The sequence below is a fragment of the Artemia sp. Qi Xiang Cuo genome, chromosome 18 (genome assembly GCF_049724085.1).
Source record: "Artemia sp. Qi Xiang Cuo chromosome 18, ASM4972408v1, whole genome shotgun sequence".
In the NCBI taxonomy this organism is placed as follows: Eukaryota; Metazoa; Arthropoda; class Branchiopoda; order Anostraca; family Artemiidae; genus Artemia; species Artemia sp. Qi Xiang Cuo.
Window position 1 is genome coordinate 5,269,454 of NC_142811.1, and position 281,147 is coordinate 5,550,600.

The following is a 281,147-nucleotide window of genomic DNA, read 5'->3' on the forward strand; positions in this document are numbered from 1 at the left end:
CCCTTCATCATTCCTAAGACATTTTTCAGTCATTTATTGTTAAAAATTATGCATCAATCCGCTGATACAAGTTTTCCCAACCTAACCCTACGTGATACACCATGTCAATTCACACCACAGTGAAATTACTTGACTCCCCCCTCTGACATCACATCATCACCTCCAATACTTTTTTCAGACATTTCTTGTTAAAAAAATTATGCTTCAATCCGGTGATTCAAGTTTTTTGCAAGCCAAGCTTATCATGATGCTCCACAAAACACTCCACACCATAACAGCTTTACGCGCCTGCCCTGTCAATTCACGTAAAATCACCCACTCGTCCCCCCTCTTGGGCATTTTCAGCTTTTCCTTGCGAAAATAAGCTCATAAATGTAAATTAAACAGTACTTTTTATTTTTGAACTTTTTTGAAATTTTATTTTTTTTCGCGCGAATCGTTCGAAGCATTTTTTTTCTTTCTTTTAACTTAATGACGGCGCGCACTTTATGTAAGGTCAGGTCAGCACACACTTTTAAGTAATGATGGAACGCGTCACTGTTGCATAATACCTTTTTTGGCATTTTTTTTTTCGCCCGAAACGTTCAAAGCATTTCTTTGTTTTATTCTTTAGATCTTTGACCTCGCTAGGACTCGTAGGGTCAATTTTCTTCCAGTGGGAAAATACTCCAAGCAACACGACTAACAGACCATTCCCAGTATTCTGTACTAGTCATTATATTCTAGAAATAACACATTCCCGTGACGTCATAAGACATGCCTCTGTCTATTCAATGACACAACTGGCGGGATTGCAAGCTCATGTCGATCTTCTCCTAGCCAGATGTAAAATCGTAATATATGTAAAAAGAAACGTTTATTATAGAAAGTTAAGGGTCCTCGTTTCATTGAGCGAAGACTAGGAATATTTCACACAATCATGGCAAAAAATCCCACCCCCCTAGCAACCATTTCCAGGGGGTGGAGTTGATATCAGATTTAAATTCGAGTCATATTAAGAGCTTTTAGTAAAACTGCATCGTTTCATTGACTGGGATGTTAGATTTCAGTCCCCCTCTCCAGATAAAATTCTTTTAAATTTTAGTTCATTGTCAGAGTTCAACGAGTGAAGAGCTAAACAAGTTTTCAATTGAATCGGATATAATATAGCTGAAGCTTGCTGAAATTTGTTGAACTTGTGTAAGGAACTAAGCACATATTACAAGCGTGAGTACTTTGGGGTGGAAGATTGGAACATTTAGTTGTTGAAGTTTGTTACCTGTAGTGCCCCCCCCCTTTGTAACTGCAGATTGTATAATGGCAAAATACAAAGAGTTCGATCTTGTCCTAGCTTCATTTCAGGGATACCCCTTATGGCCATCAGTAGTTATTAAATCCACCAAAGACCAGAAAAATCAAGCTAGATACCTAGTCTTTTGCTACGGTACCCACTCTGAGCATAATATAGCGGAAGCTCATATCCGCAACTGGACTGAGCACTTTAAGGAAGCTTGTACAAGGACAGATAAAGATGTAAATAAGGCTTTTGAAGAGCAGCGCCTATTCCCTGATATTTTCGAGACTAAGAGTAAAACCTACTTGTCTCTACCTAAAACTAAAGCAAAATCCGGCCTAGCGCCATCAACTCAGGCTTCTGCAGCAGCATCAACTTTAAAGGAAATAATGAATGAAACTCAAGAAGAACTAATGGACACCAAGTCCAACCTAATTAATGAAATTTCTCGTGTTATATCAGACACAATGAGAGATTACCGTGCTTCGGAAATTATCAGTGAAGATATTTTGAACGAAGTTTATAATTCTATTTCACTTGAATATAATGTTAAATTTGGAAAAAATTGAATCAACCCTTCAAAAACTTTATAATGCTGTGAACTTGCTTGAAAATAAAATTTCTAAAATAGAGGACAGGGTTGACCAACTTGAGCAGGATACCTTACTTGACACCCTAATTTTCTACGGTTTGAAACCAAACCCCAATGTGTAATTGATGGATAATCTTAATGACGTTATAACAAAAATAATGGGCTTGCAAGATTTCAAAAAAATGGACCTCTTAAAGCCTAATCGATTCCGTATGCCTGCTACTCAAACTGAGAATGTGAAAATTGCCCCCATCCTGGTGAAATTTTCAAAATTGGATATTGCTCGAAAAGTGTTTGCAGCAAAAAGTAAGTTGGTTAAGTCAGGTGTATTTGTGTCTGAAAACCTAACTAAAAAGCGTCGCGATCTATTAAACGCGGCTCGCAGCACCTTTGGTCCAAGAAGTGTTTGGTCGGATCATGGACAAGTTCTAGCCAAAGTTCCGGGTGAAACTCGTATACGTAAAATAAACTATTTGCGTGAATGCATTAGTATGTGATTTGTTGGTGTTTTTCTTAATTTGTAAATGCCTTCCACAGTTCATTGATTTTCATTTATTTACTTTATTTATTTTTTCATTTTTGTTTCTCTTTCCGTGCTAATGGTTCATTCCGATAATACCTGCTGTCCAATTAGTTATTTGTTTGTTTGTAATCCTTTGACAGGTTTTTCTTTTGCAATTGATTTAAGTAAAAATTTCTTTTTGGTTCATCAGGTGACTTTAATAGACTCCAAGTAAAACCTGTTTTTGTGAATTTTTTAAGCCATGAGAGTCGGCTTTGCGAGCTTGAAAATAATCCTTTCGATGTAATTAGTTTCGTAAATAATTATGTGGGTCAGGCTAATCAAAGTCCGATTAATATAAACCCTATTAGTTATAGTAAATATGTTTCGGATTTGGGGGGAGAGGAGGTTACCAAAGGAAATTATTCTCTGATAGCATTTAAGCTCAATATTCAGGGTCTCTCCTCGTCAATAGATAATTTAAGACAAATTGTTTCGGATGGATAGCCTGATGTTGTGGGTTTATGTGAGACGTTTTTGGATTCTGGCAATGAAATGCTATCGGATATCCATGGCTACAAAATAGAACGTATAAACCGCTTCAAGATGGCTAAGGGAGGTCTTGCCATGTATCCACCGGAAGTAAAATGATTAATTCTTTTAGTGACCAGGGTGATGTCAACTCTTTGGTGGAACGTTTGTTGAGTTACAAAATAATCCCTTAGATATAGAAAGTATAATTAATAATTCAGTTGGAAGTAGAAATAGGAATTATAATGATCCTAAATCGGTTATTGAAAGTAAATATGTTTCGCAATTAAGTGGTTCTGCCTCTTCTAAACAAGATGGTATTTTCTCTGTGCTTCACCTAAACATTCAGGGACTTTGTTCCTCTTTTGAAGAGCTGAAACGGATCGTCAGTGGTGGAACTCCGGATGTTATTGGATTGTGTGAAACTTTCCTGGATTCAAAAAAGGATATGCTTTTAGATATCCAAAGATTTAGGATGGAGAGGATGAACCGGAAACAGATGGCGAAATGTGGCCTTGCCCTGTATATTGCCGATCATCTTGTATATAATTTCCGAAGTGATTTTGAGTAGAAATGAGGAAGGAATCTTTGAATCCCTTTTTACTGAGATTAAGTCAGGTTGTAAGAATTTAGTTGTCGGTTTGGTTTACAGATCCCCTAGTGGATCTATTCCTTCGTTTATGAAAATTCTAGAAGAGGTTTTGGACTTAGTCCAAAAGCATCCTTGCGAATTAATCCTTATGGGAGATTTCAACCTTAACCTGCTGAATCAAAATTCTGCTTCGGCTGCAGATTTTTTGTCAATGATGCTTTCTGCGGGAACTCTACCTTCAGTTTGTATACCACCCCGGGTTACTGAGATGCATGCATCACTTATTGATAATATTTTTTCGTCACTAGATGTCTTAGATAATTTGGTGATGATTAGTGATATTTCTGATCATTTCCCTGCTATTTCACGATATAGGACTGATAATCGATTGCACCGTAAAGTTTCGCCATCTAATCTCCCATTTTTTCGTTTTGGTGTCAGTGAGATCAGTCTACTTAAATCTCGTTTGACTGATCAGCCATGGAATAGTTTGGATTCTGAATCGGATTTTAACCGCTCTTTTGATTTCTTTTATGATTCAGTAAAAGAGGGTATCCTAGAAGTTTGCCACCAGAATCCAAAGCCTCATACCTCGAAAAAGATAGTACTGCTGAATCCGTGGATGACTCCAGGTCTCCATAAAAGCTGGAAAAGGAAAAATTGTCTGTGGAAACTATACAAGGCTTCGTCATCTACTTCTTATCATTAGCGGTTCAATGCCTATAGGAGTATATTTAATTCTCTGTGTCGGAAGGCCAAGTCTCAGTATTATCACAGGAAATTTTCTGAGTGTGGAAAGGATGTTGGGAAGACATGGAAAATTATTAATTCTTTACTTAGACCTACTCCCCCTCCGCCTTCAGTTCCAACAAAGCTGATAGTTGACGTTAAAATTGTCCAAGGTGATTAAATTGTTCAGCTAGAGCTTACGTCTTATTTTGCTAATATAGGAAAAACGACTGCTTCATCTGTGAGCTCTACAACTCCTCGTTGCGATTTCAGAGCCTATCTTGGACCCCCATGTTTAAAGTCAATGGTCTTGAACCCTGTTTCTGAGTTTGAGGTAGCTCGGATCGTAAATGCACTTAAAGGTTCATCGTCTTCAGGGCCGGACGGAATTCCTACAAGGGTTATCCGTGCCGTTCTTCCTGCTATTCTGTCACCATTGACTAAGCTTGTTAATCTGTCTTTCGTGAATGGAATTTTCCCTGAATCACTCAAGCGAGCTAAGGTAATAGTGCTGTATAAAGGTGGGTCCTAGAGTGATCCTGCTAATTACAGGCCTATTTCTCTTCTATATGTTTTCAGCAAAATTTTTGAGATGGCTTTGCTATCCTGGCTTCTTAGTTTTCTGGATCTCAAAAATTTTTTCCATGATTTTCAGTTTGGATTCCAAGCGAATCACTCTACAGAGCATGCTTGCGCATCTCTCTTGAATTTTAGTCCTTCGGCAATAGATTTTGGTCTTATCCCGGCAGTTTTATTTTTGGATGTTCGTAAAGCTTTTGATTCTTTGACTCATCATATTCTTCTTTGGAAATTATCGCATATTGGTATAAGATCAAATGTTTTCTCTTGGTTTGAATCATATCTTTCTGGTAGACTTATTTCAATTGATCCGCTTTTCCGGAGCCCTTCTGAAGTAGAATATGGTGTCCCGCAGGGATCTGTTCTTGGCCCCGTTTTATTTCTGATTTATGTCAATGATCTGATTTCAGTAGTCAAGAACACCAGTCCTCTAGTATGCTGCAATCTGTGTCATCCCGATGTTCCTTCGTGTCCCAATGCTACTTCTAATGAAGATTGCCTCGTTGCTTTTGCTGACGACAGCACTTTTGGGACTCTAGGGAGGACGGAATGTGACGTCAGGTCTAATCTGGTGGCAATATTTGAGAGAGCAGTTTCATGGTTTGAGGCGAATTACTTGGCCTTGAATGTTACCAAGTCACATTTTCTTATTTTTTCTCGAATTGGTGTAGCTTTCCCTCAACTGACACAGCTTCAGGTGTCAAAAGGCTCCTTGTTTAGACCAAAGAATCGGTTGGTCCGGTTTCTTGGTATCCTGCTTGATGAGAACCTTTAGTTTAGATACCATATAGCCATGATTAGGGTTAAGGTCTCACGGAGTTTGGGTGTCATTCGAAAACTCAAACATACCTTTCCTGGATCTATTCTGAAGCTTCTTTTTTTTCTGCCTTGTCCAGTCATATGTCTCTTATTGCCCCATAGTATGGATGTCTACTTTCCTTCTACACTGCGGTCGCTTTCTGTAATGTATTATAAAAAAACGCGTCTTGTTATGGACACCAACCGTTCTTCACCAAGACCGCGTCTAAATCTACAGTCTATATACATTCTTTATTGTGCTTCTTTTGTTTTTCATCAGCTTCATGGCAATCTTCCACAATCTCTTCAAAAAACTCCTCAGTTTATTTCTGATTCTGCTCCATGTAACCTTCGTTCGTCACATAATATCTGCATTCCTCCTACTCCCACTGTGCGGTCAGATTTCAATCCCCTCATCGCTTGTCATCAGGTTTGGAACTCCCTGCCTTCTTCAGTCCAGAAATGCCACTCGTTTGGCACTTTCAAGAGGATTCTTAAGGACCATTTAATTAAGATTCAAACTGAATAATAATTTTTTTTTTTTTTTTTTTTTTTTTTTTTTGAGTTGATGTCCCCTGATGTCCCCTGAATGTTTAGTTCTGTTTTATGGTGGTTTTCTCTGCGCTATGACTCCCAGGCCTCAGGTATGACTATCAATATTTATTGGTGAAACTTGTATAGTTCACTAAGGAGTAGCATTCATAAAGACGGGTTAAATTTTATTGCTTTCGCACCATTTTATTAGAGTTAAAAAATTATAAGCCTTATGACTGAATTAACTTATAAACGTCAATTTTGCTACCTAGCCTCAGAAATAAGCAGAGCTGATTGAATTGGGATTTATTTAGTTTTAAATATAAGTTTAAAAGGGCTGTATATGGTTTATGTTATGATATTTTAATATCTTGGATATGAGTTATGAATAATATCGTAACAGCTATTATGATGTTGGTTCTACCTGACAATATACATAATTCTGTTTCGACGATAGAAATTCGCTTATAGTAATAATTTTTTTTTTTTTTTTTTTTTTTTTTTTTTTTTTTTTTTTTTGAGTTTATTTAATATAATTAATTAATTTAGTGTATTTATTCTAATTTTTTCTATAGTTTCCATTTTATATATTTTTTATTTTATTCTCCTTCATTTGTGAGTAAGTGATCATTTTAAATTTTTTTTTTTTTTTTTTTTTTTTTTTTTTATCTCTGTGTATTTAATTAATATGTCTTCCCTATTTGTACAGGCCAATGAGCCTTTGAGGGATTAATAACATTTAATATTGTATGTGGATTTAATGAAGAATAAAACTTATCTTATCTTATCTTATCTTATCTTATCTTTAACACCTCCCACCTTATCTTTAAGCTCTAGAGTGTGCTAGTCCAAAGCAATATATGCCACCCTGGCAAATTATGGGTGGCATACGGTTCCCTCTGGCACTCTCATTATTCCAAAGACATTTACAGATATTTTCATAATAAAGATATGCTTTTAAATCCATTGATTTATGATTTAGCAATCCATCATCAACATTATGCACCCATGGTAATTCTAGCCACACTAACATACTACTACCACTCTGCGTCACCCTCTGACACCCCTTTATCATTCCTAAGACATTTTTCAGACATTTCTTGTTAAAAATTATGCTTCAATCCGATGCTTCTTGTTTTTCGCAAGCCAAGCCATTCATGATGCTCCACAAAACACTCCACACCACCATGGCATTACAGCCCTACCTCTCTGGCATCCACGTACAATCACCCACTCATCCCCCCTCTAGGACATATTCAAATTTTTCCTGCGAAATTAAGCTCATGCATCTAAATTAAACAGTGTTTTATGTATTTGAACAGCGGGAACTCAACATTTCATTGCTAGAACGTGCTACTCAAAGCAATTCACTCCACAATGCCAGCACTGTTGCTGCTCTGTGAGACCCTCTGACACCCCCTTCATCATTCCTAAGACATTTTTCAATCATTTATTGTTAAAAATTATGCATCAATCCGGTGATTCAAGTTTTCCCAACCTAACCCTACGTGATACACCATGTCAATTCACACCACAGTGACATTACTTGACTCCCCCCTCTGACATCACATCATTATCTCCAATACTTTTTTCAGACACTTCTTGTTAAAAAAATTATGCTTCAATCCGATGATTCAAGTTCTTTGCAAGCCTAGCCTTTCATGATGCTCCACAAAACACTCCACACCATCACAGCTTTACGCGCCTGCCCTGGCAATTCACGTGAAATCACCCACTCGTCCCCCCTCTTGGACATTTTCAGCTTTTACTTGCGAAAATAAGCTCATAAATGTAAATTAAACAGTACTTTTTATTTTTGAACGGCGGGAACTCGACATTTCATTGCTAGAAAGTGTTGCTCAAAGCAATTCACGCAACAATGCCAACACTATTACTGCTCTGTGACACCCTCTGACATCCCCTTTCATCATTCCTTAGACATTTTTCAGACATTTCTTGTTAAAAGTTATGCATTAATCCACTTATTCAAGTTTTCCCAACCCATCCCTACGTGATACACCATGTCAATTCACACACAGTGACATTTATTGACTCCTCCTGACATCGAATCATCACCTCCACTTTTTTCAGACATTTCTTGTTAAAAAATTTTGATTCAATCCGATAATTTAACTTTTTTGCAAGCCAAGCCTATCATGATGCTCCAAAAAACGCTCAACACCATCACAGCTTTACGCACCTGCCCTGGCAATTCACGCCACATTGGCAAACTATGGATGGCATACGACACCCTATGGCTCCCCTCAGTATTCCTAAGACATTTTTCAGGGTTCTTTTCCTGTTCAAAATATACATTCAATCCATTGATTCGAGTTTTTCACGAGCCTGGAGTTAAATATAATAACAAGTAATAGTATAATATAAAACAAGTAATACAACAGAAAAAATATACCACAATATAATATACAACAAAAAAATATACAAGAAGTAATAATATAATGAATAAATAAATCTTAAAGCGATTAATGCTTTGATTTAGTATGAAAATCTAGCTTAAAATGAAAAAAAATATTTTGCTATTAAAGCATAAATGAAACTTAAAACTAACAGAAATTAAATAAACAATCAATGCAAACAAACATACAATAGATATTAATGTAAATGAATAAATAAATCTTAAAACGAGTGAAACTTTAAATGAATATACAAATCAAGCTTGAAACGAACAAAAATCACTATAAACAAGAGTTTGGGTATCCCCTCCTTCTCTCACTGTAAAAGTCTAAAACCTACATCACTGTAAAAGTCAGTGGTGCTTTACTGAAAACTATATGTGTCTTGAACAATCTTGGAAAGTATAAACAACATTAAATTGAGTATTTGACGTATAATGATATTAATTGTTGAAAGATCCATCAGTTAAAGAATTTATTTCACTGTAACTTTATTTTTATTTTCAATGCTGTAAGAATTGGAAAAGAAAATATTTGTAATATAATTGGTTTTCAGTTAAGCGCCAATGACGCAAAAGGCCATACGGCTCCAATGTTTTACTATCATTTATTATTATTTTTTTCCAAAAGTTACTTCATATGGAAGGGGTCGTCATATAACCTTCAAAGGAGGCTCATTCGATTCGAAATCGAGAGTTCTAGTGTCCTTTTTAAGGGACAGGCAACTGACACGCCTTCCACGTCCACCTTTTCCCCAAACACATCCAATCAAAATTTTAAGATAGCGATTTTGTTCAACGTTGTTGAAAATTCTGGAAATAAGGTCTTTGAGGATAACAACCCCACCCCTACAGCCCTGACTACTGGAGCTACTTACTAGTAGCTCCTTTTGGACAGTTGCCAATAGCTCTTTTGTATCCATAAGTTCGACTGTAGCATCACTTCATGACTGGACAACGGAATCTAAGTCATTCTTCAATTGGTTGCACTCTGTTTCTTTTGAATCCAGTTTGTCCTAAAACAATAAGAATGAATACATAGAAAGTGTGATAATAAAATAATCTTTATCGTACAATCGGTTATGTCGGTAAGTGCCATCCAGCCAATTACCGTGAACTGCTAGAGTGGGAAAAGCATCAGAACTAAAGAAAAAACGGAATCTGCAGTTTGATAATCGCCAGAAATGAATGAATGAATGTATTTTATAACCCATCAAAACACAAGGCATGGCGACGGAGTATAACAAAAAACAATAAAAAAAAACATATAAGAAAATAGGAGCAAACATGTACAAACTAATTGCATGAATAAACCCGGCATTTCAAAAAAGTAAGCCACTCCAAGGGTGGCAAACCTCTTTTGACGATAACTTTACATACAACTTATCAAGCTGCAGAATCGGATCGATGACTCCGTAATACTGTTTCAATGTGATGTTATAGGACCATATCGGAAGTCAGGAGAAACTTTGCATAACGGAAAAATAGCTTTCTAGTCTGCTTCTTAAGATTTTCACTTTTTTTCTTTTTTGTGTCTCTATTCTTTCGTGTAGTCTTCTGAGTCGTGTTTTCTCTAGCTCTCTTCTTTTATTTCTGTAGAAATCCTTGTAATTAAATTGAAGAAAAATTTTTGTGTTTAACTTGCTGAGTATGTCAAGTGTGACACCACCTAGAGAGATACGATTGATAAGAAATCCTGTTACTAGTAGCTCCTTTTGGACAGTTGCCAATTGCTCTTTTGTATCCATAAGCTTTCTAGTCTGCTTCTTAAAATTTTCACTTTTTTTCTTTTTTTGTGGCTCTATTCTTTCGTCTAGTCTTCTGAGTCGTGTTTTTTCTAGCTCTCTTCTTTTATTTCTGTAGAAATCCTTGTAAGTAATTTGACGAAAAATTTTTCTTCAGAATCGCCACAAAAAAAGAAAAAAAGGGAACTATCTACCCCAATGCAAGTGCATGTTGGTGGATATGGAGTTGCTCAGAGTCCTTCAGAAATTTTTAAAGCAAATGAATCACATCAGTTCTTGTCTCTACTCACTTCACCTCCGACTAACATTGTCGAGTAAGTAGTTTTGGAACTTGGAAATATGCTGGCACTTGGACATGAAACTTTGGAGAAGACTAGTTTTGAAATTCTTTTAAAATTGATTAACACGACCACTCCTATATCACTTTTGAGGAAAGTTGCTTGGGCCTTGTCGAATCTGTGCACAAAAAAAATTCTCATCCGCCCATCGATCTAATAAAGCTGTATTTACCTGGTCTAAAACAACTCCTTGCATTCAACAATAAAGACATTTTATTTAATACATATTGGGCTCTTTCGAACATCTCAGGTGTGAATAACAACCAAATTCAGCTGGTTGTAGATGGTGGACTTATTCCTCACCTTTTGGAGCTACTGGAGGTTGACGAGACTGACATTGTTGAACCTGCACTCCACTTGGCAACATTGTCACTGGAACAGACATTCAGACAGATGCTGTAGTGTCTCAAGGAGCGTTAGATGTCTTGTCCCGTTTATTAAAGCCGCTTGAGCCGATACGTATAAACGTGTTGAGTGACGATTACTATTCTTGGCCTGAAAATTCAAGCTCTAGTCAAATCGGGATGCATTGATCGCCTTATGAAAGTATTTTGCCAAGGAAATGTCGATTTACAGAGAGAAGTATTTTGGTGTATTTTCGACTATATCGTAGGGGGGACCCTTGCCCAAGTTTCCATGTTCATTTAAGAAGAAAGCCTAAAAGCAATGTCGAAACTGTTTTTCAAAGGCAGCGCGCTAGCGCTGCCTAAGTAAAGAACGATGTGGGCACAATGTGTTGTTTTTTTTTCTCCATACCCGGGCACTTCGTATCGAAGGAGTCGTCGCAGAAACTTCGAAAAGGGCTCATTCAACTGGAACTTGGAGTGGCTAGTGCCCCTTTCAATGATCGAAAGTGACTGGAGGGCAACTAACCCCCCCCCCCACCCCCTTCATTCCCCCAAATACGTCCAAACAAAATTTTGAGATAGCCATTTTGTTAAAAGTAGTTGATTTCCAGAAAGAAAGTATCTTTTTTAGGAGGACACATTCCCATAACTCATGGGGCAAGGGGTTTAAGTTATACTCTGAGGGCATATAAGGTTTTTATAGAAGGCGTTGACGTAGAAACTTCAAAAAAGGCTCATTCGATTGTAAATTCAAATTGCTAGTGCCCTTTTTATAGTCGAAAGTGATTGGAGGGCAACTAGCCCCCCCCACGCCCATCATTCCCCCAAATACATCCAATCAAAATTTTGAGATAGCCGTTTTGTTCAGCGTAGTTTATGTGCAAATCGAAAATATATTTTAGTGGAGGACACTCCCCCACAACCCTCGGGGCAAGGGTTTTAAGTTATGCCCTGGGGGCATATAAGTTTTTTATAGAAGGCGTTGTCGTAGAAACTTCAAAAAAGGCTCATTCGATTGGAAATTCAAAGGGCTAGTGCACTTTTTAATAGTCGAAAATGATTGGAGGGCAACTAGCCCCCCCACGCCCATCATTCCCCAAAACACATCCAATCAAAATTTTGATAGACCCATTTTGTTCTGCATAGTTGATTTACTGATATACAATGTGCTTTTGAGAAGGACACTCCCACAGAACCCTTGCGGCATGGATTTTAAATTATTCCATGGGGCAATTTAAGTTTTTTTTTATAGAAGGCGATGTCATAAAAAATTAAAAAAATGGTCATTTGATTGGATATTCATAGAACTAGTGCCTTTTTTAATAGTCGAAAGTGATTGGAGGGCAACTAGTCCCCCCCGCGCCATCATTTCCCCAAACACATCCAATCAAAATTTTGAAATAGCCATTTTGTTCAGCGTAGTTGATTTCCAGATAGAAAATATGTTTTTGAGGAGGACAATCCCCCACAACCCTCGGGGCAAGGGTTTTAAGTTATGACCTGGGGGTATATAAGGTTTTTAAAGAAGGTGTTGTCGTAGAAACTTCAATAAAAGTTCATTCGACTGGAAATTCAAAGGGCTAGTGCCCTTTTTGATAGTCGAAAGTGATTGGAGGGCAACTAGCCCCTCCCCCACCCATTATTCCCCCAAAAACATCCAATAAAATTTTGAGATAGCCATTTTGTTCAGGGTAGTTGATTTCCAGATAGAAAACATATTTTTAAGGAGGACACTCACCCACAACCCTCAAGGCAAGGATTATAAGTTATGCCGTGGGGGCATATAAGGTTTTTATTGAAATCTTTATCGTAGAAATTTGAAAATGCGCTCATTTGATTTGAAATTCAAAGGACTAGTGCCCTTTTTGATAGTGGAAAGTGATTGGAGGGCAACTAACCCCCCTCATACGTCCATTCCGTCCCCAAACTCATCAAATCAAAAATTTGATACTTTTATTATATTAAAATGAGTTAAAATTTTTGAAATAGATATCTTTGTGGAGCGCAACCCCTCCCCCACAGTCTTTTAGACAAGATTGGTCATTTTCACCCTGGGGGTATATGAGCTTCTTACTTACAGTGTATCCACAAAACATACCAAAGGGATCATTCAATTGGACATTGCAAGGTCTAGTGCCTTTTTTAATAGTTGAAAGTGATTGGATAGTGACTAACGCCCCGCTCACGCCCACCATTTTCCCAAACACATCCAATCAAAATTTTGAAATATCCATTTTGTTCAACGTAGTTGAAAGTTCTGGAAATTAGGTCTTTTAGGATGATAACCCCCACAGAGCCCTCATTGCAAGGGTTGTAAGTTATGCCCTGGGGGCATTTATGGTTTATATAGAAAGTTGTTGTATATGATTTATAGAATAGATTTTAGTCTTCCTCAAATCCAATTTTTATATGTTTAAAAACTAAATGTTGACTTAAGATTAACTCAAAATGCACTGTGATAATGCTAATTCCCAATAAGGCATCTCAGCAGTATCCCAAGAACGACTGAGGGTATTATGTTCAAACATTCGGGGCTACTTCTGCTCTTAAAATTTAACCAAATCCAAATAGCGTAAGTGTATCCAAGCTATCAAAGGAATTAAACAGATTTTTTTGCGAATGGTATCAAGTCTTTCATTACAGGTCAACTAGAGAAGTTATGAAACTAAATTAAACAGTGCTATTTGTGTCCAGATTTTTAAAAGGGTGTATGCTGTTAAAAATTGCTAAAAATTTTTCTCCGGCATACAAGTAGTAGGCCAAACTATAAAGTCTTAAAAAACGAAAAGATTTAAAGTATTATTTTCTTTTTCCCTGAAAAGACTATGTCAATATAAAACGAACAGAAATTAATTAAAAAAACTTTCCCGTGAAACTACCACAAATCAGCATTGATAAATAAATGAAACCCAAAACGAACAGAAATTACAATAATTAACCGAGCCAAACTCAAAACGAGCAGAAATTAACATAAGTTGGGCGCAAAACCCCTATGCCTTCCCAAGGCCAGAACAAAATTTGCACTTTACTGAAAAAATACAAATGAATGTGCATTGTCAGTTTAATATACATATACTGATATTTAGTAATCAAAATTTTAATATTATTTGATTTATTAAAGTTATAAAAGTAAAAACATAACTTTCCTTTTTACTTGACTGTTTTTCTGTTTTTTTCACATATGCTATTTCGACTTAAAATGTACTCAAAGAACCAAAGAACTTCTTAGTGATAAAAAATTTCAGTTCTGTAATATACAATAAAATACGAAATATAATGTAATATAACATAATCAAACTATAACTGAAAATATAACTTTATATAAGCATATTTTTCCACCTTTTATAAAATAAAGGCACTCACTGGATAAAACCCTTTAGAGAACTTGTAGAAGCAAATTATCTTTTTCTGAAAGAAAGAGATATTAGGTGTCGTATTCCTGATAGTGATGACGATTCTCCGTATTAACAGTGGTCAAACCCAACTGTGAAACGGGGATGTTTCAAAAGGCTGAGGAATATATGCTAGGTATTTCCCAGAAAATCGTAGAAGGATATTTTCAGGTACTTGTATGACAGACTGTATGCAAACGATAACATTATGATTATTATGAATTTTATATTATAAATTTTATGATTATGAATTTTATGATTTTTATAAATTGTATGAAATTTTATGAATTTTATTTTATATTATGAATTTTATGATTGTTATGATTATTATGAAACGATAATTATGAATTAATGTTATGAATAATATTATCCAACTCCATGCAATTTCGTTTGCCTTAAATGAAGTGTGAACTTACTGTGAACTAATCACTTTTTTATATGGGAAGCAATGATATATCTCCTTTTTTTCTGCTGTTTTTTTCTCTTCGGTACTATTAGGTCCCTGGAACATCATATAGAACTGTTTCAGGGCTAAGAAGTATAAAAGCTCAAAAGTATCGTAACTAAGACATTAGAGAAATTGCAAATATCGCAATATTTCACTAAACGTTTGTTCAAAAGACTTGAAATTAAATTGCAGCGGTGAAGCAATGGCGTTAGTTGGGGGGATGGGATCCAGAAAAGGAGGAAATATACCCCTAGATATTTGCCGTACCCTCCCCTCCTGTACGTTGTCAAAAGTGAAAAATAGACTTTTGACAAATGCTCTTTTCAGTATTTTCATTAGAAAAATTGAAAAAATGGTGAATTTGGCAAACCCTTGCCAAGATCTTGAAAAATACATTTTGCTTCTTTGAGTTATTGTGAATTGACACCACTATTTTTTCTTCAGAATTATGAAGTTTTTATTTTCTTACGTTAGTTTTTATGTTGCAACGCTGAAATATTAAAATAAATTGTTCTTCATTCTTCACTTTGACATGATCACGCGGTTTCTTATGGGGACAATATTCCGCAATAATACTCGCAGCTTTGTCCTCCACCTCGGAGAAGGATGTTTATACTTCGAGTTTCAGAAGTTCATCTAGACATTTGAAATGTTGAAACCATTAGTTGATCAAGGCCAGCCACCTAATGTCGGTAACATTACGGCGCATTGGGAGTTTTGGCATTTTGGCACATTGGGAGTCGATGATATTTTCTCGTATCATTCTGTCAATTTTCAAAATAATTTGAATAACACCCCCCCCCCCGTACATTTGAAAAATACAATTTATGCCCTTTTCATTTTTTTCGTTAGATAAATTGAAAAATGGCAAATTTGGCAAATCCCCGCCAAGATCTTGAAAAATACATTTTGCCCCCTTTGAATTATTGTAAATTGACACCATTATTTTTTTCAAAATTATGAAATTTTATTTTCTTATGTTAGTTTTTATGTTGCAAAGCTGAAGTATTCAGCTTTCATTCTTCACGTTGACACGATCACGCGGCTTCTTATGGGGAAAGTATTCCGCAATAACACTCGCAGCTTTGTCCTTCGAGTTTCAGAAGTTCATTTAGACATTTGAAATCTTGAAACCATTGTTCGATCCAGGCCAGGAACCTAATGTCGGTAACTTTATGGCGCATTGGGAGTTTTGGCATTTTGGCGCATTGGGAGTCGATGATATTTTCTCCTATCATTCTGCCAATTTTCAAAATAATTTGAAAAATACCCCCCCCCCCACTGTACATTTGAAAAATACACTTTTGACAAATGCCGTTTTCTGTATTTTCATTAGATAAATCGAAAAAAATGGCGAATTTGGCAAACCCCTGCCAAGATCTTGAAAAATTCATTCTTCACTTTGACATTGCAACGTATTAAAATACGTTGCAACGTATTAAAATAAACTATTCTTCATTCTTCACTTTGACACGATCACGCGGTTTCTTATGGGGAAAGTATTCCGCAATAATACTCACAGCTTTGTCCTTCACCTCGGAGAAGGAAGTTTGTCTTTCGAGTTTCAGAAGTTCATCTAGACATTTGAACTTTTGAAACCATCGGTTGATCAAGGCCAGCCACCTAATGTCGGTAACATAATAGCGCATTCGGAGTTTTGGCGCATTGGGAGTCGATGATATTTTCTCGCATCATTCTGCCAATTTTCAAAATAATTTGAAAATACCCCCCCCCCGTACGTTTGAAAAATACACTTTTGACAAATGCCCATTTCAGTATTTTCATTAGATAAATTGAAAAAATGGCGAATTTGGCAAATCCCCGCCAAGATCTTGAAAAATACATTTTGCCCCCTTGGAATTATTGTGAATCGAGACGGCTATTTTTTTTCTTCAAAATTATGAAGTTTTTATTTTTTTATGTTAGTTTTTATTCTGCATCGCTGAAATATTCAAATAAATTATTCTTCATCTAGACATTTATTTGACATTCATCTAGTTCATCTAGACGTTTGAAATCTTGAAACCATTGGTCGATCAAGGCCAGCCACCTAATGTCGGTAACATTACGACACATTAGGAATTTTGGCATTTTGGTGCATTGGGGGGTCGAAGATATTTTCTCGTATCATTCTGCCAATTTTCAAAATAATTTGAAAAACACACTTTTGACAAATGCCCTTTTCCGTATTTTCATTAGATAAACTGAAAAAATGCCGAATTTGGCAAAGCCCCGCCAAAATCTTGAAAAACACATTTTGCCCTGTTTGAATTATCGTGAATTGACACCACTATTTTTTTCCAAATTATGAAGCTTTTATTTTGGTATTTTAGTTGCAACGTATTAAAATAAATTATTCTTCATTCTTCACTTTGACACGATCACGCGGCTTCTTATGGGGAAAGTATTCCGCAACAATACTCGCAGCTTTGTCCTTCACCTCGGAGAAGGAAGTTTGTCCTGCGAGTTTCAAAAGTTCATCTAGACATTTGACATCTTGAAACCATTAGTCGATCAAGGCCAGCCACCTAATGTCGGTAACATTACGGCGCATTGGGAGTTTTGGCATTTTGGCGCATTGGGGGTCGATGATATTTTCTAGTAGCATTCTGCCAATTTTCAAAATAATTTGAAAAATGCACTTTTGACAAATGTTCTTTTCTGTATTTTCATTTGATAAATTGAAAAAATGGTGAATTTGGCAAAGCCCCGCCAAAATCTTGAAAAACACATTTTGCCCTGTTTGAATTATCGTGAATTGACACCACTATTTTTTTCCAAATTATGAAGATTTTATTTTGGTATTTTAGTTTTTATGTTGCAACGTATTAAAATAATTTATTATTCGTTCTTCACTTTGACACGATCACGCGGATTCTTATGGGGAAAGTATTCCGCAATAATACTCGAAGCTTTGTCCTTCACCTCGGAGAAGGAAGTTTGTCCTTCGAGTTTCAGAAGTTCATCTAGACATTTGAAATATTGAAACCATCGGTCGATCAAGGCCAGCCACCTAATGTCGGTAACAGTATGGTGCATTGGGAGTTTTGGCATTTTGGCGCATTGGGGGTCGATGATATTTTCTAGTAGCATTCTGCCAATTTTCAAAATAATTTGAAAAATGCACTTTTGACAAATGTTCTTTTCTGTATTTTCATTTGATAAATTGAAAAAATGGTGAATTTGGCAAAGCCCCGCCAAAATCTTGAAAAACACATTTTGCCCTGTTTGAATTATCGTGAATTGACACCACTATTTTTTTCCAAATTATGAAGCCTTTATTTTGGTATTTTAGTTGCAACGTATTAAAATAAATTATTCTTCATTCTTCACTTTGACACGATCACGCGGCTTCTTATGGGGAAAGTATTCCGCAATAATACTCGAAGCTTTGTCCTTCACCTCGGAGAAGGAAGTTTGTCCTTCGAGTTTCAGAAGTTCATCTAGACATTTGAAATATTGAAACCATCGGTCGATCAAGGCCAGCCACCTAATGTCGGTAACAGTATGGTGCATTGGGAGTTTTGGCATTTTGGCGCATTGGGGGTCGATGATATTTTCTAGTAGCATTCTGCCAATTTTCAAAATAATTTGAAAAATGCACTTTTGACAAATGTTCTTTTCTGTATTTTCATTTGATAAATTGAAAAAATGGTGAATTTGGCAAAGCCCCGCCAAAATCTTGAAAAACACATTTTGCCCTGTTTGAATTATCGTGAATTGACACCACTATTTTTTTCCAAATTATGAAGATTTTATTTTGGTATTTTAGTTTTTATGTTGCAACGTATTAAAATAATTTATTATTCGTTCTTCACTTTGACACGATCACGCGGATTCTTATGGGGAAAGTATTCCGCAATAATACTCGAAGCTTTGTCCTTCACCTCGGAGAAGGAAGTTTGTCCTTCGAGTTTCAGAAGTTCATCTAGACATTTGAAATATTGAAACCATCGGTCGATCAAGGCCAGCCACCTAATGTCGGTAACAGTATGGTGCATTGGGAGTTTTGGCATTTTGGCGCATTGGGGGTCGATGATATTTTCTAGTAGCATTCTGCCAATTTTCAAAATAATTTGAAAAACACACTTTTGACAAATGCCCTTTTCCGTATTTTCATTAGATAAACTGAAAAAATGCCGAATTTGGCAAAGCCCCGCCAAAATCTTGAAAAACACATTTTGCCCTGTTTGAATTATCGTGAATTGACACCACTATTTTTTTCCAAATTATGAAGCTTTTATTTTGGTATTTTAGTTGCAACGTATTAAAATAAATTATTCTTCATTCTTCACTTTGACACGATCACGCGGCTTCTTATGGGGAAAGTATTCCGCAACAATACTCGCAGCTTTGTCCTTCACCTCGGAAAAGGAAGTTTGTCCTGCGAGTTTCAAAAGTTCATCTAGACATTTGACATCTTGAAACCATTAGTCGATCAAGGCCAGCCACCTAATGTCGGTAACATTACGGCGCATTGGGAGTTTTGGCATTTTGGCGCATTGGGGGTCGATGATATTTTCTAGTAGCATTCTGCCAATTTTCAAAATAATTTGAAAAATGCACTTTTGACAAATGTTCTTTTCTGTATTTTCATTTGATAAATTGAAAAAATGGTGAATTTGGCAAAGCCCCGCCAAAATCTTGAAAAACACATTTTGCCCTGTTTGAATTATCGTGAATTGACACCACTATTTTTTTTCCAAATTATGAAGATTTTATTTTGGTATTTTAGTTTTTATGTTGCAACGTATTAAAATAATTTATTATTCGTTCTTCACTTTGACACGATCACGCGGATTCTTATGGGGAAAGTATTCCGCAATAATACTCGAAGCTTTGTCCTTCACCTCGGAGAAGGAAGTTTGTCCTTCGAGTTTCAGAAGTTCATCTAGACATTTGAAATATTGAAACCATCGGTCGATCAAGGCCAGCCACCTAATGTCGGTAACAGTATGGTGCATTGGGAGTTTTGGCATTTTGGCGCATTGGGAGTCGATGATAATTTCTCGTATCATTCTGCCAATTTTCAAAATAATTTGAAAAATACCCCCCCCCCCCGTACATTAAAAAATACACTTTTGAGAAATGCCCTCTTCAGTATTTTCATTAGATAAATTGAAAAAATGGCAAATTTTGCTCCTGCCAAGATATTGAAAAATACATTTTGCCCCCTTTGAATTATTGTGAATTGACACCACTATTTTGTTCAAAAATTATGAAGTTTTTATTTAATTATTTTAGTTTTTATGTTTTTATGTGAATTGACACCACTATTTAGTTAAAAATTACGAAGTTTTTATTTTGTCATGTTATAGATATCTGGTATTTTTTGTGAAATTTATTATACACTGTCTATTAAAAAGGATTTTATCCCTATTTTGAACTTTTATTTTTGTCATGTTAGTTTTTATGTTGCAACGCTGAAGTATTAAAATAAATCATTGTTCACTTTGATACGATCACGTAGCTTCTTAATGGTAAAGTATTCCGCGATAATACTCGCAGCTTTGTCCTTCACCTCGGAGAAGGAAGTTTGTCCTTCGAGTTTCACAAGTTCATCTAGACATTTGAAATCTTTGAACAAATCTTTAGACATTTGAACATGGACACTTGGCCAAGGGCCCTCCCCAACGATATAGTCGAAGATACACCAAAATGCTTCTCTCTGCAAATCCGCAAATCGTTTTGAAATTGATTAACACGATCGCTCCTGTATCACTTTTCAGGAAAGTTGCTTGGGCCCTGTCGAATCTATGCAGAAGCAAAAATCCTCACCCGCCCAACGATTTAATAAAGGTGTGTTTACCTGGTCTAAAACAACTTGTTGTATTCAAAGACAAAGACAATTTAGTTAATACATGCTGGGCTCTTTTGAACATCTCAGGTGTGAATAACTACCAAATTCAGGTGGTTGTAGATGGTGGACTTATTCCCCGCCTTTTGGAGCTACTGGAGGTCGACGAGACTGACAGTCTCTGTTCTCTCAAAAGTCTTTCAAAAGTAATGAGGATTTCCGGTTCAAACTATAAAATAAGTCATTTACACAAATTAGAAATAGTACTGGTCCTAGAATAGATCCTCCAGGGACATGACGGTCAGCTATTGATGTACAGCGGAAAAGCAGATAAACCGAAGTTATTCTACCAGACGCGTAAGATTTAAACCAAAGAAACACACTACCTCTGTGGGTTAACGAATGAAACGTTGCCAAGCAGCAGGAATAAAAAAAGAGTCTAAAACAGAAAAAAGATAGTTCAACAGAATTAATAAGCATTCTGAGTTGAGTGATTTGTTCAAAAATCAAATTGGAAATCATAAGAAAACAGTCTTCCGCGAAATCAAACGACATACCCAGGTGAACTCCCTTTGAAGCTACTGAAAGAGTACTCACCTTTTCTAGCCAAACCCATGCCATCAATCATAAATCAGTGTTCTCAGAACAACCGTTCCCAAAATTGTGGAAAGCTGCCTATGTGCAGGTCATTCTGAAAGTAGAGGCACCCCAGTACTGCGACCTGCTGAGACCTATATCCATAACTCCCAACTTGGCTAAAGTGGCCGATGGTTTTATCCACCGTGCCCTATTAAAGCAGATTGCACCCTCTATAGACATTTACCAATATCGCTGTACACGAGGCAGTAGCACGGCAATATACCTAGTGCGGATGTACCATTTGATAGTTGGGTGGCTGGACAGCCCAAACAGTGTTATCGATTTACTTTTGGCAGACTAAAGGAAATCATTCGACCTTATAGAATACCTCATTGCACTGACAAATCTAAAAGAGATGGGAGCTGGAAAAAAACTTGCTGCTATTAGTGAGAGATTTTCTGCGAGGGCGACGGCACTAGGTATATCCGTTATTTGCCGATGATATCCGCTCTGAGTAGACTGAACTTACTTCTGGCTGTCTCCAAGGAATGAAACTAGCTGCCCTTTTATTCCTTGCAGTCATCAATAAAATCTCTGCAGAATTTGAGGAGCGTTTCGAGTTCGTTAACGACTTGTTTTCACTTCTCAAATACATAGTAGAAAGAGCAGTAGCAAAACAACAATTCGAACCAACACTTTTTTCGGACTTTGTTAACCAGTGTAAACCTAAAAGCCTGCAGAAAACGAGCAGAAATCTAAAGTTCTACGCTTCAACCCGCTCAAACGAGATATTACAATATCAGATGTTCCCTTTCCAACTGTTTCGTCCACGACAATACTAGGCGTGACTTTTACAAGTGATTGCTCGTTTAAACTGCACGTAGACAATATCGTGCGCAAAGGACACTACTCAATCCAAAGTCTAACGAGTATGCGTAGGCTGGGTTTCTCCGATTGTCAGCTCTTACTGGCTTACAGGACACACATCAGGCCAATCCTTGGATATTCTTGTCCTGTAAGGGGTCCTCAAGCAAACAACACTGCCTTTATGTCAGAAGAACTAGAAGATGTTCAAATACGTGCTACTAAAATAATTCTTGGACTCAGGTATGAGAGTTATGAGCATTCGCTTGTGATTGTAAGCTTGCCCACATTGTTCGCCCAAAGACACGATTTGATGAGTTTAGTATCTGAACTGAAAGGAACTAACTTATGAACCTAATGGGATTATCTTTGTGCTGTACTGTGTTAGATTGCGCAATTAACTTGTGGATTTAATTGTGAGGGATTGTTCACTTCACACAAAGTGAGTTAATATTTATCATTGTGAATAATTTAGTTCCATAACTGAAAATTTACTTTTGGTCAAGTAACCTTGAATTAAGACTGATTAACAGTTCGTGAATCTGTAATGTCTCGTCAGAATAAATATCGGGAAAAAAGCAGCCCCCACGGCTACCACCCGAGAAGGATACTCCCAATGAAACCCTTGGCCTGTCGCCCTTCCAACATACTTCTAAAAATCTTTCTAGAACCCCCCCCCCCCCAACTACGCGGTCGAAAACAGTTAGCCACCTGTCAGGAATTCAGGCATTAGCCACAACTAACTCTAATGAAAGAGGTGAGACGCCTGGCAAAAAGAGGAAAAAGGATGAAACTATCACTTCGCCAGTGATAGTGCAACCCCTCCCTTCAAGTGTCAAAGAAACTAGTAGTACAGATTACCCCAATTATTATACTGTCTCAATCAAGAAAATCAATGGCCAACCATTTTCAAAAGATCGAATAATGCAAATTAGAAAAACTGTTTTTCTGATCGCCAAGGTAAATTTTGAACTTGTGTTCAAGCAGGACGAGTCTATTGATATTTACTTTACGTCTTCTCAGGTGGCAGAACATGTCCTGTCAAAATCCAAAGAAATAATTCTTGATGGCTCGAAAATTTTAGCCACAAAAAGAGTGTGGAAAAGTTACACAAGTATGTGCTTTATGGTGTTGATACCAGTGTAAAAGTGGAGGAAATACAAACTGAACTAATAGATTCTTCAGGCCTTCTCATAAATCCTTCAACTGCAATAAGGCTAAGTTTAAACAAAGAAGGAGTCCTTCGCCCAAGCCGTTCAATCCTCATTTCCTGCAAAGTTGAGCTAAAAAGAGAAATATTCTTGTACGGTATGTCCCTTTTTTAAAAGATTTATAAGCCTAAACCCCTAAAATGCTCTACTTGTCTGGCCCACGGCCACAGCAAAAAACACTGCAAACAGTCCCATCCGTCTTGCGTCAAGTGTGGGAAAACAGGCCACGCAGTTAGTGAATGCCCTGAGTCAGACCCTTTCTGCAGAAATTGTAACCGTAAGGGACACACAGCCCTCCAAAAACAATCTTGCCCAGCTCACCAAAAGCGAGTCGTAATCCTTAGAACATCGGTTAAAATGAACCTACCCTACTCAGTTGTAGCTGCAAGAATCCCTCGGCAACCCACACTTCATCGGCCCAGTAGACGCCAAGCAATAGTAGTTGTAGAAGATGCAAATACAGTATCATTTCCTAAAGAGGCAAACAATGTTCATACTCAAGGTATTAGTCAGTCCCCCCATCCCTTACCAAAGTTTACTTCATCATCCTGCCCCCCAAGAGATTCATCCGAAAGTTGCCAAGAATGGCAAAGACTCGCAACTTATGTCGCAGTCAGTCACTTAATTGAGGTTAGTAATGAACCTGAGGAAACCAAAAATATTCTCAAGAAGAAAGCTATCACCAAACTCCTAGGTGATGACATCTTGCAAACAGCTATAGCTCAACTGTCTTCCATCAAAAAGGACACAGATTCCACATCGAAGCTAGTTAAGCCTGTTGACTCAAATGCAAATCAAATCGGTGCCATCGCCCTAGTCAAAGGCAAGAAATCTAAGAAAAAAACAGCAAACTTTCCATCCCAGTCCAAAATTACCACAAATGATAATTCGTCGGCTGAAGAAGAATTTCAATATTCAAATCAAGCAAATGATGAAAATTTGACCACAATGGATATTTAAATGTATACTATGCAAGATTTTACGTTTTTCACGAAATTATCACTGTGCAATAATGTTGTTTTTAACTATTACGATGACCAAAATAATTGACCCTGATAGCCCCCTAAGCCATATTAACTGTGAATATCTCGACACTTTTGATTTTGTAAAAAATGTAAAACCTAAGCTAATGGAAGAGACAAAACTTAATATAATCTGCTTTAACATAAAAATTGTACGAGAGTAATGGGGTAACTCCTCAAATTTAGTTTTAATTAAATGCTACGGCACGTTTAACTAAATCTAAATTGTTTAGTTACTGTTTCTAGCCATTTCTGGTAATCGGGGATATTTCCTTAAAAGATACTACGATATTCGTGTTGATAGACAATTGACGAATTCCTCTTTTGGCAGTTCTCTTTACATCCGGTCAAGTCTAAAATTCCCCAGGCTATTACACTGTGAATCCTTATTCTCGCAACCTATAAATAATAGATGCATTTATTCAATAATTGTTGATATAAGTGTTGACGACAATTCTTTTATTTTTTCATTGTTCTATAAACCACCCTCATTTCCGACACCTTTCTTTTGTAATCTTTTTTATGACTTTTCTAGTTTTATTAATTAACCACAAAAGAAGGCACTAGTTTTTGGGGACTTCAATTGTAATTTACTAAATGTTAGCAATAATAATGATTGTGATACCTTCTTTGAAATATTTACCTCAAGTGGTCTTCTTCCAACAATCCTTTTTCCTAACAGAGTTGATCCTATGAGATCTACCGCTACTGTAATTGATAACATTTTTGTATCCACTTCCCTGGGAAATCACCTGTCCTCCAAAATAATATTCTCTGACCTGTCAAACCACTTTCCAATCTATCTCTCCCTACCCTTCCAACCAATTACTAAACACCCTGGAACTAATACCTCTACGTCTAATAGAATATATAATATTGTGAATATGAACCGGTTCACGGATCGTTTAAAATCCTTTGACAGGTCCAAGGTTTTGGATTGTCAGGATGTTAATTCAGCCATAAATGGTTTTACACAGGAACTGAGTGATCTTATCAGTTCAACCTTTCCAGTCTGTAAATCAAATCGAAAAACTACCTATATACACCCCTGGACGTCCAATAGCCTGATAATCTCTTCATACTGTAAAAATGACCTATATAAGTTAGCTTGCAAAACCAGTAGCGTTATTGACCTAACTAATTATAAAAAATACAAAAACTTATACCAAACTCATCCGTGAAGCAAAATAAATTATTATTATTCAAAAATCACTCACTGTAAAGGGAACTTGCAAAAAATTTGGTCAACAATAAATGAAATTCTTTAAAAAAAAAGGAATTCAAGATCTATACCTATTATTTTCCTTGCTGTTCAAGGTAAGCCTCCTTGTACTGTAAACCTCTACGTAAGGGTTTTTGACAATGGTGATGACAATGTTTTGAGCTGTTTCAGGCTCTTTCGAAATTTTCAAAAGTTTCTTTGCATAGTTACAAATTATTGCTGTGCTGTATCTAAATAAATAACCAGCTGTAAGTTTACCAAGCTAAGTAAAAGACCTATGATGCATAGAATCTTTTAGGTCCTAAAAATAAAGAAAAAGGTAGAAATAGTAGCTTGGCAATGCCTTTAAAGGTTATATTTTTGGTCATAGATTTACTTTTGCAAGTTATATTTGCATAACTCTTTTACTTCTCAAGATAGTAAGAATCCTGATATAACTTAGATAGGCCTAGTCAGTGAGTTACACATATTTATAAGTAGTAGGTTAAATATGTCACTGTGTTATATATTTCTGTATATAACGTATATGCCTAGTCAGGGAGTTACACATATTTATAAGCAGTAGGCTAAATATGTCACTCAGTTATATATTTCTGTATATAACTTATATAGGCCTAGTCAGTGAGTTACACATATTTTAAGTAGTAGGCTAAATATGTCACTCAGTTATATATTTCTGTATATAACTTAAATAGGCCTAGTCAGTGAGTTACACATATTTATAAGTAGTAGGTTAAATATGTCACTGAGTTATATATTTCTGTATATAACTTATATGCCTAGTCAGTGAGTTACACATATTTATAATCAGTAGGATAAATATGTCAATCAGTAATATATTTCTGTATATAACTTATATAGGCCTAGTCAGTGAGTTATACATATTTTAAGTAGTAGGCTAAATTTGTCACTCAGTTATATATCTCTGTATAAAACTTAGATAGGCCTAGTCAGTGAGTTACACATATTCATAAGTAGAAGGTTAAATATGTCACTGATTTATATATTTCTGTATATAACTTATATGCCTAGTCATTGAGTTACACATATTTATAATCCGTAGGCTAAATATGTCGCTCAGTTATATATTTCTGTATATAACTTATATAGGCCTATTCAGTGAGTTACACATATTTATAAGTAGTAGGATAAATATGTCACTCAGTTATATATTTCTGTATATAACTTAGATAGGCCTAGTCATTGATTTAAACATATTTATAAGAGGTATTATAAATTTGTCACTTAGTTATGTATTTTTGCATATGACCTATGTAGGCCTATTTAGTTAGATATTTATAGTTATAGGAGTCTGCTAAATATTTACCATATGTATTAAATTCTGTTTATAAATTATATGACTAGTCAGTGAGTTACACATATTTATAAGAAGTAGGCTAAATATGTCACTCAGTTATATATTTCTGTATATAACATATATAGGCCTAGTCTGTGAGTTACACATATTTATAAGTAGTAGGTTTAATGTGTCAATGAGTTGTATATTCCTGTATAACTAATATAGGCCTAGTCAGTGAGTTATGTATATTTATAAGTAGTAGGTTAAATATGTCACTGAGTTATTGCCTTTGCAAAACAAAAGTGATCCGTTTATCTGGCCTCCCCCAGGCCATTCAGCATGTCCCCAGGCGGCGATAAGGGAACACTCTACATATATGTAGGGTACCTCCATAGGAGGCATGGACCACGGGGGGACCTTGTCCCTGGGGGTCCATAATAGAATCTGGGGCACCCTTGCCCGGGGTCATAAATACAGGCGGAGGAGGAAGAAGGCCCCTCAAATGTACACTCAAAAGGGCCCACGTGTTTATCCACAAGTTCCATGAGTTGCAAACCTTCTCCCAGCAATGGGTTAAATTGCATGGTGATGCAGAACACCATCACGGGAGGATCCACTATTGAAGGACATCTGTGGCATGGCGTAAGACCTAGACCTATGGACAGCGGCCTCCGCCAAGGGTTGCCTTGACCTTTTTGGGGCACATGCAAGACTGATGACCTTGCGGTCAACTCTATTCCCACTTGAGGAGTGGCGCACCTCGAGGAAATTTTAGCCTAGTAAACGACACAGCATTCGTACGGGATTCTGACTAATGGACAATTCTTCTGGGATTGGTATGTTTTGATGGGCGTCTTTGGGCTGAAAAACCTCTTCCTAGCTAATTTATCTATTACGGGTTGCCTCCCCGTAGTAGCATAATATTTGTAGGCATGAATATATAATGAGTCGGAGGTAATAGGCTTGAGATTGTCTGTGCAGGATTTCGACTCTTGTTGATAGAAGAGCATCGCCAAGCGCTGAAAACCATGTTGTGACCAAAATGGGCCCAGGATTGCACAAAGCCTCCATTCATGGAGGTCCCAGGGACTTCTTGCTGTCCGGTTCTAAGCCGGCTTAAGCACTTCGGTGTAGACTTGAGAAGATATGTGATCCCCGTCCTGCACTGGTATCCGGGATCCTTGCTTTTCCTGAGGTGAAAAAAATTTCAATGATTTAAAGAACATGAAAATGGGAACTTGGAATGTTACGACATTAAAAAATGACTATCGTATCGACATTTTGACTGACGAATTCAGACGATTCGAACTAGATCTATTAGGAGTTTCAGAAACTCATATCCCAGGGGTAGGAAGCATGAAATTAGGTGATATAGAATTTGTTTACTCAGGCAGGAAGGATGGGTTACATAGACAGGGAGTAGGGCTCATGATGAATAAGGAAGCTGCTAAGTCTTGTTTAGGCTAGGAAGGTATTAATAATAGAATACCAATTGCTCATTTTATGACTAGTAAGTTCAAGGTATCAGTTATAGTAGTATACGCCCCTGTAGAACCGACTGATGGAGATACTAGTGACTCAGATGAATTCTACTTACAGTTACAGGAGCAAATAGACAAGGTCCCAGTTAGAAATATGATGTTATTACTGGGAGATTTTAACGCACAGGTTGGTAGAAATAAATATAGATGGTATCCCAGCTTAGGTAAATTTGGTGTAGAAAAAATAAACAGTAATGGATATAGACTTTTGCAATTTTGTACGTACAACAATCTAGTTATAACCAATACTGTGTTTGGTCATAAAATGGCTCATAAGTTATTATTGTTTTTCGCGTGATGGCAAGACAGCAAATCTTATTGATTATGTTACAGTAAACCGAAGACTGGCAGGATCAATACAAGATACTAGGGTATATAGGAGTGCTGTTATTGATGTTAAAAGTAAAGATCACCATCTAGTAGTGTCAAGGGTTAATTTAAAGCTGAAATATCGGAAGGGTAATTACCTTCCGACAAGTTATGATGTTAGTAGACTCCAGGATGAGAATTTGAGAGAAACTTTCCAGGAACAGTTGAATACTAAACTTGAGAGTTTAAAATTTGATAATGTGGAAGATGGTTGGAATAATTTTAGAAAAATAATTTGTGAAGTTGCTGAAGGTGTATTAGGGAAAAAAGGTAGAACTGCTGCTAAGAATATTAGTGAAAAAGCTTTAAGTTTAATAGAAAGGAGAAAGGACTTGTACAAGAATTATCTGAGTGATAGATCACATGAAAACAAAAGAAATGTAAAGAAAGTGGAGAAAGCATTGAAATATGAACTAAGGAGGTGTGAAGTGGAGGCCATGGATAAAATTGCCGAGGATTTAGAAGATGCAGCTAGACGGCATAATAGTAAAATATTGTACTGGCACGTTAACAAATTGAGAGGTAATAGTCAATCCGGACTTGTCCCAGTTAAAGATAGGAATGGGGTGGCAATTAGCGATAAGACAAAAGCTAAAGCAAGATGGGCCGAACATTTTGAGAATTTGCTTAACCGAGATAGAGTTGCAGGAAAAAATATAGAGGAAAATGAAAAAGTTTGTGATACCTTGGATGTGAAGGAAGATTTGTTTTGTGAGGAGGAATTAGAAACAGTACTAAAAGGATTAAAGAATAATAAGGCTCCAGGTGCTGATAGGGTAGTAAATGAGTTTCTTAAATATGGTGGCTCTGAGGTTAGAAATAAGTTATTGGAGATTATGAATATGATTTTGAAAAAGGGGAAGTACCTAATGATTTTAGGAAAACCTTAATTAAGCCACTGTATAAGAAAGGTGATAAAAGTGAGTGTGGTAATTATCGAGGCATTAGTCTGGTCTCTGTAGGTAGCAAATTGCTTAGTAATATGATACTTTTTAGACTGAGAGATGCCGTAGACAAAGTTTTAAGAGAAGAGCAGTGCGGTTTTAGAAAAGGTAGAGGATGTGTTGACCAAATTTTCACTCTTAGGTTAATAATTGAGAAGTGCCTAAGTTTTCAAACACCTTTGGTCCTCAGTTTTATAGATTATGAGCAAGCGTTCGATTCTGTTGATAGAGGAGCTTTAGTAAAGGTTTTATCCTTGTATGGTATACCAGACAAATACATTAAAGTGATTAGTGCTATATACGAGAATAACATTGCTGCGGTTAAGGTAGGAAATGAGGTTAGCAGCTGGTTTTGTATTAAATCAGGAGTTAAGCAGGATTGTGTTCTATCCCCCTTTATATGGATTATTTTGATGGACTTTGTTTTAAGGAGCACAGGAAAGGCAATGGGAGACCACGGAATCAAATGGGGAGGAAAAAGTCTCCTGGACTTGGATTATGCTGATGATTTAAGCATCCTAGATGAAAGTGTGAGCAAAATGAATGAAGTTTTAGAGGCTTTGCGAGTTCAGGGTGCTAGTATTGGTTTGAAAATTAATGTTAGGAAGACCAAGTCACTAAGGCTAGGAATAAGTGAAGATGAAAAGGTCACGTTGGGTAATGAAAAGATTGATCAGGTGGGCAGTTTCACTTACCTTGGTAGTATTATTAGTAAAGATGGTGGGAGCAGTGAAGATGTTAAAAATAGAATAGCCAAGGCTCAGGGTGTTTTTTCACGGTTATAAAAAGTCTGGAAGAATAGGAAGATAAATCTGCAAACCAAGATTAGAATCTTAGAAGCTACAGTGATGACAGTGGTCAAATATGGCTCTGAAGCATGGACGCTCCGAAAAGCGGATGAAGATTTGCTAGATGTTTTCCAGAGAAATTGCTGAAAGATTGTTCTGGGTACCCGGCTGACTGACCGTATTTCAAACAATAGGCTATACGAAAAATGTGGTTCAATACCGCTTTCTAGGTCTATAATGAAAGAAAGGTTGAGGTGGTTAGGGCATGTTGTTCGGATGAAGGATGACAGATTGCCGAAGATTGTTCTTTTCGGCCAACCATCTAGGGCTAAACGGAAAGCAGGTCGTCCCCGTCTGGGGTGGGAGGACGTCAGAAAGAAAGATTTAAAGGAAATGGGAACTTCGTGGGCGGGTGTAAAAAGGGAGGCTTTGAATAGATTGGGGTGGAGGAGAAGCGTGCGTAGCTGTGTTGGCCTCAGGCGGCTTGGTGCTGCGATGAGTTGTTAGTAGTAGTAGTAGTAGTATACCTATTAACCTTAAGGACATCAGTGGCAGATTTATTGACCAAATTTCAGTACCGGATGCTTTTAATAATTATTTCACCAATATTCCAAATGCTAACTCCTGTTCCCCCTCCGAGTCAATACACCCTAGCAAGAATCCCAGATCCATATTTTTCTCTCCAACTGATAGTAATGAGGTGCTTCAAGTTATTGAATCTCTTTCTAATTGTAGTACACCTGACTTCCTTGGGATAAGTAATAAGCTTCTTAGAACTGCATCTTCCTATGTTTCTGAACCCATTGTGGATATAGAAAACCTGTCTATGATCAATGGAGTCTTCCCAGAAATATTTAAATCAGCAATTGTTATCCCGATTCATAAAAAAGGCGATCCATCTGAGATAAGTAATTATCGTCCAATCTCACTTCTCCCAGTTGTATCCAAAGTGCTCGAGAGAATTATCTTCCGACGTCTTTCTTCCTTTTTATTTGAGATTAATCCTTCAGATTCGTTGATTTATTCTCATCAATATGGCTCCCGTTCCAAATTTTCAACTGCTCATGCACTAATCGACGCCACACAGTTTATCCGTTCCAAACTTGACCTTAAAAATACTGTAATTGGCTTGTTTCTGGATTTTTGTAAGGCCTTTGACATGGTTGATCACAGTGTTCTATTAAGTAAACTCAACAGCACAGGGATTAGCGGAGTTCCCTTCTCATGGTTCGGCTCTTATCTCTCTTGTAGAGTATAGAGTGTGAGTCTGGGCGGCATGACCTCGCATCCCCTACCTGTCCGGAGGGCCGTCCCGCAGGGCTCTGTTCTTGGTCCAATACTTTTTCTCCTTTAAATTAATGATTTGGTTACAGGCCTGGGTCCATCAGTGCACCCAGTGCTTTTTGCTGACGATAGTAACTTTTTCATCACCGGCCCTAATTTACCATCCGTCGTCACCTCTGCTCAAATCCTTCTTAATAGAGTACAGGAATGGTCTCTCGTTAACTGCATGACCATTAACAGCAAGAAAAGTCAGGTTGTGTTATTTCGAACCCCTTATAAAAAAAATTAAGCTCAGCAAGCACTTAAAATATTCCACCAATCTCCTCCCGCAGGTCGAAGTTGCCAAGTTTCTTGGTGTCCACAAAGACTCCTCCCTATCATTTGCAACACATGTTTCCTACATCAGAGCCATAATCTTGCGACAGGTAAGTATGATCAATCGTGTGAATAATTTTCTTCCCCTGATATCCTTGTCACCCTTTATTACTTTTTTATTTACCCATATATCTCGCACTGCGGATCTGTCTGGGGCAACACTTATCCTTCAGTTACCAATAAATTAAAATATGTCCAATACCGTGCCATCAAAGCGGTTTTTGGCTGCCCCGACTATATCCCACCCAGGACTTATACTCCGATTTCGGTATTATCCCTTTTGGAACAAATCATAAAAAAAAAATCTATCGATCCGTTGCATACTCCGCTTACCATAAAAACCTTCCTCCCCAATTATTATCTTATTTTAATTTCAATAATTCTGAAGGCCTTTGTCTCCGTTCCTCCAACCGTTCCTTTGTTGTCCCCAAGTGTGTCTCTAGTTCCGCCCAGCGATCCATCATTTATAAATCTATACTTCAATGGAATATAATACCCTCCAGTATCGAGCTATCCACAAGTTTTCGCACGCTGTATAATAATATTACTAAACTTTGATATTATAAATCTATAAATTTTTAATCAATTTGCTTTAATTTACCCGTGTTTTCTCTTTCTTTTTTCTTTTTTCTTCTTTTTCTCTCTCTTCTTCATTTTCAATTTTTTGTTGTTATGGTCCTCAACAAGTTTGCTTCCAGGATCCTGATTATTATTGGTGTTATGTTTCATCTTTTTTTATTTCAATAAATTGAATTGAATTGATAACGAGATTCGGGAAATAGCTCATGTCAAACGAGAAACATCGCTCAATTCTTCCTCCAACCGCACCAACCCCCAAACTCACCAGGCATCAGAACAGACTACAATCCGTCAAATGCCGAACGAACAGATTTGTAAATTCCTTCGTACCATATATTGTTAGTGTATTAAATGAGTGATATTTTTTTTCTTAAATGACTGTAAAAATAGCATAATTTAGCGTTAAGTGTTGTTTGCTACGAAAGCTATACGAAAAATACCAAAAGTCACAAATCAGAAATGTGAGGCTGAAACTGCAATCTGAACATCATGAAGCGAGAAAGAGTATCTGACCTACATTATATAGAAAACATCCATCAATGCTATCAAACCTTTCACTTAAAGACTAGTCATGTGGAGAGGTGCATCCCACCCTAATGACACTATTCTGGATCTTCTGGAGTGGCGCCAACAGTTCTTTTGGAGCACCAGCATATAGTAGGCATCCATATAAAGCTGTTAGTCTGATGCAGAACTTGTACAATGGGATAATCAAGCTGGATGGAAGAAGGATTTTGAGGTGAAGAGTAACTCTCAGGTTTCTTGCATAGGAGGTTCTCACCCTATTAAGGTGGTTATACCAAGAGAGATTGGTGGAGAAATGAATCCCAAGTAGACAATGCCTGTCAACTCTCTTTATTATTTCTTTTTTGAAAATGCCCCCTCCACCCAGGCCTACAACCTCCACTGCCAACGATACTTTTTGGTGCAAGTGTACATACTTCTAATACTTTTTGTACAATGGTACCATTCTTAATGGTAGCCTACTCTAAATGGTACAGAAGTAGTGTCGAGGTAAAAAATCAATGACTTTTTCTTATGAAGTCCTACTTCAGTTGTTCCTTTTGAAACACAGAAGCACCATCACTACAGAAGAGAAAAGCACAAACGGAGTATAATTGATTGAAAAAAAGTCTTAAATTAAAAAAGTAAAGTAACATCAGACCAGCATAACACAAATGTTAGGTAGTTTTGGAAACCTGTGTCTAATTCTACAGTAAATAATAGGCTTAGTTTTTTTCTAATTAAGCACAAGTTTATTGTCATCAATCCATTTCGAAATACTACTTTTTGCATGGGAAATATTTATTTGAAGGTCATTTAAATATTTACCGAACACAGAAGCAGCTGTATCATTAGCAAACTGTGTATCTAGAGAAGGTGAAGCTATAGCCTAACTCAGATCGTTAATATAAAGAAGAAAGACAAGAGGGCCCAAAATTGAACCCTGAGGGACACCAAGTGATGACGAGAGTGGAAGGAAAGAAGAAGCAGAATTATTAATTGAAGTAACTTGTGTTCTCCCAGGAAGATATGATTTTACTAAAGCCAATAGTTTCCCACGAACCCCCGATTTCTTATGCTTAGAAAATAAAATCAAATGAGAAATTGAGTTAAATGCTTTTTGAATGTACAGGAACAGGTTTGCAGTAATTTATCTTTTGTCAAGACAATCACTCACAAACTGGTTAATAAAGATGAAAGAAACAATTAAAATATGACCGTCTTGATACAAAAAATAGTATATAGCATGAATTTTCACTATGATATCTTATTCCTACTGTAGTTTGAATTCAAGGGTTTCTTAGCCTGTTTATTAGAAAGTTAATATTACAATATGGAAGTCAAAATAGGTTATATACATATTTCACAAATAGTGTTTGATATTTACTAGACTTTGAAATGAAGCGTGTTTGAAGTCACTAATCACAAATGTGCGGCTAAAACTGCAGTATGAGCATCTTATTTTGTGTTGAAAAATGAGTACGTTGCTAACTAGGCTACAAGCCAAATATTAGAATATGGAAGTCCAAAGTCAGATTACATTAAGGGAGCATTTTCCCAATTGTATATGAATTTTATTAGATTTATTTTTTAGTGTTTTTGAAGTCAGTAGTTACAAATCTGAAGTTAAATTAATTGTTGTATGTGTATCCTGGAACAAAACCATTATGTAGTCTGTGTGATCCAGAAAGGGCTCTTGTGAGCTGTTTTCCTGATTGAATGATTTGTGAGCTTAACATTACAAACTTAAGCCTCATTTTCGAATCATGGTTGTCCCAGTGAGGGCAACCTATTAAAGTACAAACCATGGTCCATAGTAACCAAAAAAAAAAAATGAGAGTTTTGAAAAACATTCTGAAATCCCTTAACAATGGTGTCAGTATAAAGTGTAAAGTACACCATTGGAATTGCCATTGCCGAAACCCACAAACAGGAAATTCACAGCCCCCTTTCTTGAACAACAAGGAAAATTAGTTTTTTGTAGGGGTAGTACTGATGTTTTCTCTTTGTTCCTTGCTGTTTTTTTTTTGGTTTAGGAATAAAAATCTAAGCAATATAGAACATATTCCCAGAAACGTAAATATGGACATGTTCCCAGAAACGTAATTTTCACTGAAAGAATGGTTGCAAAGACTCCATCTATTGCAACTACCGCTATTGTCTACGTCAGGGTTGCTCCTACTATTACTACTAATCAGTACAGCATTATTTTTTGTTCTAATTATATACTAATTATATTAAATAAAAATATATTATTTTAATTATATTATACCTATTACTTATATTTATTTTAACTATATTGTATAATTATATATATTAATTGCAATGTATTATTATAAATATAATTCATAGTTATATTTATTGCATTATTTATTATATTATGTTGTATTGAAAATCATTACATTTATTATATCTTATTTAATTATATTTACTTATGTATTATAATTCTAATTATATGTTCTATATCTAATTATCTAAATTAAAAAAAAACTAATATTTTCAGATCAATCTACTCATGATTCTGAAATTTTGAGCACTTCAACAGTAGGCAGAGCAGAAGAGATCCACCGACCCAGGGAAGTTGATGACTCCGTTGAAGAACGGTTTTACAAAGTCAAATCCCTTGCTATTAAATTGATGAAAAAATCACCAGAACAGGCGGTTAAACTGGCGACGCTGCAGTCGGATATGGAGATGCTATTAGCTGAACTGACAAAATAAAAAGGAAAACTTAAAAGTGTGGCAAAAGAGCTGGGTCAAAACTACAAGACTTTGCAAGAATTGCTGGACATGTTGCAGGTGAATGATGTTTAATAAAACAAAAATGCGCTTCGTTTGAAAAAACGTTACGTGCCATAAAATATGAAAAAAAAACAAATAATTTTCTATAGCATCAGAATTTCCATTAAAGAACTTGAGATTTTTTTTTGTTTAACTAGGCTACATGTTTCAGAATGCGCCTCGACATATTATACTTATGAAGAAATATTTCAAAGTGGGAAAGGAGATCCCTAAGGTTGGTTTAAAGGAACCCTCTACTAGAAAAAAAATGATACCTTGTATTTTTGCTGCTTGTGTTATTAAGTTTAAAGTGGAAATTCAGCCCATTGTAGCTCGTGACATTAATTTTTTGGAAATAATCCTTGCCTTATCTTCAATTCACGTGAAATCTTTTGTCCGCCAGGACAGGGGTTTGAGTTCTGGTGTCGCCGGGTATTTGGTTTAGAACGGGGGTCAGCGGTGTGACTCTGTAACCCAGTGTCGACGTAGCTCCAAATGGGTACCTGGAGACATCTTGGGGAAAAATACGGAAAGCGTCGGATGATTTGCCCCCCAACCATGCTTTATATTCCTGGCTGAAGGCAGCGTATCAGGAGATCGGTACCTACGCTACGCAGACATGCGAAAAAGTTTTAATTTTTTTTCTAATATCTGGCCAGGTTTCGTATCCTTTGGACATTTTATTGCAGCCCAGTTTCCTCTGTAATTTGCAGAAGGTCATGGGTTTGAGTCCTACTACTAAACTTTTCATGTGAAAATTAGACTGTTTTCAAAAGTGAAGTGATGCAACCTGTGTAGCCTATCCGTGATTGAAAATTTTAAGCTGTTTGACTTTAGCTAGGTCGCCCAGCCAAATCGCCCTTGGGCTGCTTGATTTCTCGTCACTCGATGCAAAAAAGTATACATCTACGGGTGTTCGCCCTACTTGTGTTTCAGATTATATTGGAAAATTTGTTTATTTGGCTAGTCAAACTTTGTTGAAAATAAATGAGAGACGATCAGTCCAATGCTAAGAAATATAAAAACCCCAAACTCCTAAAAATAGAGTCAGATCAAAACAAAAGTATATCATTAGAACTACCTTGTCTGAAACCCTACTAAATAAATAATGAATGTCATCATAGTTTTATATTAGAGCTATGACGTGAATAGAAAAACACGAAAATAAATTGTTGTTTCTGAAGACGTCATGAAATAATATCATTGCGCCATGACGTCAATAAAATCATTACGCCGTGACGTCATAATTACTACTTAAGAACGACAAAGATGTAAATTCTCTCATTCTTGATTAGATAATGGTTAGATCGAAGCAAGCTATACGCAAGTTGAAAAAACAGTACTACACAAACAACAGAGATAATAACTTGAAAAGAAAAAAGCGAAGGTATTCAACCGACCAGGCGTATCGAGAAGTAATAATTGAGAGAGCAAAACGAAACAGCAAGATGTGTTATCTCAATGATGAAGATTATAGACATGCAAAAATTGAGACAGCCAAACAAAAGTTCAAGGAGAGTTATCACAATGATGAAGATTACCGCATCAAATATAAGAAAAACCAAAAGCAAAGGTATTTCAACCGTCCAGGTGTATCGAGAAGTAAAAATTGAGACAGCCAAACAAAAGATCAAGGAGCGTTACTGGGGTGACAAAATCTATAATGAAAAACTTAAATTCTCTGCGAGGTTGTACCGAAGAACGCGTAAGGACAAAGGGAAAAATTACATTCAGAAATACAAGAAGATGGCAAAAATACAAGCTGATCTTTGTAAATTGATTACATTAAAGAACGAAGTTTCGTCCATAGTAATTGAAGTATTATAAGAAATCATTATATAGATGATTCATTATAGATGAATCATTATAGATGATTCTTTAATGATTAATATTAGACATAAATTAAAATCTTGTTTAGGGTAAAAGAGCAGTATTTAGATTTTAAACCTTAATTACTTTCTGAAAATTTAGGGCCCAACCGATGACCTATCTGCACAATCTGCAGTCGATTGCTCTACCTCTGAGCTACTAACCCTTGTTACTAAGAGAGAATTAAAGATGTTTACATGAATATTTTACATTAAAAGACGATCATGGGAATAGCTACTTGATTGTTCGAGGTTCGTCTCTTACTATTTCCAAGAAGAAAAAGCTGGCTTTTTCCTGTTTGTAATCAGTTTATTATCCGGGTTGCAGCGGTAGCTAGTACCTTACAGAAAGGTTATAATAAAGAACGACCTCTTGCCTATACTAATTTATATTAAAGTTATTGTATTTGGCTAGGAGGTAGCTAAACTGAGTACCTTTTTAAATTTTCAATTTAAGAGATATTGCTTTAAATTTAATATATTAAAAATTCTCTCTGACGGGAATCGAACCCCGGTCTTCCGCGTGACAGGCAGGGATACTTACCACTATACTTTCAGAGACGTCTGATATATAAGTTACATATAAGTCTCGATATCATTCCGCAGTTGCCAATCCATATCTTGGAAGCTTTTCATTAAACTGACTACATTTCTTTTGGATATTACTATGAAGTTTTGCCAGAGCAATTCTAGCCGACTTTTAAACAGCATCCGCTCTTTCAAAGATAATTTTAATCTGTAATTTTGAATACTTTTCGTGATCCTGGTTAAACATACGTAAAATGTTTCTTAATTTATGAAGATCATCCTGTTCTTTTGCTATCTTCTTGTATTTCTGAATGTAATTTTTCCCTTTGTCCTTATGCGTTCTTCGGTACAACCTCGCAGAGAATTTAATTTTTTCATTATAGCTTTTGTCACCCCAGTATCTACCCATTATTCTGGTAGCAACTTTTTTCTTATATCCGGGTTGCAGCGGTAGCTAGCAACCTAGTAAGAGACGATCACGTCCAATGTTAAGAAATAAAAAAACCCATAGTTCCAAAAAAGGAGTCAGATCAAATTCAAAAGTACAGCATTAGAACCGCTTTGTCCGAAACCCCTGTACAGTAAACTTTCTGTCCCTTGACTAAAACAGCAAGGGAAATATATTGGCTTGAAAATCAAGGAAAGTGGCAGCTACTAAAACATTCTACCTAAACGGCATATTTTTTTTTCTTTTTTTTCTTTTCCACAGATAGCTTGGCACTGGAACATCGTAGAGAGTTGTTCAATGGCTCATTTTAAAGGAAATTAATTGGGTTAAAAATTTTTAGTAACTAAAATAAATTATTTCTAAAAGAGAATAAATTTGTTCACCAAAAACTGCATTTTTGATGTCTTTTCACACTGCAGTCTTTCAAACATAATCGTATACCAGCGGTAAGACTTGAACCCACGCCTCCGGAGAGACTGGTGGCTAACACCAGTGCCTTGGACCACTCGGCCAGGCTGCCTCTCATAAATAAATATATATGTGAATTTGGGTTGCAGCAGTAGCTAGCAACCTAGTAAGAGACGATCAGTCCAATGCTAAGAAATATAAAAACCCAAAACTCCTAAAAATAGAGTCAGATCAAAACAAAAGTACATCATTAGAACTACCTTGTCTGAAACCCTACTAGATAAATAATGAATGTCATCATAGTTTTATGTTAGAGCTATGTTATAATAAAGAACGACCTCTTGCTTATACTAAATGTTATACGCCACTTAATTTTAGTATAGGTTAGTTTACATTAAAAGACGATCACTGAAATAACAAACCATTCCTTACATTGGACTTAGTTAGCTACTCGATTGTTTGAGTTTAGTCTCTTATCCGGGTTGCAGCGGTAGCTAGCAACCTAGTAAGAGACGATCACGTCCAATGTTAAGAAATATAAAAACCCATAGTTCTTAAAAAAAGAGTCAGATCAAAACAAAAAGTACACCATTAGAACCGCCTTGTCCAAAACCCCTGTATAGTAAAATTTTTGTCCCTTGGCTTGAACAGCAAGGGCTTGAAAATCAAGAAAAGTGGCAGCTACTACAACATTCTGCCTAAACGGGATATTTTTTTCTTTTTTTTTCTTTTTTTGTATCCAGAGATAGCTTGGCACTGGAACATCGTAGAGGGTTGTTCAATAGCTCATTTTAAAGAAAATTAATTGGGTTAAAAATCTATAGTAACTAAAATAAATTATTTCTAAAAGAGAATAAATTTTTTCACCAAAAACTGCATTTTGATGTCTTTTCACACTGCAGTCTTTCAAACATAATCGTATACCAGCGGTAAGATTTGAACCCACGCCTCCGAAGAGACTGGTGGCTAACACCAGTGCCTTGGATCCGGGTTGCAGCGGTAGCTAGCAACCTAGTAAGAGACGATCAAGTCCAACGTTAAGAAATATAAAAACCCATAGTTCTTAAAAAAGGAGTCAGATCAAAACAAAAAGTACACCATTAAAACCACCTTGTTCGAAACCCCGTTATAGGAAACTTTCTGTCCCTTGGCTTGAACAGCAAGGGAAATATATTTGCTTGAAAATCAAGAAAATTGACTTTAACCACGTTAGTCTCCCCAAACGGGATATTTTTTTTCTTTTTTTGTATCCAGAGATAGCTTGGCACTGGAACATCGTAGAGGGTTGTTCAATAGCTCATTTTAAAGGAAATTAATTGGGTTAAAAATCTATAGTAACTAAAATAAATTATTTCTAAAAGAGAATAAATTTTTCCAATAAAAACTGTATTTTTGATGCAGTGACGTCATAATTACTATATAAGAAACGTCAAAACTGTAAATGGTCTCATTCATGAATACATAATGGCTAGATCAAAGCAAGCTACACGCAAGTTAAAAAATCAGTACTAAAAAATCAAGAAAAGTGGCAGCTACTACAACATTCTGCCTAAACTGGATATTTTTTTCTCTTTTCTTTGTTTCCAGTATAATAAAGATCAAACTCTTCCCTATACTAACTTGCATACGCATTATAATAAAGAACGACCTCTTGCCTATAATAAATTAAATACGCCACTTAATTATAGTATAATTCAACAGATAGCTGGGCACTGGAACATCGTAAAGAGTTGTTAAATGGCTCATTTTAAAGGAAATTAATGGGGTTAAAAACCTTTTGTAATTAAAACATTATTTTTATTACATTAAGAAATTTTAATTATATTCCTTAAGAAATCATCATAAGTAAGAATTTCCCATACAGAATTTGAACTCAAGCCAACTGTTACAATAAAGAACGACACCTAGCCTATATTAACTGAAACATAAATAGGATTATGTAATTTCTCTCAGTATCATGGCTGTAGAGATGGCTGAAAACTAGTCTGGGTTGCAGCGGTAGTTAGCAACCTACTAAGATACATTGAACCTAGTTAGCTACTGGATGTGTTAAGATTCGTCTCTTACTATTTCAATAAAGAAAAAGCCGTAGGCTTTTTCCTGTTTGTAATATGGTTTATTTTGTTACAATAAGGAACGAACTCTAACCCATAGTAACTTAAGTATTAAATCAAACAGTTTGTGGTCATAATAATGAGTGTAATGGCTAATTTTAAAGGAGACTGCTGCATATAAAAACCTTTTATAATTAATTACATTAAAAGACCCTCATTGGAATAATAAACAATTACGTACATTTGAATTAGTTAGCTATTTGATTGTTTGATGTTCGTCTCCTACTATTTCAAAGATTTGTTCAAAGATTTCAAAGATGTTCGTCTCCTACTATTTCCTACTATTTCTCCTACTACTACTGTTTGTAATCAGTTCATTATCCAGGTTGCAGCGGTAGCTATAAACTTACATAAAGGACCCATATAGTTCATCATAAATGGTATTTTTACATTAAAGGATGAGCTATAGCACATAGTAACTGGAATCTGGGTTGCAACAGTAGTTATCCGGGTTGCAGCGGTAGTTAGCAGCCTAGTAGGAGACGATCATGACCAATGTTAAGAAATATAGAAACCCAAAGTTCCTAAAAAAGGAGTCAGATCAAATTCAATAGTACACCATTAGAACCACCTTGTCCGAAACCCCTGTATAGTAAACTTTCTGTCCCTTGGCTTGAACAGCAAGGGAAATATATTGGCTTGAAAATCAAGAAAAGTGGCAGATACTACAACATTCTGCCTAAACGGGATATTTTTTTTTACTTTTTTCTTTTGTATCCAGAGACAGTTACAGTAAAGAACGATCTCTCTCCCATAGTAACTGATATGTCATATCCGGGTTGCAGCGGTAGTTTACATTAAGGAACGATCTGTAGCCTATAATAGCTGAAGTATTAAAAGGAATCATAGGCAGCGGCAATAGCGCTACCTAAGTAAAGAAACGATATTGGCACAATGTATTATTTATTTTCTTGTTTTCGCCAGGGCATTTCGTATCGAATTACAGTAAAGTATGATCTCTCGCTCATAGTAAGTGATATATGGTGGTTCCTGGGGTAGCTACAAGCTATCTAGATTGTAGCAGTATCCAGGTTGCAACGGCAGCTGTAACCCCGAGTCTCTTGGAAAAAAAACTTAACAAAAAAGAAAATATGTCGGCTTGTTATTAAACAAAAACCTAACAAAAAATAAAACTAATTTTAAAAATTTCAGGTATTTTTCCAATTTTTACATAAGGGATCTATAAAGTTATCAAAAATGGTTTCAGTCAAGAAGATCTCGTGGTAGTAGTCATTAATAAAAGATTTGTTTCGATTAAATATCCGGATTGCAGCGGTAGCTAGCAACCTAGTAAGAGACGATCACGTCCAATGTTAAGAAACATAAAAACCCATAGTTCCTAAAAAGGAAAAAGATCAAAACAAAAAGTACACCATTAGAACCGCCTTGTCCGAAACCCCTGCATAGGAAACTTTCTGTCCATTGGCTTTAACAGCAAGGGAAATATATTGGCTTTAAAATCAAGAAAAGTGACAGCTATTACAACATTCTCCCTAAACGGAATATTTTTTGTTTCTTTTTTCTTTCTTGTTTTCCGCAGATAGCTTGGCACTGGAACTTCGTAGAAAGTTGTTCAATGGCTCACTTTAAAGGAAATTAATTGGGTTAAAAATATTGTGTAACTAAAATAAATTATTTCTAAGAGAAAATACATTTTTCAATTAATAACGAATATAAAATGAACATAACAAAATTGAATGTAAAAAAAATGTACAAAAGTAAATCACATTAAAGAACGAACTGTTTATTTTAAAAGACGATCATTACAAGAACACATTTTCCAGCCTGCAGCGGTAGCTAGGAACCTAGTAAGAGACGATTGCCTCCAATGTTAAGAAATATAATAACCCATAACTCCTAAAAATAAAGTCAAATGAAAACAAAAAGTACACCTTTAGAACCGCCTTGTCCGAAACACCTATATAGAGTTAAAATTTTAATTCTAATTAATTTGTAATTAAAATTTTAGTTTTTTAAAAATAATCAATTCGTCCACTAAAAACTGCATTTTTATGGCCAATCTTGATGAATGACGTCATAGTCGTAGGTAGTAACCATACGGCTTTTCTGTTTTGACAGAAGGTTATATTTATACACGGTTATCTATCGACAAGACAATGTAAGACATATATAATGATTCGGTATAGTTCATTATAAATGAGGACTATGTAAGTTTCAACGGATATGGTGGCAACCCTGGGTGAAACAAATAAGGAAAATATATTTTGTCATTTCACTAGTTTTGAATAAGATTTTGGTATTTTTTTGGGATAATTTTGAAACCAGTTTTATAATTGTGATTTTCCAAGTAAGTGAATAGTTTTTTTAAAGTTAAGAAGAGCCATATTTTAAGAATCCGGTGTGTCTATTGGATGCGCACGCGCTGATTGCGTGATTTTTGGCCGCGCAGCGTTGCCATTCTTGTTTGTGAGTTTGGTTTTCGGGCGCGAAAAAAGGTAAAATCGGCGTGTGTATATTCTTCTGAATAAGTGAAGTCCTGTGGACTGCTTAGATCGCTTGGGACCAAGCAGAAGAGGGGAGAGAACCTGCCGGAAGCGCCGTATTGGTACCTGCCGGTTAATTAGCCTTAAATTGCAGGGACCAGGTGAGCAGGTCTCGACGCTTCCCTTGCTCCCGGTGATCGACGTACGCTCCGAGCATTCATTCCTTGTACATCTGACAAAGATACTGTCAGTAAATGGCTGGTGACCCTTGTCCCAGATGCAAAAAGAACGTAACACGAGCTCAGGGCGGACTCCAATGCCGTACCTGCACGAAATGGTTTCACTTTCCCTGTGTATCAGGCACGTGCAGCAAAGAAGCAGAAAAATCGTCTGGAAAGTGGCAATGTAATCGATGCAAGGAAGCTGCCAACACACCCAAAACAGCAGCAGTGGGAACACCGAACAGCCAAAAACAACAAAACCTAGGGAATCCAAAAGCCAGAGGAGAAAACTGCAACGCCCCGTCTTCGGACCAAACCCCGCCTCCAGTCAACGACGAACCCCTGATTATCAGGGACAGTAGGCCCACGCAAGTTCGAGGAACTCTCAATGCACCCCTTCCTACGGCCTCTGCCCCAAATGCTACTCCTAACGGAACTGAGTCACACAGCGAAACTTGCAACTATTGTCATACCCAGGCCGAAGCCAGTACATCCTTTTGCTGTTTTTTCTGCAATGAGTGGGAGCATGCCTCCTGCCGCGGGATCCACTCCGATATTGTTCTGGCGATAAAACTCCATGACCCACAGTTAAGCCTCTTCGGATACGAGTGTTCGTCCTGCTCCAAGCGAAAGGTAGCTCAACTGCAACTGCAAGTCAGACTCCTAACGGATTGCAGAATACCTGAACAGCGAAATCAAAATCCATTCCCAGGCGATCAAGCACTGTACTCCCGTGTAGCACAACATTGAACCACAGACTCTAGACAAAATACACCCAGCCCAGCGCCTTCCGCAAACACTACCGTTGAAACCCTCCTACGAGCAGAAAAAGAAAAACAACTGCGAGAAGCAAAGCGATTCAATATAGTTATATCAGGGGTCCCAGAGTCTGAAACTCCAGACGCACAGATAGCTCTTGGCGTTTGCCGAACCAACGATTTGGGAGCTACCCTGGAAAGGGGGTTTATAGTTGAGACTAGGCGCCTTGGAAGACCAAGCGACAACGGCAGACCAAGAAAACTACTCGTCAAGCTCAGAGAAGACACTTCAACCTTTGTGAAACGAAATAACATCCTGAAAAACGCTCGGAACCTGAGAACCTCTGATGACGCCTTCACCCGCCGCGAAATCTACATAGGCCCTGATCTCACCCCACTACAGCTCCAGTCTCAAGCCGAGAAAAGAAGGCTCAAGAGAGCCGAAAGCTCTGCCCATAACCGGAATGAGGAAGCCTCCTCAGGTCAAGGGCAACAATAGCAACAAAAGACCAGAATACCAACTCGACCTCCTAAAACTCAGCAAAGCAACCCTTTTGACCTCCCAAGAGTCATGCTTGTTAACGCCCAGTCACTCTGCCACAAAATCACAGAACTTAGCGTTCGACTGAAATGTGAGAGGGTTGAGGTATGCTGTGTCACAGAAACTTGGTCCGCTACCCCATCGACTGCTAGTATTCCAGGCTATGACCTTTACACAAAAAATCGCAAGGATAAAGATGGCAACGTTATAACACATGGCGGTGGAGTGGGGGTTTACATAAATGCAGATATCGAACACGAAGTTTTGACATTCGCTGAACACACAGATACTTATGAGCTGCTCTGGGTGAAAATCAAACCCAAAGTACTGCCAAGAGCGTTTTCGTCAATAACTTTCGGAGTCCTCTATTTTCCACCGCGAGCCGCTTACCGCAAAACCCTAATCAACCACCTCCAAAAGTCTATCGACGATATTCGATGCATGTATCCTAATAGCGGTATAGTATTGCTTGGCGACTTTAATGATCTGGACAGGCGCTGGATCAGTCAATCTCTTGATCTGAAGCAGGTAGTAAAAATTCTTACTACGGAAAAATCAACTATCGACCTCATCTTCACAGATGTGGGAGAATTCTACCACGATCTCGAATCGAGCCCCAGCCTCGGAAGGAGCGCACATTTCTCTGTACTATGGAAGCCCAAAGGAACCAAGCCAACGGCTACCAAGGAAACATTCGTCTGCCGACCTCTGACTACACCAGGAAAAGAAGAATTCTCTAAATGGTGCGTAAATAAAAACTGGTCCCAACTGTACAGATTATCTGACGTTAACCAGATGGTTGGACTCTTAAATTCCGAGATAACCAGCGCTTACCACTCATGCTTCCCAGAGAAACGTGTCAAACGCTCTTCTACGGACAAACCATGGGTCACACAAGAGATCAAGAAACTCATCAGGAAGCGTAATAAACTGCACGCCTCAGGCAACAGAGAGCGCTGGAAAAAAATGAGGAACACCGTGGTGTACGAATGTAGGAAAGCTGAGAAAGCATATGGGGAAAAGCTCTCTAAAACAGTAAACTCCGACTCCCGCTCATTCCACAAGACAATTAGAGATTTAATAAGCCCCCTGCGCCCGACGACCTTTCACATACAAAAAGATAAAGGTGAACAGGTCACTGCAAATGATCTCAATGAGTGGTTTGCCAAAATCTGCAGATCCAACCCTCCAGCCGAAACGAGTGCATTCAGCGCCAAGACATCTGAGATTCCAGTCGTTCTGCCTATTGAAGTGTGCAGGGTCCTAGAGAAGATTCCTGCGCGGAAAGCCACTCACCCAGCGGATCCACCGCCAATTTTGTTCAAAGAAAACGCTCCTTACCTATCAGAGCCTATAGCTGCCATCATCAACCAGTCACTGATAACAGGGACGTTTCCTGAGCCGCTTAAGGAGGCAGTCGTAATCCCTGTTCCCAAAGTCACAAACCCCAAAGAACTTGGAGACCTCCGACCGATCTCACTCACTCCGCTACTCTCGAAAGTATTCGAAACTTTCATAAACAGATGGCTTCTGGAGGAACTCAGCGAAGTAATTGACTCCCGGCAGTATGGCTTCCAAAGAGGGTGCAGTACAAGTCACTACCTTATCCAGATCGTCGAGACTATCCTAAGTCACCTAGAAGTTGACGGGGCATTTGTCGACCTCCTTCAAGGGGACGTCAGGAAAGCGTTCGATACGTCTAGCCACGAGGAGATTCTACAGTCCATGACCAATTTTCACGAATTCCTGAGAAAGATAGTAGAAAGCTTCCTTTCAAAACGGAAGCAAAAAACAAGGTACAAAGGCGAACTGTCAAACTCTACAGACCTTACATGTGGAATTCCTCAAGGAACAAAAATAGGTCCGACCCTTTTCCTGTTGCTTTGCAACACGATAGCTAAATGGCACAGAGACAGAGCGAAGTTCGCAGACGACCTAACAATGATGCTGCTACAAAGACTGTGTGAAATCCTTAACCTAGAAGAAATGGTCGTGAAGCTCGAACGGGACTACCTAGAAAGAAAACTCAGCATCAACAGGACCAAGTCGGCAATAATGAGAATTTCCTTCTTAAAGCACAGCGTACCGGCCTTGCCTGACGTCGGCATACCGGCAGTTCACAAAATGAAGATCCTGGGTGTTATCTTCAATGATAAACTGACTTGGGAGGACCACTTAAATCACTTGCTGTCCCAGGCTATGCCTCTGCTTAGGTCACTGACAAAGCTACGTCGCTTTCAACTCAGCAAAAATGCCCTGGTCACCTACTATAGGAGCCGCATGCGACCAATCCTAGAATATGCCTGCCCTGTCTGGCATCCTGGTCTCACAAAAGAGCAGAGCAATAAGCTCGAAACAATTCAAAAGAGAGCCTTGCGCATCATTCTAGGAGACAGCCAATTGCCCTATGAGGAATGTCTGGCGAAGCTAGAACTCACAACACTTGAACAAAGAAGACACGAGCTCCTCATGAGCTTTGGCCAGTCCATCTTGACTTCCCCCAAACACCGCGACCTTCTCCCACCTGATATCAGACAAGATAACCGACCAAAGACCCGCCACACAAACCAACTACAACCAAGCAATCCAAGTGCCACGAAACGCTACAAAAATTCATTCCGACAATACTTCACTGAAAATTACAACAAATAGTTTTCATAATTTTTTTGTAAATGCGACTATTTATCCGTTTTGTGATATTTCGTATTAAATTATCTATCTATCTATATAGCTGAAACCTAGCAAAGAAAAAACTGCAGCACATAGACAATAAAAAATAAGACAATACAAGCATATTTTGAAATGTTGCTGTTTTGAAATGGCTGTTGTCCCTTGTCAAAAATATAAGAATATTTTTGCAGTTACCAATTTTTTGGTCTTTAATCAATTTAATGTGCTTCTCCATACCTGAAAGTATTTAATTTTTCCTAATAAGTGTGACAACGTCAATGCAATACTGATGTATATAAAAATGATATCATTCACATAAATATTTTTTCCCGAAATTAAGGCTCTTGACAAATTCTCTCAAACGTGTGATCTATCTAAATCGTTTTTTAGGCCAAAATATACCAGGATGAAAATATTCCCGAAAACAATTATTTCTACTAAGCTTCAAGTTTTTGGTTTTCTTATTTAAGGTTTTGAAATTGTTGTAATCCCTTGTCAAAATATATACAAATATTTGTTCAATTACCAGGTTTTTGCTCTTTACGCAATTTAATGTCTTTTCATACTGTGTCTTTTCAAAGATATTTGATTATTAAGCAAGTCCAATTTCTAGCAGCGGTTTCTGATAAGCTTCAAACTTTTGGTTTTATTTTTCAAGTTTTTGAATTGTTGTAAACCGTTGTTAAAATATATACAAATATTTTTACAATTACCAGATATTTGCTCTTTCGACAATTTAATGTCTTTTCATACTGCAGTCTTTTCAAAGATATTTGATTATTACAGTTTTTCCAAAATTAAGGTTTTTAACAAATTTACCCAAACTTCTGACTTATCTAGATAGTTTTGTACGCGAGAATATCGCAAGATTCCAATTTTCCTAAAAAAATATTCAGCTGTTTTCGAAGAACAACAATTAGTACCACAGAAAACAAGGTGATTGTTATCCCGATAAGTTTAGCCATGATTTTGTCAGCCATTGGATTTCTTTAATAGGAAAGGATTATTGCATCAGACATTTAAGATGCATATCCCGGGATGTATTTTTATTTTTTTTTTATTTTTGAAGATGCTTATCCCGGGATTCCATTGTTACTGTAGAGCGATTTGAACTTCAATCTTCCTTGGCAGGAGGAGAGCTCAATAGCCAATGCGCTACAGCAACTGATAGTGTAAAATTAATTATAGGTTTGATGATGTCTCTGCACATTCCTCACGAATGGTAGTAAACAACGATCCCCTAATCCGGGTTGCAGCGGTAGCTAACAACCTAGGAAGAGACGATCACGTCCAATGTTAAGAAATATAAAACCCAGAACTCCTAAAAAAAAGTCAGCTCAAAACGCGAAAGTATACCATTAGAACTGCCTTGTCCAAATTACATTGAAAGACAGCACCTAGTAAGAGAAGATAAGGCCCTATAGTAAAAACTAAAGAGCCCTTAACTCCAAAAACTAGAATCCTAAAAATAATAGTCCGGGTTGCAGCGGTAGCTAGCAACCTAGTAAGAGACGATCACTTCCAATGTTAAGAAATATAAAAACCCATAAATCCTAAAAGACACTCAGAACAAAACAAAAAGTACACCATTAGAACCACCTTGTCCGAAACCCCTGTATAGAAAACTTTCTGTCCCTTGGCTTGAACAGCAAGGGAAATATATTGGCTTGAAAATCAGGAGGAGTTATGGGTAGTTATATTCTTAACATTGGACGTGTTCGTCTCTTACTAGGCTGCTAGCTACCACTGCAACCCGGATTATTATATTATTATTATTATTATTATTTCTGGTTTAAATTAAAAAATGTCTCTTACTAGGTTGTTAGATACCGCTTTAACCAGGATTCCTTTTAATACTTCAGTTACTATGGGCGACAGATCGTTTTTTAATGTAAACTACCGCTGCAACCCAGATAATTTTGATGTATCTATTGATGTTAAAATTCAGTTTTTTAGAGTTTCTGTTACTATCGAAACGAGTCGCTCTTACTATAAAATTAGTTAACGTGAACTGTTTGACTACCGCTGCAACTCAATAAAACCATGATACTGATCATACTTCCAAATTTCTCCTTAATGTAATATTGACTAATACAATTTATGATGAGCTATATCGGTTCTTTATGTACAAATCTCTTATTAGGCTGCTAGCTTCCGCTGCAACTCGGATCTTTACTGTATCAAACATTTCGTGGTAACGAACGATATATTACCCAACAGAGTTCGTTCTTAACAGTAAAACTAATATAATCAACATTTTTACTATAGAGTTCATTACCATGAACTGTTTGATTGCTTCAAAATTCAAATATCTTTGAAAACACTGCAGTATGAAAATACATAAAAAATGTAGTTTTTTTAAAAAAAAATTGATTCTACTTCAAAACTATTTTATTTTTAATTACAAAAGTGACTAGATGTAGCAATTTCCTTTAAAATGAACCATTATACAGCTCTCTATAATTGTCCAGTGCCCAGCTAGCTGAGGAGGAAGAAAAGGCGAAAAGAAAAAAAAATGCCTTTTGTTGAGAATATCGTGGTTAAAGTCACTTTTCTTGATTTTCAAGCCAATATATTTTCCTTGTTATTCAAGCCAAAGGACAGTAAGGTTGCTTTATAGTAGTTTTGGACAAGAAGGTTCTAATAGTGTACTTTTTTTACTTTTTTTTTTCATGATTTATGGGTTACATTAGTTTTTACTATGGGGCGTGATCGTCTCTCACTAGGTTGCTACCTACCGCTGCAACCCTGATAACAACCAGGAACATATTAAAAACTTGAAAATGCCTACGGCTTTTTCTTCTTTTAAATAGTAAGAGACGAACCTCAAATGATCAAGTAGCTAACTAAGTCCAATGTATGCAATAATTTTTTATTCGAATTATCGTTTTTTAATTTAATTTTAACCCTATTAATTTCCTTTAAAATGAGCCATTGAACAACTCTCTACGATATTCGGTGAGTGTTTGATGTTCGATGTACGATGCTCCGTGAATATACGGAGGCGTACTTCTTAGAAAATTCGTATATTAATTTTGGAAGGAGCAATTGCAGTTTATGTAGCAGCAATAAAAATATATATATATACAAGCATACCCATCAACAGCAAAGGAAAAGCAATGTTTTTCAATTATGGAGAAAACAAACCTGTTAGGGTTATTAGTATATGTCTTTGTAAGACTAATGATTTAGGACAAATTCCTCGAACACCTCCCCAAGAAAAAAGTATTTCTAACTGTGTTTTAAACAATTCTTTTAGTTCTACTGAATATTTGGCAAAAAATGCTCTGTGTTGTAGAACAAACTGTCCTGAAAAGTACAAGTCAACTATTTAAAAATGCTCTGAAACTAGATCTGACAAGAAAATTATGATGGCTTAAGTCACCTATAACAATCTGAGTAAACATTCAAAAACAAAAATTGGGCAGCAGGTTACTTTTCGTGTCTTGACCTGTTTCATTAATAGGGTATATAAGGCAGTATCAAAAATCTAAGATTATACAACATATTAATCTACAAAAAGTCGAGAGTTAGTACAAGGAACTAGGTCATTATTTAGAATCCGGGTTGCAACCTATTAAGCAACCTATTAAGAGACGATCACGTCCAATGTTAAGAAATATAAAAACCCATAGTTCCTAACAGAGGAGTCAGATAAAAACAAAAAGTACACCATTAGAACCGCCTTGTCCGAAACCTCTATAAAGGAAACTTACCGCCCTTTGGCTTGAATAACAAAGAAAATATATTGGCTTGAAAATCAAGCAAATTGACTTTTACCACGTTATTCTCCACAAACGGGATCTTTTTCTCTTTTTTTTTGTATCCAAAGATAGCTTGGCACAGGAACATCGTAGAGGGTTGTTCAATAGCTCATTTTAAAGCAAATTAATTGGGTTAAAAACCTTTTGTAACTAAAATAAATTATTTCTATAAGAGAATAAATTTTTCCACCAAAAACTGCATTTTCGATGTCTTTTCACACTGCAGTCTGTCAAACATAATCGTATACCAGCGGTAAGATTTGAACCCACGCCTCTGAAGAGACTGGTGGCTAACACCAGTGCCTTGGACCACTCGGTCAGGTTGCCTCTCATAAATAAATATATATATATGAATCTGGGTTGCGGCAGTAGCTAGCAATCTAGTAAGAGACGATCAGTCCAATGCTAAGAAATATAACAAAACTCCTAAAAATAGAGTCAAATCAAAACAAAAGTACATCATTAGAATTACCTTGTCTGAAACCCTACTAGATAAATATTGAATGTCGTCATAGTTTTATATTAGAGCTATGACGTGAATAGAAAAACACGAAAATATATTGTTGTTTCTGAAGACGTCATGAAATAATATCATTGCGCTATGACGTCAATAAAATCATTACGCCGTGACGTAAGTACTACACAAACACAGTACTACGTACGCCAGTACTACACAAACAACAGAGATAGTAACTTGAAAAGAAAAAAGCAAAGGTATTCAACCGACCAGGCGTATCGAGAAGTAATAATTGAGAGAGCAAAACAAAACAGCAGGATGTGTTATCTCAATGATGAAGATTATAGACATGCAAAAATTGAGACAGCCAAACAAAAGTTCAAGGATAGTTATCACAATGATGAAGAGTACCGCATCAAATATAAGAAAAACCAAAAGCAATGGTATTCAACCGTCCAGGTGTATCGAGAAGTAAAAATTGAGACAGCCAAACAAAAGATCAAGGAGCGTTACTGGGGTGACAAAATCTATAATGAAAAAATTAAATTCTCTGCGAGGTTGTACCGAAGAACGCATAAGGACAAAGGGAAAAATTACATTCAGAAATACAAGAAGATGGCAAAAATGCAGGCTGATCTTTGTAAATTGAGAAACATTTTACGCATGTTTTATCGGGATCACGAAAAGTATTCAAAATTACAGATTAAAATTCTCTTTGAAAGAGCGGATGCTGTTGAAAAGTCGGCTAGAAATTCTTTGGCAAAGCTTCATAGTAATATCCAAAAGAAATGTTGTCAGTTTAACGAAAAGCATCCAAGGTATGGATTGGCAACTGCGGAACAGTTTATAGATGCAATGGAAAATGTTCGACAACAATGTGAATACACGGAGGCGTACTTCTTTGAAAATTCGTATATTAATTTTGGAAGGAGCAATTGCAGTTTATGTAGCAGCAATAAAAATATATATACAAGCATACCTATCAACAGCGAAGGAAAAGCAATGTTTTTCAATTATGGCGAAAACGAGCCTGTTAGGGTTATTAGTAAATGTGTTTGTAAGACTAATGATTTAGAACAAATTCCTGGGACACCGACTCAAGAAAAAAAAATTTCTAACTGTGTTTTAAACAGTTCTTTTAGTTCTTCTGAATATTTGGCAAAAAATTCTCTGTGTAGTAGAAAAAACTGTCCTGAAAAGTACGAGACAACTATTGAAAAATGCTCTGAATCTAGATCTGACAAGGAAATTATGATTGCTGAAGTCACCTATAACAATCTGAGTAAACATTCAAAACCAAAAATTGGGCAGCAGGTTACTTGGCAATGTCACCCTGATATCTGCAAGCTCTATCCGACGGATATTGAATTATATCAACTTCTTTTTGATATCCTTGAAAATAATATAGCATTAAAATTTTCAACTGACAAAGTTGTTAATTTCTACCTTGGCGGCTTGGATTATTGTGAAATCAATTACAGGGACACAAGAAAGCATGGGCATTCGTTATACTATAGCCCAAATGAGGGATGTCAGAGCTATTTGCGTTCTCTAAGGGCACTAGCTCCACATTTTCCTGTCTTGAACTGTTTCATTAATAGCGTATATAAGGCAGTATCAAAATGTAAGATTATACAACATATTAATCTACTAAAAGTCGAGGGCTCGTACAAGGAACTAAGTCATTATATAGAAGAAGTGTCAAGTAGACTCTGTCGTAATAAAAGTCAAGACTTCATTTACGGTGATAGCAATATTAGAGTTTCTGTGGATGAAAATACAATAATAAAATTTTTTGGTGAGAGCCTTGATAAGGTAGCTAACATCAGGGGTGTATACCCCACATTGCGTTGTGACAGTTGTGAGCAGATAAAGACAAAATACCAATTGAAGAGTCTAAGATCCCTTTCAAATAAGAAAGGTTTTGATGTAATGATGGCCACGATTTTAGAACACCTACAACAGGACATACCCAAAGATGACAAGATGGAAAAAGCCGTAGGCTTTTTCCTGTTTGTATTTATCCGGGTTGCAGCGGTAGCTAGCATCCGGGTTGCAGCGGTAGCTAGCAACCTAGTAAGAGACGATCACCTCCAATGTCAAGAAATATAAAACCCCCCAACTCCTAAAAACAGAGTCAGATCAAAACAAAAAGTACACCATTAGAACCGCCTTGTCCGAATCCTCTATAAAGGAAACTTACCGCCCTTTGGCTTGAATAACAAAGAAAATATATTGGCTTGAAAATCAAGAAAATTGACTTTTACCACGTTATTCTCCACAAACGGGATATTTTTTTCTTTCCGCTTTTTCTTTCTGCTCAGCTAGCTGGGCACTGGAAAATCATAGAGAGCTGTATAATAGCTCATTTTAAAGGAAATTGCAACATCTAGTCACTTTTGTATTTAAAAATAAAATACTTTTTAAAGTAGAATCAATTTTGTCAAAAAAATTGCATTTTTGATGTATTTTCATACTGCAGTCTTTTCAAAGATATTTGAATTTTGAAGCAATAAAACAGTCCATGTAATGAACTCTATAGTAATAATAGCTACTTGTCTCAATAGTAACCGAAACTCCTGGAACCAAAATTTTCTTTTTTGGCTTAATCGCTAAAATTATTATGTAAACTGCAAAAATATTTATGATGCCTAATCAGTAATAGTAATTTTTTAATTTAAACAACAAAAATACATGAAAATTCTAAAATTAGTTTTGCTTTTTGTCTCCTGGAAGAAATTTTTTTTTCATCTCAGTTCAAATTTATTATTGTATCCTGGAACCAAACTTTTTTTGGTTTGTAACTCGTAAAATACATTCCATATTATTGTCTCATAATTGCAATTATTTTAGTTTTCAGTCCAGAATCACTAAACTTATTATGTAAACTGCAAAAATATTTATGGTGTCTAACCAATAATACTAATTTTGTAATTCAAACAAGATAAATACCTGAAAATTTTAAAATTAGTTTTGTTTTATGCTAGGTTTTAGATACTCGACACGGGATTTTGTGTGCTTAATAATTTTAAACCTTGAAAAAATATGGTCTCACGCGAGTGGAAAAAAAGAAAGAATAACCAAAAACAATATCAAAATAGAACAATCCAAATTTCTACTAATATCCGGGTTGCAGCGGTAGCTAGCAACCTAGTAAGAGACGATCACCTCCAATGTCAAGAAATATAAAACCCCCCAACTCCTAAAAACAGAGTCAGATCAAAACAAAAAGTACACCATTAGAACCGCCTTGTCCGAATCCTCTATAAAGGAAACTTACCGCCCTTTGGCTTGAATAACAAAGAAAATATATTGGCTTGAAAATCAAGAAAATTGACTTTTACCACGTTATTCTCCACAAACGGGATATTTTTTTCTTTCCGCTTTTTTTTTCTGCTCAGCTAGCTGGGCACTGGAAAATCATAGAGAGCTGTATAATAGCTCATTTTAAAGGAAATTGCAACATCTAGTCACTTTTGTATTTAAAAATAAAATACTTTTTAAAGTAGAATCAATTTTGTCAAAAAAATTGCATTTTTGATGTATTTTCATACTGCAGTCTTTTCAAAGATATTTGAATTTTGAAGCAATAAAACAGTCCATGTAATGAACTCTATAGTAATAATAGCTACTTGTCTCAATAGTTATAATAAAGAACGACCTCTTGCCTATACTAAATTTTATACGCCACTTAATTATAGTATAGTTACAATAAAGAACGAAATCTAATTACATTTTGCAATCATGAAATATAAATTACTACTTAAGAACGACACAGATGTAAATTCTCTCATTCTTGATTAGAATAATGGTTAGATCGAAGCAAGCTATACGCAATTTGAAAAAACAGTACTACACAAACAACAGAGATAGTATCTTGAAAAGAGAAAAGCAAAGGTATTCAACCGACCAGGCGCATCGAGAAGTAAAAATTGAGAGAGCAAAACAAAGGTATTCAACCGACCAGGCGTATCGAGAAGTAATAATTGAGAGAGCAAAACAAAGGTATTCAACCGACCAGGCGCATCGAGAAGTAAAAATTGAGAGAGCAAAACAAAGGTATTCAACCGACCAGGCGTATCGAGAAGTAATAATTGAGAGAGCAAAACAAAGGTATTCAACCGACCAGGCGTATCGAGAAGTAATAATTGAGAGAGCAAAACAAAACAGCAAGATGTGTTATCACAATGATGAAGTACAGTAAAGAACGATCGCTCATGCATAGTAACTGATATATGGTGGTTCCTCCGGGTTGCAGCGGTAGCTAGCAACCTAGTAAGAGACGATCACCTCCAATGTCAAGAAATATAAAACCCCCCAACTCCTAAAAACAGAGTCAGATCAAAACAAAAAGTACACCATTAGAACCGCCTTGTCCGAATCCTCTATAAAGGAAACTTACCGCCCTTTGGCTTGAATAACAAAGAAAATATATTGGCTTGAAAATCAAGAAAATTGACTTTTACCACGTTATTCTCCACAAACGGGATATTTTTTTCTTTCCGCTTTTTCTTTCTGCTCAGCTAGCTGGGCACTGGAATTATAATAAAGATCGAACTCTTCCCTATACTAACTTGCATACGCAACTTCACTATAGTTAATATAGTTAAGATTACAGTATTTATATTATACATCATTATAAATTATAAAAGGTTCAAATATTCGAAGATTATAGAGTTAAAAATTTTCCCACACCGGGAATCGAACCCGAGCCTGTTTTATAGTAAAGAACGAACTCTTGCCCTTAGTTACCTATGTCAAATTAGCTAATTAATTTCACCTGATTTTGTTTTAAAAATAATTCCCACACCGGGATTCGAAACCAAGCCAATTGGTTGAAAGCCAACTATCCTAAACCACTAGTCCATATGAGATATGTGTAAAAAGCTAATTAATTGTTTTATGATATCCGGGTTGTTATAATAAAGAACGACCTCTTGCCTATACTAAATTTTATACGCCACTTAATTATAGTATAGGTTAGTACTTCAACAGATAGCATGGCACTGGAACATCGTAGAGAGTTGTTCAATGGCTCATTTTAAAGGTAATTAATGGGGTTAAAAACCTTTTGTAATTAAAACAAATTATTTTTATTACATTAAGAAATTTTAATTATGTTCCTTAAGAAATCATCATAAATAAAAATTTCCCAAACAGAAATTGAACTCATCCGGGTTGCAGCGGTAGCTAGCAACCTAGTAAGAGACGATCACGTCCAATGTTAAGAAATATAAAAACCCATAGTTCTTAAAAAAAAGAGTCAGATCAAAACAAAAAGTACACCATTAGAACCGCCTTGTCCGAAACCCCTGCATAGTAAAATTTCTGTCCCTTGGCTTGAACAGCAAGGGAAATATATTGGCTTGAAAATCAAGAAAAGTGGCAGCTACTACAACATTCTGCCTAAACGGGATATTTTTTTCTTTTTTTTTCTTTTTTTTTCTTTTTTTGTATCCAGAGATAGCTTGGCACTGGAACATCGTGGAGGGTTGTTCAATAGCTCATTTTAAAGGAAATTAATTGGGTTAAAAATCTATAGTAACTAAAATAAATTATTTCTAAAAGAGAATAAATTTTTCCACCAAAAACTGCATTTTGATGTCTTTTCACCCTGCAGTCTTTCAAACATAATCGTATACCAGCGGTAAGAATTGAACCCACGCCTCTGAAGAGACTGGTGGCTAACACAAGTGCCTTGGACCAATCGGCCAGGCTGCCTCTCATAAATAAATATATATGTGAATTTGGGTTGCAGTATCCGGGTTGCAGCGGTAGCTAGCAACCTAGTAAGAGACGATCACGTCCAATGTTAAGAAATATAAAAACCCATAGTTCTTAAAAAAAGAGTCAGATCAAAACAAAAAGTACACCATTAGAACCGCCTTGTCCGAAACTTCTGCATAGTAAAATTTCTGTCCCTTGGCTTGAACAGCAAGGGAAATATATTGGCTTGAAAATCAAGAAAAGTGGCAGCTACTACAACATTCTGCCTAAACGGGATATTTTTTTCTTTTTTTTTTCTTTTTATTTATAGTTAAAAAACGAACTCAAGTCCAAAGAAACTGAACACTGTGGTTCATTCATATTATCTTCATTATTTTAGCTAGAATGTAAATAAACATGTTTCTTTTTTAAATTTTAAATTGAAAAGATAGTGCTTTTAATTCAACATATTAAAAGTTCTCCCCGACGGGGAATCGAACCCCCTTCTCCCAGGTAACAAGTGGGCATACTTACCATTAGACTATCGAAGACACATAAAATAAAAGTTACATATAAGATATGATAATAATTTTTTAATCCGGGTTACATAAAGGCTCGATCATCGAATTTTCCGGGTTGCAGCGTTAGCTAGCAACCTAGTAAGAGACGATCACGTCCAATGTTAAGAAATATAAGAACCCCTAACTCCTGAGAAAAGAGTCAGATCAAAACAAAAATTACACCATTAGAACCACCTTGTACAAAACCCCTATTAAGGAAACTTATCACTCTTTGGCTTGAATAACAAAGAAAATATATTGGTATAAGTAAAGAGCGACCCGGCTCAATGCTAGCCGAAACTCTAGAAAACGGAATTTTGATTCCAATAGATACATCAAAAGAATCATATTTTAATCCGGGTTGCAGCGGTAGCTAGCAACCTAGTAAGAGACGATCACGTCCAATGTTAAGAAATATAAAAGCCCATAACTCCTAACAAAAAAGTCAGATCAAAACAAAAGTACACCATTAGAATCGCCTTGTCCGAAATTCCTATAAGGGAAACTTACCGCCCTTTGGCTTGAATAACAAAGAAAATATTTTGGCTTGAAAATCAAGAAAATTGACTTTAACCACGTTATTCTCCAAAAAGGGGATATTTTTTTCTTTATTCTTCTTTTCCACAGATAGCTTGGCACTGGAACATCGTAGAGAGTTGTTCAATGGCTCATTTTGAAGGAGATTAATGACGTTAGAAACTTTTTATACTTAAAACAATGTATTTTTGAAATAGATACAGTTTTGTACGAAAAATTGCATATTTCATATTAAAGATTGACCAATGACGTCATAATCGTATACCAGTGGTAGGATTTGAACCCACATCTCCGAAGAGACTGGTGACTAACACCAGCGCCTTGGACCACTCGGCAAAGAATCCGGGTTGCTGCGGTAGCTAGCAACCTAGTAAGAGACGATCACCTCCAATGTTAAGAAATATAAAACCCCCCAACTCCTAAAAAAAGAGTCAGATCAAAACAAAAAGTACACCATTAGAACCGCCTTGTCCGAATCCTCTATAAAGGAAACTTACCGCCCTTTGGCTTGAATAACAAAGAAAATATATTGGCTTGAAAATCAAGAAAATTGACTTTTACCACGTTATTCTCCACAAACGGGATATTTTTTTCTTTCTTTTCCACAGATAGCTTGGCACTGGAACATCGTAGAGAGTTGTTCAATGGCTCATTTTAAAGGAAATCTCTAGATCTAGCGCTATTTGTGCTTAATTTTTTTTTTTAATTAATTTTTTTTACGAAAAACTTAATTTTTTATATACAATATTAAACAATGACGTCATAGTCTTTGGATGTAGTTAGTACATAAAGTCTGGATCATCGAATTAAAGCTGAAACTAAGTAAAGAACAATTAAGCCTCCATATATTCACAGTGATCTATAAAATTTCCCATTACATCTATAAACTGTTCCACAGTTGCCGGTTCATACCTTGGAAGCTTTTCACTAAACATGCAACATTTCTTTTGGATATTACTATGAAGTTTTGCGAAAGCATCTCTAGCTGACTTTTCAACAAAATCCATTCTTTCAGAGATAATTTTAATCTTTAATTTTGAATATTTTTCGTAATCCCGGTAAAAAATTCGTAAAATTTTTCTAAATTTACTAAGATCAGTCAGCATTGTTGCCATGTTTTTGGACTTCTGAATATAATTTTTAATTTTGCCCTTATGCGTTCTTTGCAGCTTGTGTAAACTGAAAAATATCCATGGTATCCGAGCAATAGTTTGAATATTTCAATTCAAGCTAGAAAAATACCTGAAAATGTTAAAATTAGTTTTATTTTTTGTTAGGTTCTAACTACCCGATGTGGAATTTACTATGTATTTTCAGACCAAAAAATTCAATTTTTTAATATATTTCATTTTTCAGTTTAGAATCGCTAAAGTTATTATGTAAACTGCAAAAATATTTATGATATATGAGCAAATATTTTAATCTTTTAATTCAAACTAACAAAATACCTGAAAATTTAAAAATTAGTTTAATTTTTTGTTAGATTATGGGTACATGATACGAGTCTTAAAAAGTTTCAATTAGATGAGAATATTATTTCTTGTTTTGTAATAAGATGCGTTCTAATAGAGTTATACGTAATTTAAAAAAACATTACTATACAAAAAACAGAGACAACATCTTGAAAAGAGAAAAGCAAAGGTATTCAACCGACAAGGCGTATCGAGATGCGAAAACTGAGAGAGCCAAACAAAAGAGTAAGGAACGGTATGATAACGATAAAGATTACCGAAACAAACATAAGAAAAAAGTTGCTACCAGAATAATGGGTAGATACTGGGGTGACAAAAGCTATAATGAAAAAATTAAATTCTCTGCGAGGTTGTACCGAAGAACGCATAAGGACAAAGGGAAAAATTACATTCAGAAATACAAGAAGATGGCAAAAATGAAGGCTGATCTTTGTAAATTGAGAAACATTTTACGCATGTTTTATCGGGATCATGAAAAGTATTCAAAATTACAGATTACAATTCTCTTTGAAAGAGCGGATGCTGTTGAAAAGTCAGCTAGAAATTCTTTGGCAAAGCTTCATAGTAATATCCAAAAGAAATGTTGTCAGTTTAACGAAAAGCTTCCAAGGTATGGATTGGCAACTGCGGAACAGTTTATAGATGCAATGGAAAATGTTCGACAACACAGTGAATATACGGAGGCGTACTTCTTAGAAAATTCGTATATTAATTTTGGAAGGAGCAATTGCAGTTTATGTAGCAGCAATAAAAATATATATACAAGCATACCTATCAACAGCGAAGGAAAAGCAATGTTTTTCAATTATGGCGAAAACGAGCCTGTTAGGGTTATCCGGGTTGCAGCGGTAGCTAGCAACCTAGTAAGAGACGATCACCTCCAATGTCAAGAAATATAAAACCCCCCAACTCCTAAAAAAAGAGTCAGATCAAAACAAAAAGTACACCATTAGAACCGCCTTGTCCGAATCCTCTATAAAGGAAACTTACCTCCCTTTGGCTTGAATAACAAAGAAAATATATTGGCTTGAAAATCCTTTATTATAAAATAAATTACAAACAGGAAAAAGCCTACGGCTTTTTCTTCTTTGGAATAGTAAGAGACGATCCTCAAATAATCAGGCAGCTAATTATGTTTATAATTTGTTCATTAACATAAACTTCATTAATCGGATATTTTAATATATCCTATATGGTCTAGAGGTTGGGATAGCTGTCACCCAGCAGGCTTGAGTTCAATTTCCGTACGGGAAATTTTTACTTATGATGATTTCTTAAGGAACATAATTAAAATTTCTTAATGTAATAAAAATAATTTGTTTTAATTACAAAAGGCTTTTAACCCAATTAATTTCCTTTAAAATGAGCCATTGAACAACTCTCTACGATGTTCCAGTGCCATGCTATCTGTTGAATTACTAACCTATACTATAATTAAGTTATAATTAACTATAGTGAAGTTGCGTATGCAAGTTAGTATAGGGAAGAGTTCGATCTTTATTATAATTACAAACAGGAAAAAGCCTACGGCTTTTTCTTCTTTGAAATAGTAAGAGACTAGCCTCAAAACAATCAAGTAGCTAACAATGACCGTCTTTTAGTGGAAAATTTTAATATATTGGCCTTAAATATAATAACTGTACTAGCCTATGCTATAGTTAAGCGGCCTATAAAATTTAGTATAGGAAAGAGGTCGTTCTTTATTATAATTTGACCTGACTCCTTTTTTAGGAGTTAGGGGTTTTTATATTTCTTAACATTTGACGTAATCGTCTCTTACTAGAATGCTAGCTACCACTGCAACCCGGATCATAGCTCTAATAAAACTATAACGTCATTCATTATTTATCTAGTAGGGTTTCAGACAAGGTGGTTCTAATGTTGTAGTTTTGTTTTGATCTGACTCTATTCTTAGGAGTTCCGGGTTTTATATTTCTTAGCATTGGACCCGCTTAGCAACCTGGATTAAGTGACCTGTAAAGTTTAGTATAGGCAACAGGTCGTTCTTTATTATAACTTTTTTTAGGAGTTGGGGGGTTTTATATTTCTTGACATTGGAGGTGATCGTCTCTTACTAGGTTGCTAGCTACCGCTGCAACCCGGATAAAGGTAGAACTCTTTCTAATTGATTACAAACAGGAAAAAGCCTACGGCTTTTTCTTCTTTGAAATAGTAAGAGACTAGCCTCAAACAATCAAGTAGCTAACTAAATCAAATGTATGTATTGGGTTTTTATTCCTATGACCGTCTTTTAGTGGAAAATTTTAATATATTGTTAAATATAATAACTGTACTAGCCTATACTATAGTTAAGTGGCCTATAAAATTTAGTATAGGCAAGAGGTCGTTCTTTATTATAATTGAACCCGCAAACCTCGAATCATGAGGCACACTTTCATCCATTGTGCTGTAGTAAGGTATTCATTGATTTGATTTTTCCACAAATCTGTGTATATACGGATAAATAGATTTTGATAAACGTATTCCAACGGCTATACTAACTTGACTATGCCAGTTAGTATAGCCAAGAGTTATTTTATCATTATAATGACGTCATATACACTATACCTCTTTTTTCCTTACTGTAAAAACAGGAAAAAGCTTACGGCTTTTTCTTCTCTGGAGTAGTAAGAGACAACTCTGGCAGCTAACTGGTCAAAAAAATCTGGCAGCTAACTAAGTCCAATGTATGCAATGGTTTGTTATTCCAACGATTGTCTTTTAATGTAACTACCATTGCAGTCCGGAATATATACAAGCAGCTTCCATGTTTTAATTACAAAAGGTTTTTAACCCCATTAATTTCCTTCAAAATGAGCCTTTGAACAACTCTCTACAATGTTGCAGTGCCATGCTATCTGTTGAATTACTAACCTATACTATAATTAAGTTGTGTATAAAATTTAGTATAGGTAAGAGGTCGTTCTTTATTATAATTTAATGTAATAATTAAGTGGCGTATAAAATTTAGCATAGGGAAGAAGTCGTTCTTTATTATAATTTTTAACCCCATTAATTTCCTTCAAAATGAGCCATTGAACAACTCTCTCCAGTGCCATGCTATCTGTTGAATTACTAACCTATACTATAGTTAAGTGGCGTATAAAATTTAGCATAGGTAAGAAGTCGTTCTTTATTATATAATTTTTTCATTATAGATTTTGTCACCCCAGTAACGCTCCTTGATCTTTTGTTTTGCTGTCTCAATTTTTACTTCTCGATACACCTGGACGGTTGAATACCTTTGCTTTTGGTTTTTCTTATATTTGATGCGGTAATCTTCATCATTGTGATAACTCTCCTTGATCTTTTGTTTGGCTGTCTCAATTTTTGCATGTCTATAATCTTCATCATTGTGATAACACATCTTGCTGTTTTGTTTTGCTCTCTCAATTATTACTTCTCGATACGCCTGGTCGGTTGAATACCTTTGTTTTGCTCTCTCAATTTTTACTTCTCGATGCACCTGGTCGGTTGAATACCTTTGTTTTTCTCTCTCAATTATTACTTCTCGATACGCCTGGTCGGTTGAATACCTTTGTTTTGCTCTCTCAATTTTTACTTCTCGATGCGCCTGGTCGGTTGAATACCTTTGCTTTTCTCTTTTCAAGATACTATCTCTGTTGTTTGTGTAGTACTGTTTTTTCAATTTGCGTGCAGCTTGCTTGACTGAAACCATTATGTAATTATGAATGTGAAAATTTACAGTTCTGACGCTTCCTATATAGTAATTATGACGTCACAGCGTAATGATTTTATTGTTGACGTCAAGGCGCAATGATATTATTTCATGACGTCATCAGAAACAACAATATAATTTCGTGTTTTTCTATTCACTTCATAGCTCTAATATAAAGCTACGACATTCATTATTTATCTAGTAGGGTTTCAGACAAGGTAGTTCTAATGATGTACTTTTGTTTTGATCTTACTCTATTTTTAGGAGTTTTGTTATATTTCTTAGCATGGGACTGATCGTCTCTTACTAGGTTGCTAGCTACTGCTGCAACCCAAATTCACATATATATTTATTTATTAGAGGCAGCCTGGCCGAGTGGTCCAAGACACTGGTGTTAGCCACCAGTCTCTTCGGAGGAGTGGGTTCAAATCTTACCGCTGGTATACGATTATGTTTGAAAGACTGCAGTGTGAAAAGACATCAAAAATGCAGTTTTTGGTGGAAAAATTTATTCTCTTTTAGAAATAATTTATTTTAGTTACAAAAGGTTTTTAACCCAATTAATTTCCTTTAAAATGAGCTATTGAACAACCCTCTACGATGTTCCAGTGCCAAGCTATCTGTGGAAAAGAAAAAGATAAAAGAAAAAAGAAAAAAATATCCCGTTTGGAGAGAATAACGTGGTTAAAGTCAATTTTCTTGATTTTCATGCCAATATATTTCCCTTGCTGTTCAAGCCAAGGGACAGAAAGTTTCTTATACAGGGGTTTCGGACAAGGCGGTTCTAATGGTGTACTTTTTAATTTGATCTGACTCCTTTGTTAGGAACTATGGGTTTTTATATTTCTTAACATTGGACGTGATCGTCTCTTACTAAGTTGCTAGCTACCGCTGCAACCCGGATTGCTAGCTACCGCTGCAACCCGGATAACACAAGTAACTACCCCTGGAACCACCATATATCAGTTACTATGCATGAGAGATCGTTCTTTACTGTATTAAAATTTTAAAGTATTTTTCTGATTTAAATTACAAAATTAAAATTATTGCTCTGACGCCATAAATATTTTTGCCGTTTTCAGTTAAATAAAAAAAATTATTTAAAATTTTCAGGAATTATTCTAGTTTCAGTTGACAAATAAGATATTTTTGTAATTATTTAATAATTTATTTTTATATTTTAGTTACTATAGGCTAGAGTTTGTTCCTTATTGTAATTAAAATGAGTCATTGAACAACTCTCTACGATGTTCGAATGCCAAGCTATCTGTTGAATTACTAACCTATACTATAATTAAGTGGCGTATAAAATTTAGTATAGGCAAGAGGTCGTTCTTTATTATAATTTTATTGTTGACGTCAAGGCGCAATGATATTATTTCATGACGTCATCAGAAACAACAATATAATTTCGTGTTTTTCTATTCACTTCATAGCTCTAATATAAAGCTACGACATTCATTATTTATCTAGTAGGGTTTCAGACAAGGTAGTTCTAATGATGTACTTTTGTTTTGATCTTACTCTATTTTTAGGAGTTTTGTTATATTTCTTAGCATGGGACTGATCGTCTCTTACTAGGTTGCTAGCTACTGCTGCAACCCAAATTCACATATATATTTATTTATGATAGGCAGCCTGGCCGAGTGGTCCAAGACACTGGTGTTAGCCACCAGTCTCTTCGGAGGAGTGGGTTCAAATCTTACCGCTGGTATACGATTATGTTTGAAAGACTGCAGTGTGAAAAGACATCAAAAATGCAGTTTTTGGTGGAAAAATTTATTCTCTTTTAGAAATAATTTATTTTAGTTACAAAAGGTTTTTAACCCAATTAATTTCCTTTAAAATGAGCTATTGAACAACCCTCTACGATGTTCCAGTGCCAAGCTATCTGTGGAAAAGAAAAAGAAAAAAGAAAAAAGAAAAAATATCCCGTTTGGGGAGAATAACGTGGTTAAAGTCAATTTTCTTGATTTTCATGCCAATATATTTCCCTTGCTGTTCAAGCCAAGGGACAGAAAGTTTCTTATACAGGGGTTTCGGACAAGGCGGTTCTAATGGTGTACTTTTTAATTTGATCTGACTCCTCTGTTAGGAACTATGGGTTTTTATATTTCTTAACATTGGACGTGATCGTCTCTTACTAAGTTGCTAGCTACCGCTGCAACCCGGATATGGACGAGAGATCGTTCTTTACTGTAAAACATTGGACGTGATCGTCTCTTACTAGGTTGCTAGCTACCGCTGCAACCCGGATTAAAAAATTATTATCATATCTTATATGTAACTTTTATTTTATAAGTCTTTGATAGTCTAATGGTAAGCATGCCCACTTGTTACCTGGGAGAAGGGGGTTCGATTCTCCGTCGGGGAGAACTTTTAATATGTTGAATTAAAAGCACTATCTTTTCAATTTAAAATTTAAAAAAGAAACTTGTTTATTTACATTCTAGCTAAAATAATGAAGATAATATGAATGAACCCCAGGGTTCAGTTTCTTTGGACTTGAGTTCATTTCTTAACTATTAATACAAACAGGAAAAAGTCTACGGCTTTTTCTTCTTTTAATTAAATAGTAAGAGACGAAACTCAAACAATCAAGTAGCTAACTAAGCCCAATGTATGGAATGGTTTGTTATTTCAGTGATCGTCTTTTAATGTAAATTATCTCTGAAAGAATGGATTTTGTTGAAAAGTCAGCTAGAGATGCTTTCGCAAAACCTCATAGTAATATCCAAAAGAAATGTTGCAAGTTTAGTGAAAAGCTTCCAAGGTATGAACCGGCAACTGTGGAACAGTTTACAGATGTAATGGGAAATTTTATACATCACTGTGAATATATGGAGGCATAATTGTTCTTTACTTAGTTTCAGCTTTAATTCGATGATCCAGACTTTATGTACTAACTACATCCAAAGACTATGACGTCATTGATTAATATTGTATATAAAAAATTAAGTTTTTCGTAAAAAAAAATTAATTTAAAAAAAAAAATAAAGTACAAATAGCGCTAGATCTAGAGATTTCCTTTAAACTGAGCCATTGAACAACTCTCTACGATGTTCCAGTGCCAAGCTATCTGTGGAAAAGAAAGAAAGAAAAAAATATCCCGTTTGCGGAGCATAACGTGGTTAAAGTCAATTTTCTCGATTTTTAAGCCAATATATTTTCTTTGTTATTCAAGCCAAAGAGCGATAAGTTTCCTTAATAGGGGTTTTGGACAAGGTGGTTCTAATGGTGTACTTTTTGTTTTGATCTGACTCTTTTTTCAGGAGCTATGGATTTTAATATTTCTTAACATTGGACGTGATCGTCTCTTACTAGGTTGCTAGCTACCGCTGCAACCCGGATAAGTGGCCTATAAAATGTAGTATAGGAAAGAGGTCGTTCTTTATTATAATTAATCTGTAATTTCGAATACTTTTCGTGATCCCGATAAAACATGCGTAAAATGTTTCTCAATTTACAAAGATCAGCCTGCATTTTTGCCATCTTCTTGTATTTCTGAATGTAATTTTTCCCTTTGTCCTTATGCGTTCTTCGGTACAACCTCGCAGAGAATTTAATTTTTTCATTATAGCTTTTGTCACCCCAGTATCTACCCATTATTCTGGTAGCAACTTTTTTCTTATGTTTGTTTCGGTAATCTATATCGTTATCATACCGTTCCTTGCTCTTTTGTTTCGCTGTCTCAATTTTCCCTTCTCGATACCCCTGATCCGTAAGATACCTCTGTTTTGCTCTGTCATATTTCATTTTCTTAAATCCTGGATCACAAGACATCTTAGTAGCAATCCTTACGCGTGCTCGAGCTTTATTGCGTTTGGTGGCATTTTTATCTCTTTTAAATAAACTTTTCTTATATTTCAGGATGTTAGCTTTATTTTTTGTGTAGTAAAGTTTTCTATTAGTAGAAATTTGGATTGTTCTATTTTGATATTGTTTTTGGTTATTCTTTCTTTTTTTCCACTCGCGTGAGACCATATTTTTTCAAGATTTAAAATTATTAAGCACACAAAATCCCGTGTCGAGTATCTAAAACCTAGCATAAAACAAAACTAATTTTAAAATTTTCAGGTATTTATCTTGTTTGAATTACAAAATTAGTATTATTGGTTAGACACCATAAATATTTTTGCAGTTTAAATAATAAGTTTAGTGATTCTGGACTGAAAACTAAAATAATTGCAATTATGAGACAATAATATGGAGATATGTACTTTACGGGTTACAGGATACAATAATAAATTTGAACTGAGATGAAAAAAAAATTTCTTCCAGGAGACAAAAAGCAAAACTAATTTTAGAATTTTCATGTATTTTTGTTGTTTAAATTAAAAAATTACTATTACTGATTAGGCATCATAAATATTTTTGCAGTTTACATAATAATTTTAGCGATTAAGCCAAAAAAGAAAATTTTGGTTCCAGGAGTTTCGGTTACTATTGAGACAAGTAGCTATTATTACTATAGAGTTCATTACATGGACTGTTTTATTGCTTCAAAATTCAAATATCTTTGAAAAGACTGCAGTATGAAAATACATCAAAAATGCAATTTTTTTGACAAAATTGATTCTACTTTAAAAAGTATTTTATTTTTAAATACAAAAGTGACTAGATGTTGCAATTTCCTTTAAAATGAGCTATTATACAGCTCTCTATGATTTTCCAGTGCCCAGCTAGCTGAGCAGAAAGAAAAAGCGGAAAGAAAAAAATATCCCGTTTGTGGAGAATAACGTGGTAAAAGTCAATTTTCTTGATTTTCAAGCCAATATATTTTCTTTGTTATTCAAGCCAAAGGGAGGTAAGTTTCCTTTATAGAGGATTCGGACAAGGCGGTTCTAATGGTGTACTTTTTGTTTTGATCTGACTCTTTTTTTAGGAGTGGGGGGGTTTTATATTTCTTAACATTGGAGGTGATCGTCTCTTACTAGGTTGCTAGCTACCGCTGCAACCCGGATCTTTATTATAACTATAGTTAAGTGGCCTATATAATTTAGTATAGGCAAGAGGTCGTTCTTTATTATAACTCTAATCTTAACTATAGTGAAGTTGCGTATGCAAGTTAGTATAGGGAAGAGTTCGATCTTTATTATAAATTGGACATAGAAAGTGTAGTCTACTGAAATTTTCGGCTCCACGAAAACCCTGCCTCTATGACAAGAGGAATTATAATCGGCAGGTGGCAGGATTCTAGATATGGATTCTCATTGGCACTTGTCTTCCAAACGCAAACGTGAATCTCTTCTTTAGGTCTTTATGTTATTATCCAAATGATCGTCTTTTAATGTAAAAACTTGACGAAACTTAAATATCTAAAATCAGCATAAAAATCCAATTCTTTTGATATATCTATTGGTATAAAAATCCCTTTTTTAGAGTTTCGGTTACTATTGAGCCGGGTTGCTCTTACTATACAGTTCGTTACCACGAACTGTTTGATATTTACTAGGTTTCAGTCATCTCTACAGCAATGATACTGATGAAACTTACATAGTACCTACTTATTATTAATAATTACTATGGGCTTGAGTTCGTTCTTTAATATAAAATACAAACAGGAAAAAGCCTACGGCTTTTTCTTTTTTTAAATAGTAAGAGACGAAATTCAAACAATCAAGTAGCTAAATAAGTCCAATGTATGGAATGGTTTTTTATTTCAGTGATCGTCTTTTAATGTAAAAATATAAATACTGTAATCTTAACTATAGTGAAGTTGCCTATGCAAGTTAGTATAGGGAAGAGTTCGATCTTTATTATATTTTTAGGAACTATGGGTTTTTATATTTCTTAACATTGGACGTGATCGTCTCTTACTAGGTTGCTAGCTACCACTGCAACCCGGATGTTTTGGCCTTATTATAATTGGTATGGTGAAATAATAATATGCATATGGTTCTTAAATCATACTTCTTTATGGTCCCATATGGTCTAGTGTCTAGGATAGTTAACTTTCACTTAACAGGCCCGGGTTCGATTCCGGTGTGGGAAAATTTTTAACTCTTATAAATACTGTAATCTTAACTATAGTGAAGTTGCCTATGCAAGTTAGTATAGGGAAGAATTCGATCTTTATTATACTACCGCTGCAACCCGGATAAGATCCTCTTGACTAACACCATTTATGATCAATCCTTATGTCCCACTATACAAGTTTGTATAGGCAAGAGTTCGTTCTTTATTGTAATTCCAGTGCCAAGCTATCTGTGGAAAAGAAAGAAAAGAGAAAAAAAGAAAAAATATCCCGTTTAGGCAGAATGTTGTAGTAGCTGCCACTTTTCTTGATTTTTAAGCCAATATATTTCCCTTGCTGTTCAAACCAAGGGACAGAAAGTTTCCTATACAGGGGTTTCGGACAAGGCGGTTCTAATGGTGTACTTTTGTTTTGATCTGACTCCTCTGTTAGGAACTATGGGTTTTTATATTTCTTAACATTGGACGTGATCGTCTCTTACTAGGTTGCTAGCTACCACTGCAACCCGGAAAGACGAGTCTCAAAAAATCAAGTAGCCAGCTAATTCCATTGTATGCAATTGTTTGTTATTCCAATGATCGTCTTTTATCGTAATAATTGACAAATCAGTTACTATGAGCGAGAGATCGTTCTTTACTGTAATCAGTTACCACTTGGGTTTTCTTTTATGCTATATCATTACAAACAGGAAAAAGCCTACGGCTTTTTCTTCTTTTAAATAGTAAGAGACGAGCCTCAAGTGTACTACCCCTGGAACCACCATTTATTAGTTACTATGGATGAGAGATCGTTCTTTACTGTAGCAACCCAGATAACCTATACTATAATTAAGTGGCGTATAATATTTAGCATAGGTAAGAGGTCGTTCTTTATTATAATAATATTAAGCACACAAAATCCCGTGTCGAGTATCTAAAACCTAGCATAAAACAAAACTAATTTTAAAATTTTCAGGTATTTATCTTCTTTGAATTACAAAATTAGTATTATTGGTTAGACACCATAAATATTTTTGCAGTTTAAATAATAAGTTTAGTGATTCTGGACTGAAAACTAAAATAATTGCAATTATGAGACAATAATATGGAGATATGTACTTTACGGGTTACAGGATACAATAATAAATTTGAACTGAGATGAAAAAAAAATTTCTTCCAGGAGACAAAAAGCAAAACTAATTTTAGAATTTTCATGTATTTTTGTTGTTTAAATTAAAAAATTACTATTACTGATTAGGCATCATAAATATTTTTGCAGTTTACATAATAATTTTAGCGATTAAGCCAAAAAAGAAAATTTTGGTTCCAGGAGTTTCGGTTACTATTGAGACAAGTAGCTATTATTACTATAGAGTTCATTACATGGACTGTTTTATTGCTTCAAAATTCAAATATCTTTGAAAAGACTGCAGTATGAAAATACATCAAAAATGCAATTTTTTTGACAAAATTGATTCTACTTTAAAAAGTATTTTATTTTTAAATACAAAAGTGACTAGATGTTGCAATTTCCTTTAAAATGAGCTATTATACAGCTCTCTATGATTTTCCAGTGCCCAGCTAGCTGAGCAGAAAGAAAAAGCGGAAAGAAAAAAATATCCCGTTTGTGGAGAATAACGTGGTAAAAGTCAATTTTCTTGATTTTCAAGCCAATATATTTTCTTTGTTATTCAAGCCAAAGGGAGGTAAGTTTCCTTTATAGAGGATTCGGACAAGGCGGTTCTAATGGTGTACTTTTTGTTTTGATCTGACTCTTTTTTTAGGAGTTGGGGGGTTTTATATTTCTTGACATTGGAGGTGATCGTCTCTTACTAGGTTGCTAGCTACCGCTGCAACCCGGATGTTTTATTGCTTCAAAATTCAAATATCTTTGAAAAGACTGCAGTATGAAAATACATCAAAAATGCAATTTTTTTGACAAAATTGATTCTACTTTAAAAAGTATTTTATTTTTAAATACAAAAGTGACTAGATGTTGCAATTTCCTTTAAAATGAGCTATTATACAGCTCTCTATGATTTTCCAGTGCCCAGCTAGCTGAGCAGAAAAAAAAGCGGAAAGAAAAAAATATCCCGTTTGTGGAGAATAACGTGGTAAAAGTCAATTTTCTTGATTTTCAAGCCAATATATTTTCTTTGTTATTCAAGCCAAAGGGCGGTAAGTTTCCTTTATAGAGGATTCGGACAAGGCGGTTCTAATGGTGTACTTTTTGTTTTGATCTGACTCTTTTTTTAGGAGTTGGGGGGTTTTATATTTCTTGACATTGGAGGTGATCGTCTCTTACTAGGTTGCTAGCTACCGCTGCAACCCGGATCATTTTCTTAAATCCTGGATCACAAGACATCTTAGTAGCAATCCTTACGCGTGCTCGAGCTTTATTGCGTTCGGTGGCATTTTTATCTCTTTTAAATAAACTTTTCTGATATTTCAGGATGTTAGCTTTATTTTTTGTGTAGTAAAGTTTTCTATTAGTAGAAATTTGGATTGTTCTATTTTGATATTGTTTTTGGTTATTCTTTCTTTTTTTCCACTCGCGTGAGACCATATTTTTTCAAGGTTTAAAATTATTAAGCACACAAAATCCCGTGTCGAGTATCTAAAACCTAGCATAAAACAAAACTAATTTTAAAATTTTCAGGTATTTATCTTGTTTGAATTACAAAATTAGTATTATTGGTTAGACACCATAAATATTTTTGCAGTTTACATAATAAGTTTAGTGATTCTGGACTGAAAACTAAAATAATTGCAATTATGAGACAATAATATGGAATGTACTTTACGAGTTACAAACCAAAAAAAGTTTGGTTCCAGGATACAATAATAAATTTGAACTGAGATGAAAAAAAAATTTCTTCCAGGAGACAAAAAGCAAAACTAATTTTAGAATTTTCATGTATTTTTGTTGTTTAAATTAAAAAATTACTATTACTGATTAGGCATCATAAATATTTTTGCAGTTTACATAATAATTTTAGCGATTAAGCCAAAAAAGAAAATTTTGGTTCCAGGAGTTTCGGTTACTATTGAGACAAGTAGCTATTATTACTATAGAGTTCATTACATGGACTGTTTTATTGCTTCAAAATTCAAATATCTTTGAAAAGACTGCAGTATGAAAATACATCAAAAATGCAATTTTTTTGACAAAATTGATTCTACTTTAAAAAGTATTTTATTTTTAAATACAAAAGTGACTAGATGTTGCAATTTCCTTTAAAATGAGCTATTATACAGCTCTCTATGATTTTCCAGTGCCCAGCTAGCTGAGCAGAAAGAAAAAGCGGAAAGAAAAAAATATCCCGTTTGTGGAGAATAACGTGGTAAAAGTCAATTTTCTTGATTTTCAAGCCAATATATTTTCTTTGTTATTCAAGCCAAAGGGCGGTAAGTTTCCTTTATAGAGGATTCGGACACGGCGGTTCTAATGGTGTACTTTTTGTTTTGATCTGACTCTGTTTTTAGGAGTTGGGGGGTTTTATATTTCTTGACATTGGAGGTGATCGTCTCTTACTAGGTTGCTAGCTACCGCTGCAACCCGGATAATTCCAGTGCCAAGCTATCTGTGGAAAAGAAAAAAAAACGAAAACAGAAAAAAATATCCCGTTTGGGGAGAATAACGTGGTTAAAGTCAATTTTCTTGATTTTCAAGCCAATATATTTCCCTTGCTATTCAAGCCAAGGGACAGAAATTTCCTATACAGGGGTTTCGGACAAGTCGGTTCTAATGGTGTACTTTTTGTTTTGATCTGACTCCTTTGTTAGGAACTATGGGTTTTTATATTTCTTAACATTGGACGTGATCGTCTCTTACTAGGTTGCTAGCTACCGCTGCAACCCGGATATTCACGTCATAGCTGTAATAAAACTATGATGACATTCATTATTTATCTAGTAGGGTTTCAGACAAGGTAGTTCTAATGATGTACTTTTGTTTTGATCTTACTCTATTTTTAGGAGTTTTGGGTTTTTATATTTCTTAGCATAGGACTGATCGTCTCTTACTAGGTTGCTAGCTACTGCTGACACCCAAATTATAAGAGGCAGCCTGGCCGAGTGGTTCAAGGCACTGGTGTTAGCCACCAGTCTAAAACGAAAATAAAATAAAAATTATTTTTTTCAATTTTTACGTCACGTCGCTCATTAAGTCATATACGGTTATTAGTACACAATAGGTTTTAGATATTACGTCTTGTCACTTATTACGTCATATATGGTTATTAGTAGATAATCGGTAAAATATTCGTTCTTTATTATAATACTTGCCCTAATCTGACGATCGTAAGACAAGGCATTACAAATCGAATCATTGCCATTTCAAAATTATTTAAACACTTTATACATTCCGGTGTACAGTCTATATGAAGGTTATTTAATACTGATCGGACATTCTCCTGACTTTTCAACATTTTCCCAGCACAGTAATCACAGACAAAGAATGTATCTATGACATCCTCTTTCCAACCTGTACATTGAATTAGTTGTTCTCTGTCATCTTTGGGTATGTCCTGTTGTAGGTGTTCTAAAATCGTGGCCATCATTACATCAAAACCTTTCTTATTTGAAAGGGATCTTAGACTCTTCAATTGGTATTTTGTCTTTATCTGCTCACAACTGTCACAATGCATTGTGGGGTAAACATCCCTAATGTTAGCTACCTTATCAAGGCTCTCACCAAATAATTTTATTATTGTATTTTCATCCACAGAAACTCTACTATACTGTTATTTACAGTATAGAACGATCTCTCGCCCATAGTAACTGATATACGGTGGTTCCAGGGGTAGCTATAAGCTATCCAGAATCTAGCAGTATCCGGGTTGCAGCAGTAGCTGTCACCCAGAATCTCTTTGCTTAACAACAAAGAAATCATGTAGGCTTGTTATTAAACCAGAACCTAACAAAAAATAAAACTAACAAGTGACAATCTTTTCTCACTTGGCAGTTGTTTTTTTAATTATTCTTCAATTTTTAGTTACTATGGACCTGGGCATGCCGTTTTCTAAGCAGAAGGTACGGCTGCGACCACGGTTTCTATTTCAGTTTGTTAATTCCGCATAGTCTTAGTTTTTAGAAATCTAGTTTCCGAGTGTTTAAAAAAAGAGCAAAAATATTCATGTGATTATATCAGAGTTATGGAAAGAGATTTAACCTGTAATATTTTTTAAGAAATTCGTTAAGGTTAAGTTAAAAGTACGGATCATTTTATTCTAATTGCAGCTCTGGCTTGTTAACTAGATAATTTTACCTATTGAATAATATTTTACTATGTACGAATGCTCTGTTTGTAAGAAAATGTTATAATAAAGAACGAACCCTCGCTTATACAAACTCAAATCTTTAATATATTCCGGGTTGCAATGGTAGTATAATAAAGAACGGCCTTTGGCCTATGCTAAATTTCATGCGCCACTTAACTATAAAAGTATAGGTTAGTAATTCCACAGATATCTTGGCACTGGAACATCGTAGAGAGTTGTTCAATGGCTCATTATAATGGCAATTAACGAGGTTAAAAACCTTTTATAACTAAAAAATTATTTTTAAAACAGAATAAATTTTTACACTAGAAACTGCATTTTTGATTTCTTTTGACGCTGCAGTCTTCCCAAAGGTATTTGATTTGTGAAGCAATGATAAAGTTCGCGGTAAAGTTATTAAAAGACGATCATCAGAAGAATAGAACATTTTATACATTGAACTTAGTTAGCTACCTAATTCTTTGAGATTCATCCCTTACTACTCCAAAGAAGATACGGGTTGTTATCCGGGTTGCAGCGGTAGCTAGCAACCTAGTAAGAGACGATCACGTCCAATGTTAAGAAATATAAAAACCCATAGTTCCTAAAAAAGGAGTCAGATCAAATTCAAAAGTACACCATTAGAACCGCCTTGTCCGAAACCCCTGTATAGTAAACGTTCTGTCCCTTAGCTTGAACAGCAAGGGAAATATATTGGCTTGAAAATCAAGAAAAGTGGCAGCTACTACAACATTCTGCCTAAACGGGATATTTTTTTCTTTTTTTTCTTTTGTATCCAGAGATAGCTTGGCACTGGAACATCGTAGAGGGTTGTTCAATAGCTCATTTTAAAGGAAATTAATTGGGTTAAAATAGTATAATAAAGAACGACTTCTTGCCTATACTAAATTTTAAACGCCACTTAATTATAGTATATCCGGGTTGCAGCGGTAGCTAGCAACCTAGTAAGAGACGAACACGTCCAATGTTAAGAAATATAAAAACCCATAGTTCCTAAAATATACAGTAAAGAACGATCTCTCGCCCATAGTAATATATGATGGATCCAGGGGTAGTCCGGGTTGCAGCGGTAGCTAGCAACCTAGTAAGAGACGATCACATCCAATGTTAAGAAATATAAAAACCCTTAACTCCTCAGAAAAGAGTCAGATCAAAACAAAAATTACACCATTAGAACCACCTTGTCTAAAACTTCCCTATAGTTAACTTTCTGTCCCTTGGCTTGAATAACAAAGAATTACAATAAGGAACGAACTGAAACCCACAGTAACTGAAGTATTAAATCAAACAGTTCTAGGTAATAATAAAGAGCTGTGTAATGGCTCATTTTAAAGGAAATTTCTGTGTGTAGAAACCTTTTTTAATTAACAAAATTAATTATTATTATAAAATAAATTGTTACTATATGGTAGAGAACTAACTCTAGGCCATAGTAACTAATTTAATTTTGAAAAGAAAGAATTACGGCAGAAACCTAATTGGTAGTATAAGTAAGCTACGTTTCACAAAAACCGTCAACCGAGATTTGAACTCAGATCACAGAATTCAAAGTCCTATATCCGGGTTGCAGCGGTAGCTAGCAACCTAGTAAGAGACGATCACCTCCAATGTCAAGAAATATAAAACCCCCCAACTCCTAAAAACAGAGTCAGATCAAAACAAAAAGTACACCATTAGAACCGCCTTGTCCGAATCCTCTATAAAGGAAACTTACCGCCCTTTGGCTTGAATAACAAAGAAAATATATTGGCTTGAAAATCAAGAAAATTGACTTTTACCACGTTATTCTCCACAAACGGGATATTTTTTTCTTTCCGCTTTTTCTTTCTGCTCAGCTAGCTGGGCACTGGAAAATCATAGAGAGCTGTATAATAGCTCATTTTAAAAGAAATTGCAACATCTAGTCACTTTTGTATTTAAAAATAAAATACTTTTTAAAGTAGAATCAATTTTGTCAAAAAAATTGCATTTTTGATGTATTTTCATACTGCAGTCTTTTCAAAGATATTTGAATTTTGAAGCAATAAAACAGTCCATGTAATGAACTCTATAGTAATAATAGCTACTTGTCTCAATAGTAACCGAAACTCCTGGAACCAAAATTTTCTTTTTTGGCTTAATCGCTAAAATTATTATGTAAACTGCAAAAATATTTATGATGCCTAATCAGTAATAGTAATTTTTTAATTTAAACAACAAAAATACATGAAAATTCTAAAATTAGTTTTGCTTTTTGTCTCCTGGAAGAAATTTTTTTTTCATCTCAGTTCAAATTTATTATTGTATCCTGGAGCCAAACTTTTTTGGTTTGTAACTCGTAAAGTACATTCCATATTATTGTCTCATAATTGCAATTATTTTAGTTTTCAGTCCAGAATCACTAAACTTATTATGTAAACTGCAAAAATATTTATGGTGTCTAACCAATAATACTAATTTTGTAATTCAAACAAGATAAATACCTGAAAATTTTAAAATTAGTTTTGTTTTATGCTAGGTTTTAGATACTCGACACGGGATTTTGTGTGCTTAATAATTTTAAACCTTGAAAAAATATGGTCTCACGCGAGTGGAAAAAAGAAAGAATAACCAAAAACAATATCAAAATAGAACAATCCAAATTTCTACTAATAGAAAACTTTACTACACAAAAAATAAAGCTAACATCCTGAAATATCAGAAAAGTTTATTTAAAAGAGATAAAAATGCCACCGAACGCACTAAAGCTCGAGCACGCGTAAGGATTGCTACTAAGATGTCTTGTGATCCAGGATTTAAGAAAATGATCCGGGTTGCAGCGGTAGCTAGCAACCTAGTAAGAGACGATCACCTCCAATGTCAAGAAATATAAAACCCCCCAACTCCTAAAAAAGAGTCAGATCAAAACAAAAAGTACACCATTAGAACCGCCTTGTCCGAATCCTCTATAAAGGAAACTTACCGCCCTTTGGCTTGAATAACAAAGAAAATATATTGGCTTGAAAATCAAGAAAATTGACTTTTACCACGTTATTCTCCACAAACGGGATATTTTTTTCTTTCCGCTTTTTTTTCTGCTCAGTTATAATAAAGATCGAACTCTTCCCTATACTAACTGGTATGGGTCGCTTAACTATAGTGTAGGATTGTAAAGTTATATTTAAAGTCAACAAATTAAAAATTATCTACAACTGGAAATCGAACCCTGATGGCCCTCTTGACAAGCGGTTATGTTTACCATTGTACTATTGGATACTCATGATGAATATGTTACATATAAGACATGATAAAAATGGTTAACTTACTAAGAAAATTAAATAAGGAATCGGTCTGGTTAATTATATTACATTAAAAGACGATCACTGAAATAACAAACCTTTCCATACATTGGACTTAGTTAGCTACTTGATTGTTTGAGTTTCGTCTCTTACTATTTAAAAGAAGAAAAAGCCGTAAGCTTTTTCCTGTTTGTATTTATAGTTAAAAAACGAACTCAAGTCCAAAGAAACTGAACACTGTGGTTCATTTATATTATCTTCATTATTTTAGCTAGAATGTAAATAAACAAGTTTCTTTTTTAAATTTTAGATTGAAAAGATAGTGCTTTTAATTCAACATATTAAAAGTTCTTCCCGACGGGGAATCGAACCCCCTTCTCCCAAATAAAAAGTGGGCATACTTACCATTAGACTATGGATGACTTATAAAATAAAAGTTACATATAAGATATGATAATAATTTTTTTATCCGGGTTACATAAAGGCTCGATCATCGAATTTTTACATTAAAGAATGAACTTTAGTCCATACCCGGGTTGCAGCGGTAGTTAACAACCTAGTAAGAGACGATCACCTCCAATGTCAAGAAATATAAAAACCCATAGTTCCTAAAAAAGGAGTCAGATCAAAACAAAAAGTACACCATTAGATCCGCCTTGTCCGAAACCCCTGCATAGTAAAATTTCTGTCCCTTGGCTTGAACAGCAAGGGAAATATATTGGCTTGAAAATCAAGAAAAGTGGCAGCTACTACAACATTCTGCCTAAACGGGATATTTTTTTCTTTTTTTCTTTTTTTTTTCTTTTGTATCCAGAGATAGCTTGGCACTGGAACATCGTAGAGGGTTGTTCAATAGCTCATTTTAAAGGAAATTAATTGGGTTAAAAATCTATAGTAACTAAAATATATTATTTCTAAAAGAGAATAAATTTTTCCACCAAAAACTGCATTTTGATGTCTTTTCACACTGCAGTCTTTCAAACATAATCGTATACCAGCGGTAAGAATTGAACCCACGCCTCTGAAGAGACTGGTGGCTAACACCAGTGCCTTGGACCACTCGGCCAGGCTGCCTCTCATAAATAAATATATATGTGAATTTGGGTTGCAGCAGTAGCTAGCAACCTAGTAAGAGACGATCAGTCCAATGCTAAGAAATATAAAAACCCAAAACTCCTAAAAATAGAGTCAGATCAAAACAAAAGTACATCATTAGAAATACCTTTTCTGAAACCCTACTAGATAAATAATGAACGTCATCATAGTTTTATATTACAGTTATGACGTGAATAGAGTGACGTCATAATTAGTATATAAGGAAAGTCAAAACTGAAAATTCTCTCATTCTTGATTAGAATAATGGTTAGATCAAAGCAGGCTATACGCAAGTTATAATAAAGAACGACCTCTTACCTATACTAAATTTTATACACAACTTAATTATAGTATAGGTTAGTAATTCAACAGATAGCATGGCACTGCAACATTGTAGAGAGTTGTTCAAAGGCTCATTTTGAAGGAAATTAATGGGGTTAAATTTACAGTAAGGACCGAAGTCTATCTCATAGTAACTAATGCAACGGGAAAAAGAAAAGAGGTCTGTGGTATATATGACGTCATAAAATTCTACATTAAAATACGATCATTGGAATAACATTTCACTATCCGGGTTGCAGCGGTAGCTAGCAACGTAGTAAGAGACGATCACGCCCCATAGTAAACCCGGGTTGCAGCGGTAGCTAGCAACCTAGTAAGAGACGATCACGTTCAATGTTAAGAAATATAAAAATCCATAACTCCCAAAAATCCATAAATCGTTTTTTATAATAAAACACGACCTCTTTCCTATACTAAATTTTATACACAACTTAATTATAGTATAGGTTAGTTATAATAAAGATCGAACTCTTCCCTATACTAAATTGCATAGGCTACTTCATTATAGTTAAGATTACAGTATTTATATTATACATCATTATAAATTATAAAAGGTTCAAATGTTCGAAGATTATAGAGTTAAAAAATTTCCCACACCGTGAATCGAACCTCGGGCCTGTTAAGTGAAAGTTAACTATCCTAGCCACTAGACCATATGAGACCATAAAGAAGTATGATTTAAGAGCCATATTCATATTATTATTTCACCATACCAATTATAATAAGGCCAAAACAAAATTGTCGACTTGCAACCTTACTTTTGACACATTAGTTAAATCTTCATCAGACTTAAAAAATGTTTTGCTAGTTTTACATGAAAGAACGAACCTTAGCCCATAGTAGCAGAAATAAGAATATCTAGGTTGCAGCGGTAGTTACATTAAAAGACAATCACTGAAATAACAAACCATTCCATATATTGGACTAAATTAGCTAGTTTATCTTTTGAGTTTCGTCTCTTACTATTTAAACGAAGAAAAAGCCGTAGGCTTTTTCCTGTTTTTCCGGGTTTTTATAATAAAGAACGACCTCTTACCTATGCTAAATATTATACGCCACTTAATTATAGTAAAGGTTGTCCGGGTTGCTACAGTAAAGAACGATCTCTCATCCATAGTAACTGATAAATGGTGGTTCCAGGAGTAGTACACTTGAGGTTCATCTCTTACTATTTAAAAGAAGAAAAAGCCGTAGGCTTTTTCCGGTTTGTAATGATATAGCATAAAAGAAAACCCAAGTGGTAACTGATTAACAAACAATAACAAGCAATTGCATACAATGGAATTAGCTAGCTACTTGATTTTTTGAGACTCGTCTTTCCGGGTTGCAGCAGTAGCTAGCAACCTAGTAAGAGACGATCACGTCCAATGTTAAGAAATATAAAAACCCATAGTTCCTAACAGAGGAGTCAGATCAAAACAAAAGTACACCATTAGAACCGCCTTGTCCGAAACCCCTGTATAGGAAACTTTCTGTCCCTTGGCTTGAACAGCAAGGGAAATATATTGGCTTGAAAATCAAGAAAAGTGGCAGCTACTACAACTTTCTGCCTAAACGGGATATTTTTTTTCTTTTTTTTTTTATTTTCCACAGATAGCTTTGCACTGGAACATCGTAGAGAGTTGTTCAATAGCTCATTTTAAAGGAAATTAATTGGGTTAAAAATCTATAGTAACTAAAATAAATTATTTCTAAAAGTTATAATAAAGAACGAACATTTTACCGATTATCTACTAATAACCATATATGACGTAATAAGTGACATGACGTAATATCTAAAACCTATTGTGTACTAATAACCATATATGAATTAATTACCGACGTGACGTAAAAATTGAAAAATTTTATTTTATTTTATTTTCGTTTTTAGTTCAGAATCGCTTAAGTTATAAACTGCAAAAAATATTTATGGTGTCTGAACAATAGTTTTAATCTTTTAATTTAGACTAAAATAATACCTTAAAATTTAAAATTTAGTTTAATTTTTTGTTAGGTTCTTGATACTTGATACGTGACATAAACATTCAACTAATGGTTACATAATGGTTTCAATCAAGCAAGCTATACGCAAGTTGAAAAAACAGTACTACACAAACAACAGAGATAGTAACTTGAAAAGAAAAAAGCAAAGGTATTCATCCGGGTTGCAGCGGTAGCTAGCAACCTAGTAAGAGACGATCACGTCCAATGTTAAGAAATATAAAAACCCATATTTCCTAACAGAGGAGTCAGATCAGAACAAAAAGTACACCATTGGAACCGCCTTGTCCGAAACCCCTGTATAGGAAACTTTCTGTCCCTTGGCTTGAACAGCAAGGGAAATATATTGGCTTGAAAATCAAGAAAATTGACTTTAACCACGTTATTCTCCCCAAACGGGATATTTTTTTCTTTTTTTCTTTTTTTTTTATTTTCAACATATAGATTGGCACTGGAAAATCGTAGAGGGTTGTTCAATAGCTCATTTTAAAGGAAATTAATTGGGTTAAAAATCTATAGTAACTAAAATAAATTATTTCTAAAAGAGAATAAATTTGTCCAACAAAAACTGCATTTTTGATGTCTTTTCACACTGCAGTCTTTCAAACATAATCGTATACCAGCGGTAAGATTTGAACCCACGCCTCCGAAGAGCCTGGTGGCTAACACCAGTGTCTTGGACCACTCGGCCAGGCTGCCTCTCATAAATAAATATATATGTGAATTTGGGTTGCAGCAGTAGCTAGCAACCTAGTAAGAGACAATCAGTCCCATGCTAAGAAATATAACAAAACTCCTAAAAATAGAGTAAGATCAAAACGAAAGTACATCATTGAAACTACCTTGTCTGAAACCCTACTAGATAAATAATGAATGTCGTCATAGCTTTATATTAGATTAGAGCTATGACGTGAATAGAAAAACACGAAATTATATTGTTGTTTCTGAAGACGTCATGAAATAATATCATTGCGCTATGACGTCAATAAAATCATTACGCTGTGACGTCATAATTACTACTTAAGAACAACAAATATGTAAATTTTCTCAGTCTTGATTAGAATAATGGTTAGATCGAAGCAAGCTATACGCAATTTGAAAAAACAGTACTACACAAACAACAGAGATAGTATCTTGAAAAGAGAAAAGCAAAAATATTCAACCGACCAGGCGCATCGAGAAGTATACATTAAAGAACGAACTTTAGTCCATAGTTTATATTAAAGGACGATCATTAGAAAAGCACACCCTTGCATATATTGGACTGAGTTAGTTTTTCAGTTTAGAATCGCTAAAGTTATTATGTAAACTGCAAAAATATTTATGATATCTGAGCAATAATTTTAATCTTTTCATTCAAACTAACAAAATAACTGATCCGGGTTGCAGCGGTAGCTAGCAACCTAGTAAGAGACGATCACCTCCAATGTTAAGAAATATAAAACCCCCAAACTCCTAAAAAAAGAGTCAGATCAAAACAAAAAGTACACCATTAGAACCGCCTTGTCCGAATCCTATATAAAGGAAACTTACCGCCCTTTGGCTTGAATAACAAAGAAAATATATTGGCTTGAAAATCAAGAAAATAGACTTTTACCACGTTATTCTCCACAAACGGGATATTTTTTTCTTTCCGCTTTTTTTTCCTCCTCAACTAGCTGGGCACTGGAAAATCATAGAGAGTTGTATAATAGCTCATTTTAAAGGAAATTGCAACATCTAGTCACTTTTGTAATTAAAAATAAAATACTTTTTAAAGTAGAATCCGGGTTGCAGCGGTAGCTAGCAACCTAGTAAGAGACGATCACCTCCAATGTCAAGAAATATAAAACCCCCCAACTCCTAAAAAAAGAGTCAGATCAAAACAAAAAGTACACCATTAGAACCGCCTTGTCCGAATCCTCTATAAAGGAAACTTACCTCCCTTTGGCTTGAATAACAAAGAAAATATATTGGCTTGAAAATCAAGAAAATTGACTTTTACCACGTTATTCTCCACAAACGGGATATTTTTTTCTTTCCGCTTTTTCTTTCTGCTCAGCTAGCTGGGCACTGGAAAATCATAGAGAGCTGTATAATAGCTCATTTTAAAGGAAATTGCAACATCTAGTCACTTTTGTATTTAAAAATAAAATACTTTTTAAAGTAGAATCAATTTTGTCAAAAAAATTGCATTTTTGATGTATTTTCATACTGCAGTCTTTTCAAAGATATTTGAATTTTGAAGCAATAAAACAGTCCATGTAATGAACTCTATAGTAATAATAGCTACTTGTCTCAATAGTAACCGAAACTCCTGGAACCAAAATTTTCTTTTTTGGCTTAATCGCTAAAATTATTATGTAAACTGCAAAAATATTTATGATGCCTAATCAGTAATAGTAATTTTTTAATTTAAACAACAAAAATACATGAAAATTCTAAAATTAGTTTTGCTTTTTGTCTCCTGGAAGAAATTTTTTTTTCATCTCAGTTCAAATTTATTATTGTATCCTGTAACCCGTAAAGTACATATCTCCATATTATTGTCTCATAATTGCAATTATTTTAGTTTTCAGTCCAGAATCACTAAACTTATTATTTAAACTGCAAAAATATTTATGGTGTCTAACCAATAATACTAATTTTGTAATTCAAAGAAGATAAATACCTGAAAATTTTAAAATTAGTTTTGTTTTATGCTAGGTTTTAGATACTCGACACGGGATTTTGTGTGCTTAATATTATTATAATAAAGAACGACCTCTTACCTATGCTAAATATTATACGCCACTTAATTATAGTATAGGTTATCTGGGTTGCTACAGTAAAGAACGATCTCTCATCCATAGTAACTAATAAATGGTGGTTCCAGGGGTAGTACACTTGAGGTTCGTCTCTTACTATTTAAAAGAAGAAAAAGCCGTAGGCTTTTTCCTGTTTGTAATGATATAACATAAAAGAAAACCCAAGTGGTAACTGATTACAGTAAAGAACAATCTTTCGCTCATAGTAACTGATTTGTCAATTATTACGATAAAAGACGATCATTGGAATAACAAACAATTGCATACAATGGAATTAGCTTGCTGCTTGATGTTTTGAGGCTCGTCTTTCCGGGTTGCAGTGGTAGCTAGCAACCTAGTAAGAGACGATCACGTCCAATGTTAAGAAATATAAAAACCCATAGTTCCTAACAGAGGAGTCAGATCAAAACAAAAGTACACCATTAGAACCGCCTTGTCCGAAACCCCTGTATAGGAAACTTTCTGTCCCTTGGTTTGAACAGCAAGGGAAATATATTGGCTTAAAAATCAAGAAAAGTGGCAGCTACTACAACATTCTGCCTAAACGGGATATTTTTTTCTTTTTTTCTCTTTTCTTTCTTTTCCACAGATAGCTTGGCACTGGAATTACAATAAAGAACGAACTCTTGCCTATACAAACTTGTATAGTGGGACATAAGGATTGATCATAAATGGTGTTAGTCAAGAGGATCTTATCCGGGTTGCAGCGGTAGTATAATAAAGATCGAATTCTTCCCTATACTAACTTGCATAGGCAACTTCACTATAGTTAAGATTACAGTATTTATAAGAGTTAAAAATTTTCCCACACCGGGAATCGAACCCGGGCCTGTTAAGTGAAAGTTAACTATCCTAGACACTAGACCATATGGGACCATAAAGCAGTATGATTTAAGAACCATATGCATATTATTATTTCATCATACCAATTATAATAAGGCCAAAACATCCGGGTTGCAGCGGTAGCTAGCAACCTAGTAAGAGACGATCACGTCCAATGTTAAGAAATATAAAAACCCATAGTTCCTAAAAATATAATAAAGATCGAACTCTTCCCTATACTAACTTGCATAGGCAACTTCACTATAGTTAAGATTACAGTATTTATATTTTTACATTAAAAGACGATCACTGAAATAAAAAACCATTCCATACATTGGACTTATTTAGCTACTTGATTGTTTGAATTTCGTCTCTTACTATTTAAAAAAAGAAAAAGCCGTAGGCTTTTTCCTGTTTGTATTTTATATTAAAGAACGAACTCAAGCCCATAGTAATTATTAATAATAAGTAGGGAATATGTAAATTTCATCAGTATCATTGCTGTAGAGATGACTGAAACCTAGTAAATATCAAACAGTTCGTGGTAACGAACTGTATAGTAAGAGCAACCCGGCTCAATAGTAACCGAAACTCTAAAAAAGGGATTTTTATACCAATAGATATATCAAAAGAATTGGATTTTTATGCTGATTTTAGATATTTAAGTTTCGTCAAGTTTTTACATTAAAAGACGATCATTTGGATAATAACATAAAGACCTAAAGAAGAGATTCACGTTTGCGTTTGGAAGACAAGTGCCAATGAGAATCCATATCTAGAATCCTGCCACCTGCCGATTATAATTCCTCTTGTCATAGAGGCAGGGTTTTCGTGGAGCCGAAAATTTCAGTAGACTACACTTTCTATGTCCAATTTATAATAAAGATCGAACTCTTCCCTATACTAACTTGCATACGCAACTTCACTATAGTTAAGATTAGAGTTATAATAAAGAACGACCTCTTGCCTATACTAAATTATATAGGCCACTTAACTATAGTTATAATAAAGATCCGGGTTGCAGCGGTAGCTAGCAACCTAGTAAGAGACGATCACCTCCAATGTCAAGAAATATAAAACCCCCAACTCCTAAAAAAAGAGTCAGATCAAAACAAAAAGTACACCATTAGAACCGCCTTGTCCGAATCCTCTATAAAGGAAACTTACCTCCCTTTGGCTTGAATAACAAAGAAAATATATTGGCTTGAAAATCAAGAAAATTGACTTTTACCACGTTATTCTCCACAAACGGGATATTTTTTTCTTTCCGCTTTTTCTTTCTGCTCAGCTAGCTGGGCACTGGAAAATCATAGAGAGCTGTATAATAGCTCATTTTAAAGGAAATTGCAACATCTAGTCACTTTTGTATTTAAAAATAAAATACTTTTTAAAGTAGAATCAATTTTGTCAAAAAAATTGCATTTTTGTTACAATAAAGATCCAACTCTTGCCTATACTAACTGGTATGGGTTGCTTAACTATAGTTTAGGCTTGTAAAGTTATATTTAAAGTCAACAAATTAAAAATTCCCTACAACGGGGAATCGAACCCCGATCGCCCTCGTGACAAGCGGGTATGTTTACCATTGTACTATTGGAGAATCATGATAAATATGTTACATATAAGATGATAAATATGTTACATATAAGACATGATAAAAAAATGGTTAACTTACTAAGAAAATTAAATAAGGAATCGGTCAGGTTAATTATAAATGGGGATTATGTAAGTTTCATCGATAGCATGGCTGTAGAGATGGTCAAAACCTAGTAAAGAATAAATTATGGCACATACTGGGTTTAGTTTGATGCCTCATTCTCTGAATCCGGGTTTTAGTGGTAGCTAGACACCTAGTAAGAGACTATCACGCATCAGAGTAGAAATTAATTATATTAAAAGACGATCATTAGGATAATTACATTAAAAGACGATTATTGGAATAGCATACCGCTGCATACATTGGACTTAGTTAGCTACTTGATTGCTTGAGGTTCGTCTCTTACTATTTCAAAGAAGAAAAGGCCGTAGGCTTTTTCCTGTTTGTAATGATATAGCATAAAACGAAACCCAAGTTGTAATCCGTGTTGCAGCGGTAGCTAGCAACCTAGTAAGACACGATCACGTCCAATGTTAAGAAAAATAAAAACCCATAACTTCTAAAAAAGTCAGATCAAAACAAAAAGTACACCATTAAAACCGCTTTTTCCAAACCCCTGTATAGTAAACTTTCTGTTATTTGGCTTGAACAGCAATGGAAGTATATTGGCTTTAAAATCATGAAAAGTGGCGGCTAATACAACAGTCTGCCTAAACGGCATATTTTTTTCTTTCTCTTTTTTTTTCTTTTCGACAGATAGTTTTGCACTGGAACACCGTAGAGAGTTGTTCAATGGCTCATTTAAAATGAAATTAATTGGGTTAAAAATCTTTTGTAACTAAAATAAATTATTTCTAAAAGAGAATAAATTTTTCCGCCACAAACTGCATTTTTGATGTCTTTTCACACTGCAGGTTTTCAAACATAATCGTATACCAGCGGTAAGATTTGAACCCACGCCTCCGAAGAGACTGGTGGCTAACACCAGTGCCTTGGACCACTCGGCCAGGCTGCCTCTCATAAATAATTTATAATAAAGAACGACCTCTTGCCTATACTAAATTTTATACGCCACTTAATTATAGTATAGGTTAGTAATTCAACAGATAGCTTCGCACTGGAACATCGTAGAGAGTTGTTCAATGGTTCATTTTAAAGGAAATTAATGGGGTTAAAAACTTTCTGTAATTAAAACAAATTATTTTTATTACAATTACATTAAAGGAAGAGCTATAGCTCATAGTAAATGGAATCTGGGTTGCAATAGTAGCTTGTAACCTATCCGGTTTGTAACCTAGCAACTTAGTAAGAGACGATTAGGCCCCACAGACAAAATGAAATAGCTATATTAAAGAACGATCATTGGAATAAAAAACTATTGCCTAAATTGGACTTATAACATTAAAAGACGATCATTGGAATAGCATAACACTGCATACATTGGACTTAATTAGTTGCTTGATTGCTTGAGGTTCGTCTTTTACTATTTCAAAGAAGAAACAGCCGTAGGCTTTTTCCTGTTTGTAATGATATAGCATAAAACAGAACCCAAGTTGTAACTGACGTTATCCTGGTTGTTATGGTAAAGAATATAATAAGGAACGAACTCTTGTCTGTACTAACTTTTATAGGTAATCCGGGTTGCATCGGTAGCTAGCAACCAAGTAAGAGACGATCACGTCCAATGTTAAGAAATCCGGATTGCAGCGGTAGCTAGCAACCTAGTAAGAGACGATCACGTCCAATGTTAAGAAATATAAAAACCCATAGTTCCTAACAAAGGAGTCAGATCAAATTCAAAAGTACACCATTAGAACCGCCTTGTCCGAAACCCCTGTATAGGAAACTTTCTGTCCCTTGGCTTGAAACAGCAAGGGAAATATATTGGCTTGAATATCAAGAAAAGTGGCAGCTATTACAACATTCTGCCTAAACGGGATGTTTTTTTCTCTTTTCTTCTTTTCCAGAGATAGCTTGGCACTGGAACATCGTAGAGAGTTGTTCAATGGCTCATTTTAAAGGAAATTAATTGGGTTAAAAATCTATAGTAACTAAATTATAATAAAGAACGACCTCTTGCCTATACTAAATTTTATATGACACTTATTTATAGTATAGGTTAGTAATTCAACAGATAGATTGGTACTGGAACATCGTAGAGAATTGTTCAATGGCTCATTTTAAAGGAAATTCATGGGGTTAAAACTTCTTCTAATTAAAATAAATCGTTTTAGTACCTTGAGAAATTTTAATTATGTTTCTTAAGAAATCATCATAAGTTAAAATTTCCTATACAAAATTTGAACTCAAGCCAACTGGGTGAGAGCTATCCCAAACTCTAGACCATATAGGACTTATTAAAATATCCGATAAATGACGTTTATGTTAAAGAACAAATTATAAACCTAGTTAGCTGTCTGATTATTTGAGGATCGTCTCTTACTATTACAAAGAAGAAAAAGCCGTAGGCTTTTTCCTGTTCGTATTATAGTAAAGAACGAACTATAGCCTATTGCAATTGAACTACAAAGCATACCATTAGACTAATATGAAGGATGGGTTTAGTTAATAATTATTGTATAATATTCAGTAGAACTAAAAGAATTGTTTAAAACACAGTTACAAATACTTTTTTATTGAGTCGGTGTTCCAGGAATTTGTTCTAAATCATTAGTCTTACAAACACATATACTAATAACCCTAACAGGCTCGTTTTCGCCATAATTGAAAAACATTGCTTTTCCTTCGCTGCTGATAGGTATGCTTGTATATATATTTTTATTGCTGCTACATAAACTGCAATCGCTCCTTCCGAAATTAATATACGAATTTTCTAAGAAGTACGCCTCTGTATATTCACTGTGTTGTCGAACATTTTCCATTGTATCTATAAACTGTTCCGCAGTTGCCAGTCCATACCTTGGAAGCTTTTCATTAAACTGACAACATTTGTTTTTGATATTACTATGAAGCTTTGCCAAAGCATTTCTAGCCGACTTTTCAACAGCATCCGCTCTTTCAAAGAGAATTTTAATCTGTAATTTTGAATACTTTTCGTGATCCCAATAAAACATGCGTAAAATGTTTCTCAATTTACAAAGATCAGCCTGCATTTTTGCCATCTTCTTGTATTTCTGAATGTAATTTTTCCCTTTGTCCTTATGCATTCTTCGGTACAACCTCGCAGAGAATTTAATTTTTTCATTATAGCTTTTGTCACCCCAGTATATACCCATTATTTTACAATAAAGATCCAACTCTTGCCTATACTAACTGGTATGGGCTGCTTAACTATAGTGTAGGCTTATAAAGTTATATTTAAAGTCAACAAATTAAAAATTCCCTACAACGGGGAATCGAACCCCGATCGCCCTCGTGACAAGCGGGTATGTTTACCATTGTACTATTGGAGACTCATGATAAATATGTTACATATAAGATGATAAATATGTTACAAATAAGATAGCTTGGCACTGGAACATTGTAGAGAGTTGTTCAATGGCTCATTTTAAAAGAAATCCGGGTTGCAGCGGTAGCTAGCAACCTAGTAAGAGACGATAACGTCCAATGTTAAGAAATATAAAAACCCATAGTTCCTAACAAAGGAGTTAGATCAAAACAAAAAGTAGACCATTAGAACCGCCTTGTCCGAAACCCCTGTATAGGAAACTTTCTGTCCCTTGGCATGAACAGCAAGGGAAATATATTGGCTTGAAAATCAAGAAAATTGACTTTAACCACGTTATTCTCCCCAAACGGGATATTTTTTTCCTTTTTTTCTTTTTTTTTCTTTTCCACAGATAGCTTGGCACTGGAACATCGTAGAGGGTTGTTCAATAGCTCATTTTAAAGGAAATTAATTGGGTTAAAAATCTATAGTAACTAAAATAAATTATTTCTAAAAGAGAATAAAATTTTCCACCAAAAACTGCATTTTTGATGTCTTTTCACACTGCAGGTTTTCAAACATAATCGTATACCAGCGGTAAGATTTGAACCCACGCCTCCGAAGAGACTGGTGGCTAACACCAGTGCCTTGGACCACTCGGCCAGGCTGCCTCTCATAAATAATTTATAATAAAGAACGACCTCTTGCATATACTAAATTTTATACGCCACTTAATTATAGTATAGGTTAGTAATTCAACAGATAGCTTCGCACTGGAACATCGTAGAGAGCTGTCCAATGGTTCATTTTAAAGGAAATTAATGGGGTTAAAAACTTTCTGTAATTAAAACAAATTATTTTTATTACAATTACATTAAAGGAAGAGCTATAGCTCATAGTAACTGGAATCTGGGTTGCAATAGTAGCTTGTAACCTATCCGGTTTGTAACCTAGCAACTTAGTAAGAGACGATTAGGCCCCACAGACAAAATGAAATAGTTACATTAAAGAACGATCATTGGAATAAAAAACTATTGCCTAAATTGGACTTATAACATTAAAAGACGATCATTGGAATAGCATAACACTGCATACATTGGACTTAATTAGTTGCTTGATTGCTTGAGGTTCGTCTTTTACTATTTCAAAGAAGAAACAGCCGTAGGCTTTTTCCTGTTTGTAATGATATAGCATAAAACAGAACCCAAGTTGTAACTGACGTTATCCTGGTTGTTATGGTAAAGAATATAATAAGGAACGAACTCTTGTCTGTACTAACTTTTATAGGTAATCCGGGTTGCATCGGTAGCTAGCAACCAAGTAAGAGACGATCACGTCCAATGTTAAGAAATCCGGATTGCAGCGGTAGCTAGCAACCTAGTAAGTGACGATCACGTCCAATGTTAAGAAATATAAAAACCCATAGTTCCTAACAAAGGAGTCAGATCAAATTCAAAAGTACACCATTAGAACCGCCTTGTCCGAAACCCCTGTATAGGAAACTTTCTGTCCCTTGGCTTGAAACAGCAAGGGAAATATATTGGCTTGAATATCAAGAAAAGTGGCAGCTATTATACATTTAAGAACGAACTTTAGTCCATAGTAACTGAAGTACTATAAGGAATTACAGTAAAGAACGAACCTTAGCCCATAGTAGCAGAAATAAGAATATCTAGGTTGCAGCGGTAGCTAGCACCCTATTAATTACATAGTCCGGGTTGTAGAGGTAGCTAGCAACCACGTAAGAAACACCAAATTAAAAGATGATCATTAGAAGAACAAACCATTGCTTATATTGGACTTAGCTGCCTGATTCTTTTAGGTTCGTCTCTTACTATTCCAAAGAAGAAAAAGCCGTAGGCTTTTTCCTGTTTGTAATAATATATTTTTTAGGAGGACACTCCCCCAAAGCCCTCAGGGCAAGGGTTTTAAGTGGGGCATAATTTCCTTGGGGCATATAAGAACGATGTTGGCACAATGTATAATTTTTTTCCTTTAGACAAGGGCACTTTGTATCGAAGTTGTCGTAGACATTTTGAAAAAGGGCTCATTCAATTGGAAATTGGAGTGGCTTGTGCCCTTTTTAATAGTCAAAAGTGATCAGAAGGCCCCTAACACCCCTTCCATGCCCACCATTTACCGAAACACGTCCAATCAAAATTTTAGATAGCCATTTTGTTCAACGTAGTTGAAAGTTCTGGAAATTAGTTCTTTGAGGATGACAACCCCCCCCCCCCCACATTCCTCGAGGCAAGGGTTGTAAGTTATGCCCTTGGGGCATATAAGGCTTTTATAGAAAGCATTGTCGTACAAACTTCAAAAAAGGCTCATTCGATTGGAAATTCAAAGGGCTATTGCCCTTTTTAATAGTCGAAAGTGATTGGAAGGCTTGAAATTTTTATAGTAAAGATCGATGTGGGTATAATGTTGTTGTTGTTGTTGTTGTTGTTTAGACCAGTGCACTTCGTATCGAGGGAGTTATCGCAGGAACTTCGAAAAGGGCTACTTTCGATTGAAAATACAAAAGGCTGATGCCCTTTTTAATAGTAGAAAGTGATTGGAAGGCAAATAATCCCCCTCCCACGCCCATCTTCCATTTGCCTTTATGTTTAAAAACTAAATATTGCCAATAAGTTTTTCAAAGAAAAGTAAAGAACTCCATTAAACCAAAAATGAGAAAAAAAACAAAAGTAACAGAAATTACAATAAATAATTGTAGAGAGGATCAGAAACATTGGACATGAAAGTCACATAGAAATCATTGGGCATTGTCAATATCTTCAGCACTGACCCAAGAATCAAAATCTGAGTTGTATCCTAGCCAACGAACAAGCAACTGTCTCTTGCCCCTACGAGTACGACTCTTTAATATCTTTTCATTTTGATAAATTTCACTAGTGTTTCTAACTTTTTGCAGTTAATATTCATGAAAGCCGCCGAGAATCTCATCATCTTTGGTGTATCGCAGTCGATATGTCGTGGGTTCGGTGTCCAAGATTTTGGACACTTTAAAAAGTTCGGTGCTCCATAAATAATTCCCCTTTTCAAAAATATTGGTGGTTCTATTATTATAATACAGAACGACCTCTTGGCTATACTAAATTTATACTTCATCTTCATCTGCCAATCTGCATGGGAACTAACTCCGGACGAGCATCATTACCTCCATTACCATCATCCCGGTAAAACATTCGTAAAATTTTTCTCAATTTACAAAGATCAGCCCGTGCGTTCTTTGCAGCTTGTGTAAACTGCAAAAATATTCATGGTATCCGAGCAATAGTTTGAATATTTCAGTACAAGCTAGAAAAATACCTTAAAATGTTAAAATTAGTTTTATTTTTGGTTAGGTTCTAACTACCCGATGTGGGATTGACTATGTATTTTCAGACCAAAAAATTCCATTTTTTATATATTTTATTTTTCAGTTTAGAATCGCTAAAGTTATTATGTAAACTGCAACAAAATACATCTAAAAGCAACTAAATGCTTCTTTTCATTCAAACTAACAAAATACCTGAAAATTAAAAATTAGTTTTATTTTTTGTTAGGTTATGGATACTCGATACGAGTTATAAGCAGTGTTAATTAGATGAAAATATTATTTCTTGTTTTGTAATAAGATGCCTTCTAAGCGAGTTATACATAATTTAAAAAAACAGTACTATACAAAAAACAGAAACATTATCTTGAAAAGAGAAAAGCAAAGGTATTCAACTGACAAGGTGTATCGAGATGCGAAAATTGATAGTGACAAACAGCGTTATTATAATGATGTAGTTTATAGACATGCGAAAATTGTGACAGCCAAACAAAAGAGTAAGGAACGGTATGATAATGATGAAGATTACAGAGAAGCAACAATTGAGACAGCCAAACAAAAGAGCAAGGAACGGTATGATAACGATAAAGATTACCGAAACAAACATAAGAAAAAAGTTGCTGACAGAATAATGGGTAGATACTTGGGTGTCAAAAGCTATAATGAAAAAATAAAATTCTCTGCGAGGTTGTACCGAAGAACGCATAAGGACAAAGGGGAAAATTACATTCAGAAATACAAGAAGATGCCAAAAATGCAGGCTGATCTTCGCAACTTGAGAAACATTTTACGCATGTTTAACCAGGATCACAAAAAGCATTCAAAATTACAGATTAAAATTCTCTTTGAAAGAGCGGATGCTGTTGAAAAGTCGGCTAGAAATGCTTTGGCAAAACTTCATAGTAATATCCAAAAGAAATGTTATCAGTTTAATGAAAAGCTTCCGAGGTATGGAATGGCAACTGCGGAACAGTTTATAGATGCAATGGAAAATGTTCGACAACACAGTGAATATACGCAGGCATACTTCTTAGAAAACTCGTATATTAATTTTGGGAGGAGCAATTGCAGTTTATGCAGCAGCAATAAAAATATATATACAAGCATACCTATCAACAGCGAAGGAAAAGCAATGTTTTTCAATTATGGCGAAAACGAGCCTGTTAGGGTTATTAGTATATGTCTTTGTAAGACTAATGATTTAGAACAAATTCCTGGAACACCGCCTCAAGAAAAAAGTATTTCTAACTGCGTTTTAAACAGTTCTTTTAGTTCGACTGAATATTTGGCAAAAAATGCTCTGTGTTGTAGAACAAACTGTCCTGAAAAGTACAAGACAACTATTGAAAAATGCTCTGAAACTAGATCTGACAAGGAAATTATGATGGCTGAAGTCACCTATAACAATCTGAGTAAACATTCAAAACCAAAAATTGGGCAGCAGGTTACTTGGCAATGTCACCCTGATATCTGCAAGCTCTATCCAAAGGATATTGAATTATGTCAAATTCTTTTTGATATCCTTGAAAATAATATAGCATTAAAATTTTCAACTGACAAAGTGGTTAATTTCTACCTTGGCGGCTTGGATTATTGTGAAATCAATTACAGGGACACACGAAAGCATGGGCATTCGTTATACTGTAGCCCAAATGAGGGATGTCAGAGCTATTTGCGTTGTCTAAGGGCACTAGCTCCAAATTTTCCTGTCTTGACCTGTTTCATTAATAGTGTATATAAGGCAGTATCAAAATTTAAGATTATACAACATATTAATCTACTAAAAGTCTAGGGCTCGTACAAGGAACTAAGTCATTATTTTGAAGAAGTGTCAAGTAGACTCTGTCGTAATAGTCAAGACGTCATCTACGGTAATAGCAATCCGGGTTGCAGCGGTAGCTAGCAACCTAGTAAGAGACGATCACCTCCAATGTTAAGAAATATAAAACCCCCCAACTCCTAAAAAAAGAGTCAGATCAAAACAAAAAGTACACCATTAGAACCGCCTTGTCCGAATCCTCTATAAAGGAAACTTACCGCCCTTTGGATTTAATAACAAACAAAATATATTGGCTTGAAAATCAAGAAAATTGACTTTTACCACGTTATTCTCCACAAACGGGATATTTTTTTCTTTCCGCTTGATTTTCCTGCTCAGCTAGCTGGGCACAGGAAAATCATAGAGAGCTGTATAATAGCTCATTTTAAAGGCAATTGCAACATCTAGTGCCTTTTGTAATTAAAAATAAAATACTTTTTAAAGTAGAATCAATTTTGTCAAAAAAATTGCATTTTTGATGTATTTTCATACTGCAGTTTTTTCAAAGATATTTGAATTTTGAAGCAATCAAACAGTTCATGGTAATGAACTCTATAGTAATAATAGCTACTTGTCTCAATAGTAACCGAAACTCCTGGAACCAAAATTTTCTTTTTTGGCTTAATCACTAAAATTATTATGTAAACTGCAAAAATATTTATGATGCCTAATCAGTAATAGTAAGTTCTTAATTTAAACAACAAAAATATATGAAAATTTTATAATTAGTTTTACTTTTTGTCTCCTGGAAGAAAATTTTTTTTAATCTCAGTTCAAAGTTGTTAGTGTATTCTGGAACCAAACTTTTTTTGGTTTGTAACCCGTAAAGTACGTATCTCCATATTATTGTCTTATAATTGCAATTATTTTAGTTTTCAGTCCAGAATCGCTAAACTTATTATGTAAACTGCAAAAATATTTATGGTGTCTAACCAATAATACTAATTTTGTAATTCAAACAAGATAAATACCGGAAAATTTTAAAATTAGTTTTTTTTTATGCTAGGTTTTAGATACTCGACAGGGGTAATTGTGTACTTAATAATCCGGGTTGCAGCGGTAGCTAGCAACCTAGTAAGAGACGATCACCTCCAATGTTAAGAAATATAGAACCCCCCAACTCCTAAAAAAAGATTCAGATCAAAACAAAAAGTACACCATTAGAACCGCCTTGTCCGAATCCTCTATAAAGGAAACTTACCGCCCTTTGGCTTGAATAACAAAGAAAATATATTGGCTTGAAAATCAAGAAAATTGAATTTTACCACGTTATTCTCCACAAACGGGATATTTTTTTCTTTCCGCTTGATTTTCCTGCTCAGCTAGCTGGGCACTGGAAAATCATAGAGAGCTATATAATAGCTCATTTTAAAGGCAATTGCAACATCTAGTGCCTTTTGTAATTAAAAATAAAATACTTTTTAAAGTAGAATCCATTTTGTCAAAAAAATTGCATTTTTGATGTATTTTCATACTGCAGTCTTTTCAAAGATATTTGAATTTTGAAGCAATCAAACAGTTCATGGTAATGAACTCTATAGTAAAAATAGCTACTTGTCTCAATAGTAACCGAAACTCCTGGAACCAAAATTTTCTTTTTTGGCTTAATCGCTAAAATTATTATGTAAACTGCAAAAATATTTATGATGCCTAATCAGTAATAGTAAGTTCTTTATTTAAACAACAAAAATACATGAAAATTTTATAATTAGTTTTACTTTTTGTCCCCTGGAAGAAAAATTTTTTCATCTCAGTTCAAAGTTATTATTGTATCCTGGAACCAAACTTTTTTTGGTTTGTAACCCGTAAAGTACGTATCTCCATATTATTGTCTTATAATTGCAATTATTTTAGTTTTCAGTCCAGAATCGCTAAACTTATTATATAAACTGCAAAAATATTTATGGTGTCTAACCAATAATACTAATTTTGTAATTCAAAAAAGATAAATACCTGAAAATTTAAAAATTAGTTTTTTTTATGCTAGGTTTTAGATACTCGACACGGGGTATTGTGTACTTAATAATTTTAAACCTTGAAAAAATATGGTCTCACTTGAAAGGAAAAAAAGAAAGCATAACCAAAACAATATCAAAATAGAGCAATCCAAATTTCTACTAATAAAAAACTTTAATACACAAAAAATAAAGCTAACATCCTGAAATATAAAAAAAGTTTATTTAAAATAAATAAAAATGCCACCGAACGCAATAAAGCTCGAGAACGCGTAAGGATTGCTACTAAGATGTCTTGTGATCCAGAATTTAAGAAAATGAAATATGACAGAGGAAAACAGAGGTATGTTACAGATCAGGGGTATTGAGAAGGGAAAATTGAGACAGCCAAACAAAAGAGCAAGGAACGGTATGATAACGATATAGATTACCGAAACAAAGATAAGAAAAAAGTTGCTACCAGAATAATGGGTAGATACTGGGGTGACAAAAGCTATAATGAAAAAATTAAATTCTCTGCGAGGTTGTACCGAAGAACGCATAAGGACAAAGGGAAAAATTACATTCAGAAATACAAGAAGATGGCAAAAATGCAGGCTGATCTTTGTAAATTGAGAAACACTTTACGCATGTTTTATCGGGATCACGAAAAGTATTCAAAATTACAGATTAAAATTCTCTTTGAAAGAGCGGATGCTGTTGAAAAGTCGGCTAGAAATGCTTTGGCAAAGCTTCATAGCAATATCCAAAAGAAATGTTGTCAGTTTAACGAAAAGCTTCCAAGGTATGGATTGGCAACTGCGGAACAGTTTATAGATTTTATAATAAAGAACGACCTCTTGCCTATACTAAATTTTATACGCCACTTAATTATAGTATAGGTTAGTAATTCAACAGATAGCATGGCACTGGAACATCGTAGCGAGCTATTCAATGGCTCATTTTAAAGGAAATTAATAGTGTTAAAAACCTTTTCCGGGTTGCAGCGGTAGCTAGCAACCTAATAAGAGACGATCACGTCCAATGTTAAGAAATATAAAAGCCCATAACTCCTAACAAAAAAGTCAGATCAAAACAAAAAGTATACCATTAGAATCGCCTTGTTCGAAAGTCCTATAAGGAAAACCTACCGCGCTTTGGATTGAATAACAAAGAAAATATTTTGGCTTGAAAATCAAGAAACTTGACTTTAACTTCGTTATTCTCCACAAATGGGATATTTTTTTATTTATTTTTCTTTTCCACAGATAGCTTGACACTTAAACATTGTAGAGAGTTGTTCAATGGCTCATTTTAAAGGAAATTAATGGCGTTAAAAATTTTTTGTAATTAAAACAATGTATTTTTAAAATAGATACAGTTTTGTACGAAAAATTGCATATTTCATATTAAAGATTGACCAATGACGTCATAATCGTATACCAGTGGTAGGATTTGAACCCACACCTCCGAAGAGACTGGTGACTAACACCAGCGCCTTGGACCACTCGGCCAAGAATTTATAATAAAGAACGACCTCTTGCCTATACTAAATTTATACTTCACTTAATTATAGTATAGGTTATTACACATTAAACGATTTCATATTAAAGATTGATCAATGACGTCATAGTCGTATACCAGCGGTGGGATTTGAGCCCTCGCCTCCGAATAGACTGGTGGCTAACACCAACACCTTGGACCACTTGGCCACTTTGCCTCTCGTAACTATCTATGTGAATCCGGGCTGCAGTAGTAGCTAGAAACCTAGTAAGAGACGATCACGCCCAATGCTAAGACATATAAAAACCCAGAACTCGTAAAAATAGATCAAAACAAAAGTACCTCATTAGAACCACCTTGGCTGAAACCCTAACAGATAAGCAATGAATGTCGTCATGATTTTATTAGAACTTTGACGTGAATAGAAAATTATATCAAAGGACGATCATTAGAAGAGCAAACCATTACGTATGTTGGACTTAGTTAGCTGCAAGATCTATGAGGTTCGTCTCTTACTCTTAAAGAAGAAAAAGCCTTTGGCTTTTTCCTGTTTGTAATCAGGGTTTACAATAAGGAAAGAACTGTAACCCAAAGTAACTCTCTCTGTGGTTCATCAAAACACCGTTCATAAAACCACTGTCCATCAATTTTAAACATAGCCTTTACAAAGACACCATTTACTTTGGCAGCCTCTACTGCCAAAGTAGAGGCCAAAGTGTCCTTACACTTAGTAGTAGACTACTCCTTGATGTAGACTACTCCTTACAATTTCTAACTTGGGACAAATATCTTTGAAAACCAATATTTCATTTCCATCATGTTTGATTGTACTACTACTTTGCGGAATCCATAAGTGATACTGACAAATATTACAGTAATCCAGTTTTGATATTTTTAGCCAGTTTATCATGCAGCTTCTGTGGACATATTTCATACTGCCTCTGCAATTGCAAGCACTTATCAAATTCTCTTGTGTTTCTGAATCAAAACAAATTCGACACTCGTTTTTAATACATGTCGTATTAACCATTGTAACTTATTATTTATTTCGTCCTTAAAATGTAGTATCAAGTCACTTATAGCATATACGAAAAAAAAAAATTAAAATTTTCAGGTATTTTTCTTCTTTTAATTAAAAATTATAACTTTTGCTAAGAGACTCTAAGAATATTTTTGCATTTTACGTAATAACTCTTAGAATGAACTGAAAACTGAAATAAGATAAAATTTATTTTAAAATTTTCAGGCATTTTAAATATTTTAATTCGGAAAGCAAAATATTTGCTGAGACACTATAAATACTATCTTTTAAACGAGCAATAATTGTATATTTATTTTTTTATATATCTTTCTCGAAAACGGCTCGACATTTTTTTTTACATAAAGGCTCGATCATCGAATTTAAGCTGAAACTAAGTAAAGGACAATTATGCCTCCATATATTCACAGTGATGTATAAGATTTCCCATTACATCTGTAAACTGTTTCTCAGTTGCCGGTTTATACCTTGGAAGCTTTTCACTAAAAATGCAACATTTCTTTTGGATATTACTATGAAGTTTTGCGAAAGCATCTCTAGCTGACTTTTCAACAAAATCTATTCTTTCAGAGATAATTTTAATCTTTAATTTTGAATATTTTTCGTAATCCCGGTAAAAAATTCGTAAAATTTTTCTCAATTTACGAAGATCAGCCTGTGCATTCTTTGCAGCTTGTGTAAACTGCAAAAATATCCATGGTATCCGAGCAATAGTTCAAATATTTCAATTCAAGCTAGAAAAATACCTTAAAATGTTAAAATTAGTTTTATTTTTGGTTAGGTTCTAACTACCCGATGTGGGATTGGCTGTGTAGTTTCAGATCAAAAAATTCCATTTTTTAATATATATTTTATTTTTCAGTTTAGAATCGCTAAAGTTATTATGTAAACTGCAAAAATATTTATGATATCTGAGCAATAATTTTAATCTTTTCATTCAAACTAACAAAATACCTGAAAATTCAAAAATTAGTTTTATTTTTTGTTAGGTTATGGATACTCGATACGAGCCATAAGAAGTGTTAATTAGATGAAAATGTTATTTCTTGTTTTATAATAAGATGCCTTCTAAGCGAGTTATTATACGTAATTTAAAAAAAAACAGTACTATACAAAAAACAGAGACAACATCTTGAAAAGAAAAAAGCTAAGGTATTCAACATTGCTACCAGAAGAATGGGTAGATACTGTGGTGACAAAAGCTAGAATGAAAAAATTAAATTCTCTGCGAGGTTGTACCGAAGAACGCATAAGGACAAAGGGAAAAATTACATTCAGAAATACAAGAAGATGGCAAAAATGCAGGCTGATCTTCGTAAATTGAGAAACATTTTACGCATGTTTTACGGGGATCACGAAAAGTATTCAAAATTACAGATTAAAATTCTCTTTGAAAGAGCGGATGCTGTTGAAAAGTCGGCTAGAAATGCTTTGGCAAAGCTTCATAGTAATATCCAAAAGAAATGTTGTCAGTTTAATGAAAAGCTTCCAAGGTATGGATTGGCAACTGCGGAACAGTTTATAGATGCAATGGAAAATGTTCGACAACACAGTGAATATACGGACGCGTACTTCTTAGAAAATTCGTATATTAATTTTGGAAGGAGCAATTGCAGTTTATGTAGCAGCAATAAAAATATATATACAAGCATACCTATCAATAGCGAAGGAAAAGCAATGTTTTTCAATTATGGCGAAAACGAGCCTGTTAGGGTTATTAGTGTATGTGTTTGTAAGACTAATGATTTAGAACAAATTCTTGGAACACCGACTCAAGAAAAAAGTATTTCTAACTGTGTTTTAAACGGTTCTTTTAGTTCTACTGAATATTTGGTAAAAAATGCTCTGTGTAGTAGAACAAACTGTCCTGGAAAGTACGAGACAACTATTGAAAAATGCTCTGAAACTAGATCTGACAAGGAAATTATGATGGCTGGAGTCACCTATAACGATCTGAGTAAACATTCAGAACCAAAAATTGGGCAGCAGGTTACTTGGCAATGTCACCCTGATATCTGCAAGCTCTATCCGACGGATATTGAATTATGTCAAATTCTTTTTGATATCCTTGAAAATAATATAGCATTAAAATTTTCAACTGACAAAGTGGTTAATTTCTACCTTGGCGAATCCGGGTTGCAGCGGTAGCTAGCAACCTAGTAAGAGACGATAACGTCCAATGTTAAGAAATATAAAAACCCATAGTTCCTAAAAAAGCAGTCAGATCAAAACAAAAAGTACACCAATAGAACCGCCTTGTCCGAAAGCCCTGTATAGTAAACTTTTTGTCCCTTGACTTGAACAGCAAGGGAAATATATTGCCTTGAAAATCAAGAAAAGTGGCAGCTACTACAACATTCTGCCTAAAGGGATATTTTTTTTTTCTTTGTATCCAGAGATAGCTTGGCACTGGAACATCGTAGATAGTTGTTCAATAGCTCATTTTAAAGGAAATCTCTAGATCTAGCGCCTTTTGCACTTAATTTTTTTTTGCACTTAATTTAATTAATTATTTTTTACGAAAAACTTAATTTTTATATACAATATTGATTAATGACGTCATAGTCGCTGGATGTAGTTAGTATTACATAAAGGCTCGATCATCGAATTTAAGCTAAAACTAAGTAAAGGACAATTATGCCTCCATATATTCACAGTGATGTATAAGATTTCCCATTATATCTGTAAACTGTTCCACAGTTGCCGGTCCATACCTTGGAAGCTTTTCTCTAAACATGCAACATTTCTTTTGGATATTACTATGAAGTTTTGCGAAAGCATCTCTAGCTGACTTTTCAACAAAATCTATTCTTTCAGAGATAATTTTAATCTTTAATTTTGAATATTTTTCGTAATCCCGGTAAAACATTCGTAAAATTCTTCTCAATTTACAAAGATCAGCCTGTGCGTTCTTTGCAGCTTGTGTAAACTGCAAAAATATCCATGGTATCCGAGCAATAGTTCAAATATTTCAATTCAAGCTAGAAAAATACCTTAAAATGATAAAATTAGTTTTATTTTTGGTTAGGTTCTAACTACCCGATGTGGGATTGACTATGTAGTTTCAGACCAAAAAATTCCATTTTTTAATATATATTTTATTTTTCAGTTTAGAATCGCTAAAGTTATTATGTAGACTGCAAAAATATTTATGATATCTGAGCAATAATTTTAATCTTTTCATTCAAACTAAAAAAATACCTGAAAATTTAAAAATTAGTTTTACTTTTTGTTAGCTTATGGATACTCGATACGAGTCATAAGAAGTGTTAATTAGATGAAAATATCATTTCTTGTTTTGTAATAAGATGCCTTCTAAGCGAGTTATTATACGTAATTTAAAAAAACAGTGCTATACAAAAAACAGAGACAACATCTTGAAAAGAAAAAAGCTAAGGTATTCAACCGACCACGCGTATCGAGAAGTAATCAAACAAAACAGCAAGATGTGTTATCACAATGATGAAGATTATAGACATGCGAAAATTGAGACAGCCAAACAAAAGATCAAGGAGCGTTATCAAAATGATTAACTTTATAGAGAAGCAACAATTGAGCAGGCTAGACAAAATATCAAGGATCTTTATCACAATAATGAAGATTACCGAAAAATATATAAGAAAAAAGTTGCTACCAGAATAATGGGTAGATACTGGGGTGACAAAAGCTATAATGAAAAAATTAATTCTCTGCGAGGTTGTACCGAAGAACGCATAAGGACAAAGGGAAAAATTACATTCAGAAATACAAGAAGATGGCAAAAATGCAGGCTGATCTTCGTAAACTGAGGAACATTTTACGCATGTTTTACCAGGATCACGAAAAGTATGCAAAATTACAGATTAAAATTCTCTTTGAAAGAGCGGATGCTGTTGAAAAGTCGTTACATAAAGGATCGATACTGTAAATGGGTATTTTGTAAGTATCATCCGTATCATGGTTTTAATGATAGCTGAATTACAATTTAAAGAAATTGACCCCGAGTAGCCTTGAACCAGCAACCTTTCGGTTAACGGCCGATCGTGTTAGCCCCTTAAACCACGACGTCATGGGGTAAAGTTGTAAAATTAACAATATGATACATAGAGGTTTGATACAGCTCATTATAATGGGAGCTAAGAAGTTTAATTGGATATAGCTGAAACATAGTAAAGAACAAACCACGGCAAATAGTAACTAAAAGTTAAGATAGTAATCCGGGTTGCAGCGGTAGCTAGCAACCTAGTAAGAGACGATCACCTCCAATGTCAAGAAATATAAAACCCCCCAACTCCTAAAAACAGAGTCAGATCAAAACAAAAAGTACACCATTAGAACCGCCTTGTCCGAATCCTCTATAAAGGAAACTTACCGCCCTTTGGCTTGAATAACAAAGAAAATATATTGGCTTGAAAATCAAGAAAATTGACTTTTACCACGTTATTCTCCACAAACGGGATATTTTTTTCTTTCCGCTTTTTCTTTCTGCTCAGCTAGCTGGGCACTGGAAAATCATAGAGAGCTGTATAATAGCTCATTTTAAAGGAAATTGCAACATCTAGTCACTTTTGTATTTAAAAATAAAATACTTTTTAAAGTAGAATCAATTTTGTCAAAAAATTGCATTTTTGATGTATTTTCATACTGCAGTCTTTTCAAAGATATTTGAATTTTGAAGCAATAAAACAGTCCATGTAATGAACTCTATAGTAATAATAGCTACTTGTCTCAATAGTAACCGAAACTCCTGGAACCAAAATTTTCTTTTTTGGCTTAATCGCTAAAATTATTATGTAAACTGCAAAAATATTTATGATGCCTAATCAGTAATAGTATATTTTAATTTAAACAACAAAAATACATGAAAATTCTAAAATTAGTTTTACTTTTTGTCTCCTGGAAGAAATTTTTTTTTCATCTCAGTTCAAATTTATTATTGTATCCTGGAACCAAACTTTTTTTGGTTTGTAACTCGTAAAGTACATTCCATATTATTGTCTCATAATTGCAATTATTTTAGTTTTCAGTCCAGAATCACTAAACTTATTATGTAAACTGCAAAAATATTTATGGTGTCTAACCAATAATACTAATTTTGTAATTCAAACAAGATAAATACCTGAAAATTTTAAAATTAGTTTTGTTTTATGCTAGGTTTTAGATACTCGACACGGGATTTTGTGTGCTTAATAATTTTAAACCTTGAAAAAATATGGTCTCACGCGAGTGGAAAAAAAGAAAGAATAACCAAAAACAATATCAAAATAGAACAATCCAAATTTCTACTAATAGAAAACTTTACTACACAAAAAATAAAGCTAACATCCTGAAATATCAGAAAAGTTTATTTAAAAGAGATAAAAATGCCACCGAACGCAATAAAGCTCGAGCACGCGTAAGGATTGCTACTAAGATGTCTTGTGATCCAGGATTTAAGAAAATGATCCGGGTTGCAGCGGTAGCTAGCAACCTAGTAAGAGACGATCACCTCCAATGTCAAGAAATATAAAACCCCCCAACTCCTAAAAAAAGAGTCAGATCAAAACAAAAAGTACACCATTAGAACCGCCTTGTCCGAATCCTCTATAAAGGAAACTTACCGCCCTTTGGCTTGAATAACAAAGAAAATATATTGGCTTGAAAATCAAGAAAATTGACTTTTACCACGTTATTCTCCACAAACGGGATATTTTTTTCTTTCCGCTTTTTTTTTCTGCTCAGTTATAATAAAGATCCAACTCTTGCCTATACTAACTGGTATGGGTCGCTTAACTATAGTGTATGATTGTAAAGTTATATTTAAAGTCAACAAAATAAAAATTATCTACAACTGGAAATCGAACCCTGATGGCCCTCTTGACAAGCGGTTATGTTTACCATTGTACTATTGGATACTCATGATGAATATGTTACATATAAGACATGATAAAAATGGTTAACTTACTAAGAAAATTAAATAAGGAATCGGTCTGGTTAATTATATTACATTAAAAGACGATCGCTGAAATAACAAACCTTTCCATAATTGGACTTAGTTAGCTACTTGATTGTTTGAGTTTCGTCTCTTACTAATTAAAAGAAGAAAAAGCCGTAGGCTTTTTCCTGTTTGTATTTATAGTTAAAAAACGAACTCAAGTCCAAAGAAACTGAACACTGTGGTTCATTTATATTATCTTCATTATTTTAGCTAGAATGTAAATAAATTATAATAAAGAACGACCTCTTGCCTATACTAAATTTTATGTGCCACTTAATTATAGTATAGGTTAGTAATTCTACAGATAGATTGACACTGGAACATCATAGAAAGTTGTTCAATGGCTCACTTAAAAGGAAATTAATGGGGTTAAAAACTTTTTGTAATGAAAACAAATTATTTTTAAAATAGGATCATTTTTTTACGAAAAACTGCATATTTCATGTTAATCCGGGTTGCAGCGGTAGCTAGCAACCTAGTAAGAGACGATCACGTCCAATGTTAAGAAATGTAAAAACCCATAACTCCTAATCCGGGTTGCTGCGGTAGCTAGCAACCTAGTAAGAGACGATCACGTCCAATGTTAAGAAATATAAGAACCCCTAACTCCTAAAAAAAGAGTCAGGTCAAAACAAAAAGTACACCATTAGAACCGCCTTGTCCGAAACTCCTGTATAGGAAACTTTCTGTCCCTTGGCTTGAACAGCAAGGGAAATATATTGGCTTGAAAATCAAGAAAATTGACTTCAACCACGTTATTCTCCACAAACGGGATATTTTTTCTTTCTTTCTTCTTTTCCACAGATAGCTTGGCACTGGAACATCGTAGAGAGTTGTTCAATAGTTCATTTTAAAGGAAATCTCTAGATCTAGTGCTATTTGTACTTAACTTTTTTTTAATTAATTAGTTTTTACGAAAAACTTAATTTTTTATATACAATATTGATCAATGACGTCATAGTCGTTGGATGTAGTTAGTATCCGGGTTGCAGCGGTAGCTAGCAATCCGGGTTGCAGCGGTAGCTAGCAACCTAGTAAGAGACGATCACGTCCAATGTCAAGAAATATAAAACCCCCCAACTCCTAAAAAAAGAGTCAGATCAAAACAAAAAGTACACCATTAGAACCGCCTTGTCCGAATCCTCTATAAAGGAAACTTACCTCCCTTTGGCTTGAATAACAAAGAAAATATATTGGCTTGAAAATCAAGAAAATTGACTTTTACCACGTTATTCTCCACAAACGGGATATTTTTTTCTTTCCGCTTTTTCTTTCTGCTCAGCTAGCTGGGCACTGGAAAATCATAGAGAGCTGTATAATAGCTCATTTTAAAGGAAATTGCAACATCTAGTCACTTTTGTATTTAAAAATAAAATACTTTTTAAAGTAGAATCAATTTTGTCAAAAAAATTGCATTTTTGATGTATTTTCATACTGCAGTCTTTTCAAAGATATTTGAATTTTGAAGCAATAAAACAGTCCATGTAATGAACTCTATAGTAATAATAGCTACTTGTCTCAATAGTAACCGAAACTCCTGGAACCAAAATTTTCTTTTTTGGCTTAATCGCTAAAATTATTATGTAAACTGCAAAAATATTTATGATGCCTAATCAGTAATAGTAATTTTTTAATTTAAACAACAAAAATACATGAAAATTCTAAAATTAGTTTTGCTTTTTGTCTCCTGGAAGAAATTTTTTTTTCATCTCAGTTCAAATTTATTATTGTATCCTGTAACCCGTAAAGTACATATCTCCATATTATTGTCTCATAATTGCAATTATTTTAGTTTTCAGTCCAGAATCACTAAACTTATTATTTAAACTGCAAAAATATTTATGGTGTCTAACCAATAATACTAATTTTGTAATTCAAACAAGATAAATACCTGAAAATTTTAAAATTAGTTTTGTTTTATGCTAGGTTTTAGATACTCGACACGGGATTTTGTGTGCTTAATAATTTTAAATCTTGAAAAAATATGGTCTCACGCGAGTGGAAAAAAAGAAAGAATAACCAAAAACAATATCAAAATAGAACAATCCAAATTTCTACTAATAGAAAACTTTACTACACAAAAAATAAAGCTAACATCCTGAAATATAAGAAAAGTTTATTTAAAAGAGATAAAAATGCCACCAAACGCAATAAAGCTCGAGCACGCGTAAGGATTGCTACTAAGATGTCTTGTGATCCAGGATTTAAGAAAATGAAATATGACAGAGCAAAACAGAGGTATCTTACGGATCAGGGGTATCGAGAAGGGAAAATTGAGACAGCGAAACAAAAGAGCAAGGAACGGTATGATAACGATATAGATTACCGAAACAAACATAAGAAAAAAGTTGCTACCAGAATAATGGGTAGATACTGGGGTGACAAAAGCTATAATGAAAAAATTAAATTCTCTGCGAGGTTGTACCGAAGAACGCATAAGGACAAAGGGAAAAATTACATTCAGAAATACAAGAATATGGCAAAAATGCAGGCTGATCTTTGTAAATTGAGAAACATTTTACGCATGTTTTATCGGGATCACGAAAATTATAATAAAGATCGAACTCTTCCCTATACTAATTTGCATACGCAACTTCACTGTAGTTAAGATTACAGTATTTATATTATACATCATTATAGATTATAAAAGGTTCAAATTGAAGATTATAGAGTTAAAAATTTTCCCACACCTAGAATTGAACCCGAGCCTGTTAAGTGAAAGTTAACTATCCTAGCCACTAGACCATATGGAACCATAAAGAAGTATGATTTAAGATCCATATGCATATTATTATTTCACCATACCAATTATAATAAGGCCAAAACAAAATCGTCGACTTGCTACAGTAAAGAACGATCTCTCAACCATAGTAACTGATAAATTATAATAAAGAATGACCTCTTGCCTATACTAAATCTTATACGCCACTTAATTATAGTATAGGTTAGGAATTTTATAGTAAAGAACGACCTCTTGCCTATACTAAATTTTATACGCCACTTAACGATATACACAAAGGATTGACATGGTATAAAGTAAAGAATGAGTAGAAAACCCCACAAAGAGACTAAAAGATAGTAATAAAATAGTAAAAAACAAACTCAAGCCCAAAAGATCTTCCTTTTAATTAAACCTATTAAAATTTCTAAAGGACGGGGATTCCAACCCCGTTCTTCCACGTGACAGGTGGGTATTCTTACCATTTGACTATTGAAGACTTATGAAATAAAAGTTACATAGTAAAATGTATAGTAAAAAGTGAAATATTCCATAACTCCCAAAACTAGAATTAGATTAAAAAAAAACTAAGTACACTAGTGGAACCGCCTTGTCTCAAATCCCTATACAGGAAACCTACCGTCCATTATCTTGAACAACAAGGGAAGGGTTGCAGCGGTAGCTAGCAACCTAGTAAGAGACGATCACGTCCAATGTTAAGATAAAAACCCATAACTCCTAAAAATCAAATCAAAACAAAAAGTACACCATTAGAACCACCTTGTCCGAAACCCCTGTATAGTAAACTTCCTCTTATGAGGCTTGAACAGCAAAGGATATATATTGGCTTGAAAATCAAGAAAAGTGACAGCTAATACAACATTCTGCCTAAACGGCATAATTTTTTCTTTCTTCATTCTGTTTCTTTTCCACAGATAGCTTGGCACTGGAACATCTTAGAGAGCTGTTCAATGGCTCATTTTAAAAGAAATTAATTGGGTTAAAAATCTTTTGTAACTAAAATTAATTATTTCAAAAAGAGAATAAATTTTTCCACTAAAAACTGCATTTTTGATGTCTTTTCATGCTGCAGTCTTTTCAAAGATATTCGATTTTTGAAGCAATCAAACAGTTCGCGGTAAAGTTATATTAAAAAACGATCATTAGAAGAACAAACCATTGCATACATTGGACTGAGTTTGCTGTCTGATTCTTTGAGATCCCGGTTGCAGCGGTAGCTAGCAAATTAGTAAGAGACAATCACGTAAAATGTTAAGAAATATAAAAACCCATAACTCTTAAAAAAAGTCAGATCAAAACAAAAAGTACACCATTAGAACCGCCTTGTCCGAAACCCCTGTATTGGAAACTTTCTGTCCCTTGGCTTGAACAGCAAGGGATATATATTGACTTGAAATTCAAGAAAAGTGGCAGCTACTACAACATTCTGCCTAAACGGCATATTTTTTTCTTTCTTCTTTCTTTTTCTTTTCCACAGATAGCTTGGCACTGGAACAACGTAGAGAGTTATTCAATAGCTTATTTTAAAGGAAATTAATTGGGTTAAAAATCTTTAGTAACTAAAATAAATTATTTCTAAGAGAGAAGAAATTTTTCCTCAGAAATACAATAAAGATCAAACTCTTCCCCATACTAACTTGCATACGCAACTTCACTATAGTTAAGATTACAGTATTTATATTTTTACATTAAAAGACGATCACTGAAATAACAAACCATTCCATACATTGGACTTAGTTAGCATAAAAATTGCATTTTTGATGTATTTTCATACTGCTTATAATAAAGATCGAACTCTTCCCTATACTAATTATATTTTTACATTAAATCCGGGTTGCAGCGGTAGCTAGCAACCTAGTAAGAGACGATCACGTCCAATGTTAAGAAATATAAAAAACCCTAACTCCTAGAAAAAAAGTCAGATCAAAACAAAAAGTACACCATTAGAACAGCCTTGTCCGAACCCCCTATAAAGGAAACTTACAACCCTTTGGCTTGAATAACAAAGAAAATATATTGGCTTGAAAATCAAGAAAATTGACTTTAACCACGTTATTCTGCACAAACGGGATATTTTTTTCTTTCTTTTGTTTCCAGAGATAGCTTTTCACTGGAACATCGTAGAGAGTTGTTCAATGGCTCATTTTAAAGGAAATCTCTAGATCTAGCACCTTTTGCACTTAATTTTTTTTATTAATTATTTTTCACGAAAAACTTAATTTTGTATATACAATATTGATCAATGACGTCATAGTCGTTGGATGTAGTACATAAAGGCTTGATCATCGAATTTAAGCTGTAACTAAGTAAAGGACAATTATGCCTCCATATATTCACAGTGATGTATAAGATTTCCCATTACATCTGTAAACTGTTCCACAGTTGCCGGTCCATATTACATAAAGGACGAATATAGCTCATCATAAATGGTGTTTTTCAATTATCGGGGTTCCAGCGGTAGCTAGCAACCTAGTCTGGGTTGCATCCGGGTTGCAGCGGTAGCTAGCAACCTAGTAAGAGACGATCACGTCCAATGTTAAGAAATATAAAAACCCATAGTTCTTAAAAAAAGAGTCAGATCAAAACAAAAAGTACACCATTAGAACCGCCTTGTCCGAAACCCCTGCATAGTAAAATTTCTGTCCCTTGGCTTGAACAGCAAGGGAAATATATTGGCTTGAAAATCAAGAAAAGTGGCAGCTACTACAACATTCTGCCTAAACGGGATATTTTTTTCTTTTTTTTTTCTTTTTTTTTCTTTTTTCTTTTCCAGAGATAGCTTGGCACTGGAACATCGTAAAGGGTTGTTCAATAGCGCATTTTAAAGTAAATTAATTGGGTTAAAAATATATAGTAACTAAAATAAATTATTTCTAAAAGAGAATAATTAAAATAAGGAACGAACTGTAATCCTTAGTAACTAAAGTATTAAATCAAACAGTTCTAGGTCATAATAAAGAGCTGTGTAATGGCTCATTTTAAGAAAGTTTCTGTATATAGAAACCTTTTTTAATTAACAAAAATAATTATTACTATAAAATAAATTGTTACGATATGGTAGAGAACTAACTCTAGGCCATAGTAACTAATTTAATTTTAAAAAGAAAGAATTACGGCAGAAACCAAAATGGTAGCATAAGTAAGCTACATTTCATAAGAACCGTCAACCGAGATTTGAACTCAGATCACAGAATTCAAAGTCCTATACATTTAAGAACGAACTTTAGTCCATAAAAACAGAAGTATTATAAGGAATCATCATATAGATGAGAAATTTTCCTTAAGATATCATCATAGGTAAAAATTTCCCATACTGGGATTCCAACTCAGGCAAACTAGGTAAAAGTCAGCTACCCTAACCAGTAGACCATATAAAATGTATTAAGTATCTTATTTACATTAAAGAACGAACTTTAGTCCAAAGTTTATTTATATCAAAGGACGATCATTAGAAAAGCACACCATTGCATATATTGGACTGAGTTAGTTTTTCAGTTTAGAATCGCTAAAGTTTTACAGTAAGGACTCTACATTAAAATACGATCATTGGAATAACATTTCACTATCCGGGTTGCAGCGGTAGCTAGCAACGTAGTAAGAGACGATCACGCCCCATAGTAAACCCGGGTTGCAGCGGTAGCTAGTTATAGTAAGGACCGAAGTCTATCTCATAATAACTGTTTCAACAGGGAAAATAAAGTAGGTATGTGGTATATTTGACGTCATACGAGGTTACATGTGATTTTATCCGGGTTGCAGCGGTAGCTAGCAACCTAGTAAGAGACGATCACGTCCAATGTTAAGAAATATAAAAACCCATAGTCCCTAAAAAAGGAGTCAGATCAAAACAAAAAGTACACCATTAGAACCGCCTTGTCCGAAACCCCTGTATAGGAAACTTTCTGTCCCTTGGCTTGAACAGCAAGGGAAATATATTGGCTTGAAAATCAAGAAAATTGACTTTAACCACGTTAGTCTCCCCAAACGGGATATTTTTTTTTCTTTTTTTGTATCCAGAGATAGCTTGGCACTGGAACATCGTAGAGGTTTGTTCAATAGCTCATTTTAAAGGAAATTAATTGGGTTAAAAATCTATAGTAACTAAAATAAATTATTTCTAAAAGAGAATAAATTTTTCCAATAAAAACTGTATTTTTGATGCAGTGACGTCATAATTACTATATAAGAAACGTCAAAACTGTAAATGGTCTCATTCATGAATACATAACGTCATACGCCGTGACGTCATAATTAGTATATAATAAGGAAAGTCAAAACTTAAAATTCTCTCATTCTTGATTAGAATAATGGTTAGATCAAAGCAGGCTATACGCAAGTTGAAAAAAGAGTACTACACAAACAACAGAGATAGTAACTTGAAAAGAAAAAAGCAAAGGTATTGAACCGACCAGGTGTATCGAGAAGTAATAATTGAGAGAGCAAGACAAAGGTATTCAACCGACCAGGCGTATCGAGAAGTAATAATTGAGAGAGCAAAAGAAAACAGCAAGATGTGTTATCACAATGATGAAGATTATAGACATGCAAAAATTGAGACAGCCAAACAAAAGAACAAGGAACGGTATGGTAATGATGAAGATTACCGAAACAAACATAAGAAAAAAGTTGCTACCAGAATAATGGGTAGATACTGGGGTGACAAAAGCTATAATGAAAAAATTAAATTCTCTGCGAGGTTGTACCGAAGAACGCATAAGGACAAAGGGAAAAATTACATTCAGAAATACAAGAAGATGGCAAAAATGCAGGCTGATCTTCGTAAATTGAGAAACATTTTACGCATGTTTTACCAGGATCACGAAAAGTATTCAAAATTACAGATTAAAATTCTCTTTGAAAGAGCGGATACTGTTGAAAAGTCGGCTAGAAATGCTTTGGCAAAGCTTCAGAGTAATATCCAAAAGAAATGTTGTCAGTTTAATGAAAAGCTTCCAAGGTATGGATTGGCAACTTCGGAACAGTTTATAGATGCAATGGAAAATGTTCGACAACACAGTGAATATACGGAGGCGTACTTCTTTGAAAATTCGTATATTAATTTTGGAAGTAGCAATTGCAGTTTATGTAGCAGCAATAAAAAAATATATACAAGCATACTTATCAACAGCGAAGGAAAAGCAATGTTTTTCAATTATGGCGAAAACGAGCCTGTTAGGGTTATTAGTATATGTGTTTGTAAGACTAATGATTTAGAACAAATTCCTGGAACACCGACTCAAGAAAAAAGCATTTCTAACTGTGTTTTAAACAGTTCTTTTAGTTCTACTGAATATTTGGCAAAAATTACATAAAGGCTCGATCATCGAATTTAAGCTGAAACTAAGTAAAGGACAATTATGCCTCCATATATTCACAGTGAGGTATAAAATTTCCCATTACATCTGTAAACTGTTCCACAGTTGCCGGTCCATACCTTGGAAGCTTTTCACTAAACATGCAACATTTCTTTTGGATATTACTATGAAGTTTTGCGAAAGCATCTCTAGCTGACTTTTCAACAAAATCTATTCTTTCAGAGATAATTTTAATCTTTTATTTTGAATATTTTTCGTAATCCCGGTAAAACATTCGTAAAATTTTTCTCAGTTTACAAAGATCAGCCTGTGCGTTCTTTGCAGCTTGTGTAAACTGCAAAAATATCCATGGTATCCGAGCAATAGTTTGAATATTTCAATACAAGCTGGAAAAATACCTTAAAATGTTAAAATTAGTTTTATTTTTGGTTAGGTTCTTTTGGTTAAGGCAGCAACAGTGATTCGCCACGACCACCTGTCCTGAGCCTTCAACCATAGCTCCTCCAACGAGGACCACGCCAGCTTCGCCTCCTTCATTAGCGACCTACCAAGGGTCATTTTCGGTCTCCCTGATTTGCGGAGACCGGGGGGTGTCCAACACCATGCATCGTACGGCAGCCTTCCTTCCCCCATTCGCACCATATACCCCCAATACATCCATCGCCGCTTTCTAATAAGATCAAGGAGGGGGGTATGATTTGTCATACGATAGATTTCATCATTTCGTATTCTTTCTGTCCAATGTATATTTAGGATAGACCTTAGGCAATTATTGTCGAATGCCTGGAGTCGTTGTTCTAGTTGAGCAGTGATGCTCCAAGTTTCGTAGCCGTAGATAAGGACAGAGACCACATTGCTATTATAAATTTTAAGCTTTAACTTCTGGGAATATTTTTTATTTCTCCAAACATTTCTAAGGTAGCTGAAAGCAGACCCAGCCAATGATATTCGGCACAGTATTTCTCTTTCGGAATTGGCATCTTGCGTAAGAATGCTGCCGAGATACTTGAACTCTCTCACTTCCTCAATTTCCTCGTTGTTAACCAAAAGTCCTTCGACTAAGTCAGGTATGACTGCATTCGACATTGATTTGGTCTTGTTAGCATTTATGGAGAGTCCGACAGCATTTGCCATACGACCGAGTTCATTAATGTTGCGTTGTATATCTTCTGGGTCGTGGGTAATAAGCGCAACATCGTCAGCAAAATCACCATCATTGAGTTCTCTCAGTGGATTTAATTGTATACCGCCACTAAAACTGCATCCACGGAGAACAAAATCTATCACTATGGCAAACAGAAATGGTGATAGAATGCAGCCCTGCCTCACACCTGACTGAACAGAAAACCACTCCGTTAGGCCACCCTCTGTCTGTACTGCGCACATGATATCATGATATAGCGCTTTAATTATATTTACAATTTTGGTCGGAATTCCATAATGCACTAAAATCTTCCATATGGTTCTGCGATGTATCGAGTCGAAGGCTTTGAGAAAATCTATAAATACTATAAGTAGCTGAACTTGCCATTCATTGGATTCATCCAGCAGGACTCTCAGGCTAAATATCAGGTCACAACATGATCTATTCTGGCGGAATCCGTGCTGCTCATCTCTCAGAACTTTCTCCACTTTACTTTGAATCCTGTTAAGAATTATTTGGCACAGGACTTTGCTACCAACAGACTGTAAAGCAATACCTCTCCAATTATCACACTTAGTCTTTTGTCCTTTTTTGAAGAGTTTTACAATTACTGCCTTCGACCACTCACTAGGGACTTTTTCTTCATCCCAAACATGGGAAAGAAGTTCAAATATGGGTTCGGTTGATATACTTCAGTGATTCTGGTGATATGCCATCATTGCCTGCAGCCTTTCCGTTTTTCAAAGTCTTTAGGGCCTCCTTGACTTGAATAAGTATGAGAGGTCCAGAACATATTCCGAGATCGAAAAGTGGTTCTTCAGGGATATTTAAAGTAGTTGTGGGAGGCATCTGATTTAGTACCTCGCTAAAATGCTCTTTCCAGCGTCCGACTATATCATCAGTCTGGGTTAATAAAATGCCATCTTTGCTTTCAACTTGGGTTGACGACGCCTTTGAAATACCCGCTAACTGCTTCGTTACTGCATACACAGTACGGCTATCTCCCCGTCTAGCGGCTGCCTCAGCCTGTTCGGCCATAGTTTCGAGGTGCATCCTCTTATCATCCCTGGTTGCTGCTTTGACTTGCTTATGGAGACGCTTGTACTGCGCTTTCAGGTTTGAAAATATTATTTCTTGTTTTGTAATAAGATGCCTTCTAAGCGTGTTATTATACGTAATTTAAAAAAACAGTACTATACAAAAACAGAGACAACATCTTGGAAAGAAAAAAGCAAAGGTATTCAACTGACAAGGCGTATCGAGAAGTATAATTGAGAGAGCAAAACAAAACAGCAAGATGTGTTATCACAATGATGAAGATTATAGACATGCGAAAATTGAGACAGCCAAACAAAATATATAAGGAACGAAGTTATGTAGTAATAAAATAAACAATATTGGTTCCATGCTCAAGTTATATTAGAAGTTACTACAATATGGTGGAGTTCAACATATACTGTTAGAAACAACGCAAGCACTTCCTAAACTTGTAACACTAGCAGAATTCCTGTACATATGTAATGTCCAGGTATTCATTTTCCGGGTTGCAGTTGTAGCTAGCAACCTGATAAGAGACGATCACGTCCCATAGTAAAAAATAAAATAGCCCATAACTCCTTAGAATAGAGTAAGATAAAAAAAAAAAGTACACTGTTGAACCTCCTTGTCCGAAACTGCTATTTAGGAAACTTAAAGAAAACAATCGGCTTGAAAAACAATAAAAGTGTCTCGAACTGCAATATTCTGCATCGATGGTATCTTTTTTTCGATTTTTTTCTCCTCAGCTATCACGGAACTGGAAAATCATAGAGAGTTGCTTAATGGCTAGTTTAAAAAGAAATTGCTGCATTTAAAAACATTTCATAATTAACAAAAATAATTTCAAATACAAAATTACTTGTTTTACGAAAAACTGCATTTTTCTATAGCTCTGTAATAGCAAATGTTAACATCTGCTTGCCTCCTGGAACCAAACTGTTTTTGGCTCGACTCCTAAAGTGCGTATTTCTATAAGGTTGTGCTTTATTTCTATAGAATTTTTTTTTTTAGTTTTCAGTTATAATAAAAAACGAACTCTTGCCTATACTAACATGTTCAGGCAATTTAACTATAGTATTGGCTTGTGCAGTTATATATAAAGTCAATATATTAAAAGTTCCCTAAGGTGGAATAAAACCCCGGTCAACCGCGTGACAAGTAGCTATGCTTAACATTTTACCATCGGAAACTTATGAAAAATAAGTCATATATAACATATAATAACAATTTCGCTTATACCCTAAATAGATTATATAAGGAATCGGCCTCGTTAATTATAAATGGGGACTATGTAAGTTTCATCGGTATTGTATCTTTAGATTTGGCTGAAACCTAGTAAAGAGCAAACCATGTAACATATTGGGTTTAGTTTGATGCCTTATTCTCTTAAGTTATCCTCTTACAGTTCCAAATAGGAAAAAGCCTTAGGTTTTTCCCTGATTGTAATTTTATATTAAGTCACAGTACAGAAAAGTCACAGTAAATCACAGTCACATTTAATCACAGTATATTAAATCACAGTAAAGTTATAACAAAGTTTGCATGAATCCTGGTTACATCGATAGCTAGCAACCTAGTAAGAAGCGATCACGCCCTATACTAACAAAATTAAATAGCTCACAGCTCCTAAAACTAGAACCAGATAAAAAAAAAACAAAGTACACTCAATATTATAAACCGTCTAATCCGAAACCCATATACAGGAAACATACAGTCCCTTGGCTTGAGAAACAAGGGAAATATTTTGGCTCAAAAATAAAGAAAATTGGCTGATACCACGATACTCTGATATACGGCATCTTTTGTCTTTTTTTTCTTCTTTCCTTTTCTCTTAAGATAGCTTGCCACTGGAACATTTTAGAGAGTTGTTTAATGGCTCATCTTAAAGGAAATTGATTTGGTTTAAAAAAAATTTAAATTAAAAAGAAATAATTTTTACGATAAAATAATTTTTTATGAAAATTTTACAATAAAAGACGATCATAGCTACTTGATTGTTTGAGACTCGTCTCTTACTATTTCAAAGAAGAAAAAGCCGTAGGCTGTTTCCTGTGTGTAATCAGTTAATTATCATAGACAGCGCGCTAGCACTGCCTGAGTAAAGAATCCGGGTTGCAGCGGTAGCTAGCAACCTAGTAAGAGACGATCACGTCCAATGTTAAGAAATATAAAAACCCCTAACTCCTGAGAAAAGAGTCAGATCAAAACAAAAATTACACCATTAGAACCACCTTGTCCAAAACCCTTATTAAGGAAACTTATCACTCTTTGGCTTGAATAACAAAGAAAATATATTGGCTTGAAAATCAAGAAAATTGACTTTAACCAAGTTATTCTCCACAAATTACATAAAGGCTCGATCATCGAATTTAAGCTGAAACTAAGTAAAGGACAATTATGCCTCCATATATTCACAGTGATGTATAAGATTTCCCATTACATCTGTAAACTGTTCCACAGTTTTCGGTCCATACCTTGGAAGCTTTTCACTAAACATGCAACATTTCTTTTGGATATTACTATGAAGTTTTGCGAAAGCGTCTCTAGCTGACTTTTCAAAAAAATCTATTCTTTCAGAGATAATTTTAATCTTTAATTTTGAATATTTTTCGTAATCTTACTTACTTTTTTACTTAAAGCTCTTGCTCGGCAGCGTCGCCAGCGTAGAGGGAACGAGTCGTCAGCCCCGTCAGTCTTCTCCAGAGTGGTCGGTTCAGGGCGAGGGTTGTCACTTCAGCCGGGTTGATGTTTCTGGAGGCGAGACGATCACGGATGACGTCCGCCCATCTGGTGCGTGGTCTTCCCCTAGGACGCCTCCAGCCGTTTGCAGCTGGGTCGAAATCGAAGATGAGCCGGGCGGGTGTTTGGGCAGGCAGACGGAGCAGATGACCATACCAGCGCAGCGAGTGAGACTCAAGCTGCTCGGACAGGGGTGGGAGTTTGAAGGACCTGAGGATTTCCGAATTCGTACCCTGTCGGACCATCGGAAGCGTTCGATTTTTCGGAGGTGTTTCGTCTGGATGGCATCTACCTTCAGCGTCTGTGTCTGAGTCAGCAACCAAGTCTCAGCAGAATAGAGCATAACGCTGGCAACCGAAGCAGAATATATTCCTGCTTTGATGAGACGGCTGATCTGGGGTTTATGGAAGACTGTTTCTAGAAGGCGACCGAAGACAGAGTTTGCTTTTTCCGCTCTTGCTGAAATTTTGGCATCTAGGCTTCCGTTTGAGCAGACAATTGAACCAAGGTAGGTAAACTGCTTGACTACCTCTACATTTTGGCCAAAAATTTCCACAGATGACAGGGGGTTGGACGGCGTTTTCTCAACGGGCATTATCTTGGTCTTCGACCAATTTTTTTTAAGACCGAGTTTCTCAGTGGCAGAGGCCAGTGTTTCCAGAGTAGCTTTGAGGTCACTAATGTTTTCGCATATTAGCGCCACGTCGTCGGCAAAGTCGACGTCTGAAAGAACTCTTCCAGCAAAGCCTATGCCAAACGGCTGCACCTGCTGTGTTTTATTCAGGATGTGGTCTATTACACAGTTAAAGAGCTCAGGTGCAGCAGCACATCCTTGCCGGACACCATTTTTAATTTTGAAATATCCAGAAGGCCGTCCATTTACGATCACTGCACTTTCAGTGTTATTATACAGCTCTTCGAGGAGATAATTGATTTTCGTGGGTACGCCAGCAAACTGGAGGATTAGCCATAGTGACTGCCTATCGGCAGTGTCGAAGGCAGATCAAAAATTGACAAAGGTAATGTACGTCTTCCTGTTATATTTAAGAGTTTTATCTACTAGTTGTCTAATCGTATGGATTTGCTCGGTGGTGGACCTGCCTGGCATGAAGCCAGTTTGCTGGGGGCGACGCTGGGCATGGAGGTATCTTGTTGCCCGTTTGAGAAGTAGCATAGCGAAGAGCTTTCCAGGAACTGAGAGTAAAGTTATGCCACGATAATTGATACATTCTGCTTTGCTCCCCTTCCTCTTGTAGATTGGCACAAGTAGGCCCTTCTTCCAGTCTGAGGGGATTTTTTCAGAGTGCCACACAAGGTTAAACAGCATTTGTAGCCAGAGGATCATGGCTGGACCCCCATTTTTAAGGAATTCCGATGTTAGGCCATATATTCCTGGCGCTTTGTTATTCTTTAGCTTGCGGGTGGCAGCTTTTATCTCCTCCTCTGTAAATTCGGGACCATCAGAAGCAGGTATGGTAGTAGCCGCATCAGCTGCTAGCTCATGGTCCGTCTGGTCTTGTGGATCTGAGTTGAGCAGTTTCTCAAAGTGGTCCTCCCACTGGCGGAGGCATTGTGATTGGTCGTAGATATTCTCACCGCTAGCGCTTCGAAGGTATGGCGTAGTTTGAGTGTGCTGACCTGACAGCTCACGAAGAATCTTGTAGGTGGCTCCACTGTCCTTTTTCTTGGCGGCCTCTTGCAGTTCGGATGCCTTGCTGTCAATAAAAGCCTTGCGGTCTTTATGCAACATGGAATTGCGCTCTTTGTTTAGCAGTCTGTATGTAGCCAAGACGTGCTTCTCGACTGAGCTCTATGATGGCAAGGGAGTGATTACTGATCCAGTCCTTTTTCTTCCGTTGCCTCATTCCAACAACGTCAGTTGCTGCCGCAAGAGTGTTCTCTTTGAAGGACTTCCATGCAACTTCACTATCATCGCATTGGCCAAGGACCTCAAATCTGTTGGATATCTCCACATGGTACCGCTCAGCCAGAGCGGGGTACTGTTGGATGGGACCGGCATCAATTTTTCGAGAAGACTGGCTGTTCTTCATAGCTTTGAGGCGGAGCTTAATTTTGATTGCTTCCAGCCGGTGGTCGGTGTTCCCGAGCTCGGCGCCACGGTAGGTGCGGCAATTCTGGACAGACGACAGCCATCGTCGACGTACGATGATGTAGTCGAGCATCTTCATTGTTGATCCATCATTGCTATACCAGGTGTACTTGGCTATATTTGGTCTCTGGAACCATGTGTTCGCAATCGTTAGATTGTGGGCCAGACAACAATTCAGCAGCCTCTCTCCATTATCGTTTAGGCTATCCACTGTAACAGGTCCAACAGCGAGATCCCACAGGCCTGGTTCGTTTGAAACACTTGCATTCAAGTCTCCTAGGAAGAGGAGGTAGTCATGGGGAGGTACAGAAGATAGTTCAGAACTAAGCAGGTTATAGAAATCGTCTTTGTCTTCTTCATCAGCGTCGTTTGTGGGGGCATAGCACGTAATGACAGTTATTTTGCCGTGCTTCCCATCCAGTCTTGCGGTCAGGAGTCTAGGCGATACTGGTTTGAATGACAGGAGGGCCCTATGTGCAGCACTGTTCAGTACTAGGCCAACGCCTCCTCTTCTTTGGCTACCGCCAGACCACAGCAATGTGCGTCCTTCACCTATGTCCTCTTCTCCATGTCCAGGGAGGTGTGTTTCGGTGACTCCAGCTATTGTAACTCTATATTTTTTTAGTTCTTTTGCTAAAAGAAGCTTCGAACCGGGTTGGTTCAGCGTCAGGACGTTCCAGGTGGCCACATTGGTGCCACCTTGGTCAACGATGTGTAGAGGGGATTTTTCTTGGGCGGTCCGAGGTCGATACGGGGTTTGAGATGATATATCCGAGGCTGAATTTCTGGTTCCATTGGTAGCAATAGAAGTTTCAGGAGGAGGGCTGCCAACCCAACCGTCCCTAGATGCATTTGGTTCTCTGGTGGCTAGCCAGGTATCCAGAGACACTTGGAGGTCGTTCTTCATGCGCCAATCTGCATGGGAACTAACTCCGGACGAGCATCATTACCTCCATTACCATCATCCCGGTAAAACATTCGTAAAATTTTTCTCAATTTACAAAGATCAGCCCGTGCGTTCTTTGCAGCTTGTGTAAACTGCAAAAATATTCATGGTATCCGAGCAATAGTTTGAATATTTCAATACAAGCTAGAAAAATACCTTAAAATGTTAAAATTAGTTTTATTTTTGGTTAGGTTCTAACTACCCGATGTGGGATTGACTATGTATTTTCAGACCAAAAAATTCCATTTTTTATATATTTTATTTTTCAGTTTAGAATCGCTAAAGTTATTATGTAAACTGCAACAAAATACATCTAAAAGCAAATAAATGCTTCTTTTCATTCAAACTAACAAAATACCTGAAAATTAAAAATTAGTTTTATTTTTTGTTAGGTTATGGATACTCGATACGAGTTATAAGAAGTGTTAATTAGATGAAAATATTATTTCTTGTTTTGTAATAAGATGCGTTCTAAGCGAGTTATACGTAATTTAAAAAAACAGTACTATACAAAAAACAGAGACATTATCTTGAAAAGAGAAAAGCAAAGGTATTCAACTGAAAAGGTGTATCGAGATGCGAAAATTGATAGTGACAAACAGCGTTATTATAATGATGTAGTTTATAGAAATGCGAAAATTGAGACAGCCAAACAAAAGAGTAAGGACCGGTATGATAATGATGAAGATACAGAGAAGCAACAATTGAGACAGCCAAACAAAAGAGCAAGGAACGGTATGATAACGATAAAGATTACCGAAACAAACATAAGAAAAAAGTTGCTACCATAATAATGGGTAGATACTTGGGTGTCAAAAGCTATAATGAAAAAATAAAATTCTCTGCGAGGTTGTACCGAAGAACGCATAAGGACAAAGAGAAAAATTACATTCAGAAATACAAGAAGATGGCAAAAATGCAGGCTGATCTTCGCAACTTGAGAAATATTTTACGCATTTTTAACCAGGATCACAAAAAGCATTCAAAATTACAGATTAAAATTCTCTTTGAAAGAGCGGATGCTGTTGAAAAGTCGGCTAGAAATGCTTTGGCAAAACTTCATAGTAATATCCAAAAGAAATGTTATCAGTTTAATGAAAAGCTTCCGAGGTATGGAATGGCAACTGCGGAACAGTTTATAGATGCAATGGAAAATGTTCGACAACACAGTGAATATACGGAGGCGTACTTCTTAGAAAACTCGTATATTAATTTTGGAAGGAGCAATTGCAGTTTATGCAGCAGCAATAAAAATATATATACAAGCATACCTATCAACAGCGAAGGAAAAGCAATGTTTTTCAATTATGGCGAAAACGAGCCTGTTAGGGTTATTAGTATATGTCTTTGTAAGACTAATGATTTAGAACAAATTTCTGGAACACCGCCTCAAGAAAAAAGTATTTCTAACTGTGTTTTAAACAGTTCTTTTAGTTCGACTGAATATTTGGCAAGAAATGCTCTGTGTTGTAGAACAAACTGTCCTGAAAAGTACAAGACAACTATTGAAAAATGCTCTGAAACTAGATCTGACAAGGAAATTATGATGGCTGAAGTCACCTATAACAATCTGAGTAAACATTCAATACCAAAAATTGCAATCCGGGTTGCAGCGGTAGCTAGCAACCTAGTAAGAGACGATCACCTCCAATGTTAAGAAATATAAAACCCCCCAACTACTAAAAAAAGAGTCAGATAAAAACAAAAAGTACACCATTAGAACCGCCTTGTCCGAATCCTATATAAAGGAAACTTACCGCCCTTTGGCTTGAATAACAAAGAAAATATATTGGCTTGAAAATCAAGAAAATTGACTTTTACCACGTTATTCTCCACAAACGGGATATTTTTTTCTTTCCGCTTGATTTTCCTGCTCAGCTAGCTGGGCACAGGAAAATCATAGAGAGCTGTATAATAGCTCATTTTAAAGGCAATTGCAACATCTAGTGCCTTTTGTAATTAAAAATAAAATACTTTTTAAAGTAGAATCAATTTTGTCAAAAAAATTGCATTTTTGATGTATTTTCGTACTGCAGTTTTTTCAAAGATATTTGAATTTTGAAGCAATCAAACAGTTCATGGTAATGAACTCTATAGTCATAATAGCTACTTGTCTCAATAGTAACCGAAACTCCTGGAACCAAAATTTTCTTTTTTGGCTTAATCGCTAAAATTATTATGTAAACTGCAAAAATATTTATGATGCCTAATCAGTAATAGTAAGTTCTTTATTTAAACAACAAAAATACATGAAAATTTTATAATTAGTTTTACTTTTTGTCCCCTGGAAGAAAAATTTTTTCATCTCAGTTCAAAGTTATTATTGTATCCTGGAACCAAACTTTTTTTGGTTTGTAACCCGTAAAGTACGTATCTCCATATTATTGTCTTATAATTGCAATTATTTTAGTTTTCAGTCCAGAATCGCTAAACTTATTATATAACTGCAAAAATATTTATGGTGTCTAACCAATAATACTAATTTTTTAATTCAAACCAGATAAATACCAGAAAATTTAAAAATTAGTTTTTTTTATGCTAGGTTTTAGATACTCGACACGGGGTATTGTGTACTTAATAATTTTAAACCTTGAAAAAATATGGTCTCACTTGAAAGTAAAAAAAGAAAGCATAACCAAAAAAATATCAAAATAGAGCAATCCAAATTTCTACTAATAAAAAACTTTACTACAAAAAAAATAAAGCTAATATCCTTAAATATAAGAAAAGTTTATTTAAAAGAGATAAAAATGCCACCGAACGCAATAAAGCTCGGGAACGCTTAAGGATTGCTACTAAAATGTCTTGTGATCCAGAATTTAAGAAAAAGAAATATGACAGAGCAAAACAGAGGTATGTTACGGATCAGGGGTATCGAGAAGAGAAAATTGAGACAGCCAAACAAAAGAGCAAGGAACGGTATGATAACGATATAGATTACCTAAACAAACATAAGAAAAAAGTTGCTACCAGAATAATGGGTAGATACTGGGGTGACAAAAGCTATAATGAAAAAATTAAATTCTCTGCGAGGTTGTACCGAAGAACGCATAAGGACAAAGGGAAAAATTACATTCAGAAATACAAGAAGATGGCAAAAATGCAGGCTGATCTTTGTAAATTGAGAAACATTTTACGCATGTTTTATCGGGATCACGAAAAGTATTCAAAATTACAGATTAAAATTCTCTTTGAAAGAGCGGATGCTGTTGAAAAGTCGGCTAGAAATGCTTTGGCAAAGCTTCATAGCAATATCCAAAAGAAATGTTGTCAGTTTAACGAAAAGCTTCCAAGGTATGGATTGGCAACTGCGGAACAGTTTATAGATTTTATAATAAAGAACGACCTCTTGCCTATACTAAATTTTATACGCCACTTAATTATAGTATAGGTTAGTAATTCAACAGATAGCATGGCACTGGAACATCGTAGCGAGCTATTCAATAGCTCATTTTAAAGGAAATTAATGGGGTTAAAAACCTTTTCCGGGTTGCAGCGGTAGCTAGCAACCTAGTAAGAGACGATCACGTCCAATGTTAAGAAATATAAAAGCCCATAACTCCTAACAAAAAAGTCAGATCAAAACAAAAAGTATACCATTAGAATCGCCTTGTCCGAAATTCCTATAAGGGAAACTTACCGCCCTTTGGCTTGAATAACAAAGAAAATATATTGGCTTGAAAATCAAGAAAATTGACTTTAACCTCGTTATTCTCCACAAAGGAGATATTTTTTTCTTTCTTCTTCTTTTCCACAGATAGCTTGGCACTGGAACATCGTAGAGAGTTGTTCAATGGCTCATTTTAAAGGAAATTAATGGCGTTAAAAACTTTTTTTACTTAAAACAATGTATTTTTAAAATAGATACAGTTTTGTACGAAAAATTGCATATTTCATATTAAAGATTGACCAATGACGTCATAATCGTATACCAGTGGTAGGATTTGAACCCACACCTCCGAAGAGACTGGTGACTAACACCAGCGCCTTGGACCACTCGGCAAAGAATTTATAATAAAGAACGACCTCTTGCCTATACTAAATTTATACTTCACTTAATTATAGTATAGGTTATTACACATTAAACGATTTCATATTAAAGATTGATCAATGACGTCATAGTTGTATACCAGCGGTGGGATTTGAGCCCTCGCCTCCGAATAGACTGGTGGCTAACACCAACACCTTGGACCACTTGGCCACTTTGCCTCTCGTAACTATCTATGTGAATCCGGGCTGCAGCAGTAGCTAGAAACCTAGTAAGAGACGATCACGCCCAATGCTAAGACATATAAAAACCCAGAACTCGTAAAAATAGATCAAAACAAAAGTACCTCATTAGAACCACCTTGGCTGAAACCCTAACAGATAAGCAATGAATGTCGTCATGATTTTATTAGAACTTTGACGTGAATAGAAAATTATATCAAAGGACGATCATTAGAAGAGCAAACCATTACTTATGTTGGACTTAGTTAGCTGCCAGATCTATGAGGTTCGTCTCTTACTCTTAAAGAAGAAAAAGCCTTTGGCTTTTTCCTGTTTGTAATCAGGGTTTACAATAAGGAAAGAACTGTAACCCAAAGTAACTCTCTCTGTGGTTCATCAAAACACCGTTCATAAAACCACTGTCCATCAATTTTAAACATAGCCTTTACAAAGACACCATTTACTTTGACAGCCTCTACTGCCAAAGTAGAGGCCAAAGTGTCCTTACACTTAGTAGTAGACTACTCCTTGATGTAGACTACTCCTTACAATTTCTAACTTGGGACAAATATCTTTGAAAACCAATATTTCATTTCCATCATGTTTGATTGTACTACTACTTTGCGGAATCCATAAGTGATACTGACAAATATTACAGTAATCCATTTTTGATATTTTTAGCGAGTTGATCAGGCAGCTTCTGTGGACATATTTCATGCTGCCTCTGCAATTGCAAGCACTTATCAAATTCTCTTGTGTTTCTGAATCAAAACAAATTCGACACTCGTTTTTAATACATGTCGTATTAACCATTGTAACTTATTAATTATTTCGTCCTTAAAATGTAGTATCAAGTCACTTATAGCATATACGAAAAAAAAAATTAAGATTTTCAGGTATTTTTCTTCCTTTAATTAAAAATTATAACTTTTGCTAAGACACTATAAGAATATTTTTGCATTTTACATAATAACTCTTAGAATGAACTGAAAACTGAAATAAGATAAAATTTATTTTAAAATTTTCAGGCATGTTAAATATTTTAATTCGGAAAGCAAAATATTTGCTGAGACACTATAAATACTATCTTTTAAACGAGCAATAATTGTATATTTATTTTTTTATATATCTTTCTCGAAAACGGCTCGACATTTTTTTTTACATAAAGGCTCGATCATCGAATTTAAGCTGAAACTAAGTAAAGGACAATTATGCCTCCATATATTCACAGTGATGTATAAGATTTCCCATTACATCTGTAAACTGTTCCACAGTTGCCGGTTCATACCTTGGAAGCTTTTCACTAAACATGCAACATTTCTTTCGGATATTACTATGAAGTTTTGCGAAAGCATCTCTAGCTGACTTTTCAACAAAATGTATTCTTTCAGAGATAATTTTAATCTTTAATTTTGAATATTTTTCGTAATCCCGGTAAAAAATTCGTAAAATTTTTCTCAACTTACGAAGATCAGCCTGTGCATTCTTTGCAGCTTGTGTAAACTGCAAAAATATCCATGGTATCCGAGCAATAGTTCGAATATTTCAATTCAAGCTAGAAAAATACCTTAAAATGTTAAAATTAGTTTTATTTTTGGTTAGGTTCTAACTACCCGATGTGGGATTGGCTGTGTAGTTTCAGATAAAAAAATTCCATTTTTTAATATATATTTTATTTTTCAGTTTAGAATCGCTAAAGTTATTATGTAAACTGCAAAAATATTTATGATATCTGAGCAATAATTTTAATCTTTTCATTCAAACTAACAAAATATCTGAAAATTCAAAAATTAGTTTTACTTTTTGTTAGGTTATGGATACTCGATACGAGCCATAAGAAGTGTTAATTGGATGAAAATGTTATTTCTTGTTTTATAATAAGATGCCTTCTAAGCGAGTTATTATACGTAATTTAAAAAAAAACAGTACTATACAAAAAACAGAGACAACATCTTGAAAAGAAAAAAGCTAAGGTATTCAACATTGCTACCAGAAGAATGGGTAGATACTGTGGTTACAAAAGCTAGAATGAAAAAATTAAATTCTCTGCGAGGTTGTACCGAAGAACGCATAGATAGATAGATAGATAGATAGATATTTATTGCAACAAAAGCCTTTTCGGGCCATGGCAAAATAACAAAACAAAAATAAATACAAAAAAAACACACATTAAATTACTCACAATTCATCAAAAAAGTTTCTCTATGTGCCATACCCACTCTTGCAAATTTACCCAACCTTCTAAAATCATCAAAATTTCTACTTTTTAGAATTTTTTCAAGCCAATCCACCCCTCCAAAATCTGTTGAAAACACATCCCTCCTCAAATTTCTTAACTCCTGGCATGTACCCATAAAATGAGTAAGATCTTCCTCCTCTCCACACATAGGACACTGGTAAGGACCATTTTTAATCCTATAATTCCCAATATAATTCCTCCTTTCTCCAATACCCAAAAAATTACCACAAATCGAAATTACCCGTTTTGAATCCTCACTACTCATCCCTGCTTTAAAGTAAACTTCCTCCCCCCAAACCTCCTTTGCCAGCCCATACAGCCCCAGAGACGCCGAGGATGATTTCTGATTCTGCCACCTTTGAATTTCCAGCTCTATTAGTCTATTCTTTACTTTTTTAGCAACTAGCCCCACTTCCACACCTAGCCCCTTGCCCTCATTCCAACACTAACTAAAACCTCATGTATCAATAGTCTCTTTAACCCGGTTTGGCCAAGAACTTTTCCTGCCATCTACTAGCATCTCATCATATGCATTCTTTACTAGCCTCCTACTAGGCAGATTTATAATCCTTTCCCAATAATTTACTATCCGCACTAACCTTCCCACCCTTAATGATAACAAACCTAAATCACCTTTTAATACTACATGATTAAACTTATCACTAACCCCCATTAACCGCTTAAAATACATCAACTGTAACCGGTCTACCTTATCCGCCTTCTCCATACCCCACACCTCTGCTGCAAAAGACATTACGGAAGCTAGCTTAGTCTGGAATATCCCTTACTGAAGCCTAAGGTCTGTCAGGCCTACTTTCAAAACACTACTCTTTAAAACTAGCAATATAGCCCTAAGACCTTTACTAGCTACATAATCAATTTGCCCTTTCCACCTACCATTTGAAGTAAACTTGCATCCTAAATAAACAAAATCTTCAACTAGTTTAAGCACTTCTTCTCCTACACAAAACCTTTCCTCTATATTTCCATGTTGTCGGAATACCATAACTACTGACTTTGTGACATTTAGGACCAAACGCTTCTCATTTAGGTATAAGGACACCATTCCTAGCAGTTTTTGAGGGTCAGGCCCATCTTTAGCCACCAATACTGTATCATCCGCAAATAACAGAGCGAACACCTGCATTGCAGACAGATTTAGAGTTTGGGCTCCCTGCCCTACCATATAATTTTCTATATCACTAAGAAACAGGGGAAACAACCTAGGTGAAATTGTATAACCTTGTCTAACCCCTAACCTACTGACAGTTGCCCTAGAGTAAAACTTTCCTGCCTTAAATACCATTCTAACAACCAAATACATTTTAACAACCAATCCTACAAAACGTCTAGGCAGCCCTAACTTTATAAGTCCTTCTACTAACAAATCTCGTGAAACTTCATCGAACGCACCCCGCAGGTCCAAAAAATCTGCGTATAGCCTACCATCCCTTTTCCTCATATACTTCCTAATAAGCCCATACAAAATAAATATCTGATCTACCCCACTATAATCCTCTCGAAACCCTGCCTGAATTTCTATTAAGTTCTACTAGGTTCTACTAGGTACTCTACTATTAGGTTCTTTTAGTTCTACTGAATATTTGGCAAAAAATGCTCTGTGTAGTAGAACAAACTGTCCTGGAAAGTACGAGACAACTATTGAAAAATGCTCTCAAACTAGATCTGACAAGGAAATTATGATGGCTGGAGTCACCTATAACGATCTGAGTAAACATTCAGAACCAAAAATTGGGCAGCAGGTTACTTGGCAATGTCACCCTGATATCTGCAAGCTCTATCCGACGGATATTGAATTATGTCAAATTCTTTTTGATATCCTTGAAAATAATATAGCATTAAAATTTTCAACTGACAAAGTGGTTAATTTCTACCTTGGCGAATCCGGGTTGCAGCGGTAGCTAGCAACCTAGTAAGAGACGATAACGTCCAATGTTAAGAAATATAAAAACCCATAGTTCCTAAAAAAGCAGTCAGATCAAAACAAAAAGTATACCAATAGAACCGCCTTGTCCGAAAGCCCTGTATAGTAAACTTTTTGTCCCTTGACTTGAACAGCAAGGGAAATATATTGCCTTGAAAATCAAGAAAAGTGGCAGCTACTACAACATTCTGCCTAAAGGGATATTTTTTTTCTTTGTATCCAGAGATAGCTTGGCACTGGAACATCGTAGATAGTTGTTCAATAGCTCATTTTAAAGGAAATCTCTAGATCTAGCGCCTTTTGCACTTAATTTTTTTTGCACTTAATTTAATTAATTATTTTTTACGAAAAACTTAATTTTTTATATACAATATTGATCAATGACGTCATAGTCGCTGGATGTAGTTAGTATTACATAAAGGCTCGATCATCGAATTTAAGCTAAAACTAAGTAAAGGACAATTATGCCTCCATATATTCACAGTGATGTATAAGATTTCCCATTACATCTGTAAACTGTTTCACAGTTGCCGGTCCATACCTTGGAAGCTTTTCACTAAACATGCAACATTTGTTTTGGATATTACTATGAAGTTTTGCGAAAGCATCTCTAGCTGACTTTTCAACAAAATCTATTCTTTCAGAGATAATTTTAATCTTTAATTTTGAATATTTTTCGTAATCCCGGTAAAACATTCGTAAAATTTTTCTCAATTTACAAAGATCAGCCTGTGCGTTCTTTGCAGCTTGTGTAAACTGCAAAAATATCCATGGTATCCGAGCAATAGTTCAAATATTTAAATTCCAGCTAGAAAAATACCTTAAAATGTTAAAATTAGTTTTATTTTTGGTTAGGTTCTAACTACCCGATGTGGGATTGACTATAGTTTCAGACCAAAAAATTCAATTCTTTAATATATATTTTATTTTTCAGTTTAGAATCTCTAAAGTTATTATGTAGACTGCAAAAATATTTATGATATCTGAGCAATAATTTTAATCTTTTCATTCAAACTAAAAAAATACCTGAAAATTTAAAAATTAGTTTTACTTTTTGTTAGCTTATGGATACTCGATACGAGTCATAAGAAGTGTTAATTAGATTAAAATATCATTTCTTGTTTTGTAATAAGATGCCTTCTAAGCGAGTTATTATACGTAAGTTAAAAAAACAGTACTATACAAAAAACAGAGACAACATCTTGAAAAGAAAAAAGCTAAGGTATTCAACCGACCACGCGTATCGAGAAGTAATCAAACAAAACAGCAAGATGTGTTATCACAATGATGAAGATTATAGACATGCGAAAATTGAGACAGCCAAACAAAAGATCAAGGAGCGTTATCAAAATGATTAACTTTATAGAGAAGCAACAATTGAGCAGGCTAGACAAAAGATCAAGGATCTTTATTACAATAATGAAGATTACCGAAAAATATATAAGAAAAAAGTTGCTACCAGAATAGTGGGTAGATACTGGGGTGACAAAAGCTATAATGAAAAAATTAAATTCTCTGCGAGGTTGTACCGAAGAACGCATAAGGACAAAGGGAAAAATTACATTCAGAAATACAAGAAGATGGCAAAAATGCAGGCTGATCTTCGTAAACTGAGGAACATTTTACGCATGTTTTACCAGGATCACGAAAAGTATGCAAAATTACAGATTAAAATTCTCTTTGAAAGAGCGGATGCTGTTGAAAAGTCGTTACATAAAGGATCGATACTGTAAATGGGTTTTTTGTAAGTATCATCCGTATCATGGTTTTAATGATAGCTGAATTACAATTTAAAGAAATTGACCCCGAGTAGCCTTGAACCAGCAACCTTTCGGTTAACGGCCGATCGTGTTAGCCCCTTAAACCACGACGTCATGGGGTAAAGTTGTAAAATTAACAATATGATACATAGAGGTTTGATACAGCTCATTATAATGGGAACTAAGAAGTTTAATTGGATATAGCTGAAACATAGTAAAGAACGAACCACGGCAAATAGTAACTAAAAGTTAAGATAGTAAAAGCTTCCTCTCTTGCTATTCCATCTAAGAAAAAACCATAAGCTTTTCCCTGTTTTTTCTTGATCCGGCTTGCAGCGGTAGCTAGCAACCTAGTAAGAGACGATCACGTCCAATGTTAAGAAATATAAAAACCTATAGCTCCTAAAAAGGAGTCAGATCAAAAGAAAAAGTACACCATTAGAACCGCCTTGTCCGAAACCTCTATATAGGAAACTTTCTGTCCCTTGGCTTGAACAGCAAGGGAAATATATTGGCTTGAAAATGGGATATTTTTTTCTTTTTTTCTCTTCCAAAGATAGTATCCGGGTTGCAGCGGTAGCTAGCAACCTAGTAAGAGACGATCACGTCCAATGTTAAGAAATATAAAAACCCATAGCTCCTAAGCAGGAGTCAGATCAAAACAAAAAGTACACCATTAGAACCGCCTTGTCCGAAACCCCTGTATAGGAAACTTTCTGTCCCTTGGCTTGAACAGCAAGGGAAATATATTGGCTTGAAAATCGAGAAAATTGACTTTAACCACGTTATTATCCCCAAACGAGATATTTTTTTTTTTTTTTTTTTATTTTTTTTATACAGAAATAGCTTGGCACTGGAACATCGTTGAGGGTTGTTAAATAGCTAATTTTAAAGGAAATTAATTGGGTTAAAAATATATAGTAACTAAAATAAATTATTTCTAAAAGAGAATAAATTTTTCCAATAAAAACTGTATTTTTAATGCAGTGACGTCATAATTACTATATAAGAAACGTCAAAACTGTAAATGGTCTCATTCATGAATACATAATGGTTAGATCAAAGCAAGCTACACACAAGTTAAAAAATCAGTACTAAAAAATCAAGAAAAGTGGCAGCTACTACAACATTCTGCCTAAACGGGGTATTTTTTTCTCTTTTCTTTGTTTCCAGTATACTAAACGGGATTTTTCCACCAAAAACTGCATTTTGATGTCTTTTCACACTGCAGTCTTTCAAACATAATCGTATACCAGCGGTAAGAATTGAACCCACGCCTCTGAAGAGACTGGTGGCTAACACCAGTGCCTTGGACCACTCAGCCAGGCTGCCTCTCATAAATAAATATATATGTGAATTTGGGTTGCAGCAGTAGCTAGCAACCTAGTAATAGACGATCAGTCCAATGCTAAGAAATATAAAAACCCAAAACTCCTAAAAATAGAGTCAGATCAAAACAAAAGTACATCATTAGAAATACCTTGTCTGAAACCCTACTAGATAATTATAATAAAGATCGAACTCTTCCCTATACTAACTTGCATACGCAACTTCACTATAGTTAAGATTACAGTATCTATATTATACATTATTATAAATTATAAAAGGTTCGAATGATCGAAGATTATAGAGTTAAAAATTTTCCCCCACCGGGAATCGAACCCAGTCCTCCTAAGTGAAAGTTAACTATCCTAGTTAACTATACTAGACCAAATGGGACCATAAAGAAGTATGATTTAAGAACCATATGCATATTATTATTTCACCATACCAATTATAATATTATATTTAAGGTCAATATATTAAAATTTTCCACTAAAAGACGGTCATTGGAATAAAAACCCAATATATACATTTGATTTAGTTAGCTACTTGATTGTTTGAGGCTAGTCTCTTACTATTTCAAAGAAGAAAAAGCCGTAGGTTTTTTCCTGTTTGTAATCAATTAGAAAGAGTTATACCTTTAAAATGAGTTACGTAGTTACATTAAATTATAATAATCCGGGTTGCAGCGGTAGCTATTATAATAAAGAACGACCTTTTGCCTGTACTAAATTTTATACGCCGCTTAATTATAGTATAGGTTAGTAATTCCACAGATAGACTGGCACTGGAACATCGTAGAGAGTTGTTTAATGACTCATTTTAAAGGAAATTAATGGGGTTAAAAACCTTTTGTAATTTATCCGGGTTGCAGCGGTAGCTAGCAACCTAGTAAGAGACAATCACCTCCAATGTTAAGAAATATAAAACCCCCCAACTCCTAAAAAAAGAGTCAGATCAAAACAAAAAGTACACCGTTAGAACCGCCTTGTCCGAAACCTCTATAAAGGAAACTTACCGCACTTTGGCTTGAATAATAAAGAAAATATATTGGCTTGAAAATCAAGAAAATTGACTTTTACCACGATATTATCCACAAACGGGATATTTTTTTTCTTTCCGCTTGATTTTCCTCCTCAGCTAGCTGGGCACTGGAAAATCATAGAGAGCTGTATAATAGCTCATTTTAAAGGAAATTGCAACATCTAGTGCCTTTTGTAATTAAAAATAAAATACTTTTTAAAGTATAATCAATTTTGTCAAAAAAATTGCATTTTTGATGTATTTTCATATCAGGGTTGCAGCGGTAGCTAGCAACCTAGTAAGAGACGATCACGTCCAATGTTAAGAAATATAAAAACCCATAGTTTCTAACAAAGGAGTCAGATCAAAACAAAAAGTACACTGTTATAACCACCTTGTACGAAACCCCTGTATAGGAAACTTTCTGTCCCTTGGCTTGAACAACAAGGGAAATATATTGGCTTGAAAATCAAGAAAAGTGGCAGCTACTACAACATTCTGCCTAAACGGGATATTTTTTTCTTTCTTTTTTTCTTTTTTTCTTTTCCACAGATAGCTTGGCACTGGAACATCGTAGAGGGTTGTTCAATAGCTCATTTTAAAGGAAATTAATTGGGTTAAAAATCTATAGTAACTAAAATAAATTATTTCTAAAAGAGAATAAATTTTTCCACCAAAAACTGCATTTTTGATGTCTTTTCACACTGCAGTCTTTCAAACATAATCGTATACCAGCGGTAAGATTTGAACCCACGCCTCCGAAGAGACTGGTGGCTAACACCAGTGTCTTGGACCACTCGGCCAGGCTGCCTCTTATAATTTGGGTTTCAGCAGTAGCTAGCAACCTAGTAAGAGACGATCAGTCCCATGCTAAGAAATATAACAAAACTCCTAAAAACAGAGTAAAATCAAAACAAAAGTACATCATTAGAATTACCTTGTCTGAAACCCTACTAGATAAATAATGAATGTCGTCATAGTTTTATATTAGAGCTATGATTTACAGTAAAGAGCAATCTCTCACCCATAGTAACTGATATACGACTGTAATCGGAGACTTTAAATTATATTTATAATAAAGAACGACTTTTTGCCTATACTAAATTTTATACGCCACTTAATTATTGTATAGGTTAGTAATTCCACATATATCTTGGCACTGGAACATCATAGAGAGTTGTTTAATTGCTCATTTTAAAGAAAATTAATGGGGTTAAAAACTTTTTGTAATTTTATAATAAGGAACGAACTCTTGCCTACACTATCTTGTGTAGGCAACTTAACTACAGCATAGGCTTGTACATTTATATTTAAATTATATTTAAGGTTAATATATTAAAATTTTCCATTAAAAGACGATCATTGGAATAAAAACCCATTACATACATTTGATTTAGTTAGCTGCTTAATTGTTTGAGGCTAGTCTCTTACTATTTCAAAGTAGAAAAAGCCGTAGGCTTTTTCCTGTTTGTAATCAATTAGAAAGAGTTCTATCTTCAAAATAAGTTACGTAGTGCTTTGAGTCACTTGATCATATTAAAGAGCGAACTATAGCTATTATTAACCTAATCCGGGTTGCAGCAGAAGCTAGCAACCTATTATCAAATAGTTCGTGGTAACGAACTGTATACTAAGAGCGGCTCGTATCAATAGTTACTGAAACTCTAAAAAAAATGAATTTTAATATCAATAGATAAATAAAAAAAATTGGATTCTTATGCTGATTTCAAATATTAAAGTTTCATCAAATTCAGTTTTACTCATCAAAAGTTACGAGCCTGGGAAATTTTGACCTATTTTTGAAAAAGGGGAAAACACCAATCAAAAGTCATAGAATCTTAATGAAAATCCCACCATGAGTTTCAGCGTATCAGAAAACCTTATTGAAGAGGTTTCAAGCTCCTATCTGCAAAAATGTGGAAAATTTTTTGTCAATCAGTTTGTGGTAACGAACTGTATAGTAAGAGCGACTCGTCTCAATAGTAACCGAAACTCTAGAAAACGGAATGTTAATATCAATAGATACATCAAAAGAATTGTATTTTATGCTAATTTTAAATATTATTTAGATTAAGGATTGATACTGTAAATAGGAATTTTGTAAGTATTATCAGTATCATGGTTTTATTGAGTTGTTATATAAAGTGTTCTCGTAGAAACTTCAAAAAGGACTCATTTTATCGGAAACTAAAAAGGCTAGTGCCATTTTCAATAGTCGAAAGTGATTGGAGGGTAACTAATCCCCAAATCACGCCCACCAATTCCCCATGGCATATAAGATTTTTACAGATAGCGTTGTCAATTGGAAATTGAAAGGGCTAGTGCCCTTTTAAAAGCCAAAAGTGATTGGAGGGCAACTAAAAACCCTCTTACGCCATCCATTTCCCCGAACACGTCCAATCAAAATTTTGAGATAGCCATTTTGTTCAACGTAGTTGAAAGTTCTGGAAATGAGGTCTTTGAGGATGCCAACCCCCCCCCCCCCACAGACCTAAGGTCTAGTGTTGTACTTTATGCTCTGGGGGCATATAAGCCCTCAGACCCCAAATTACTGTGTTTGGGGTAAGACCCCATTACCCCAAACACATCCAATCCAAGATTTTGAGATAGCCATTTTTTCAACGTTGTTGAAAGTTCTGGAAATTAGGTCTTTGACGATGACAACCCCCTACAGCCCTCAGGCTATGGGTTGTAAGTTATGCCCTGGGGTTATATATGATTTTTATGGAAAGGGTTTTTGTTAAAACTTCAAAAAGGACTCATTCGATTTAAAATTGAAAGGGCTAGTGCCCTTTTTAATAGTCAAAAGCGATTGAAGGGCAACTAATCCCCTCTCACGCCCACCATTTCCCCACATACATCCAATCAAAATTTTGAGATAAGCATTTTGTTCAACGTAGTTTAAAGGTCTGATAATCGGTCTTTGAGGATGACAACCCCCAGGGAATATAAGGTTTATATAGAAAGTGTTATCATAGGAAAAGGGCTCAATTGATTGGAAATCGAAAGGACTAGTGCCTTTTTTGATAGTCGAAAGTGATTTGAGGGCAACTAACCACCTCCCTCTCAAGTCCACAATTTCCCAAAACATATTCAAGCAAAATTTTGAATATTTTGTAAAAAGCAATCGGAGGGCGAATTCCCCACCCACGCCCATCATTTCCCCAAACACTTCCGATCAACATTTTGATATTGTCATTTTGTTGAACGTAGTTTAATGACCTGGAAATTATGTCTTTGAGTATGAACCCCCCCCCCCCCACACACATACAGCCCTTAGGGCTAAGATTGTAAGTTATGCCCTGGGGGAATATAAGTTTTTTTTTTATAGAAAGCATTAACGTAAAAACTAAAAAAAGGCTCAATCGATTTGAAATTGAGAGGGCTGTTGCTCTTTTTAATAATCGAAATTGATCGGAGGGAGAATCCCCCCACGCCAATCATTTTCCCAAACATTTCCAACGTTTTGATGTGGCCCTTTTGTTCAACGTAGTTGAAAATTTTGGAACTTATGTCTTTGAGGATGAAAACCCCTCCCATAGCCCTCAAGACAAGGGTAGTAAGTTTTGTCCTTGGGGCATATATGGTTCTTAGAGAATGTTTTGTCGCAGAAGCTTCAAAACGGGCTCATTCGATTGGAAATTTAGAAAACTAGTGTCTTTTTTATAAGTCAAAAGTGATCAGAGGGCAAATGTCCCCCCCCTCCAACGCCCATCATTTCTCCAAACATTTCCAATCTAAATTTAAGATAGCCATATTGTTCAACGTATTTGAAAGGTCAGGAAATTATGTCTTTGAGGATAACAGATACCCCCAGCCCTCAGGGCACGGTTTGTAAGTTATGCCCTGGAGGCCTATAAGGTTTTTTTTATAGAAAGTATGGTCATAAAAATATAATAAAGAACGACCTCTTGCCTATACTAAATTTTATACGCCACTTAATTATAGTATAGGTTAGTAATTCAACAGATAGCTTGGCCCTGGAACATCGTACAGAGTTATTCAATGGCTCATTTTAAAGAAAATTAATGGGGTTAAAAACTTCTTGTAATTAAAATAAATTATTTTTCTTACATTAAGAAATTTTAATTATGTCCCTTAAGATTACTATTTAAGAACAATTATAATAGAGAACGACCTCTTGCCTATACTAAATTTTATAGGCCGATATATAAAAACCCATAACTTCTAAAAAAATGTAAAATCAAAACAAAAAGTACACCATTAGAACCGCCGTGTCCGAAACCTCTGTATAGGAAATCCCGGTTGCAGCGGTACCTAGCAACCTAGTAAGAGACGGTCACGTCCAATGTTAAGAAATATAAAAATCTGGGATTTTATAAAATATAACATCCCAAAAAAGAGTCAGATCAAAACAAAAAGTACACCATTAGAACCGCCTTGTCCGAAACCCCTATAAAGGAAACTTACCGTTCTTTGGCTTGAATAAGAAAGAAAATTTATCGGCTTGAGAATCAAGAAAATTGAGTTTAACCACATTATTCTCCACAAACGGCATATTTTTTTCTTTCTTCTTTTCCACAGATAGCTTGGCACTGGAACATCTTAGAGAATTGTTATCTCTAGAAAGGAAATCTCTAGATCTAGTGCTATTTTTACTTGATTAAAAAAAAGAATCAATTTTTTACGAAAAACTTAATTTTTTAAGTACAATATGGGTCAATGACGTCATTGGATGTTGGATGTAGTTAGTACATGTAGTTGGATGTTGGATGTTGGATGTAGTTGGATGTAGTTAGTCGTTGGATGTAGTTAGTACATAATAACTACCCGACGTGGGATTTAATATGTATTTCCAGACCAAAAATTCAATTTTTTTATATATCTTATTTTTCAGTTTAGAATCGCTAAAGTTATTATGTAAACTGCAAAAATATTTATGATATCTGAGCAATAATTTTAATCTTTTCATTCAAACGAACAAAATAATTGAAAATTTAAAAATTTGTTTTATTTTTTGTTAGGTTATTGGTACTTGATACGAGACGAAATTATAATAGGATAATTAAAATAGTAATAAGATGCTTTCTAAGCAAGTTATACGTAATTTAAAAAAAAAACAGTACTACACAAAAAACAGAGATAGCATCTTCAAAAGAGAAAAGCAAAGGTATTCAACCAACAAGGCGTATAGAGATGCGAAAATTGATAGTGACATACAGCGTTATTACAATGATGAAGTTTATAGACATGCAAAAATTGAGACAGCCAAACAAAAGAGCAAGGAAAGGTATGATAATGATAAAGATTACCGAAACAAAAATAAGAAAAAAGTTGTTAACAGAATAATAGGTAGATACTGAGGTGACCAAAGCTATAATGAAAAAATTAAATCCTCTGCAAGGTTGTACCGAAGAACGCATAAGGACAAAGGGAAAAATTATATTCAGAAATACAAGAAAATTGCAAAAATGCAGGCTGATCTTCGTAAATTGAGAAACTTTTTACGTATGTTTAACCAGGATCACAAAAAGTATTCAAAATTAGAAATTAAAATTCTCTTTGAAAGAGCGGATGCTGTTGAAAAATTGGCTAAAAATGCTCTGACAAAACTTCATAGTAATATCCAAAAGAAATGCTGTCAGTTTGATGAAAAGCTTCTTAGCTATGGACTGGCAACATTGGATCAGTTTGTAGATGCAATGGAAAATATTCGACACCACAGTGAATATACAGAGGTGTACTTCTTAGAAAATTCGTATATTAATTTTGGAGGATTTTCGGGTTGCAGCGGTAGCTAGCAACCTAGTAAGAGACGATCATGTCCAATGTTAAGAAATATAAAAACCCCTAACTCCTAAAAAAAGAGTCAGATCAAAACAAAAAGTACACCATTAGAACCGCCTTGTCCGAAACCCCTATAAAGGAAACCACCCTTTACCGCCCTTTGGCTTGAATAACAAAGAAAATATATTGGCTTGAAAATCAAGAAAATTGACTTTAACCACGTTATTCTCCACAAACGGCATATTTTTTCTTTCTTCTCTTCCACCGATACCTTTGCACATCGTAGAAAATTGTTCAATGGCTCATTTTAAAGGAAATCTCTAGATCTAGTGCCATTTGTACTTATTAAAAGAAAAATAGAATCAATTTTTAATCCGGGGTGCAGCGGTAGCTAGCAACCTAGTAAGAGACGATCACGCCCAATGTTAAGAAATATAAAAACCCCTAACTCCTGAGAAAAGAGTCAGATCTAAACAAAAATTACACTATTAGAACCACCTTGTCCAAAAATCCACCTTGTCCTTGAAAATCAAGAAAATTGACTTTAACCACGTTATTCTCCACAAACGGGATATTTTTTTCTTTCCGCTTGATTTTCCTCCTCAACTAGCTGGGCACTGGAAAATCATAGAGAGCTGTATAATAGGAAATTGCAACATCTAGTCATTTTTTTAATTAAAAATAAAATAATTTTTAAAGTAGAATCAATTTTGTCAAAAAAATTGCATTTTTGATGTATTTTCATACTGCAGTCTTTTCAAAGATATTTGAATTTTGAAGCAATCAAATATAATAAAGATCAAACTCTTCCCTATACTAACTTGCATACGCAACTTCACTATAGTTAAGATTACAGTATTTATATTTTTACATTAAAAGAAGATCACTGAAATGGCAAATCATTCCATAGATTGGACTTAGTTAGCTACTTGATTGTTTGAGTTTCGTCTCTTACTATTTAAAAGAAGAAAAAGCCGTAGGCTTTTTCCTGTTTGTATTTATAGATCCGGGTTGCAGCGGTAGCTAGCAACCTAGTAAGAGACGATCACCTCCAATGTTAAGAAATATAAAACCCCCCAACTCCTAAAAAAAGAGTCAGATCAAAACAAAAAGTACACCATTAGAACCGCCTTGTCCGAATCCTCTATAAAGGAAACTTACCGCCCTTTGGCTTGAATAACAAAGAAAATATATTGGCTTGAAAATCAAGAAAATAGACTTTTACCACGTTATTATCCACAAACGGGATATTTTTTTCTTTCCGCTTTTTTTTTCCTGCTTAGCTAGCTGGGCACTGGAAAATCATAGAGAGTTGTATAATAGCTCATTTTAAAGGCAATTGCAACATCTAGTCACTTTTGTAATTAAAAATAAAATACTTTTTAAAGTAGAATCAATTTTGTCAAAAAAATTGCATTTTTGATGTATTTTCATACTGCAGTCTTTTCAAAGATATTTGAATTTTGAAGCAATAAAACAGTTCATGGTAATGAACTCTATAGTAATAATAGCTACTTGTCTCAATAGTAACCGAAACTCCTGGAACCAAAATTTTCTTTTTTGGCTTAATCGCTTAAATTATTATGTAAACTGCAAAAATATTTATGATGCCTAATCAGTAATAGTAATTTTTTAATTTAAACAACAAAAATACATGAAAATTCTAAAATTAGTTTTGCTTTTTGTCTCCTGGAAGAAAATTTTTTTTCATCTCAGTTCAAATTTATTATTGTATCCTGGAACCAAACTTTTTTTGGTTTGTAACACGTAAAGTACATATCTCCATATTATTGTCTCATAATTGCAATTATTTTATTTTTCAGTAAAGAATCACTAAACTTATTATGTAAATTGCAAAAATATCTATGGTGTCTAAACAATAATAATAATTTTGTAATTCAAACAAGATAAATACCTGAAAATTTTAAAATTAGTTTTGTTTTATGCTAGGTTTTAGATGCTCGACACGGGATTTTGTGTACTTAATAATTTTAAACCTTGAAAAAATATGGTCTCACGCGAGTGGAAAAAAAGAAAGAATAACCAAAAACAATATCAAAATAGAGGAATCCAAATTTCTACTAATAAAAAACTTTACTACACAAAAAATAAAGCTAACATCCTGAAATATCAGAAAAGTTTATTTAAAAGAGATAATTTCCGGGTTGCAGCGGTAGCTAGCAACCTAGTAAGAGACGATCACCTCCAATGTTAAGAAATATAAAACCCCCCAACTCCTAAAAAAAGAGTCAGATCAAAACAAAAAGTACACCATTAGAACCGCCTTGTCTGAATCCTCTATAAAGGAAACTTACCGCCCTTTGGCTTGAATAACAAAGAAAATATACTGGCTTGAAAATCAAGAAAATAGACTTTTACCACGCTATTCTCCACAAACGGGATATTTTTTTCTTTCCGCCTTTTTTTCCTGCTCAGCTAGCTGGGCACTGGTTCCGGGTTGCAGCGGTAGCTAGCAACCTAGTAAGAGACGATCACCTCCAATGTTAAGAAATATAAAACCCCCCAACTCCTAAAAAAAGAGTCAGATCAAAACAAAAAGTACACCATTAGAACCGCCTTGTCCGAATCCTCTATAAAGGAAACTTACCGCCCTTTGGCTTGAATAACAAAGAAAATATATTGGCTTGAAAATCAAGAAAATAGACTTTTACCACGTTATTCTCCACAAACGGGATATTTTTTTCTTTCCGCTTTTTTTTCCTGCTCAGCTAGCTGGGCACTGAAAATCATAGAGTTGTATAATAGCTCATTTTAAAGGCAATTGCAACATCTAGTCACTTTTGTAATTAAAAATAAAATACTTTTTAAAGTAGAATCAATTTTGTCATTTAATTGCATTTTTGATGTATTTTCATAATGCAGTCTTTTCAAAGATATTTGAATTTTGAAGCAATAAAACAGTTCATGGTAATGAACTCTATAGTAATAATAGCTACTTGTCTCAATAGTAACCGAAACTCCTGGAACCAAAATTTTCTTTTTTGGCTTAATCGCTAAAATTATTATGTAAACTGCAAAAATATTTATGATGCCTAATCAGTAATAGTAATTTTTTAATTTAAACAACATTACAGTAAAGAACGAACTTTCAGCCCATAGTAACTAAAATAAGATTATAATTTCATCATGTCAAAGATTGATCAATGATGTCATATTCTTAGGTTGTAGCCAGGTTTATCATCGCCCACAGTAACTGATGTATGGTGGTTCCAGGGGTAGCTGCTAGCTATCAAAATTGCAGCGGTAACCGGGTTGCAGCGGCAGCTGTAACCCGGAGTCTCCTTCTTTAAACAACAAAGAAAATATGTCGGCTTGTTATTAAACAAAACCCAAACAAAGATAAAACAAATTAAAAAAAATTTCAGATATTTCGCCAGATTTTACATAATTTTTACATAAAGGATTGATACAGTTTCTTATAAATGGGGACTATTTAAGCTTCATCGTATGTAGTTGAAACCTAGTAAAGAAAAATCCGGGTTGCAGCGGTAGCTAGCAACCTAGTAAGAGACGATCACGTCCAATGTTAAGAAATATAAAAACCCATAGTTCCTAAAAAAGGAGTCAGATCAAAACAAATATAAAAAAAACGAACTCTTGCCTATACTAAATTGCATACTCAACTTAATTATTGCTAATGATATAGTAATGATATGGTTTTATTGATAGCTGAATTACAAATTAAAAGAAAATGATCCGGGTTGCAGCGGTAGCTAGCAACCTAGTAAGAGACGATCACGTCCAATGTTAAGAAATATAAAAAACCATAGTTCCTAAAAAAGGAGTCAGATCAAAACACAAAGTACACCATTAGAACCGCCTTGTCGGAAACCCCTGTATAGGAAACTTTCAGTCCCTTGGCTTGAACAGCAAGGGAAATATGTTGGCTTGAAAATCAAGAAAAGTGGCAGCTACTACAACATTCTGCCTAAAGGGGATATTTTTTTTTCTTTTTTCTTTTTTTTCCACAGATAGCTTGGCACTGGAACATCGTAGAGAGTTGTTCAATGGCTCATTTTAAAGGAAATTAATTGGGTTAAAAATCTATAGTAACTAAAATAAATTATTTCTAAAAGAGAATAAATTTTTCCACCAAAAACTGCATTTTTGATGTCTTTTCACACTGCAGTATTTCAAACATTATACCAGCGGTAAGATTTGAACCCACGCCTCCGAAGAGACTGGTGGCTAACACCAGTGCCTTGGACTACTCGGCCAGGCTTCCTCTCATAAATAAAATATATGTGAATCTGGGTTGCAGCAGTAGCTAGCAGCCTAGCAAGAGACGATCAGTCCAATGCTAAGAAATATAAAAACCCAAAACTCCTAAAAATTGAGTCAGATCAAAACAAAAGTACATCAATAGAACTACCTTGTCTGAAACCTTACTAGATAAATAATGAATGTCGTTATCCGGGTTGCAGCGGTAGCTAGCAACCTAGTAAGAGACGATCACGTCCAATGTTAAGAAATATAAAAAACCATAGTTCCTAAAAAAGGAGTCAGATCAAAACAAAAAGTACACCATTAGAACCGCCTTGTCGGAAAACCCTGTATAGGAAACTTTCAGTCCCTTGGCTTGAACAGCAAGGGAAATATATTGGCTTGAAAATCAAGAAAAGTGGCAGCTACTACAACATTGTGCCTAAACAGGATATTTTTTTTTCTTTTTTCTTTCTTTTCCACAGATAGCTTGGCACTGGAACATCGTAGAGAGTTGTTCAATGGCTCATTTTAAAGAAAATTAATTTGGTTAAAAATCTATAGTAACTAAAATAAATTATTTTTAAAAGAGAATAAATTTTTCCACCAAAAACTGCATTTTTGATGTCTTTTCACACTGCAGTATTTCAAACATTATACCAGCGGTAAGATTTGAACCCACGCCTCCGAAGAGACTAATGGCTAACACCAGTGCCTTGGACCACTCGGCCAGGCTGCCTCTCATAAATAATATATATGTGAATCTGGGTTGCAGCAGTAGCTAGAAACCTAGCAAGAGACGATCAGTCCAATGCTAAGAAATATAAAAACCCGAAACTCCTAAAAATACAGTCAGATCAAAACAAAATTACATCAATAGAACTACCTTGTCTGAAACCTTACTAGATAAATAATGAATGTCGTCATCCGGGTTGCAGCGGTAGCTAGCAACCTAGTAAGAGACGATCACGTCCAATGTTAAGAAATATAAAAACCCATAGTTCCTAACAGAGGAGTCAGATCAAAACACAAAGTACCCCATTAGAACCGCCATGTCTGAAGCCCCTGTATAGGAAACTTTCTATCCCTTGGTTTGAACAGCAAGGGAAATATATTGGCTTGAAAATCAAGAAAAGTGGCAGCTACTACAGCGTTCTGCCTCAACGGAATCTTTTTTTTCTTTTTTTTCTCTTTTCTTTTGTATCCAGAGATAGCTTGGCACTGGAACATCGTAGAGGGTTGTTCAATAGCTCATTTTAAAGGAAATTAATTGGGTTGAAAATCTATAGTAATTAAAATAAATTATTTCTAAAAGAGAATAAATTTTTCCACCAAAAACTGCATTTTCGATGTCTTTTCACACTGCAGTCTTTCAAACATAATCGCATACCAGCGGTAAGATTTGAACCCACGCCTCCGAAGAGACTGGTGGCTAACACCAGTGCCTTGGACCACTCGGCCAGGCTGCCTCTCATAAATAAATATATATGTGAATTTGGGTTGCAGCAGTATCCGGGTTGCAGCGGTAGCTAGCAACCTCCGGGTTGCAGCGGTAGCTAGCAACCTAGTAAGAGACGATCACGTCCAATGTTAAGAAATATAAAAACCCATAGTTCCTAAAAAAGGAGTCAGATCAAATTCAAAAGTACACCATTAGAACCGCCTTGTCCGAAACTCCTGTATAGTAAACTTTCTGTCCCTTAGCTTGAACAACAAGGGAAATATATTGGCTTGAAAATCATAAAAAGTGGCAGCTACTACAACATTCTGCCTAAACGGGATATTTTTTTCTTTTTTTTTCTTTTGTATCCAGAGATAGCTTGGCACTGGAACATCGTAGAGGGTTGTTCAATAGCTCATTTTAAAGGAAATTAATTGGGTTAAAGACCTTTTGTAACTAAAATAAATTATTTCTAAAAGAGAATAAATTTTTCCACCAAAAACTGCATTTTTGATGTCTTTTCACACTGCAGTCTTTCAAACATAATCGTATACCAGCGGTAAGACTAGAACCCACGCCTCCGAAGAGACTGGTGGCTAACACCAGTGCCTTAGACCACTCGGCCAGGCTGCTTCTCATAATTTGGGTTGCAGCAGTAGCTAGCAACCTAGCAAGAGACGATCAGTCCAATGCTAAGAAATATAAAAACCCAAAACTCCTAAAAATACAGTCAGATCAAAACAAAGGTGCATAATTAGAATTACCTTGTCTGTAACCCTACTAGATAAATTAGAGCTATGACGTGAATAGAAAAACACGATATTATGTTGTGGTTTCTGAAGACGTCATGAAATAATATCATTGTGCCATGACGTCATGAAATAAAATCATTACGCTGTGACGTCATAATCCGGGTTGCAGCGGTCGCTAGCAACCTAGTAAGAGACGATCACGTCCAATGTTAAGAAATATAAAAACCCATAGTTCCTAACAAAGGAGTCAGATCAAAACAAAAAGTACACCATTAGAACCGCCTTGTCCGAAACCCCTGTATAGGAAACTTTCTGTCCCTTGGCTTGAACAGCAAGGGAAATATATTGGCTTGAAAATCAAGAAAATTGACTTTAACCACGTTATTCTCCCCAAACGGGATATTTTTTCTCTTTTCTTTTTTTTTCTTTTCCACGGATAGCTTGGCACTGGAACATCGTAGAGGGTTGTTCAATAGCTCATTTTAAAGAAAATTAATTGGGTTAAAAATCTATAGTAACTAAAATAAATTATTTCTAAAAGAGAATAAATTTTTCCACCAAAAACTGCATTTTTGATGTCTTTTTTATAATAAAGAACGACCTCTTGCCTATACTAAATTTTATACGCCACTTAATTATAGTATAGGTTAGTAATTCAACATATAGCTTGGCACTGTAACATCGTAGAGATTTGTTCAACGGCTCATTTTAAAGTAAATTAATTGGGTTAAAAATATTTTATTAATTAAAACAAATTATTTTTAAAATAAAGAACGACACCTTGCCCATGTTAACTGAAACATAAATAGGTATTATGTAATTTCCAATACTATCATGGCTGTAGAGATGGCTGAAACCTAGTTACAATAAAAAACGATCATTGGAATAACAAAAAATTGCATACCATTGGACTTAGTTAGCTACTTGATAATTTTATAATAAAGATCGAACTCTTCCCTATACCAATTTGCATACGCAACTTCACTATAGTTAAGATTACAGTATTTATATTATACATCATTATAAATTATAAAAGGTTCAAATGTTCGAAGATTATAGAGTTAAACATTTTCCCACACCGGGAATCGAACCCGAGCCTGTTAAGTGAAAGTTATATAATAAAGAACGACCTCTTGCCTATATTAAATTTTATACGCTATTTAATTATAGTATAGGTTAGTAATTCCACAGATAGCTTGGCACTGGAACATCGTAGAGAGTTGTTCAATAGCTCATTTTAAAGGAAATTAATTGGGTTAAAAATCTTTTGTAACTAAAATAAATTATTTCTAAAAGAGAATAAATTTTAACACTAAATTATAATAAAGAAAGAACTTTTTATAATACTACAGTAAAGAACGATCTCTCGTTCATAGTAACTTATGTATGGTGGTTCCAGAGGTAGTTACTTGAGGTTCGTCTCTTACTATTTCAACGAAGAAAAAGCCGTAGGCTTTTTCCTGTTTGTAGTGATATAGCATAAAATTAAATACAGGACCGATATAGTTCTTCATAATCCGTGTTGTACAGTAAAGAACGATATCTCTCCCATAGTAACTGATATCCGGGTTGCAGCGGTAGCTAGCAACCTAGTAAGAGACGATCACGTCTAATGTTAAGAAATATAAAAATCCATAGTTCCTAAAAAAGGAGTCAGAACAAAACAAAAAGTACACCATTAGAACTGCCTTGTCTGAAACCCCTGTATAGGAAACTTTCTGTCACTTGGTTTGAACAGCAAGGGAAATATATTGGCTTGAAAATCAAGAAAAGTGCCAGCTAATACAACATTCTGCTTAAACGGGATATTTTTTTCTTTCTTGCTTTTTATAATAAAGAACGACCTCTTGCCTAAACTAAATTTTATACGCCACTTAATTATAGTATAGGTTAGTAATTCAACAGATAGCTTGGCACTAGAACATCGTAGAGATTTGTTCAATGGCTAATTTTGAAGGAAATTAATAGGGTTAAAATCCGGGTTGCAGCGGTAGCTAGCAACCTAGTAAGAGACGATCACGTCCAATGTTAAAAAACATAAAAACCCCTAACTCCTAAAAAAAGATTCAGATCAAAACAAAAAGTACACCATTAGAACCGCCTTGTCCGAAACACCTATAAAGGAAACTTACCGCCCTTTGGCTTGAATAACAAGTTTATAATAAAGAACGACCTCTTGCCTATACTAAATTTTATACGCCACTTAATTATAGAATAGGCTAGTATTATAATAAAGAACGACCTCTTGCCTATACTAAATTTTATACGCCACTTAATTATAGTATAGGTTAGTAATTCAAAAGATAGCTTGGCACTGGAACATCGTAGAGAGTTGTTCAATGGATCATTTTAAAGAAAATAAATGGGGTTAAAAACTTCTTGTAATTAAAACAAATTATTTTTATTACATTAAGAAATTTTAATTATGTTCCTTAAGATTTACAGTAATTACATAAAGGCTCGATTTAAACAACAAAAATACATGAAAATTCTAAAATTAGTTTTGCTTTTTGTCTCCTGGAAGAAAAATTTTTTTCATCTCAGTTCAAATTTATTATTGTATCCTGGAACCAAACTTTTTTTGGTTTGTAACCCGTAAAGTACATATCTCCATATTATTGTCTCATAATTGAAATTATTTTTGTTTTCAGTCCAGAATCGCTAAACTTATTATGTAAAATGCAAAAATATTTATGGTGTCTAACCAATAATACTAATTTTGTAATTCAAACAAGAGAAATACCTGAAAATTTTAAAATTAGTTTTGTTTTATGCTAGGTTTTAGATACTCGACACGGGATTTTGTGTACTTAATATCCGGGTTGCAGCGGTAGCTAGCAACCTAGTAAGAGACGATCACGTCCAATGTTAAGAAATATAAAAACCCATAGCTCCTAAAAAAGGAGTCAGATCAAAACAAAAAGTACACCATTAGAACCGCCTTGTCCGAAACCCCTGTATAGGAAACTTTCTGTCCCTTGGCTTGAACAGCAAGGGAAATATATTGGCTTGAAAATCAAGAAAATTGACTTTAACCACGTTATTCTCCCCAAACGGGATATTTTTTTCTTTTTTTTTCTTTTTTTTTCTTTTGTATCCAGAGATAGCTTGGCACTGGAACATCGTAGAGGGTTGTTCAATAGCTCATTTTAAAGGAAATTAATTGGGTTAAAAATCTATAGTAACTAAAATAAATTATTTCTAAAAGAGAATAAATTTTTCCAATAAAAACTGTATTTTTGATGCAGTGACGTCATAATTACTATATAAGAAACGTCAAAACTGTAAATGGTCTCATTCATGAATACTTAATCCGGGTTGCAGCGGTAGCTAGCAACCTAGTTTATAATAAAGATCGAACTCTTCCCTATACTAACTTGCATACGCAACTTCACTATAGTTATAAAATAAAGATCGAACTCTTGCCTATAATAGATTAGGTACTCAACTTAATTATAGTTAATAATATAGTAATGATAATATAGTAATGATTTAATAAAAAATTAAAATTAAAATTGACCAATTGCATTTACAGGCATATATATTTCATTTGGCGGTATTACATTAAAGAACGAACTTGTCCATAGTAACTGAAGTTATTTATATTAAAAGACGATTTATGTCTTTTCATACTGCAGTCTTTTCAAAGATATTATAATAAAGAAGGACCTCTTTCCTTTATTAATTCATATTATTACATAAAGGATCGATATAGTTCATCATAAATGGCTACATTGAAAGAAGATCATTGGAGTAACAAAGCATTGCAAACATTGAACTTAGTTCGCTACTTGATTTTTTTAGGTTCATCTCTTAATCAATTATCCGGGAATCAATTTTTCCGCATTGCAGCGGTAGCTAGCAACCTATCGATCAAGACGATCAAGTCCAATGTTAAGAAATATAAAAACCCATAACTCCTGATAAATGATTCAGATCTTCAATATAGCAAACTTACCGCCCTTTGGCTTGAATAACAAAGAAAATATATTGGCTTGAAAATCACGAAAATTGACTTTAACCACAATAATCTCCACAAACGGGATCTTTTTTTCTTTCCGCTTGTTTTCTCCTCAGCTAGCTGGGAACTGGAAAATCATAGCGAGCAGCATAATAGCTCATTTTAAAGGAAATTGCTACATATAGTCACTTTTGTAATTAAAAATAAAATACTTTTTAAGTACAATAAATTTGGTCAAAAAAACTGCATTTTGATGTATTTTCATACTGCATTTACAATAAAGAACGAACTATTGCCTATACTAACTTGTATATACAACTTAACTATATTATAGGCTTCTACAGTTTTATTTAAAGTTAATATCTTAAAAGTTGCCTCAAATGGGGAATCAAACCCCGATCACACGCGTAACAAGCAGCTATGCTTCCTGTTGTACCATCGAAGTCCGGGTTGCAGCGGTAGCTAGCAACCTAATAAGAGACGATCACGTCCAATGTTAAGAAATATAAAAACCCCTAACTCCTAAAAACAGAGTCAGATCAAAACAGAAAGTACACCATTAGACAGCCTTGTCCGAAACCCCTATAAAGGAAACTTACCGCCCTGCGGCTTGAATAACAAAGAAAATATATTGGCTTGATAATCAAGAAAATTGACTTTAACCACGTTATTCTCCACAAACGGGATATTTTTTTCTTTCTTTCTTTTCCACAGATAGCTTGGCGCTGGAATATCGTAGAGAGTTGTTCAATGGCTCATTTTAAAGGAAATCTCTAGATCTAGCGCTATTTGTACTTAATTTTTTTTTAATTAATTTTTTTTACGAAAAACTTAATTTTTTATATACAATATTAATCAATGACGTCATAGTCTTTGGATGTAGTTAGTACATAAAGTCTGGATCATCGAATTAAAGCTGAAACTAAGTAAAGAACAATTATGCCTCCATATATTCACAGTGATCTATAAAATTTCCCATTACATCTATAAACTGTTCCACAGTTGCCGGTTCATACCTTGGAAGCTTTTCACTAAACATGCAACATTTCTTTTGGATATTACTATGAAGTTTTGCGAAAGCATCTCTAGCTGACTTTTCAACAAAATCCATTCTTTCAGAGATAATTTTAATCTTTAATTTTGAATATTTTTCGTAATCCCGGTAAAAAATTCGTAAAATTTTTCTAAATTTACTAAGATCAGCCAGCATTGTTGCCATGTTTTTGGACTTCTGAATATAATTTTTAATTTTGCCCTTTCTTTGCAGCTTGTGTAAACTGCAAAATATCCATGGTATCCGAGCAATAGTTTGAATATTTCAATTCAAGCTAGAAAAATACCTGAAAATGTTAAATTAGTTTTTACAGTAAAGAACGATCTCTCGCCAATAGTAACTGATATACGGTGGCTCCAGGGGTAGCTACATCCGGGTTGCAGCGGTATCTAGGATCCGGGTTTTTAAAGTAAAGAACAAACTTCCAGCCTATAGTAACTAAAATAAGATTATAATTAATATTAAAGATTGATCAATGATGTCATAATCGTAGGATGTAGCCAGGCCGTCTCTTACTATTCCAAATAAGAAAAAGCATAGGCTTTTTCCTGTTTGTAATACAGTAAGGTACAATAATCCGGGTTGCAGCGGTAGCTAGCAACCTAGGAAGAGACGTTATATTAAAAGACGATCATTAGGGATAAAAATATGTAATGTAATGAGTGATTACATTAAAATTGAAAAAATTATTTTTTCTTTTATTGTAGTTTTATCCAGGTTGCAGTGGTAGCTAGTTATAATAAAGATCAAACTCTTCCCTATACTAACTTGCATACGCAACTTCACTATAGTTAAGATTACAGTATTTACATTTTTACATTAAAAGACGATCACTGAAATAACAAACCATTCCATACATTGGACTTAGTTAGCTACTTGATTGTTTGAGTTTCGTCTCTTACTATTTAAAAGAAGAAAAAGCCGTAGGCTTTTTCCTGTTTGTATTTATATACAGTAAAGAACGATTTCTCGCCCATAGTAACTGATATATGGTGGTTCCAGGGGTAGCTGCAATCCGGGTTGCAGCGGTAGCTAGCAACCTAGTAAGAGACGATCACGTCCAATGTTAAGAAATATAAAAACCCATAGTTCTTAAAAAAAGAGTCAGATCAAAACAAAAAGTACACCATTAGAACCGCCTTGTCCGAAACCCCTGTATAGGAAACTTTCTGTCCCTTGGCTTGAACAGCAAGGGAAATATATTTACAGTAAAGAACGATCTCTCGCCCATAGTAACTAATATATGGTGGTTCCAGGGGTAGTTACATAAAGTACCGATATAGCTCATCATAAATGGTGTTTGTCAATCCGGGTTGCAGCGGTAGCTAGCAACCTAGTAAGAGACGATCACGTCCAGTGTTAAGAAATATAAAAACCCATAGCTCCTAAAAAAGGAGTCAGATCAAAATAAAAAGTACACCATTAGAACCGCCTTGTCCGAAGCCCCTGTATAGGAAACTTTCTCACAATTGGATTGACCAGCAAGGGAAATATATTGGCTTGAAAATTAAGAAAATTGAATTTAATCACGTTATTCTCCACAAACGGCATATTTTTTTCTTTCTCTTTTTTTTCTTTCTTTTCCACAGATAGCTTGGCACTGGAACATCGTTTTCTAAAATAGAATAAATTTTTCCACCAAAAACCTGCATTTTTGATGAATTTTCATGCTGCAGTCTTTTCAAAGATATTTGATTTTTGTACATCCGGGTTGCAGCGGTAGCTAGCAACCTAGTAAGAAACGATCACGTCCAATGTTAAAAAATATAAAAACCCCTAACTCCTGAGAAAAGAGTCAGATCAAAACAATATAATGAAGAACGACCTTTTGCCTATACTAAATTTTATACGCCACTTAATTATAGTATAAGTTAGTAATTCCACAGAAAGCTTGGCAAGACCAACACGTCCAATGTTAAGAAATATAAAAACCCATAACTCCTGCAAAAAAGGGAGATAAAAAAAAGTACACCATTAGAACCGCCTTGTCCGAAACCCCTGTATAGTAAACTTTCTGTTATTTGGCTTGAACAGCAACGGAAATATATTGGTACAATAAAGAACAACCTCTTGCCTATACTAAATTTTATAGGCCACTTAAGTATAGTAGAGGCTAGTACAGTTATATTTAATGTCAATATATTAAAAATTTTTATTAAAAGACGATCATTGGAATAAAAACCAATTACATACATTGGATTTAGTAAGCTACTTGATTATTTGAGGCTAGTATTATAATAAAGAACGACCTCTTGCCTCTACTAAATTTTATAGACCACTTAACTATAGTGTAGGCTAGTACAGTTTACAATAAAGAACGACACCTAGCCCATGTTAACTGAAACATAAATAGGGATTATGTAATTTCCATCAGTTACAGTAAAGAACGACAAGTAAGAGACGATCACGTCCAATGTTAAGAAATATAAAAACCCATAGCTCCTAAAAATCCGGGTTGCAGCGGTAGCTAGCAACCTAGTAAGAGACGATATCTGGGTTGCAGCGAGCTAGCAACCTAGTATACAGTAAAGAACGATCTCTCTCCCATACTAACTGATATATGGTGGTTTCAGGTGTAGTTACATAAAGGAAGAATATAGCTCATCATAAACGGTGTTTGTCAATTATCCAGGTTGCGGCGGTAGCTTGCAACCTAGTTTGGGTTGCAGTGGTAGCTATTAACCTAGTAAGAGACGATCACGTCCAATATTAAGAAATATAAAAACTCATAGTTCCTAAAAAGTAGTCAGATCAAAACAAAAAGTACACCATTAGAACTGCCTTGTCTGAAACCCCTGTATAGGAAACTTTCAGTTCCTTGGCTTGAACAGCAAGGGAAATATATTGGCTTGAAAAGCAAGAAAATTACATTAAAATACGATCATTGGAATAACTTGATTGCTTGATTGCTACTTAATTGCTTGAGGACCGTCTCTTACTATTTCAAAGAAGAAAAAGCCGTAGGCTTTTTCCTGTTTGTAACGATATAGCATAAAAAAAAACCCAAGTTGTAACTGACGTCATCCTGGTTGTTATAGTAAAGAATTATAATAAAGATTCATTAAAAGATGGATCATTGGAATAGCAAACAATTGCATATATTGAAATTAGCTAGCTACTTGATTGTTTGAGACTCGTCTCTTACTATTTCAAAGAAGAAAAAGCCGTAGGCTTTTTCCTGTGTGTAATCAGTTGATTATCATAGACAGCGCGCTAGCACTGCTTGAGTAAAGAACGATGTGGGCACAATGTGTTTTTTTCTTCTTCAGTCAGGCACTTCGCATCGAAGGAGTTGTCGTATCCGGTTAGCAGCAACTTTACAGTGAAGAACGAACCTTAGCTCATAGTAACAGAAATATGAATATCTAGGTTGCAGCGGTAGCTGGCAACCTATTAATTACATAATAGGGGTTGCAGCGGTAGAAATACGGTTCCGGGTTGCAGCGGTAGCTAGCAACCTAGTAAGAGACGATCACGTCCAATGTTATGAAATATAAAAACCCATAGTTCTTAAAAAAAGAGTCAGATCAAAACAAAAAGTACACCATTAGAACCGCCTTGTCCGAAACCCCTGTATAGTAAAATTTCTGTCCCTTGGCTTGAACAGCAAGGGAAATATATTGGCTTGAAAATCAAGAAAAGTGGCAGCTACTACAACATTCTGCCTAAACGGGATATTTTTTCTTTTTTTTTCTTTTTTTGTATCCAGAGATAGCTTGGCACTGGAACATCGTAGAGGGTTGTTCAATAGCTCATTTTAAAGGAAATTAATTGGGTTAAAAATCTATAGTAACTAAAATAAATTATTTCTAAAAGAGAATAAATTTTTTCACCAAAAACTGGATTTTGATGTCTTTTCACACTGCAGTCTTTCAAACATAATCGTATACCAGCGGTAAGATTTGAACCCACGCCTCCGAAGAGACTGGTGGCTAACATAAGTGCCTTGGATTTCCGGGTTGCAGCGGTAGCTAGCAACCTAGTAAGAGACGATCACGTCGAATGTTAAGAAATATAAAAACCCATACTTCCTAAAAAAGGAGTCAAATGAAAACAAAAAGTAAACCATCAGAACTGCATTGTCCGAAACCCCTGTATAGGAAACTTTCTGTCCCTTGGCTTGAACAGCAAGGGAAATATATTTTATAATAAAGAACGACCTCTTGCCTATACTAAATTTTATGTGCCACTTAATTATAGTATAGGTTAGTAATTCTACAGATAGATTGACACTGGAACATCATAGAAAGTTGTCAATGGCTCACTTAAAAGGAAATTAATGGGGTTAAAAACTTTTTGTAATGAAAACAAATTATTTTTAAAATAGGATCATTTTTTTACGAAAAACTGGATATTTCATGTTAATCCGGGTTGCAGCGGTAGCTAGCAACCTAGTAAGAGACGATCACGTCCAATGTTAAGAAATGTAAAAACCCATAACTCCTAATCCAGGTTGCTGCGGTAGCTAGCAACCTAGTAAGAGACGATCACGTCCAATGTTAAGAAATATAAGAACCCCTAACTCCTAAAAAAAGAGTCAGGTCAAAACAAAAAGTACACCATTAGAACCGCCTTGTCCGAAACCCCTGTATAGGAAACTTTCTGTCCCTTGGCTTGAATAGCAAGGGAAATATATTGGCTTGAAAATCAAGAAAATTGACTTCAACCACGTTATTCTCCACAAACGGGATATTTTTTCTTTCTTTCTTCTTTTCCACAGATAGCTTGGCACTGGAACATCGTAGAGAGTTGTTCAATGGTTCATTTTAAAGAAAATCTCTAGATCTAGTGCTATTTGTACTTAACTTTTTTTTAATTAATTATTTTTTACGAAAAACTTAATTTTTTATTTACAATATTGATCAATGACGTAATAGTCGTTGGATGTAGTTAGTATCCGGGTTGCAGCGATAGCTAGCAACCTAGTAAGAGACGATCACGTCCAATGTTAAGAAATATAAAAACCCATAGTTCTTAAAAAAAGAGTCAGATCAAAACAAAAAGTACACCATTAGAACCGTCTTGTCCGAAACCCCTGCATGGTAAAATTTCTGTCCCTTGGCTTGAACAGCAAGGGAAATATATTGGCTTGAAAATTAAGAAAAGTGGCAGCTACTACAACATTCTGCCTAAACGGGATATTTTTTCCTTTTTTTATTTTTTTTCTTTTTTTTCTTTTTTTGTATCCAGAGATAGCTTGGCACTGGAACATCGTAGAGGGTTGTTCAATAGCTCATTTTAAAGGAAATTAATTGGGTTAAAAATCTATAGTAACTAAAATAAATTATTTCTAAAAGAGAATAAATTTTTCCACCAAAAACTGCATTTTGATGTCTTTTCACACTGCAGTCTTTCAAACATAATCGTATACCAGCGGTAAGAATTGAACCCACGCCTCTGAAGAGACTGGTGGCTAACACCAGTGCCTTGGACCACTCGGCCAGGCTGCCTCTCATAAATAAATATATATGTGAATTTGGGTTGCAGCAGTAGCTAGCAACCTAGTAAGAGACGATCAGTCCAATGCTAAGAAATATAAAAACCCAAAACTCCTAAAAATAGAGTCAGATCAAAACAAAAGTACATCATTAGAAATACCTTGTCTGAAACCCTACTAGATAAATAATGAACGTCATCATAGTTTTATATTAGAGCTACGTGAATAGAGTGACGTCATAATTAGTATATAAGGAAAGTCAAAACTGAAAATTCTCTCATTCTTGATTAGAATAATGGTTGGATCAAAGCAGGCTATACGCAAGTTGAAAAAAGAGTACTACACAAACAACAGAGATAGTAACTTGAAAAGAAAAAAGCAAAGGTATTCAACCGACCAGGTGTATCGAGAAGTAATAATTGAGAGAGCAAAACAAAGGTATTCAACCGACCAGGCGTATCGAGAAGTAATAATTGAGAGAGCAAAAGAAAACAGCAAGATGTGTTATCACAATGATGAAGATTATAGACATGCAAAATTGAGACAGCCAAATCCGGGTTGCAGCGGTAGCTAGCAACCTAGTAAGAGACGATCACGTCCAATGTTAAGAAATATAAAAACCCATAGTTCTTAAAAAAAGAGTCAGATCAAAACAAAAAGTACACCATTAGAACCGCCTTGTCCGAAACCCCTGCATAGTAAAATTTCTGTCCCTTGGCTTGAACAGCAAGGGAAATATATTGGCTTGAAAATCAAGAAAAGTGGCAGCTACTACAACATTCTGCCTAAACGGGATATTTTTTTCTTTTTTTTTCTTTTTTATTTATTTTGTATCCATAGATAGCTTGGCACTTGAACATCGTAGAGGTTTGTTCAATAGCTCATTTTAAAGGAAATTAATTGGGTTAAAAATCTATAGTAACTAAAATAAATTATTTCTAAAAGAGAATAAATTTTTCCACCAAAAATATTATAAAGAACGACCTTTTGCCTATACTAAATTTTATAGGCCACTTTACTATAGTATAGGTTAGTACAGTTATATTTAAAGTAATATATTAAAATTTTCCATTTTTCCGGGTTGCAGCGGTAGCTAGCAACCTAGTAAGAGACGATCACGTCCAATGTTATTACAATAAAAGAACGACCTCTTGCCTATACTAAATTTTATACGCCACTTAATTATAGTATAGGTTAGTAATACAACAGATAGCTTGGCACTGAAACATCGTAGAGAGTTATTCAGTGGCTTATTGTAAAGAAAATTAATGGGGTTAAAAACTTCTTGTAATTAAAATAAATTATTTCTATTACATTAAGAAATTTTAATTATGTTCCGTAAGAAGTCATCATGAGTTAAAATTTCCCATACAAAATTTGAACTCAAGCCAACTGGGTGAGAGCTCTCCCAACCTCTAGACCATATAGGATTTATTAAAATATCCGATTAATGACGTTTATATTAAAGAACAAATTATAAACCTAGTTAGCTGTCTGATTATTTGAGAATCGTCTCTTACTATTCACAAGAAGAAAAAGCCGTAGGCTTTTTCCTGTTTGTAATCCGGGTTACAGCGGTAGCTAGTATAATAAAGATCGAACTCTTCCCTATACTAACTTGCATATGCAACTTCACTATAGTTAAGATTTTACATAAAGGACCGATATAGTTCATCATACATGGTATTTGTCCATTAGGTTTTTTTATAATAAAGAACGACCTCTTATCTATGCTAAATTTTATACGCCACTTAGTTATAGTATAGGTTAGTAATTCAACAGATAGCAAGGCACTGGAACATTGTAGAGAGTTGTTCAATGGTTACATTAAAAGACGATCATTGGAATAACAAACCATTGTCCACATTGAATTTTATATTAATCCGGGTTGCAGCGGTAGCTAGCAACCTAGTAAGAGACGATCACGTCCAATGTTAAGAAATTTAAAACCCATAGTTCCTAAAAAATTACAATAAGGAATGAATTGTAACCCATAGTAATTGAATTATTAAATCAAACAGTTCTTGGTCATAATAAAGAGCTGTCTAATGGCTCATTTTAATGGAAATTGCTGTATATAGAAACCTTTTGTAATTAACAAAAATGATTATTATCATAAAATAAATTGTTACTATATTGTAAACAACTAACTCTAGGCCATAGTAAGCAATTTAATTTTGACAATAAAGAATTACGGCAGAAACCTAAATGGTAGTATAAGTAAGCTACATTTTGTTACAGTAAAGAACTATCTCTCGCCCATAGTAACTGATATATGGTGGTTCCAGGGGTAGCAGCAATCCTGGTTGCAGCGGTAGCTAGCAATCTAGTAATAAACAATCACGTCCAATGTTAAGAAATATAAAAACCCACAGCTCCTAAAAAAGAAATTAGATCAAAACAAAAAGTACACCTTTAGAACCACCTTGTCCGAAACCCCTGTATAGGAAACTTTCTCTTCCTTGGCTTAAACAGCAAGGGAAATATATTGGCTTGAAAATCAAGAAAAGTTGCAGCTACTGCAACATTCTGCCTAAACGGCATATTTTTTTCTTTCTTTTTTCTTTTCCACAGATAGTTTGGCACTGGAACATCGTAGAGAGTTGTTCAATGGCTCATTTTAAAGGAAATTAATTGGGTTAAAATTATTTTGTAATTAAAACATATTATTTCCAAAAGAGAATAAATTTTAAAACTAAAAATTACATTTTTTATGTCTTTTCATACTGCAGTCTTTTCAAAGATATTTCATTATTGTACATAAATCATAATCGTATACCAGCGGTAAGATTTGAACCCACGCCTCCGAACAGACTGGTAACTAACACCAGAGCTCATTTTAAAGGAAATAAATGGGATTTTACAATACGGAACGAACTGAACCCATAGTAACTTAAGTATTAAATCAGACAGTTCGTGGTCATAATAAAGAGCTGTGTAATGGCTCATTTTAAAGGAAACTGCTGTATATAGAAACCTTTTTTAATTAACAAAATTAATTATTCTTATAAAGATAGGAAATATATAGGTGAAGATGAAGATGAAGCTTATGTTAGAGAATTATATAAAGGATTGTTCTAGTTAATTACCCTGGTAAAAAAGGCAAAGATGTTTCTTCTGGCAAAAAATAAAAGATCTTTCTTCTCGCAAAAAATACCAAATACCACATTTTTGCAGATAGTATACATTAAAAGACGATCATTCGAAGAACATACCATTGCATATATAGGACTTAATCAACTGCTCGATTCCTTGACAAAAAATCTTATTTGTCAACAGAATTTAACATAATGGATCGATACTGTAAATGGGGATTTATCAGGTATCATCAGTATCCGGGTTGCAGCGGTAGCTAGCAGCCTAGTAAGAGACGATCACGTTCATTGTTAAGAAATATAAAAACCTATAACTCCTAAAAAAAGAGTCAGATCAAAACAAAAAGTACACCATTAGTTTATATTAAAGTACGATCATTAGAAGAGCAAACCATTGCATATATTAGACTTAGTTAGCTGCCTGAGTCCTTGAGGTTCGTCTCTTACTATTCCAAAGAAGAAAAAGCCGTAGGCTTTTTCCTGTTTGTAATAATATATTAATCCGGGTTGCAGTGGTAGCTAGCGACCTAGTAAGAGACGATCACCTCCAATGTTAAGAAATATAAAACCCCCCCAACTCCTAAAAAAAGAGTCAGATCAAAACAAAAAGTACACCATTAGAACCGCCTTGTCCGAAATTACAGTAAAGAACGACCCTTAGCTCATAGTAAGAGAAATAAGAATATCCAGGTTGCATCGGTATCTGGCAACCTCTGGGTTGCAGTGGTATCACATTATAATAAAGAACGAACCCTCGCTTATACTAACTCAAATCTTTAATATATTCCGGGTTGCAATGGTAGTCACATTAAAAGACAATCGTTGGAATAACAAACAATTGCATACATTGGACTTAGTTAGCTGCCTGATTTTGTAAGAGTCGTCTCTTACTGCTCCAGAGAAGAAAAAGCCGTAGGCTTTTTCCTGTTTGTAATCAGGGTTTACATAATCTGATTTATCTTTACATAAAGGCTCGATCATCAAATTTAAGCTGACACTAAGTAAAGGACAATTATGCCTCCATATATTCACAGTGATGTATAAGATTTCCCATTAAATCTGTAAACTGTTCCACAATTGCCGGTCCATACCTTGGAAGCTTTTCACTAAACATGCAACATTTCTTTTGGATATTACTATGAAGTTTTGCGAAAGCATCTCTAGCTGATTTTTCAACAAAATCTATTCTTTCAGAGATCAGCCAGTGCGTTCTTTGCAGCTTGTGTAAACTGCAAAAATATCCATGGTATCCGAGCAATAGTTCGAATATTTCAATTCAAGCTAGAAAAATACCTTAAAATGTTAAAATTAGTTTTATTTTGGTTAGGTTCTAACTACCCGATGTGGGATTGACTATGTAGTTTCTGACCAAAAAAATCCATTCTTTAATATATATTTTATTTTTCAGTTTAGAATCTCTAAAGTTATTATGTAAACTGCAAAAATTTTTATGATATCTGAGCAATAATTTTAATCTTTTCATTCAAACTAACAAAATACCTGAAAATTTAAAAATTAGTTTTACTTTTTGTTAGGTTATGGATACTCCATACGAGTCATAAGAAGTGTTAATTAGATGAAAATATTATTTCTTGTTTTGTAAGAAGATGCCTTCTAATTATAATAAAGAACGAACATTTTTCTATACTAAATAAGCCTATACTAGTTAATGATATAGTAATGATATGATTTTATTGATACCTAAATTACTAATTAAATAAAATGATCCCAGGTGGCTTTGAATCACCAACCTTTTGGTTATGCCTTCTAATCCGGGTTGCAGCGGTAGCTAGCAACCTAGTAAGTGACGATCACATCCAATGTTAAGAAATATAAAAACCCATAGTTCCTAACAAAGGAGTCAGATCAAAACAAAAAGTACACCATTAGAACCGCCTTGTCCGAAACCCCTGTATAGGAAACTTTCTGTCCCTTGGCTTGAACAGCAAGGGAAATATATTGGCTTGAAAATCAAGAAAATTGACTTTAACCACGTTATTCTCCCCAAACGGGATATTTTTTTCTCTTTTCTTTTTTTTGTATCCAGAGATAGCTTGGCACTGGAACATCGTTGAGGGTTGTTCAATAGCTCATTTTAAAGGAAATTAATTGGGTTAAAAATCTATAGTAACTAAAATAAATTATTTCTAAAAGAGAATAAATTTTTCCACCCAAAACTGCATTTTCGATGTCTTTTCACACTGCAGTCTTTCAAACATAATCGTATACCAGCGGTAAGATTTGAACCCACACCTCCGAAGAGACTGGTGGCTAACACCAGTGCCTTGGACCACTGGGCCAGGCTGCCTCTCATAAATAAATATATATGTGAATTTGGGTTGCAGCAGTAGCCAGCAACCTAGCAAGAGACGATCAGTCCAATGCTAAGAAATATAACAAAACTCCTAAAAATAGAGTCAGATCAAAACAAAAGTACATCATTAGGATTACCTTGTCTGAAACCCTACTAGATAAATAATGAATGTCATCATAGTTTTATATTAGAGCTATGACGTGAATAGAAAAACACGAAATTATATTGTTGTTTCTGATGACGTCATGAAATAATTTCATTGCGCCATGGCGTCAATAAAATCATTACGCCGTGACGTCATAATCCGGGTTGCAGCAGTAGCTAGCCTCTAGTAAGAGACGATCACGTCCAATGTTAAGAAATATAAAAACACATAGTTCCTAACAAAGGAGTCAGATCAAAACAAAAAGTACACCATTAGAACCGCCTTGTCCGAAAACCCTGTATAGGAAACTTTCTGTCCCTTGACTTGAACAGCAAGGGAAATATATTGGCTTGAAAATCAAGAAAATTGACTTTAACCACGTTATTCTCCCCAAACGGGATATTTTTTTCTCTTTTCTTTTTTTTTGTATCCAGAGATAGCTTGGCACTGGAACATCGTAGAGGGTTGTTCAATAGCTCATTTTAAAGGAAATTAATTGGGTTAAAAATCTATAGTAACTAAAATAAATTATTTCTAAAAGAGAATAAATTTTTCCACCAAAAACTGCATTTTCGATGTCTTTTCACACTGCAGTCTTTCAAACATAATCGTATACCAGCGGTAAGATTTGTACCCACGCCTCCGAAGAGACTGGTGGCTAATACCAGTGCCTTGGACCACTCGGCCAGGCTGCCTCTCATAAATAAATATATATGTGAATTTGGGTTGCAGCAGTAGCTAGCAACCTAGTAAGAGACGATCAGTCCAATGCTAAGAAATATAACAAAACTCCTAAAAATAGAGTCAGATCAAAACAAAAGTACATCATTAGAATTACCTTGTCTGAAACCCTACTAGATAAATAATGAATGCATCATAGTTTTAAATTAGAGCTATGACGTGAATAGAAAAACACGAAATTATATTGTTGTTTCTGATGACGTCATAAAATAATATCATTGCGCCATGACGTCAATAAAATCATTACGCCGTGACGTCATAATTGCTACTTAAGAACGACAAAGATGTAAATTCTCTCATTCTGGATTAGATAATGGTTAGATCAAAGCAAACTATACGCAAGTTGAAAAAACAGTACTACACAAACAACAGAGATAGTAACTTTAAAATAAAAAAGCAAAGTTATTCAACCGACCAGGCTTATCGATAAGTAATAATTGAGAGAGCAAAACAAAGATATTCAAACGACCAGGCGTATCGAGAAGTAATAATTGAGAGAGCAAAACAAAGGTATTCAACCGACCAGGCGTATCGAGAAGTAATAATTGAGAGAGCAAAACAAAACAGCAAGATGTGTTATCACAATGATGAAGATTATAGACATGCAAAAATTGAGACAGCCAAACAAAAGTTCAAGGAGAGTTATCACAATGATGAAGATTACCGCATCAAATATAAGAAAAACCAAAAGCAAAGGTATTCAACCGTCCAGGTGTATCGAGAAGTAAAAATTGAGACAGCCAAACAAAAGATCAAGGAGCGTTACGGGGGTGACAAAATCTATAATGAAAAAATTAAATTCTCTGCGAGGTTGTACCGAAGAAAGCATAAGGACAAAGGGAAAAATTACATTCAGAAATACAAGAAGATGGCAAAAATGCAGGCTGATCTTTGTAAATTGAGAAACATTTTACGCATGTTTTATCGGGATCACGAAAAGTATTCAAAATTACAGATTAAAATTCTCTTTGAAAGAGCGGATGCTGTTGAAAAGTCGGCTAGAAATTCTTTGGCAAAGCTTCATAGTAATATCCAAAAGATATGTTGTCAGTTTAACGAAAAGCTTCCAAGGTATGAATTGGCAACTGCGGAACAGTTTATAGATGTAATGGAAAATATTCGACAACAAAGTGAATATACGGAGGCGTACTTCTTAGAAAATTCGTATATTAATTTCGGAAGGAGCAATTGCAGTTTATGTAGCAGCAATAAAAATATATATACAAACATACCTATCAACAGCGAAGGAAAAGTAATGTTTTTAAACCATGGTGAAAACGAGCCTGTTAGGGTTATTAGTATATGTTTTTGTAAGACTAATGATTTAGAACAAATTTCTGGAACACCGTATCAAGAAAAAAGTATTTCTAACTCTGTTTTAAACAGTTCTTTTAGTTCTACTGAATATTTGGCAAAAAATTCTCTGTGTAGTAGAACAAACTGTCCTGAAAAGTACGAGACAACTATTGAAAAATGCTCTAAAACTAGATCTGACAAGGAAATTATGATGGCTGAAGTCACCTATAACAATCTGAGTAAACATTCAAAACCAAAAATTGGGCAGCAGGTTACTTGGCAATGTCACCCTGATATCTGCAAGCTCTATCCGACGGATATTGAATTATGTCAAATTCTTTTTGATATCCTTGAAAATAATATAGCATTAAAATTTTCAACTGACAAAGTGGTTAATTTTTACCTTGGCGGCTTGGTACATAAAGGCTCGATCATCGAATTTAAGCTGACACTAAGTAAAGGACAATTATGCCTCCATATATTCACAGCGATTATCCGGGTTGCAGCGGTAGCTAGCAACCTATTAAGAGACGTTCACGTCCAATGTTAAGAAATGTAAAAACCCATAGTTCCTAAAAAAGGAGTCAGATCAAAACAAAAAGTACACCATTAGAACCGCCTTGTCCGAAGCCTTCTTATCCAGAGATAGCTTGGCACTGCAACATCGTAGAGAGTTGTTCAATGGCTCATTTTAAAGGAAATTAATTGGGTTAAAAACCTTTTGTAACTAAACAAATTATTTTAAAACAGGATAAATTTCCACTAAAAACTGTATTTTTGATGTCTTTCCATACTGCTGTCTTTTCAAACACATTTGATTTTTGAAGCAATCAAACAGTTCGTGGTAAGGTTGTATTTTAAACTTTATATTCCATAGATATCTTAGCACTGGAACATCGTAGAGAGTTGTTCAATGGATCATTTTGAAGTATAATAAAGAACGAATATTTTACCGATTATCTACTAATAACCAAATATGACGTAATAAGTGACATGACGTAATATCTAAAACCTATTGTGTACTAATAACCATATATGACTTAATGAGCGACGTGACGTAAAAATTGAAAAAAATAATTTTTATTTTATTTTCGTTTTTAGTATAATAAAGAACGAACATTTTCCTATACTAAATAAGACTATACTAGTTAATGATATAGTAATGATATGATTTTACTGATACCAAAATTACTAATTAAATAAAATGGCTTTGAACCACCAACCTTTTGGTTAAAGGCCGACCGTGCTTGCCACTTGTACTATGACGTCATTAATTAAAGTTTTAAAATTAACAATATAATACACATGATACTTTTATCATACTTTTAATTAAAAATAAAATTCTTTTTAAAGTAGAATCAATTTTGCAAAAAAAATTGCATTTTTGATGTATTTTCATACTGCAGTCTTTTCAAAGATATTTGAATTTGGAAGCAATCAAACAGTTCATGGTAATGAACTCTATAGTAATAATAGCTACTTGTCTCAATAATAACCGAAACTCTAAAGAACGAAATTTTGATACCAATAGATACATCAAAGCAAACAGTTCACGATAACGAACTGTATGTTGTATAGTAAGAGCGACTCGTCTCAATAGTAAAACTTACTACATCTAGTTCCTTCTGTAATTAAAGATAAAATGTTTTTTTTAATAGTTCCAGTTTGCAGCGGTAGCTAGGAACCTAATTAAAAGAGATCATTCGAAGAACATACCATTGTATATATTGGACTTCGTTAGCTGCTCGATTCCTTGAAAAAAAATCTTATTTGTCAACTGAAACTAGAATAATTCCTGAAAATTTTAAACAAAATAATTTTATTTAGCTGCAAAGTGCAAAAATATTTACGGTGTCTGAACAACAATTTCCATTTTTTAATTCTAACCAGAAAAAAACCCTGAAAATTTCGGGTTGCAGCGGTAGCTAGCAACCTAGTAAGAGACGATCACTTCCAATGTTAAGAAATATAAAAACCCCTAATTCCTAAAAAAAGAGTCAGTTCAAAACAAAAAGTACACCATTAGAACCGCCTTGTCCGAAACCCCTGTATAGGAAACTTTCTGTCCCTTGGCTTTAGCAGCAAGGGAAATATATTGGCTTGAAAATCAAGAAAAGTGGCAGCTACTACAACATTCTGCCTAAACGGGATATTTTTTTTTTCTTTTTTCTTCTTTTCCACAGATAGCTTGGCACTGGAACATCGTAGAAAGTTGTTCATTGGCTCATTTTAAAGGAAATTAATTGGGTTAAAAATCTTTTGTAACTAAAATAAATTATTTCCAAGAGAGAATAAATTTTTTAATTAAAAACTGCATTTTTGATGTCTTTTCAAAGATATTTGATTTTTGTACATAAATCATAATCGTATACCAGCAGTAAGATTTGAACCCACGCCTCCGAAGAGACTGGTGGCTAACACCAGCGCCTTGGACCACTCGGCCAATCTGCCTCTCATAACTATATTTGTGAATTTGGGTTGCAGCAGTAGCTAGCAACCTAGCAAGAGACGATCAGTCCAATGCTAAGAAATATAAAAACCCAAAACTCCTAAAAATAGAGTCAGATCAAAACGAAAGTACATCATTAGAACTACCCTGGCTGAAACCCTACTAGATAATCCGGGTTGCAGCGGTAGCTAGCAACCTAGTAAGAGACGATCATGTCCAATGTTAAGAAATATAAAAACCCATAGCTCCTAAAAAATGAGTCAGATCAAATTATAATAAAGAACAAACTTTTAGCCCATAGAAAATATTTGAATCAAATAAAAATTTCGACAATATTTTCAAACAGTTTGTGATAACGAACATTATAGTAAGAGCGACTCTTCTCAATAGTAACAGAAACTCTAAAACTCGGAATTTTGACACCAATATATACATCAAAAGAATTGAATTTTTATGTTAATTTTAAATATGTAAGTTTCATCAAGTTTAATATTAACCATCAAAAGTTAAGAGCCTGAGAAATTTTGCCTTATTTTAAAAAAATTACAATAAGGAACAAACTGTAACCCAAAGTAACTGAAGTATTAAAACAGTTCGTGGTCATAGTAAAGAGCTGTGTAATGGCTCATTTTAAAGGAAATTGCTGTATATAGAAAACCGTTTGTAATTAACAAAAATAATTATTATTATAAAATAATCCGGGTTGCAGCGGTAGCTAGCAACCTAGTAAGAGACGATCACGTCTAATGTTAAGAAATATAAAAACACATAGTTCCTAAAAAAGGAGTCAGATAAAAATAAAAAGTACACCATTAGAACCGCCTTGTCCGAAATCCCTGTATAGTAAACTTTCTGTCCCTTGGCTTGAACAGCAAGGGGAATATATTGGCTTGAAAATCAAGAAAAGTGGCAGCTACTACAACATTCTGCCTAAACGGGATATTTTTTTTATATTAAAGAACGAACTTTAGTCCATAGTTACTGAAGTTATATTAAAAGACGGTCATCAGGAGATCGTACATAAGGGATAGATACTATAAATTGTAATTTTGTAAGTATCGTCATAATCATGTTTTTATTGATAGCTGAGTTACAAACTAAAAGAAAGGGACGCTGGTTGGCTTAGAACCACCAACCTTTCGGTTAACGGACGAACGTGCTAGCCAATTGCACTATGACATCATTAATTAAATACATTAAAGACCGAACTGTAGCCCATATTAACTGAAGTAATAAAATAAATCATTATATACATGATTATTTTATTTATATTCCTTAAGAAATTATCATAAGTGCAAATATCCCATACCGGAAATCAAACTCAAGCCAACTGGGTCAGAGCCGTAGGCTTTTTCCTGTTTGTATTTACAGTTAAAAAACGAACTCAATCCCAAAGAAACTGAACCCTGTGGTTCATTCATATTATCTCCATTATTTTGGCTAGGATGTAAATAAACAAGTTTCTTTTTAAAATTTTAAATTTTAAATTTAAAAGATAGTGCTTTTAATTCAACACATTAAAAGTTCTCCCGGACAGGGAATCGAACCCCGTTCTCCCACGTAACATGTGAGCATGCTTACCATTAGACTATCGAAGAGTTATAAAATCAAAGTTACATATAAGATATGATAATAATTTTTTAATATTTACATTAAAGAATGAACTTTAGTCCATAATTTATATTAAATGAAGATCATTAGAAAAGCACACAATTGCATATATTCGACTGAGCTAGATCTGGAATTTGCATTATTTATAGTACCGGGAGCCTGGCGGCTTCGCTGCTGGGCCCCAGCACTCGGCACGTGGCAGGCTTCTATATATATAGATTCTATATATATGAATTCTGATTGTCACTTGTCTTTTAACTACAGACAATTTGTTGTCTTTTCATACTACGGTCTTTTCAAAGATATTTGATCCGGGTTGCAGCGGTAGCAAGCAACCTAGTAAGATTATAGTAAGTAACGAGCTCTAAATGATGGTTGTAGCTATAGCTGCAATCAAGTAAAAGACAAACCGAAGCCCATAGTAACTCAAAGTTTAAAATATGTTTTGAAAAATCATAATTGCAGTAGTTGGCACAACCTAGTAAAAGGCGAACCAGAGCCATAGTAACCAATAAGGGAAAAAAAACGTTTTGAAAACAGTAATAAAGAACAAAATCTAGGCCATAGTAACTGAAAAGTTAAAATAAACAACCAAATGCATGATTATGCAACACATATAGATAGTATATATATAATAGTTTTTACTTTGAAGAATATTTGACAATATTTCTAGTTATTTTTAGTTTAGTGAGGCTCTTTACTTTTCTTTAAAAAGTTTTCTCCACATGTTTTCCATTGAATATTACTATCTGTAAGTAATTAAATAATAAAAAAAACACATCTTGCAACTGAAAGTAAGGAGCAATATCAAACCGTAAAACAAACAGAAAGACGTATCAAAAAGTAAAAATTGACAGAGCCAAACAAAACAGCAAGGAGTGTTATTACAATGATGAAGATCACCGAAACAAATATAATAAAAACTTACTACCAGAATAATGGGTAGATACAGGGGTGACAAAAGCTATAATGAAAAAGTCAATACCTCTGCGAGGTTGTACAAAAGATGAAGTAAAATTTTACATTCAGAAGTCCAAGAACATGGCAAAAATGCAAGTTGATCTTTGTAAATTGAGAAATATTTTACGAATGTTTTACCAGGATTACAAAAATATTCAAAATTACGTATTAAAATTCTCTTTAAAAGAGCGGAAGTTGTTGAAAAGTCGACTAAAAATGGTCTTGTAAAACTTCATAGTGATATCCAAACGAAATGTTGTATGTTTAATGAAACGCATCCAATGTAGGGACTGGTAACTGTGGAACAGTTTTCTTGATAAGAATCTTCCGAGCAGCTTCAGAGGTCGGTGGATCGAGACCTAACCAAGGAACTCTAGACCTTAGGCCCAGCGAGGTTCGATGCGATTTCGATCCATCCTTCTCCGGGGTAAATTCCCAACACACTTCCGCTGCGCTAAGCTGCTCACACTAGAGAATGTGATTTAAATAGTTTATGATGTATTATACGGGATTTCCTTTCTAAATCCACAATTTTATATAAAGAAAGAGCTCTAAATGATGGTTGTAGCTATAGCTGCAATCAAGTAAAAGACAAACCGAAGAATATAGTAACTAAAAGTTTAAAATATGTTTTGAAAAATCATAATTGCTGTAGTTGGCACAACCTAGTGAAAGGCGAACCAGAGCCCATAGTAACCAAAAAGTGGAAAAACACGTTTTGAAAACATTAATAAAGAACGAAATCTAGGCCATAGTAACTGAAATGTTAAAATAAATCATCATATTAATTTTTGCTAAATCCACAATTTTAAAGTAAAGAACGAGCTCTAAATGATGGTTGTAGGTATAGCTGCAATCAAGTAAAAGACAAACCGAAGCTCATAGTAACTAAAAGTTTAAAATATGTTTTGAAAAATCATAATTGCAGTAGTTGGCACAACCTGGTAAAAGGCGAACCAGAGCCCATAGTAACCAAAAAAGGAAAAGAGACGTTTTGAAAACAGTAATAAATAACAAAATCTAGGCCATAGTAACTGAAATGAAAAAATAAATAAGCTTGGCACTGGAACATCGTAGAGAGTTCCTGATAAGAATCTTCAGAGCAGCTTCAGAGGTCGGTGGATCGAAACCTAACCAAAGAACGCTACACCTTAGGCCCAGCGAAGTTCGATTAAGTTTCAATCCATCCTTCTCCGGGGCAAACATCCAGCGCACTTCCGCTACGCAAAGCTGCTCACGTTAGAGAATGTGATTAAAACGGTTTATGATGTATTATGCGGTATAGTTTTGCTAAATTCACAATTTTTTAATCAATTTTTAATATATAGTGTATATAGAAAACCCACACATAATGACCGTTACTTAAGTTATTCCTCCAATCATTCTCCTGCTGTGAAAAGAGGAGTTGTCACTTCTCTAGTTGATAGAGAATTGAAAGTCTGTTCAACACGTTTCTTGGATTTAGAGCTCAACCACCTTAGAGATATTTTATTTGGGAATGGTTATCCAATTAGTTTAATAAATTCTGTAATTGCAAAACACATTAAAAGATTATCAGATAGTTCCACAAAAAACACAAATCAAATGGGAAATTCAGTTTATCTTGGTCTCCCATACGTTAAAGGGATTTCAGACCACATTTCAAAAAATCTAAGGAAAAATAACATTTACACTTATTATAGACCCAGAAAAACTATCAAGTCCCAAATTTATCAAGGAAAAGACCCTATCCCGATAGGTGAAAACTCCGGTGTCTACAGAATTCCTTGTTCGTGTGGTCTATGACTATGTATTTTCAGACCAAAAAATTCCAGTTTTTATATATTTTATTTTTCAGTTTAGAATCGCTAAAGTTATTATGTAAACTGCAACAAAATACATCTAAAAGCAACTAAATGCTTCTTTTCATTCAAACTAACAAAATACCTGAAAATTAAAAATTAGTTTTATTTTTTGTTAGGTTATGGATACTCGATACGAGTTATAAGCAGTGTTAATTAGATGAAAATATTATTTCTTGTTTTGTAATAAGATGCCTTCTAAGCGAGTTATACGTAATTTAAAAAAACAGTACTATACAAAAAACAGAAACATTATCTTGAAAAGAGAAAAGCAAAGGTATTCAACAGAAAAGACGTATCCAGAAGCGAAAATTGATAGTGACAAACAGCGTTATTATAATGATTTAGTTTATAGAAATGCGAAAATTGAGACAGCCAAACAAAAGAGTAAGGACCGGTATGATAATGATGAATATTCCAGAGAAGCAAGAATTAATACAGCCAAACAAAAGAGCGAGGAACGGTATGATAACGATAAAGATTACCAAAACAAACATAAGAAAGAAGTTGCTACCAGAATAATGGGTAGATACTTGGGTGACAAAAGCTATAATGAAAAAATTAAATTATCTGCGAGGTTGTACCGAAGAACGCATAAGGACAAAGGGAAAAATTACATTCAGAAATACAAGAAGATGGCAAAAATGCAGGCTGATCTTCGTAAATTGAGAAACATTTTACGCATGTTTAACCAGGATCAAAGGGAAAAATTACATTCAGAAATACAAGAAGATGGCAAAAATGCAGGCTGATCTTTGTAAATTGAGAAACACTTTACGCATGTTTTATCGGGATCACGAAAAGTATTCAAAATTACAGATTAAAATTCTCTTTGAAAGAGCGGATGCTGTTGAAAAGTCGGCTAGAAATGCTTTGGCAAAGCTTCATAGCAATATCCAAAAGAAATGTTGTCAGTTTAACGAAAAGCTTCCAAGGTATGGATTGGCAACTGCGGAACAGTTTATAGATTTTATAATAAAGAACGACCTCTTGCCTATACTAAATTTTATACGCCACTTAATTATAGTATAGGTTAGTAATTCAACAGATAGCATGGCACTGGAACATCGTAGCGAGCTATTCAATGGCTCATTTTAAAGGAAATTAATAGGGTTAAAAACCTTTTCCGGGTTACAGCGGTAGCTAGCAACCTAATAAGAGACGATCACGTCCAATGTTAAGAAACATAATAACCCATAACTCCTAACAATAGAGTCAGATCAAAACAGAAAGTACACCATTAGAATCGCCTTGTCCGAAATTCCTATAAGGGAAACTTACCGCCCTTTGGCTTGAATAACAAAGAAAATATATTGGCTTGAAAATCAAGAAAATTGACTTTAACCACGTTATTCTCCACAAAGGGGATATTTTTTTCTTTCTTATTCTTTTCCACAGATAGCTTGGCACTGGAACATCGTAGAGAGTTGTTCAATGGCTCATTTTAAAGGAAATTAATGGCGTTAAAAACTTTTTTTACTTAAAACAATGTATTTTTAAAATAGATACAGTTTTGTACGAAAAATTGCATATTTCATATTAAAGATTGACCAATGACGTCATAATCGTATACCAGTGGTAGGATTTGAACCCACACCTCCGAAGAGACTGGTGACTAACACCAGCGCCTTGGACCACTCGGCCAAGAATTTATAATAAAGAACGACCTCTTGCCTATACTAAATTTATACTTCACTTAATTATAGTATAGGTTATTACACATTAAACGATTTCATATTAAAGATTGATCAATGACGTCATAGTCGTATACCAGCGGTGGGATTTGAGCCCTCGCCTCCGAATAGACTGGTGGCTAACACCAACACCTTGGACCACTTGGCCACTTTGCCTCTCGTAACTATCTATGTGAATCCGGGCTGCAGTAGTAGCTAGAAACCTAGTAAGAGACGATCACGCCCAATGCTAAGACATATAAAAACCCAGAACTCGTAAAAATAGATCAAAACAAAAGTACCTCATTAGAACCACCTTGGCTGAAACCCTAACAGATAAGCAATGAATGTCGTCATGATTTTATTAGAACTTTGACGTGAATAGAAAATTATATACAAGGACGATCATTAGAAGAGCAAACCATTACTTATGTTGGACTTAGTTAGCTGCAAGATCTATGAGGTTCGTCTCTTACTCTTAAAGAAGAAAAAGCCTTTGGCTTTTTCCTGTTTGTAATCAGGCTTTACAATAAGGAAAGAACTGTAACCCAAAGTAACTCTCTCTGTGGTTCATCAAAACACCGTTCATAAAACCACTGTCCATCAATTTTAAACATAGCCTTTACAAAGACACCATTTACTTTGGCAGCCTCTACTGCCAAAGTAGAGGCCAAAGTGTCCTTACACTTAGTAGTAGACTACTCCTTGATGTAGACTACTCCTTACAATTTCTAACTTGGGACAAACATCTTTCAAAACCAATATTTTATTTCCATCATGTTTGATTGTACTAATACTTTCCAGAATCCATAAGTGAAACTGACAAATATTACAGTAATCCAGTTTTGATATTTTTAGCGAGTTGATCAGGCAGCTTCTGTGGACATATTTCATACTGCCTCTGCAATTGCAAGCACTTATCAAATTCTATTGTGTTTCTGAATCAGAACAAATTCGACACTCGTTTTTAATACATGTCGTATTAACAATTGTAACTTATTAATTAGTTCGTCCATAAAATGTAGTATCAAGTCACTTATAGCATATACGAAAAAAAAAAAATTAAAATTTTCAGGTATTTTTCTTCCTTTAATTAAAAATTATAACTTTTGCTAAGAGACTATAAGAATATATTTGAATTTTACGTAATAACTCTTAGAATGAACTGAAAACTGAAATAAGATAAAATTTATTTTAAAATTTTCAGGCATGTTAAATATTTTAATTCGGAAAGCAAAATATTTGCTGAGACACTATAAATACTATCTTTTAAACGAGCAATAATTGTATATTTATTTTTTTATATATCTTTCTCGAAAACGGCTCGACATTTTTTTTTACATAAAGGCTCGATCATCGAATTTAAGCTGAAACTAAGTAAAGGACAATTATGCCTCCATATATTCACAGTGATGTATAAGATTTCCCATTACATCTGTAAACTGTTCCACAGTTGCCGGTTCATACCTTGGAAGCTTTTCACTAAACATGCAACATTTCTTTTGGATATTACTATGAAGTTTTGCGAAAGCATCTCTAGCTGACTTTTCAACAAAATCTATTCTTTCAGAGATAATTTTAATCTTTAATTTTGAATATTTTTCGTAATCCCGGTAAAAAATTCGTAAAATTTTTCTCAATTTACGAAGATCAGCCTGTGCATTCTTTGCAGCTTGTGTAAACTGCAAAAATATCCATGGTATCCGAGCAATAGTTCGAATATTTCAATTCAAGCTAGAAAAATACCTTAAAATGTTAAAATTAGTTTTATTTTTGGTTAGGTTCTAACTACCCGATGTGGGATTGGCTGTGTAGTTTCAGATAAAAAAATTCCATTTTTTAATATATATTTTATTTTTCAGTTTAGAATCGCTAAAGTTATTATGTAAACTGCAAAAATATTTATGATATCTGAGCAATAATTTTAATCTTTTCATTCAAACTAACAAAATACCTGAAAATTCAAAAATTAGTTTTACTTTTTGTTAGGTTATGGATACTCGATACGAGCCATAAGAAGTGTTAATTAGATGAAAATGTTATTTCTTGTTTTATAATAAGATGCCTTCTAAGCGAGTTATTATACGTAATTTAAAAAAAAACAGTACTATACAAAAAACAGAGACAACATCTTGAAAAGAAAAAAGCTAAGGTATTCAACATTGCTACCAGAATAATGGGTAGATACTGTGGTGATAAAAGCTAGAATGAAAAAATTAAATTCTCTGCGAGGTTGTACCGAAGAACGCATAAGGACAAAGGGGAAAATTACATTCAGAAATACAAGAAGATGGCAAAAATGCAGGCTGATCTTCGTAAATTGAGAAACATTTTACGCATGTTTTACGAGGAGCACGAAAAGTATTCAAAATTACAGATTAAAATTCTCTTTGAAAGAGCGGATGCTGTTGAAAAGTCGGCTAGAAATTCTTTGGCAAAGCTTCATAGTAATATCCAAAAGAAATGTTGTCAGTTTAATGAAAAGCTTCCAAGGTATGGATTGGCAACTGCGGAACAGTTTATAGATGCAATGGAAAATGTTCGACAACACAGTGACTATACGGAGGCGTACTTCTTAGAAAATTCGTATATTAATTTCGGAAGGAGCAATTGCAGTTTATGTAGCAGCAATAAAAATATATATATACAAGCATACCTATCAATAGCGAAGGAAAAGCAATGTTTTTCAATTATGGCGAAAACGAGCCTGTTAGGGTTATTAGTGTATGTGTTTGTAAGACTAATGATTTAGAACAAATTCCTGGAACACCGACTCAAGAAAAAAGTATTTCTAACTGTATTTTAAACAGTTCTTTTAGTTCTACTGAATATTTGGCAAAAATGCTCTGTGTAGTAGAACAAACTGTCCTGGAAAGTACGAGACAACTATTGAAAAATGCTCTGAAACTAGATCTGACAAGGAAATTATGATGGCTGGAGTCACCTATAACAATCTGAGTAAACATTCAGAATCAAAAATTGGGCAGCAGGTTACTTGGCAATGTCACCCTGATATCTGCAAGCTCTATCCGACGGATATTGAATTATGTCAAATTCTTTTTGATATCCTTGAAAATAATATAGCATTAAAATTTTCAACTGACAAAGTGGTTAATTTCTACCTTGGCGAATCCGGGTTGCAGCGGTAGCTAGCCACCTAGTAAGAGACGATAACGTCCAATGTTAAGAAATATAAAAACCCATAGTTCCTAAAAAAGCAGTCAGATCAAAACAAAAAGTACACCAATAGAACCGCCTTGTCCGAAAGCCCTGTATAGTAAACTTTTTGTCCCTTGACTTGAACAGCAAGGGAAATATATTGCCTTGAAAATCAAGAAAAGTGGCAGCTACTACAACATTCTGCCTAAAGGGATATTTTTTTTTTCTTTGTATCCAGAGATAGCTTGGCACTGGATAAAAATAGAGTCAGATCAAAACAAAAGTACATCATTAGAACTACCTTGTCTGAAACCCTACTAGATAAATAATGAATGTCGTCACAGTTTTATATTAGAGCTATGACGTGAATAGAAAAACACGACATTATGTTGTGGTTTCTGAAGACGTCATGACATGACGTCATGAAATAAAATCATTACGCCGTGACGTCATAATTACTATATAAGAAACCTCAAAAGTGTAAATGGTCTCATTCATGATAACATAATGGTTAGATCAAAGCAAGCTACACGCAAGTTAAAAAAATAGTACTACAAAAAAAAACAGAGATAGTATCTTGAAAAGAGAAAAGCAAAGGTATTCAACGGACCAGGCTTATCGAGATGTAAAAATTGAGAGTGACAAACAGCGTTATTATAATGATTTAGTTTATAGACATGCGAAAATTGAGACAGCCAAACAAAAGATCAAGGAGCGTTATCACAATGATGAAGATTATAGACATGCGAAAATTGAGACAGCCAAACAAAACATCAAGGAGCGTTATCAAAATGATAAACTTTATAGAGAAGCAACAATTGAGCAGGCTAGACAAAAGATCAAGGAGCGTTATCAAAATGATGAAGATTACCGAAAAATATATAAGAAAAAAATTGCTACCAGAATAATGGGTAGATACTGGGGTGACAAAAGCTATAATGAAAAAATTTAATTCTCTGCGAGGTTGTACCGAAGAACGCATAAGGACAAAGGGAAAAAATACATTCAAAAATACAAGAAGGTGGCAAAAATGCAGGCTGATCTTCGTAAATTGAGAAACATTTTACGCATGTTTTACCAGGATCAAGAAAAGTATTCAAAATTACAGATTAAAATTCTCTTTGAAAGAGCGGATGCTGTTGAAAAGTCGGCTAGAAATGCTTTGGCAAAGCTTCATAGTAATATACAAAAGAAATGTTGTCAGTTTAATGAAAAGCTAAGTTTCCAAGGTATGGATTGGCTACTGCGGAACAGTTTATAGATGCACTTATACACTTGCTGAAATTAGACAGGGGTTTTGCACTGGTGAAAATTTGAATAGTCTGTACAAGAGAAAAATTGGGAACTCCTACAGAGCTTCAAATGACGAAATTACAGATCTTTTCTCAAAATTGAATGAAGAGGGGAATAGACCTGTCATTCTTATGCCCACCGATGAAAATTGTATAGTAGTTAACGAGTTGCTTCTTACAAAAAGCTGCTCAGACTACGTTAAAATTTCTGCAGTTGATCGAATCTTTTCAGTTGTAGTGGACAAACGAATCGAACAGAAAGCAGCAAACACTGTTTTAAACTTTGGCAACGACAGAAATTTTTACTCTAAAGAACGACACCTAGCCCATGTAAAATGTAACATAAATAGAGATTATGTAATTTCCATCAGTAGCATGGCTGTAGAGATGGCTGACACCTAGTAAAGAACAATCCGGGTAGCAGCGGTAGCTAGCAACCTAGTAAGAGACGATCACGTCCAATGTTAAGAAATATAAAAATCCATAGTTCCTAACAAAGGAGTCAGATCAAAACAAAAAGTTCACCATCAGAACTGCCTTGTCCGAAAACCCTGTATAGTAAACTTTCTGTCTCTTGGCTTGAACAGCAAGGGAAATATATTGGCTTGAAAATCAAGAAAAGTGGTAGCTACTACAACATTCTGCCTCAAAGGGTTATTTTTTTTCTTTTGTTTCCACAGATAGCTTGGCACTGGAACATCGTAGATAGTTGTTCAATGGCTCATTTTAAAGGAAATTAATTGGGTTAAAAATCTATAGTAACTAAAATAAATTATTTCTAAAAGAGAATAAATTGTTCCACCAAAAACTGCATTTTTGATGTCTTTTCACACTGCAGTCTTTCAAACATAATCGTATACCAGCGGTAAGATTTGAACCCACACCTCCGAAGAGACTGGTGGCTAACACCAGTGCCTTGGACCACTCGGCCAGGCTGCCTCTCATAATTTGGGTTGCAGCAGTAGCTAGCAACCTAGTAAGAGACGATCAGTCCAATGCTAAGAAATATGAAAACCCAAAACTCCTAAAAATAGATCCGGGTTGCAGCGGTAGCTAGCAACCTAGTAAGAGACGATCACGTCCAATGTTAAGAAATATAAAAACCCATAGTTCCTAAAAAAAGAGTCAGATCAAAACAAAAACTACACCATTAGAAGCGCCTTGTCTGAAAACCCTATATAGGAAACTTTCTGTCCCATGGCTTGAACAGCAAAGGAAATACATTGGCTTGAAAATCAAGAAAAGTGGCAGCTACTACAGCATTCTGCCTCAATGGTATTTTTCTTCTTTTCCACAGATAGCTTGGCACTGGAACATAGTAGTGAGTTGTTCAATGGCTCATTTTAGAGAAAATTTTTAGATCTAGTGCCTTTTGTACTTAATTTTTTTTTTTAAATTAATTATTTTTTACGAAAAAATTAATTTTTTATATACAATATTGATCAATGACGTCATAGTCGTTGGATGTAGTTAGTACATAATAAAGGCTCGATCATCGAATTTAAGCTGAAACTAAGTAAAGGACAATTATGCCTCCATATATTCACAGTGGTGTATAAGATTTCCCAAGAAACCTCAAAAGTGTAAATGGTCTCATTCATGATAACATAATGGTTAGATCAAAGCAAGCTACACGCAAGTTAAAAAAACAGTACTACAAAAAAAAACAGAGATAGCATCTTGAAAAGAGAAAAGCAAAGGTATTCAACGGACCAGGCGTATCGGGATGTAAAAATTGATAGTGACAAACAGCGTTATTATAATGATTTAGTTTATAGACATGCGAAAATTGAGACAGCCAAACAAAAGATCAAGGAGCGTTATCACAATGATGAAGATTATAGACATGCGAAAATTGAGACAGCCAAACAAAACATCAAGGAGCGTTATCAAAATGATAAACTTTATAGAGAAGCAACAATTGAGCAGGCTAGACAAAAGATCAAGGAGCGTTATCAAAATGATGAAGATTACCGAAAAATATATAAGAAGAAGTTGCTACCAGAATAATGGGTAGATACTGGGGTCACAAAAGCTATAATGAAAAAATTAAATTCTCTGCGAGGTTGTACCGAAGAACGCAAAAGGACAAAGGGAAAAAATACATTCAAAAATACAAGAAGGTGGCAAAAAAGCAGGCTGATCTTCGTAAATTGAGAAACATTTTACGCATGTTTTACCAGGATCACGAAAAGTATTCAAAATTACAGATTAAAATTCTCTTTGAAAGAGCGGATGCTGTTGAAAAGTCGGCTAGAAATGCTTTGGCAAAGCTTCATAGTAATATCCAAAAGAAATGTTGTCAGTTTAATGAAAAGCTAAGTTTCCAAGGTATGGATTGGCTACTGCGGAACAGTTTATAGATGCACTTATACACTTGCTGAAATTAGACAGGGGTTTTGCACTGGTGAAAATTTGAATAGTCTGTACAAGAGAAAAATTGGGAACTCCTACAGAGCTTCAAATGACGAAATTACAGATCTTTTCTCAAAATTGAATGAAGAGGGGAATAGACCTGTCATTCTTATGCCCACCGATGAAAATTGTATAGTAGTTAACGAGTTGCTTCTTACAAAAAGCTGCTCAGACTACGTTAAAATTTCTGCAGTTGATCGAATCTTTTCAGTTGTAGTGGACAAACGAATCGAACAGAAAGCAGCAAACACTGTTTTAAACTTTGGCAACGACAGAAATTTTTACTCTAAAGAACGACACCTAGCCCATGTAAAATGTAACATAAATAGAGATTATGTAATTTCCATCAGTAGCATGGCTGTAGAGATGGCTGACACCTAGTAAAGAACAATCCGGGTAGCAGCGGTAGCTAGCAACCTAGTAAGAGACGATCACGTCCAATGTTAAGAAACATAAAAACCCATAGTTCCTAACAAAGGTGTCAGATCAAAACAAAAAGTACACCATCAGAACCGCCTTGTCCGAAAACCCTGTATAGTAAACTTTCTGTCTCTTGGCTTGAACAGCAAGGGAAATATATTGGCTTGAAAATCAAGAAAAGTGGTAGCTACTACAACATTCTGCCTCAAAGGGATATTTTTTTTTATTTTGTATCCAGAGATAGCTTGGCACTGGAACATCGTAGATAGTTGTTTAATGGCTCATTTTAAAGAAAATTAATTGGGATAAAAATCTATTGTAACTAAAATAAATTATTTCTAAAAGAGAATAAATTGTTCCACCAAAAACTGCATTTTTGATGTCTTTTCACACTGCAGTCTTTCAAACATAATCGTATACCAGCGGTAAGATTTGAACCCATACCTCCGAAGAGACTGGTGGCTAACACCAGTGCCTTGGACCACTCGGCCAGGCTGCCTCTCATAATTTGGGTTGCAGCAGTAGCTAGCAACCTAGTAAGAGACGATCAGTCCAATGCTAAGAAATATGAAAACCCAAAACTCCTAAAAATAGATCCGGGTTGCAGCGGTAGCTAGCAACCTAGTAAGAGACGATCACGTCCAATGTTAAGAAATATAAAAACCCATAGTTCCTAAAAAAAGAGTCAGATCAAAACAAAAACTACACCATTAGAAGCGCCTTGTCTGAAAACCCTATATAGGAAACTTTCTGTCCCTTGGCTTGAACAGCAAGGGAAATATATTGGCTTGAAAATCAAGAAAAGTGGCAGCTACTACAACATTCTGCCTAAACGGGATATTTTTTTTTCTTCTTTTCCACAGATAGCTTGGCACTGGAACATCGTAGAGAGTTGTTCAATGGCTCATTTTAAAGGAAATCTCTAGATATAGTGCCATTTGTACTTAATTTTTTTTTTAAATTAATCATTTTTCACGAAAAACTTAATTTTTTATATACAATATTGGTCAATGACGTCATAGTCGTTGGATGTAGTTAGTACATAATAAAGGCTTGATCATTGAATTTAAGCTGAAACTAAGTAAAGGACAATTATGCCTCCATTTATTCACAGTGATGTATAAGATTTCCCATTACATCTGTAAACTGTTCCACAGTTGCCGGTCCATACCTTGGAAGCTTTTCAGTAAACATGCAACATTTCGTTTGGATATTACTATGAAGTTTTGCGAAAGCATCTCTAGCTGACTTTTCAACAAAATCCATTCTTTCAGAGATAATTTTAATCTTTAATTTTGAATGTTTTTCGTAATCTCGGTAAAACATTTGTAAAATTTTTCTCAATTTACAAAGATCAGCCTGTGCGTTCTTTGCAGCTTGTGTAAACTGCAAAAATATCCATGGTATCCGAGCAATAGTTTGAATATTTCAATTCAAGCTAGAATTCGGGTTGCAGCGGTAGCTAGCAACCTAGTAAGAGACGATCACGTCCAATGTTAAGAAATATAAAAACCCATAACTCCTAAAAAAAGAGTCAGATCAAAACAAAAAGCACACTATTAGAACCGCCTTGTCCGAAACCCCTATAAAGGAAACTTACAGCACTTTGGCTTGAATAACAAAGAAAATATATTGGCTTGAAAATCAAGAAAATTGAGTTTAACCACGTTATTCTCCACAAACGGGATATTTTTTTCTTTCTTCTTCTTTTCCACAGATACCTTGGGACTGGAACATCGTAGAGAGTTGTTCAATGGCTCATTTTAAAGGAAATAAATGGCGTTAAAAACTTTTTGTACTTAAAACAATTTATTTTTAAAATAGAATCAGTTTTTTACGAAAAATTGCATATTTCATATTAAAGATTGATCAATGACGTCATGATCGTATACCCGTGGTAGGATTTGAACCCACACCTCCGAAGAGACTAGTGATTAACACCAGCGCCTTGGACCACTCGGCCAAGAAAAATATCCCACAAACGGGATATTTTTTTCTTTCTTCTTCTTCTTCTTCTTCTTTTCCACAGATACCTTGGCACTGGAACATCGTACATTAAAATACGACAATTGCATACATTGGAATTAGATAGCTACTTGATTGTTTGAGGTTACATAAAGAGACGATCATTGGAATAACAAACTATTGCATACTTTGGACTTAGTTAGCTACTTGAATGTTTGAGGCTCGTCTCTTACTATTTCAAAGAAGAAAAAGCCGTAGGCTTTTTCCTGTTTTAAGAAAGAATTTGAACGGTATATGATAACTTAAATACCGAACTAAGTGCTAACCACTACACCAAGAAACATTCATATAAAATTTTTTTTTAACAGTATATGATAACTTGAAGACCGAACTCTAATCATCAGTATTGTCAATCAGTTCGTCCGGGTTGCAGCGGTAGCTAGCAATCCGGGTTGCAGCGGTAGCTAGCAACCTAGTAAGAGACGATTACGTCCAATGTTAAGAAATAAAAAACCCATAACTCCTAAAAAAAGTCAGATCAAAACAAAAAGTACTCCATTAGAACCGCCTTGTCCGAAACCCCTTTTTAGGAAACTTTCTGTCCCTTGGCTTGAACAGCAAGGGAAATATATTGGCTTGAAAATCAAGAGAAGTGACTTTAACCGCGTTATTCTCCCCAAACGGGATATTTTTTTCTCTTTTCTTTTTTTGTATCCAGAGATAGCTTAGCACTGGAACATCGTAGAGGGTTGTTCAATAGCTCATCCTAAAGGAAATTAATTGGGTTAAAAATCTATAGTAACTAAAATAAATTATTTCTAAAAGAGAATAAAATTTTCCAATAAAAACTGTATTTTTGATGCAGTGACGTCATAATTACTATATAAGAAACGTCAAAACTGTAAATGGTCTCATTCATGAATACATAATGGTTAGATCAAAGCAAGCTACACGCAAGTTAAAAAATCAGTACTAAAAAATCAAGAAATTATAATAAATTACAGTAAAGAACGAACTTCAGCCCATAGTAACTAAAGTAAGATTATAAATTTAAGACTAAAACAAGTACTTTGTTTGCTTTGGTATGAAATACTAGCAGCGTTGGGATTTGAACCCACACTTCGAAAGATACGGGTGGCTAAAACCAACGCCTTAGACCTCTCGGCCAAGCTGCCTCAGATAACTATGTGTATATCACGTATAGTGACAAAAATGATTACCCAGTATCAAATCATACAGTTCGTAGCAATACGGGTTTATATTAAAAGGCGATCATTAGGAGAACAAACAATTGAATACATTGGACTTAGTTCACTGCCTGATTTTTTGAAAATTGTCTCTTACTACTCCAAAGAAGAAAAAGCCGTAGGCTTTTTCTGTTTGTAATCAGGCCTTACATAATCTGGGTTGTCAAACAGTTCGTGTTATAGTAAAGAGCGATAACTAGCCTATGGTTATGTAAAGGAATATAAATGGGGACAGAAGTGTTATGTATGAAAAGATGTATGAAATTTGTATATCCGGGTTGCAGCGGTAGCTAGCAACCTAGTAAGAGACGATCACGTCCAATGTTAAGAAATGTAAAAACCCATAGTTCCTAAAAAATCCGGGTTGCAGCGGTAGCTAGCAACCTAGTAAGAGACGATCACGTCGAATGTTAAGAAATATTAAAACCCATAGTTCCTAAAAAAGGAGTCAGATCAAAACAAAAAGTACACCATTAGAACCGCCTTGTCCGAAACCCCTGTATAAGAAACTTTCTGTCCCTTGGCTTGAACAGCAAGGGAAATATATTGTCATGAAAATCAAGAAAATTGACTTTACCCACGTTATTCTCCCCAAACGGGATATTTTTTTCTTTTTTCTTTTTTTTTTTTTTTCTTTTCCACAGATAGCTTGGCACTGGAATATCGTAGAGGGTTGTTCAATAGCTCATTTTAAAGGAAATTAATTGGGTTAAAAATCTATAGTAACTGAAATAAATTATTTCTAAAAGAGAATAAATTTTTCCACCAAAATCTGCATTTTTGATGTCTTTTCACACTGCAGTCTTTCAAACATAATCGTATACCAGCGGTAAGATTTGAACCCACTCCTCCGAAGAGACTGGTGGCTAACACCAGTGTCTTGGACCACTCGGCCAGGCTGCCTCTAATAAATAAATATATATGTGAATTTGGGTTGCAGCAGTAGCTAGCAACCTAGTAAGAGACGATCAGTCCCATGCTAAGAAATATAACAAAACTCCTAAAAATAGAGTAAGATCAAAACAAAAGTACATCATTAGAACTACCTTGTCTGAAACCCTACTAGATAAATAATGAATGTCGTAGCTTTATATTAGAGCTATGAAGTGAATAGAAAAACACGAAATTATATTGTTGTTTCTGATGACGTCATGAAATAATATCATTGCGCCTTGACGTCAATAAAATCATTACGCCTTGACGTCATAATTACTACTTAAGAATGGCACAGATGTAAATTCTCTCATTCTTGATTAGAATAATGGTTAGATCGAAGCAAGCTATACGCAATTTGAAAAAACAGTACTACACAAACAACAGAGATAGTATCTTGAAAAGAGAAAAGCAAAGGTATTCAACCGACCAGGCGAATCGAGAAGTAAAAATTGAGAGAGCAAACCAAAGGAATTCAACCGACCAGGCGAATCGAGAAGTAATAATTGAGAGAGCAAAACAAAGGTATTCAACCTACCAGGCGAATCTAGAAGTAAAAATTGAGAGAGAAAAACAAAGGTATTCAACCGACCAGGCGTATCGAGAAGTAATAATTGAGAGAGCAAAACAAAGGTATTCAACCGACCAGGCGTATCGAGAAGTAATAATTGAGAGAGCAAAACAAAACAGCAAGATGTGTTATCACAATGATGAAGATTATAGACATGCAAAAATTGAGACAGCCAAACAAAAGATCAAGGAGAGTTATCACAATGATGAAGATTACCGCATCAAATATAAGAAAAACCAAAAGCAAAGGTATTCAACCGTCCAGGTGTATCGAGAAGTAAAAATTGAGACAGCAAAACAAAAGATCAAGGAGCGTTACTGGGGTGACAAAATCTATAATGAAAAAATTAAATTCTCTGCGAGGTTTTATAATAAGGAACGACCTCTTGCCTATACTAAATTTTATACGCCACTTAATTATAGCATAGGTTATCATTAGAAGAACAAACTATTGCATACAATGAACTTAGTTAGCTGCCTGATTCTTTCAGAGTCGTCTCTTATAACATTCAAGGACGTATTCAAAGGGTTTAGTGGGTTTGAACCCCCCTCCCCCAAAATGTTTTTCAGATTCATTATAATAAAGAACGACCTCTTGTTACAGTAAAGAATGATCTCTGTCCCCTACTAACTGATATTTTGTTGTTTTACAGTAATCTGGGTTGCAGCGGTAGCTAGCAACCTAGTTAGAGACGATTACGTCCAATGTTAAGAAATATAAAAACCCATAGTTCCTAAAAAAGGAGTCAGATCAAATTCAAAAGTACACCATTAGAACCGCCTTGTCCAAAACCCCTGTATAGGAAACTTTCAGTCCCTTGGCTTGAACAGCAAGGGAAATATATTGGCTTGAAAATCAAGAAAAGTGGAAGCTACTACAACATTCTGCCTAAACGGGATATTTTGTTTTTCTTTTTTTCTTTTCCACAGATAGCTTGGCACTGGAACATCGTAGAGAGTTGTTCAATGGCTCATTTTAAAGGAAATTAATTGGGTTAAAAATCTATACTAACTAAAATATTACATTAAAAGACGATCACTGAAATACATAAAGGCTCGATCATCGGATAAAGGTGAAACATAGTAAAGGACAATGCATGCCACATAGTAATTAAAAGTGAAGATCATACAAGCATCTTTTGAAAAGATGAAATCCGGGTTTACATCCGGGTTGCAGCGGTAGCTAGCAACCTAGTAAGAGACGATCACGTCCAATGTTAAGAAATATAAAAACCCATAGTTCCTAACAGAGGAGTCAGATCAAAACAAAAAGTACACCATTAGAACCGCCTTGTCCGACACCCCTGTATAGGAAACTTTCTGTCCCTTGGCTTGAACAGCAAGGGAAATATATTGGCTTGAAAATCAGGAAAAGTGGCAGCTACTTCAACATTCTGCCTTAACGAGATATTTTTTTCTTTTTTTCTTTTCCACAGATAGCTTAGGACTGGAACATCGTAGAGAGTTGTCCAATAGCTCATTTTGAAGGAAATTGATTGAGTTAAAAATCTATAGTAACTAAAATAAATTACTTCTAAAAGAGAATAAATTTTTCCACCAAAAACTGCATTTTTGATGTCTTTTCACACTGCAGTCTTTCAAACATAATCGTATACCAGCGGTAAGATTTGAACCCACGCCTCCGAAGAGACTGGTGGCTAACACCAGTGTCTTGGACCACTCGGCCAGGCTGCCTCTTATAATTTGGGTTGCAGCAGTAGCTAGCAACCTAGTAAGAGACGATCAGTCCCATGCTAAGAAATATAAAAACCCAAAACTCCTAAAAATAGAGTAAGATCAAAACAAAAGTACATCATTAGAACTACCTTGTCTGAAACCCTACTAGATAAATAATGAATGTCGTCATAGCTTTATATTAGAGCTATGACGTAAATAGAAATTATATTAAAAGACGATCATTAGGATATCATACATAAGGCATTATCCGTTTTGCAACGGTAGCTAGCAACCTAGTATGAGACGATCACGTCCAATGTTAAGAAATATAAAAACCCATAACTCCTAAAAAAAGGTCAGATCAAAATAAAAAGTACACCATTAGAACCGCCATGTCGGAATCCCCTGTATGGGAAACTTTTTGTCATTCGGCTTGAACAGCAAGGGAAATATATTGGAAAAGTGTTCAAAATTACAGATTAAAATTCTCTTTGAAAGAACGGATGCTGTTGAAAAGTTGGCTAGAAATGATCTGGCAAAACTGCATAGTAATATCCAAAAGAAATGTTATCAGTTCAATAAAAAGCTTCCAACCTATGGACTGGCAACATTGGATCAGTTTGCAGATGCAATGGAAAATTCTAGACAACACAGTGAATATACGGAGGTGTATCTCTTAGAAAATTCGAATAATTCGAAGGAGCATAATAATGTTGTATAATCTAAGATTATACAACATATTAATCTACGAAAAGTCGAGGGTTTGTACAAGGAACTAAGTGATTATTTAGAAGAAGTGTCAAGTAGACTCTAATGTAATAGTCAAGACGTCATCTACGGTGATAGCAATATTAGAGTTTCTGTAGATGAAAATGCAATAATAAACATATTTGGTGAGAGCCTTGATAAGGTAGCTAACATCAGGGATGTATACCCCACAATGCATTGTGACAGTGGCGAGCAGATAAAGACAACATGCCAATTGAAGAGTCTAAAATCCCTTTCAAATAGGAAAGGTTTTGATGTAATGTTGGCCACGATTTTAGAACACCTCCAACAGGACATGCCCAAAGATGATAGAGAACAGCTGATTGATTGTACAGGTTGGAAAGAGGATGTCATAGATTCATTCTCTGTCTGTGATTACTGTGCTGGGAAAATGTTGAAAAGATAGGAGAATGCCCGATCAGTATTAAATAACCTTTATATCGACTGTACACCGGAATGTATAAAGTGTCTAAATAATTTTGAAATGGCAATGATTCGATTTGTAATGCCTTGTCTTACGATCGTCAGATTAGGGGCAAGTAACTGCGTTGAAGAGACCTAGAACAGAACTTGTTGCCGCTCTTAAGGGTAGAATAGTATATCTACCTGTTGATGTGCAAGTAAATGCAGATATTCAGCCTGAAAAGCTTCTTAACATTGATAGTTTTGTAGCAATTGTCAATGGTCAGTCTACTTATAAGAAGAATGTTTGGACTGCACTAATAGATTTGAGAAAAGTCCATGAAGCACTGTTGTCTTAACCACAACAGTGCTTCATGTAAGCAAGAAATCGAAAGGAAAAAAGGAAAGGAAAAAATCAAAGGAGAAAAGCAAAGAGCACATATCTCTTTACGGATCTTATTGTAGTAATAGGGAAAGTAATCCCAGAAGTAATGTACATAAGAAATCGCAAATGATGAAGAAGAAAAAAATATTCTCTTATTCGTCTAATTCAGACTCTTCTAGTAGCGATATTAATTGTAATTCCAAAAGTTATGTAAGGAAGAAATCAAAAGAAAAAACGGAAAGGAAAAAATCAAAGGAGAAACGCAAAGAGCAAATATCTCTTTATTAATCTTATTGTAGTAATATAAGAAACAAGGACGATAAAATAAAGTAAAACGAAACTACACCAGCTCTTCTAGATACTCCGTCACCTCCTCTTATTCTTATAGCACCTCCTCCTCCACCTCCTTTACCTACTCTGATTTCACCCTCTTGTTCTCCGTTAGATTCTCAGCCTTCCAATCAGCTTGGCACTGGAACATCGTAGAGAGTTGTTCAATGGCTCATTTTAAAGGAAATTAATTGGGTTAAAAATCTATACTAACTAAAATATTACATTAAAAGACGATCACTGAAATACATAAAGGCTCGATCATCGGATAAGGGTGAAACATAGTAAAGGACAATGCATGCCACATAGTAATTAAAAGTGAAGATCATACAAGCATCTTTTGAAAAGATGAAATCCGGGTTTACATCCGGGTTGCAGCGGTAGCTAGCAACCTAGTAAGAGACGATCACGTCCAATGTTAAGAAATATAAAAACCCACAGTTCCTAACAAAGGAGACAGATCAAAACAAAAAGTACACCATTAGAACCGCCTTATCGGAAACCCCTATTTAGGGAACTTTCTGTCCCTTGGCTTGAACAGCAAGAGAAATATATTAGCTTGAAAATCAAGAAAAGTGGCAGCTATTACAGCATTCTGCCTAAACGAGATATTTTTTTTTTTTTCTTTTCCACAGATAGCTTGGCACTGGAACATCGTAGAGAGTTGTTCAATAGCTCATTTTAAAGGAAATTAATTGGGTTAAAAATCTATAGTAACTAAAATAAATTACTTCTAAAAGAGAATAAATTTTTCCACTAAAAACTGCATTTTTGATGTCTTTTCACACTGCAGTCTTTCAAACATAATCGTATACCAGCGGTAAGATTTGAACCCACGCCTCCGAAGAGACTGGTGGCTAACACCAGTGTCTTGGACCACTCGGCCAGGCTGCCTCTTATAATTTGGGTTGCAGCAGTAGCTAGCAACCTAGTAAGAGACGATCAGTCCCATGCTAAGAAATATAAAAACCCAAAACTCCTAAAAATAGAGTAAGATCAAAACAAAAGTACATCATTAGAACTACCTTGTCTGAAACCCTACTAGATAAATAATGAATGTCGTCATAGCTTTATATTAGAGCTATGACGTAAATAGAAATTATATTAAAAGACGATCATTAGGATATCATACATAAGGCATTATCCGTTTTGCAGCGGTAGCTAGCAACCTAGTATGAGACGATCACGTCCAATGTTAAGAAATGTAAAAACCCATAACTCCTAAAAAAAGGTCAGATCAAAATAAAAAGTACACCATTAGAACCGCCATGTCGTAATCCCCTGTATGGGAAACTTTTTGTCATTCGGCTTGAACAGCAAGGGAAATATATTGGCTTGAAAATCAAGAAAAGTGGCAGCTACTACAGCATTCAGCCTAAACGGCATCTTTTTTTCTTTCTTCTTTCTCTTCCACAGATAGCTTGGCACTGGAACATCGCAGAGAGTTGTTCAATGGCTCATTTTAAAGGAAATCTCTGGATCTAGTGCCATTCATACTTAATTTTTTTTTTTAATAGAATAAATTTTTTATATACAATATTGATCAATGACGTCATAGTCGTTGGATGTAGTTAGTGCATTTAGGCTCGATCATCGAATAAAGCTGAAACTACGTAAAGGACAATTATGCCTCTATATATTCACAGTGATGTCTAATATTTCCCATTACATCTGTTAACTGTCCCACAGTTGCCGGTCCATACCTTGGGAGCTTTTCATTAAGCATGCAACATTTCTTTTGGATATTACTATGAGGTTTTGCGAAAGCATTTCTAGCCGCCTTTTCAACAAAATCCGCTCTTTCAGAGAGAATTTTAATCTGTAATTTTGAATATTTTTCGTAATTCCGGTAAAAAATTCGTAAAATGTTTCTCAATTTACAAAGATCAGCCTGCATTGTTGCCATCTTTTTGGACTTCTGAATATAATTTTTAATTTTGTCCTTATGCGTTCTTTGCAGCTTGTGTAAACTGGAAAAATATCCATGGTATCCGAGCAATAGTTTGAATCTTTCGATTCAAGCAAGAAAAATTTGTTAAAATTTTAAAATTAGCTTTATTTTTGGTTAGATTCTAACTACCCGACGTGGGATTTAATATGTATTTCCAGACCGAAAAAATTCAATTTTTTTATATATCTTACTTTTCAATTTAGAATCGCTAAAGTTTTTATGTAAACTGCAAAAATATTTATGATATCTGAGCAATAATTTTAATCTTTTCATTCAAACTAAAAAAATACCTTAAAATTTAAAAATTAGTTTTATTTTTTGTTAGGTTATGGGTACTTGATACGAGTCTTAAGAAGTGTTAATTAGATAAGAATATTATTTCTTGTTTAGTAATAAGATGCGTTCTAAGCGAGTTATACGTAATTTAAAAAACAGTAGTGCACAAAAAACAGAGATAGCATCTTGAAAAGGAAAAAAACAAAGGTATTCAACTGACCAGGCGTATCGAGAAGCAAAAATTGAGAGAGCCAAACAAAACAGCAAGGAGTGTTATCTTAATGATGAAGATTATAGACATGCAAAAATTGATAGTGACAAACAGCGTTATTATAATGATGAAGGTTATAGACATGCAAAAATTGAGACAGCCAAACAAAAGAGCAAGGAACGGTATGATAATGATAAAGATTACCAAAACAAACATAAGAAAAAAGTTGCTACTAGAATAATGGCCAAACAAAAGAGCAAGGAACGGTATGATAATGATAAAGATTACCGAAACAAACATAAGAAAAAAGTTGCTACCAGAATAATGGGTAGATACTCGGTTGACAAAAACTATAACCAAAAATTAAAACCTCTTCGAGCCTTTACCAAAGAACGCATAAGGACTTAGTGAAAATTACATTCAGAAGTCCAAGAAGATGGCAAAAATGCATGCTGATCTTCGTAAATTGAGAAACATTTTACGAATGTTTAACCAGTATTACGAAAAGTGTTCAAAATTACAGATTAAAATTCTCTTTGAAAGAACGGATGCTGTTGAAAAGTTGGCTAGAAATGATCTGGCAAAACTGCATAGTAATATCCAAAAGAAATGTTATCAGTTCAATAAAAAGCTTCCAACCTATGGACTGGCAACATTGGATCAGTTTGCAGATGCAATGGAAAATTCTAGACAACACAGTGAATATACGGAGAATTGCAAGCAATTGCAGTTTATGTAGCAGTAATAAAAATATATATACGAGCATACCTATGAACAGCAAAGGAAAAGCAATGTTTTCAATTATGGCGGAAACGAACCTGTTTGGGTTATTAGTATATGTCTTTGTAACATTCCTCCTCAAGAAAAAAGTATTTCTAACTGTGTTTTAAACAGTTCTTTTAGTTCTACTGAATATTTGGCAAAAATGCTCTGTGTTGTAGCTGAAAAGCTGTCCTGAAAAGTACAAGACAACTATTGAAAAATGCTCTGAAACTAGATCTGACACGGAAATTATGATGGCTGAACTCACCTATAACAATCTGAGTAAATATTCAAAAAAAAATTAGATCCACATTTTTCTGTCTTGACCTGTTTCATTAATAGCGTATGTAAGGCAGTACCAAAATCTAAGATTATACAACATATTAATCTACTAAAAGTCGAGGGTTCGTACAAGGAACTAAGTGATTATTTAGAAGAAGTATCAAGTAGACTCTATTGTAATAGTCAAGACGTCATCTACGGTGATAGCAATATTAGAGTTTCTGTAGATGAAAATGCAATAATAAACATATTTGGTGAGAGCCTTGATAAGGTAGCTAACATCAGGGATGTATACCCCACAATGCATTGTGACAGTGGCGAGCAGATAAAGACAACATGCCAATTGAAGAGTCTAAAATCCCTTTCAAATAGGAAAGGTTTTGATGTAATGTTGGCCACGATTTTAGAACACCTCTAACAGGACATGCCCAAAGATGATAGAGAACAGCTGATTGATTGTACAGGTTGGAAAGAGGATGTCATAGATTCATTCTCTGTCTGTGATTACTGTGCTGGGAAAATGTTGAAAAGTCAGGAGAATGTCCGATCAGTATTAAACGACCTTCATATCGACTGTAGAACGGAATGTATAAAGTGTCTAAATAATTCTGAAATGGCAATGATTCGATTTGTAATGCATTGTCTTACGATCATCAGATTGGGGCAAGTAACTGCGTTGAAGAGACCTAGAACAGAACGTGTTGCCGCACTTAAGGGTAGAATAGTATATCTACCTGTTGATGTGCAAGTAAATGCAGATATTCAGCCTGAAAAGCTTCTTAACATTGATAGTTTTGTAGCAATTGTCAATGGTCAGTCTACTTATAACAAGAATGTTTGGACTGCGCTAATAGATTTGAGAAAAGTCCATGAAGCACTGTTGTCTTAACCACAACAGTGCTTCATGTAAGCAAGAAATCGAAAGGAAAAAAGGAAAGGAAAAAATCAAAGGAGAAAAGCAAAGAGCACATATCTCTTTACGGATCTTATTGTAGTAATAGGGAAAGTAATCCCAGAAGTAATGTACATACGAAATCTCAAATGATGAAGAAGAAAAAAATATTCTCTGATTCGTCTAATTCAGACTCTTCTAGTAGCGATAGTAATTGTAATTCCAAAAGTTATGTAAGGAATAAATCAAAAGAAAAAACGGAAAGGAAAAAATCAAAGGAGAAAAGCAAAGAGCACATATCTATTTCTGAATCTTATTGTAGTAATATAAAAAACAAGGACGATAAAATAAAGGAAAACGAAACTACACCAGCTCTTCTAGATACTCCGTCACCTCCTCTTATTCTTATAGCACCTCCTCCTCCACCTCCTTTACCTACTCTGATTTCACCCTCTTGTTCTCCGTTAGATTCTCAGCCTTCCAATCAGCAGTCATCCCCTCAAGACAAGAATGTTTCTCAACGTTGGCTACAAAAAATCAGAGGTAAAAAAGGTAAAGAATGGTGGAGGAACTTAACATTCGAACGAATCTTAAAAAAAAAGTCCGTTCATACTCAGAAGTGTCTACCAGGCCAACCTCCAACCAAACCTCCCCGAACATATGGTCCACAAGAAACACCACCAACTAGAACTGGCAGGGAAACCCCGCAGTTCTCTTTTATGTACAATAATGTCCTTGAAGAACTTAAGAATAAACATAATATGAAAAAAAGAAATAAAAAAGAAACAGATATTTTAATGAAAAAACTGGAAAAACTTGAAATTAAGGCTAGTTTAGGCTAGGTGAGGATGGGGTTGGGTGTTTGGGTAGGCTAGGTTTAGTAAGGCTAGGTTTAGTTAGGCTAGGATAAGTTAGGTTAGGGTAACTAGTAGTAGTTGTTAGGTTAGGCTGGGTTAGTATAGGTTAGGCTAAATTAGGACAGGGTTGGGTGGGTGGCTATGTTGGGATGGGGTTGGGGTGTGGATAGGTGGGAGTGTCTTGTAGGTGGATGTGGGGGTGTCTTCTAGGTAGGTTAGGCTAGGTTTAGTAAAGCTAAGTTTAGTTGGGCTAGGGTAGCTGTGTTAGGCTAGGTTCTTAAGCCAGGGATAGGTTTAATTAGGCTAGGTTTACATTAAGGTAGGTTAGGTTAACTAGCGGAACTTGTTAGGTAAGGCTGGGCTAGGATATGTTAGGCTTGGCTGGTTGGTTTGGTTAGGATGGAGTTAGGTCTGGACGGGGTTGTCGTGTGAATAGGTGGCTATTTCATGGGTGGGTAAGTAAGGCTAGGTCAGATTGGGGTTTTGCGTGTGGGTAGGTTAGCATAAGATGAGGTTGGGCGAGTGCGTTCTTAAGTCAGGCTAGGCTAGGTTTGGATGGGGTTGGTTGGCTGGGGTTCTTAGGCCAGGTTTTGTAAGGCTAGGTTTAGTTAGGTTAGGTTCGGTTTGGTTACTTTAACTGGTAGTAGTTGCTAGGTTAGGCTGGGTAAGGAAAGGTTAGACTAGGTTAAGTTAGGACAAGGTTGGGCGGGTGGTTAGGTTAGATAGCGTTTGACGGTTTTTACATAAAGGATCGATACTGTAAATGGGTTTTTTGTAAGTATCATCTGTATCATGGTTTTAATGATAGCTGAATTACATTTTAAAGAAATTGACCCCGGGTGGCCTTGAACCACCAACTTTTCGGTTAACGGCCGATCGTGTTAGCCCCTTTCACAACGACGTCATCAAGTCAAGTTGTAAAATTAACAATATGATACATAGAGGTTCTATACAGCTCATTATAATTGGAACTATGTAAGTTTAATCGGATATAGCTGAAACCTAGTAAAGAACAAACCACGGCAAATCCGGGTTGCAGCGGTAGCTAGCAACCTAGTATGAGACGATCACGTCCAATGTTAAGAAATATGAAAACCCCTAACTCCTAGAAAAATAGTCAGATCAAAACAAAAAGCACACCATTAGAACCGCCTTGTCCGAAACCCCTATAAAGGAAACTTACCACCCTTTGGCTTGAATAACAAAGAAAATATATTGGCTTGAAAGTCAAGAAAATTGACTTTAACCACGTTATTCTGCACAAACGGGATATTTTTTTCTTTCTTTTGTTTCCAGAGATAGCTTGGCACTGGAACATCGTAGAAAGTTGTTCAATGACTCATTTTAAAGGAAATCTCTAGATCTAGCGCCTTTTGCACTTAATTTTTTTTATTAATCATTTTTCACGAAAAACTTAATTTTGTATATACAATATTGATCAATGACGTCATAGTCGTTGGATGTAGTACATTAAGGCTCGATCATCGAATTTAAGCTGAAACTAAGTAAATGACAATTATGCCTCCATATATTCACAGTGATGTATAAGATTTCCCATTACATCTGTAAACTGTTTCACAGTTGCCGGTCCATACCTTGGATGCTTTTCAATAAACATGCAACATTTCTTTTGGATATTACTATGAAGTTTTGCGAAAGCATCTCTAGCTGACTTTTCAACAAAATCTATTCTTTCAGAGATAATTTTAATCTTTAATTTTGAATATTTTTCGTAATCCCGGTAAAACATTCGTAAAATTTTTCTCAGTTTACAAAGATCAGCCTGTGCGTTCTTTGCAGCTTGTGTAAACTGCAAAAATATCCATGGTATCCGAGCAATAGTTTGAATATTTCAATACAAGCTGGAAAAATACCTTAAAATGTTAAAATTAGTTTTATTTTTGGTTAGGTTCTAACTACCTGATGTGGGATTGACTATGTATTTTCAGACCAAAAAATTACATTTTTTAATATATATTTTATATTTCAGTTTAGAATCGCTAAAGTTATTATGTAAACTGCAAAAATATTTATGATATCTGAGCAATAATTTTAATCTTTTCATTCAAACTAACAAAATACCTGAAAATTTAAAAATTAGTTTTATTTTTTGTTAGGTTATGGATACCTGATACGAGTTATAAGAAGTGTTAATTAGACGAAAATATTATTTCTTGTTTTGTAAAAAGATGCCTTCTAAGCGAGTTATTATACGTAATTTAAAAAAAACAGTACTATACAAAAAACAGAGACAACATCTTGGAAAGAAAAAAGCAAAGGTATTCAACTGACAAGGCGTATCGAGAAGTAATAATTGAGAGAGTCTACAGTAAAGAACGATCGCTCATGCATAGTAACTGATATATGGTGGTTCCAGGGGTAGCTACTTGTGGTTCGTCTCTTACTATTTCAAAGAAGAAAAAGCCATAGGCTTTTTCCTGTTTGTAATGATATAGCATAAAACGAATTCCAAGTTGTAACTGACGTCATCCTGGTTGTTATAGTAAAGAACGAACTTTTGCCCTTAGTTACCTACTGTTTATAGTAAAGAACGAACTCAAGCCCATAGATACATCAAATCCATGTTGCAGCGGAAATATATTTGCTTGAAAATCAAGAAAAAAGGTAGCTAATACAGCATTCTGCCTAAACAGTATCTTTTTTCTTTTTTTTATCCACAGATAGCTTGGAACTGTAACATCGTAGAGAGTTGTTCAATGTCTCATTTTAAAGGAAATGGGGTTCCTTTAAATGGGGTTGAAAATATTTTGTAATTAAAACAAATAATTTTTAAAATATAATTAATTTTCATATGAAAATTACATTAAAAGACGATCATTGGAATAAAAAAAAATTGCATTCATTGGAATTAGTTAGCTACTTAATGGTTTGAGGTTCTTCTCTTACTATTTCAAAGAAGAAAAAGCAGTAGGCTTTTTCCTGTTTGTATTCAGTTTATTATCTGGGTTGTTATAATAACCTTAATAAGCATGAACTATTTTAATAAATCATCCGGGTTGCAGCGGTAGCTAGCAACCTAGTAAGAGACGATCACGTCCAATGTTAAGAAATATAAAAACCCCTAACTCCTAGAAAAATAGTCAGATCAAAACAAAACGTACACCATTAGAACCGCCTTGTCCGAAACCCCTATAAAGGAAACTTACGACCCTTTGGCTTGAATAACAAAGAAAATATATGGGCTTGAAAATCAATAAAATTGACTTTAACCACGTTATTCTGCACAAACGGGATATTTTTTTCTTTCTTTTGTTTCCAGAGATAGCTTGGCACTGGAACATCGTAGAGAGTTGTTCAATGGCTCATTTTAAAGGAAATCTGTAGATCTAGCGCCTTTTGCACTTAATTTTTTTTATTAATTATTTTTCACGAAAAACTTAATTTTGTATATACAATATTGATCAATGACGTCATAGTCGTTGGATGTAGTACATAAAGGCTCGATCATCGAATTTAAGCTGAAACTAAGTAAATGACAATTATGCATCCATATATTCACAGTGATGTATAAGATTTCCCATTACATCTGTAAACTGTTCCACAGTTGCCGGTCCATACCTTGGAAGCTTTTCACTAAACATGCAACATTTCTTTTGGATATTACTATGAAGTTTTGCGAAAGCATCTCTAGCTGACTTTTCAACAAAATCTATTCTTTCAGAGATAATTTTAATCTTTAATTTTGAATATTTTTCGTAATCCCGGTAAAACATTCGTAAAATTTTTCTCAGTTTACAAAGATCAGCCTGTGCGTTCTTTGCAGCTTGTGTAAACTGCAAAAATATCCATGGTATCCGAGCAATAGTTTGAATATTTCAATACAAGCTGGAAAAATACCTTAAAATGTTAAAATTAGTTTTATTTTTGGTTAGGTTCTAACTACCCGATGTGGGATTGACTATGTTTTTTCAGACCAAAAAATTACATTTTTTAATATATATTTTATTTTTCAGTTTAGAATCGCTAAAGTTATTATGTAAACTGCAAAATTATTTATGATATCTGAGCAATAATTTTAATCTTTTCATTCAAACTAACAAAATACCTGAAAATTTAAAAATTAGTTTTATTTTTTGTTAGGTTATGGATACCTCATACGAGTTATAAGAATTATAGTAAAGAACGAACTTCCAGCCTATAGTAACTAAAATCCGGGTTGCAGCGGTAGCTAGCAACCTAGTAAGAGACGATCACGCCCCATAGTAAATACTAAAGTAACCCATAACTCCTGAAAAAAGAGTCAGATCAAAACAAAAAGTAAACCATTAGAACCGCCTTGTCCGAAACCCCCTATAAAGAAAACTTACCACCCTTTGGCTTGAATAACAAAGAAAATATATTGGCTTGAAAATCAAGAAAATTGACTTTAACCATGTAATTCTCCACAAGCGGGATATTTTTTTCTTACTTCTTCTTCTTCTCTTCCACAGATAGCTTGGCACTGAAACATCGTAGAGAGTTGTTCAATGGCTCATTTTAATGGAAATCTCTAGATCTAGTACCCTTTGTACTTATCTTTTTAATCCGGGTTGCAGCGGTAGCTAGCAACCTAGTAAGAGACGATCACGTCCAATGTTAGGAAATATAAAAACCCATAGCTCCTAAAAAAGGAGTCAGATCAAAACAAAAAGTACACCATTAGAAACGCCTTATCCGAAACCCCTGTATAGTAAACTTTCTGTCCCTTGGCTTGAACAGCAAGGGAAATATATTGGCTTGAAAATCAAGAAAAGTGGCAGCTACTACAACATTCTGCCTAAACGGGATATTTTTTTTATTTTTTTTTATTTTCTTTGTTTCCAGAGATAGATTGGCACTGGAACATCGTAGATAGTTTTTCAATGGCTCATTTTAAAAGAAATTAATTGGGTTACAAATCTATAGTAACTAAAATAAATTATTTCTAAAAGAGAATAAATTTTTCCACCAAAAACTGTATTTTTGATGTCTTTTCACACTGCAGTCTTTCAAACATAATACCAGCGGTAAGATTTGAACCGATGCCTCCGAAGAGACTGGTGGCTTACACCAGTGCCTTGGACCACTCGGCCAGGCTGCCTCTCTTAAATAAATATATATGTGAATTTGGGTTGCAGCAGTAGCTAGCAACCTAGTAAGAGACGATCAGTCCAATGCTAAGAAATATAAAAACCCAAAACTCCTAAAAATAGAGTCAGATCAAAACAAAAGTACATCATTAGAACCACCTTGTCTGAAACCCTACTAGATAAATAATGAATGTCGTCATAGTTTTATTAGAACTATGACGTGAATAGAAAAACACGACATTATGTTGTTGTTTCTGAATCCGGGTTGCAGCAGTAGCTAGCAACCTAGTAAGAGACGATCACGTCCAATGTTAAGAAATATAAAAACCCCTAACTCCTAGAAAAATAGTCAGATCAAAACAAAAAGTACACCATTAGAACCGCCTTGTCCGAAACCCCTATAAAGGAAACTTACCACCCTTTGGCTTGAATAACAAAGAAAATATATTGGTTTGAAAATCAAGAAAATTGACTTTAACCACGTTATTCTGCACAAATAGTAAAGTAAAGAACGACCTCTTGCATATACTAAATTTTTATAGGCCACTTACGTATAGTATAGTCTAGTACAGTTACATTTAAGGTCAATATATTAAAATTTTCCATTAAAAGACGATCATTGGAATAAAAAACAATTACATATATTGGATTTAGTTCGCTACTTGATTATTCGAGGCTAGTCTCTTATTATTTCAAAGAAGAAAATTACAGTAAAGAACAAACTTCCAGCCCATAGTAACTAAAATAAGATTATAATTTCATGTTAAAGATTGATCAATGATGTCATAATTGTAGGTTGTAGCCATGTCGTCTCTTACTATTCCAATTAAGAAAACGCCATAGGCTTTTTCTTGTTTGTAATAGATTAGTATAATAAATCATCACCAAAACCATAGTTATTGGACCTTTGAACTAATGTCTAACAAAATGGTTATCTCAAAATTTTAATTGGACAACTTTGGGGGAAGGGAGCTAACTGCCCCAAATTTAATTTCCATTTGAATGAGCCATTAAAACATCTCTTTATTACATAAAAGCTCCATCTAGTTCATTAAAAAATATATAAAGGATCCTTATACTTTTACATTAAGAAACAAACTGTAGCCCATAGTAACTGGGATAATAAATTTACTTATAGAAAAAACACTGTCACATTTACGTATTGAACTGATTACTGATACATTTACACATGTTAACACTGTTAAACTGGTTAAAATTGTTTAACATGTTAAGACTTTTAAACAAGTTAACACTGCTACATTTACATATAAAACTAAACACTGGTAAATTTATTTATAAATCACAACACTGGCATATTTACTCATAAATCTGAGCGCATATTTACGTGTGGAACTGAACACTATGGGGTATTTCTGTTTAAGTTATCCAGTTTTTTCAACCAGCTTTTTGTTTCTTCGTCGGTTCTTAATGGCTTGAATAGAGAGCTCATTCGAGTCATTTTTTGTTCCTTTTTGAAAGCATCATTGCAGGGATCCCTTTTACATTGGTCGGTTTCACTTTCATTTGTTTGTTCATTGCCACGCAACGAATCTGCTACAATTTCAAGAACCGTCACTTTTCTTTTATTGGATCACTTGTGAGACTGGTTGAAATTATTTTCGTTTTAGTTGTTTCTAGGAAATCCTCTTTTTTATCATTTTCTGGGACATATTCTACCTTTTCCTTTTTCTTATCTTCAACTACTTTGGAAAATAATCCTCTTATAGTGCCAGTACACTTTTCAGCAATTATACCAATATCATCCAAAACTGGCACATTCTTTTTCCTTTCCAAGTAATATAATACTCCCAAAGTTGCAACAGTGTAAAACACTGGAGTTAAATTAAATATAAATTTCATTCTGTAAAAATTATTAATACCCATAAAACGACATGTCAAGTATCAAGACCCTATCAAAATCCGGGTTGCAGCGGTAGCTAGCAACCTAGTAAGAGACGATCACGTTCACGTCCATGTTAAGAAATATAAAAACCCATAGTTCCTAACAGAGGAGTCAGATCAAAACAAAAAGTACACCATTAGAACCGCCTTGTCCGAAACCCCTGTATAGGAAACTTTCTCTCCCTTGGCTTGAACAGCACGGGAAATATATTGGCTTGAAAATCAAGAAAAGTGGCAGCTACTACAACATTCTGCCTAAACGGGATATTTTTTTTTCTTTTTTTTTTCTTTTTTCTTTTGTATCCAGAGATAGCTTGGCACTGGAACATCGTAGAGAGTTGTTCAATGGCTCATTTTAAAGGAAATTAATTGGGTTAAAAATTTATAGTAACAAAAATGAATTATATTTAAAAGAGAATAAATTTTTCCGCCAAAAACTGCATTTTTGATGTCTTTTCACACTGCAGTCTTTCAAACATAATCCTATACCAGAGGTAAGATTTGAACCCACGCCTCCGAAGAGACTGGTGGCTAACACCAGTGCTTTAGACCACTCGGCCAGGCTGCCTCTCATAATTTGGGTGGCACCAGTAGCTAGCAACCTAGCAAGAGACGATCAGTCCAATGCTAAGAAATATAAAAACCCAAAACTCCTAAAAATACAGTCAGATCAAAACAAAAGTACATCATTAGAACTACCTTGTCTGAAACCCTACTAGATAAATTAGAGCTATGACGTGAATAGAAATACACGAAATTATATTGTTGTTTCTGAATACGTCATGAAATAATAACATTGCGCCATGACGTCATGAAATAAAATCATTACGCCGTGACGTCATAATTACTATATAAGAAGCGTCAGAACTGTAAATGTTCTCATTCATAATTAGATAATGGTTAGATCAAAGCAAGGTATGCGCAAGTTAAAAAAACAGTACTACACAAACAACAGAGATAGTATCTCGAAAAGAAAAAAGCAAAGGTATTCAACCGACCAGGCGTATCGAGAAGTAATAATTGAGAGAGCAAAACAATTATAATAAAGAACGAACCTTAGCTCATAGTAAGTGAATTATAATAAAGAACGACCTCTTGCCTATACTAAATTTTATACGCCACTTAATTATAGTATAGGTTAGTAATTTCACAGATAGCTTGGCACTGGAACATCGTAGAGAGTTGTTTAATGGCTCATTTTAAAGCAAATTAATGGGGTTAGAAACTTTTTTTACATAAAGGATCAATATGTTTAAAGTTATAATAAAGATCGAACTCTTCCCTATACTAACTTGCATAGGCAACTTCACTATAGTTAATATTACAGTATTTATATTATACATCATTATAAATTATAAAAGGTTCAAATGTCCGAAGATTATAGAGTTAAAAATTTTCCCACACCGGGAATCGAACCCGGGCCTGTTAAGTTACAGTAAAGAACGATCTCTCGCCCATAGTAACTGAAACATGGTGGATTTATTATGTATAGTAAGAGCGACTCGTCTCAATAGTAACTTGCTACATCTAGTTCCTTCTGTAATTAAAAATAAAATATTTTTCAAAATAGTTCATGATTGCAGCGGTAGCTAGAAACCTAATTAAAAGACGATCATCCGAAGAAAATACCATTGCATATATTGGACTTAGTTAGCTGCTCGATTCCTTGAAAAAAAATTCCTATTTGTCAACTGAAACTAGAATAATTCCTGAAAATTTTAAATAAAATAATTTTGTTTAACTGCAAAGTGCAAAAATATTTATGGTGTCTGAACAATAATTTCCATTTTTAATTCAAATCAGATCAAACAGTTCGTGGTAACGAACTGTAAGTAAGGAGCGACCCGGCTCAATGGTAACCGAAACTCGAAATGGTAACCGAAGTCACCCGATCAAAATTTTGAGATAGCCATTTTGTTCAGCATGGTCGAAAATATTATAACTTTGTCTTTTAGGATGACTTAATACCTCGAAGCCCCCAGGGGGAGGGCTGAAAGTTATGAACTTTACCCAATGTTAACATATAGTATTGGTTATTGGGACCCGGCTCAATGGTAACCAAAACTCTAGAAAACGGTATTTTGATACAAATAGATACATCAAAAGAATCGGGTTTTAATGCTGATTTCAAATATATAAGTTTCATCAAGTTTAATCATACCCATTAAAAGTTACGCGCCTGAGAAGATTTAGCTGATTTTTGAAAAAAGGGGGAAAGACCCCCTAAAAATTATAGAACCCTAATGAAAATCACACCGTCATATTCCGCGTATTAGAGAACCCTACTGTAGAGGTTTCAAGCTCCTATCCACAAAAATGCGGAATTTTGCATTTTTTGCCAGAAGAAAGATCACGGGTGCGTGTTTATTTGTTTTTTTGTCTGTTTTTTTTTCCCAGGGGTGATCGTATCGACCCAGTGGTCCTAGAATATCGTGGGAGGGCTCATTAGAATGGAAATTAAAAGTTCTAATGCCCTTTTTAAGTGACAAAAAAATGGAGGGCAACTAGGCCCCCTCCCACGCTCATTTTTTTCCCAAAGTCACCTGATCAAAATTTTGAGATAACCATTTTGTTCACCATGTTCGAAAATGTTATAAATATTTCTTTTAGGATGACTTAATCCCCCGAAGTTCTCGGGAGGAGGGCTGAAAGATATGAACTTTACCCAATGTTAACATATAGTATTGGTTATTGGGAAGTATAAAGTACAGACGTTTTCAGGGGAGATTTTTCCTGGTAGTGGGGGGGGGGTCGGGGGTTAAGTGGGAGGAACTTTGCATGAAGGAAGTTTTCATTGGGGAAGGGACATTGCTATGAAGGGGACGCCGGACTTCCCAGCATTATTTAAAAAAAGATTAGAAATTAAATATAAAAAAACAAGTTTTTCAACTGCAATAGCAGCAACATCGAAACTTTAAACGAAGTGAAAATATTAAATATATGACAGGGTTCACCCCCTAGTCGATGCTTCACTCTTTAATCCAGAGATTTTTTAGTACTTTCGTAAGAGTTATTTATTCTAAATACTGGCCTGTGTTATTAAGTAGTAATTTTTAGAAAATTTGAAAAAAATTCGAACTTTCACTTAAAGAGCAAGGTATTGACTAGGAGACGAACCCCCTAATATACGTATTAAAAATATATGAATATAGAAGTTCGTTACGTAAATTAATTCGTAAGTTACGTATATTTATTAATAATAAAAACGTTCGTAAATAAAATGACACAAGTTTCGAGAAAGCCATTTAACCAAATAAAAGTAAATTAATATGAAAATTTGGTTTTAATTATTCATTTACTGTGAGCCAAGATCAAAACCTGCATTTATTCAAAAACGTTCAAAAATTAAATAAAAAACAAGTTTTTTTTACTGAAAGTAAGGAGCGACATTAAAACTTAATACGAAGAGAAATTATTCCGTATATGAAAGGGGCTGTCCCCTCCTCAACGCCTTGCTCTTTAAGCTAAAGTTTGACTTTCTCACAACTCTATATTTTTTAAACAATAAAAACCTTTAGCGTAAAGAGCGAGGCGTTGAGGAGGGGACAGCCCCTTTCATATACGGAATAATTTCTGTTCAATTTAAGTTTTAATGTCGCTCCTTACTTTCAGTTAAAAGAACTTGTTTTTTTTTATTTAATCCGTGTTGCAGCGGTAGCTAGCAGCCAAGTAAGAGACGATCACGTCCAATGTTAAGAAATATAAAAACCCCTAACTCCTAAAAAAAGAGTCAGATCAAAACAAAAATATACCATTAGAACCGCCTTGTCCGAAACCCCTACTAAGGAAACTTACCGCCCTTTGGCTTGAATAACAAAGAAAATATATTGGCTTGAAAATCAAGAAAATAGACTTTAACCACGTTATTCACCACAAACGGGATATTTTTTCTTTCTTCTTCTTTTCCACAGATAGCTTGGCACTGGAACATCGTAGATAGTTGTTCAATGGCTCATTTTAAAGGAAATCTCTAGATCTAGTGCTATTTGTACTTAACTTTTTTTTTAATTAATTATTTTTTACGAAAAACTTAATTTTTTATATACAATTTTGATCAATGACGTCATAGTCGTTGGATGTAGTTAGTACATAAAGGCTCAATCATCGAATTTAAGCTGAAACTAAGTAAATGACAATTATGCCTCCATATATTCACAGTGATCTATAAAATTTCCCATTACATCTATAAACTGTTCCACAGTTGCCGGTTCATACCTTGGAAGCTTTTCACTAAACATGCAACATTTCTTTTGGATATTACTATGAAGTTTTGCGAAAGCATCTCTAGCTGACTTTTCAACAAAATCCATTCTTTCAGAGATAATTTTAATCTTTAATTTTGAATATTTTTCGTAATCCCGGTAAAACATTCGTAAAATATTTCTCAATTTACAAAGATCAGCCTGTGCGTTCTTTGCAGCTTGTGTAAACTGCAAAAATATCCATGGTATCCGAGCAATAGTTTGAATATTTCAATTCAAGCTAGAAGAACACCTTAAAATGTTAAAATTAGTTTTATTTTTGGCTAGGTTCTAACCAACTGATGTGGGATTTACAATGTATTTTCAGACCAAAACATTCAATTTTTTAATGTATTTTACTTTTCAGTTTAGAATCGTTAAAGTTATTATGTAAACTGCAAAAATATTTACGATATCTGAGCAATAATTTTAATCTCTTCATTCAAACTAACAAAATACCTGAAAATTTAAAAATTAGTTTTATTTTTTGTTAGGTTATGGGTACTCGTTACGAGTCTTAAGAAGTGTTAATTAGATAAGAATATTATTTCTTGTTTTGTAATATGATGCCTTCTAAGCGAGTTATACGTAATTAAAAAAAAACAGTACTATACAAAAAACAGAGACAGCATCTTGAAAAGAGAGAAGCAAAGGTATTCATCCGATAAGGCGTATCGAGATGCGAAAATTTATAGTCACAAACAGCGTTATTATAATGATGAAGTTTATAGACATGCGAAAATTGATAGTGACAAACAGCGTTATTATAATGATGAAGATTATGGACATGCAAAAATTGATAGTGACGAACAGCGTTATTATAATGATGAAGTTTATAGACATGCAAAAATTGAGACAGCCAAACAAAAGAGTAAGGAACGGTATGATAATGATAAAGATTACCGAAACAAAACATAAGAAAAAAATTGCTACCAGAATAATGGGTAGATACTTGGGTGACAAAAGCTATAATGAAAAAATTAATCCGGGTTGCAGCGGTAGCTAGCAACCTAGTAAGAGACGATCACGTCCAATGTTAAGAAATAAAAAAAACCATAGCTCCTAAAAACGGAGTCAGATCAAAACAAAATATACCATTAGAACCGCCTTGTCCGAAACCCCTGTATACGAAACTCTCTGTCATTTGGCTTGAACTGCAAGGGAAATATATTGGTTTGAAAATCAAGAAAATTGACTTTAACCAAGTTATTCTCCACAAACGGCATATTTTTTTTCTTACTTTTCCACAGATAGCTTGGCACTGGAACATCGTAGAGAGTTGTTCAATAGCTCATTTTGAAGGAAATTAATTGGGTTAAAAATCTTTAGCAACTAAAATAAATTATTTCTAAAAGAGAATAAATTTTTCCACCAAAAACTGCATTTTTGATGTCTTTTCATGCTGCAGTCTTTTCAAAGACATTTCATTTTTGTACATAAATCATAATCGTATACCAGCGGCAAGATTTGAACCCACGCCTCCAAAGAGACTGGTGGCTAACACCAGCGCCTTGGACCACTCGGCCAGGCTGCCTTTCATAACTATATATGTGAATCCGGGTTGCAGCAGTAGCTAGCAACCTAGTAAGAGACGATCAGTCCAATGCTAGGAAATATAAAAACCCAGAACTCCTAAAAATAGAGTCAGATCAAAACAAAAGTACATCATTAGAACCACCTTGTCTGAAACCCTACTAGATAAATAATGAATGTCGTCATAGTTTTATTAGAGCTATGACGTGAATAGAAAAACACGACATTATATTGTTGTTTTTTAAGACGTCATGAAATAATATCATAACGCCATGACGTAATGAAATAAAATCTTTACGCCATGCGGTCATAACTACTATTTAAGAACGACAAAGATGTAAATGGTCTCAATCATGAATTACATAATGGTTAGATCAAAGCAAGCTACACGCAAGTTAAAAAAACAGTACTACACAGACAACAGAGATAGTATCTTGAAAAGAGAAAAGCAAAGGTATTCAACCGACCAGGCGTATCGAGAAGTAAAAATTGAGCAGGCTAGACAAAAGAGCAAGGAACGGTATGATAAAGATAAAGATTACAGAGAAGCAACAATTGAGCAGGCTAGACAGAAGATCAAGGAGCGTTATCACAATGATGAAGATTACCGAAAAATATATAAGAAAAAATTTGCTACCAGAATAATGGGTAGATGCTGGTTTACAGTTGAGAACGATCTCTCGCCCATAGTAACTGATATATGGTGGTTCCAGGGATAGCTGCAAGCTATTCAGATTGCTGCAGTATTCGGGTTGTTTTACAGTAAAGAACGATAAGAAATATAAAACCCATAACTCCTTTAAAAAAAGAGTCAGATCAAAACAAATCGTACACCATTAGAACCGCCTTGTCCGAAACCCCTGTAGAGGACACTTTCTGTCCCTTGGGTTGAACGAAAATTGATAATGACAAACAGCATTATTATAATGATGAAGTTTATAGACATGCAAAAATTGATAGTGACGAACAGCGTTACTATAATGATGAAGTTTATAGACATACAAAAATTGAGACAGCCAAACAAAAGAGCAACCCTACTAGATAAATAATGAATGTCGTCATAGTTTTATTAGAGCTATGACGTGAATAGAAAAACACGACATTATGTTGTTGTTTCTGAAGACGTCATGAAATAATATCTTAACGCCATGATGTCATAAAATAAAATCATAACGCCGTGATGTCATAATTACTATTTAAGAACGACAAAGATGTAAATTTTCCAATCATGAATTACATAATGGTTAGATCAAAGCAAGCTACACGCAAGTTAAAAAAACAGTACTACACAGACAACAGAGATAGTATCTTGAAAAGAGAAAAGCAAAGGTATTCAACCGACCAGGCGTATCGAGAAGTAAAAATTGAGCAGGCTAGACAAAAGAGCAAGGAACGGTATGATAATGATAAAGATTATAGAGAAGCAACAATTGAGCAGGCTAGACAGAAGATCAAGGAGCGTTATCACAATGATGAAGATTAAAAATATACAGGAAAAAAGTTGCTACCAGAATAATGGGTAGATGCTGGTTTACAGTAGAGAACGATCTCTCGCCCATAGTAACTGATATATGGTGGTTCCAGGGATAGCTGCAAGCTATCCAGATTGCAGCAGTATTCGGGTTGCTTTACAGTAAAAAACGATAAGAAATATAAAACCCATAACTCCTTTAAAAAAAGAGTCAGATCAAAACAAAAAGTACACCATTAGAACTGCCTTGTCCGAAACCCCTGTATAGGAAACTTTCTGTCCCTTGGGTTGAACGAAAATTTATAGTGACAAACAGCGTTATTATAATGATGAAGATTATGGACATGCAAAAATTGATAGTGACGAACAGCGTTATTATAATGATGAAGTTTATAGACATGCAAAAATTGAGACAGCCAAACAAAAGAGCAAGGAACGGTATGATAATGATAAAGATTACCGAAACAAACATAAGAAAAAAATTGCTACCAGAATAATGGGTAGATACTTGGGTGACAAAAGCTATAATGAAAAAATTAATCCGGGTTGCAGTGGTAGCTAGCAACCTAGTAAGAGACGATCACGTCCAGTGTTAAGAAATAAAAAAAACCATAGCTCCTAAAAAGGAGTCTGATCAAAACAAAAAGTACACCATTAGAACCGCCTTGTCCGAAACCCCTATGTAGGAAACTTTCTGTCATTTGGCTTGAACAGCAAGGGAAATATATTGGCTTGAAAATCAAGAAAAATGACTTTATCCACGTTATTCTCCACAAACGGCATCTTTTTTTCTTTCTTTTCCACAGATAGCTTGGCACTGGAACAAAATAAAGAGTTGTTTAATAGCTCATTTTAGATGAAATTAATTGGGTTACAAATATTAAGTAACTAAAATAAGTTGTTTTTAAAAGAGAATAAATTTTTCCATCAAAAACTACAGTTTTGATTTCTTTTCATGTTGCAGTCTTTTCAAAGATATTTCATTTTTGTACATAAATCATAATCTTATACCAGCGGTAAGATTTGAACCCACGCCTCCTAAGAGACTGGTGGCTAACACCAGCGCCTTGGACCACTCGGCCAGGCTGCCTCTCATAACTATATATGTGAATCCAAGTTGCAGCAGTAGCTAGCAACCTAGTAAGAGACGATCAGTCCAATGCTAAGAAATATAAAAACCCAGAACTCCTAAACATAGAGTCAGATCAAAACAAAAGTACATCATTAGAACCACCTTGTCTGAAACCCTACTAGATAAATAATGAATGTCGTCATAGTTTTATTAGAGCTATGACGTGAATAGAAAAACACGACATTATGTTGTTGTTTCTGAAGACGTCATGAAATAATATCATAACGCCATGACGTCATAAAATAAAATCATTACGCCGTGACGTCATAGTTACTATTTAAGAACGACAAAGATGTAGATTTTCCAATCATGAATTACATAATGGTTAGATCAAAGCATGCTACACGCAAGTTAAAAAAAAGTACTACACAGACAACAGAGATAGTATCTTGAAAAGAGAAAAGCAAAGGTATTCAACCGACCAGGTGTATCGAGAAGTAAAAATTGAGCAGGCTAGACAAAAGAGAAAGGAACGGTATGATAATGATAAAGATTACAGAGAAGCAACAATTGAGCAGGCTAGACAAAAGATCCAGGAGCGTTATCACAATGATGAAGATTACCGAAAAATATATAAGAAAAAAGTTGCTACCAGAATAATGGGTAGATACTGGTTTACAGTAGAGAACGACCTCTCGCCCATAGTAACTGATATGACATGGTGGTTCCAGGGATAGCTGCAAGCTATCCAGATTACAGCAGTATTCGGATTGTTTTACAGTAAAGAACGATAAGAAATATAAAACCCATAGCTCCTTTAAAAAAAGAGTCAGATAAAAACAAAAGTACACCATTAGAACCGCCTTGTCCGAAACCCCTGTATAGGAAACTTTCTGTCCCTTGGGTTGAACAGCAAGGGAAATATCTTTGCCTGAAAATCAAGAAAAGTGGCAGCTACTACAGCATTCTGCCTAAACAGCATCTTTTTTTCTTTTTTTTTTCTTTTCCACAGATAGCTTGGCACAGGAACATCGTAAAGAGTTGTTCAATGGCTCATTTTAAAGGAAATTATTGGGGTTAAAAACTTTTTGTAATTAAAACAAATAATTTTTAAAATAGAATTAATTTTTCTATGAAAAACTGCATATTTCATGTTTGATGTATTAAACAACGACATCTAGCTCATGTTAACTGAAATATAAAAAGGGATTATGTAATTTGCATTGGTATCATGGCTGTAGAGATGGCTGAAACCTAGTAAAGAACATCACAATAAAGAACGACACCTTGCCCATGTTAACTGAAACATAACGAGGGATTATGTAATTTCCATCAGTATCATGGCTGTAGAGATGGCTGAAACCTAGTCCGGGTTGAAGTGGTAGCTAGAAACCTAGTAAGAGACGATCACGTCCAATGTTAAGAAATATAAAAACCCATAGTTCCTAACAAAGGAGTCAGATCAAAACAAAACGTACACCATTAGAACCGCCTTGTCCGAAACCCCTGTATAGTAAACTTTCTGTCCCTTGGTTTGAACAGCAAGGGAAATATATTGGCTTGAAAATCCAAAAAAGTGGCAGCTACTACAACATTCTGCCTAAATGGGATATTTTTTTTTCTTTTTATCTTTCTTTTCCACAGATAGATTGGCACTGGAACATCGTAGAGAGTTGTTCAATGGCTCATTTTCAAGGAAATTAATTGGGTTAAAAATCTATAGTAACTAAAATAAATTATTTCTAAAAGAGAATAAATTTTTCCACCAAAAACTGCATTTTTGATGTTTTTACAGTAAAGAACGATCTCTCGCCAATAGTAACTGATATACGGTGGCTCCAGGGGTATCTACATCCGGGTTGCAGCGGTAGCTAGCAACCTAGTAAGAGTTACAGCAAAGAACGATCTATCGCCAATAATAACTGATATATGGTGGCTCCAAGGGTAGCTACATCCGGGTTGCAGCGGTAGCTAGCAACCTAGTAAGAGACGATCACGTCCAATGTTAAGAAATATAAAAACCCTTTACTCCTAAAAAAGGAGTCAGATCAAAACAAAAAGTAACCATTAGAACCGTCTTATCCGAAACCCCTATATAGGAAACTTTCTGTCCCTTGGCTTGAATAGCGAGGGAAATATATTGGCTTGAAAATCAAGAAAAGTGGTAGCTACTACAACATTCTGCCTAAACGGTATATTTTTTTTTCTTTTTTCTTTTTTTCTTTTCCACAGATAGCTTGGCACTGGAACATCGTAGAGAGTTGTTCAATGGCTCATTTTAAAGGAAATTAATGGGTTAAAAATCTTTTGTAACTAATATAAAATATTTCTAAGAGAGAATAAATTTTTCCACTAAAAACTGCATTTTTGATGTCTTTTGATACTGCAGTCTTTTCAAGGATATTTGATTTTTGCACATAAATCATTATCGTATACCAGCGGTAAGATTTGAACCCACGCCTCCGAAGAGACTGGTGGCTAACACCAGCACCTTGGACCACTCGGCCACGCTCCCTCTCATAACTATATATGTGAATCCGGGTTGCAGCAGTAGTTAGCAGCCTAGTAAGAGATCCGGATTGCACTGGTAGCTAGCAACCTAGTAAGAGACGATCATGTCCAATGTTAAGAAATATACAAACCCATAATTCCTAAAAAAGGAGTTAGATCAAAACAAAATGTACACCATTAGAACCGCCTTGTCCGAAACCCCTGTATAAGAAACTTTCTGTCCCTTGGCTTGAACAGCACGGGAAATATATTGGCTTGAAAATCAAGAAAAATGGCAGTTACTGCAAAATTCTGCCTAAACGGGATATTTTTTTTCTTTTTTTCTTTTTTCTTTTTTTCTTTTCCACAGATAGCTTGGCACTGGAAAATCGTAGAGAGTTTTTCAATGGCTCATTTTAAAGGAAATTAACTGGGTTAAAAATCTTTTGTAACTAAAATAAATTATTTTTAAGAGAGAATAAATTTTTCCTCTAAAAACTGCATTTTTGATGTCTTTTTATACTGCAGTCTTTTCAAAGATATTTGATTTTTGTACATAAATCATAATCGTATACCAGCGGTAAGATTTGAACCCACACCTCCGAAGAGACTGTTGGCCAACACTAGCGTCTTGGACTACTCGGCCACGCTGCCTCTCATAACTATATATGTGAATCCGGGTTGTAGGCGTAGCTAGCAACCTAGTAAGAGACGATCAGTCCCATGGTAAGAATTATAAAAACCCAGAACTCCTAAGAAAATAGAATCAGATCAAAACAAAAGTTCATCATTAGAACCACCTTGTCTGAAACCCTACTTGATAAATAATGATTGTCGTCATAGTTTTATTAGAGCTATGACGTAAATAGAATATCCGGGTTGCATACAGTAAAGAACGATCCCTCGCCCATAGTAACTGATATACGGTGGTTCCAGGGGTAGCTAGAAGCCATCCAGATTGTAGTGGTATTCGGGTTGAAGCGGCAGCTGTAACCCGGAGTCTCTTTGCTTAACAACAAAGAAAATATGTCGGTTTGTTATTAAACAAGAATCTAACAAAAAAATAATAATTTTAAAATTTTCAGGTATTTTTCCAGTTTTTGCATAAGGGGTCGATAAAGTTATCATAAATGGTGTCAGTCAAGAAGATCTCGTGTAATTGTCATTAATAGAAGTTTTTTTTACACTATCCGGGTTGCAGCGGTAGCTAGCAACCTAGTAAGAGACGATCACGTCCAATGTTAAGAAATATAAATACCCATAACTCCTACAAAAGGAGTCAGATCAAAACAAAAGGTACACCATTAGAACCGCCTTGTCCTAAACCCCTGTATTACAGTAAAGAACATTTCATGTTAAAGATTGATCAATGATACCATAATCATAGTTTGTAGCCAGGTCGTCTCTTAATATTTTAATTAAGAAAATAAACATAGGCTTTTTCCTGTTTGTAATTTAACATCAAACATCCGGGTTGCAGCGGTAGCTAGTAACCTAGTAAGAGACGATCACGTCCAATGTTAAGAAATATAAAAACACATAACTCCTAAAAAAGGAGTCAGATCGAAACAAAATAACAATAAGGAACAAACTGTAACCCATAGAATAATAAAGAAGGAACTCTTGCCTATAGTAACATTTATAGGCAACTTAACTATACTTAATAATTAGACTTATTTAGCTCCCTGACTCGTCTCTTACTATTCCAAATAAGAAAAAGTCATAGGCTTTTTCCTGTTTGTAATGTTCTTTGAAAAAATGTTTTGCGTCAAACCGAGTGTCAGCGGTTTTATCCGGGTTGCAGCGGTAGCTAGCAACCTAGTAAGTTACGATCACGTCCAATGTTAAGAAATATAAAAACCCATAGTTCCTAACAAAGGAGTCAGATCAAAACAAAAAGTACACCATTAGAACCGCCTTGTCCGAAACTCCTGTATAGTAAACTTTCTGTCCCTTGGCTTGAACAGCAAGGGAAATATATTGGCTTGAAAATCAAGAGAAGTGGCAGCTGCTGCAAAATTCTGCCTAAACGGGATATTTTTTTTTTCTTTTGTTTCCAGAGATAGCTTGGCACTGGAACATCGTAGATAGTTGTTCAATGGCTCATTTTAAAGGAAATTAATTGGGTTAAAATCTATAGTAACTAAAATAAATTATTTCTAAAAGGGAATAAATTTTTCCACCAAATACTGCATTTTTGATGTCTTTTCACACTCTAGTCTTTCAAACATAATCGTATACCAGCGGTAAGATTTGAACCCACGCCTCTGAAGAGACTGGTGGCTAACACCAGTGCCTTGGACCACTCGGCCAGGCTGCCTCTCATAAATAAATATATATGTGAATTTGCGTTGCAGCAGTAGCCAGCAATCTAGTAAGATCCGGGTTGCAGCGGTAGCTAGCAACCTAGTAAGAGACGATCACCTCAAATGTTAAGAAATATAAAACCCCCCAACTCCTAAAAAAAGAGTCAGATCAAAACAAAAAGTACACCATTAGAACCGCCTTGTCCGAATCCTCTATAAAGGAAACTTACCGCCCTTTGGCTTGAATAACAAAGAAAATATATTGGCTTGAAAATCAAGAAAATTGACTTTTACCACGTTATTCTCCACAAACGGGATATTTTTTTCTTTCCGCTTTTTTTTTCTGCTCAGCTAGCTGGGCACTGGAAAATCATAGAGAGCTGTATAATAGCTCATTTTAAAGGAAATTGCAACATCTAGTCACTTTTGTATTTAAAAATAAAATACTTTTTAAAGTAGAATCAATTTTGTCAAAAAAATTGCATTTTTGATGTATTTTCATACTGCAGTCTTTTCAAAGATATTTGAATTTTGAAGCAATAAAACAGTCCATGTAATGAACTCTATAGTAATAATTATAATAAAGAACGACCTCTTGCCTATACTAAATTATATAGGCCACTTAACTATAGTATAGGTTAGTAAATTTTTCTAATAAAGAACGACCTCTTGCCTATAATAAATTTTAACGGCCACTTAACGATAGTATTTGCTAGTATTATAATAAAGAACGACCTCTTGCCTCTACTAAATTATATAGGCCACTTAACTATAGTATAGGTTAGTAAATTTACATTATTATAATAAAGAACGACCTCTTGCCTATACTAAATTTTATACGCCACTTAATTATAGTTAAGGTTTTCCGGGCTGTTACAATAAAGAACGACACCTTGCCCATGTTAACTAAAACATAAATAGGGATTATGTAATTTCCATCAGTATCATGGCTGTAGAGATGGCTGAAACAAAGTCTGGGTTGCAGAGGTACTTTTTTCCCTTGGCTTGAACAGCAAGGGATATATATTGGCTTGAAATTCAAGAAAAGTGGCAGCTAGTACAACATTCTGCCTAAAGGGGATATTGTTTTTCTTTTTTTTTATAACTATATATGTGAATCCAGCTTGCAGCAGTAGCTAGCAACATAATAATACAGACAACATAATAATACAGACAATTTCAAAGACCACAAAACTTTCCCTTGGCTTGAACAGCAAGGGATATATATTGGCTTGAAATTCAAGAAAAGTGGCAGCTAGTACAACATTCTGCCTAAAGGGGATATTGTTTTTCTTTTTTTTATAACTATATATGTGAATCCAGCTTGCAGCAGTAGCTAGCAACATAATAATACAGACAACATAATAATACAGACAATTTCAAAGACCACAAAACTCCAACTAGTATTTCAACTATTTTTCGCCGAGGCTTTTTTTCTTGCCTGGCTTCAACCGTGGAGTATGGGAACGGGAGATTCACATATATAGTTATGAGAGGCAGCGTGGCCGAGTGGTCCAAGGTGCTGGTGAAAAATTTAGAAAAGTGGCAGCTACTTCAACATTCTGCCATTCGGCATATTTTTTCTTTTTACAATAAAAGACGATCATTGGAATAAAAAACAATTGCATACATTGGAATTAGCTAGCTACTTGATTGCTTTAGACTCGTCTCTTACTATTTCAAAGAAGAAAAAGCCGTAGGCTTTTTCCTGTGTGTAATCAGTTTATTATCATAGACAGCGCTCTAGCACTGCCTGAGTAAAGAACGATGTGGGCACAATGAGTTTTTTTCTTCAGTCAGGCACTTCGTATCGAAGGAGTCGTCGTATCCGGTTTGCAGCGATTTTACAGTGAAGAACGAACCTTAGCTCATAGTAACAGAAATACGAATATCTAGGTTGCAGCGGTAGCTAGCAACCTATTAATTACATAATACGGGTTGTTTACAATAAGGAATGAATATATAATAAAGAACGACCTCTTGCCTACACTAAATTTTATACGCCATTTAATTATAGTATAGGTTAGTAATATCACAGATAGCTTGGCACTGGAAAATCGTAGAGAGTTGTTCAATGGCTCATTTTAAGGGAAATTAATGGGGTTAGAAATATTATATTAAAAGACGATCATTAGAAGAACAAACCATTGCATACATTGGACTTATTTAGCTCCCTTATTCTTTGAGAGTCGTCTCTTACTACTCCAAAGAAGAGAAAGCCGTAGGCTTTTTCCTGTTTGTAATCAGGGTTTACATAATCTGGGTTGTCAATCTGGTTTTCAGTACTTATATTAAAGAAATATAAAAACCCCTAATCCGGGTTGCAGCGATAGCTAGCAGCCTAGTAAGAGACGATCACGTCCAATGTTAAGAAATATAAAAACCCATAGTTCCTAAAAAAGGAGTCAGATCAAAACAATTATAATAAAGAACGACCTCTTGCCTATACTAAATTTTATACACCACTTTATTATAGTATAGGTTAGTAATTCCACAGATAGCTTGGCACTGGAACATCGTAGACAGTTTTTCAATGGCTCATTTTAAAGGAAATTAATGGGGTTAAAAACGTTTAGTAATTAAATTTTTTTTTTTAAATAGAATCAGTTTTTTTATGTTTACATTAAAAGACGATCATTGGAATAACAAACAATTGCATACATTGGAGTTAGTTAGCAACTTGATTGTTTGAGGTTCGTCTCTTACTTGCAACCTTACTTTTGACGCATCAGTTAAATCTTCATCAGACTTAAAAACTGTTTTGCTAGTTATAATAAAGATCGAACTCTTCCCTATACTAAATTGCATAGGCAACTTCACTATAGTTAAGATTACAGTATTTTAATAAAGAAAGACCTCTTTCCTATACTAAATTTTATAGGCCACTTAACTATAGTATAGGCTAGTACAGTTATTATATTTAAGGTCAATATATTAAAATTTTCCACTAAAAGACGGTCATTGGAATAAGAACCCAATACATACATTTGATTTAGTTAGCTACTTGATTGTTTGAGGCTAGTCTCTTACTATTTCAAAGAAGTAAAAGCCGTAGGCTTTTTCCTGTTTGTAATCAATTAGAAAGAGTTCTACCTTTAAAATGAGTTATGTAGTTACATTAAAGGACGATCATTTGAATAACAAACCATTGCATACATTAGACTTTGTTTACATTAAAGAACAAACTTCCAGCCCATTGTAGCTAAAATAAGATTATAATTAATGTTAAAGATTGATCAATGTTACATTACATTAAAAGACGATCACTGAAATAGCAAACCATTCCATACATTGGATTTAGCTACTTGATTGTTTTAGTTTCGTCTCTTACTATTTAAAGGAAGAAAAAGCCGTATGCTTTTTCCTGTTTGTATTTACAGTTAAAAAACAAACTCATGCCCAAAGAAACTAAACCCTGTGGTTCATTCATATTATATCCATTATTTTAGCTAGGATGTAAATAAACAAGTTTCTTTTTTAAATTTTAAATTTAAAGGATAGTGATTTTAATTCAACACATTAAAAGTTCTCCCCAACGGGGAATCGAACCCCATTCTCCCATGTAACAAGTGGGCAGTGCTTACCATTAGACTATCGAAGACTTATTAATTGAAAGTTACATATAAGATATGATAATAATTTTTATTATAATAAAGAACGAACTCTTGCCTATAATAACTTATATAGGCATATTAAACTAAAATCATCGACACAGGTAAAAACCTTAGACAAAAATCAAGGTGTTACTCCTGCAACCAAATTTCCATATAGGTATGTGTTGGAGGATCCCAGCCCGCCTCAACATACGAATAATACTATATAAGTCTAATATTTTTTCTTTTTTCTTTTGGAGGGGCGGGGGGACACAAGAAACGAAAAATATCTGTTGCGTTTTTACTAGTCGTCCGGGTTGCAGCGGTAGCTAGCAACCTAGTAAGAGACGATCACGTCCAATGTTAAGAAATATAAAAACCCATAGTTCCTAACAAAGGAGTCAGATCAAAACAAAAAGTACACCATTAGAACCGCCTTGTCCGAAAACCCTGTATAGTGAACTTTCTGTCCCTTGGCTTGAACAGCAAGGGAAATATATTGGCTTGAAAATCAAGAAAAGTGGTAGCTACAACAACATTCTGCCTAAACGGGATATTTTTTTTTCTTTCTTTTCCACAGATAGCTTGGCACTGGAACATCGTAGAGAGTTGTTCAATGGCTCATTTTAAAGGAAATGAATTGGGATAAAAATCTATAGTAACTAAAATAAATTATTTCTAGAAGAGAATAAATTTTTCCACCAAAAACTGCATTTTTGATGTCTTTTCACACTGCAGTCTTTCAAACATAATCGTATACCAACGGTAAGATTTTAACCCACGCCTCTGAAGAGATTGGTGGCTAACACCAGTGCCTTGGACCACTCGGCCAGGCTGCCTCTCATAAATAAATATATATGTGAATTTGGGTTGCAGCAGTAGCTAGCAACCTAGTAAGAGACGACCAGTCCAATGCTAAGAAATATAAAAACCCAAAACTCCTAAAAATAGTCAGATCAAAACAAAAGTACATCATTAGAACTACCTTGTCTGAAACCCTACTAGATAAATAATGAATGTCATCATAGTTTTATATTAGAGCTATGACGTGAATAGAAAAACACTAAATTATATTGTTGTTTCTGAAGACGTCATGAATCCGGGTTGCAGCGGTAGCTAGCATCCGGGTTGCAGCGGTAGCTAGCAAGCTAGTAAGAGACGATCACGTCCAATGTTAAGAAATATAAAAACCCATAGTTCCTAACAAAGGAGTCAGATCAAAACAAAAAGTACATCATTAGAACTACTTTGTCTGAAACCCTACTAGATAAATAATGAATGTCATCATAGTTTTATATTAGAGCTATGACGTGAATAGAAAAAGACGAAATTATATTGTTGGTTCTGAAGACGTCATGAATCCGGGTTGCAGCGGTAGCTAGCATCCGGGTTGCAGCGGTAGCTAGCAACCTAGTAAGAGACGATCACGTCCAATGTTAAGAAATATAAAAACCCATAGTTCCTAACAAAGGAGTCAGATCAAAACAAAAAGTACACCATTAGAACCGCCTTGTCCGTAACCCCTGTATAGTAAACTTTCTTTCCCTTGGCTTGAACAGCAAGGGAAATATATTGGCTTGAAAATCAAGAAAAGTGGCAGCTACTACAACATTCTGCCTAAACGGGATTTTTTTTTTCTTTTTTTCTTTCTTTTCCACAGATAGCTTAGCACTGGAACATCATAGAGAGTTGTTCAATGGCTCATTTTAAAGGAAATTAATTGGGTTAAAAATATATAGTAACTAAAATAAATTATTTCTAAAAGAGAATAAATTTTTCCACCAAAAACTGCATTTTTGATGTTTACAGTAAAGAACGATCTCTCGCCAATAGTAACTGTTATATGGTTGTTCCAGTTACAGTAAAGAACAAACTTCCTGCCCATAGTATCTAAAATAATATTATAATTTCATGTTAAAGATTGATCAATGATGCCATAATCGTAGGTTGTAGGCAGGTCGTCTCTTACTATTCCAAATAAGAAAAAGCCATAGGCTTTTTCCTGTTTGTAATACATCCGGGTTGCAGCGGTAGCTAGCAACCTAGTAAGAGACGATCACGTCCAATGTTAAGAAATATAAAAACCCATAACTCCTAAAAAAAGAGTAAGATCAAAGCAAAAAATACACCATTAGAACCCCCTTGTCCGAAACCCCTGTATAAGAAACTTTCTGTCCCTTGGCTTAAACAGCAAGGGAAATATATTGGCTTGAAATTCAAGAAAAGTGGCAGCTACTACAACATTCTGCCTAAACGGCATATTTTTTTTTCTTTTTATTTTCCACAGATATCCGGGTTGCAGCGGTCGCTAGCAACCTAGTAAGAGACGATCACGTCCAATGTTAAGAAATATAAAAACCCATAGTTCCTAAAAAAGGAGTAAGATCAAAACAAAAAGTACACCATTAGTACCTCATTTTTCGAAAGACCTTTATAGGAAACTTTCTGTCCCTTGGATTGAACAGCAATGGAAATATATTGGCTTGAAAATCAAGAAAAGTGGCAGCTACTACAACATTCTGCCTAAACGGGATATTTTTTTTTTTTCTTTTTTTCTTTCTTTTCCACAGATAGCTTGGCACTGGAATATCGTAGAGAGTTTTTCAATGGCTCATTTTAAAGTAAATTAATTGGGTTAAAAATCTATAGTAACTAAAATAAATTATTTCTAAAAGAGAATAAATTTTTTTTACCAAAAACTGCATTTTTGATGTTTACAGTAAAGAACGATCTCTCGCCAATAGTAACTGATATATCGTGGTTACAATTACAGTAAAGAACAAACTTCCTGCCCATAGTATCTAAAATAATATTATAATTTCATGTTAAAGATTGATCAATGATGCCATAATCGTAGGTTGTAGGCAGGTCGTTTCTTACTATTCCAATTAAGATTAGAATAAATGACGATCATTGGAATAACAAACAACTGCATACATTGGAATTAGCTAGCTACTTGATTGTTTGAGAATCGTCTCTCACTATTTCAAATAAGAAAAATCCGTAGGCTTTTTCCTGTGTGTAATCAGTTTATTATTATAGGCAGCGCTAGCAATGCCTGAGTAAATTACAGTAAAGAACGAACTTCAGCCCATAGTAACTAAAACAAGTTTATAATTTTAGACTCAAACTAGTAATTTGTTTGCTTTGGTATAAAATACTGTCATCAGGGAGATTCAAACCCATGCCTCCAATGTGACGGGTGGCTAACACCATTCCTGGTTGCAGCGGTAGCTAGCAACCTAGTAAGAGACGTTACATAAAAGACCGATAAGGCTCATCATAAATGGTGTTTATCAATTATTTTACAGTAAATCTGGGTTGCAGAGGTAACTAGAAACCTAGTAAGAGACGATCACGTCCAATGTTAAGAAATATAAAAACTCATAGCTCCTAAAAAAAGTCAGATCAAAACAAAACGTACACCATTAGAACCGCCTTGCCCGAAACCCCTGTATAGGAAACTTTCTATTATTTGGCTTGAACAGCAAGGGAAATATATTGGCTTGAAAATCAAGAAAAGTGGCGGCTACTACAACATTCTGCCTAAATGGCATATTTTTTTCTTTCTTTTTTCTTTCTTTTCCACAGATAGCTTGGCACTGGAACAACGTAGAGAGTTGTTCAATGGATCATTTTACATTAAAGGACGAACTACTGTTAGTATTACATAAAAGATCGACACAGTTCATTATAAATGGATTTTATATTAAAAAACGATCTTTAGGAGACCAAACAATTACATATATTAAACTTAGTTAGCTGCCTGGTTTTTTGAGGTTCGTCTCTTACTATTTCAAAGAAGAAAAAGACATAGGCTTTTTCCTGTTTGTAATCGGTACATAAGAGATCGATACAGTAAACGATCTCTCGCCCATAGTAACTGATATATGGTGGTTCCAGGGGTATCCGGGTTGCAGCGGTAGCTAGCATCCGGTTTACAGCGGTAGCTAGCAACCTAGTAATCACGTCCAATGTTAAGAAATATAATGTGTACAATGGTTTGTTATTCCAATGATCGTCTTTTAATGTAATACTATACAGTTCGTTACTACAAACTGTTTGATTATAACTTGTGGCTTATTTATGCTTCCATGTAGGTTGCTGCGTAAATTTCTTCTTTTCAAAATTAAATTAGTGACTGTGGCCTAGAATTCGTTCTTTACCATAATCAACTATATCAGTCCTTTATGAAAACCTTACTAACCTATACTATAGTTAAGTGGCCTATAAAATTTAGTATAGGCAAGAGGTATAAACTGTTCCGCAGTTGCCAATCCATACCTTGGAAGCTTTTCGTTAAACTGACAACATTTCTTTTGGATATTGCTATGAAGCTTTGCCAAAGCATTTCTAGCCGACTTTTCAACAGCATCCGCTCTTTCAAAGAGAATTTTAATCTGTAATTTTGAATACTTTTCGTGATCCCGATAAAACATGCGTAAAGTGTTTCTCAATTTACAAAGATCAGCCTGCATTTTTGCCATCTTCTTGTATTTCTGAATGTAATTTTTCCCTTTGTCCTTATGCGTTCTTCGGTACAACCTCGCAGAGAATTTAATTTTTTCATTATATATTTTGCCACCCCAGTATTTACCCATTGTTCTTATGTTTGTTTAATGTATATGTTTCCTTATATAGTTTATTCTATAAAATAATAAGGGAGAAGAAACAGTTAATTGCTCCAAGATCGTATGGGATAATTTTCACACTTTTTTTTTTATCTTAGACACCATATACTGAATGGTAAATTTGTATTAGTAGTTACTACGGTCCTGTGGAGATTAACTTGTCATTCTGCTAAAAAGGATTTAAGTTCAAAACACTGTGTGGTAACGATCGATCTGAAATGATATATGTCTAATTACCTCTTCCAGATTTGCCTCGTTGTTACTCGACACACCAAGATGTCGACCCTAGTGTGGAGAAAATACTCTTTAAAAATAACATAAATATCTTTTTAAATTGCATCTGATTCGTCAACTAGTTTTTAATCGAATAAAATTGCTTAATGAGCCACTTTAAGCTAAAGAAAAACCAAACTAATTTAAAAATTTTCAGGTATATTTTGGTTTGAAGTAAAAAATTAAAATTATTGCTCGGACATCATAAATATTTGTGCGGTTTGTAGTTAAATAATTTTTTTATTTAAAGTTTTTAGGAATTATTCCAGTTTCTATTGACGAATCAGATTTTTTAATACCCTCCCCCCTCAAATTACTGCGTTTTATATTCATATTTCTACATGCTTTTTATAATGGAATTACGTCACATAAGACGTAAAAAGTGAATGCAATATTTATACACGTTTATCTTTCGATAAGATAATTTTATTTTATTTTACTTCTGAGTTTAGGATCGCTAAAGTTATTTTGTAAACTGCAAAAATATTTTTGGTGTCTTTGCAGTAATATCAATTTTTAAATTAAAACTAGAAAAATACCTGAAAATTTTGGATAGTCCTTTACTAGGTCGCATCTACCCCTGCAAACATGGTGGTCGTAACATCTGGTTATGACGTCACACCCGGGTTGCAGCGGTAGCTAGTAACCTAGTAAGAGACGCTTACGTCCAATGTTAAGAAATATTAAAACCCATAACTCCTAAAAAAAGAATCAGATCAAAACAAAAAGTACATCACTAGAACCGCCTTGTCCGAAACCCCTATATAGAAAGCTTTCTGTCTCTTGGCTTGAACAGCAAGGGAAATATATTGGCTTGAAAAGTATGAAAAGTGGCAGCTACTGCAGCATTCTGCCTAAACAACATCTTTTTTCTTTTCTTTTTTTTCTTCCACAGATATTTTCTTCCACAGATAGCTTGGCACTGGAACATCGTGGAAAGGCGGTAGCCAGGTTAAAGCGGTAGCTATAAACCTAGTCTATATAGGCTATTATATTTCTTAACATTTGACGTGATCGTCTCTTACTAGGTTGCTAGCTACCGCTGCAACCGGGATTGCTTTTATGTATCTATTAGTATCAAAATATCGTTCCTTAGAGTTTCGGTTACTATTGAAAAAAGTAGCTATTATTACTATAGAGTTCATTACCATGAACTGTTTGATTGCTTCAAAATTCAAATATCTTTGAAAAGACTGCAGTATGAAAATACATAAAAAAATGCAATTTTTTTGACAAAGTTGATTCTACTTTATAAAGTATTTTATTTTTAATTACAAAAAAGACTAGAGGTTGCAATTTCCTTTAAAATGAGCTATTATATAGCTCTCTATGATTTTCCAGTGCCCAGCTAGTTGAGGAGAAAAAAAAGTGGAAAGAAAAAAATATCCCGTTTGTGGAGAATAACGTGGTTAAAGTCAATTTTCTTGATTTTCAAGCCAATATATTTTCTTTGTTATTCAAGCCAAAGAGCGGTAAGTTTCCTTTATAGGGGTTTTGGACAAGGCGGTTCTAATGGTGTAATTTTTGTTTTGATCTGACTCTTTTTTTAGGAGTTAGGGGTTTTTATATTTCTTAACATTGGACGTGATCGTCTCTTACTAGGTTGCTAGCTACCGCTGCAATCCGGATCCTCCATTTCAAAGGGTCTCTTGCAGTAGCTATGACGAACAAAGGGATGGTGCGGATGAGGACAAGCCCTGGTCGGCCTTCAACAATCGGCTTTTTCAAGAAAAGGACTGTCATTGCTGTCCCAAACAAGATCCGACTTGATGGTCTGAGTGGCCATTGGCCTGGCAAGTCCAACAAAAATAACGCTTCTCGATGCCAGGACAAGAACTGCACGAGTAAAACGAGATTCCTATGCAAAAAATGCAAAGTTGCATTGTGCCCTGAATGTTTCGAGAACTTTCACAGTGTCCGATAAGCCTTTCGAAAGAGTGTTTTCTAGGCGGCGTCCCCCTTTGTGGACAGTAGCATATTTTACCTTTTTATCCTTTTTTGTCAGTTTCTGAATGCATATCTGAAATCTACGTATTTTTCTACATAGGAAAGAACCTTGTCCTGTCAGTTTATCTAAAAAATTGGAAATTCACCCTCGAGAGGGTTAATGTAATTATAAACAGGAAAAAACCTATGGCTTTTTCATTATTGGAATAAGTAAGAGACGACCTGGCTACAATCTACGATTATGACATCATTAATCAATCTTTAACATGACTTAATGAAAAACGTACCATCATTTTCACTGTATCAGAAAACCTTACTGTAGAGGTTTCAAACTCCTGTCTGCAAAAATGTGGAATTTGGTATTTTTTCGCAAAATTCCTTAGACAAATCAAATATCTTTAACAAGACTGTAATATAAAAAGACAAGTGATAAAAGTGATAAAAATGCAGTGTTTTTGAAAGTGATTCTATGTTTTTACTATTATTAGAAAAAGCACTAGAACTTTTAATTTATGTTCAAATAAGCCGTCTCGTACAAATCTAGGACCTCTGGGTCGATCTGATCACCCTTGGTAAAACGAAAAAAAGGCAAATAAACACGCATCCATGATCTTTCTTCTGGCAAAAAATATAAAATTCTACATTTGTGCAGATAGGAGCTTGAAACCTCTACAGGAAGGTTCTCTGATTTTGTGCTTTTCATTAAAATTCTATTACTCTTAGGGGGTGTTTTGCTCTTTTTGTTTGAAAATAGTGTCAATTATCCGTGATATAAAAAGACAAGTTCCAACACGTATGCCCATTATTTACTACCTGCCATTTCAACTCGAGAAGCACTAGCTTCTCGGCCGATTTGGGAATGATGTTATAGGTAAATGAATTATTTACTCATGGACTATCTACTCCCCCTCCCTTCCTGTGCATACGTGCCGGTGCCGGTAAAATAAATTTTAAATCATAATTTGCATTGTGAATAAAAACTGGGATAAAAAACTGTTGGCTAATGTTTATGTTACACGATTGATGCGCTACCCCTCTAAAATTACTATCCCCCGAGGATATTTCCTGCCACAAGTGATCATGGTCTCTGACCTTCCCCTTCCCCCCTCTTTTCCCTTTAGTCCCCTTAGACCCCTCTTCAAACTCCCCCTTACAAACCCAACATATTTTTTTGATTTTTAATCGCGAGACGATCCTCTGCAGACAGCACCATAGGGTAATGCGTATTTCTCAAACAAGAAATAGCGCCATTAGCTGTGCCAATTAATGTAGTCAGTGCCTTAATCATGCACTCTCCCTCATCCAGTGTTTCTACTATTTCTAACAACTTCATGGTGTTAGAATTGTCTCTTCGTGCGTGGGCGTAGAACACTGCAATAGCTTGATGTTCTTTGATTCGGTTTGGAAATCGAGGATCATTCACTTCCACCAGCTTCGCTTCACAGTCCAACGAGATTTTATTGCTCTGCAAGAGGGTGTTTTGGAAATTTTTGAAACTTAAAATGGCCCTATCCCCTGAAACCGTTTCCACTGAATGGTAGCCATGCCATCTACAGTGCTTCATATGATCCTGTAGTTTTATATCGCTACGAAATCGTGACAGGCATGTCGAACAGTAGAAACATACCCCCCTTTTCTTACCCTCCCCTAGAACTCTACTAATGTCTGTAATTGGGTTAAAATAGCCAATTGAATTGGCTAGGTCACTATATGGTGGTGTGTACAGCAGCCAAACCCAGTGTTTGACCAATTCAATCGACGAACCCCTTACTTGAAACACCACTCCCTTCCTTTTTAAATGATCCCCATCTTCAAATTCAGTTTCATACTGAACCACAGTAACGCCGATATTTAAATGTGCATTAGCCCTTTCAAAAATATTAATGGACCTAAGCGTTACTGTGTATTTTCCCTCTAAACAAGTGAAATCTACAATGGGGAAATTGGACCCCTCCTTCCCATGTACAGCACAGTGATCTAAATTCGTCTTGGTAGCGTCATCTTCTAGAGGCTGAAATGCTGATATGAGGAAGGCGTACTTGAAACCTTTTTGATCTGTTTCAAAACAGATCCGCTGTACGTCTTGACAACCTACTAGATCAGGATTATATTTTAAAACTATCGACCTTTCCCCACCTGCCCCCCGCCCCTCTTAAAATAAAATCTTTCTTAAATTTACAGATATTAACACTTAAATTTTCAACATAAAGAACTATCGGCGGGTTCCAATTATCGTTATAATTCTCGAGATGGGCAATAATATGACCGAGACGATCAGAAAAGGCAGACTCAAAAGTCTCAAAATTTAGATAGATAACACGCATCTCAGTGTATGCAAAATTATGGTAGACGTCACTTTTTCTCTCATTAAAATGAAACACTTTAAAACAATAGAAACCTTAATTGAATCCCTCCCCCTCCCCACAATTGAATTTGATTCTCCAGCAGTGCACGAATTCTATCTACATATTCATGCACAATTTCTACGGGGTCAAACACAAAATTACCACACAAAAGCGAATTAAATGGATCTCCAAAGGTTGCAGTGTAGACAACTATTGTATTTAAAATTGAGTTTGACAGTTGAAAGTAGGGAAATGTCGTAAACTGAATATTACTCCCTCCTCCCCCTCCCCCTCTTGTGTATTATCAACATCCCCTCCCCCACCCCACATCCTGTTGTATATTATTATCAACACCCCCTCCCCCACCCCCACCTCCTCCTCTTGTATATTATCACCACCACCTCCCCCACATTGTTCAATAATAGGGCTATGGGAAGGCACTTCATTCGATTGAAGTGTATGTTATTAGGGGCTAGAGGAGGGTTCTCTGTTAATTCCCAGGTAAAATCTTCTAAAATTTGTATTGTGTTTGGACTCAAGTCTCCCCAATCCTGCCCAACTGTGCTATTATCAACATTTAAAACAAATCACTTAAAAAGTCATCAATGTTATCAGGAATAAATTCAAGTGAATTAACGCTGACCTGCTGAGATATTTCATTGTTGTTGTTGTTGTTGTAAAGCCCCATAGGCGCGTCCTCTCCTTCTCCAACTGACGAGCAGGGGGGAGATGGTGAGTATGGAACTAGAATGACCTATAAATGAAAAATAGCTTGTTTTCATAGTGTCTAATTCACCCCTACTGTTTTTTAAAAATTGGATTATTATTTACATGTGCTTAGTAGCATTTGGTTTACTCCATATATCCTGAAAGTTCCAGCTAAATACAATCTAAAACATTACATAGTAGGTATTGATTTTGTTCAAACAAATACCCCCCCCCCAAAAAAAAACATTTCATATTTTCAAGATATTCTGGAAAATGCGATTAAATGGGAACCGTTAACTCTTATTGAATGTCTCCCAAAATCTTGGCAAGTTGTAATTGAAAGTTGTCAACAATATTACGCGAATTAGAATCCATATGTGTAAGACACAAATGGTATAATCTTTGTCCTTCAAATTGAGTGGGTAGAACACAAGTTTATCGGAAAACTATATTTTAAAATCTCTAACACAATTTTACAGTGTTGAAAAAAAAAGCGAAAAGAAAAGGCCTAGAAAGATGTAATAAATAGGTAGAAACAAGAGGCATAACTACTCAAATTTGCAAACCCCGGCTGTAGTTGGGTACCGAACGGAACTGGCATAGCATGCTGGAGAGCAGCCTACTGACCTAGCATAGGTGGGGCAGCTTTTAAAGGCCCATGGAGAGCGGATGGGCAAGCGATGTCACAATCCTGCGCAGAATTGGCTGCGGCTTGGACAGGCAACACTTGTTTGGGGGGCTTCGGCCAGCGATCATATTGCGTAACTGTCACCTTCGCAGGGTTTGCATCATCCTCCCTTGCTCTCTTCGATGGAAGGGCTGTATATTCATCATAATTGGCCTCAAAGAAGAAAAAGTTAGTATCGAAATAATTTTTCCCTTTTTTACAGAAGGAAAATTAGTAACTATATTTTTGTCTAGAAAGCATCTATCACTAAGAAGTTCCCACTCCCCCCCCCCCTTTTCAACAAAGCAAAAAGTAAAATTTACGAGCAATATACTATGCTTGGAAATCATAATTTTTATTGTACAACTTGTGAGAAAAATAAAAGTTGTACAACCATTAGTTTGTAGTCTTAGGATAGAAATCAATGTTTCTATTTTTACCTTTCAGAAAAAATTTCAAATGTTCTCGTCTATAGGCTTTAAAATAGAAAAAAGATTGTTAAACCAGTAGCTTATAAGCCTAAATTTACGATCTTAGATGTAAATGATATTCAATTTACACATAATAAAGCTATCTTTTTGTTTGAAATCCCCGACCCTCTGACTGCCTAACGCGAAGAAACAGTTTTTTTTCTTTTACAATGATGGCGATAGAATTGAGGCATGCCCCCCCCCCTTTTTACATAATGTCCTTAAAATATTTGTTAGCAATCATTTTGTTTAGAAAGCATTTCATTCTTCCATACAGGTTGTGTTGGCCTTGCTTAATTAATACAATTTCTTTCTGCGTGCAAATGTTTTGATTTGACGGGAAAAACAATCCTTTTGGCTAGACCGCTATCATAAACATGCAGGAAGTGCAATTGTAGGGTGTCAGCTTATTATAACCTTGCGGAAATGTATTGTCAAGTTAGTGACGGCTTAAATGGAAACGGTATATTAATAGCTAAGGGTTGTCACTTTAGATAGAAATATGGAAACCAAGAATTTTATCGAAAAAGAGAATTATTTCTATTGCAAGAATTAAAGTCGTAAACAGTGGGGGAGGGGGGGTTACATGATTAAAAAGAGCATATCTTATAGTCTTCTAACGACTATAAAGATAGCATGGTGGAGTTTGTATTAGAGTGGGAGGGGGGATTTACCTGAATATACTGGAGGGTGACCAAAGAAAATAATTTTATTTTGAAAATAAAGAATGAAAGTGTACTCACATTGTAAATCGATGTCGCCAATGCTTTTAGCTCCTCAAAAATTTCTGGTGCTCTATCCATTCTGCATTTAAACTTACTGATAGTTTAATGACAGTGCTGAATCGTTATATGTGAAATACCAAGAGCAAATTGTTGGTTATATAGGGAAACAATTTGTACCCCACTCTCTTTTTGACTTATAAGGAGATGTACCTGACTCTTTAGACAGCTGAAAAAGATGCATAAACCTCATGTTTCCCACTCTCATATCATAAAATTCTCCCTACCGTTAAAGCGTATTCGCAAACTTTGCCCCAAAGACAAAACTCTTGGAAACAACAAATAAATCGACCATGAAAGTACATCAAAGTGAGAAATGTCCCTCTTTTTCATTCTCAGTGACAAAAACCATAAAAACATGCATAAATTGCTGTTGACATCCAAGAAAAACAACAAATAAATTGACCAACACTCATAACCATCCATGAAACATCATTCAAAGTGAGAAAAATCCTGTTTTTTCATTCTCAGTGACAAAAACCATAAAAACATCCATAAATTATGTAATCGTCGGAAATATTATGTAATCAATTGACAAAAACCATGAAAACATGCATAAATTGCTGTTGACATCCAAGAAAAACAACAAAAAAATTGACCAACACTCATAACCATCCATGAAACATCCATCAAAGTGAGAAGAATCCTGTTTTTTCATTCTCAGTGACAAAAACCATAAAAACATGCATAAATTGTTGTTGACATCCAAGGAAAACAACAAATAAATTGACCAATACTCATAACCGTCCAAGAAACTTCGATAAAAGTGAGAAAAATCCTGTACCATAGAGACACCATAACACCATAGACACCAATCCTGTATCCTGTACCTAACACCATAGAGAGTTGTTTAATGGCTCATTTTTAATTAAAGTAAAGAACGAATAGTAAAGCTTATAATAAGCTTATTAAACTTATAAAGCTTATTAAGAGATTGGTTACGTAAAAGATCTATAATTTCTTTGCTTCCGTTTTGACCTATATAGGATATCAATTCCATAGTTTTATACATCCTAGAAAGGAAAATCTTAGTCTTAAGGCCCTTGCAATATTCATGAGCTGTTTTTTTAACTTTATGATTGATAACCTTCATAATATCCCGCCTTGCTAATCTATCAAATGTTAATTTAGCTATCTCTGGCAGGTCGGCATAAAATTCATTGTAAAATTTTGTAATGCGGAATACATTGTGGATTGTGTCATTACTTATCAAAATTTTATCGCTGGATGTTAGATTACGAATTATAATTTCGACCTTACTACGAAAAATAGAATTGACTTTTTTAAATATCATTTGAAAACAATGTGCACTAGTTTTTAATTGCGTAATTAGCCACTTTAAGCTAAAGAAAAAGCAAAATATTTTAAAATTTTCAGGTATATTTTTGGTTCGAATTAAGAAATTAAAATTATTGCTCAGACATCATAAATATTTGTGCCTATTTAAGGTTTTTAGGAATTATTCTAGTTCCAATTGACGAATCAGATTTTTTAATACCCCCCCCCCAAATTACTGCATTTTATATATATGTCTACGTGCTTTTTATAATGGAATTACGTCACATAAGACGTTAATAGACCGCTTATGACCAAGACCAATGATTGCAAATTTTTTGCTAGGAAGTTAGCCTTTGGGTTCTATTATGAGAAGAAGGGTACTTAACCCCCTAAAAAAGTGTTTCACATCAATGCGTTCAAAATTTCTCTGACATTTGCTTCAAACTCAATGAATGAATATTTAAATAATTAGGAATTTTACCTCAGATTTCCCTTCATTAGGAAGAACATGTAAAAAAGAATAAATATAATATAAATTGGCAGTATTATCATCGTCATCATCAGTTTATTAGAAACTCATAAGAAAACTGGGCAGGGCCCAGAAAATGCAGGTTTTGTTTTTTAAGTACAGCTTACGGATGTATTCTGCAGGGGTTTCTGTGGTCACAGGTTCACTTTTCGAGAAGTTTTGTTCCATAAAAATGTCCGATTTGTTACAAATTTCCGCAATCTGTAACAAACCTGCGATCGAGGGGACTTCTTCTGGCTCAAAACTAAGGAATGGCTCAAAAGCTCAAATTCTGGCTCAAAGGCAGAGCAACCTAATTGCCATTGCAAGTCTGAAACAGTTTAATCATTTCCAAAACTTTGTCACTCATAGCAACCTTCGTAGACATTCGAACAAGACAGTTCCCTTCTACTCACAGGATCCCCTCTTTTGTCTTTTTTTGGAAAAACTGGGCTCCTCTCTTCGCGAATTCATCACGACCTTTCGCAATTTTAACTGCACGTGAGAAAAGCTTTAATACGGCATTCCAAATGCGTTTACCAGCCATCACAAGCACTCAGAAATTTAACCAACACAGCAAATCCAAAATCATTGTCTGTATTTTGCAGCGGTAGTTTATTATCGATAGGTAATATTTCAAGGTCACTTGCGTGTTTGATAAACATATTTTGAATGTTATATGCTGAGTGAAGGCCGGTAAATAAATCAAGAAAATCGTTGGATCCAGCTCACCTATTCCCTGCGATTTAAGGGAGATCCTGGCAGATATAAGGGCATTACTTTTTAGATGGAGTAAGCTCCCCTCTTACGTCGGATATGATAGTTTACTTCAAATTATTATACTTTATTTTGAAAAGCCAACACACTGAAAAAGCTCCTTCTCTAAAAGCACTGTTCTGCAAAGTCAAATTTTGATTTGAATACTCGGGCTTGGGGGGGTGGTAGCCCCCCCCCCACTTCTTACCGTTAGGATAGCGCTAGATATTGTTTTAAGAATGAACAGAAATTAAATAGAAAGTACAACTATTTTTCTTAATGGAATTAGAGAGTGATATTAACACCCAAAACCAATTGAAAATACTGTATTCTGTTAATTACGTGGGCTGCTCCCTCCTTAACTCCCGTTCTTCAAGCTAAAGTTTGAAGTTTTGTTTCCAATGCTTTAAGAATGACTGCTCAAACACAAGTAAATTGGAATGGGATAAAAAGTATTTTCCCAATGCCACAAGAATTGAAGTTCTTATTAATGGGCATTATTCTTCAAACGATAAGTCTTCAGTTCAAATTTTATAAAAGACAATCAGTAAGTATACACCACAGTAGACAGAATATAGCAGTATGATCATTTTCTATCTCTCCCATTATAAAAACCCGGACAGGGGTGCGAGTGGAAAGAAACAGGCTAAACAAGCTAAGGCAGAAAGAAGTGGGAGGAGCTTTTTGTTCACGATGACCAGAAATGATCTGCGATAAGCTTACTGGTATATTCAGAAACAGGCTAAACAAGCTAAGGCAGAAAGAAGTGGGAGGAGCTTTTTGTTCACGATGACCAGAAATGATCTGCGATAAGCTTACTGTCTATAAACTGTAATATACACATAGTAAATACACATTTCTTATAAAAATGTTTTGCCACGAGGTTATATCAATATCTCGACCAACATTCTATACTGTGTCCTACACAATTTAGATTCTGTAGTGGCTATACTACAGAGCCAGTTGTAATTCACTTTAAAAGTATTGTATATTCAGCTCATAATCTTGAGCAAAAGTTTGGGCTATTTTCTTCGCTATTATTAAGACTTTGACAATATAAGCCATAGAGTTTTGCATAGTGCTTAACCTAACACCTGCTTAACCTGACTGCTAACAGACAAATTGAGATAAACTTAGATCAGCACCCCATCACTGATTATTTTGATCTTCTAATCTATTTTTTAAACTATTCAAGAAAAAAATCAGCTTTTCGAATGAAAGTAAAGAGTGATATTAAAACCAAAACGAAGATAAAATGTTCTGTATATTAGGAAGGCAGCCTAATACTCCTGGCCTTTAAAATAGAAGTTTATAGTACTCTCCTGAAAACACTGGCCAATGCAAATAACGCAGTTATTGAGTAATTGCATGTTGTTGCTGAGAAATCCTTTACTAAAAAAAGAAAGAAAAGGATTTTAAAAAGGATTAAAAAGGAATTACAAAAGGATTTGTATATATGGAAAATACTCCAATTCATATTGGAACATTTCAGAATGCCATTATATAAATTGCCAATTCTATCATCCAATTAACATTAAAAAAAACAACTTAGGATGAGTAATAGAGAAATAAAGTGAAAAAAGTAAAGAAATGATTAAACTGTTTCAGACTTGCGATGACAATTAGGTTGCTCTGCCTTTGAGCCAGAATTTGAGTCTTTGAGCCAATCCTTATTTGTGAGCCAGAAGAAGTCCCCTCGATCCTAGATGAAAGTACTGAGATTGTTACACGCAAGATTGCAGAAATTTGTAACGAATCGGACATTTTTATGGAACAAAACTTCTCGAAAAGTGAACCTGTGACCGCAGAAACCCCTGCAGAATACATCCGTAAGCTGTACTTAAAAAAAAAAAAATCAGCATTTTCTGGGCCCTGCCCAGTTTTTTTGTGAGTTTCCAATGAACTGATGATGACGATGATAATACTGCCAATTTATATTATATTTATACTTTTTTATATGTTCTTCCTAATGAAGGGAAATCTGAGGTAAAATTCCTAATTATTTAAATATTCATTCCATGAGTTTAAAGCATATGTTAGAGAAATTTTGAACGCATTGATGTGAAACACTTTCTTAGGGGGTTAAGTACCCTTCTTCTCATAATAGAACCCAAAGGCCAACTCCCTAGCAAAAAATTTACAATCATTGGTCTTGGTCATAAGCGGTCTATTAAAGTGGTTTATTCTTATGCCATTGATGTGTCCTTTCAAGGATATATAAATTTTTCAAAAGTTCTCACAATTTTTGATCAATAATATTTCGATTGTTTTCGTGCCAAAATTCTAGAATTTGACATTTTTGTGTGGCTTGATGTCTTTTTATTTAAAAAGAGCATTAAATCTTTGAATTTTCGTTCGAATGAGCCCTCTTTTAATAATTTGGGTCTTGTTGACGAACTACCCCATGTTACCTACAAATATCTGCCAGGCCACAGTTCCACTCGTTTGATGTAGTTTTTTCTCTGTTTTTTTATTTTCCTTGTTTGAAGTGCTTCTGTTCTATTTTGCTCTGACTTTTTTTTGGTAGCGGATTATAACTAAATTATTATTTCTACTGACTAAAGTTATTCTTTAAAACCTTATTAGTGCGAACCGTTTGGTCCAAAGCTCTCTTGAATGTGAAGGAGGCTGCTATTAACTCCTTCAACCCCTATTTTTCACATTTAAGCTTACATTTACACAGACATGATTCAAAAATGGCAAATCGTCCATGAAAAAGGAGAGATTCTTAGGAGGAGGAACTTCTAAGAACCCCAAATAGTTCTTAAGAGGGGGTTATCAATTGTCAAAATTAATTATGGGGTCATTGCTTCCACGGTCTCCTATGAGACTTCTTCGAATAAATCGTTTTTTACAAGAGCAACACGCATGGACGCCGGCAGGGGGGTAAGGAGGCAATACCTTCCATCCTTCCCTTTCCGGGTAACAAGGAATCATTAAAACTGTATATACATAAAATGGGAATTATTCTCATGTAAAGTTTGTAGTTTGGTCAAAAACTAAGCTCCGGGTATAATTTACTGCCCTCCCCTCCCAAGTAAAATTCCAGGGGGTGCTAATGATGTATTTTTTCAACACTCAATATTTTGCGTCACTCAGTATATTAATTCATTTTTTATGTTGCACAGGAAAAAAAATTCCGAAACAAGAAGAAAGATATTCCCCAGCAGTGCTTATCTTACAGGGTTAGTCCAAAATTATTCCTGGTAACAAAAAGATATTACAGATTATTTTCGACCCTTCCTCCCAACCTCTATCTATATTTATATGATGGGTCACGGTGCGCTTGAAATTATAAATTCGCTTGTGAGGCTGTAGAAACACCCACCCTACCCCACCTAAACAAGTGTTCACCAGCCGTTATCCATCATAACTGATGAGCAATTATACGCCACTGTACGTAATTTTATCAAACCTCAACTGAATTAACTTAACTAAATTAACGTCGAAAATATGTCTCACAATTTATCGTTTAATTCGTGTGGAATACATGCATCCTCAGGAACAAACGGAAGGCATTACTTTATCTGAACCAGGGAAGCTCAATACATTATTCTTTGTAATTTTACGATGATTGTCTATCTCAAAACTTTCACTCAATCTTAATCCGGCCCTCTTTGGTCCGAGATCATTGTTTAACACCACAAAAAGGCAAGAAACGCCACTTTTTTGTGGCATAATCTTTTGAATGAGTTTCCTCCTAAAATTCTAGTATGAATGGTTTGATCTTAAAACCTGTGGGAAAAAAAAATCTCGGTAAAAAAAACAACAACAAAGTTTGCAATTTTGTGTGTAAGTGATTGAAACCTCTGCAATAGAGTTCTTATGCTTAAGAACACTAAGTGGCATCCTTAATTTGGTGCTTATATAGTGTTTATCCCCCTTTTTCTAAAATAATACAAATTTTCTCAGGCTTGTATCATCTGGTTGGTAGCATTAAAGTTAATGAATTTTATAGATCTGAAGTCACCATAAGAATCTTATTATATTGATGTTTGTATTGCTACCAAAATCTTTCAAATTTTTGGCTACTAGATGCACGAGCTGCTCCTTATTTGGACTTTTTTTTTTACCACGAACTGCTAGACAAAGAAAATAACTTCTACTTGAATATGGCCTTGATCACGATTCTAAATATGTAAAACCAACCGCTGGTATCCAGAATATTTTTTTACTTAAAAATCGGAAAGCAGTTTTTGCCGTTTGATAAATGTCACTTATTTGCCGTTTGTTAAATGTCAGGTTTTATTTTCAGCAGATGACAGCAGAAAATGTCATCTTTGCCGTCTGTTAAATGTCAGTTAATTGCCGTCCGTTAAATGTCAGGTCTTATTTTCAGCAGATGATAGCAGAAATTGTCACCTTTGCCGTTAGTTAAATGTTATTTATTTGCCTTCTGTTAAATGGTATTCCTTATTTTGAGCAGATGACAGCAGAAAATGTCATCTTTGCCGTCTGTTAAATGTCAGTTAATTGCCGTCCGTTAAATGTCAGGTCTTATTTTCAGCAGATGACAGCAGGAAATAAGCCTCCGAGGGAAATTTTGACTTGAGATTCAGATCGAGTATATTCAGTGCTATCAAATGGGATGATTCTCCTCAAGTAAGTCCTTTGGAATTAGGAGTTTCCAGCTGACTAATTTTATTGCAAAGAGATGGCGTTGCGATAAAAAGATATTCAGCAACTAAGACTTCCTCTAACTTTAAAGTCAAATTATGTATTTCTACATAAGATCTGAGACCACATTGGCTATACATGACGTTTGACAAAAAATGTTAATGATAATTATAATTACGAAAGCAAACGGGGGTGATTTGTACCAAGTAAAAAAAAAAAAAACGAAAAGACAGCAAATATTTTGGCAAGGATTTCAGATAAGGAATAAAAAAAAGGTACAGATAAAAAAGAAAAAGACTAAATTTGTTTTCTCTTCCTTTATTTAAGCACTGAGGACGACCTTGTCCAAAATATTTGCTTTGTCTTTTCGTTTGTTTTGTTCTTACTGGCTGAACATCACCCTTGTTTAGTTTATATATTGTTTAAAATATATTAGACTTTCGTTTTTATTTATATATACTTGGGTAAATATAGGCCAGATATATTCACTAGAAATAATCAATTTGTACAGATTCCATTTGGTTGCCAGGCTTAACCATAAATTTCAACCATGATGTTTAAGTGTGTGTATTTTGTATGTTGAAAATTTGCTGTTGCGTCTTTAAGCTGTTTACCCCCCAGGATTAAGCTATTTTAATAAAGTTAAAACGCAGGTGCTATATCCTTCAAAAGCATAACTGCTATATGTCTTTTTCACGTGTCTTTAGATAAGAGTTTTAATCGAAGAATTTGTAAGAAGAATGTGGGCTTTATTTCTCTAGCTTGCTGTGATCTCCTAAACACACTTATTACCATTTTTCCTGCTTTAAATCGCAAATTTCTCAAAACTCTTTCAATGTAATGTGAATTAAGAAATAGAAATATTTGGAGTTCCTCAGCTATATCTCCTACCATTGCAACTTCATCAGTGGGTATCTTTTTAGCTTGCTTTGAATTCGTATGACATTTTTTTTACCTTCCTTGGTTGTCGTTTCCTTAGAAATGTCGTTAGATTGTCGTTTAGATTGTCGTTTCCTTTGACGTGCTATTTAACATAATATCCATTTTTGCTGTATCCAGCTGCAGCAATTTTTAAATTCAGGTATCAAAGTCTAGATGTATTCCATGTTTCTATGTTATATTTTCTAGCCTTACAACATCGTCGTTAAACATCGCTGTACTCAGGGTTGCTAATTTTTTTTTTAGCTTGTTTTGATTTTACCACATTTCTTTAGATTCCTTGGCTGGCTTTTCCTTAGCTTGCTTTTGACCACCTGAATACCATAATCTCCATTTTCCTGCATTCAGCTACAAAATTTTTTGAATTGAGGTATTCTGAACTAAGGCCCAGAAATATCCGCGGTTCATGAACTGTTTTTACCGTAATTGCTACACCGTCAGAGAGCATTTTATCAGTGGGTATGAGTGGATTCTACCGGAAGTCTTCAGGATACGACGGAGGAGCGACGATTGGCTTAGAAGATTGAATTTAGTTGGGGAGGAGAAGGTAATTTATTGGCATATTGTGAAAAAAAAATGACTAAGCAATGCGTTAAGGAAGATTTGGTAAGTACAAAGGTAGAGGTAAGTACTCTTGTTTCTTGTGGGCCAAATGCCGGTGTTATTGATTATGCATTGGTAGTCGTGATGTTCACTTCCTGTAATATAGATATATCCATAAATGGTGAAAATGGAGAAATTTCCCCATTCAGTGAAAATGGGAAAATAAGACCATTTTCCGGTAAAACTCTATTTCCTACGTTCTAAGCTTTTTAATATTATTTTTCTCTCCCATTCTACGTGTACATACCGAACTTTAGCAACAAGGTGGTTACAATACGATTGGACTGACGAAGAGCCGTCCCCTTCGTATGGCCAGTTTTGGTTCTCACAACCCGGGTCGGGAAAAGTGTTCCCTGGTCAAACAAGCAAAAAAACGTGCTAAGTTGTAATATAATATCTGGAAGGAATCCGATAGGCCCAGAACTGGAGTGACCTTCCAACTATTTCGTTGCACAGAGAAGGACTACCTAAATCTAACGGAAAAACTGAAAAGCCGAAGAAGATGATAAGGTTTCAGAGCAAGCCTCAAAAAACCCGAAAGTGATGTGGAAGTACTTTAAGAGATTTCAGTCCAGTGCAAAAACGTGCTCATCTGACATTCTGGAAGAGGAGTGGTTAAGGCATTACTGTACAGTTTTTGGTTCCAAAGATCCGAAGCTTGAACGGGATTGTAATAAATGCCTAAACAAAAAACTCAAAACCTTATTAAAAGTGCGAAATACCTTTGAAATATCTAAATTAGCTGTAGCTAAAACAGTTTGTAAGTTAAAACGTGGAAAGGCGCCTGGTCTCGATGGTATTTGCCCAGATAACCTAAGTTATGGCACTGACCTTTTGTTTGAGCATATCACTCTTCTGTTCCAGATGTATTGCGATTGCGGTATGGTCTCCAGCTCATTTTGTGCTGGTATTATGTCAAATCATCCCAAAAAAAGAAAAAAAAAATCAGTGCACAGGATATAGACCAATAACCGTTTCAAGTGTTTAAGTCCTCGAGCTACTTGTCCTTCCAGAAATTTTGGGGAAGTGTAGGTTGAATTATCGTCAGTTCGAATTCCGCCGAAACCTGAGTTGCGCGTTTGTAAATAGGCTTTTAAAGAAAGCTATTGACAAAGCCCACAGAATGGGATCCTCCCTCTTTATGTGCAGCGTAGACATCTCAGCTGCATTCGATGCAGTTGTGCAATCTCAGGTGTTCCTGAAATTACTCGAGCTCATGTCGTGGCACTTTTTTCTGGTACTCAGACAGTTTTGTGAAAATTAGACTGACAGGGGATCACCTGGGCAGACCGATTGGACTTGTTCGAGGTGTTCGACAAGGATCTGTGTTAAGCCCTATCCTGTTTAATACCCTGACATTCGGAATAACAAAAAACGTTACTCGAGGATTCAGCATCAATCTATGCAACCTCAGCCTGCTTTCGTATGCTGACGACCTGCTGATGTTAAAGCTTCAACCTTATTTCTGTACAAGAAAATATTGACCGCCTGATAAATGGTTACAAAAGTAACGGTCTAAAGGTGAACCCGCTAAAGGCGGAGTTTGTGGAATTTTGTCCCTCGGCAAGCAAGAAGCAAAGCAGTGGCCGTACATATGTGATGTTCTACAAATGAAAATTTCCCTGGAAATACCGTGAAATACCTGGGAATAATTTTCGGTCAAGTTGTTCGAAATTATTGTAATCGTCAAAATTATCAAGAGTATTTGTCCAATCTATGGGAAGATTGTCTCTCTGAAGTTTAGCCTAGACAAGAAGATTCTTGCAAAGCTATACCCAGCGGTTGGCCTCCCTCACTTGCTTTATACATCTTCATTATGGGATTGGTTCCCGCAATCTGACAGACTAAAACTCCGGTCTATATACAGAAATACCTCAAGTTTTTGCTTCGATACCCGCTCTACGAGAAAAACACATTCGTCCTAAGACCTCAAAATATGGTAGACCCATGTGTCGTTGTGCCGTCTACGGAAAAAAGGGCAGAAAAAAAGGGCGTTTAAAACAATGATCGAGTTTTTGACTTTAAATATGATCTGAGAATGTAAATAAAGCAGATACGACTTAAGTTTGTTTTCTGGTTTTGAGTGTTCCTGTTTTTTTCCTTTTCTTCTTTTGTATTGCTCCAGTTTTTCTCTTTTTTTTATGAGCGGTAAAAATAAAATTATTATTATTATTATTGTTATGTGTTGCCAGATTATCAAAATGGCGTGTCCGCGATATCTCGGGAACGGCTTAGAGTGTCGCATTCTAACCCGACTACTATATAGAGAAGAAAATAGAACAAAAAAAAGTAGACAATTTTTTTCTCTAGTACACTTTTCAGTCAAACCACTCAGAATAAAAACCCTATCTACCGTGGAATAACGGTAATAAAGGATAGTTAATATCCTTTCTATTCGTTCCTAAGTCCTGGCTGTAGAATCTTGTTCCTTTCTAGCTTCTTAAACAGCCACTGAAAAAAATATTTCCAAAGCACTGCTGAAGTTATTTTGGGATATTAATTACCATGTTTTCAGGATTTAGCTAGTCATCCTCAGTATTACCTGCTATCTTTGTGTTTGATGTGATTATTCCCTTTAGTTTCTGTTTCTTTTGCGTTAAGTCAGTTCATTAATACTAATTTCTTTTAGTTTTTAATTTGAACCATCATATGACTTTGTTTCTGCTCGTTTTAGGTTTTAATACGGATATTTATTTTTCTTTTAAAGTTTTTTTGGATTTTTTTTTTATATTATTTCCCGATAAAACAGTTCTTATCAAAGTTCTATCATGACAGAAATATCAAAATTTAGTTTACAGATTTCTTCGGTTAATACAAGTCGTGAGGTGTTCTTGTGGCTTCACATTTTCCTGCATAACTTAGCTTTTCTTTTTCACCCTCAGAACAAGGGCACATACCTCTCATTTAATTTTTGACTGGTTCACCTAGATGTACAAAGTTTGGCGGAAATATTCTAATAGAGGGCACGGATACTCTCAATTATACTAGGGAACCTTAAAAATGACCCTTCAACTGGAAGACCTACAGTTTTAAAATTGGGGGAAATGTGGTTTTTGGAGGAAATATGCTAACTTTTAGGAAGAGTTTAACCAATCTTTCTTCACCAGTGAAATTCTTAGGAACGTCCCTCTGAAAAATACTTCGGGTGGCCATCCATCTATTTGTGGTAAATTATGGATTTACTAAGTAGAAGAAAAATAATAATAAAATTTATAATAATTAATTCTGCTTGAATTTCAGCTAAGGCTTATACGCAGGAGGAGCTCCTGAAGTGCCTCCTCCCTCTCCCTCATATTATTTTAATTTTCCTTGTAATTTCTTTTGTTTTCTATATAAAATGTTTATTCCTATGCTGTCCAAAAATACCATCCCATGCTAAAATATCAATCTGCTATGAATACGTTCCCGTGTACGAGAACGTACACGTAAACTTATACGTTCCTAGCCCTGCTCCTAGCCCTAAGAGACAGAGAAAGAGAATATCAAAATAATTACAATTGTCAAGTTTTGTATGGATAAGACACGTGCCCAGGAAGGGCACATGTGACGCAGTCCTCCCCCCGGATCTTAAAAAGTCTCACGGGTATAAAATCAAACACCTATGGAGTTTTCATGTACATAATTTGTTTTGTTGAGGAAACTTCAAAGACCCTGTGGAATGAATTCCTATGAATCCATGCGCTGAAAATTGTTGCACTGTGCATTGTTACACATACACCTTTTTGATAATTCACACACTGTGATCCTTTTATTTTCTAGAAATATCACGAAATCGGATCCTTCTGAAACTCGCTCCGAAAAATCTACAGCGATCATTTAACAGAAATGTATCACTGGGTGCCTATATTCTCTTTATACAACCGGCGCGGAAGAGGTGGATGCTACCCTACCCCCCACTCATGGGCACAGGCAGGGAGGAGGTAGGGGGCCTTGGCTCTGGGAAATTTGGGACTATAAATTAATTACAAGGAAACCAAAATAAAGAGAGCAGAATAGGGAAAAACCATACAAAAAATGTGTGTTGCTCCATTGTTGGCTGCCTGTCAATAGATTTTGACCCTTAACAAGGAGAATTTACGTTCTAATTTGTGACTGAGTGATCCGTTTCCAGTTTTCTAAACATTTTTTCTATATGATTTGGTTAGAGTAGCAAAAAAAAAAAAAATCAAATTCTTCATAGTAATAAATGGTAAGTAAATAACGATCCTTGTCAATAACGAAAGTATAAGAGCCTATCTGTTGATAATATTCAATCAAAGAATCGGCTTTTTATGGTGATTCTAAATATATATTTATTTTATTAGTAATTATGCACTTGTTAGTACACAAGAAACTTCGTATAATTAAAGAAAACACAAAAAAATAACTTAATAAGGGACAATTTTGGCAAAAATATACTGCCAACTTTTGCTTGCATTGCAAGAGTACTAATGAACAGATATATGAAGCCACTATAATCAGAAATGTTTCCCTTAAACGGAATGCTGGGAATTTTTGTATTTCCCCCCTGAACCAATACGTTTTTTGTGTTTTATTATCATTTTTTTCCAGGAGTGATTGTATTCATCTAGTTGTCACTTTGAAAAAGATTTAATTTTTTACAGTTATGAAGCATAAAGGTGTCTAATATAGTAGTTTTTAGTATTCAAAATTAAATTAAGAATATTGAATTAAAAAATTTTATCTGATTTTCTTAATCTTAGTTTTTATGTTTTACTGTAAACAAACTACTTCGGTAATGTGTTACTTTTTATAAACACTGAGTCTAAAGGCATTAAATATTTTGATGTTTGATGACCAAGTTAAAAACTATCCGTCCAACACTTCTGCATTGCTCGACAGAACTGACGCTGACAGAACTGAACTGACGACAGAACTGATTGCTCGACAGAACTGAACTGACGACAGAACGACAGCTGGGAGTTTATATCTTAGTTTTTGTTAGTAGAATGGGGGGTGCTACTCCGGGACGAACCACGTGGTTTATGGTTTTCTCAGTGAGAATGAAAAAACAGATGAAATTCTCACTTGAAAAACCATGAATTTTGTCGCATTTATGGTTGTTTTCATGGATGGTTATGTGTGTGTTGGTCGATTTATTTGATGTTTTTCATGGATGTTTAATTCTCGGATGTCAACATCAAATTATGGATGTTTTATGGTTTTTGTCAGTGAGAATTTGAAAAACATGAATTTTCTCACATTTATGTCTGTTTTCATGGATGTTTAATGGTTTTTGTCAGTGAGAATTTGAAAAACAGGGACTTTGTCACATTTATGGATGTCAACAGCAATTCATGTTTGTTTTATGGTTTTCTCACTGAGAATGGAAAAACAGGAATTTGCCAAATGTTATGACTTTCCCGGAAACAGTTAGATCACGTGTTTCCTTCTCAGCCAATCAGCGAGTCGGTTACATCCCCCTTCTCAGCCAATCAGAGACGTGCTTACATATTATCGGCGGTGGGAATATAAGGAGCGGGTTTTTTTGCTATAGTTTTATTAGTCTGTGATTAGAATTCAAAGGAGTGAGAAGAAGAGTTTTGACTTTACTCATTTGGTTATATATTTGTGTGTGTGTGTGTTGATAAAGGCGAGTGGACTGTTGACCATATTAGAAGGTGAGAGTGGAGTTGATGAGAAGATTGCAATATCACCAAACACTGCGGTGGAAATCACGAGAGGATCATTGCTATGTTTGGAATGGGATGCTGTATATGCAAGATATGTGATATCCTTGAGCAAATTTAAAATGGAGGATCAATTATGTTTCGCCGCTAAAGTTGATATAGCACACGTGAATAGACTTCAATGTGCTTTAAGTGCATTGGTGAGACATATTGAAGACAATAAACAGTATCGCTGAGTGTACATGCTATGTATTATTGATGTTGTTGTTGTAATTATTCAATAAAATTGTTTTGAAATCGAAAATGTTCTCTTTCTTGTCTGGTTAGGGATAACGACTCAGGGTCAGTCTAGAGTCAGCAGTTGGAGTGAAAAGACTGAAAAATAAATAAATTTGAGACAGAGAGAATTAGATCAAATCTAGTGTTTATGGAAAAACATTTGATTTTGGATGATGATTTTCTCGAGTTATAACTTAAACGCTGGGTATTCTCTTGACAGGGAACAATAGACAATATAATGAGGAGTGATTCTCACCCAATGGACTATTGTATGAAACTTTTAAAATGTGATTCAAATGCTTATAGTCAATTTATTGATATATTAATTGGAACAAAGCAGAATCATATTGTGCATATACTTTTGAAAACATTGCCAATGGATTCAATGTAGATGGCTCCCCCATCATTCGAAAGAGGTAACGTCACAGAGCTACTCCGCTCTCCCCCATTTCCCTCCACCTTGAATTTATCGAACGAATAGAATCAGTTTCGTGTTAGCTGTGAGTGAGTTGACATCGGAAACCAAAAAATGTTCTATATATGTCCATTGTGCATGTACACTCTTGGCAGTTGGAATCAATGAGAGAATTGTACAATTATTGATGACTATAGTGAAAAGTGTAAATTATGTAATCCTTGTAAATTACATAGAGGCTATGCAGTACAAATTAAAGGATGTAATTCATGTCTTGGGGAGATTTGTGACTCTCACCCTAGAGGGCACAAGTGCTCCAATTGTCATTATGAAACATGTTATCAGTGGGAGAATACTTACCCTGCTGTGATTTGAAAGAATCCCAAACGTGATTTCAGTTTATTTCTACGAGATTGGTATCGTCGTGGATTTAAATTATTCTGGGAAGATGAATATGGTATAAGATTAAACTGTTGGAATAACAATACAATATTGTTTCTAAGTCATCGCTGTGATGACAACGCCAACTAAGACTATAAACCATGTGATTTTTATTTGGCTGTGACGGACTGTGATGCACCATTTGAAAACACTGTATGTGAAATTGCTTCAAATAGACAGATTGAAACTCACGAATTTCAGAATATGAATGCAAATAGTATAATTGACTATACAAAGAGATATGATAAGAGTGAAGTTACATTGTACTGTAGAAAATGTGACACTGACATTGCAGTCAATCAAGATCAATATACAGTGAATACAGATGATTTACCAGCATTAGTGGTTCACGACAGTTGCCTATACATCGAAGATGAAGAAATCTAAAGTGAAGATTTAAAGACATTTTTTTATATATACATTTTATTAAAAAACGAATTCACAAAAATTTTCTAAGTACTTTACTCTTAGGGCACTGAAATCAATGCTGTATAGGTCTGAGAGGATATTTTCCTCTAGAAAGTCGTTCAGACGGGGATTGTCACTATAAATGTGGAGAAACTGCTTGTAAGTATAGCCACGACATCGGAACACAAAATATAGTAGTGCATGGAAGCCGCAGCTTTTAGTCGTTAGATCCTACACCCTCTTCCGATTTTGAATAATAGTTTTTCCACTGCTCTCAATATAGTTGCTGATGTGAGGTGTTTAGAATGTCTAGTGTAGCCCAAGATTATCAAAAAAATCGACATTATTCATTGTTTGAAAGATGCATAGCTAATGACCCGTCAGCACAGTCGAAGTACTGCTAATAACAATAATCAAGGTCTTGTTAGCGCTTTTAATTTTTCCAATATAGTCTGAGGGTAGACAATAGGATTTGTACTGAGACATATAGGGGTCTATATTAAATACATTGATTATTTGACTGGTGTTCATGGCGCCAAGTCTAGTAGAACTCTACCTTCGGGAGTGATGTCCCAATAGGTTTCATATTGATTTAGTGAGATTAGGGCAACACTCTCAGCCAATGGGTTGGCACATGTACACTCTAAACGTCAAGTCCCTGTACGTACTATACTCATATCCTGTGTGCCCGACAAATCCAGTACAATGATACCATGTGTTTTAGCAAACATATCTTCGGTTATACCATTTTTAAATAGTTGCGAGTCATGATCTAGGGTTTGCATGGTCAACTCATACAATGTCCTCTAGGATTTATCAAAATATAGAGTGTAGAGTGGGATGCCGTTTACTTTGCACACAAGAGATGAAAGTCCACACATCTCGAATTTATGTGGACAGTCAGTCCATGATCCTAGAGCACTGTCGCTTTTTACAAAGGCCAACGCCAGTTTTGAGGGGATTTCACCATTGATAAAGGATGAGTCGGTGAAGGTGCGTGACCCCACGGCAATATGACGCTGATTGGTGATTGTATGAGGAACAAGTAGTTTAATATTGTTACCATTGGCTCTCAGTTTTTCCACGGCCAAAGCAACAGAACTGTTAACCTGTTGTTTGCGTACATATAGTATTGCTGAGGTGAGGGAGAGACTTACATCAGGATTGCCATCAAGTTCTTTTCTCAATATGAAATTAGAGGGTGCAAGCGTTAGTTTTATATCCATTTTAACATTGTGCGGCAGCCATTGGGGTATATTAAATATTTCATGGTATATTTTTCCAACTAGATGTAATTCAGTAGTTGTAGCATTTTTAAGTGCATCTGTACTATCAGTATTAGTAATGTATTCATATCCATTGGAGACACCTCTCAATTCCTTGTATGACTTGGGCGTCATCAACATGAATTGCATATAGCTTGTATAGTTGGAGAGATTGTTGCTTGTGCTCACCAGCGTGCCATTGATGTACACACTAATTTGACGAAATAAATTATGTAGTATACAATTTTCATAGGATATTCCATCGGCCCGAATCGGCATTGAATTATCGGATTTCCTGACTTTCATTTGCAAATCTATAAATGTTGAAAACATGTCCATAAAGTAGTCTTCATTGGAATAAATTTGAAAGTTGATATTATCGGAGAGGGGTTGTTGTGGATAAAATTTTTCATAGTATCCATGCTTGACACTTACATCAACATTTTCAGCATTGAATAGATTCAATGAGGCGGTGATTGAAGGTTGGGAGTCCTTATGTGGTAGGTAGGACATTTTAGGAGAAGAAATCTAGTTTCGATCTGAAAATTCTATTCTTCCTGGGACTTCTGGTTACACTATGTGTCGGCTTTTTCCTTCTTTTCTTTGACAAAAGGGATGTCTTACGTTTCCGACCTGAATGGAGACTGATGAGTGATGTATTGTTTCTTGACCTTTTTAAACCTGGACCATTCTGTGTTACTCCCTCACCAAGGGTTCGCGCGCTAGACCTAAGATGTTCCGAAGCACTTTTTTATAAATTCTTGACAGAGCCCCAATCATCTAGTGTAGAGGATGCTATATCTGTTGCGGCCGGTCCGGAATCTTGTCTGGCCAGGGGTAGTGAAGAGCAAAACATCTTAGCAAACCAGCTGCCAAGACCGTAGCCAGACATTGACGAGCGACCCTTGTAGTAGTCCATTCCGTTACAATGGTGTCTGGGGCCAAGAGTATTAACATAGCAGTCAATATCAGGACAATTGAATGCCACTTTTCCATTAGACATCTTGTATTTGAATGAGGGTTCGAAAATGGCATGTAATCACAGCCAACCCCTTTGAAATTGCTATTGGATCACCCAATTCAGTTCTTAGTGTTAACTGACAGAGTTCCAAATAGGAAGTGTTTACGGGACTATACTGAAGATGCTTTATATTGTAGTGATGAATATGTTCTTGATTGGTTTTTCGTTCAAGAACTCGTAGAAGGGGGACATTTTAATTACCAACCCGAGACGTTTCCACAAATGAAGCGTATTGAAATATACAGTTGTCTGTGGTGAAGGCAGGTGGATAGTCAGCGAAAATGAAATTAGTGTTTCCGGCACTTTTACCATTGATTATATTGAGTTTAAAGCCAAGAACATCCTTTAGATTATCATTGAGAATAACCTTTTCACTGGCAATAGGTGAACTAATGTAGATCTTACCCTCCTCCTTTGAATAGTTGAAATGAAAAGCGCCTTTTTTACGAGCAGAAATTCTTTTATTAATAGTACGACATAAATCATTCATACAGGTGAGTTCCTCGTAGGGTAATTCAATATATGGATAATCCAACCAATTGATTTTTTGAATTTGTTCTTGATCACCTGGTGGTGGTGGCCAATCATAGGGTCTAATTTTTTTTTCATATTTACGATCTTTTCTCAGGATGTCATAGGTATTTTTGATAATACAGTCGACAAGAGCCACTTCATACTTTCCGTCGTCGAATTTGATGGTGGGAGAGAGTTTCGTCCAAAAATCACTTGTTCTATTCAAATCATTGTAGAGAGGATCAGAAACATTGGACATGAAAGTCACATAGAAATCATTGGGCATTGTCAATGTCTTCAGCACTGATCCAAGAATCAAAATCTGAGTTGTATCCTAGCCAGCGAACAAGCAACTGTTTCTTGCCCCTACGAGTACGACTCTTTAATATCTTTTCAATTTGATAAACTTCACTAGTGTTTCTAACTTTTTGCAATTCATAGTCATAAAAGCCACCGAGAATCTCATCATCTTTGGTGTCTCGCAGTCGATAAGTTATGGGCGTGGTGTCCAGGATTTTGGACACTTTAAAAAGTTTGGTTCTCCATACATAAGTCGCTTATTCAAAAATATTGGTGGTTCTATTAATGCGAACAGTATCACCTACATTTAATTTCTTCTTCTTTTTCTTCTTCTCATTGCCACTGGAATATTGCTTTAGAAAAGCATCAAATGTATTTTCATTGTAGTGAACATCCTGAGGGCGAGAGTTGGACAGAGATCGATGAGGTCGATGGTTGTATATCTGCATGATTTTATCTAAATTATGAATAAAATCCGGTGTATTTTTCAATTTGCAATATCTTGAAATTAATAGACGAATCGTTCTTATTAATCGTTCGGCCAATGCAGCCTTTATCAGGCTTTGACTATGATAAAGTGTTGTATTATATTTCAAAAGAACCTTTTGCACTTGAGGATTAACAAATTCACTGCTACGATCCGATTGAATTCTTCTATATGACTCCTGTTCGAGAATACTTTCAATGGACTTAGCAACTTCGACACCTCTCTTTGACAGTCGTTGGCTGGCATAGGCATAGCGACTAAAGACACCGATTGCAAGTAGAATATATTTGTAGGGGACATTGTAACGCTGTTGAAGTGCGTCTAAAGTTAACAGATCAATTTGCATTATATGCACAGGGAAAAAGGCTTTAGTTTGTCGATAGTGTTTACTGCGAAGCCTGTGATTCCGATGTAGTGTGTAACTCGGCTCATTTTCTACATACTCTTTTGCATTTTTCAATGTGGTGCCGGACACAGCTTTGGAAAGCGTTTTGGGGGAACTTAAACTTCCCGCTTCGCCAATATTTTCATAGACACCTTTCAAAACTTCATCCATTTTGAACGTAAACACGTAGTGTAATGTCCACTCCCCTTTTGCACACTGGCGGGCGAATCAATTCGTCTTTATTTTTGAATAGCAGCCACAGGTGTTGTAAAATCATTGCCGCTGCTGATAGTATCCTCAAATATTGAATCTTCTTCTTTTTTAAATGATGTTGTTGGATGTTCTCTTAGTTTCTTTAGAATTTGCTTATTGCCAATAAGACTTTTGGGAAAGTTTATTGCACACAGAAAAGTGTATAGATTATCGTCAAAGGATAAGAGTCCTTTACGATTCGTCACCATATCACAAATTAAATCAACTAGATTATAACTTTTTCCCTGAATTATAATTCGTTTCCCTGTGCTCTCGACTTGAACTTGATGTTCACCACCAGTTTCCAACACGAGATAGGATAATACACTTTTACTCTGATCTCGATAGGAGAAAGGCAATAGGTTTCCAATTTTCAATACACTTAAATTCAATTCCTTCTCCTTTGATTGCAGTGCTGCTGCAGAATCTTGAGGAGATGTTTCCTGTTTAGGGGGATCAACGACGGGTCTCTCACGATCAGGTTTATGTTTGTCCACACGTCGCACTGCATCTTGAAGTAAAAGCAGTTTTTTGTCATGTGCAATATTCTTATCGTTAATAAATTTGCTTAGATTGTCTACAAAATGTTCGATGGGCGAGAGGACAAGTTCAAATGGTGTCAATTTATATGGTTAATCCATTCTCACTAGAGAAAACTGTTTACAAGTCCTGCAATTATCGGTAGTAAAAATGTGAAAAAGCTACCGCCCGCTTGAAGGAGCCGTGTTCTTTTAAATTTTTTTACCATTTTTTTAAAATTACATGCGCGGAAAATGGAATGATGTTGCTTTTTCTGTTGTCTAACACCTTCTGACAGTTGAACATTACCCTCAGTTAAATTTAAACAAAGTTCAGATATTAGATTAATGAAATCATTGTCAACACCGTGTTTGAGTATAGCCTTCCTAAGCAAGGGTTTTGAAGTGCTTAAAACGGAAAACAGATGCCGTAGTTCGTGTAGTTTCTTCAGTGTCATAATGACGACTGATAGTCTTTTCTACTGTTCACCGGAAGATATACTGTTATTTAAGTGTCGAAAATGTCGGTGACTACACGTAGATCCTCGGGCGTGCTCTGATTAAGATCCAACAAAATGTACCCGTAGGGATTGCTAGTCGCCTGGGTGTACGCTGACAACAGAAAGTTAGGGGCACAGGGGTATATCTGATTATTGAGAGTTAGTAGCGAGCTAGAATCACGCACGACTCGATAGATAATATAAACGGTGCAATTCAATGCAAGTGTTCGCATACATGTGCTCTGATGAAACAGATTGTGTAGAACTAGGGTAACGGAAATGTGTTCATGATGGGAGCGAACGGTGAACAGTTGTAGCATTTCCTGTGAGAACTGTTCAATGGATTCAGCCAAATCATCAATGATTAGCCACGAGTTCGATTCAATACTATTGAAAACATCAAGTCCTCGTATGAATTGTATTGGTATGGTTGTGGCAAGAGCTTTTATTTTATCATAGGACTCTTGCCAAATACTATAGCAATAGTAGATTTTTTTCGGTTTTTCCAAAAACATTTTATCGCAATTTTGAATTATTCTAGTTAAAAGTGTTGTTTTCCCCGACATTGACGGTCCACACAGAATCGATCTGAAGGGTGTTTTAAATTGATACATGCTGCTGCTGCTGTTGGAGGCAACAGTCGGATTATAACTAACTGTAAATCATATGTGCTCAATGAATAAGTAGTAATAATTTTCCCCATAGATCTATTCAAGAACAACAACAAAAAAACAATATTTCATGGCAGCATTTATTTCGACACTGCATGAAAACAAATATTTGTTCAGTCCACATGCACAACAATAAAAATAACACTTGTTCAACAAGAACAGTTGACTAAATTTCATGGTGGTCAAAATGAAAACTCTATTTGCAGTCAACATGAACTGCACAGGGCAACGATAAAACATTATAAATAAGCAATTTTTTTCTTTAAAAACACTTTTCGTACAATAAAAAAACACTTTTTTGTCCATCATCAAAAACACTTCTGTACAACACTTTTTTTTTCAACTTAAACACTTTTCTATACAATAACACTTTTTTTATACAACAATAAAAAATACACACACACTCACTTGGAACAATAGCACAGTTTAACTTGATGAATTTAAAGGTGTGTGGGGTCCCCCCCCCCCCGGGCCGCGGGGCCGAAGGCCGGCCGGCACCGGGGGGGACCCCCCCCCCCCCGGGGCGGCCGCGGGCCGGGGCCCCCCCCTCCCCCCGGGGGGGCCGCGGGGTGAAAAACAATAGTTGTCATCACTGCTACTGCTACTGCGGGTTAGGTGAGGTTGGGTTAGTGCTTGGGTTAGTGCTTGGGCTAGATGAGGTTGAGTTAAGGTGGTTAGATTGTCAGATTAGGTTAATTTATCCAGACCAAGTTGATTGCGATAGTCAATGCATTCAACTCGGTCTGAAATAAGATAGTGGCCGTGGGGTAGAACAGTCACACCATTCTCGAGCACATAGACCTTGTCGGATATACATGACATTGCATTCTTTTCCACTCTCACAGTATAATTTCTATACTGTAGAGAGCGAATTGCAAGCACTTGTGCTCTTGGCACTAGGCTACTTTCTACACACTCTCTGTACACGCTCATATTGAAATTGCTCTTTACAAAGTGTGTAGGCACCCCTTTACACGCCTCCTTTTCTTCCCCACTATGTGTTTCCACGCAATAGACTTTGGGGCCCGGGAACACCCCCCTGGATATCAAATCACTCCCCGTCTCTGATTTTAACATTAATAGTTGGTTGGGGGCTTGACGTTTCACCAGCTCGGGGTAGAGTGATGGATTCCAGTTGGTGAAATCCATCCGCGGGCTGATGTGTTCCCCCTTTTGCAAATCACCCAATAAATCCAAATCTTCAGTCCCATTTACCTTTAACAGCAGAGAATCTGTATCACCATGGTAAACTTGAACCTCCCCCTCCCGTGGCCAGCGCACCTTGCACACATTGTAAAAGAATGACACCATGAGCTTTTTTGAAATTTCTAGTACTGAACTACCGCCTGCGATATTCTTGTTCAGTACTACATTTCGCTTTCGTCTGTGTAGAAGAACCATGCCTGCCTCTATGCTCGTGAACGAGGTAAAATTGGAGTCGGCCATTAGTCTTGCCCACTCGCGAGTGTTAGTCACGACATCACAGCGAGAGCTCTTACGTATTCCTTCACACAGTGTTCCAATTGCTGACGGTTGAATTAGATTCTACATTTCATTCACACCCATAGACTTTGATCTAGAGCGTTTATCGACACTGGTGTCGATAAACGTTTTCAAGTAGGGTCGCTGATTGAACTGTAGGACCCAATGTATTTTTGTGATTTTGAAGCCGTTGTTCACCATCCAATGCAAAAGCACATGGTGACCAACGATATTCTCTTTAGGGTCCAAATCAGCAATCAGTTTCTGTTTAGAGGGAGTCCAATGCATCCCCATATCCTCAACCAATGAACGATTGTAGGGGCTCAGCGAGTCCCTGCTCACCGGCCGATTGATACAGGGAAAAACAAAATCTTTGACTGAGTCGTGAAGCGCCAGCGGAATGTGACCATCAATTTCAAAGACCCCCCATTGTGACCAATTGTCCTCGACGGTGTTAATGTCGGGAACCTCACAAGGATTTTGAATCCATTGATAGTTCCCTCAAGGCCAAGAGTAGTTGGAAGTTGCCGAGGGGCACACCGAGTTCATGTCCAAGACCACTGCCGTTGACTTTGCACCGGTGTTGTTTTGTCCACTCGGATTGGTTGATAAGACGCGGTCCCCATGAAAAAAAGACCCACCCCTTATGGAACGCTCTACAAAAAGGTGTTGGTCTACATCCGTGATTAGGCCTATTTCCTCCCTGCTAATTTTTAAAATTAAATACAGCACTAAATTGGGTGTGGAAAAATAATAACCTATATCTAGTCCGAACTCTGAATAGATCTGGTCTGTGTTCTTACAGACTATATCCAACAAAGTTAGAACGTCACTGGCCAAGTACAGTCTACAATAATCCCACCCATTTTTACAATCCCCCTTGGACCACACCTTCTTGACAAACTCATACTCCTCGACTGTGCATTCACTGTTGGTCAGTGAATTGTAAAAAACCTTCAATTGGAGGTAGTTTCTCCTCGCTTAAGTGAGCGTCAGAGCAGTAATAGTCGTATGCGTATATACCTTTGCTGGTCAACAGGTCATACATTTCACCGTCCGGAAAGTGCTGTTTAAGCAATGGAAAGCTATCACAATTGTCGCTTTTTTGCACTTGAATCAATTGACTCAATGCCTTGGGGAAAAAACTACAGGAATCTAAAAACCTGATTTTATTCCAGCACGTACGCTCATTATCCACTGCCTGCCATTTCAGTTCGAGAAGCAACAACTTCTCGGCTGATTTGGGAATTATCTTGTATGTAAATGAATTATTTACCCATGGACAATCTACTCCCCCTCCCTCCCTGTGCATACGTGCCAGTGCCGGTAAAATAAATTTTAAATCATAATTGGAATTATGAATAAAAACAGGGATAAAAAACTGTTGGCTAACATTTAAATTACACGATTGATGCGCAACCCCCTAAAATTACTCCCCCCCGATGTAATTTCCTGCCACAAATGGTCCTGCTCTCTGACTTTCCCCCTCCCCCCCCGGGTCCCGTTATTCCCCTCCTCTGCCCACTACCCCTTAACCAACCCCACTATGTTTTTATTTTTATTAGAGAGAAGCTACTCTGCCAAAAGCACCAATGCAAAATTCGTATTTATAAAAATTGAAATAGCACCAGTAGCCGTGCCAATCAGTTTAGTCAATGCCTTGACCATGCACTCCCCCTCATCCAATGTTTCAACTATTTCTAACAACCGCATGGTGTTAGATCTGTCTCTTTGCGCATGGGCGTAGGACACTGCAATAGCCAGATGTTCTTTGACTCGGTTTGGATATTGGGGGTCAGTCACCTCCACCAGCTGAGCCTCACAATCTGAAGATATTTTGGTGTACGGGAGACGGGTGTTCTTGAAAGTTTTGAATCGTAAAATTGACATCTACCCTGAAACCGTGTCCACTGTCTTATAAAAGTGTCGTCTACTATGCCTCATATTACTCCGTCGTATCATATAACTCTGGACTCAAGACAAGCCCGTCGGACCGTCGAAACGGGTCCCCCTATGCGTACTACCCCACAGAACTCTACTCATGTCAGTGATAGGGTTAAAATGCCCGATTGTGTTCGGTTGACTAGGTGGTGTGTAAAGTAACCAAACCCAGTGTTTAACCAAATCAACTGAGGGACCCCTTACGGGGTAAACCACCCCCTTCTTTTTAGAGCGAGTCCCATCTTCAAATTCTGTTTCATATTGTACCACAGTAACGCCAATGTTTAAATGAGCATTAGCCCTTTGAAAAATGTCAATAGATCGAAGCGTTACTGGGCATTTCCCCTCTAAACAAGAGAAATCTACAACTGGGAAATGGGACCCTTCCTTCCCATGTATAGCCCAATTGTCTAAATTCTTCTTGGTAGCGTCCCGAGCTAGAGGCTCGAATGCTGATATGAGGAAAGCATATCGGAAACACTTTTGACCTGTTTCAAAACAGATCCGCTGGACACCTTGACAACCTACTAGATCTGGATTATATTTTAAAACTCCTGCCCCTTCAGACCCCCCACCTGCCCCCCCTCATAAAATAAAATCTTTATTAAATTTAAAAATATTTAAACTTAAATTTTCAATAAATAAAACTACTGACCCACTACCGTTTTCGTTAAAGTTCTCGAGATGCGCTATAATTTGATCCACCCAATCCAAAAAAGCACACTCAAAATTTTACAAATTAGAATAAACAAAACGCATCTCGGAATGTATAAAATGATAGTAAACTTCTCTTTTTCCCTCATTCAAATAAAAAACCTTTAAAACAATTGAGACCTTAATTGACTCCCTACCTCCCCACAACTGAATTTGGTTCTCCAGTCGCGCACGAATTTTGTCTACATAGGCATGCACAATTTCTATAGGGTCAAAAACAAAATTACCACACAAAAGCGAATTAAAAGGGTCACCAAACATCGCAGTGAAAACAACTATATTATTTAAAATTCTGTTGGACAGCTGAAAGTCCGGGAGAGTTGTACCCCCCTCCCCCTCGGGGATCTTTACCCCTCCCCCACGCTGGTGCAAACAATCGGGCGCCTGCTCCCCTTCCGGTGGTAGCAGTGGAGTCGTTAGGGTATCGGGGGTTGGAGGGTTACCAGTAAAATCATCTAAAATTTGCAATGTGTTTGGGCTCAAGTCTACCAGTTCAGCTGCGCTACTATCTACATTAAAAAAAAAATCATCTAAATACTCATCAATATTAAAAGGACTTTGATGTAAATCGCCCAAGGTTAAATTTTTGGGGGACTCCACGGGGGCCTCCCCGTCCTCCTCATATTCACTCGACGGCGAATATGGTACCACTGCACCAACCTATAAATGAAAAAATAGATTATTTTCAAAGTGTTCAACTCATCCCCTCCAGCTTTTAAAATTCTTTTTTTTTTTTATTAATAAATTTTTTTTAATAAAAATGAATAAAATATACTATATTAAATAGAAAGGCGCCAATGGTATCGTTTATTTTCAAAGTTTTCATTTTTTATTTTTTTTTTTTTTTTACCGTGGGGCTTATTGGGGGTCGTGGCGCATCCTGTGGCGCTTCCCGTGGCCCGTGGCGCATCTCCGTGGCGATTTCCCTGTCCCGTAGTGCTGTCCTGCGGTGCCTCCCGGACCCGTGGCACATCCTATGGAACTTCTCTAACCCGTGGCACATCCCTGTGGCACTTTCCTGGTCCATGGCACATCCCTGTGTCACTTCCCTGCCCCGCATCGCTTCCCACGATGCTTCTCGGGCCGTGGCGCATCCCTGTGGCGCTTCTCGGGCCCGTGGCGCATCCCCCGGCACTTCCCCGCCCCACAGCACCCCCGGACCCGCGGTATATCTTATATTTTTTTGTAATATTTGTAGATGCAAGGTGAACCATTCGTTTATATCGCAATAGAAATTATCAAACCTTACTATGACCGGAATATAGTGCCTTTTTTTTTTTTTTTTTATTCACAAATCTAATTTAGCAAAAGGGCGAATGCGTGCACTTGACGTGATTCAAAAGGGAGAACATTATATTTCCTTTGGAGAGAAAAAATCATTAAATATCCCCGTTGAGATATACTTTTACGCAATGTTCGAAAATTGTGCATGTGGAAAAAGGCCTATAACAGTTGTATGAAAGCGAGAGATCTTTCTATATAATAGTTAGGAAAAAAACGAGTCAATTTTTAAATCAAGACTTCACTTTGGTGACAGAAGCACCAGGGAGAGAGTGTTGCAGGGTGTATGGACCGATATCGCGATGGTACTGTGCGACTGGGTCGGATATTTCATGATCTTGCATGTGTTTTGGAGGCCTCGGCCAGCTACCATATTGCCGGACAGTAACCTTCGCATGGCCCGCATTATTAACCCTCGCTTTCTTGGGTGGAGGGGGTATGCATTCTTCACAATTTGCCTTAAAAAGAAGAGAAAAAATTAGTATCTAAATAATTTGCCCCCCTTTTTTTTTTTACAGAAAGAAAGTTAGTACCCTCATCCATGCAATTTTGTTTAGTATATCACTAAGAAAGCAAAAATTAAAAAAATTACATTATATTTAGATATCTCTCAGTGAGGGGGGGGGGGGGGGCTGAGAAATTTAAAACACTGGTGGGGGCGGGGGGTTAATATTGTAATATCTCTGAGACAGACACACACACAAACACTTTTACAGCGCGATTAAAAATAGATTTGTTTAGATATTTCTAAAAGTTAGGTAAAAAAATGCTCACATTTGCAAATTCCGGCTGCAGTTGAGTGCCTGAAGGCCCAGGCGAAGCATGCTGGACCTCCTGACCTTGTGTAGGTGGGACAGCTCTTGAAGGCAACACATGATGGAAAGTGAACGGGCCGACGGCGTTACATTCTTGCACCGATGTGGCAGCAGGGTTCTCCAACCAGTGGCTGGTGTGCTGTGGGGCTGCCTCACCCTCCCTTGCATTTACAGGTGGAGTGGCCATATATTCTTAATAATTGTCCTGAAAAGAAGAGAAAAAAGTTAGCATCGAAATAATTTTCCCCTTTTTCCACAGAATAAAAATTAGTACGCCCATCCATGCAATTTTGTTTAGTTTATCACTAAGAAAGCAAAAAGTAAAAAAATTTCGTGAAATATACTAATTGCATCCTTTTTGAATCTGAGAATTACGGTCCACTGAACCGTTCAAAGGCCGGCCTAGTTTATATATTTATCACGCCCCCCCGACAAAAACAGCCCACGGACAATCACCCCCAGGCCAAGATCCAGGAGACACGTCATGGTCAAATATACCCGCCCCCCACCCTCGACAGTTATCGCATCCTTTTGAATCTGATAATTACGGATCACTGAACCATTCAAAAGACGACCTAGTTTTTATATTTGTCATAACCCCCAGAAAAAAAAAGACCACGGAAAATAACCCCCCCTGACAATATCCCTGAGAAAAAAGACATTTAAAAATATCCCCTCCCCCACCACCCAAAGATATGGTAAAAATGCTATTAAATTTACACAACAACGTTAAAAAAAAAAAATTTCGTTAAATATACTAATTTCATCCTTTTTGAATATGAGAAAGTATAATTACAGCTCACTGCCCATGTCTACGTCCGGACTTTTGTATCGATGGATCACACCCCCCCAGACTCCCCGACCCCGTCCATTAACCCCCACTGACAATACCCCTGAGAAAAAAGACATGGAAAAATATCCCCTCCCCCACACCGCAAGATTTGGTAAAAATACTATTCAATTTACGCATAATACAGCACTATATCTTTTTCTTAAAGAGAAACCTTTGGTTAAGCCGCTATCCAAATTCTTGTATATTTATCAAAGCCGGATGTACTTTAAAAGGGGTGTCAGTAATTATCAGATAAGTAAATCGTTGCAAGAAATCTGTAAGTCAAAGCCATAGCGGACTGTATATTAAGGGATTGACAGAAAGTTGACAGTTGCTTTTAGATAAGATACGGAATTTATCAAAAACAGAATTATGGTCGTAAACAGAGGGGGAATGAAGGATGGGGTTTACAAAACGAAAAAAGAGCGTATTTTACACTTTTTATCGAGTATGAACATCATATAGTGGCGTTTGTATAGGGGTGGGGGGGGGGGGTTACCCGAAAATAGTAGAGGGTGACCCCCGAAAAAAATTTTTAAAAAAAAAAAAAAAATAAATGGTAAATTGTAGCTTCCAAGGCTTCAAGTTCATCAAATTTATCCATTGTTGTTTACACAACGTCAAAATACTTTCTGATAATTGAATCACGTTGCATGCCCGTTATATACGAAATCTCAAGGGTGAATTGTTATGTAATGGGGAAAATCATATGTAAGCACGTCTCTGATTGGCTGAGAAGGAGGATGTATCCGACTCGTTGATTGGCTGAGAAGGAAACATGTGATCTAACTGTTTCCTGTTCCTGGACACCTTGACATTCACCCCTAGCATGCACTTGTTCAAAACAACAATAATAAATAAATCCCTCAGGCCTAAAGATTAAAGAAAGCTTCATGTGTCGTAATTCCCCCACTCGTGAATCAATAATTTTCCCTAGCGATTATGTAAATCAATTTCTCAGGACAGGCTAGCCAAACAACAATGAAGCCATGTTTGTTTCTTAATTTCCCCTTCGTGAATCAATAATTTCCCCTAGCGATTATGTAAATCAAGTTATCAGGCCAGGCTAGCCAAACAACAATGAAGCCATGTTTGTTTCCTAATTCCCTCTTCGTGGATCAATAATTTCCCCTAGCGATTATGTAAATCAAGTTCTCAGGCCAGGCTAGCCAAACAATCCCATAGCATTCGCGTCAAGCATGTCCATTCTCACTGAGAAAACCATTAAACAAACATGAATTGCTGTTGACATCCATAAATGTGACAATGCTCCTGTTTTTCAAATTCTCACTTACAAAAACCATGAAAACATAAATAAATGTGAGAAAATTCATTTTTTTCAAATTCTCACTGACAAAAACCATAAAACATCCATAATTTGATGTTGACATCCGAGAAAAACATCAAATAAATCGACCAACACACACATAACCATCCATGAAAACATCCATAAATGTGACAAAATTCATGGTTTTTCAAGTGAGAATTTCATCTGTTTTTTCATTCTCACTGAGAAAACCATAAACCACGTGGTTCGTCCCGGAGTAGCACCCCCCATTCTACTTTTGTAAGACGGCTATTGTTTTGTGTATATTTCGTAATTACTTACTTTTTTCTTTTTTGTATACTTTTACTTTAGTTGACATATTTTCCATTGCCTCTAGAAAAGTGTTGTCTCTAAGCTTCATTAAATAAAAAAAAAGTTTTTTTTTCAACTGAATGAAAGGAGCAACATTAAAAAGAACAGAAAAATTTTCTCAGGCTCGTAGGTTTTCATAGGTAAGACTAAACTTAATGAAGCCTATATATTTGGAATCAACACAATAAGCCAATTATTTTGATATATCTATTAGTATCAAAATTCCGTTTTTAGAGTTTCAGTTACTATTGAGCTGGGTCACTCCTTACTTACAGTTCGATACAATGAACTCTTTGACTACTTATCAAGTCCAAACAGAAATCATTGAAGTATTGATCGTTTTTTCTGCGTTACCAAAAATATTGTATTCATAAAACTTTGCGGTTGCATGAAGTGTAATTCAACAAATAGAAAAGATTTTTCAACTAAAGTAAGGAGCAAATTTAAAAATTAAACAAATATAAATTACTCTGTATATAAGGAGGACTGTCCACTTCTCAAAACCTTGCTCAGTAAACAAAAGTTTTTTAGTGCTTTAATTTTTTTTTTTCCCATTGCAAACTTTCGTAAGAAATTTGGAAAAAAAAACTTCACTGTGAAGAGTAAGGAGCTAAGGAGGAGACAGACCCCTTCATATATAGAATAATCTCTTCAAAAAGGTTTCAAATCTGTTCCTTGCTTTCATTTAAAAGCTCTTTTTTATTTAATTTATATTTAATTTATGATTGTTTCCCAAATCTTATCTAGACCTAACCGAGATATAATTTGAGATACCAGTCGATTAAATCCCTGGTTAATTGCTTTTAAAATGTGTAAATCAATAATTGTACGTTGATTACACCGTCCTACGTTTAAATTTGCAAATTACTTTCAGTTAAAAAAACTTGTTTTTTTTATGTAATTTTTGAACGTTTTTGAATTAATGCAGGTTTTGATTTTGGCTCACCGTACATGAATAATTAAAACAAAATTTGCATATTATATTTGGTTAAATGGCTTTCTCGAAACTTGTTTAATTTTATTTACGAACGTTTTTATTAGTAATAAATATACGTAACTTAGAATTAACTTACGTAACGAACTTCTATATTCATAAATTTTTAACACGTATACTAGGGGGTTCGCCCCCTAGTCAATACCCTGCTCTTTAAACTATAGTTTGAATTTTTTTTCCAGTTCTTTAAAAATGACCTCTTAATCACAATCAGTTGATCAGTTGAAAAACTTGTTTTTTTTTAAAAATAATTCCTGATCTTTTTCTTTAATAATGCTGGGAAATCCGGCGCCCCCTTCATAGCAATGTCCCTTCCCCCATGAAAACTTCCTTCATGGAAAGATCCTTCCATATAGCCCCCGACCCTCTCCTTCCCCCACCTACCAGAAAAAATCTCCTCTGAAAAAGTCTGTATACTTCCCAATAACCAATACTATATGTTAACATTGAGTAAAGTTCATAACTTTCAGCCCTCCCCCTGGGGACTTTGGGGGATCAAGTCATCCTAAAAGACATAATTATTATATTTTCGACCATGCTGAACAAAATGGCTATCTCAAAATTTTGATCGGATGACTTTGGGGAAAAAATTAGCGTGGTAGGGGGCCTAGTTGCCCTCTATTTTTTTGGTCACTTAAAAAGGGCACTAAAACTATTAATTTCCGTTGGAATGAGCCCTCCCACGATATTCTAGGACCACTGGGAAAATACGATCACCCCTGGGGAAAAAAAACAAAACAAACAAACAAAAAAATAAACACGCATCCGTGATCTTTTTTCTAGCAAAAAATGCAAAATTCCACGTTTTTGCAGATAGGAGCTTGAAACCTCTACAGTAGGGCTCTACGATATGTTGAATGTAATGGTGCGAATTTCATCCACGTTCCCCAATTTTTGGGGGTCTTTTCACCTTTTTGCAAAAATCAGACAAATTTTCTCAGGCACGTAACTTGTGATGGGTATGATTAAACTTAATGAAACTTATATATTTGAAATCAGAATTAAAATATGATTCTTTTGATGTACCTATTGGTATCAAAATCCCGTTTCTTAGGGTTTCGGTTACCATTGAGCCGGGTCGCTCCTTACTTACAGTTCGTTACCACGAACTGTTTGATCTCGTTGGAGTAGAATATTTATTATGAGAAATACTACGGTTCTTCAAATCTTGGCAAACTAGATTTTCTGCCGGCACATTGCCCCCACTGCACCAAAGATAACGATGTATTAAAACAGCTCAATGATAAACTTCATGCCTCAGGAATTGAATACCTTTTGTTTGCTATTCTAATTCGTTTAAAGGTTATTTTTTAGAAAGAAAACGTTTAACTAAAGTTGAAATATTTTCAACCCGCCTGAGGATTCTGAAACTCTTATTACAAATTTATGTTTGAAAAGTATTGCAAAAATCTAAAGTAGTTACTAGCTTCTTTTAGTTATTTTATCACACTTTTTTTTATTATTTTAATAAGCCTATTACAAATACCACATTCATCACTTGCCTGTTGTCTAAAATTGGTGAGGCTAGTAGTCGGACAAAATTAAAGGGATTCAAGCTCAGACACGTACATATGGGGAGGGCGAGCAGTAGGCCGGTGCCTCTTCAAATATCGAAGTTTATACAATTTCTACATAATTCAAAACATTTCCATACAATTACCTTGTCTTGCTTGATTTTTCTTATGGAATTCAGGACCATTAAAATGTCACCCCCCCCCCAGGAGAAAATTTTATGTAATGGTTTATTAGAGTGAATTTAATTGTATTTAATTTTATGTGCATCTAGTTAACCTCAAATAATTCTTAATGTAACACTCTTACATAACAAACATTTATCCGAATGAAAATAAGTTTTTAATAAAACCATTCTGGTTTAGCTGTGTATACTCTACGCCCAAATAAATTCACATTATTTTTCCTGATTTAGCTACATAACGTAAATTTTGCTCATTTTTGTCATGTAAATCCTGAAAAAAAAAGAATGCTCTTGGGAAGAGTTCAAAATCTTATTCTCACTTTTCTGCAACAGTACAAACCTTAATCTGGCCCTCTCTTTTTGTGCATTATTATTTAAGGCAAAAACAACGAGTGATGTGAGCTCTCGAGAGCCTTTGTCATCAAAGGCCTGCAATTGATTTCTCGCTCGGTTGAATGGTAATCCTGATATTAGGATTTCATAAAGAAATCTCGTTGGAGTAGAATATTTATTATGAGATCGACTTTTCGAGAATTTTGTCAGATATGGCTAGTCCATTCGCAAATGGGACAATTTCAGTCATAAATCACCAAGGACACCAAATAAAAACTTTCCTGGATACATCTTCCTCCAAAAAGATTTCCTGAAAACTTTCTGAGTTCATCTTAGGTCTATTACTTTGTACACTGCTCTGTTTAAATGTTATACCCATTTTCACTATATTTTCATTTGTTAGGTTTATTCTTACAAGAAAACCCTGATTTTCTGAAAATTTCCTTTGGGTTGTTTCCAAAAAGAGGCTGTTTTGTTGTTCTGAAATGGGAGGGTGCATGACCACCTTCTTAGATTCTATAACCACCCTTATATTCTAAGAAATACCTTTTTTGGCATTTTTATTGAGCATATAAAAATAACAAAGTTGCATACCCCCTAGATTTTGAAAAATTACTTTTTCGTGTTTGAATAAAAAAAAAAAATCATTTTCCCCTTACTACATTTTGATAATAAAAAAATGCATCAAAATTTTCAAAATAATGGAGTTCTAAAAAAATATAACATTTTTGCGAGTTTTGCCATGGTGAAGTGTTAAAATAAAAAAAGCAGAACTACTCAGGTGAAATTTGAGAACATGTTTTAACCATAAATATTCAAAATTGGACAAAACGTGACTCCCAGAGACAACTGCACCGTCAATGAAAGCTACAACTTCTTAATCTGTTTGGTGTCATGTTATTTTATGATTTCTCAATCACGTTTTCCCCCTTAAGTTTGGCACCACTAAACTGTCAATGAACAATATAAATATGATTTTGTAAGTTTCCATTTAATCAATTCAAACAATCCGATTTCATTTTTTGGCACTTCAAAATATTACTTCCCATCATTATATTAATACTTGTAAGAAACAAAAGGTCAAGTTTTTACCTTGGTTCCCTATTAAAGTTTACCTTGACTTTTAAGGAAGAAACCGAATAATTTATTATAAACTCAGAAACTCTTGACCTGACTTACAGCGCATGGCATCGGAATCTGAAGGATTCGTCGAAGCTCAGGACAAACTCTAGAAGCTTTGCCAGATAATTTCCTGCCGCTATTGGAAAGCGGTTATGAAATAATCTGAAGTGCAAAGACAATCTAAGGAAAGATTAGAAAGCAAATACTTGGGATGACTGTGACACCTTTATAGGTATGCTGATTCATATTATGTCTTTCTTATTTAGAATGGCGAGGTAAAAGTAATATCAGAATTTATATATTGGTTGTTTCCGTGCAGAAAACTAGTCAATATTTCAGGGGTTCTTAAATGGGGTCCTCTATACCCTTCTAGTTGGTGCAAAAATGCAGGGTATGGGTCTAGACCTTTTGGCATTAGTATTCATTTATTCTGAAATGTTTGGTATACAACTAGTATGAAGAATGGGATAGTCAAGAAAAATAGTTAAAAAAAAGAAATGGAATTTATAAGAGAAGAAAAAAACAATTGAATTTGAAACTGTTTAACAAAAAGAAAAATAAAATACATTTTTGACTATTGGCTCTTTTGTTGTTTCTTTAATTATTATTATTTTTTTTATTACCAAGATTGAATCTTTGCCCATTGCTTGTTTTTATGTCACTATATAATTATGAGTCGTCAATTTACAAGACAACTTGTGATAAAAAAAAAAACCAACACATTTTACACATACCGACCCTCCCTCTCTGTAGGGATGGATGAATATGGGGCTTATATCTGCATATATATAATGCCAAATGCTTGACGGCTGGGCTCGGCAAATGTATGTTTCATGCCAGGTAAAACAAAGTTTATTCTTCTCATTTTCAAGGGTTCGCACCCCAGCCTAAATGTTTTGTTTTATGGATCCCTCTGGACTAGAATCCTGTCCAGAAAAGTTTTCGAAATACTTTTTATATATTTTTTTTTTTGGATTGAGGTTTCTTTTGGCTCAAGAACTTACGGACACATATCTAGAAAGAATTTGAAAAATTGCTCACTCCTTTTAGGGCTCGTTTTGGTGGGCCTGCTCCCAAACCTGTTTTTGTGCATAAAACCAAAGAATCACGGATGTATAATTAAAAGTAATCAAATAATATTTTATGCTGGACTATTTTCAAGCCCCCTAGTACCTTCCCCATGCCAAGAAATTGGAGGCCCCCTATATATAGAAAAAATCACTTAGTGTATAAAGCCAAATGCTCAAATCAAGCTTTTAAGCATAATAAAACTTTCAGGTGCCAACCGAGCGAGCACCTTCTTAAATTTTGACGACTACCCCATCTCTACGAAGTGGATGAAAAAATAAATAAGGGGGGGGGGACACTTTGTTTTTAATTAATTCAAAGCTAGTGTGCTGAATCTGACATTTATCGGCACAAAAATTATAAATTTTTGTATATATTTTATGAAAACTCCTGCCTGTTTCCATTACTGGTTTTCCATTTAATTGATTTGAAGATTAATTTACCTTCCCAGTGATAATTCTGGCCTCTCTTGTGCTCGGGGTTAAATATTGATAAGCCCCCCCCTTATCTCCCGAAAATTTTTGGCAAAGTTTTGGAAAAATTTTTCATTTATTAACAAAATTTTACATTTATTTAAATCTGGCTTTTCTTACTTTAGCCTTTGCAAAATTATTATTTATTTCGTATAAATTATTTCGTCAGGAATGGCGAGGAAGATACGGGAAAAACAAATCGGATTTAATTTGCTTACACTTATCAATCAAATGCCTGGTAGAAGAGAGCATAGCCACAGAAGTTCCACATAATAGTTTCACAGAAGGTACCAAAGAAGCCACAGAATAGTTCCACAGAAGGTACCACTTTCGAGAGAAATGCTGCGAATGCTCTGACTAATTTAAAACAAATCTTTGCCACTGACTTAAAAAAGGACAGATACTACCTAATAAAGGAACCGAATGATACAAATTCGCACATATCACAATGCTGCACCAGCGCATTAAAAAAAAGCACGAAATTTGGTACTTTCTTAACACACGTGTAAAAAAAAAAATGCAGGAGCTTGCGGCACATTTGAATCCCTTATATAAATATTGGATATGTCTAGAATTTTAAGTTTAGAAGAAGCGCAAAAATTTAACTGTCTGTTCTTGATTAACAGCCAAAAATTTACTACTACTACTAATAACAGCGTTGTTTAAGCCAATGCGACGTGTTTTTCACGTTCTCTTTCTCTTTTTTTCACCTGATACTTCGTATCGTACATGTGACCGTAAAGGCTTCAGAGGCGGCTGATTCCATTGAAATGGGAAGTTCTAGTGCCCTTTTTAAGAGTAGAAAGCAATCGGAAGGTACCCAGCCTCATCCTGCGCATTTTTCAACTACCTGCCCCTTATAACCCTCATGGTATAAAATCAAAATTTTGACATTGATTCCCCAAAAATACCAAAAGGTCAAATAAGCCTGCCATCGGGATCGATGTCACCTCCACAGACTCCGAGGCCCTAAACTATGTAAATTACCGATTTTTCACAGATAGGTTCTTAGTAGAAAAGCCGACCATTCTTGAGTCTTGGTTGTCCAATGAACTAAGAACTGTTATGGATCGTTCGCTAGGTCAAGGATTCGCAGAGTGTCCCAAGAGGATACTTCGGGAACCAAACGCGTACCTGAGTAAATCAAAGACGGTATGTGCGCCTGCCTCTTCACTATCTCATAAATTGCCTGGAGAATCAATTGAAGTCTCCATCAAGTGTTGGGAGGGGGCCAAGTGACTTCTGATTTAGACGTGAGGAAGGGGAAAGTGGTAAAATGGAAAGACACTATGTGTAACTAATTCATCGAATGGTATAGGCGTATCCAACTCATCAAAATGGTATATATGCAATATCTCGGGAATGGCTAGATGATTGAAGTTTCAACTTTCAGGTTTTGTTAGAGGAGAAAGGAGAAATGAGCCAAAGGGGGATTCAAATTTTATAATATGGGTAAGCTGTATGGTTAAGTAGCGAGGTAAATCCAAAGACAATACAATTATATGTTATGATGTTATTGAAATGACATATCAAGAGTATATCGGAAATGTTTTACTATCAGGTTGGAGCATCCAAAGAGTGTGGAGGGGGGGCGAGTGAATTGAAATTATATTTTTGGAAGATGGTGGAATCAAAAGACCCTATTTGCATCCAGGTTATCAAAGTACCATATTTGCACTATCTTGGAAACTTCTCGGGGGATGGAGTTGAAATTATCTTGTAGTGTTAGAAAGGGAAGCAGGGGACTAAAAAGACTCTAAATTATGTAAGTCGACGTAAGGTAATGAAATAGTAATAAAAATAATACAATAAAAAAATTAAGAAAAGCATCTAATTGATAAGAAAATACGGTAGTGTAGTTGCAATGTTTTGGGAACGAATGTGAGTAGTATGTTACCTACCATTTTGCAGACTTTATGTTCCTTCCGGTGTATTTGTCCCACTTTACGTTCCTTGACACCTTTCCAGTGCATGTTTGAATTCTACGACGCCCCCGTACCAAACAGTTTTTTTTTTCTGGTAGTTAATTCTAGAGGTCATTATTCTCTTTGCCAGGGGAATGACGCAATTTCAAAAGTTCAGTCTACAAGTCATTACACTTTGCCAAGAGGATTTGCGTAATTTCAAAGTTCAATGTCTTTTTTTAGTGGTAAACCAAAAACCGATGTCTCTTTTTACTCGCCAATTATTTTTTGTATATATTCAGGTTTCATATTTGATTCTCCATCAGTTTTGAATAGTTTATATTCGAGATAGCATTACAGGCATTTTTTGTAAAAAGCATTTACATAGAAAAATGGATAATTCTAAGCAATTTCTGGTGAGTAAAAAGATATTCTCATTATTATATTAAAAAGAAATTGTCTTGTCATTAAGTTAAGGAAGAAATTCTTTCCTTACACTAGAACTAAGGGTACTTATGTACTTAGAAGCCTGTTGTTTTTAGGAGCTGAAAAAACCTCTAATTCTCTTATAGGTTGAAATTTACGGTGTGATTTTTTATCGAGATCAATGGGTATTTTAGATGTTTTTGAAAAAAGTGCTTAGCTCTCGATCGGTAATTTGGGGTTAGAATAAAATGTTGATTTTTTTAATGTATTAATTTTTAAAACAGCTTCCTTTTTATCAAGATCAGTGACCCTTTTTTTTAGGAGTGTTTTTGAAAATACTTCCAGGCCAGTCTGCAAAAAAAAAAAAATTGTATTGTCATTAAGTTAAGGAAGAAATTCTTTCATTACACTGTTTGATTACCTCTTTTAAAAATGTTTTAATTGTTAAAAAAGCTTCCTTTTTTATCATTTTCTGTTTCATTTTTTTTAAGGAATTGTTCTTAAAATTATCACAGGAAAGTTTGCTTTTTAGTTTTGTTTTTTTAAAGATATCCGCTACCTTTTTATGGACTGGGGTTGAAAAAAGTTAGTATCGTTAGCGAGTTAATTTTGGAGTAGAATAAAATTATGATACTTTTAATGTTTTAATTGTTACAAAAGCTTCCCTTTTATTACAGTGTGATTTTTTTTATCAAGATCAGTGTTTTTTTTTTAGGGATTTTTTTTTAAAATATGGCCAGGCCATTATTCTGTTAATAATCTTATACTTAAAATTAATGAGTAAAAAACCCTCACCCCCCCCCATTTCCTCAAAAATAAAATTTGTTACCTTATAGCCCAATTTAATAAATAAAATTTTAGCTTAGCTATCCTTTTTATTTAACGGACCTTATTATCTCATAGGAGGGGGGGGGCAGTTTATAAAAGACCCTCCATCCCACTATCAAAACCTGTTTTACACTAATTTAAATGCTTTAGCTCTTTAAGCTTGCAAGCTACCTACTGAGAAAACTGAAAATAGTTTTATTTTAGGAAGTTGTTGATCAAACCCCCCAGCAAAAGCGAGCAAAGTTGGATGTCACCCCTGACAGCAATGTGAGTCATAGCAAAATACATCATGAAAATACCCCCTTGCACATTTTCGAAGATTCGAGTGCTAGAAGAAAACAGATAAGAATGCTTATAAAAACACATGAAAAAGATAGACATTCACTTCTATTTAAAGGAAGAGATGTGAGGCGCTATGCTCAGTTAAACAATGCAAGGAAGCATCCTATAGTGTTTTTATGTTAAACTTCCAATTGGTATGTGAATATTCGTTTCTAGAAGCAGTATTTTTTTTTATTTCAAGTAAAATTCGTTGGCTTTTTTAATACTCCCATTACTCAAGGGGTCCATATATTCTTAGAATATAGTTTATATCCTAGCCCCCTGCGATATAACCTATTCATCACTTGAAAAGGTAATTTTTAGCCTAATTGCGTAGGTACTAAAGGAACATTGAACATTTTTTTTTTCTGATTTTGTGTGTTTTCTCAAGAAAATAATTGATTTTTAGCAAACTTAGCCATAGCTAGTTGAAACTCTGCATAAATATCTTAATTTTTAGCCTAATTGTGTAGGTACTAAAGGAACATTGAAATATCTTCATTTTTCGCCTAATTGCGTAGCTACTAAAGGAACATTTTTGTTCTATCTATTGGTATCAATATTCCGTTTTTTTTTTTAGAGTTTCGGTTACTATTGAGCCTTACGTGCCTGAAATCATGAATTAGAATATTTAATTAGCTGTTTGGGTTTTCAGACACCATAGCTAGTTGAAACTCTACATAAATATCTTCATTTTTAACCTAATTGCGTATAGTTTAAATAAATCTAGGAGGATGAAGTATTTTTCTACTTAACAACTACATTAATAACTTCCAAGATGATAAGACAGTATGACACAGAATTTATCATTACCGAGAGTTCAATAACTCCCCCCGCAATAACTTCCCGTGGTTTTATTTCTTCTCTCCGCAATGAATTCAGATGTTTTTAAGACTCATCTCAATACTCATAACTCCATTCAACCTAGAGCGAATGTATACAAGTTTGATGAAATATTTCTCTGCTTAACAACTACATTAAGAGCCTCCAAGATGATAGGACTGTTTGACGCCGAATTTATCAGTTTGAAAAAATCATCTTGCTGTGTTATATTCGAATGTGCTTTTTTATTATTGTCTATGGATCTCGAAGAAATTGACTGTTATCATTGGTTAGTGAACTAAAATCTGTTTGAGTATGATAAAAGCTTGTGGAGTACTACATTACGTTATATAAACAGACTGGGATTCTATGATAGAGTGATTACACCACTTAATAATACTGGTCAGGAACTGAGAAATGTCCAGGAGGAAGTCGGTGAAATTTGCAGCTTTTTCGGAGTTGAAGCGCTCTACGTAAAGGGCAATGTACCTACAGATAAAGTTTTAATTCAAAAGTGTGACCCTAGGATTCCACTTTTCAATCTAGAAGAGTTTAAATGTCCTAAATTTGAAGGGGGCTATCACCGTCCTGAAGACGAGGTTAGGTTCTTCGCACAGTGGATACCTAAGAACATACCTGATCGGGATAAATCCATAAGACATGCTAAAAACTATCCTATATCATGGGACCATCGTTTGTGGATGTTTAAGAGTGAACTCTAAGTACTATTTTTATGTAAAAATTTGTTTTTTTTTTTTTTTTTTCTCAAAAAAAAATCTGTTAATACATTTAAGCAATAAATATCTTTAAGCTTAACCCGTTCATGTTCTTTAGAATAGTTCTATTGTAAGCAAGTAACAAACTCTTTACTGAAGTCACCTCTTGGATACACAATACAGAAATTTTCATTAAAGAAATAATGAAAAAATTGTAAGTAAGTAGCAAATTCTTTCTTGAATTCACCTGCTGGATTAATTATTTATTTTAGTAAAGTAATAATTTATTTTAGTAAATTAATAATTTATTTTAGTAAAGTAATAATTTATTTTAGTAAAGTAATTATTTATTTTAGTAAAGTAATTATTTATGACGTTATGTCTGCTTTACAAAAATATTGGATGAAGCGTTTTATTATATAATACTTCAACAGAATTAAAATGAATATTAATAAATTAATGAAATTAATAAATAGGAGTTCAGTAATGATAAATTCGCACGGTTTAGTACCTTGGGTTATCGAAAAAGATTGAAAACTCGATACTTGTATATTATACGGCAAACACTCAAGAAGTGAAGTTAAAGCAGATAATGGGAAAGTGGAAGAGTTGTAGCCTAAAACAGTCATCCTACAATAAGGTGGGGGGAAAAAACCCCGTCGCTCCCCCCCCCCATCAATTGTGGTTAAAATAATTTTGGAATAAATAATTTTGAAAATTAGAATTTTGACTTTTTTTCTGCTCTATTTGCTAGATTTCAGACATTTGAATTCTTCTTCCAGCAGCGTTGGATATCACAGAATTTCAGGTAAAATCGTGGTTTGGTATGACAAACGAGCATAGAACCATGTTATTCTGAGACCAACATAGAATATGACACGATTTGAAAAAAAAGGGTTAAACATCAAATTAAAGTATATGAAAATTAAAATAATACAAACAAATTTATTGTATGATTATAATATAAAACCCATTATACATATTAATAATTAGATTTAACGTTAAATCATATATGAGAACTGTTCCATCATGGTTTCAGTTGATTAAAATCCTTTTCGTAGAATGACCTCTTATGTTGTCTCTTAAAGGGCCACCTTTTCTCTTCTCTTAGAACATAATCATTATAATAATCCGAGTTATATCTTGCTTTATATACATTTTTCATTGGGTTTTCACTTTTGTCTTTTACACTATAGAGAAAGTCCCCTTTTTCCAGTCTCTTCTTTTGATCTTCCTTTTCTATTATATTAATCCTTCTTTTATGTGAACATACTTGCAACCGGTATAAATTTCTCACGAATGCTACATGCATTCCATTTTTGGAACTAGGAGCGAGATTTTGTGATTCTATAAAACTGGTTTCGTTTAATGGGTTCATTAATAGAAGGACTAATGTTTTTGAAAAGGGTAATTACTTCTTTAGTTTACGAGATTTGCGAATTTTTTGCGAAAAGATATTTGCGTAAAGGTATTGCGATGGTTAAGAATAGGTCATTACACCTTTTTGCCAAGAGGAACGAGTATAATACATGTTTATTTATTTTTTTTTTTTAACTGGTATTTTTTCAATGAAGTCAATAGCACTTTGCAGAAACCCGTGAATGTAGGACTGAAAGTCCAATTACTAATCAAGCTAGTGTGACCGCCATTTTTTTGATCTGGTTAAGTGGGTATAATCTGGTTTGGTTTGCTATTGCGAGAGGACTCAAGCGATTTCTTTCTTAGTCAAGAGATTTACGTAATTAATTAAACCTGTATTATAAAACCAGCGTGTCTTGTTTCGAGTTTTAACGGGCAAGTTTTTTGATAACTTGATAGGTGATTAGGATTTGAATAAAAGGAATTTTTTCTGAAGTAGATTTCTAGTTCATGATACATGTCTTTTTAGCATTTGCAAAAAAGGAGTAATTAGTGATTGGAAAATTTTTTAATGCTTTTACAATCGGAGATGTTTGATTAACCTTTTGCGAAAAAAAGGGTAATGGAATTTGCGAATTGGAGTGTAGTGAGTCGTTACTAGTAGTAGTATTTTAGTGTTTTTTTCAATCCATTAATACTATATCTTAAATTCATTAAGATATTTTATTGATAAAACATAGCCGTGACTACATCCGATGGTTTTGTAGTGCAGTGAATTGTTACTAGTAGTAGTATTTTAGCGTTTTTTTTTTCAATCAATTCATACTATACCTTAAGTGCATTCTGATATTTTATTGATCAAACAAAGCCGTGACTACATCAGATGGTTTTGTGATGCAGTGAGTTGTTACTAGTAGTAGCACTTTCGTGTTTTTTTGATATGTGTCTTATGTCAACCCAAAATTTTTAAGATAACAATTATTGGACAGGGTCAATATGCTTTTCATCTTTGGTATTATTTGATTCATTGACTTGGAAGAAACTAAATTTCAGTTGGGGGGGGGGGGGGTCTACAGGCTAAAGTATTTCCCGGGAAGGTATTTTGAAGTACCTACCTCCAGTCATTCTCCCTCTAGAGGGTCCTGAAATTTGCCTACATGACAAGTCTGTACCCATTGAAATTTTGACAAAACAACATTTTACCTTAATTTTCAGTTAGCCTATAAGTTTTTTGTTTTTTAGGCACCAATCAGGAGAGATATTCAAAGTCTACATAGCTTTATTTCACTTTATCAGGTACCTTTAGCCGGGGTTACCCCCGAAACCGCGTCTAAATGAACCTTAAAAAAATTAAATAAAGCTATGTCGACTTTGCATATCTCTCCTGATTGGTCCCTAAAAAACCAAAAAACTGATAGGCTAACTGAAAATTAAGGTAAAATGTTGTTTTGTCAAAATTTCAATGGGTACAGACTTATCATGTAGGCAAATTTCAGGACTCTCTAGAGGGAGAAGGACTGGAGGTAGGTACTTCAAAATACCTTCCCGGGACATACTTTAGCCTGTAGACCCCCCCCCCGCAACTGAAATTTAGTTTCTTCCAAGTCAATGAATCAAATAATACCAAAGATGAAAAGCATATTGACCCTGTCCAATAATTGTTATCTTAAAAATTTTGGGTTGACATAAGACACATATCAAAAAAACACGAAAGTGATACAACTAGTAACAACTCGATGAATCACAGAACAATTTTATTTATTCACGGATTTTTTTTATAAATAAAATATCAGAATGCACTTATGTTTTTATTTGAATGGGTTGCAAAAAAAAACAAGAAACTACAACAGATAGAAACTAATCAATGCAATACAAAACCATCTGATGTATTAACGGCTATGTTTTATCAATAAAATATCTTAATGCATTTAAGATATAGTATGAAGGGCTTGAAAAAAACACGAAAATACTACTACTAGTAACGACTCACTACACTCCAATTCGCAAATTCCATTACCCTTTTTTTCGCAAAAGGTTAATCAAACATCTCCGATTGTAAAAGCATTAAAAAATTTTCCAATCACTAATTACTCCTTTTTTGCAAATGCTAAAAAGACATGGATCATGAACTAGAAATTTATGTCATAAAAATTCCTTTGATTCAAATCCTAATCACCTATCAAGTTATCAAAAAACTTGCCCGTTAAAACTCGAAACAAGACACGCTGGTTTTATAATACAGGTTTAATTAATTACGTAAATCTCTTGACAAAGAAAGAAATCGCTTGAGTCCTCTCGCAATAGCAAACCAAACCAGATTATACCCACTTAACCAGATCAAAAAATGGCGGTCACACTAGCTTGATTAGTAATTGGACTTTCAGTCCTACATTCACGGGTTTCTGCAAAGTGCTATGGACTTCTTTGAAAAAATACCAGTTAAAAAAAAATAAATAAATAAACATGTATTATACACGGTCCTCTTGGCAAAAAGGTGTAATGACCTATTCTTAACCATCGCAATACCTTTACGCAAATATCTTTTCGCAAAAAATTCGCAAATCTCGTAAACTAAAGAAGTAATTACCCTTTTCAAAAACATTAGTCCTTCTATTAATGAACCCATTAAACGAAACCAGTCTTATAGCATCACAAAATCTCGCTCCTAGTTCCAAAAATGGAATGCATGTAGCATTCGTGAGAAATTTATCCCGGTTGCAAGTATGTTCACATAAAAGAAGGATTAATATAATAGAAAAGGAAGATCAAAAGAAGAGACTGGAAAAAGGGGACTTTCTCTATAGTGTAAAAGACAGCAGTGAAAACTCAATGAAAAATGTATATAAAGCAAGATATAACTCGGATTATTATAATGATTATGTTCTAAGAGAAGAGAAAAGGTGGCCCTTTAAGAGACAACATAAGAGGTCATTCTACGAAAAGGATTTTAAACAACGGAAACCATGGTGGAACAGTTCTCATATATGATTTGACGTTAAATCTAATTATTAATATGTATAATGAGTTTTATATTATAATCACACAATAAATTTGTTTGTATTATTTTAATTTTCATATGCTTCAATTTGATGTTTAACATTTTTTTCAAATCGTGTCATATTCTATGTTGGTCTCAGAATAACATGGTTCTATGCTCGTTTGTCATACCAAACCACGATTTTACCTGAAATTCTGTGATATCCAACGCTGCTGGAAGAAGAATTCAAATGTCTGAAATCTAGCAAATAGAGCAGAAAAAGTCAAAATTCTAATTTTCAAAATTATTTATTCCAAAATTATTTTAATCACAATTGATGGGGGGAGGGGAGTGACGGGGTTTTTTCCCCCAACCTTATTGTAGGATGACTGTTTTAGGCTACAACTCTTCCACTTTCCCATTATCTGCTTTAACTTCACTTCTTGAGTGTTTGCCGTATAATATACAAGTACCGAGTTTTCAATCTTTTTCGATAACCCAAGGTACTAAACCGTGCGAATTTATCATTACTGAACTCCTATTTATTAATTTCATTAATTTATTAATATTCATTTTAATTCTGTTGAAGTATTATATAATAAAACGCTTCATCCAATATTTTTGTAAAGCAGACATAACGTCATAAATAATTACTTTACTAAAATAAATAATTACTTTACTAAAATAAATTATTACTTTACTAAAATAAATTATTAATTTACTAAAATAAATTATTACTTTACTAAAATAAATAATTAATCCAGCAGGTGAATTCAAGAAAGAATTTGCTACTTACTTACAATTTTTTCATTATTTCTTTAATGAAAATTTCTGTATTGTGTATCCAAGAGGTGACTTCAATAAAGAGTTTGTTACTTGCTTACAATAGAACTATTCTAAAGAACATGAAGGTGTTAAGCTTAAATATATTTATTGATTAAATTTATTAACAGATTTTTTTTGAGAAAAAAAAACAACAACAAAAAATGTTCACATAAAAAAATACTACTTATAGTTAACTCTTAAACATCCACAAACGATGGTCCCATGATATAGGATAGTTTTTAATATGTCTTATGGATTTATCCCGATCAGGTAATTTATTAGGTATCAACTGTGTAAAGAACCTAACCTCGTCTTCAGGACTGTGATAGCCCCCTTCAAATTTAGGACATTTAAACTCTTCTAGATTGAAAAGTGGAATCCTAGGGTCACACTTTTGAATTAAAACTTTATCTGTAGGTACATTGCCCTTTATGTAGAGCGCTTCAACTCCGAAAAAGCTGCAAATTTCACTGACTTCCTCCTGGACATTTCTCAGTTCCTGACCAGTATTATTAAGTGGTGTAATCACTCTATCATAGAATCCCAGTCTGTTTATATAACGTAATGTAGTACTCCACAAGCTTTTATCATACTCAAACAGATTAGAGTTCACTAACCAATGATAACAGTCAATTTCTTCGAGATCCATAGACAATAATAAAAATGCACATTCGAAGAGAACACCGCAAGATGATTTTTTCAAACTGATAAATTCGGTGTCAAACAGTCCTATCATCTTGGAGGCTATTAATGTAGTTGTTAAGCAGAGAAATACTTCATCAAACTTTTATACCTTCACTCAAGGTTGAATGGAGTTATGACTAGTGAGATGAGTCTTAAAACCATCTGAAGTCATTGTGGGGAGGAGTCATAAAACCCTTGGAAGTCATTGCGAGGGGAGTTATTGAACTCTCGGTAACTGATAAATTCTGTGTCATACTGTCCTATCATCTTGGAAGTTATTAATGTAGTTGTTAAGTAGAAAAATACTTCATCCTCCTGGAATTATTTAAACTATACGCAATTAGGTTAAAAATGAAGATATTTATGCAGAGTTTCAACTAGCTATGGTGTCTAAAAACCCAAACAGCTAATTAAATATTCTAATTCATGATTTCAGGCACGTAAGGCTCAATAGTAACCGAAACTATAAAAAAAAACGGAATATTTATACCAAGAGATAGAACAAACATGGTCCTTTAGTAGTTACGCAATTAGTCTAAAAATGAAGAAATTTCAATGTTAATATACTACCTTCGCAATTAGGCCAAAAACTCATATATTTATGCAGAGTTTCAACTAACTATGGCTAAGTTTGCTAAAAACCAATTATAGCATTGCGAAAACACCCAAAATCAGAAAAAAAAATGTTCAATGTTCCTTTATTACCTACGCAATTAGGCTAAAAATGACCTTTTCAAGTGATGAATAGGTTATATCGCAGGGGGCTAGGATATAAACTATATTCTAAGAATATATGGACCCCTTGAGTAATGGGAGTATTAAAAAAGCCAACTAATTTTATTTGAAATCAAAAAAAATACTGCTTTTAGAAACGAATATTCACAGACCAATTGGAAGTTTAGCATAACAACACTATAGGATGCTTCCTTGCATTGTTAAACTGAGCATAGCGCCTCACATCTCTTCCTTTAAATAGAAGTGAATGTCTATCTTTTTCATGTGTTTTTATAAGCATTCTTATCTGTTTTCTTCTAGCACTCGAATCTTCGAAAATGTGCAAGGGGGTATTTTCATGATGTATTTTGCTATGACTCACATTGCTGTCAGGGGTGACATCCAACTTTGCTCGCTTTTGCTGGGGGGTTTGATCAACAACTTCCTAATATAAAACTATTTTCAGTTTTCTCAGTAGGTAGCTTGCAAGCTTAAAGAGCTAAAGCATTTAAAGTAGTGTAAAACAGGTTTTGATTGTGGGATGGTGGGTCTTTTATAAACTGCCCCCCTCCTATGAGATAATAAGGTCCGTTAAATAAAAAGTAAATAAGCTAAAAACTGTTTTTGATGAACATAGTTTTTACAGTGCAAAATTTTATAGTTTGAGGAAATGGGGGGGGGGGTTAGGGTTTGATGTAATTAGAATTAATGCAGGTGTCTTAAACGCAGCAGTGCAATTCCAAATATTCAAAAAAACTTACCTAAAAAAAAAACACAGAGATTGATAAAAAAAATCGAAACGTAAAAAAAGAAAAGATTTTTTAAAAATTAATAAATTAAAATAACCAACAGTTTATTCTCATTCCAATTAACCGATCGAAAGCTAAGCACTTTTTCAAAAACATTCCATAAAACGGCCACTTATATTGATAAAAAATCACTCCTTAAAGGCAGACGGGCCTGTAATTATTTTAAAAAAAAGACATAAAAAAAAAACCACTGATCTTGATAAAAAAGGAAGCTTTTGTAACAAGTAATACATTTTTAAAAGAAGTAACCACACAGTGTAAGGAAGGAATTTATTCCTTAACCTAATGACAAGACAATTTTTTTTTTGCAGACTGGCCTTGAATTATTTTCAAAAACACTCCTAAAAAAAATGGTCACTTATCTTGATAAAAAGGAAGCTTTTGTAACAATTAATACATTAAAAAAATCAACATTTTATTCTAATCCCAAATTACCGATCGAAAGCTAAGCACTTTTTTCAAAAACATCTAAAAGACCCATTGATCTCGATAAAAATCACACCGTAAATTTCAACCTATAAGAGAATTAGAGGTTTTTTCAGCTCCTAAAAACAACAGGCTTCTAAGTACATAAGTACCCTTAGTTCTAGTGTAAGGAAAGAATTTCTTCCTTAACTTAATGACAAGACAATTTCTTTTTAATAGAATAATGAGAATATTTTTTACTCACCAGAAATTGGTTAGAATTATCCATTTTTCTATGTAAATGCTTTTTACAAAAAATGCCTGTAATGCTATCTCGAATATAAACTATTCAAAACTGATGGAGAATCAAATATGAAACCTGAAGATATACAAAAAATAATTGGCGAGTAAAAAGAGACATCGGTTTTTCGTTTACCACTAAAAAAAGACATTGAACTTTGAAATTACGCAAATCCTCTTGGCAAAGTGTAATGACTAGTAGACTGAACTTTTTGAAATTGTGTCAGTCCCTGGTAAAGAGTGTAATGACCTGTAAAAGAAACTACCAGAAAAAAAAAACTGTTTTTATGGGAGCGTAGTAGAATTCAATCATGAACTGGACAGGTGTCAAGGAACGTAAAGTGGGACAAAAACACCGGAAGGAACATAAAGTATCCAGAAATGGTAGTTAACATACTACTTATGTGTTCTAAGACTACATTGGCTATACATGAGATTTGATTAAAAAAAAAAAGAAAAAAAAACAAAAAAAAAAACAAGACGACGAGGGTGATTTTCAGACAGTTGAAAAAAACGATGCGGAAGGCAAAAACAGACATTTCGGATAGGACCTCCGCCAAGCCGTCCTCAGTGCTACAAAATCGAACAAAAAATCAACAAAAAGGAACTATACTTTTTGGATTGAACGTTAACAAAGCAGAAGAAATTTTGGAAACAACAAACAAAAAACCACACCAGAAACAAATGAAACACTTCTCCAAAATTACGTTAGACTATTCAAAAAAGTTTCAGAAATAGTATTCAATATTAGACTATTCGAAAACAAACAAAAGTTTTTTTTCCTTTTTGTTTGCTGAGCACAGGGCAGCTTGGCGCCAAGGACGGCTTGGCGGGGGTCTTTGCTAAAATATCCGTTTTTGTTTCTTCGCTTAGTTTTTTCAACCGGCTTAAACTCACCCTCATAAATATTATTAGGCCTGTATACCCATATGTTCAAAATATAGAGCATCCGTAATATCTCAAAACCGGTCTGGGAGATCGATTTGGAACGTTCAAGGGGTGTTCGGGGGTCATGTGCACTTTAAACTTTGATTTGGGGGGGGGGGGCAAAGGTAAATTTAAAGACTCTAATCACATCCAGGCTTTAAAAGTACCTTATCTCCCTGTATTAGGTATTGTTGGGGGAGAGCAACGGGACTTCAAACTTCAGGTTGTGGGGGGTGGTGAAAAGTGTTTGATTTCCAATTGACCTCTATCTTCAATTCAAATTTGTTCGCGTTTAAATACCAATATAAATCAAAAGATGCAATGTGGCACAACATTACATAAATAGTGTATCTACGCTACTTTGGAGTGACTTGCGGCAGAACGCGACTGAAAATACCTGAAATTTCCAGTAACTTATATTATAAAACAAAAAATCGGAAAGAAGAGAGAAACGCAAATAACAACGCAATAACAGCAAAAACGCAATAACAGAAGAGAGAAACGCAATAACAGCAAAAACGCAATAACAGAAGAGAGAAACGCAATAACAGCAAAAACATACACATAAAAGTCCTGTAAACCAAATCTCAAAATAAACACTGATACTAACATAAGCATCCTTTCGAAGTAAAAAAAAATACAATACTCAATGGCATTTCACAATTTCATTTTATGTAAAACATTCTTAAAGGCTAATGCCAGGTAAAGGCGCTTGCCAAGTAGGGTATTATCAGAGACTCTATTAGATTGCGAAATATAATTTTGTGGACGGAAATAAAAACAATCGGATTTAATAAATTCATTATAAATGGGGCTTATAAAAGTTTCTCCAGTGTCTCTATCAAGGGTGATCTTTATCGTGAATGTGCTTTGTTACTTCAGCTATTTAAATTTTTATTTGTGCTTTTTCACAGGCTATTATTGTTCTTGTTTCTTCTTTGCGATTTTAATTTGTCATGATTAGCCAACGGGGTGTCAGAAGTTATTTATAACTAACATTATTATATATTAAACGTTTAACGCACTCTCATTAGTTCTTCCCTATAATATTGATTATTATGATAATATTCTTCTCTTTTTTTGCCATCGTTTTGACAAATAAAACCCCACTGTTCAAAATGCTGGTATAAATACCACGGAAATGAAACTCGGGTCGTTTGAA

The 281,147-nt window shown here is 35.0% G+C and overlaps 1 protein-coding gene and 1 long non-coding RNA gene across 2 annotated transcripts in view; both read left to right on the forward strand.

The window, feature by feature from the left end:
- Window positions 1–25,692: 25,692 nt before the first annotated feature.
- LOC148941143 (uncharacterized) lies at window positions 25,693–236,917 on the forward strand. The gene is made up of 3 exons (XR_016143236.1): window positions 25,693–25,756; window positions 35,696–35,991; window positions 236,842–236,917. It is a non-coding gene; the product is annotated as an uncharacterized LOC148941143 (long non-coding RNA).
- Window positions 236,918–264,558: 27,641 nt separating this feature from the next.
- Window positions 264,559–281,147, forward strand: part of LOC148941144 (acetylcholinesterase-like) — a 144,913-nt gene continuing 128,324 nt past the window's right edge. The window contains exon 1 of the mRNA XM_089103844.1: window positions 264,559–264,659. The gene's annotated coding sequence lies outside the window, so the exon portion shown is untranslated. The remainder of the gene's footprint in view (window positions 264,660–281,147) is intronic.